Raw genomic sequence first — 218,614 nt, forward strand, 5'->3', positions numbered from 1 at the left:
GCCTCAGCCTCCCAAAGTGGTAGGATTACAGTTGTGACCCACTATGCCCAGCCAACTCAATTGTTTTGATAGAGAAGATAAGGCAGGAAAGGCTATATAAGCAAAATCTCCAAAGGTAATCAGGTATCTCAGCAAGGAAAAATCCCCTCAATAAAGTGGAAGCAGAATTTGGAACTAAAGTCTAATGGTAAATTTCATGAGCTGGTTTTAACAATAAAAAACAGGTGCCTATTGCCAAATGCACATGCTAATCCCTAAGTATCTGCTGCTGTTGTATAGCTGCAAACCAAGGAGAAAACATGTAGCTGACTTTATGTAACTGAGTAGGTGAAACACAGCCAAATCTTCCTAGAAAAACCACCTTATGACTGATCAACATCTCCGACTTGTTGTTTTACCCATCGTTACTTGACTATATCAAACATCATGTTTCCTTGGTGTTTTTTTTTTTTTAATTATTTTGAGACAAGTCTTGCTCTATCACTCAGGCTGGAGTGCAGTGGCGTGATCTTGGCTCACTGCAACTTCCACATCCTGGGTTCAAGTGATTCTCGTGCCCCAGCCTCCTGAGTAGCTAGGATTACAAGTGCACGTCACCACACCCAGCTAATTTTTGTATTTTTAGTAGAAATGGGGTTTCGCCATATTGGTCAGGCTGGTCTCAAACTCCTGACCTCAAGTGATCCGCCCTCCTTGGCCTCCCAAAGTGCTGAGATTACAGGCGTGAGCCATGGTGCCCAGCCCTAAAACATCATGTTTATTTATCCATTTAGGCTAATGGCCTCAGTCATTACTCATAATAGTAAATATTAGCGAGGATTTTGATATAAAATATGTAACATTTGTTCATCAAAGCAATGTGTTTAAAGCAAGATGATTTTTTCCCAGGCTGTTTATTAGTGAATCAATTTCTATCAAATGTTTGACAAAACAACCTGTATTTTTTTGGGAAAAAGCATTCACTTTGGAAATATTCTAAACATTTCTTCCTTTTTGCTATTTACCGTGCAGCCCAAAGTCTCCTCAGCAACACTTCCTGTGAGACTACAGGAATGAAGGGTGCCTGTGTGATTAGTCAGATCAATCAGCACATGGAAACTGAGAAAGACAGATTTAAAGTCCAAGGAGTTTTTGTTGCAAGTTGTGCATATGTTAGATGCTTCATTTACAATATAACCACAGCTGGAACTGAAAAGAAACAAAGACAATGATAAAATGTGATGCCCTAAGCCACAAATTTCATCTGTAGCAGAAAAAGAATTATCACTAAAAACTCTACGACAGTGTGTGGAAAACTTACTGAGTGTTCAGTGCTATGTGGTCTACAAGACAGTCGTAAAAAACAGTAAAACACACTTTCTACGCAGCCATTCTCAGGAGTCATCTGAAACTGCGTACACCAGTCCTCTGCCTGCCCTCCTTCCCTCCCTCGGCCAAGCCCTCGAGGTCCATCCCAGTCTCATTTCCTTGCTGGGGCCCTCCCTTCTCGTATCCCAGCCCGCAGCCTTTCTCTCTTGGAACAGCAGCAGAGTGCACGCCTCAGGACTGACTGGTGCTGTTGCATCAGCTCCTTATTCTCACCTCCCTGGCTGGGAGTTCTGAGGGCAGGAACTGTGTCTTGTGCCTGGAAAGCACGAGTTCAACAGCTGCTCACTGGATGGGCCTGCACGGGGCCTTCTCTACAAATACAGAAAGCCTTGCAAGGCTGGCCGGGTAGCACCCAGATGCTATTAACACTGCTGGTGATACACTCTCCTCTCTTTCAGTGATTTATGCTATTCCATATTTCTGAAGCAAGCCTTACTTTAGCAATTTTAAACAGGGAAACTAATTCAAATTTCTCAAATAGGGGAAATGAACTGAAGATAGCGGTTTCTTATCTAACCACAGATCACTTAGTCTAGCAAATTTTAGATGCTTTTCCTCAGATATCAATAATAAATGTACAGGGAAAAAAATTAGTTTTTCAACTTTTGAAAACTATTTTTCAAAAAATGAATACAAGGCCTTACACAGCATCCTCCACATTAGTTTTTTCAACTTTAATACCACATCATAAAATGTTTTAAAAATTCAGAGGTCAATATCTTGACTGTGGCAATAGATACACAAACTTACAAGTGTGATAAAACTAATGAGAACACACACACACGACTGCATGTGAACCTGGAGGAATCTGAATACGACCAGTGGATTGAATGGTGTTGATATCCTGGCTGTGACATGGTACTATCACTTGCAAAATGGTAACACTGGGGGAAACGGGGCAAAAGCCACAAGGGATCTCTCTTATTATTATTATTTTTTTTTTTGAGACACAGTCTCGCTCTGTCGCCCAGGATGGAGTGCAGTGCAGTGGCGCGATCTCGGCTCGCTGCAAGCTCTGCCTCCCAGGTCCACACCATTCTCCTGCCTCAGCCTCTCAAGTAGCTGGGACTACAGGCGCCCACGACCATGCCCGGCTAATTTTTTTGTATTTTTTAGTAGAGACAGGGTTTCACCGTGTTAGCCAGGATGGTCTCAATCTCCTGACCTCGTGATCTACCCGCCTTGGCCTCCCAAAGTGCTGGGATTACAGGCGTGAGCCACCACGCCCCACCCTCTTATTATTTCTTATACTTCCATGTGAATCTATGGGGAGCTGAGATCGCATCACTGTACTCCAGCCTGGGTGAAACGGCGAGACTCTACCTCAAAAATAAATAAATACATACATAACTAATAAATAAAACATCAAAGACCAGCCGACCTAACTCCATCTAAAATACACAACTTCTACGCAAAATATAAATAAAATTAGAAAACCAACTACAATCTCAGAAAAGCACTAGCAACTCAGACGACATACTAAAGGCCAAAAATACCCTCCTGACACACAGCTAATAAAGAAAAAGCCAACTATTCCAGTTAAAAAGAAGAAAAGGAAACTGGCTGTGGTGGCTTACGCCTGTAATCCCAGTGCTTTGGGAAGGCCAGGAGTTTGAGACCAGGATGGACAGCATAGCAAGACCCCATCTCTACATGGAAAAAAAGAATCAGCCAGGCATGGTGGTGTGTAGCTGTAGTTCCAGCTACTCGGGGGGCTGAGGAGGAAGGATCGCTTGAGCCAGGGAGGTCGAGGCTGCAGTGAGCTATGATTGTGCCACCGCAGTCCAGCCTGGGCGACAGAGCAAGACCCGGTCTCGAAAGAAAAGAAAGAGAAAGCAAGGAAAGAAAGATGGCCGGGCACGGTGGCTCACTCCTGTAATGCCAGAACTTTGGGAGGCCAAGGTGGGTGGATCATGAGATCAAGAGATCGAGACCAACCTGGCCAACAGGGTGAAACCCCGTCTCTACTAAAAATGCAAAAATTAGCCGGGCATGGCGGCGGGAGCCTGTAGTGCCAGCCACTCAGGAGGCTGAGGCAGGAGAATCACGTGAACCCGGGAGGCGAAGGTTGCAGTGAGCCAAGATCACGCCACTGCAATCCAGCCTGGTGACAGAGCGAGACTCCATCTGAAAAAAAAGAAAAAGAAAAAGAAAAGAAAAGAAAGAAAGGGAGGAGAGAGAGAAGAAAAGGAGAAGGGGAAAGGGCCGGGTGCAATGGCTCCTGCCTGTAATCCCAGCACTCTGGGAGGCTGAGGCGGGCGGATCACCTGAGGTCAGGAGTTCAAGACCAGACTGACCAACACGAAGACACCCTGTCTCTACTAAAACTACAGAATTAGCCAGGCGTGGTGGCAAGCACCTGTAATTCCAGCTACTCAGGAGGCTTAGGCAGGAGAATCACTTGAACCCGGGAGGCAGAGGTTGCAGTGAGCTGAGATCGCACCCCTGCACTCCAGCACCCCATCCTGCAAGAGTGAAGCTCCATCTCAAAAAAAAAAAAAAAAAAAAAAAAAGGACGGAGGGTGAGAGGGAGGGAGGAAAGAAAGAGAAAACTCCAAAAACAAAAAAAGAAAAACCAGGCAATTAAAAGCAGCACAATTGGTCACAGCCGTGGGAAAGACATCCCATGTCAGTAGTCAGTGAAGAAAAAGCAACAGAAACCACAGGGCGGCAGCATGTCTCTCTTTTCAGAGCTGCCCCAGTTACAAACCAGGTCCTGCAGCTGGTGATGCGGAGGTGAGAAGCCAGAGAGCTGGGGCAAACCGAGAACTCCACCTCCCCTCGGCCTCAAGCACCTCGGGGGTCACCCTGCCGCCCACCCTGGGCACCCCTCCTGGTCCCACGCACTCCCAGTAGTGCTCCTGGCACAGGGACTGTGGCTCCGCAGGTCTGCACACCACCCCCCTGCTCCCCAGGACCCCGAGGCCTCACCTCCTGCCACGGGCCTCTACTTCCCCAGGTGTCACCCTCCCCACGAGTGACCCAGCAGGTGCCTCCGCCTAGACTTGCTCTTCCCAGCAATGACCACCCGGCAGCCAGGTCCAAGCCGGGGCGGCCTCCATCCCTGAGCACCCGCCCAGCCCCTGCCGGCCCCCAGCCCTGAGCACCCGCCCAGCCCCTGCCGGCCTCCATCCCTGAGCACCCGCCCAGCCCCTGCCGGCCTCCATCCCTGAGCACCCGCCCAGCCCCTGCCGGCCTCCATCCCTGAGCACCCGCCCAGCCCCTGCCGGCCTCCATCCCTGAGCACCCGCCCAGCCCCTGCCGGCCTCCATCCCTGAGCACCCGCCCAGCCCCTGCCGGCCTCCAGCCCTGAGCACCCGCCCAGCCCCTGCCGGCCTCCAGCCCTGCTCCTCCCACAGGAGCTCCGCTCCCACAGGAGCCTACCCGGCGCAGGAGAGACGCACACACAGGCTGCCCAGTGGGGCCCGGGGCCAGGGCAAGCGCTTGAGAAGGGAACCAACAAAGAAGGGGACCAGAGGCCACCCCAGCTGAGGGGACAGAGCAGCCGAGGCCTTCTCCGTGCCAGGAAGCAGCACCAGCCACGGACGGTGGAGCCGGGCCCTCACCTGGGCTGGGCGCCCAGACAGATGAGACGCTGGGCACTGGCTCCCGGAGCTTCTCGTTCCATCTGCGGATGGAGGGCACGGTTGGGGGTGCAGTTCCCTTCCCCCAGGGGCTGCGGGACACTCAGAGAGCCTATGCCAGTGCCCTGGGCTCCGGGAGGGGAGAGGATCTGGGGGCCAGACACACAGGGAACGGCCCCTCCGGCAGGGCCACCGCTTCCCCCCAACTGAATCCTGCTTCTCTGCCGTCCCCTCCTCTACACCAAGGTAGGGACACGGGCTGAGGTGCTCCCCACTGCCCATAAGGATGGGTGGGCCCACAGCCGCGCTGCTAGGCATCCACACCATCCCCGCCGTGGAGTGGGACAGGGTGGCGGCTGGGAGACCAGCAAGTGGCCATTCTCGGGACAGGGTGAGGCAGCTGGACTCACACCCGCTGCCCAAGCACCATGCCCGAGGGGGAACACTGTGCCGTGAGGAACTGCAGTTAGACCTGAGGAGGGACTTTCCAGCGGCTGCGGCGGCAGCAGAACCAATGCTTTAGGGAGAATGAGGCACCGGGACCCGAGGCGCAGCAGCCCTAAGGGGCGAGAGGTGCTGCAGAGGCCACGGTGAACACAGGCAGGCCCCCTGGAAGGGACACAGCTGTGAAACTGCCCCGGGGAGGGGCACAGGCTCTCGAACCTGCCCCCAGGCATGGGGAGCAGCTCCCACCCAGGCCACGGGAGAAAGGAAAGAAGGAAAAGTCTGAAGATGTTTGGCCACACCTCATTTTCTGGAAAATCCATCGAGTGGCTGCTGCTGGGAGCTGACAAGCCAGGGCAGGGGTGGGGGCAGGTCAGCCGAGGACCCCAGAGCCCCCCCGCTCCCCGCCCATCCCACTGTGAACCAGGCCTGGGGGTGCCATGGACACTTCTTCCACGCCAGCAGGCAGCCCCGCCTGTCACCGGTTCTGGCCATGCACTCCCTGCGTGCCAGGCTCCAGGCTGGCTCCTTCTCCCGGCCCTCACCCCAGCCCAAGGCCCAGAAATGCAGCAAGGTCTTGGGGACCCCGCTCAGCCGAGCTCCCAGGGCCCAGTGTAGTGGAATGAAGCTGGGGCCCAGACAGGAGCCAGGTGCAGTCCCCCAGGCCCCAGGGTGTGGAAGCGTCTGCCCTGGGTAGGACTCAGGTGCCCCCTGGGTGTGGAAGCATCTGCCCTGGGCAGGACTCAGGTGTGGGCTTCAGGGACAGGGACCAGCACAGGGGTCCCCGTGGAGTCCTCACCCCACTTGCTCTCGTACTTTTCCACGTCTCCATCTGCTTTTGCCATCGCCGTTCTGGGGGAACGCCAAGGCCTAGCCAGGCAGCCTCGCGCCAGCCCCCCCACCCCGCCCCTCGGGCTTCCTCCGCACCCGCCAGGTGACATCATCGCCGCTGTCTGATGCCCTGCCCCCACGTTCTGGTTCCCTGCAAGGATGGGGGACACAGCAGGGCCCAGGCATCTGGCAGCAGGACCACCGAGCGGCCCTAAGCCCAGGCAAGAGCACAGAGCAGAGTGCAGGGTCCTCTGGGGTCCCAGGCCCTTGCTGCCCCACGCACTCCTCACCCCAGTTCCTGCTATGAGCTGGAAGGGTGGGAGCCAGGTGCACAGGGACAGCCTGATGGGTGCCCGAGGGCCAGGATGCGCTCCCAGGGAAGCTGAAGCCAAGCTTGTCGGGAGGAGTACACCCCCATGGGGGGCAGGACGGTGCCCCAGCCCTGGGACACAAGGGGCCCCCAGCGCCGACCGTCCGATCTGGAAGGCAGGAGGAGTTAGGACCATCCTAGCGTGGGACCCAGCGGGCTCCTTAGCGGCTGCTGGGGCACCACTGGGTGGAGAAGGAAGTCCCAGGTGTGTGGCCACAGTACGGGTCTTCACCCCTTCCCAGCACCCTTGCCAATCCTGGAGCAGGAGCAGCAACAGCAGAGGGTGTGGCCAGGCCTGGAGGCTGCCCCTCCACACCCCTGTCACAGGTGGGGCCACGTCCCAGGGCTGTGGGCAGCAGGGCCAGCCTGCCGGCCCGAGGTAGCTGACACGTGTCTCATGCTGCAGCGGGTCTGCCCGCCACCCGGGCGTGTGAACCCCAGGTCGGGCCCCCTCGCCCTGGAGCCTCGGCCCTTCAGGGGTGTTCCCAGCCAGGTGCTGGCTCTCCTGCCCTCCCCCTGGGCTCTGCCCACAGTTGGTGCGAGGGTGGGTGAAGCCTGAGGCTGGCAGGGCCGGGAAGTCTTGGGGCTGGGCCTTCTGCCCCACAGGCGCTTCTGGGCCGGGGGAGCCGGGGTCGGGGCATGCAACAGTGGGACTGAGGAGAACTTCCCTGGGTGTGGGGCAGCTCCCGGGGCCCTCCCAATCCACAGCAGAGGGAATGGCCCCAGACAAACCAGACCTGCCTCAGAGCCTCACACTCAGAGCTGAGTGCCCCAGGTGCCCACTCCCCAGACCAGATGCTGAGTGGGGTCTGGGGGCCGGACAGAGCCCCCAAAGAAACATCTGCACATTCCAGACGCGTGTGGTCAGTGGCGGGCGTGCGCCAGGCCCGGCACCCCCGCCCGCGCTGGCCGCCTCACTGGAAACTGGGCTGGGGGGACCGGCTCGGAGGGGCCGCCTGCGGAGCTTATGTAACCGCTCCTCCCTCGGCAGGGGCAGGACAGGACGCCAGACCCAGGGAGGCCCCGTGCCCCCTGCCAGGCCCCGTCCTCTCCTGGAGGAGCCGGTTCCCCTCCGCCCAGCAAGAGGACCCCCAGGCCCGTCCCTCCCGAGAGCAGGCCCAGGGTGAGGAAATGGGCTGCAGTGTGGGCGCTGGAGAGGACAGGGGACAGGCGGCAGTGCCACCCCCACTGCGGCCCCTTCCTCGCTGGGCCAGCCGAGCCATGACCTCATCTGTTTCCCTCTGTGCTGTGCTCCTTTCCATTTAAGGAGAGTGAGGCGGCTTCCAGGGCCGGAAATGATCCTGTTTAAATTAATGGGCTGCAGTTTGGGACGGTGCTCATTTGAAAAAAAACAGTGCAGCCCCGGGCTGGGCAGACGGCTGCTGGCTCCGCCTACCACTTCCATGGGGAGGGCCAGGGAGGCCGGCCACAACCCTGGCCCCACGAGGGGTGGGGGTTGCAGCCTCTGATAGAGGACGAGGCTGCCAGGCCCCAGGCAACAGAGCCCTGCACGAGGGTCTCTGGGTCCCAGACACGGGGTGTGAGACTAGCCGGGGAGCCCCAGGCTCAGCGGCATTCTGTCCTTACAGATCCCTCCCACGGCTGAACTGTCCCCAGGATGAGACGCCGGGGGTGACATGGGCAGCCTCGGGTCCTCCCGGGACCCACAGGCAGGCACAGGGATGGAGACTCCGGCCTCGGAGGCCGAACGAGGGAGACGAGAAAGGGGAGTCTGCGATGTCCTTGCCTACACTGATGGAAAAACACAGCCAGCTCAAAAAGGGCCGTTTGGAGACGAGCCCACCTGTGGGGTGTAGGAAGGAGAGCGCTTCATACGTATGCCACCTGCCGCTGGGGTCGGGGCCACCCTTCCAGTTCAAGGGGAGAATGAGGGCCGGCTCCTGGTGCCCCTGCACGCAGCTGACATGGAGCCAGGCGTTGCGACCCCCTTGCATCCCTCTCCACTCCCACCCTTCACAGCCTGTGTGGGCAGGTGCTGCACTGGCCCTATGCTCCTGATGGGCACACTGAGGCTGGGCACACTGAGGCTCAAGGGGCCCTCCTCCTCCCCCAACACCATCCCCCAAACACCTCCCCGGGCAGCCAGCAGGGTCCAGTGTGTCAATGGAGGAAGCCAAGTTAGGAAGCGGGTGGGGGGGGGGGCGGCAAGCAAACTGGCCATCTGCGCCCGGCTGTGCAGGCACAGCAGTGCCCTGGAGAGGGCAGCGGCACAGATCCAGCGGGGCAGCCGGAATCCCATCACCCACTCGGCTGTGGGCACAGCCAATGATGGCATGAGCCATCCTGAGGCCAGGGCCACGATGCACAGTGGACGGGCTCAGAACCCGGAGCCCCTGTACTCCCACAGCTGTGACGTTCCCTGGGCATGGGCTTGCCCCAGCGCTGGCCTCATTCCTGCCTCAACCAGAAGGAAGAGCTGGCTTCCGCCTCTGCCTGGGCACAAAGCCCTTTCCGAGGTGGCCTCACAGAAGCCAGCCTGTCTTCAGATCATGGCGCTCCTAAGGTCAGGAACGCCAGGCTGGGCCAGGGCTGGGCCTCGGGAGCTGCAGGGAGAAAAGGACCCAGCCCGCCTCAGCCCCAGATGGAGCCCTTCTCCTGCCACCAGTGCCTGGGCACCCCGGCCCCTAGGCGAGGACAGCTGCCAAGCCATGAAGAGCGAGGTGTTCTGGGAAAGGGCGTGAGCTGCATTTTCCAGCTGCGCTCACTCTGCAGGGAGACTGTGGCGCCCCCGCCGCTGTGCCCGCAGACGTGCCCGGCCTCAGCCAGCTGGAGCGCAGGCAGCAGAGTGCAGGCCAGGCCCAGACGGCAGCGGGATGTTTTCATTCCAGGGTGCTTGGCGGGCTGGGCTGCCGTGGCCACTGCAGAGCTCCGGAAAAGAACACGTGTGTCTCCCTCCAAAGTATATTCCTCGCTGGAAAGCAGATCCCAGGCAGGGTCTCCCCCACGAGCAGGGGGAGAGGCACCCCAAGGTGGGGGAGCGAGGGCAGTGGCAGAACCACCCCATACCCTAGGGGACCCAGGGAGGGGCTTGCAGATGCGGGACCCACATTTGGCAGCGGTGCCCGGCCACTGTCACCAGATGGTGGCCAGCGCATCACCCACACGTGGGCCAGGATGGCAGAGGAGATCCACAGAGATGGCTCCAGCAGGAGGCCCTCACAGAGATGCCCTGGCCTCAGAAGAGCCAACAGAAAGCCGGGAAGGGGGACGTCGAGGCTCAAGCTTGGCACAACCTCCCCAAAGCTCCCAAAGGCTCTCGGTGCCCACCAGCGACAGCGCACACCGCCACCACCTAACAGCAAGGATGCCCGCTCAGGGCGGGCACTGAGCGGAACTCAGGCAGTGCCACTCGCCAGCTTACGTCAAAAGAACAAAAGGAGTGAGGACGGTACTCGCGGCTCTGCCAACACTTCCCAGCCCCGCACGTCTCACACACACCAGAACGCGTCAAAAGGCACCAATGGGCAAACACCCAGATGTAGGCACAAGCAGGAGTGGGCCGGGTCTTGTGAGCCCCCACAGCCACGCGGCCCTGCGCTGAAGCCACCGAGGCTGGGTGCTGAGGGGTCCATAGGAGTCCACCCGCCCAGGCTGCACTGGCTCCCGTCGTCCAGTGTCCGGTCTAAGCACAGGCACAGTGCCTGGCTCTCACCCTCAGGCTGTTACACTCTGCTCTGTGGCAGGGCAGGTCTCACAGTGCATGGAGGACAGGGGAATGCGCCCCTGGAACCCCTGAGGGAACCGACAGAGCTACTTTAACAAGTTATGATTGTTGGGGCTGCCAGTGGCTGAGCCAGGTCACTGCTACACTGCCCTGCAGGGTGCATCTAATCATGGAGCCCACTTTACAGGTGAGGAAACTGAGGCTGAGAGACTGGACCAAGGTCACACCAGAAGTGGAGGTGCTGGGACGTGAACCCAGGTCTGACTCCAGGGCGCAAATTCCCTACATCTGGGTTCCCAGCCTCCTTCCTGAAACTGAACAGGAAACTAGAGGGAAGGGACACAGCAGGGATGAGCCAGGGAGGGAGAGGTGGGAGGGGCTGGCAGCACCCAAGCAGCTGCACCTGGGCGCAGGGCCCCTCGGCCCCTCAGCCCCTCGGGGAGTGCAAGCACATCCCAGCCCGACTCGGAAGCGCCACTGCCACCTCTGTCTATAAACCAGGGCACTAGTGTGGGCCCCAGGCACCCTGTGCGGCTCCAGGGGTCTGCCCCAGAGCATGCTGATGAAATCATCTCCACCACGGCTTCTCAGAGCCTCAATTTCCTGGTCTGTAAAATGAGACCAGGAGTGGCTGCAACCCTGCAGTGCCGTGATGAGGTATGGAGAGACAAGAACACAGAGGGCTCAGCGCGGGGCCCGGCGTGGCCACGGCGGGGAGAGGGTGTGGACTCTTCCTAGACCTTTTCTTTTTGAGACAGAGTTTCACTCTGTCTCCCAGGCTGGGGTGCAATGGTGCAATCTTGCCTCACTGCAACCTCTGCCTCCCAGGTTCAAGCGATTCTCCTGCCTCAGCCCCCAAAGTAGCTGAGACTACAGGCATGCGCCACCATGCTCAGCATTTTTTTTTTTTTTTTTTGAGACAGAGTCTCGCTCTGTTGACCAGGCTAGAGTGTAATGGTGTGATATTGGCTCACTGCAACCTCCGCCTCCCAGGTTCAAGTGATTCTCCTGCCTCAGCCTCCTAATTAGCTGGGATTACAGGCGCCCACCACCACACCTCGCTAATTTTTGTATTTTTAGTAGAACGGGGTTTCACCATGTTGGTCAGGCTGGTCAAACTCCTGACCTTGTGATCCCCCCACCTTGGCCTCCCAAAGTGCTGAGATTACAGGCGTGAACCACCGCGCCCACCCTGTTTTGTTTTGTTTTTTTTTTAAAGACCGTTTCCTAGTCGCCCAGGCTGGAGTGCAGTGGCACCATCACAGCTAACTGCAGTCTCAACCTCATAGACTCAGGGAATCCTCCCCCCTCAGCCTCCCAACTAGCTGGGACTACAGGCACCACCACTAATATCTATTTATTGGTCTCGCTATGTTGCCCAGGCTGGCCTCAAACTCCTGGCCTCAAGCCATCTGCTCTCCTAAAGTGCTGGGATTACAGGCGTGAGGCACTGCGCCCGGCTGGACAGTGGTTTTGATTTCCGTTTCCCTCATGACTAATGAGGCCGACCATCTTCTCACACGCTGTTGGCCATCTGTGCGTCTTCTTTGGAGAAATCTCTGTTCAGATCCTGTGATTTTTTTTTTTTTTTTTTTTTTTTGAGACAGGGTCTTGCTCTGTGACCCAGCCTGGAGTGCAGTGGTGTGATCACAGCTCACTGCAGCCTTGATCTCCTCGGCTCAAGTGATGTCCCACCTCAGTCTCCTGAATAGCTGGGACCACAGATGCATACCACCACGCCCGGCCAATGTTCTTTTATTTTTTAGAGACCGGGGTCTCACCCTGTTGCCCAGGCTGGTGTGAAACTCCTGGGCTCAAGCGATCCACCCACCCTGGCCTCCCAAACTGCTGGGATTCCAGGCGTGAGTGACCCCTTGTCCATGTTTAAACGGGGTCCCTGTCTGTTGTTGAATCATAGTGTTCCCTGTATGATCTGGATGCAAGCCGATACTGCATGGATGACCTGCAGGTGCTCTCTGTCTCCACAGTCGCCTCTGCAGTGTGGGAGCTCGGGTGCCCTACATTCCCAACTGCTGCAGACACAACCAAAGCCTCCCCATCCCTTCCCCCACCCCTGCCGGCAATCGCGTACAGGAGTGAGCGTGTGACTTCTTGTCCACATTTTTGTCCACAAGTTTGGCGAGTTTGCACCCATGTCTAATAAAGAAACTACCGTTTCTCACGCAGGCACATTCTGAACGCCCGAGTGCGGGAGCCACGTAAGACCCGGCTCAGGGACCCCGGGTGAGGCCAGCTGGACATGCAGGATGCAGGTCCTCATCACTGCCTCCGCTCTGCTGCCAGGGCTCTTCCTAGAAGACACGGGCCTCTCCTAGGCTCTCCTGACAGAGGCCCTACCCCTGCCCCCGAGTCACCTTGCCCCTTGGGGACTCTCTCTGGGCAGCTCCCTGTGGGAGCTTTGAAACCTGGCTTCAATGTCACCTGCACTGGGGGTCCTTCCAGGCCAGCCCCCTCCCCATCATCCATCTCTGTCCTTGGAGAATCATCTGCGTGTTGGTTGAACGCGGGCTCCAGTGATAACGGAGCCCTCGAGGGTGGCCCTCCTTCCGCTGAGGGCTCATGGAGGCCTTGGTGACAATCCCTAGTCCTCGCTCTCAGGATCCAGGGACCAGAAATGGGAGCCAGGGGCCCCTCCGTGGCCTGGCCAGCCCCCCAAGGAAGCTGTGTCTCTGGCAGTTGCGCTCTAAGGCATCAGGCCTAGGGGTCGCTCCAGAATGCCTGTCTTCCCCGACGCCAATCCCAGGCAGGGGCCCCGGGGTCTGCCCCTCCTGCCCCTACACTCTCCCACACTCTCCTGTCATTCAGGGATGCGGGTGGGAAAGGGCAAGGCCCCGGGTGCTCCTATATTTTACATCAGTGAACCAAGCACCTACCAAGTCCCTCGATGTGCCCAGTCCTGGACCCCAGCATTTGCGAGACAGCAGCAGACCCAGGTGACCCCCAGCCAGGGTGAGTGGCAACCAGCACCAGAAGTGGCCTTTAGAGCAGGGGGCCCTGAGCTGATGACATCTACACCTAGGTCAGTGCCAGCCAGGACAACCTCTGGGACAATGGGATGTCGGCTCCAATGACCAATTTACAAGAAACACGAAGGACACACTCACAGCACCACGGAGGTGACACCATGGAGGTGGCACCCCCAAGACACAGCGAGAAATCCAGGCTGCAGGAGCCAGTTTCTTCAACAAATTGCACAAGGAAAAAGAGAGGAAGGGAAGCTCCTAGGCATCATCGGACACTTAAAAGACAGGCGGTGGCTCACGCCTGTAGTCCCAGCACTTTGGGAGGCCGAGGCGGGCGGATCACGAGGTCAGGAGATCCAGACCATCCTGGCTAACACGGTGAAACCCCGTCTCTACTAAAAATACAAAAAATTAGCTGGGCATGGTGGCGGGCACCAGTCCAGACTACTCGGGAGGCTGAGGCAGGAGAATGGCGTGAACCCAGGAGGCGGAGCTTGCAGTGAGCCGAGATGGCACGGCTGCACTCCAGCCTGGGCAACAGAGTGAGACTCCATCTCAAATAATAATAATAAATAAATAAATAAATAAAATGCATCACTCACACCTGTAATCCCAGCACTTCGGGAGGCCGAGGCAAGCAGATCACCTAAGGCCAAGAGTTCAAGACCAGCCTGACCAACATGGTGAAACCCCATCTCTACTAAAAATATTTTTAAAAATTAGCCGGGCGTGGTGGCACGCGCCTCTAATCCCAGCTACTCAGGAGGCTGAGGCAGGAGAATCGCTTGAACCCGGGAGGTGGAGGCTGCAGTGAGCCGAGATCACACCATTGTCCTCCAGCCTGGGTGACAGAGCCAGACTCCGTCTCAAACAAAACAAAACAAAAGACATCAGCTAGCTGGTCCAAGCACAGTGGTGTTCACAACGAATTGATCACAGCCAGGTAGAATTCTTCATTCTTTCTCCAGTCCCAATGCTTTGCTTGACCAGCCTTAAAGACACATATATATTTTTGTCTGGGCACGCTGGCTCACACCTGTAATCCCAACACTTTGGGAGGCCAAGGCAGGCGGATCACTTGAGGTCAGGAGTTTGAGACCAGCCTCACCAACGTGGAGAAACCCCGTCTCTCCTAAAAATACAAAATTAGCCAGGCATGGTGGCACATGCCTGTAATCCGAGCTACTGGAGAGGCTGAGGCAGGAGAATCACTTGAACCCGGGAGGCGGAGGTTGCCGTGAGCTGAGATCGCGCCACTGCACTCCAGCCTGGGCAACAAGAGCGAAACTCCGTCTCAAAAAACAAAAACAAAAACAAAAACGTATATATTTTTAAAAGACATTGGCCGGGTGTGGTGGCTCACACCTGTAATCCCAGCACTTTGGGAGGCCGACGTGGGCAGATCACGAGGTCAGGAGATCGAGACCATCCTGGCCAACACGGTAAAACCCCGTCTCTACTAAAAATACAAAAATTAGCTGGGCACGGTGGTGCACGCCTGTAAACCCAGCTACCAGGTACTCGGGAGGCTGAGGCAGGAGAATCGCTTGAACCAGGGAGTCGGAGGTTGCGGTGAGCTGAGATCATGCCACTGCACTGCGGCCTGCAGACAAGAGCAAGACTCCGTCTCAAAAAAAAAAAAAAAAAAAAAAAAAAAAGACGTCAACTAATTGCAGTGTGTGGACCTTATTTGGCTCTTAATTCAAACTATTAAACCAAAAATGTGAACACACCAGGCCTTCGGTGGCATGAAGGAATTGTCTGTTGTGTTAGGTGGGTCTGCAGTATTGCGATGCCCTCCAAAATGCTTGCAGATAAAAGGGTGGCTGGAATTTGGTTCAAAACATGGGTCAGGGCTGGGCGTGGTGGCTCATGCCTGTAATCCCAGCACTGTGGGAGGCCGAGGCGGGCGGATCATCTGAGGTCAGGAGTTCAAGACCAGCCTGACCAATATGGAGAAACCCTGTCTCTACTAAAAATACAAAATTAGCCAGGCATGGTGGTGCACGCCTGTAATCCCAGCTACTCGGGAGGCTGAGGCAGGAAAAGCGCTTGAACCCAGGAGGCGGAGGTTGCCATGAGCCGAGATCGTGCCATTGCACTCCAGCCTTGGCAACAAGAGTGAACTCTGTCTCAAAAAAAAAAAAAAAAAAAAAAAAAACACATGGGTCAGGAGGGAGAAGGCTCGGGGCAGGGAGGGCAGGGAGGGCAGGGCAGGCTCTGGGGTGGGGGGTCTGTGAGTCAGCCACGGCTCTGCCCACGTCTCCCCACGAAGCTTCGAGCCACACAGAGCAGCACGTTTTGCAGTATGCCATCTTTTCCAAAAGCCACCACCTCTCGGCAGCATCATTAACCCAAGGCAGGCTGTGGCCTCAGAAGCCCTGGCTGTCCTCCACCTGGAACTGGACACAGCTGTCCCTGCTGAGCTTCAGCAGCCAGGGAGCCACAAGTGGAGAGGCACCTGCGTGAGCCCCCCAGGAAGGCTACTGGTGACACCCCGACAGCAACGCTCCTGGACCCTTAAACACCTGCCAGCAGCTGTGATCTGTGTCCTTCACCTCTCCCAGCTTGACCCCTCTTCCCTGGGGAAAACCCAGCCGTCTCCCCGAGGAGGAGTTTGCAGGGTAGACAGCAAAATGGCTGGGCTGCCCCCACAGCACAGAGGGTGGCCTGGGGGGCCAGCCAGGGCCTTAACATCCTTCCTAAGGCCCTAGTTTCCCATGGGTCCCCTCACCCCACCTTCCAGAACTCTCCCAGCGGCGGCCCCAGGTGTGTACAGAACAGCACCCACCTGCCCACATGAGGTCACCCTGTGCCCTGTTGCACACTTGAGGGGCCTGGCATTCGGAATCTTGCCAGCTCAGGCTGGGACAGGCCACCAACTCCCAGGGTCCCCCTCCTCCAAACCCCAGGACCAGAGCCTAAGAGGACAACACAAGGCAGGGGCGGGGGCTCCACTGCTGTGCCAAGGGCCTGGAGAACACGGGCCTTGCCCTCTGCTCAGCAGCCACCAGCGCCCTTCTCTCCTGGACAGCTCCTGAGGGGCTGCTCTCATGGACACCATCAGGTGCTGGGAAGCAGGAACCACCAGGACCTGGACAGAGTCCCCAGTGACCGGCCTGGCAGACAGAGGAGCCCTCAGCTACAGCATCAGAAACAACGGGTGGGGTAGGTCTGATGCAATTCTGTGGGCGCTGCTGCCAGGCAGGAGGAGGCCATCTCCACAGAGACAGCCGCGAGACACACGCGTCCGCAGTCAGGGAGCGCAGGAGCAATGTGGCCCCGAGGGGCACGGGCTCCATTGGTCCAGGAGAACCCATTCTTCTCCCACCCTCGAGACCACCCAGCAAAGCCCCAAGGACACAAGGCTCCCCTAAGGAAGGGTGGCCACAGGCGGGAGTGACCCAGAAACGTTACAAAACCAAATGCCAGAACCCACCCAATGTTTAGCAAGCCTGGGGATGTGCCACGTCCCCCAGGGATCCAGCACGCACCCAAGGAGACACTGTCCCGGCGAGGAGCCTGGAGCCTGGGAAATACAAGGCATCAGACTGGTCCCAAGACTCTCCCCAGCGCTGGGGACAACTGTCTGCTTATCTTAGTCCCCTGCGCCCTTTTCAATCCAACCCTGGGTCCTGGGCACCTCGTAGTTCCAAACCCCTGCTATGCACATCCCGGCTGTGATGCCTGGGACAGATCCTGTCCTGGCTGTGATGCCTGGGACACGTCGTGTCACCTCTCCAAACCTGTTTCCTCATCTGTGAAATGCAAATCTCCACGGTCCCTATGCCTCGGATGGTCAGAGTCAGGATTCCGCATGACGACCCCCAACAGGAGCCTGGCACAGACCTGGCTCTGGGCAGCGTCTCCATAAAGGCCACCTGTTGTTTTTACCTCCCGAAAGCGAACATGACAAGGCTTTAACCCCCCACGGCAATCCCCCCTCACCCCTGTTCTCAGGATAGCCTTGGAACCCAATAGCAGAGCGCCTGAGGCCCTTCATGACCCCAGCCCACCCGCGAGCCCACCTCCCACCCTGCCCCTACCCCTCACACCTCCCGTGGCCAGCCTCCAGCCTCACGGTCTTTGCTCACACCGTTCACCCCCCTTCTTCTGGACCCACCTCATCGCCCCGTCCTAAGCATCAGCCCAATTCTTGCACATCCATCAAATCCTTGTCCAGACACCTCCTGGAACTCTTCCCTGCCGCCCCCTACAGCCATCCCCACCTCTCCGGGTACCCCGCAGCCCCAGGCCGCATCCCAATTCCTCTCCAATTAGCGACTGTTTGTCCCCCCAGCTGAGCGCGGCCTCCGCGCCCCGCCCCCGCTGGCGTCTGCAGAGCCCCCGGGTGGGACGTCTGTCTCCAGACCCGGGGTTTTTCGGCTCCCCGGGGCAGTGCCAACCGCGGCTCCAGGCGTTCCTTATTTAGCAGGGCCGCCGTGCCGCGCCGGAGCCTCGCCCTGGGAGCGTCCTGGCCCGCGTCCTGCTTCCCGTCCCGGGCCAGGGAACGCGCCCACGCCCGCCCGTCCCGCGGCCTCTCCCGGGTGCCGCTGGGCCCGCTACTCACAGCGCTGTGGCGTCCGCGGGGATGCGCAGCGCGGGACCGAGCGTCCGCAGCCCGCGGCCCGAGCAGTTGACGCGGCAGGCGGCGCCGGGCGCTGGGCCGCAGAGGCAGGGGGGCTCGCAGGGCCCGCAGCCGCGCCCGGGGCCCCCCGCCAGCGCCCCGAGCCACAGGCCCAGGCCCAGGGCCAGCGCCAGGCGGGCGGGCGCGGCGGGCAGCATCGTTAGGGCAGCGCGCGCATGGCCCCGCCGTCCCCAGGCCCGCCCGCGCGCGGAGGCCGCGGCTCAGGCGGGGCCCGCGGACGGCATGGCGGGCGCGGGGCTGGATGGGGCTGCGGCCGCGACCTGCTGCTGAGCGACGCCGGCTCGGGGCTCGGGGCCAGGCCGCGCCGGGAGCTCGGCCGCCCGCTCGGACGCCCGCTCGGACGCTGGCGCTGCAGTGCGGGCCCCGCCGCGGCTCCTCCTCCTCCTCCTCCCCGCGCGGCGCGGGGCGGGCGGGGCGTGGGGGGGGGGGCGGGGCGGGTGCAGGCTCCGCCCCTTTCACCACAGCGCGACCCGGCCAGCGATGAGGGACTGGCATCCGGAGGCTTCACCCTTCGCTCCACAGGGTCGGCAGCAGGGCGGGGCCTCCGGAAGCTCCGCCCCACGCGTTCCCGGGGCGCATGCGACGTGGGGCGGAGCGTCTGGAAGCTCCGCCCGTCGCACTGCAGAGTCGGCCGAGGCGCACGAGGTATTTTTCACGCTCCGCCCCGCTGCAGGCTAAAGTGCGTGGGCGGGAAGCGGTGGGCAGGGTGCCATCTGGCTCTGCCCTTCTCCTGTGGTGTGGGCCAGGCGGCGGGTTCCTCCTCCTGCAGCAGCCACAGGCTCCACCCTGATCCTTCTCCCGCGGCGTGGATCCTTCTCCCGCAATCTCCGTTCGCGTCCCCAGTCAGTACCCGCAGCCTCCCGACGCACCCGCTGGCTTCAAGCCTCCCTACCCCAGGTTTCCTGGCTAAGAGAGAGACAGAGGGAGAGAGGGGGAAGAGAGAGAACAGGCAATGGGAGGTTGATGGTGAGAGCTTATTGAAAGACAAGAGGGAGGAAACCCACATCCTTCATTCCCCATCCATTCATTTATTGCCTTATTTATTCCATTGAATCTTCACAGCTCTAGAAAAAGCGTGCTACAATTATTCCCTTTATTAAATGAGGTCACTGAGGCACAGACAGTTTAAGAAATTTGCCAGCAGGGCACAGTGGCTCACTCTGGTAATCCCAGAACTTTTGAGAGGGGGAGGAAGGTGGATCCCTTGAGCCCAGGAGTTGGAGACCAGCCTGGCCAACATGGCGAGACCCCGTTTCTACAAAAATTAGCCAAAATTAGCCAAACTGGCTCACGCTTGTAGTCCCAGGTACTCGAGAGGCTGAGGCCGGAGGAGCGTGTGAGCCCAGGAGGCAGTGGCTGCGCTGAGCCATGATTGTGCCACTGCACTCCAGCCTGGGCAACAGAGTAAGACCATCTCAAAAAAAAAAAAAAAAAAAAAAAAGAAAAAAAGAACTGGCTGGGAGTGGTGGCTCATGCCTGTAATCCCAGCACTTTGGGAGGCCGAGGCGGGCAGATCACAAGATCAGAAGTTCGAGACCAGCCTAGCCAACATGGTGAAACCTCATCTCTACTAAAAATACAAAAATCAGCCAGGCATGGTGGCAGGCACCTATAATCCCAGCTACTAGGGAGCCTGAGGCAGTAGAATCGCTTGAACCTGGGAGGCAGAGGTTGCAGTGAGCCGAGGTTGCGCCACTGCACTCCAGCCTGGACAACAGAGCAAGACTCCGTCTCAAAAAAAAAAGAAAGAAAGAAAGAAAGAAATTTACCAGGTCACACAGCAGGTGGATGGCAAGGCTGTGATTGTATTCCAAACCCAGCTTTTAATTGCAGTCAAATGACAGACTTAAGATTCAAGGATTCCAGTGGAGGGAAGAAACAGCCACAAGAAACTGCTGCCAAATGAGCAAAACAGATTAACCAAGTCTCAATGATTGTTTGAAGGCGGTTGTGGAATAAAATGCAATTGTTTAGAAAGGATTTGTTAAATAGAAAAGACATATGTTTAAAGAAGCAAATTAGTTACCTGGAAATGAAATTCTAAACTATTTGAAAAACTATGTGGGCCGGGCGCGGTGGCTCATGCCTGTAATCCCAGCACTTTGGGAGGCCAAGGTGGGCAGATCACAAGGTCAGGAGTTCGAGACCAGCCTGACCAACATGGTGAAACCCCGTCTCTACTAAAAATACAAAAATTAGCTGGGGGTGGTGCCACGCGCCTGTAATCCCAGCTACTCAGGAGGCTGAGACAGGAGAATCGCTTGAACCCAGGAGGTGGAGGTTGCAGTGAGCTGAGATTGTGCCATGGCACTCCAGCCTGGGCAACAAGAGTGAGACTCCATCTCAAAAAACAAAGAAACAAAAAAACAAAAACCATGTGGTGAGACAGAGCAAATAAAATGGGCCAGAGATCTTGTTTGGTTCAGGGAAGAAGACATGGGGGAAATGTTTCTTGATAAAATACAGACCTGAGGGTTTTTATTAACAGTTAATAATTGTTAGCCTAAAAGGGGGAAACTAGAAGAGGAGAAAAGAAACAAGAAAGCCAGGCCAGGCACAGTGGCTGAGCACCTGTAATCCCAGCACTTTGGGAGGCCAAGGCAGGTGGGTCACATGAGGCCAAGAGTTCGAGACCAACCTGGCCAACGTGGCAAAACCCCGTCTCTACTAAAAATACAAAAATTAGCCAGGCATGGTGGTGGGTGCCTGTAATCCCAGCTACTCGGGAGGCTGAGGCAGGAGAATCGATGGAACCCGGGAGGCGGAGGTCGCAGTGACCCGAGGTCACCCCACTGCACTCCAGCCTGGGTGACAGAGTGAGACTCCATCTCAAAAAGAAAAAAAAAAAAAAAAAGGCCAGGCACAGTGGCTCATGCCTGTAATCCCAGCACTTTGGGAGGCCGAGGCGGGTGGATCACGAGGTCAAGAGATTGAGCCATCCTGGCCAGTATGGTGAAACCCCGTGTCTACTAAAAATACAAAAATTGGCTGGGCATGGTGGCACACAGTTGTGGTCTCAGCTATTCGGGAAGCTGAGGCAGGAGAATCGCATGAACCCAGGAGGTAGAGGTTGCAGTGAGCCGAGATCCCGCCACTTCACTCCAGCCTGGGTGACAGAGTGAGACTCTGTCTCAAAAAAAAAAAAAAAAAAAAAAAAAAAAAAAAAAAAAGACAGGAAACTGCAAACAAAGTAAGTGTGCCAGTATTGATACCAGAAAAATAAACCTAAGGCAAAAGGTGTTAAATGGGAAAAGAGTCTGTTTATCTACACATAACAGGTATAGTCTATGTAGAATATATTATGAACCGTTGTGTTCTCAAAAATAGAACATTGGCCAGGTGTGGTGACTCACGCCTGTAATCCCAGCATTTTGGGAGGCTGAGGCGGGCGGATCACCTTAGGTCGGGAGTTTGAGACCAGCCTGACCAATACGGAGAAACCCCATCTCTACTAAAAATACAAAATTAGCGGGGTGTGGTGGCGGCGCCTGTAATCCTAGCTACTCGGAAGGCTGAGGCAGGAGAATCTCTTGAACCCAAGAGGTGGAAGTTGCAGTGAGCCAAGATCACACCATTGCACTCCAGCCTGGGCAACAAGAGCAAGACTGTGTCTCAAAAAAAAAAAACAAACAAAACACACACACACACACACACACACACACACACACACACACACACACAAAATAGAACATCAACCCACAAAGCTAAACTGTGAAATACAAAGATTTTGAAAATCAAAGACATTGCGGGAGGGTTTATTACACCTTCCCTCGAAGTTTACAGATCAAGTAGACCCAGGAGGTTGACGCTGCAGTGAGCCATGATCACACCACTGCACTCCAGCCTGGGGAACAGGGTGAGATGCTGTCTCAAAAAGTTTACAGATCAATTTTTGTCTGGACACAGTGGTTCATGCCTGTAATCCCAGAACTTTGGGAGGCCAAGGAAGGAGGATCACTGAGGCCAGCCTGGACAACACAGAGAGACCCCATTTCTTTTTTTTGTTTGTTGTTTTTTCTTTTTTTGAGACGGAGTCTCGCTCTGCCACCCAGGCTGGAGTGCAGTGGCACGATTTCGGCTCACTGCAAGCTCTGCCTCCCGGGCGCACGCCGTTCTCCTGCCTCGCCTCCCGAGTAGCTGGGACTACAGGCGCCCACCACCACGCCCGGAGAATTTTTTGTATTTTTAGTAGAGACAGAGTTTCACCGTGTTAGCCAGGATGGTCTCGATCTCCTGACCTCGTGATCCACCCGCCTTGGCCTCCCAAAGCGCTGGGATTACAGGTGTGAGCCACCGCGCCCAGCCAAGAGACCCCATTTCTACAAAAAATACAAACAAAAAATTAGCCAGGCATAGCGGAGCTCGCCTGTGTTCCCAGTTATTTGGGAGGATGAGGTGGGAGGCTCACTTGAGCCCAGAAGGTCAAGGCTGCAGTAAGCCATGATGGCACCACTGCACTCCAGCCTACATGACAGAGTGAGATCCTGTCTAAAAAAAAAAAGAGAGAGACAGAGACAATTTTTTTTTCTTTTGAAACAGAATCTCGCTCTGTTGCCCAGGATGTTGGAGTGCAGTGGCACGATCTCAGCTCACCACAACATCTGCCTCCCAGGTTCAAGTGATTCTCGTGCCTCAGCCTCCTGAGTAGCTGAGATTACAGGCGTGCACCACCACACCTGGCTAATTTTTGTAATTTTAGTAGAGACAGGGTTTCACCATGCTGGCCAGGTTGGTCTCTAACTCCTGGCTTCAAGTGATCCACCTGCCTCGGCCTTCCAAAGTGCTGGGATTACAAGCGTGAGCCACCGTACCTGGCCAAAGAGACAATTTTTTTATGTCAGTAAAGATATAGAGACTTTGAGTAGCACAGTTAATAAGCTGTATTGTACACAAAATAGGGCTTGTTAACTATTTTGGCATTACAGATGTTAGGCAAGGTCAGAGGAAAAGCTTAAATAAGAACGTGGCCTTTGGCCGGACGCGGTGGCTCACGCCTGTAATCCCAGCACTTTGGGAGGCCGAGGTGAGTGGATCACCAGGTCAGGGGATGGAGGCCATCCTGGCCAACGTGGTGAATCCCCGTCTCTACTAAAAATACAAAAATTAGCTGGGTGTGGCGGTGTGTGCCTGTAATCCCAGCTACTCGGGAGGCTGAGGCAGGAGAATAGCTTGAACCCAGGAGGTGGAGGTTGCAGTGAGCTGAGATCCCGCCACTACGCTCCAGTCTGGCGACAAAGCTGGACTCCATCTCAAAAAAAAAAAGAAAAGAAAAGAAAAAAGAAAAAAAAGAACGTGGCCTTAAACACCACCGCCCCCTAGAGGCTCTCTTGGGTACTTTCACTTGCTCACTGCATCAAATCTTGAAACCAGATCAAAACTGAAGCTCCCACAAGCACACCCTAATTCAGGGACTCCCACCTGAGTAGAGAGGCCTGAAGAACCATCCGCAGAGGGTCACAGGACAGCTGGACACCCTGACAGCCCAGATCACTGAAAGGTAAAGATGGAAATCATGGACTGGGTGCAGTGGCTCACGCCTGTAATCCCAGCACTACAGGAGGCCGAGGTGGGTGGATCACTTGAGGTCAGGAGTTCAAGACCAGCCTGGCCCACATCGCAAAACCCCATCTCTACCAAAAATACAAAAATTAGCTGGGTGTGGGGATGCACGCCTGTATTCCCAGCTACTTGGGAGGCTGAGGCAGGAGAATCGCTTGAACCCGGGATGGGGAGGTTGCAGTGTGCTGAGATCGTGCCACTGCACTCCAACCTGGGCAACAGAGTGAGACCCTGTCTCAAAAAATAAATAAATAAAAATTAGAGCATATAGAAATGAATAGGCTGGGTGGGGTGGCTCATGACTGTAATCCTAGCACTTTGGGAGGCCAAGCCAGGCGGATCACCAGAGGTCAGGAGTTCAAGACCAACCTGGCCAACATGGTGAGACCCTGTCTCTACTAAAAATACAAAAATTAGCAGAGCGTGGGGGCACATGCCTGTAATCCCGGCTTCTAGGGAGGCTGAGGCAGGAGAATTACTTGAACCCTGGAAGTGGAGGTTGCAGTGAGCAGAGATCATGCCACTGCACTCCAGCCTGGGTGACAAGCGAGACTACGTCTCAAAAAAGAAGGAAAAAAAAAAAAAAGGAAATGAATAGTAATGAGCAAACATCATAGAAAATCTATGGGGATGCAGTCAAAGTTATACATGGAGAGAAACGGATAACTTCACTTGTTTTTATTAGTTAGCATGAAGAATCAAACCAATATATAAATTAAGTATTTATTTCAACATTCTAGAAAAACACCTGTAAAATAAACCCCCCAAAAAAGATGGAAGGAAATTAGAAAGTAAAGAGCAGAAATTAGTTACTTTAAAAGAAAGAATAGGCTGGGCCTCAAAAAAAAAAAAAAAAAAAAGAAAGAAAGAGTAGAATTGATGAATAAAATCGAGCTATTTAATAGATATAGTTGCTAAGATTTTTCTAGGAAAAAATTCTGGTAAGTGTGACTGAGAGAAAAGGAGAGAGAAAAAGAAAATACGGGACATTCAGATGAAGAATGAAGGTTTATTCACAGAGATGAAAAAAGTTAAAAATTATAAAAGAAAATTATGTGCAATTGTTTGCCTACATTTTTGAAATCTATATGGGATGCTTATATGTTACAAACTGTAAAAACCAATTCTAGAAAAAATTAAAACCCCAAATAGACCAATAACAAAAGAACACATTGAAAATGTATCAAAAGCCATGTCAGGAAAAGACACTTAATCCAGATCTTTTTGTGGACAAGTTCTATCAAATGTGGAAGAATCAGATAATTGTGATTTAATTTAGACTCTTAGAAAACAAGGCTGGACGCAGTGGCTGACACCTGTAATCCCAACATCTTGGGAGGCTAAGGCGGGAGGATCCCTTGAGCCCAGGAGTTCAAGACCAGCCTGGACAATAGTGAGTCCCCCATCTCTATAAAAAAACTAAAAAATTGCTGGGAGACTGAAGTGGGAAGATTGCTTGAACCCAAGAGTTCGAGGCTACAATGAGTCGGAACCACACCACTGCACTTCAGTCTGGGTAACAGAGTGAGACCCTATCTCAAAAAAAAAAATAAAAAATAAAAAAGGGCAGGGTGTGGTGGCTCACACCTGTAATCCCAGCACTTTGGGAGGCCGAGGCAGGTGAATCACGAGGTCAGAAGATCCAGACCATCCTGGCTAACACGGTGAAACCCTGTCTCAACTAAAATACAAAAACAAAAATTAGCCGGGTGTGGTGGCGGGCACCTGTAGTCCCAGCTACTCGGGAGGCTGAGGCAGGAGAATGGTGTGAACCCGGGAGGTGGAACTTGCAGTGAGCCGAGATCGCACCATTGTACTCCAGCCTGGGCGAGAGCCAGACTCCGTCTCAAAAAAAAAAAAAAAAAAAAAAATTAGCCAGGCGTGGTGGTGGGCACCTGTAATCCCAGCACTTTGGGAGGCCGAGGCGGGTGGATCACCTGAGGTTAGGAGTTCAAGACCAGCCTGGCCAACATGGTGAAACCCTGTCTCTACTAAAATACAAAAATTAGCCGGGCGTGGTGGTGGACACTTGTAATCCCAGCTACTCGGAAGGCTGAGGCAGGAGAATTGCCTGAACCTGGGAGGCAGAGGTTGTAGTGAGCCGAGATCGAGATGGCGCCATTGCACTCCAGCCTGAGTGACACAGCAAGACTCCATCTCAAAAAAAAAAAAAAGGAGAAACGTTGCAAGGAAAGCACTTGGTGCAGTCTGGGGTAGTCAGTGATTGTTACGGTTACGCAGGGGTCTGTTTTGTTCATCGACAGGGATCCCTGCACCTGCCGTGAGGCCATGTGTGTCACTCTGAGGCTGCCGGGAGAGCCTGCAGCCAGGAGCCCTGATGCTGCCTCCTCCAATGGTTAAGCGGACGCCCTCACTCAGCTCAGGCGCAGGAAGCCAGCACTGCTGAGAGCAGGCAACTGGCTCCGTAGGAGTGAGGATACTGCTCTGACAGCCACAGAGGCGCACATGACTCACCCGTTAGCTCATCTTCTGTGTGGCAGATCACCTCTGCCGCCTTCCCGTCTGGGAGCACCTGAGTCACTGTGGTCACGTCTGCAGGCAACAGACAAAGGGTCCCCATTCGGACAGGGATGGACACCTGTTTGTCCCGACCCACCCGGTAGGGCCTCAGGGCCACCATGGTGAGCAGGCTGAAGGGGGGTGACCTCTTAGGAGGACACCAGACTGCTGCACACCTGGACACCGGAGAGAGCTTACCTGTGATGTCACCCACGTGCTGGGGTGACTCAGTGCGCCTCTCTCGGGTGGAAGTTGCGTTCGGTGCTGCCGCAGTTCCTCCAACGTCTCCATGGCAATGTTCACACGGATTTCATAGAACATAAGGTGTTTGAGCTGGAAGGGACCTCAGAGATCGGCTCCTCCTGCCCCCTCATTTCATGGAGAGGGGAGCAGGCCCAGACAGGGAATGCCACATGCCCAGGGGCACATAGCAAGCCGGCGACCCCGCGGAGGGCACAGACCGCTGAGCTCCAGAGGAGGGTCTTGGGAGGTGCCCTGGGGGCACAGGCCGTGGCGGCTTTGCCACTCCCTGGCTTGCTAAGAGCCCCTTGAAGTCCAGCCCAGCTCTCTGCTGCTCAGCCACAGAGCTCTCCCTCGAGAGCCTGGCGGGAACAGGAGTAGGCAGGACAGGGCCCTGTCCTCAGGAGGCTCCCAGGCTGCTACAGCGGCCATGCAGCCGCTGGGGAAGGGCTGGAGAGCATCCAGGGAGCCAGAAGTGGGGCAGGAGGAGCCAGGGCAGGCTCCCTTGAGGGTGGGGCTCCAGGCAGAGTCTGGAAGCCTGAGGAGGCCTCACTCGTGCCTGCGCCCCCTCTCCTGGCACACAAGGGCCAGCCCGAGGGCCCCACTCTGGGGGCAGAGTGTAGGGAAGAGGCTGGAAAATGGGGGCCAGAAAGAGACTGTCCTGATCCATGGCTCCCAGGGGTCCTTTTGGCTGGGGGCTCACAGCACACATCCTTCCAGACACCCAGGACAGTCAAGGAACTGGCAGGAGTTAGAGGGCATGGTGTAAGGATGCCAGGGGGCCGGGCCGTCAGAGGGTAACAGGAGCGAAAGTCCCAGAGCAAGGCCCCAAGGAGACCCAGGGCGCTCTCTCCCCTCGAGGACAGGAACCCGTGGAGACCTTCCCCTCCCTGGCAGAGCCAGCTCTGCACCAGAAGGGTGTGGGGCTGTAGCACCCCTCCCAGGGGAACACGGACCTCACTCTCCGCCCCCAGCTCCCAGGGCCCATCTCAAACTCGGACCCTGTCTCAGGGACCTGCCCTGGCCCACAGGACTCCTCTCTTCTCCAGGTCTGAAGATGCCAAGAATCCAGACATCCCAAGGCCTCCCTGCTGAACTTTCCCACCATGCCGGCCCCTGCCTTGCCCTCGCCGGCCCCCGCCTTGCCCTCGCTGGCCCCCGCCTTGCCCTTGCTGGCTGCCTGTTCTAGTTTTATTTGTTGTTGTTGTTGTTGTTTTTTGAGATGGAGTCTTGTTCCGTCGCCCAGGCTGGAGTGCGGTGGTGCGATCTCAGCTCACTGCAAGTTCCACCTCCCAGGTTCACACGATTCTTCTGCCTCAGCCTCCCGAGTAGCTGGGACTACAGGCGCCCGCCACCACACCCGGCTAATTTTTTGTATTTTTAGTAGAGACAGGGTTTCACTGTGTTAGCCAGGATGGTCTCGATCTCCTGACCTCGTGATCTGCCTGCCTCGGCCTCCCAAAGTGCTGCTGGGATTACAGGCATGAGCCACCGCGCCCGGCCTTTTTTTTTTTTTTTTTTTTTTTGTTGAGACCAAGTTTTGCTCTTGTCGCCCAGGCTGGAGTACGATGGCGCGATCTCGGCTCACCACAATCTCCGCCTCCTGGGTTCAAGCGATTCTCCTGCCTCAGCCTCCTGAGTAGCTGGGACTACAGGCGCCAGCCACCACACCTGGCTAATTTTGTATTTTTAGTAGAGACGGGGTTTCTCCATGTTGGCCAGGCTGGTCTCGAACTCCCGACCTCAGGTGATCTACCTGCCTCGGCCTCCCAAAGTGCTGGGGTTTAATCCATCTTTAATCCACTGCAGCATCCTACTGGTCTCTGCCCATGGGCATGGACTCTGACCCTCCCTTCCCTGCCTCCAGGCCTACAGCTTCTTTCCTGAAGGTCCTCTCTGTTCCTATTACCCCTCCCCTGGGTGACTGCAACCCCCATCAATCTCATCTCCAGGCCTACAGGCTCCACCATCCATCCCCTCCTGCCAGTCCCCAATATTCCTGTAGCACAGCGTCCTCTGTTGTTCTGCTCAAAAGCCACGCACAGCTCTCTACTTCCCGCTGTACAATTTCCAAGCTCCTAGGAATAACACTCAGGTTTCCCTTCCCAGCTGACCCCATCCTACCTTACCAGCTTGATTACCTCCCGTTTCCTCCAAGGAACTGGGCCACACTTTGGCCACCTCGGCACAAAGTGCCCATCTCCTAGCACTCTCAGCCTATGCATATTGACTCCCTCCACCTGGGGACTGTCTTTCTCTCTCGTGTCAGACTCTAGCTCAATCCTCAAAGCCCAGTGCAAACCCTCCCTCCTCCAGAAGCCTTGCCCTCACTACTGATCACACTTGCCTTAAATCTTTGTTAGCAAGGACATGTCCTCCTGAAGTGAGGCCTGTGTTTCTAAGTCACATTTCTTTCTCTTTTCTTTTCTTTCTTTCTTTTTTTTCCCCAGAGTCTCGCTCTGTCACCCAGGCTGGAATGCAACAGCACAATCTCAGCTCACTGCAACCTCCTCCTCCTGCAGTCAAGCGATTCCCCTGCCTCAGCCTCCCGAGTAGCTGGGATTATAGGCGTATGCCACCAGGCCCGGCTAATTTTTGTATTTTTAGTAGAGATGGGGTTTCACCATGTTGGCCAGGCTGGTCTCAAACTCCTGGCCTCAAGTGATCTGCCTGCTCAGCCTCCCAAAGTGCTGGGATTACAGGCGTGAGCCACCACACCTGGCCTCTTTCACCAATTTAATAACTGCTTATGGAGGCCCAGAGCTGGCTGCTGGGGACAGCAGTTGACCAAGACAAGCTGCTTCCTGTGCCCAGAGAGCTTACGCTCCAGAGGGTGAAACAGATGGCAAACACAGCAACCAAGAGACATAATGATCAAAGATTCCGAGGCCTGCTGGAAGCCAAGAGAGGGGTCTGTGATGCAGGCACCCAGAGCTCCCCATTTTCAAGAGAAACCAGAGACTTGGATTTGTATGTAAACTCTCCCAATTTTAAAGGTTGCCAGCGCAAGCCCGTTTCCTCTGCTCTCTCAAGGCTCCCCTCCCCGCCTGGCCTCCCACTTTCTCCAGCGCGCCTGCCTCCTTCTCTTCCTGGGGGCCCCATCCGCACTCCTCCCCCTGCAGGATGCCCTACTTGCACCCAACTCCTCCTGCTGCCCGCACCCTGGGGGTACCTGAGCAGCAGCTGGCAGGACGGGGTCCACTGGACTGGGAGTCCACTGCCCAGGACCCTGGGGCCAGTGCACAGCAGCTGCTGAGGCCCCCAGCTCAGACCCTGGGCCAGCCATCCTGAAAGAGGCCTTGCAGCGCGGGTGGACACCTGGAGTCCCCAGGGCTGCAGCTGCAGAAGCTAAATGCCTCTACCCGGGCCCAGTGCACACACACTGGGGGTTGGTCTGGAAGAGCTGGGGGGCCAGAGGAGTGAGACAAGGAAGGGTTCTGAGAGGGCTTCTGGGTTTGCCCCCCAGCTCTGCCAGGTTCCTGGGGATTAAGTCTACAGGGATTTCTGCCATGGGACGGTTTATGTTCTCTGGAGCTGGAGTTCCCAGGAACAAATCCTAGCTCTGCCCTTCCTAGCCTGCTGACCTTGCACAGGCTCCTTGCCTTTCTGGGCCTCAGTTTCCCCATCTGGACACTGAGGGCAGTACCCACCTTGCAGGATAACTTTGAAGAGGTCGTGTGCCTGGCACACAACAGTGCTTGCTGTAGGGCAGGCTTCCACGGCCTCTGCCAGGCCCTCTCGAGGAATCACTCTGCTGGGCAGTGCCCCTCCATCTGTGTTTTCTCAGGCCTCTGACCCGAGAGGCAGCCAATTGTTTGGACTCTGGGCACTGCCAGCTGGGAGGGCTCAGGTCTCTGAAGGGCCCAAGGTCCTGGTGACAGCTGTCAGGTCTCTGGGGACAGCCGGGTCATCTCTCCAGCTCCCAAAGAAACACCAAGAAGCCCCCGCATGCCAAGGACACCACCCCTCTGGACCACTGTGCCCCAGCTCTGACCACTGCAGTCCCATCTTCTCTGTGAGAGGGGGTGACAGAGCTCCAGTGCAGCCCAGGTTGGGGAGGTGGGTCTGCCAGGGACCAGTTTAGGATTTGGAGAATCGGCCCTGGCCACCTGAAGGTCCGAACCTGGAGGGGAAGGACAAGGGGCCAGCCACACAGCCTGGGCAGGGGCCTCTGCTTTCCACCTTTCAGACCCTGAGGGCAGAGTCCCGTGGGAGGGGACCCTCAGGGGGCCGGGGGCTGGCTGCCACAGCGACTTCCTCCTTCCCGCAGATCCCCAGGCGTGCACAGCAGGCAGAAGCTGTGGGGGAGATCGCCGTGCCCGCTGTGTCCTCCCGGTGACCAGCTGTCACCTGAGCCCAGGGCGCCTGCCCCAGCAGCCTGGTGTGTTTGCCAAGCCAGGGCTGGAGCTTCCTGGACCCGCCTACCCTGGAGGGGATGGAGCAGTGAAGGGCACCGGGCCAAGCGCTAGGCATCTGGGGCTAAGGAGACAGAAGCCCGCGGTGCCCGTCCATGCGGGCCCTCTGCCCCAGCACCCACATCTCAGGACACCCCTTCCTCCCAGGTCTGGCGGTCCAGTTTGGGGGACACCGAGCTGGGGTGGTGTGCAGCCAGCAGAGGGGATTCAGGATCCCGGGGTGACTCCTGGCCCAGGCCTGCCACCCCACAGCTGGCTCCTGGCCCCAAGGCAGCCCCGGGCAGGGGTGGTGATCGGGGGCGGGACGGGGCCCGGACCTCCTGACCCCCCAGCCCCGCCGAGCGGGGGTGTATTTGCATGTCCCCGCCCCACGCACGGCATTGGCGGCGGCGGCGGGAGGCCGGGCCTGAGTGGCTGCGCGCCCGTGGAGCGGCGGGGGCGGGGCGCGAGCGGGGCGCCCGGGATGATGATGATGATGATGCCGCCGCCGCCGCCGCCGCCAGGGGAAGGGTTCGGGTCCGGGTCGGGCTCGGCTGGCGCGGGGTGCGGGACGGCCCAGGGCACGGCGGCTGCAGCGGGAGCACACTGAGCGCCCGCCCGCCATGTCCAGGAAGAAGACCCCCAAGAGCAAAGGGGCCAGCACCCCCGCTGCCTCCACGCTGCCCACCGCCAACGGGGCCCGACCGGCGCGCTCCGGGACTGCGCTTTCCGGCCCCGACGCGCCGCCCAACGGGCCCTTGCAGCCCGGCCGGCCCTCGCTTGGCGGCGGTGTCGACTTCTACGACGTCGCCTTCAAGGTGAGCCAGGCACCCGCCCCCCAGGCCAGTGCAGCAGGTGGCGCCCGGCCTGAGCCAAGGGTTGGGGGTCGGACAGGGGGTGCAGGGCCTGCGGCCCCAGGGCGCGGAGCCCACGCGGGAGGAACCCCGTGGGGCTTGCACGGTGCATCGTGCACACACAGCTGTCCATCCCAGGTCTGGGGTATCCAACAGCTGGCAGGGCCTGTCCCCCACCCCCCAGGCGGCATGGTGGCACAAGGGGTCCCGCGACCATCAGTGCCTGCGTCCCGCGCCCCAGTGCCCTGGCCCCCGCCCGGGGTCTCACCATTTCCCGTATGCTGCCCTCCCTCAACCCAGCGGCTGCGGCTGTGGGCCTTTTTTTTTTTTTTGCTGGGGGGAAGAGGTTTGCCAGATGGATGGGGAACCCTGGGACTCCAGACCAAGGCAGAGGCTGTGTGGACTTGGCAGGGGGCTGGGAGGACCATCTTTGGGTTTGGTAGCACAGGTTTCGGGGAGAAGGCCTGACTGCTGCCCACTTGCACCTCCCCCCAACCTCAGACTTGGCCCAGGTCCCTCTTCAGATCGAGATCTGATCCTAATGGGGCAAATTCCTCTTGAGCCTTGCTGGGGTCATGTCCCTACTGGGATGTGGAGAAGCCCCCGGCAGAGGCCTCCCCAAGTCTCTTAGGAGGTACCCAGCTGCCACCCCACCTGCTCCCCTCCCAGATGCTGTCCACCGTGTGGGGGTATGGACGTTAGGGAGGGTCCGGGATGCAGGTGGCTGCCCTCACTCCCCGCTGAGACGGCCACCGTGCAGAAGGACAGAGCAGCCCCAGCCTTTCAGAGGCAGACGCTGGGTGTCCAGCCCATCGGGGTCCCTGGCCCCGCTGAGCCTGCAGGCCTGGGCTGCCTCCCTCCACTCCTCACCTGCAGCCCCCTTCTGACCAGGCCAGCTCAGGGCAGACCAGACTCCCCCCAACCCTCCTGCTTGTCCTAGGTCATGCTGGTGGGGGACTCGGGCGTGGGGAAGACCTGTCTGCTGGTGCGATTCAAGGACGGTGCTTTCCTGGCGGGGACCTTCATCTCCACCGTAGGCATTGACTTCCGGGTGAGTGGAGGCCCTGGCCTGGCCCCACATCAGAGTCCTGCCGGTACCCCTGAGCAGCAAGTTCTCTGTGATCCCCGTGGTACCGACAGGCTCGAGGCCTGGACCCCAGAAGCTGCCTGCCTCGACCTTCCAACACCTGGGCTGGTGGCTGCACCCGACAAGCATAGTTAGTTGCCCTATGCCAGGGGCTGGCATTACCCAGGGACCATATCCTGTGCCTTGGGGGAGGCGGACACTGTTGCCTACAGGGTGGTGGGTCAGAGGAAGTCAAGGGCCACGTCCACTTGGGGCCAGCAGTGCTGCCTCGGTACAGAGGCCTTACTGGGCCCTAGAAGCACGTGCTCCCTGCAGAGCCTGAGCGAGGGTTTCCAGGGCTTGCCTAGGAGAGAGGACCCTGCTCTTGGGTGAGGAGCGCCCACCCCCACCCCCACCAGCTGGAATTCCTCGTGCTGAGGTGCCGGCTTGTCCTCAGCAAATCTTAAATTTGCATTTTTCTCACCCTTTAATTAGAGCCAGTTAGAGGGAGGATGGAGGAAGGGCTGTTCCAGGGACAGGAAAAGGGGCTCCCTCCAGTCTGGGGAGCTGTTCTCTACCCCGTCTCGGGGGTTCCAAGTCCCCTCAAGTCCTCTGGGATGGAGTGACGCCTGAAGTGCCCGAGGGGGGCAGGCCAGTCCTGTCTGGTCCCCACTTCCCCACCTCCCTCTTGGCTCTCGGGCAGGTGGTAAGAGGTGAGGCCATTTGGTTCGCACTCTCGTTCAGGGTGCCAGGGAAGGCGGTGTCCTCCCCAGCCCAGCAGATGGCCCTGCCTGGTTCCCGGGAGACCCAGAAGCACTCTGACAGCAGGAGCTCAGGCTGAGGGAGGTGGCACAGGTTCCAGCTGCCCAGAGCCTCAGACTGCGGCTGAAGCTCCCCGCCCCCACCCCAACAGATGGGACTGGGGCTAGACCACTCCCTGCCTTACGTCTACTCGTTAACTGGGAGGGCCCGGCTGGGGACGCTGCCAGGCAGTTCTGGGATCTGCGGTTACTGCCTTGGGTCAGACAGGCCCAGGCCCAGCCCTGACAATCCCAGCAAGGAGTGGCTTTAATTTTTTATTCTTTTGAAGCAGGGTCTCACTCTGTCGCCCTGGCTGGAGTGCAGTGGTGATCATGGTGGACTGCAACCTCCAACTTCTGGGTTCAAGCCATCCTGAGTCTTTCAAGTTAGCAAAAAGAGCTACTGGGGAGGCTGAGGCGTTGCAGCTCGTTAGTTCCTGCACCCATGTGCAGATGAGGAAACCGAGGCAGTGTCAGTAAGAGGCCTGGTGGGGTCATGAGTTCAAATAAGTCAGCGTAAGAGGCTCTAAGCAGGAATAGTGCAGAGGCTGCGGGGAGAGGCCTGCACTTGCAGGTGTGGGTGAGGTCAAATTGGCTTCAGGGAAGCCTGCAGGGGCTGGGCTGGACCTGGGAGCTGGGAGGTCTCAGGGGACAGGAAGGCAGTGAAGCTAGTGGGGCCAGAGGCTGGGCTGGGCCCATGCCAGAGCTGGCTGGTTCTGTCTGTTTCAGAACAAAGTGGATAACTCAGCATCCCAGCCTAGGCCCAATGCCACTGAAGATGGACCTGCCCCCTGGGGACCCAGGAGTCCTACCACTCAGCTGTCCCCAGGAGTGCCCAGACCCTCATTCTTATCCAAGGACCTAGGAGCCCTACCCCTGGCCTTCCCTCATCAGCCATAAATGATGATTTACTGCTGTTACCATCATCACTGCCTTCAGTGACCAAGGGCCTTCCAAGGTGCCAGCTCTGGAACGAAGGATGCCCTTGGGAGGTGATGACACTCAGGTACACGGGTGCTCAGCAGATTGCTTCCTCCTATCCTCAGACGGTCTTTGCATGCATGCAGCCATTGGCACTCCCATTGTATGGAAGGAAACCAGCCCAGGGTCACACAGCTGGTCAGCAGCAACATAGCTGGTCTCAAATCTAAGGTGCCTGGCCATGCCTCCATGAGGGACCGCCTGCAAGGGAGGTTGATCCTGGCTTTGGGGAGCCTTTCCTGGGCTGCACGAATAACCTCCATTGTTTGAGACCCCAAACTCTGCTCACATCTTCCTTTCCCTGTCTCTGCTTGGGCTATGATCACGGTGACTCTAGCAACCCTTCATGGACATTATAGTACTCTCTGCTATTCACTTTTGGTCTAATCTGACTTCAACCCCCACTTACTGGGTCTCTCCTTTTACAACCAACACAACCGAAATCTAGGGCTTTTTTTTTTTTTTTTTTTTTTTTTTTTGAGACAGAGTCTCATTCCATTCTGTCACCCAGGCTGGAGTGCAATGGTACGATCTCGGCTCACTGCAACCTCCGCCTCCCGGGTTCAAGGGATTGTCCTGCCTCAGCCTCCTGAGTAGCTGGGATTACAGGCGTGTGCCACCATGCCTGGCTAATTTTTGTATTTTTAGTAGAGACGGGGTTTCACCATGTTGGTCAGGCTGGTCTCGAACTCCTAACCTCGTGATCCGCCTGCCTCAGCCTCCCAAAGTGCTGGGATTACAGGCGTGAGCCACCATGCCCAGCCAAATCTAGGGCTGGAACATGGCTGCAGCATATAAATAGAATTGAATTCCATAGTTTTGTTAACCCTGTTTTTTGTTTGTTTGTAGTTGTTGCTGTTTTTGAGACAGAGTCTCGCTCTGTCGCCTAGGCTGGAGTGCAGTGGTGCAATCTCGGCTCACGGCAGACTCTGCCTCCCGGGTTCAAACTATTCTCCTGCCTCAGCCTCCCAAGTAGGTGGGACTACAGGCGCCCACCACCACACCCGGCTAATTTTTGTATTTTATTAGAGACAGGGTTTCACCATATTGGCCAGGCTGGTCTGGAACTCCTGACCTTGTGATCCGCCCACCTCGGCCTCCCAAAGTGCTGGGATTACAGGCGTGAGCCACCACACCCCAGCCCCTGTTTTGTTTTTGTTTTGCTTGTTTCTTAGGGTTGTTTTTCTATTTATGGTAAAGGCATTGGCTTTCCATTTGTAGCATCAATAGAATATTTCCTGTTAACAGTAACCTTATGTCATAGTAAATGGTAAAGGGATTTAAAGCAGTGGTTTTCAGCTGCCAGAGGCCTGAGTGAGTTTGGGCACACTCTGTGTGATCGGGCAGAAGGCCTGTGGGAAGTTTAGCTGAGGACAGGGCCAGGAAAGGTGATGGACAGTGGGGGTCTGTCCTGGTCACCAGGCCCCTGGGTCCTGCCCACCTGCTTGGAGCTCCCCACCCATCACACATGATGCTGCCAAGCCCTCTGGGTATTGTGGGCAAATACCTTAGGAGAGAAGCTGATGAACTTTGTTTCTTGAAATGCACAGATTCCTTGGACATCCCTGAGAGATCAATCATGAAAGTCAACTTGGTTTTCTCCCCCTCATTTGAGTTCAGAATTTAAAGTCCACACACACAGGCAGTAAGATGATATAGATAAGGACATCATCACTCGGTTTCGGATGTTAAAATGTCTAGGTGGGTTAGGGGTGATTTGAGATCACACAACCTTGTGCCACAAAGAGGAATTCCCAGGCCGGAGGGAGACATTTTATTGCCATGTTATGATCTTATCATTGAGTTGAAAGGCAATCTTGTTTCATTTTGGATTCTTTCTTATGTTTGTGTCTTATAAGGGCACTTTGAATTTCCAAGCAAATAATAATTTTGAATTAGCTTTTAATCATTGACTTCTAGCACAGTTATATGATCAGAAACATGCTGTGTGATTTGATTGCTCTCAAATATATTGAGATTTGCTGGAACAAAATAAGTCAGGTTAATTTTTGTAAATGTACCATGCATGCTTAAAATGAATGTATCTACATTTGTTCCTGAGATACAGGTTGATGGACGGATGGCTACATGGATGTGATGGAGATGGTTTACTATCGGGACCTTCCGTATCCTGCTGATGTTTTGTTGCTTAGGATATGAATGGCTGAGCGGAGGCTGTAAAACCTGGCACTCTGCTTGGGTATGAGGTTCTTCCTGCCATCCTGCCATCATTTGTTTTTTATGTTTTGTCGCCAAAAGTGACCTTGAGGAACCCTGGGAGCTCAGGAAGGAAGGAGCGCCCAGAAGCAGGGACAGGGAGCTGGTTGGGGAGGACCAGAAATCAGGTTTGTGAAGGTTCCAGAGAGGACCTGTCCTTGCGAGGAGTGTGGGGGACTGAGATGGGGGAGGGGTCATTGGAGTGATGCGGGCGCTACTTGGAATGTCCATTGTGAGGCACCACCGGGGTCATCAGGGATTGGTGGAGAGGGAGTATAAAGCCCCAGGGTTGCTAAGGGAGGGCCCAGACCGAAGAAGGTTTGGTGGATAGCAGAACCTTTTTGTCTCCCTCTAATTGCTCCTAAGCCTCACGCTCCCTTGCCCCGCGTGTCCTGTTGCTTCCCTGATCTTCTCCGTGACCTGTAGCTAAACCTTCCACCAGCGCTTGGGAACTTAATTTGAACCGGATCCTTTCCCAGACCCCTTTCTTCTTCTCCTCCTCCTCCTCCACCTCCTCCAGGTGCCCAACAGCCCCCTTCTCCTCCTTTCCCTTCCCTTACTTCCCCCCTTCCCCTCCCCTTCCCCTCCCCTCCCCTCCCCCTCCCCTCCCCCTCCCCAACTCAGATCCGGCCCGGTCCCCATCCCCTTCCCTCCCCCCTGCCCTAAGCCACCTCCACCTCCGTCCTGGCCGCCTCAGGGCGCCTGAAAGGACCAGGACATGCGGGTGCGGTGGCTGCTCTTTTGGCTCCTCTTTTGGCTCCTGCTGGCATTTATCAGCCATCAGTCCACCTGTGTGAGTGGACAGGTGCTGTGGCTGCTCTTTCGGCTCCTCTTTTGGCTCCTGCTGGGATTTATCAGCCATCAGTCCACCTGTGTGAGTAGACGCTGGACCCGCGGGGTTTATTCCTTTTTACTGGGCTGTGTCACGCGGCATGAAATGACACAGCTCAGGCCTGTAATCCCAGCACTTTAGGGGGCCGAGGTGGGCAGATCACTTGAGTCCAGGAGTTGAAGGCTAGCCAGGGCATCATAGCGAAACCCCATCTCTACAAAAAATTCCAAAAAAGATTAGTCGGGCCTGGTGGTGCGTACCTGTTATCCCAGTTACTGGAGAGGCTGAGGTGAGAGGATCGCTTGGGCCCAGGAGCTGGACGGTGCAGTGAGCCAGGATGGCCCCGCTGCACTCTTGTCTCTAACAAACAAAACGGACCAAAACAAAGTGAAATGTCATTTGATTTGTGTCATCTGGTTTGATGACTTTTTTTTTTTTTTTTAAGACAGTCTCACTCTGTCACCCAGGCTGGAGTGCAGTGGCAAGATCTCGGCTCACTGCAACCTCCACTTCTGGGGTTCAAGCAATTGTCCTGCCTCAGCCTCCTGAGTAGCTCAGATTACAACGCCTGGCTAATTTTTGTATTTTTAGTAGAGACTGGGTTTCACCATGTTCGCCAGGATAGTCTCCATCTCTTGACCTCGTGATCCGCCTGCCTCGGCCTCCCAGTGCTGGGATTACAGGCATGAACCACCGCGCCTGGCCAAAATATATAACCTTAAGTGTAAGTTTAGTAACTTTGGAAAGTACATACGCCAGCATAAACCAACCCCCTTTCAAGATCTACATTATTTTATTTATTTATTTATTTTTTTGAGACAGTTTCTTCCTTGTTGCCCAAGCTGGAGTGCAATGGGGCAATATCAGCTCACCGCAACCTCTGCTTCCCAGATTCGAGCGATTCTCCTGCCTCAGCCTCCCGAGTGGCTGGGATTACAGACATGTGCCACCACTCCCAGCTAATTTTGTATTTTTAGTAGAGATAGGGTTTCTCCATGTGGGTCAGGCTGGTTTTGAACTCCCGACCTCAGGTGATCCGCCCGCCTCGGCCTCCCAAAGCGTTGGGATTACAGGCGTGAACCACCGTGCCCAGCCAAGATCTACACTATTATGTCACCCCAGAAAGTGAACTCTCACTCTTCCCAGCCAGTCTCTTTCTTATCATAGGTTAGCTTGCTTATTCTGGAATTTCGCGTATACAGATGCATGCCATGCCATAGGTACTCTTTTGTGTCTGCTTTATTCTGCTCAACACCATGTTTCTGAAATCATTACCATTGTTGTATGGTTCTCTAACTCCATCATTTCCATTTCAGACTGAGCATATGCTGAGTTCAACCTGTTGAAGGGCTATCTCTGTTTAATTCACCATCTTGAAAGAAACATTGAAAATTGAGATGTTTTCAAGAATATATAGTTAAATCCTGAGGAATCGATGTAGAAATGTTATCAGAAGCTGTCTGAACTTACTCAGGGGAAGTCTTCATCTTCACTCACATAAGAGTCTAATGGAATTAATGTCAACAATCTTAGAGAAATCCCACACTATTCATGCCATTTTCATGATCTCCACCTTGGTAATTTTTTTTTTTTTTTTTTTTTTTTTTTTTTTTTTTTGAGACAGAGTCTCGCTCTGTCACCCAGGCTGAAGTGCAGTGGTGCGATCTTGGCTCACTGCAACCTCTGTCTCCCGGGTTCAAGTGATTCTTCTGCCTCAGCCTCCCAAGTAGCTGGAACTATAGGTGCGTGCCACCATGCCCTGCTAATTTTTTGTATTTTTAGTAGAGATGGGTTTCACCGTGTTAGCTAGGATGGTCTCAATCTCCTGATCTCGCGGTCCACCCACCTCGGCTTCCCAAAGTGCTGGGATTGCAGGCGTGAGCCACCATGCCCAGCCCACCTTGTTAATTTTTAAGCACTAAAATTGGATTCTTATTTGTGAATGAAGTAATCTCTTCATTGTATTTTTTTTTTTTTTTTTTTTTTACTTATGCTGAGCTTTAAATGACAAAGATTCATATAACCCAAGAGAGAAGTATTATTTAGAGGGATTCTTTTACCATGTGATATATAATAAATGCATCCAATGTTATACATCAATTTAAAAAACAAGTAAATAACTAAAGAAAAGATAACTACTGGCCAGGTGCAGTGGCTCACACCTGTATTCCCAGCACTTTGGGAGGCCGAGGCAGGTGGATCATGAGGTCAGGAGTTGGAGACCAGCCTGGCCAAGATGGTGAAACCCTGTTTCTACTAAAAATACAAAAATTAGCCGAGCGTGGTGGCAGGCGCCTGTAATCCCAGTTACTCAGTAGCTGAGGCAGGAGAATCGCTTGAACCCGGGAGGCGGAGGTTGCAGTGAGCTGAGATCATGCCACTGCAATCTAGCCTGGGTGACAGAGCAAGACTTTGTCTCCAAACAAAAAGAAAAGAAAAGATAAGATAATTACTTTCTACTTAGCTTGTCTTAGCCATGAGTGACGGGCTGCATGTGGCCCAGGACAGTTTTGAATGCAGTTCAACACAAATTTGTAAACTTTCTTAAAACATTAGGAGATTTTGGCCAGGTACAGTGGCTCATGCCTGTAATCCCAGCACTTTGGGAGTCTGAGGTGGGCAGATTACCTGAGGTCAGGAGTTCGAGACCACCCTGGCCAACATGGCAAAACCCCATCTCCACAAAAAATACAAAAATTTGCTGAGTGCACTGTCAGGCACCTGTACTCCCAGCTACTCAGGAGGCTGAGGCAGGAGAATCACTTGAACCTGAGAGGCAGAGGTTGCAGTGAGCCGAGAGCACACCACTGCACTCCAGCCTGGGTGACAGAGTGAGACCCCATCTCAAAAACAAACAACAAACAAAAACAAAAACAAAAACAAAAACAAAAAAAAAAATGGCCGGGCACGGTGGCTCACACCTGTAATCCCAGCACTTTGGGAGGCCGAGGCAGGCAGATCGCCTGTCGGGAGTTCAAGGCCAGACTGGCCAACATGGTGAAACCTCATCTCTACTAAAAATACAAAAATTAGTCGGGCATGGTGGCAGAGACCTGTAATATCAGCTGCTCGGGAGGCTGAGGGAGGAGAATGGCTTGAGCCCAGGAGCTGGAGGTTGCAGTGAGCCGAGATTGCACCACTGCACTCCAGCCTGGGCGACTGAGTGGAGCGGAACTCTGTCTCAAAAAAAAAAAAAAAAAAAAAAAAAGTTTTTTTTTTAGATCATCAGCTATTGTTAGTGTTAGTGTATGTTATGTGTGGCTCAAGACAACTTTGCTTCTTTTAATATAGGCAGGGAAGTCAACAGATTGGATATCCCTGCTTTATACCAAGAAAGACAACACCCCACATTTGCAATGCCTAAAAACACTACCAGCCATCTGAAAAACATGTGACTTCTAACTTCTGTTCTTTTTTGTAGCAGTGGAATCCCACGGTGATATCTGAGGGATGTGGTTACCTTTTGGAGGAGGTTGACGGTTTCTAAGGATGATTCTTTCTGAGTGAAATATTGTCAGTGTCATTGACCGTTTCATTATTTCAACTATTATTATTCCAGGTTATCAATACTCTGGCTGACCTTCGTCATCGTGGGACTGACTTTGGTGGAAGTCCTTGGTTACTTATCATTACTGTGTTTCTGAGAAGTTATAAATTTGTCATCTCCCTCTGCACAAGTTACCTTTCTGTGAGTATACTAACTTTCTGTAGAGGTATACTTGTAATCACAAATAAGAATAAATTATATGAAACAATTCACGTTTCTGGACTTCATTATGAATATGTGGTTTTACCCCAAAAATCAGGGAAATGATTTATTAGCATAAGAATTATGAAAATACCTGCCATTTACATTATGAAAATTAAATAGGTCGGTGTTTGTTTAATAGAATGTCAACAGAGCTTTTGGTCAAAAATAAGTTTTTTTAACCTTTGTGCTATTTGTCACAGATGGAGTATGAGGTTTTGTCACTTAAATAGGAAAGTCTTTCTAAACTCTTCTGCTTTGTAGTTCTATCGTATGGGTGGAAGGAAAGCTTCCAATCTCCTCTCTGAAGATTCACTGCAGAAATGAGCTGACAACAGACAGCTTAACAGGAAAAGAAAAACATAGAACAGGCATAAACATGGGAACCAGCTGAAAAATGAGACTGCTAGAAGGGCTGGATGGTTGATGCTTAAAGAGCGCCCTCTTCTGAGGGGAGAGGGAGATAGATGGAGATGTAGGCCATTTAGAGGGGCAGCAAATGATTTTTAGGGGAAATAAAAGAGCCCAAGAAACAAACAATTGGCCTGAGACAAAGTTCCTCTGAGGTCATAGGGACGAGGTGACAAACTGCCGGAAGGTGAAGGGCAGAACTGCACTGTGTCTCATGATGCAGAGAAAGCCCCAGAGAATCTCTTAGAACTGCCCTCCAAGAGAATCAATGAAAAGTGTGTCTGGGCAGGGTAATTTTGAATGACATCATTCAAAGTGCATGTTCCCACTTGTAACTGGAGAGAGATCAGTATGTCAAAAGTCTGTACTTGGTAAGAATTTGGCTGCTAAGTTGTGCCATAATTTGTCTTTTGAGCCTTTTTTCCTTTGGGTAAGTTGAGCTCTACATTTTGTCTTGCCATTCATGACAGTAAAAAATGTGGTCATCTGGGGGCTGAACCTCCTTCTGAACAATGATCCAAGATAAAAGTACTAATACCACAAGGCTTTTTTATATTCAAGGGAAGAGGAAGTATGTTTCAGTTTTACCACCTAGATAATTACACGTCATTTGGCACTGCCTTTCAAGATATGTAGAAAACAGAAAATATATGAGTTATGAAGATATCCAGGCACATTTAACATTCTCTATGCCACTTAGTCCTGAACAGAGAATTTTCGGTATAAATTGGAGGAAGCTTTTTTTTTTTTTTTTTTTTTTTTTCTTTTCTCACCCCCAAGACGAGTCTCCCTCTGTTGCCCAGGCTGGAGTATAATGGTGTGATCTCGGCTCACTGCAACCTCCACCTCCTGGCTTCAAGTGATTCCCCTGCCTCAGCCTCTCAAGTAGCTGGGATTACAGGTGCCCACCACCATGCCCAGCTAATTTTTGTATTTTTAGTAGAGTCGGGGTTTTACCATGTTGGCCAGGCTAGTCTCAAAACACGACCTCAAATGATCCACCCGCCTCAGCCTCCCAAAGTGCTGGGATTACAAGCGTGAGCCACCACGTGAGCCAGGGGAAGTTTTTAAATTTACCACTTTTTAACAATTCCATTTAGGAAAGTTCAGTTGAGCTGTTGGACTTGGACAACTTCGCACCTCTCATCTTTGTCCTTGTCATCTAGTCATCTATACCATTACCTCCTAAGCAGGGACATCATGGTTGCCATGAAGCATTCATGTGTGATGGCATTTCTTTGCTTCTCATTTCTTCATGTGTTTGACATTTCTCCTAGCTCCAAACTGGACCAGCTACCTTTCCTATGAAATCTAGCAGTAGCTGTGGGATTGACGTGGTTGCTCTTTTCATCTTTTTAGATTACCCATTGCTTCTCTCGAAATCCTAGTACATGATTTTTTTTTTTTTATCCCATGTGCAGAAATCAGGAAAAAACAAATTCTACAAAGAATTTGAAAGATATTATTTCAGGCCAGGTGTGGTGGCTCATGCCTGTAATCCCAGCACTTTGGGAGGCTGAGGCAGGTGGATCACTTGAGGTCAGGAGTTCAAGACCAGATGGGCCAACATGATGAAACCCCATCTCTACTAAAAAGACAAAAATTAGCCAGGCATGGTAGCAGGCACCTGTAATCCCAGCTACTTGGGAGGCCGAGGCACAAGAATCGCTTGAATCTGGGAGGTGGAGGTTGCCGTGAGCCAAGGTAGTGCCACTGCACTTCAGCATGGTTGAGTGACACTCCGTCTCAAGAAAAAAGTCATTTCAATGACTACCTCAGGAGATTCATAGGTATCTGACCCACATCTGAGATGGGATTTGCATTGCATTTTAGCTATGATGAGAACAATATTTAATATCTTCGAAGATTAAAAGCATACTGTGATAATATGGAAATCTTGGTGGGAATTCAGTCATTAGTGAGAATGTTTTGCGTTAAGTTCAAACCAGCCTCAACGAAGCTGATGTGAGGGAAGGGAAAGTGAACTCTGAGTAGAGCAGGGACAGAAGGAAGATGCTCCAGTGCAGATCAGGAAGGAGCAGGGGGTGAAATGTTACAAATTCTAGAACTCAGAGAGCTGAAGGTAATTACTTCCTTTTCAAGTTGTGAAACATGTTAACCTGTGGTAAAATACTTACAAGATGATAATTACCATCTAACCGTGTTGAAGTGTGCAGTTCAGTTGTGTGAAGTATATTCATGTCATTTTTTTTTGAGACGGAGTCTCACTCTGTCACTAGGCTGGAGTGCAGTGGTGGGATCTTGGCTCACTGCAACCTCTGCCTCCTGGGTTCAAGCAGTTCTCCTGCCTCAGCCTCCCGAGTAGCTGGGACTACAGGCGTGCATCACCATGCTCAGCTAATTTTTGTATTTTTAGTAGAGACGGGGTTTCACCATGTTGCCCAGGATGGTCTCCATCTCTTGACCTTGTGATTCACCCGCCTCGGCCTCCCAAAGTGCTGGGATTACAGGCATGAGCTACCGCACCTGGCCTATTTTTTTTTTTTTTTTTTTGAGACAGAGTTTCAATTTTGTTGCCCAGGTTGGAGTGCAGTGGCACAATCTCAGCTCACCACAACATTTTCCTGCTGGGTTCAAGTGATTCTCCTGCCTCAGCCTCCCGACTAGCTGGGATTACAGGCATGCACCACCATGCCTGGCTAATTTTGTATTTTTAGCAGAGACAGCGTTTCTCCATGTTGGTGAGGCTGGTCTCAAACTCCCGACCTCAGGTGATCCGCCTGCCTCGGCCTCCCAAAGTGCTGGGATTACAGGAGTGAGCCACCGTGCCAGCCTCATGTCATTCTTGTGTGTGTGTGTGTGTGTTTGTGTGTGTGTGTGTGACAGAGTCTCATTCTGTCGCTCAGGCTGGAGTGCAGTGGTGTGATCTCGGCTCACTGCAACCTCCGCCTCCCAGCTTCAAACGGTTCTCTGCCTCAGCCTCCCGAGTAGCTCGGATTACAGGCGCTCGCTGCCATGCCCGGCTAATGTTTGTATTTTTAGTAGAGATGGGGTTTCACCATCTTGGCCAGGCTGGTCTTGAACTCCTGACCCCGTGATCCACCTGCCTCGGCCTCCCAAAGTACTGGGATTATACGCATGAGCCACCGTGCCCAGCCGTCATTCTTATATTATTATTTCCTAGGTGTCTTTCCTGAAGACTATCTTCCCGTCTCAAAATGGACATGATGGATCCACGGATGTACAGCAGAGAGCCAGGAGGTCCAACGGCCGTAGACAGGAAGGTATGGCTCTGTTGGAGTCCCCATAGTGTGGAAATGAGTTTGCCCTGGAAAGGGAAAGAACAGCTTCTTGCCCTCAGGTTTCTCACCTTCTCCTCTCCTCACTCTCACCAAGGGCTGAGGTCCATTTGTATGCACACAAAGAAAAGAGTTTCTTCCTTTCCAGGAATTAAAATTGTCCTGGAAGCCATCTTTACTTTATGGAGACAGGTGGAAACCAAAGTTCGAGCTAAAATCCATAAGATGAAGGTGACAACAAAAGTCAACCGTCATGACAAAATCAATGGAAAGAGGAAGACCGCCAAAGAACAGTAAGATGTGCCTTGACACAAATACTGTTGTATGAACCATGTGCCAATCAAAGTAGACCACTGTAAAGTCCTTGAGAATATTTTCTACAATATTTGTGGCAAATTCAGTGGGTTCAAAATTGAGTTTGTCCTTTCTGCTTCATTAGTTTAAGATGTATAATTCCTTTCCCTTCCTACATTCTTGTTTGTAATTTTTTGGGGGGAAGAGGAGATGCTAGTACTGGCATTGGTTTTCCTTTCTCTCTCTCTTTTTTTTTTTTTCCTGAGATGGAGCTTTGCTCTTGTTGCCCGGGCTGTAGTGCAATGGCACAATCTCAGCTCACTGCCTTTTGGGTTCAAGCAATTCTCCTGCCTCAGCCTCCCAAGTAGCTGGGATTACAGGTGCCCATCACCACGCCCAGCTAATTTCTGTATTTTTACTAGAGATGGGGTTTCACCATGTTGTCCAGGCTGGTCTCGAACTTCTGACCTCAGGTAATCCACCCGCCCCAGCCTCCCAAAGTGCTGGGATTAGAGGCGTGAGCCACCACACCCAGCCTTTTTTTTTTTTTTTTAATTTTGAGATAGAGTCTCGCTCTGTCGCCCAGGCTGGAGTGCTGTGGTGCAATCTTGGCTCACTGCAACCTCTGCCTCCCAGTTTGAAGCAACTCTGCCTCAGCTTCCCGAGTAGCTTGGATTACAGGTGTGTGCTGCCACATTCGGCCATTTTTTTTTTTTTTTTTTTTTTTTTTTGAGACAGAGTCTCACTCTGTCACCCAGGCTAGAGTGCAGTGGCATGATCTTGGCTCACTGCAACCTCCGCCTCCCAGGTTCAAACAATTCTTATCCCTCAGCCTCTTGAGTAGCTGGGACTACAGGCATATGCCACCATGCCCGGATAATTTTTGTATTTTTAGTAGAGGCGGGGTTTCACCATATTGGCCAAGCTGGTCTAGAACTCCTGACGTCATGATCCGCACACCTCGGCCTCCCAATGTGCTGGGATTACAGGCGTGAGCCACGGTGCCCAGCCCAATTTTTGTATTTTTAGTAGAGACAGGGGTTCACCATGTTGGCCAGGCTAGTCTTGAACTCCTGACCTCAGGTGATCTGCCTACCTCAGCCTCCCAGTGTGAGCCACCGCACCCAGCCTGGATTGTTGAATTCAATGCTTGGGTCACCTCCAGATTCATTTTCACAGTCTTTCATGTTTTGGTCATATTACATTGTATTTTGCTGCCATATGACTGATCTTTTTTTGTTAAATGTGAGATACTTGTTAAAAAATATTTAGCAATGAATTGAGGCCTAGTAGCATGTTATCTTGCTGCAGAAGAGATGGGAGTCTACTTCTGGGGGATGGTCAGGGGTCCTCCATACAGGCTGCAATTGAGGTCGTCGGTGCAGGCTCAGTCCCTACAAAGGCCAGGGTATTTCCTGTCCACCTCTATTCTGATGCATGACCCTTCTGGGTCTCAACCAGAGCCAGTGGACTTCAGTATGGGTCGCTTTCATTGGCAGACCCTCAATCCACTTGTTTTCCATCTAACCCCACGCATGTGTGCAAAAGCTGCTCTGCTTCTTTGCATCTCGGTAGTTCCTTCTGGAATTCAGCAATGAAACTCAGGGAAATGGGTTCCAAATGCGAGGCTGACTTTCGTCCTGGGTTTCCTTCTTCTCCGTCTTCACCTCATGTCTGTTTACTGCCATGTTAGCAATTTGATGTATTCAATCATGGGTTTTGTATTCTGTTTGGTGTCCCCCATTGTTCTCATCGGAGATCAGAAGCTTCAGATGCACTTATGTCAACTCAAGAGTAGAATGCTTCCTTAGCTTCCCTCCAGAGTCAGGTTTTGTGTTTCTAGTTCCCAAGTGCACAGCAGGAGTAGTGATGTCCTCACTGGCTTCTCATTTGCATTAAACTGTGAGCTTCTTTAGCGTGGGGACAGGACCCTGCTCCCATTGCATTCTCAGCACCTCACCACACACTCCTTGTTGGAGGCCACTCCAGACAGCATGTGCTGAAGGATGCCCTGTGGTCAGAAACAAGTTCATTAACTTTCTCTTTGAAGTGTTTTCGTCCCTGTTTCGTAGCGTTCTGGGAGTTTTACACATCCTTCCTATAAAACCAAGTATCAGGTGAGATCCTTAGGATCAGGACCATGAATCAAGTGGTGTGAGGGCAACACAGCAAACTTACCCTTTTTAGGCCGTTTCCTTTTTCGGCCCTCAATCTCTGTGAACTGAACCTTGTTAAAGTCAGTCAACACCAGGGTGGATGGTTTGCCCTTGTCACCTATTTTCAGGACATAACACCCTGACTTAGGAGCCATTCCGATCATTTCTAATTCAATAGATGCACCCAGCATTCAGATTGCCTTTTCAGGATCTTTAAAGTCGATGACAAGAGTTCCAGTCCTGAATCATGGCAAAGTGCAGTAGTGAACTGCGGGGTTAATGACACCATATTCTGGAAGGATCTCTCTATGGCTGATGGTCTCAGTTCTGGCATCAGCCTCTGACTGAGAATCAGGTCTCACACAGGAGGAGTCAGATGAGGAGCAATCCTCTGCTTCCGATGGAGTTAGTTGTGATGAATTGGTGAGGTCTGGTTTTTCACACTGAACTAAAATGAGCTTTTGCTGTGTCAAGCACAAGACTGACCCCAGAGACACACATAGTGCACCTCATAGAAGCTTTTAATAGTCTTTATATTTACTAAAGAATAGGACTAACTATGGAACTATGAAGATGAGCTGGAAATGACAGGTGACTTGCCAGCAGGCCAGAGTGTGATTTTTTTTTTTTTTTTGTCCCTCAATGGGAGGTGTCCATTCTTCCTTCAGTTGTGAGAATCAGTTGGTTCATTTATGGGAAGGTCGCAGGGGGGGATCTTTGAATCACAGCCTTCAGATGCCAGAAGGGCAGAGGGAATCCCACACAGGCTGGTGGATCATGTGTGTGCATTTCTCTCCCTTCTAGTCTGAGGAAACTAAGCATCAAAGAACGTGAGCATGCAGAAAAGGAGAGGCAGCTATCAGAGGCAGAGGAAAATGGGAAATTGGATATGAAAGAAATACACACCTACAAGTGAGTTCAGAAACTGAACCCCACCCTCTTGGGAAACGCCCATTGGAGTGTTGTTTTTAACCTTTGTACAATGTTTAGACCCAGTAAATGCATAAATAGAAACAAATGGTCAGAAGACATATCGTGAGAGAGAGAGAGAGTTCACAAAACAGAAAACAAAGTACCTTAATATTTACCAGTGACCAAAAGATGTGAAGCAGCAAAACGTCTCCTGACCCCATTGCCAGCTAGACTGTGTGGAAACTCGGTTCATACCAGCCATTCTAGGGGTGGGGTGAGTTGTTGTCATCCTTAGGAAAGTGTGTTGTTGTAGGATCAACCACATCCTTCAAAAGGACTATGCCTGTTTATAAGCCCAGCTGTTTCTGCCCTGTGAAACACGGTAAGGATATTAATACAAAGAGAATACAGCTTTACGATAAAAGATGCTCAATGAAGGATGAATTAGGGATATACTGAGAATGGGGAAGGAAGCTATCATCTCAGAAGTCAGCAGGCAGTAAGCGAGAGGAGGAATCAATATAGCAACAGTTTGGATCAGACTGTACGGTTTTTTGGTTTTTGTTTTTGTTTTTCTGAGATGGAGTCTCGCTGTGTCACCCAGGCTGGAGTGCAATGACGTGATCTTGGCTCACTGCAACCTCCGCCTCCCAGGTTCAAGTGATTCCCCTGCCTCAGCCTCCCGAGTAGCTGGGATTACAGGTGCCTGCCACCATGCCCGGCTAATTTTTTGTATTTTTAGTAGAGACGGGGTTTCACCGTATTAGCCAGGATGGTCTCAATCTCCTGACCTCGTGATCCATCCGCCTCGCCCTCCCAGAGTGCTGGGATTACAGGCGTCAGCCACCGTGACCGGCCCAGACTGTACTCTTATAGCCATCTGAAATACGTTTTCTAGGTAGAGATAGATTGTGTAAGGGTACAGTTGTGAGGATAACAGAAACATGGCAGATTATTTAAAATCATCCTGAAAGTGGTGCTTTATCTGATGAAAGTGATTGTAATCCATAGGAAAATGTTTCAACGTGCACAAGCGTTGCGGCGGCGGGCAGAGGACTACTACAAATGCAAAGTAAGGAGCTTCCTCCCCGCAGCTGCAGGATAGTTCAGTGCTGATGCAGATGATGCCACGGCCCTTAGACTCTCTCAACACTCAATTTCTCATGTGTTGGCTTTTTCAGATCCCCCCTTCTGCAAGAAAGCCTCTTTGCAACTGGGTAAGTTTGCTTGTTTTCCTTGCTTTTGGACATAGTCTGCCAGGTCAGGACATGGATACATTTTTCTCCCTACAGCTCTGTGCTCAAGCCCTGCAGAGGGAGATGGCAGAGAGGAAGGCTGCCTACAAGCATCACAGTCCCATCCCTGTTGGTAACCGTGTTGTGCAAAAACCTAATGCATTATGGCAAATGGATGTCACGCATGTTCCTTCATTTGGAAGATTATCATATGTTCATGTAACAGTTGATACTTATTCACATTTCATATGGGCAACTTGCCAAACAGGAGAAAGTACTTCCCATGTTAAAAAACATTTATTGTCTTATTTTGCTGTAATGGGAGTTCCAGAAAAAATCAAAACTGACAATGGACCAGGATATTGTAGTAAAGCTTTCCAAAAGTTCTTAAGTCAGTGGAAAATTTCACATACAACAGGAATTCCTTATAATTCCCAAGGACAGGCCATAGTTGAAAGAACTAATAGAACACTCAAAACTCAATTAGTTAAACAAAAAGAAGGGGGAGACAGTAAGGAGTGTACCACTCCTCAGATGCAACTTTATCTAGCACTCTATACTTTAAATTTTTTAAACATTTATAGAAATCAGACTACTACTTCTGCAGAACAACATCTTACTGGTAAAAAGAACAGCCCACATGAAGGAAAACTAATTTGGTGGAAAGATAATAAAAGTAAGACATGGGAAATAGGGAAGGTGATAACGTGGGGGAGAGGTTTTGCTTGTGTTTCACCAGGAGAAAATCAGCTTCCTGTTTGGATACCCACTAGACATTTGAAGTTCTACAATGAACCCACTGGAGATGCAAAGAAAAGCACCTCCGCGGAGACACCGCAATCGAGCACCGTTGACTCACAAGATGAACAAAATGGTGATGTCAGAAGAACAATGAAGTTGCCATCCACCAAGAAGGCAGAGCCACCGACTTGGGCACAACTAAAGAAGCTGACGCAGTTAGCTACAAAATATCTAGAGAACACAAAGGTGACACAAACCCCAGAGAGTATGCTGCTTGCAGCCTTGATGATTGTATCAATGGTGGTAAGTCTCCCTATGCCTGCAGGAGCAGCTGCAGCTAACTATACCTACTGGGCCTATGTGCCTTTCCCGCCCTTAATTCAGGCAGTCACATGGATGGATAATCCTATAGAAGTATATGTTAATGATAGTGTATGGGTACCTGGCCCCATAGATGATCGCTGCCCTGCCAAACCTGAGGAAGAAGGGATGATGATAAATATTTCCATTGGGTATCGTTATCCTCCTATTTGCCTAGGGAGAGCACCAGGATGTTTAATGCCTGCAGTCCAAAATTGGTTGATAGAAGTACCTACTGTCAGTCCCATCAGTAGATTCACTTATCACATGGTAAGCGGGATGTCACTCAGGCCACAGGTAAATTATTTACAAGACTTTTCTTATCAAAGATCATTAAAATTTAGACCTAAAGGGAAACCTTGCCCCAAGGAAATTCCCAAAGAATCAAAAAATACAGAAGTTTTAGTTTGGGAAGAATGTGTGGCCAATAGTGCGGTGATATTGCAAAACAATGAATTCGGAACTATTATAGATTGGGCACCTCGAGGTCAATTCTACCACAATTGCTCAGGACAAACTCAGTCGTGTCCAAGTGCACAAGTGAGTCCAGCTGTTGATAGCGACTTAACAGAAAGTTTAGACAAACATAAGCATAAAAAATTGCAGTCTTTCTACCCTTGGGAATGGGGAGAAAAAGGAATCTCTACCCCAAGACCAAAAATAATAAGTCCTGTTTCTGGTCCTGAACATCCAGAATTATGGAGGCTTACTGTGGCCTCACACCACATTAGAATTTGGTCTGGAAATCAAACTTTAGAAACAAGAGATCGTAAGCCATTTTATACTATCGACCTAAATTCCAGTCTAACAGTTCCTTTACAAAGTTGCGTAAAGCCCCCTTATATGCTAGTTGTAGGAAATATAGTTATTAAACCAGACTCCCAGACTATAACCTGTGAAAATTGTAGATTGCTTACTTGCGTTGACTCAACTTTTAATTGGCAACACCGTATTCTGCTGGTGAGAGCAAGAGAGGGCGTGTGGATCCCTGTGTCCATGGACCGACCGTGGGAGGCCTCGCCATCCATCCATATTTTGACTGAAGTATTAAAAGGTGTTTTAAATAGATCCAAAAGATTCATTTTTACTTTAATTGCAGTGATTATGGGATTAATTGCAGTCACAGCTACGGCTGCTGTAGCAGGAGTTGCATTGCACTCTTCTGTTCAGTCAGTAAACTTTGTTAATGATTGGCAAAAAAATTCTACAAGATTGTGGAATTCACAATCTAGTATTGATCAAAAATTGGCAAATCAAATTAATGATCTTAGAGAAACTGTCATTTGGATGGGAGACAGACTCATGAGCTTAGAACATCGTTTCCAGTTACAGTGTGACTGGAATACATCAGATTTTTGTATTACACCCCAAATTTATAATGAGTCTGAGCATCACTGGGACATGGTTAGACGCCATCTACAGGGAAGAGAAGATAATCTCACTTTAGACATTTCCAAATTAAAAGAACAAATTTTCGAAGCATCGAAAGCCCATTTAAATTTGGTGCCAGGAACTGAAGCAATTGCAGGAGTTGCTGATGGCCTCGCAAATCTTAACCCTGTCACTTGGGTTAAGACCATTGGAAGTACTACGATTATAAATCTCATATTAATCCTTGTGTGCCTGTTTTGTCTGTTGTTAGTCTGCAGGTGTACCCAACAGCTCCGAAGAGACAGCGACCATCGAGAACGGGCCATGATGACGATGGCGGTTTTGTTGAAAAGAAAAGGGGGAAATGTGGGGAAAAGCAAGAGAGATCAGATTGTTACTGTGTCTATGTAGAAAGAAGTAGACATAGGAGACTCCATTTTGTTCTGTACTAAGAAAAATTCTTCTGCCTTGAGATTCTGTTAATCTATAACCTTACCCCCAACCCCGTGCTCTCTGAAATGTGTGCTGTGTCAACTCAGAGTTAAATGGATTAAGGGCGGTGCAAGATGTGCTTTGTTAAACAAATGCTTGAATGCAGCATGCTCCTTAAGAGTCAACACCAGTCCCTAATCTCAAGTACCCAGGGACACAAAAACTGCGGAAGGCCGCAGGGACCTCTGCCTAGGAAAGCCAGGTATTGTCCAAGGTTTCTCCCCATGTGATAGTCTGAAATATGGCCTCGTGGGAAGGGAAAGACCTGACCGTCCCCCAGCCTGACACCCGTAAAGGGTCTGTGCTGAGGAGGATTAGTAAAAGAGGAAGGAATGCCTCTTGCAGTTGAGACAAGAGGAAGGCATCTGTCTCCTGCCTGTCCCTGGGCAATGGAATGTCTCGGTATAAAACCCGATTGTATGCTCCATCTACTGAGATAGGTAAAAACCGCCTTAGGGCCGGAGGTGGGACCTGCGGGCAGCAATACTGCTTTGTAAAGCATTGAGATGTTTATGTGTATGCATATCTAAAAGCACAGTACTTAATCCTTTACATTGTCTATGATGCAAAGACCTTTGTTCACGTGTTTGTCTGCTGACCCTCTCCCCACAATTGTCTTGTGACCCTGACACGTCCCCCTCTTTGAGAAACACCCACGAATGATCAATAAATACTAAGGGAACTCAGAGGCTGGCGGGATCCTCCATAGGGGATCCTCCATACGGGATCCTCCATATGCTGAACGCTGGTTCCCCGGGTCCCCTTATTTCTTTCTCTATACTTTGTCTCTGTGTCTTTTTCTTTCCTAAGTCTCTCGTTCCACCTTACGAGAAACACCCACAGGTGTGTAGGGGCAACCCACCCCTACATCTGGCGCCCAACGTGGGGCTAAGGGATCTATTCTATTTATTTGCGCTGACTGAATTTTTTCTTCCACTAATTTAATTTCTTTTGTTGCCTCTGGGGTTAACATTCTTTTACTATTTAAGTCTGAGTCTCCTCTTAAGATAGAGAACAAATTTGACATGGCATAAGTAGGAATGCCTAGAGTTGGCCGAATCCAATTAATATCTCCCAGCAATTTTTGAAAATCATTTAGTGTTTTTAATGTGTCTTTTCTTATTTCTATTTTTTGTGGCTTAATTTTTCTATTTTCCATCTGCATCCCTAAATACTGAAAAGGAGTAGAGGTTTGGATCTTATCAGATGCTATTGCCAGTCCTGCGTTGGCAACCTCTGCTTGCAGAAATGTATAACAGTCAATTAATTTATCTCTCGTTTCTGCAGCACATAAAATATCATCAATATAATGAATAATATAACAGTCTGAAAACTTGTCTCTAACTGGTTGAAGAGCTCGACCTACAAAAGTCTGACAAATAGTTGGACTATTAAGCATTCCCTGAGGTAGCACTTTCCACTGAAACCTGGTGGCTGGTTCTTTATTATTTATGGCTGCTATAGTAAAGGCAAATTTTTCGCAATCCTGCTCTGCCAGAGGGATGGTAAAAAAGCAGTCCTTTAGATCAATTATAATTAAAGGCCAGTCTTTTGGGATCATGGCCGGAGAGGGCAACCCGGGTTGGAGAGGCCCCATGGGTTGAATTACTGCGTTTACGGCCCTTAAGTCAGTTAACATACGCCATTTGCCTGATTTCTTCTGAATTACAAACACAGGAGAATTCCAAGGCGAGAATGAAGGCTCAATATGACCCTTTTCTAACTGTTCATTTGCTAATAAATGTAAAGCCTCCAGTTTTTGTTTTGGTAGTGGCCACTGATTTACCCACACCGGTTTTTCTGTTTTCCAAGTTAATGGTATGGGTTTAGGAGGCTCTACAGTGGCCGCCCCTAAAAAGGATACCCTATTCCTTCTCTTTCTTGATTTATTTTAGCCTCAACTGGAACTTTAATGCCATCTTCATTTTTTCCTAGTCCCTTTCCTGGTATATATCCCATCTTGGTCATGATTTTTTGACTCGTGCGGCTATATAATGGAGCGGGCATGGTGATTTCCACACCCCATTGTTGTAATAAATCTCGACCCCACAGATTAAGAGGAATTGAAGTAATCATTGGCTGAACAGTACTTTCTTGATTATCTGGCCCTAAGCAATGTAAAATCTCAGTACTTTGATACACTTCTGAGGCTGTGCCTATGCCGACAAGTCCTGTAACAGCCTTTTGTTTAGGCCAATTTTTTGGCCACTGATTTAAAGCAATGATAGAGACATCTGCTCCAGTGTCTACCAACCCTTCAAACTGTTTTCCTTGAATAATGGCCTTACACACAGGTCTGTTCTCTGAGACCTGACTTGCCCAATAAGCAGCCTTTTTTGTCGGATCAGTGCTTCCAAACCCTCCTATTCTTTTTATTTCACTATTCCCACCCTTAATATATGGCAGGAGTAATAATTGAGCAATCCTGTCTCCTGGACTGGCACTCCAAGGAATTGAAGAGCTAATAACCAATTGAATTTCACCTTTATAGTCTGTATCAACCACACTAGTATGAATTTGAACTCCTTTTAGATTTAGACTTGATCTTCCCAAGATTAGTCCTACAGTCCCCTCAGGCAGGGGGCCATATACCCCTGTGGGGATTTTTTGTGGGGGCTCTCCTGGAAGCAGAGAGACTGCTTGTATAGTACATAAATCTACTGCTGCACTGCCACTTGTGGCGGGGGACAATTGTTGTATTGTGGTAACTGGCTTATTCCTTGAAACACTTGGGGCAGTGGGGGTTGTTGTCCCTGAAAACCCTGAGGAACAAATGGCTGAATTGGGAATGCCCCAGTTTGTTGTGGGGCCTGAGGCTGGCCTCTTTGCTCATTTCCCGACAGTGGTTGCCCATTTTTATCAAATTTAGAACGACATTGACTAGCCCAATGTTTTCCTTTTTTACATCTTGGACATAAGTCAGGTGGCTCTCTACCTGTTGTGGTAGTAGCTTGAATAGTTATATTCTGTTTATTTAAGACTGGGCAATTCTTTTTTAAGTGACCAATTTGACCACAATTATAACATTTTCCTCCAAATGTTCTAACTTGTCCTCCTAAAACAACTCCTGTTATTGCTTGAGCCATAAGCATAGCTTTATGCATAGCTCCTCCGATTCCATCACAGGCTTTTACATATTCTGAGATTACATCTGATCCTTCAGGAACCTTTCTTTTAATGGCTTAATGGCTGATTGACACTCAGGATTGGCGTTTTCATATGCCATCAACTCCACTATGACCTTACGGGCTTTTTCATCGGCAATTGACTTTTGAGCAACATCTTGGAGCCTTGCCACAAAATCAGGGTAGGGCTCTTTTGAGTCTTGTCTTATTGTATTAAATGAGGGGCAGGCGCTTCCTGGGTCTTGGATTTTTTCCCAGGCTCTAAGGCAGATAGCTCTAACTTGCTCAATGGCCTCATTTTGCATTAATGCTTGTTGACTAATAGTGCTCCAATTTTGACCTGTTCCTAATAGTTGATCTGCATCTATGTTAACTGGAGGATTGGCAGCCCTATTTCTTCGGACCTGTTCTTGTACCCCATCAATCCACCAAGTCTTAAATTGTAAAAATTGAGAGGGTGAGAGAGACGATTTTGCCAGAATCTCCCAATCATAAGGAATGAGTCTATGTCCATGAGCAATGGAATCTAATAATGTCCTCATATAAGGGGAGTTGGGTCCATACTGTTTTACTCCCTCTTTCATATCTTTTAGCATTTTTATCGAAACAGACTTGTATCTGGCCTCAACTGTGAGAGGCTCTCCCTCTTGGGCTCCTTCTCCAGGTGGCATCAGTTCTAACGTTACTGGGAATTGCCACGCCTCAGTATCTCCTTCCTTTCTTGATTTATCAATAATTTCATGTAATTCACTACCCTGTCTACTAGGTGGTGCCGTAGGATTAAGTCTCCTAGTGGGCGGCTGAGGGTATGGCGCCCTGCCCTGTGGTGCTGGGGGCATTCCTGGATATCCATACTGACTTTCTGGGGGTGGCCGATAATGAAGTTCAGCCGGCGGCCAGTATTGATAAGCTACTGGCGATTGGGTCTTATTTTCTTTAACCTGCGTTTGAGGTTGTAATGTTACAGGCACCTGACCTGCTGGAAGAGGACTTGTGCCTCGTGGTTTAGACTCTGATGGCCCCACTAATTCTGGACCTTTTCCTTCTAATTTTAACGTTTCAGGATATATCACCTCCTGTAATTGATTATAGTCAACATTTTGCATTGACTGAGCCATTACCGGCTCTGCTACATATTCGCAATGTAAACTTTCCATTTCTTTCTGGGATTTTTTCCTTGTCTTTTCATTACAATCTATTAAACAGCTTCCAGGGGCATCAGAAACTGAAACGCTATCTTCTTCTGTTTGAAATGGTTCTAAAGCTCCTTTAATAATGGCCCAATCATTCCATACTGTAAGTGGAATGATATTACCCTTCCTACCTGCTTGTTTTAGTTCCTTACCAATTCTTTTCCAATCTTTTAGATCTAAAGTTCCTTGTTCTGGAAACCATGGGCAAAATTGTTCTATTATTTGAAATAGCTTGATTAGATTTTTTGTAGATACTTTAACTCCCCCTCTTTTTAAAAGAATTTTAATGAAGCTGAGATAAGAGGCATATTTACTTTTAATTTTACTTTTAGTTTGCCCCATTATCACCCTAGCTTCTTCCGAGCGCACAAGCTTACCGTAAGGCTGACTGTAGACGTACTCGGGATCTCTCGTCGACTTGTCCTCAATGACCACGCTCAAGCATACCTTCACCCTAGAGAAAAGCCTCCACGTTGGGCACCAGATGTACACATAAACATCTCAATGCTTTACAAAGCAGTATTGCTGCCCGCAGGTCCCACCTCCGGCCCTAAGGCGGTTTTTCCCTATCTCAGTAGATGGAGCATACAATCGGGTTTTATACCGAGACATTCCATTGCCCAGGGACAGGCAGGAGACAGATGCCTTCCTCTTGTCTCAACTGCAAGAGGCATTCCTTCCTCTTTTACTAATCCTCCTCAGCACAGACCCTTTACGGGTGTCAGGCTGGGGGACGGTCAGGTCTTTCCCTTCCCACGAGGCCATATTTCAGACTATCACATGGGGAGAAACCTTGGACAATACCTGGCTTTCCTAGGCAGAGGTCCCTGCGGCCTTCCGCAGTTTTTGTGTCCCTGGGTACTTGAGATTAGGGACTGGTGATGACTCTTAAGGAGCATGCTGCATTCAAGCATTTGTTTAACAAAGCACATCTTGCACCGCCCTTAATCCATTTAACTCTGAGTTGACACAGCACACATTTCAGAGAGCACGGGGTTGGGGGTAAGGTTATAGATTAACAGAATCTCAAGGCAGAAGAATTTTTCTTAGTACAGAACAAAATGGAGTCTCCTATGTCTACTTCTTTCTACATAGACACAGTAACAATCTGATCTCTCTTGCTTTTCCCCACATTTCCCCCTTTTCTTTTCAACAAAACCGCCATCGTCATCATGGCCCGTTCTCGATGGTCGCTGTCTCTTCGGAGCTGTTGGGTACACCTGCAGACTAACAACAGACAAAACAGGCACACAAGGATTAATATGAGATTTATAATCGTAGTACTTCCAATGGTCTTAACCCAAGTGACAGGGTTAAGATTTGCGAGGCCATCAGCAACTCCTGCAATTGCTTCAGTTCCTGGCACCAAATTTAAATGGGCTTTCGATGCTTCGAAAATTTGTTCTTTTAATTTGGAAATGTCTAAAGTGAGATTATCTTCTCTTCCCTGTAGATGGCGTCTAACCATGTCCCAGTGATGCTCAGACTCATTATAAATTTGGGGTGTAATACAAAAATCTGATGTATTCCAGTCACACTGTAACTGGAAACGATGTTCTAAGCTCATGAGTCTGTCTCCCATCCAAATGACAGTTTCTCTAAGATCATTAATTTGATTTGCCAATTTTTGATCAATACTAGATTGTGAATTCCACAATCTTGTAGAATTTTTTTGCCAATCATTAACAAAGTTTACTGACTGAACAGAAGAGTGCAATGCAACTCCTGCTACAGCAGCCGTAGCTGTGACTGCAATTAATCCCATAATCACTGCAATTAAAGTAAAAATGAATCTTTTGGATCTATTTAAAACACCTTTTAATACTTCAGTCAAAATATGGATGGATGGCGAGGCCTCCCACGGTCGGTCCATGGACACAGGGATCCACACGCCCTCTCTTGCTCTCACCAGCAGAATACGGTGTTGCCAATTAAAAGTTGAGTCAACGCAAGTAAGCAATCTACAATTTTCACAGGTTATAGTCTGGGAGTCTGGTTTAATAACTATATTTCCTACAACTAGCATATAAGGGGGCTTTACGCAACTTTGTAAAGGAACTGTTAGACTGGAATTTAGGTCGATAGTATAAAATGGCTTACGATCTCTTGTTTCTAAAGTTTGATTTCCAGACCAAATTCTAATGTGGTGTGAGGCCACAGTAAGCCTCCATAATTCTGGATGTTCAGGACCAGAAACAGGACTTATTATTTTTGGTCTTGGGGTAGAGATTCCTTTTTCTCCCCATTCCCAAGGGTAGAAAGACTGCAATTTTTTATGCTTATGTTTGTCTAAACTTTCTGTTAAGTCGCTATCAACAGCTGGACTCACTTGTGCACTTGGACACGACTGAGTTTGTCCTGAGCAATTGTGGTAGAATTGACCTCGAGGTGCCCAATCTATAATAGTTCCGAATTCATTGTTTTGCAATATCACCGCACTATTGGCCACACATTCTTCCCAAACTAAAACTTCTGTATTTTTTGATTCTTTGGGAATTTCCTTGGGGCAAGGTTTCCCTTTAGGTCTAAATTTTAATGATCTTTGATAAGAAAAGTCTTGTAAATAATTTACCTGTGGCCTGAGTGACATCCCGCTTACCATGTGATAAGTGAATCTACTGATGGGACTGACAGTAGGTACTTCTATCAACCAATTTTGGACTGCAGGCATTAAACATCCTGGTGCTCTCCCTAGGCAAATAGGAGGATAACGATACCCAATGGAAATATTTATCATCATCCCTTCTTCCTCAGGTTTGGCAGGGCAGCGATCATCTATGGGGCCAGGTACCCATACACTATCATTAATATATACTTCTATAGGATTATCCATCCATGTGACTGCCTGAATTAAGGGCGGGAAAGGCACATAGGCCCAGTAGGTATAGTTAGCTGCAGCTGCTCCTGCAGGCATAGGGAGACTTACCACCATTGATACAATCATCAAGGCTGCAAGCAGCATACTCTCTGGGGTTTGTGTCACCTTTGTGTTCTCTAGATATTTTGTAGCTAACTGCGTCAGCTTCTTTAGTTGTGCCCAAGTCGGTGGCTCTGCCTTCTTGGTGGATGGCAACTTCATTGTTCTTCTGACATCACCATTTTGTTCATCTTGTGAGTCAACGGTGCTCGATTGCGGTGTCTCCGCAGAGGTGCTTTTCTTTGCATCTCCAGTGGGTTCATTGTAGAACTTCAAATGTCTAGTGGGTATCCAAACAGGAAGCTGATTTTCTCCTGGTGAAACACAAGCAAAACCTCTCCCCCACGTTATCACCTTCCCTATTTCCCATGTCTTACTTTTATTATCTTTCCACCAAATTAGTTTTCCTTCATGTGGGCTGTTCTTTTTACCAGTAAGATGTTGTTCTGCAGAAGTAGTAGTCTGATTTCTATAAATGTTTAAAAAATTTAAAGTATAGAGTGCTAGATAAAGTTGCATCTGAGGAGTGGTACACTCCTTACTGTCTCCCCCTTCTTTTTGTTTAACTAATTGAGTTTTGAGTGTTCTATTAGTTCTTTCAACTATGGCCTGTCCTTGGGAATTATAAGGAATTCCTGTTGTATGTGAAATTTTCCACTGACTTAAGAACTTTTGGAAAGCTTTACTACAATATCCTGGTCCATTGTCAGTTTTGATTTTTTCTGGAACTCCCATTACAGCAAAATAAGACAATAAATGTTTTTTAACATGGGAAGTACTTTCTCCTGTTTGGCAAGTTGCCCATATGAAATGTGAATAAGTATCAACTGTTACATGAACATATGATAATCTTCCAAATGAAGGAACATGCGTGACATCCATTTGCCATAATGCATTAGGTTTTTGCACAACACGGTTACCAACAGGGATGGGACTGTGATGCTTGTAGGCAGCCTTCCTCTCTGCCATCTCCCTCTGCAGGGCTTGAGCACAGAGCTGTAGGGAGAAAAATGTATCCATGTCCTGACCTGGCAGACTATGTCCAAAAGCAAGGAAAACAAGCAAACTTACCCAGTTGCAAAGAGGCTTTCTTGCAGAAGGGGGGATCTGAAAAAGCCAACACATGAGAAATTGAGTGTTGAGAGAGTCTAAGGGCCGTGGCATCATCTGCATCAGCACTGAACTATCCTGCAGCTGCGGGGAGGAAGCTCCTTACTTTGCATTTGTAGTAGTCCTCTGCCCGCCGCCGCAACGCTTGTGCACGTTGAAACATTTTCCTATGGATTACAATCACTTTCATCAGATAAAGCACCACTTTCAGGATGATTTTAAATAATCTGCCATGTTTCTGTTATCCTCACAACTGTACCCTTACACAATCTATCTCTACCTAGAAAACGTATTTCAGATGGCTATAAGAGTACAGTCTGGGCCGGTCACGGTGGCTGACGCCTGTAATCCCAGCACTCTGGGAGGGCGAGGCGGATGGATCACGAGGTCAGGAGATTGAGACCATCCTGGCTAATACGGTGAAACCCCGTCTCTACTAAAAATACAAAAAATTAGCCGGGCATGGTGGCAGGCACCTGTAATCCCAGCTACTCGGGAGGCTGAGGCAGGGGAATCACTTGAACCTGGGAGGCGGAGGTTGCAGTGAGCCAAGATCACGTCATTGCACTCCAGCCTGGGTGACACAGCGAGACTCCATCTCAGAAAAACAAAAACAAAAACCAAAAAACCGTACAGTCTGATCCAAACTGTTGCTATATTGATTCCTCCTCTTGCTTACTGCCTGCTGACTTCTGAGATGATAGCTTCCTTCCCCATTCTCAGTATATCCCTAATTCATCCTTCATTGAGCATCTTTTATCGTAAAGCTGTATTCTCTTTGTATTAATATCCTTACCGTGTTTCACAGGGCAGAAACAGCTGGGCTTATAAACAGGCATAGTCCTTTTGAAGGATGTGGTTGATCCTACAACAACACACTTTCCTAAGGATGACAACAACTCACCCCACCCCTAGAATGGCTGGTATGAACCGAGTTTCCACACAGTCTAGCTGGCAATGGGGTCAGGAGACGTTTTGCTGCTTCACATCTTTTGGTCACTGGTAAATATTAAGGTACTTTGTTTTCTGTTTTGTGAACTCTCTCTCTCTCTCACGATATGTCTTCTGACCATTTGTTTCTATTTATGCATTTACTGGGTCTAAACATTGTACAAAGGTTAAAAACAACACTCCAATGGGCGTTTCCCAAGAGGGTGGGGTTCAGTTTCTGAACTCACTTGTAGGTGTGTATTTCTTTCATATCCAATTTCCCATTTTCCTCTGCCTCTGATAGCTGCCTCTCCTTTTCTGCATGCTCACGTTCTTTGATGCTTAGTTTCCTCAGACTAGAAGGGAGAGAAATGCACACACATGATCCACCAGCCTGTGTGGGATTCCCTCTGCCCTTCTGGCATCTGAAGGCTGTGATTCAAAGATCCCCCCCTGCGACCTTCCCATAAATGAACCAACTGATTCTCACAACTGAAGGAAGAATGGACACCTCCCATTGAGGGACAAAAAAAAAAAAAAAAAATCACACTCTGGCCTGCTGGCAAGTCACCTGTCATTTCCAGCTCATCTTCATAGTTCCATAGTTAGTCCTATTCTTTAGTAAATATAAAGACTATTAAAAGCTTCTATGAGGTGCACTATGTGTGTCTCTGGGGTCAGTCTTGTGCTTGACACAGCAAAAGCTCATTTTAGTTCAGTGTGAAAAACCAGACCTCACCAATTCATCACAACTAACTCCATCGGAAGCAGAGGATTGCTCCTCATCTGACTCCTCCTGTGTGAGACCTGATTCTCAGTCAGAGGCTGATGCCGGAACTGAGACCATCAGCCATAGAGAGATCCTTCCAGAATATGGTGTCATTAACCCCGCAGTTCACTACTGCACTTTGCCATGATTCAGGACTGGAACTCTTGTCATCGACTTTAAAGATCCTGAAAAGGCAATCTGAATGCTGGGTGCATCTATTGAATTAGAAATGATCGGAATGGCTCCTAAGTCAGGGTGTTATGTCCTGAAAATAGGTGACAAGGGCAAACCATCCACCCTGGTGTTGACTGACTTTAACAAGGTTCAGTTCACAGAGATTGAGGGCCGAAAAAGGAAACGGCCTAAAAAGGGTAAGTTTGCTGTGTTGCCCTCACACCACTTGATTCATGGTCCTGATCCTAAGGATCTCACCTGATACTTGGTTTTATAGGAAGGATGTGTAAAACTCCCAGAACGCTACGAAACAGGGACGAAAACACTTCAAAGAGAAAGTTAATGAACTTGTTTCTGACCACAGGGCATCCTTCAGCACATGCTGTCTGGAGTGGCCTCCAACAAGGAGTGTGTGGTGAGGTGCTGAGAATGCAATGGGAGCAGGGTCCTGTCCCCACGCTAAAGAAGCTCACAGTTTAATGCAAATGAGAAGCCAGTGAGGACATCACTACTCCTGCTGTGCACTTGGGAACTAGAAACACAAAACCTGACTCTGGAGGGAAGCTAAGGAAGCATTCTACTCTTGAGTTGACATAAGTGCATCTGAAGCTTCTGATCTCCGATGAGAACAATGGGGGACACCAAACAGAATACAAAACCCATGATTGAATACATCAAATTGCTAACATGGCAGTAAACAGACATGAGGTGAAGACGGAGAAGAAGGAAACCCAGGACGAAAGTCAGCCTCGCATTTGGAACCCATTTCCCTGAGTTTCATTGCTGAATTCCAGAAGGAACTACCGAGATGCAAAGAAGCAGAGCAGCTTTTGCACACATGCGTGGGGTTAGATGGAAAACAAGTGGATTGAGGGTCTGCCAATGAAAGCGACCCATACTGAAGTCCACTGGCTCTGGTTGAGACCCAGAAGGGTCATGCATCAGAATAGAGGTGGACAGGAAATACCCTGGCCTTTGTAGGGACTGAGCCTGCACCGACGACCTCAATTGCAGCCTGTATGGAGGACCCCTGACCATCCCCCAGAAGTAGACTCCCATCTCTTCTGCAGCAAGATAACATGCTACTAGGCCTCAATTCATTGCTAAATATTTTTTAACAAGTATCTCACATTTAACAAAAAAAGATCAGTCATATGGCAGCAAAATACAATGTAATATGACCAAAACATGAAAGACTGTGAAAATGAATCTGGAGGTGACCCAAGCATTGAATTCAACAATCCAGGCTGGGTGCGGTGGCTCACACTGGGAGGCTGAGGTAGGCAGATCACCTGAGGTCAGGAGTTCAAGACTAGCCTGGCCAACATGGTGAACCCCTGTCTCTACTAAAAATACAAAAATTGGGCTGGGCACCGTGGCTCACGCCTGTAATCCCAGCACATTGGGAGGCCGAGGTGTGCGGATCATGACGTCAGGAGTTCTAGACCAGCTTGGCCAATATGGTGAAACCCCGCCTCTACTAAAAATACAAAAATTATCCGGGCATGGTGGCATATGCCTGTAGTCCCAGCTACTCAAGAGGCTGAGGGATAAGAATTGTTTGAACCTGGGAGGCGGAGGTTGCAGTGAGCCAAGATCATGCCACTGCACTCTAGCCTGGGTGACAGAGTGAGACTCTGTCTCAAAAAAAAAAAAAAAAAAAAAAAAATGGCCGAATGTGGCAGCACACACCTGTAATCCAAGCTACTCGGGAAGCTGAGGCAGAGTTGCTTCAAACTGGGAGGCAGAGGTTGCAGTGAGCCAAGATTGCACCACAGCACTCCAGCCTGGGCGACAGAGCGAGACTCTATCTCAAAATTAAAAAAAAAAAAAAAAAGGCTGGGTGTGGTGGCTCACGCCTCTAATCCCAGCACTTTGGGAGGCTGGGGCGGGTGGATTACCTGAGGTCAGAAGTTCGAGACCAGCCTGGACAACATGGTGAAACCCCATCTCTAGTAAAAATACAGAAATTAGCTGGGCGTGGTGATGGGCACCTGTAATCCCAGCTACTTGGGAGGCTGAGGCAGGAGAATTGCTTGAACCCAAAAGGCAGTGAGCTGAGATTGTGCCATTGCACTACAGCCCGGGCAACAAGAGCAAAGCTCCATCTCAGGAAAAAAAAAAAAAGAGAGAGAGAAAGGAAAACCAATGCCAGTACTAGCATCTCCTCTTCCCCCCAAAAAATTACAAACAAGAATGTAGGAAGGGAAAGGAATTATACATCTTAAACTAATGAAGCAGAAAGGACAAACTCAATTTTGAACCCACTGAATTTGCCACAAATATTGTAGAAAATATTCTCAAGGACTTTACAGTGGTCTACTTTGATTGGCACATGGTTCATACAACAGTATTTGTGTCAAGGCACATCTTACTGTTCTTTGGCGGTCTTCCTCTTTCCATTGATTTTGTCATGACGGTTGACTTTTGTTGTCACCTTCATCTTATGGATTTTAGCTCGAACTTTGGTTTCCACCTGTCTCCATAAAGTAAAGATGGCTTCCAGGACAATTTTAATTCCTGGAAAGGAAGAAACTCTTTTCTTTGTGTGCATACAAATGGACCTCAGCCCTTGGTGAGAGTGAGGAGAGGAGAAGGTGAGAAACCTGAGGGCAAGAAGCTGTTCTTTCCCTTTCCAGGGCAAACTCATTTCCACACTATGGGGACTCCAACAGAGCCATACCTTCCTGTCTACGGCCGTTGGACCTCCTGGCTCTCTGCTGTACATCCGTGGATCCATCATGTCCATTTTGAGACGGGAAGATAGTCTTCAGGAAAGACACCTAGGAAATAATAATATAAGAATGACGGCTGGGCACGGTGGCTCATGCGTATAATCCCAGTACTTTGGGAGGCCGAGGCAGGTGGATCACGGGGTCAGGAGTTCAAGACCAGCCTGGCCAAGATGGTGAAACCCCATCTCTACTAAAAATACAAACATTAGCCGGGCATGGCAGCGGGCGCCTGTAATCCGAGCTACTCGGGAGGCTGAGGCAGAGAACCGTTTGAAGCTGGGAGGCGGAGGTTGCAGTGAGCCGAGATCACACCACTGCACTCCAGCCTGAGCGACAGAATGAGACTCTGTCACACACACACACACAAACACACACACACACACACAAGAATGACATGAGGCTGGCACGGTGGCTCACTCCTGTAATCCCAGCACTTTGGGAGGCCGAGGCAGGCGGATCACCTGAGGTCGGGAGTTTGAGACCAGCCTCACCAACATGGAGAAACGCTGTCTCTGCTAAAAATACAAAATTAGCCAGGCATGGTGGTGCATGCCTGTAATCCCAGCTAGTCGGGAGGCTGAGGCAGGAGAATCACTTGAACCCAGCAGGAAAATGTTGTGGTGAGCTGAGATTGTGCCACTGCACTCCAACCTGGGCAACAAAATTGAAACTCTGTCTCAAAAAAAAAAAAAAAAAAAATAGGCCAGGTGCGGTAGCTCATGCCTGTAATCCCAGCACTTTGGGAGGCCGAGGCGGGTGAATCACAAGGTCAAGAGATGGAGACCATCCTGGGCAACATGGTGAAACCCCGTCTCTACTAAAAATACAAAAATTAGCTGAGCATGGTGATGCACGCCTGTAGTCCCAGCTACTCGGGAGGCTGAGGCAGGAGAACTGCTTGAACCCAGGAGGCAGAGGTTGCAGTGAGCCAAGATCCCACCACTGCACTCCAGCCTAGTGACAGAGTGAGACTCCGTCTCAAAAAAAAATGACATGAATATACTTCACACAACTGAACTGCACACTTCAACACGGTTAGATGGTAATTATCATCTTGTAAGTATTTTACCACAGGTTAACATGTTTCACAACTTGAAAAGGAAGTAATTACCTTCAGCTCTCTGAGTTCTAGAATTTGTAACATTTCACCCCCTGCTCCTTCCTGATCTGCACTGGAGCATCTTCCTTCTGTCCCTGCTCTACTCAGAGTTCACTTTCCCTTCCCTCACATCAGCTTCGTTGAGGCTGGTTTGAACTTAACGCAAAACATTCTCACTAATGACTGAATTCCCACCAAGATTTCCATATTATCACAGTATGCTTTTAATCTTCGAAGATATTAAATATTTGTTCTCATCATAGCTAAAATGCAATGCAAATCCCATCTCAGATGTGGGTCAGATACCTATGAATCTCCTGAGGTAGTCATTGAAATGACTTTTTTCTTGAGACGGAGTGTCACTCAACCATGCTGAAGTGCAGTGGCACTACCTTGGCTCACGGCAACCTCCACCTCCCAGATTCAAGCGATTCTTGTGCCTCGGCCTCCCAAGTAGCTGGGATTACAGGTGCCTGCTACCATGCCTGGCTAATTTTTGTCTTTTTAGTAGAGATGGGGTTTCATCATGTTGGCCCATCTGGTCTTGAACTCCTGACCTCAAGTGATCCACCTGCCTCAGCCTCCCAAAGTGCTGGGATTACAGGCATGAGCCACCACACCTGGCCTGAAATAATATCTTTCAAATTCTTTGTAGAATTTGTTTTTTCCTGATTTCTGCACATGGGATAAAAAAAAAAAAAAATCATGTACTAGGATTTCGAGAGAAGCAATGGGTAATCTAAAAAGATGAAAAGAGCAACCACGTCAATCCCACAGCTACTGCTAGATTTCATAGGAAAGGTAGCTGGTCCAGTTTGGAGCTAGGAGAAATGTCAAACACATGAAGAAATGAGAAGCAAAGAAATGCCATCACACATGAATGCTTCATGGCAACCATGATGTCCCTGCTTAGGAGGTAATGGTATAGATGACTAGATGACAAGGACAAAGATGAGAGGTGCGAAGTTGTCCAAGTCCAACAGCTCAACTGAACTTTCCTAAATGGAATTGTTAAAAAGTGGTAAATTTAAAAACTTCCCCTGGCTCACGTGGTGGCTCACGCTTGTAATCCCAGCACTTTGGGAGGCTGAGGCGGGTGGATCATTTGAGGTCGTGTTTTGAGACTAGCCTGGCCAACATGGTAAAACCCCGACTCTACTAAAAATACAAAAATTAGCTGGGCATGGTGGTGGGCACCTGTAATCCCAGCTACTTGAGAGGCTGAGGCAGGGGAATCACTTGAAGCCAGGAGGTGGAGGTTGCAGTGAGCCGAGATCACACCATTATACTCCAGCCTGGGCAACAGAGGGAGACTCGTCTTGGGGGTGAGAAAAGAAAAAAAAAAAAAAAAAAAAAAAAAAAAGCTTCCTCCAATTTATACCGAAAATTCTCTGTTCAGGACTAAGTGGCATAGAGAATGTTAAATGTGCCTGGATATCTTCATAACTCATATATTTTCTGTTTTCTACATATCTTGAAAGGCAGTGCCAAATGACGTGTAATTATCTAGGTGGTAAAACTGAAACATACTTCCTCTTCCCTTGAATATAAAAAAGCCTTGTGGTATTAGTACTTTTATCTTGGATCATTGTTCAGAAGGAGGTTCAGCCCCCAGATGACCACATTTTTTACTGTCATGAATGGCAAGACAAAATGTAGAGCTCAACTTACCCAAAGGAAAAAAGGCTCAAAAGACAAATTATGGCACAACTTAGCAGCCAAATTCTTACCAAGTACAGACTTTTGACATACTGATCTCTCTCCAGTTGCAAGTGGGAACATGCACTTTGAATGATGTCATTCAAAATTACCCTGCCCAGACACACTTTTCATTGATTCTCTTGGAGGGCAGTTCTAAGAGATTCTCTGGGGCTTTCTCTGCATCATGAGACACAGTGCAGTTCTGCCCTTCACCTTCCGGCAGTTTGTCACCTCGTCCCTATGACCTCAGAGGAACTTTGTCTCAGGCCAATTGTTTGTTTCTTGGGCTCTTTTATTTCCCCTAAAAATCATTTGCTGCCCCTCTAAATGGCCTACATCTCCATCTATCTCCCTCTCCCCTCAGAAGAGGGCGCTCTTTAAGCATCAACCATCCAGCCCTTCTAGCAGTCTCATTTTTCAGCTGGTTCCCATGTTTATGCCTGTTCTATGTTTTTCTTTTCCTGTTAAGCTGTCTGTTGTCAGCTCATTTCTGCAGTGAATCTTCAGAGAGGAGATTGGAAGCTTTCCTTCCACCCATACGATAGAACTACAAAGCAGAAGAGTTTAGAAAGACTTTCCTATTTAAGTGACAAAACCTCATACTCCATCTGTGACAAATAGCACAAAGGTTAAAAAAACTTATTTTTGACCAAAAGCTCTGTTGACATTCTATTAAACAAACACCGACCTATTTAATTTTCATAATGTAAATGGCAGGTATTTTCATAATTCTTATGCTAATAAATCATTTCCCTGATTTTTGGGGTAAAACCACATATTCATAATGAAGTCCAGAAACGTGAATTGTTTCATATAATTTATTCTTATTTGTGATTACAAGTATACCTCTACAGAAAGTTAGTATACTCACAGAAAGGTAACTTGTGCAGAGGGAGATGACAAATTTATAACTTCTCAGAAACACAGTAATGATAAGTAACCAAGGACTTCCACCAAAGTCAGTCCCACGATGACGAAGGTCAGCCAGAGTATTGATAACCTGGAATAATAATAGTTGAAATAATGAAACGGTCAATGACACTGACAATATTTCACTCAGAAAGAATCATCCTTAGAAACCGTCAACCTCCTCCAAAAGGTAACCACATCCCTCAGATATCACCGTGGGATTCCACTGCTACAAAAAAGAACAGAAGTTAGAAGTCACATGTTTTTCAGATGGCTGGTAGTGTTTTTAGGCATTGCAAATGTGGGGTGTTGTCTTTCTTGGTATAAAGCAGGGATATCCAATCTGTTGACTTCCCTGCCTATATTAAAAGAAGCAAAGTTGTCTTGAGCCACACATAACATACACTAACACTAACAATAGCTGATGATCTAAAAAAAAAACTTTTTTTTTTTTTTTTTTTTTTTTTTGAGACAGAGTTCCGCTCCACTCAGTCGCCCAGGCTGGAGTGCAGTGGTGCAATCTCGGCTCACTGCAACCTCCAGCTCCTGGGCTCAAGCCATTCTCCTCCCTCAGCCTCCCGAGCAGCTGAGATTACAGGTCTCTGCCACCATGCCCGACTAATTTTTGTATTTTTAGTAGAGATGAGGTTTCACCATGTTGGCCAGTCTGGCCTTGAACTCCCGACAGGCGATCTGCCTGCCTCGGCCTCCCAAAGTGCTGGGATTACAGGTGTGAGCCACCGTGCCCGGCCATTTTTTTTTTTGTTTTTGTTTTTGTTTTTGTTTTTGTTTGTTGTTTGTTTTTGAGATGGGGTCTCACTCTGTCACCCAGGCTGGAGTGCAGTGGTGTGCTCTCGGCTCACTGCAACCTCTGCCTCTCAGGTTCAAGTGATTCTCCTGCCTCAGCCTCCTGAGTAGCTGGGAGTACAGGTGCCTGACAGTGCACTCAGCAAATTTTTGTATTTTTTGTGGAGATGGGGTTTTGCCATGTTGGCCAGGGTGGTCTCGAACTCCTGACCTCAGGTAATCTGCCCACCTCAGACTCCCAAAGTGCTGGGATTACAGGCATGAGCCACTGTACCTGGCCAAAATCTCCTAATGTTTTAAGAAAGTTTACAAATTTGTGTTGAACTGCATTCAAAACTGTCCTGGGCCACATGCAGCCCGTCACTCATGGCTAAGACAAGCTAAGTAGAAAGTAATTATCTTATCTTTTCTTTTCTTTTTGTTTGGAGACAAAGTCTTGCTCTGTCACCCAGGCTAGATTGCAGTGGCATGATCTCAGCTCACTGCAACCTCCGCCTCCCGGGTTCAAGCGATTCTCCTGCCTCAGCTACTGAGTAACTGGGATTACAGGCGCCTGCCACCACGCTCGGCTAATTTTTGTATTTTTAGTAGAAACAGGGTTTCACCATCTTGGCCAGGCTGGTCTCCAACTCCTGACCTCATGATCCACCTGCCTCGGCCTCCCAAAGTGCTGGGAATACAGGTGTGAGCCACTGCACCTGGCCAGTAGTTATCTTTTCTTTAGTTATTTACTTGTTTTTTAAATTGATGTATAACATTGGATGCATTTATTATATATCACATGGTAAAAGAATCCCTCTAAATAATACTTCTCTCTTGGGTTATATGAATCTTTGTCATTTAAAGCTCAGCATAAGTAAAAAAAAAAAAAAAAAAAATACAATGAAGAGATTACTTCATTCACAAATAAGAATCCAATTTTAGTGCTTAAAAATTAACAAGGTGGGCTGGGCATGGTGGCTCACGCCTGCAATCCCAGCACTTTGGGAAGCCGAGGTGGGTGGACCGCGAGATCAGGAGATTGAGACCATCCTAGCTAACACGGTGAAACCCATCTCTACTAAAAATACAAAAAATTAGCAGGGCATGGTGGCACGCACCTATAGTTCCAGCTACTTGGGAGGCTGAGGCAGAAGAATCACTTGAACCCGGGAGACAGAGGTTGCAGTGAGCCAAGATCGCACCACTGCACTTCAGCCTGGGTGACAGAGCGAGACTCTGTCTCAAAAAAAAAAAAAAAAAAAAAAAAAAAAAAATTACCAAGGTGGAGATCATGAAAATGGCATGAATAGTGTGGGATTTCTCTAAGATTGTTGACATTAATTCCATTAGACTCTTATGTGAGTGAAGATGAAGACTTCCCCTGAGTAAGTTCAGACAGCTTCTGATAACATTTCTACATCGATTCCTCAGGATTTAACTATATATTCTTGAAAACATCTCAATTTTCAATGTTTCTTTCAAGATGGTGAATTAAACAGAGATAGCCCTTCAACAGGTTGAACTCAGCATATGCTCAGTCTGAAATGGAAATGATGGAGTTAGAGAACCATACAACAATGGTAATGATTTCAGAAACATGGTGTTGAGCAGAATAAAGCAGACACAAAAGAGTACCTATGGCATGGCATGCATCTGTATACGCGAAATTCCAGAATAAGCAAGCTAACCTATGATAAGAAAGAGACTGGCTGGGAAGAGTGAGAGTTCACTTTCTGGGGTGACATAATAGTGTAGATCTTGGCTGGGCACGGTGGTTCACGCCTGTAATCCCAACGCTTTGGGAGGCCGAGGCGGGCGGATCACCTGAGGTCGGGAGTTCAAAACCAGCCTGACCCACATGGAGAAACCCTATCTCTACTAAAAATACAAAATTAGCTGGGAGTGGTGGCACATGTCTGTAATCCCAGCCACTCGGGAGGCTGAGGCAGGAGAATCGCTCGAATCTGGGAAGCAGAGGTTGCGGTGAGCTGATATTGCCCCATTGCACTCCAGCTTGGGCAACAAGGAAGAAACTGTCTCAAAAAAATAAATAAATAAATAAAATAATGTAGATCTTGAAAGGGGGTTGGTTTATGCTGGCGTATGTACTTTCCAAAGTTACTAAACTTACACTTAAGGTTATATATTTTGGCCAGGCGCGGTGGTTCATGCCTGTAATCCCAGCACTGGGAGGCCGAGGCAGGCGGATCACGAGGTCAAGAGATGGAGACTATCCTGGCGAACATGGTGAAACCCAGTCTCTACTAAAAATACAAAAATTAGCCAGGCGTTGTAATCTGAGCTACTCAGGAGGCTGAGGCAGGACAATTGCTTGAACCCCAGAAGTGGAGGTTGCAGTGAGCCGAGATCTTGCCACTGCACTCCAGCCTGGGTGACAGAGTGAGACTGTCTTAAAAAAAAAAAAAAAAAAGTCATCAAACCAGATGACACAAATCAAATGACATTTCACTTTGTTTTGGTCCGTTTTGTTTGTTAGAGACAAGAGTGCAGCGGGGCCATCCTGGCTCACTGCACCGTCCAGCTCCTGGGCCCAAGCGATCCTCTCACCTCAGCCTCTCCAGTAACTGGGATAACAGGTACGCACCACCAGGCCCGACTAATCTTTTTTGGAATTTTTTGTAGAGATGGGGTTTCGCTATGATGCCCTGGCTAGCCTTCAACTCCTGGACTCAAGTGATCTGCCCACCTCGGCCCCCTAAAGTGCTGGGATTACAGGCCTGAGCTGTGTCATTTCATGCCGCGTGACACAGCCCAGTAAAAAGGAATAAACCCCGCGGGTCCAGCGTCTACTCACACAGGTGGACTGATGGCTGATAAATCCCAGCAGGAGCCAAAAGAGGAGCCGAAAGAGCAGCCACAGCACCTGTCCACTCACACAGGTGGACTGATGGCTGATAAATGCCAGCAGGAGCCAAAAGAGGAGCCAAAAGAGCAGCCACCGCACCCGCATGTCCTGGTCCTTTCAGGCGCCCTGAGGCGGCCAGGACGGAGGTGGAGGTGGCTTAGGGCAGGGGGGAGGGAAGGGGATGGGGACCGGGCCGGATCTGAGTTGGGGAGGGGGAGGGGAGGGGGAGGGGAGGGGGAGGGGAAGGGGAGGGGAAGGGGGGAAGTAAGGGAAGGGAAAGGAGGAGAAGGGGGCTGTTGGGCACCTGGAGGAGGTGGAGGAGGAGGAGGAGAAGAAGAAAGGGGTCTGGGAAAGGATCCGGTTCAAATTAAGTTCCCAAGCGCTGGTGGAAGGTTTAGCTACAGGTCACGGAGAAGATCAGGGAAGCAACAGGACACGCGGGGCAAGGGAGCGTGAGGCTTAGGAGCAATTAGAGGGAGACAAAAAGGTTCTGCTATCCACCAAACCTTCTTCGGTCTGGGCCCTCCCTTAGCAACCCTGGGGCTTTATACTCCCTCTCCACCAATCCCTGATGACCCCGGTGGTGCCTCACAATGGACATTCCAAGTAGCGCCCGCATCACTCCAATGACCCCTCCCCCATCTCAGTCCCCCACACTCCTCGCAAGGACAGGTCCTCTCTGGAACCTTCACAAACCTGATTTCTGGTCCTCCCCAACCAGCTCCCTGTCCCTGCTTCTGGGCGCTCCTTCCTTCCTGAGCTCCCAGGGTTCCTCAAGGTCACTTTTGGCGACAAAACATAAAAAACAAATGATGGCAGGATGGCAGGAAGAACCTCATACCCAAGCAGAGTGCCAGGTTTTACAGCCTCCGCTCAGCCATTCATATCCTAAGCAACAAAGCATCAGCAGGATACGGAAGGTCCCGATAGTAAACCATCTCCATCACATCCATGTAGCCATCCGTCCATCAACCTGTATCTCAGGAACAAATGTAGATACATTCATTTTAAGCATGCATGGTACATTTACAAAAATTAACCTGACTTATTTTGTTCCAGCAAATCTCAATATATTTGAGAGCAATCAAATCACACAGCATGTTTCTGATCATATAACTGTGCTAGAAGTCAATGATTAAAAGCTAATTCAAAATTATTATTTGCTTGGAAATTCAAAGTGCCCTTATAAGACACAAACATAAGAAAGAATCCAAAATGAAACAAGATTGCCTTTCAACTCAATGATAAGATCATAACATGGCAATAAAATGTCTCCCTCCGGCCTGGGAATTCCTCTTTGTGGCACAAGGTTGTGTGATCTCAAATCACCCCTAACCCACCTAGACATTTTAACATCCGAAACCGAGTGATGATGTCCTTATCTATATCATCTTACTGCCTGTGTGTGTGGACTTTAAATTCTGAACTCAAATGAGGGGGAGAAAACCAAGTTGACTTTCATGATTGATCTCTCAGGGATGTCCAAGGAATCTGTGCATTTCAAGAAACAAAGTTCATCAGCTTCTCTCCTAAGGTATTTGCCCACAATACCCAGAGGGCTTGGCAGCATCATGTGTGATGGGTGGGGAGCTCCAAGCAGGTGGGCAGGACCCAGGGGCCTGGTGACCAGGACAGACCCCCACTGTCCATCACCTTTCCTGGCCCTGTCCTCAGCTAAACTTCCCACAGGCCTTCTGCCCGATCACACAGAGTGTGCCCAAACTCACTCAGGCCTCTGGCAGCTGAAAACCACTGCTTTAAATCCCTTTACCATTTACTATGACATAAGGTTACTGTTAACAGGAAATATTCTATTGATGCTACAAATGGAAAGCCAATGCCTTTACCATAAATAGAAAAACAACCCTAAGAAACAAGCAAAACAAAAACAAAACAGGGGCTGGGGTGTGGTGGCTCACGCCTGTAATCCCAGCACTTTGGGAGGCCGAGGTGGGCGGATCACAAGGTCAGGAGTTCCAGACCAGCCTGGCCAATATGGTGAAACCCTGTCTCTAATAAAATACAAAAATTAGCCGGGTGTGGTGGTGGGCGCCTGTAGTCCCACCTACTTGGGAGGCTGAGGCAGGAGAATAGTTTGAACCCGGGAGGCAGAGTCTGCCGTGAGCCGAGATTGCACCACTGCACTCCAGCCTAGGCGACAGAGCGAGACTCTGTCTCAAAAACAGCAACAACTACAAACAAACAAAAAACAGGGTTAACAAAACTATGGAATTCAATTCTATTTATATGCTGCAGCCATGTTCCAGCCCTAGATTTGGCTGGGCATGGTGGCTCACGCCTGTAATCCCAGCACTTTGGGAGGCTGAGGCAGGCGGATCACGAGGTTAGGAGTTCGAGACCAGCCTGACCAACATGGTGAAACCCCGTCTCTACTAAAAATACAAAAATTAGCCAGGCATGGTGGCACACGCCTGTAATCCCAGCTACTCAGGAGGCTGAGGCAGGACAATCCCTTGAACCCGGGAGGCGGAGGTTGCAGTGAGCCGAGATCGTACCATTGCACTCCAGCCTGGGTGACAGAATGGAATGAGACTCTGTCTCAAAAAAAAAAAAAAAAAAAAAAAAAAAGCCCTAGATTTCGGTTGTGTTGGTTGTAAAAGGAGAGACCCAGTAAGTGGGGGTTGAAGTCAGATTAGACCAAAAGTGAATAGCAGAGAGTACTATAATGTCCATGAAGGGTTGCTAGAGTCACCGTGATCATAGCCCAAGCAGAGACAGGGAAAGGAAGATGTGAGCAGAGTTTGGGGTCTCAAACAATGGAGGTTATTCGTGCAGCCCAGGAAAGGCTCCCCAAAGCCAGGATCAACCTCCCTTGCAGGCGGTCCCTCATGGAGGCATGGCCAGGCACCTTAGATTTGAGACCAGCTATGTTGCTGCTGACCAGCTGTGTGACCCTGGGCTGGTTTCCTTCCATACAATGGGAGTGCCAATGGCTGCATGCATGCAAAGACCGTCTGAGGATAGGAGGAAGCAATCTGCTGAGCACCCGTGTACCTGAGTGTCATCACCTCCCAAGGGCATCCTTCGTTCCAGAGCTGGCACCTTGGAAGGCCCTTGGTCACTGAAGGCAGTGATGATGGTAACAGCAGTAAATCATCATTTATGGCTGATGAGGGAAGGCCAGGGGTAGGGCTCCTAGGTCCTTGGATAAGAATGAGGGTCTGGGCACTCCTGGGGACAGCTGAGTGGTAGGACTCCTGGGTCCCCAGGGGGCAGGTCCATCTTCAGTGGCATTGGGCCTAGGCTGGGATGCTGAGTTATCCACTTTGTTCTGAAACAGACAGAACCAGCCAGCTCTGGCATGGGCCCAGCCCAGCCTCTGGCCCCACTAGCTTCACTGCCTTCCTGTCCCCTGAGACCTCCCAGCTCCCAGGTCCAGCCCAGCCCCTGCAGGCTTCCCTGAAGCCAATTTGACCTCACCCACACCTGCAAGTGCAGGCCTCTCCCCGCAGCCTCTGCACTATTCCTGCTTAGAGCCTCTTACGCTGACTTATTTGAACTCATGACCCCACCAGGCCTCTTACTGACACTGCCTCGGTTTCCTCATCTGCACATGGGTGCAGGAACTAACGAGCTGCAACGCCTCAGCCTCCCCAGTAGCTCTTTTTGCTAACTTGAAAGACTCAGGATGGCTTGAACCCAGAAGTTGGAGGTTGCAGTCCACCATGATCACCACTGCACTCCAGCCAGGGCGACAGAGTGAGACCCTGCTTCAAAAGAATAAAAAATTAAAGCCACTCCTTGCTGGGATTGTCAGGGCTGGGCCTGGGCCTGTCTGACCCAAGGCAGTAACCGCAGATCCCAGAACTGCCTGGCAGCGTCCCCAGCCGGGCCCTCCCAGTTAACGAGTAGACGTAAGGCAGGGAGTGGTCTAGCCCCAGTCCCATCTGTTGGGGTGGGGGCGGGGAGCTTCAGCCGCAGTCTGAGGCTCTGGGCAGCTGGAACCTGTGCCACCTCCCTCAGCCTGAGCTCCTGCTGTCAGAGTGCTTCTGGGTCTCCCGGGAACCAGGCAGGGCCATCTGCTGGGCTGGGGAGGACACCGCCTTCCCTGGCACCCTGAACGAGAGTGCGAACCAAATGGCCTCACCTCTTACCACCTGCCCGAGAGCCAAGAGGGAGGTGGGGAAGTGGGGACCAGACAGGACTGGCCTGCCCCCCTCGGGCACTTCAGGCGTCACTCCATCCCAGAGGACTTGAGGGGACTTGGAACCCCCGAGACGGGGTAGAGAACAGCTCCCCAGACTGGAGGGAGCCCCTTTTCCTGTCCCTGGAACAGCCCTTCCTCCATCCTCCCTCTAACTGGCTCTAATTAAAGGGTGAGAAAAATGCAAATTTAAGATTTGCTGAGGACAAGCCGGCACCTCAGCACGAGGAATTCCAGCTGGTGGGGGTGGGGGTGGGCGCTCCTCACCCAAGAGCAGGGTCCTCTCTCCTAGGCAAGCCCTGGAAACCCTCGCTCAGGCTCTGCAGGGAGCACGTGCTTCTAGGGCCCAGTAAGGCCTCTGTACCGAGGCAGCACTGCTGGCCCCAAGTGGACGTGGCCCTTGACTTCCTCTGACCCACCACCCTGTAGGCAACAGTGTCCGCCTCCCCCAAGGCACAGGATATGGTCCCTGGGTAATGCCAGCCCCTGGCATAGGGCAACTAACTATGCTTGTCGGGTGCAGCCACCAGCCCAGGTGTTGGAAGGTCGAGGCAGGCAGCTTCTGGGGTCCAGGCCTCGAGCCTGTCGGTACCACGGGGATCACAGAGAACTTGCTGCTCAGGGGTACCGGCAGGACTCTGATGTGGGGCCAGGCCAGGGCCTCCACTCACCCGGAAGTCAATGCCTACGGTGGAGATGAAGGTCCCCGCCAGGAAAGCACCGTCCTTGAATCGCACCAGCAGACAGGTCTTCCCCACGCCCGAGTCCCCCACCAGCATGACCTAGGACAAGCAGGAGGGTTGGGGGGAGTCTGGTCTGCCCTGAGCTGGCCTGGTCAGAAGGGGGCTGCAGGTGAGGAGTGGAGGGAGGCAGCCCAGGCCTGCAGGCTCAGCGGGGCCAGGGACCCCGATGGGCTGGACACCCAGCGTCTGCCTCTGAAAGGCTGGGGCTGCTCTGTCCTTCTGCACGGTGGCCGTCTCAGCGGGGAGTGAGGGCAGCCACCTGCATCCCGGACCCTCCCTAACGTCCATACCCCCACACGGTGGACAGCATCTGGGAGGGGAGCAGGTGGGGTGGCAGCTGGGTACCTCCTAAGAGACTTGGGGAGGCCTCTGCCGGGGGCTTCTCCACATCCCAGTAGGGACATGACCCCAGCAAGGCTCAAGAGGAATTTGCCCCATTAGGATCAGATCTCGATCTGAAGAGGGACCTGGGCCAAGTCTGAGGTTGGGGGGAGGTGCAAGTGGGCAGCAGTCAGGCCTTCTCCCCGAAACCTGTGCTACCAAACCCAAAGATGGTCCTCCCAGCCCCCTGCCAAGTCCACACAGCCTCTGCCTTGGTCTGGAGTCCCAGGGTTCCCCATCCATCTGGCAAACCTCTTCCCCCCAGCAAAAAAAAAAAAAAGGCCCACAGCCGCAGCCGCTGGGTTGAGGGAGGGCAGCATACGGGAAATGGTGAGACCCCGGGCGGGGGCCAGGGCACTGGGGCGCGGGACGCAGGCACTGATGGTCGCGGGACCCCTTGTGCCACCATGCCGCCTGGGGGGTGGGGGACAGGCCCTGCCAGCTGTTGGATACCCCAGACCTGGGATGGACAGCTGTGTGTGCACGATGCACCGTGCAAGCCCCACGGGGTTCCTCCCGCGTGGGCTCCGCGCCCTGGGGCCGCAGGCCCTGCACCCCCTGTCCGACCCCCAACCCTTGGCTCAGGCCGGGCGCCACCTGCTGCACTGGCCTGGGGGGCGGGTGCCTGGCTCACCTTGAAGGCGACGTCGTAGAAGTCGACACCGCCGCCAAGCGAGGGCCGGCCGGGCTGCAAGGGCCCGTTGGGCGGCGCGTCGGGGCCGGAAAGCGCAGTCCCGGAGCGCGCCGGTCGGGCCCCGTTGGCGGTGGGCAGCGTGGAGGCAGCGGGGGTGCTGGCCCCTTTGCTCTTGGGGGTCTTCTTCCTGGACATGGCGGGCGGGCGCTCAGTGTGCTCCCGCTGCAGCCGCCGTGCCCTGGGCCGTCCCGCACCCCGCGCCAGCCGAGCCCGACCCGGACCCGAACCCTTCCCCTGGCGGCGGCGGCGGCGGCGGCATCATCATCATCATCATCCCGGGCGCCCCGCTCGCGCCCCGCCCCCGCCGCTCCACGGGCGCGCAGCCACTCAGGCCCGGCCTCCCGCCGCCGCCGCCAATGCCGTGCGTGGGGCGGGGACATGCAAATACACCCCCGCTCGGCGGGGCTGGGGGGTCAGGAGGTCCGGGCCCCGTCCCGCCCCCGATCACCACCCCTGCCCGGGGCTGCCTTGGGGCCAGGAGCCAGCTGTGGGGTGGCAGGCCTGGGCCAGGAGTCACCCCGGGATCCTGAATCCCCTCTGCTGGCTGCACACCACCCCAGCTCGGTGTCCCCCAAACTGGACCGCCAGACCTGGGAGGAAGGGGTGTCCTGAGATGTGGGTGCTGGGGCAGAGGGCCCGCATGGACGGGCACCGCGGGCTTCTGTCTCCTTAGCCCCAGATGCCTAGCGCTTGGCCCGGTGCCCTTCACTGCTCCATCCCCTCCAGGGTAGGCGGGTCCAGGAAGCTCCAGCCCTGGCTTGGCAAACACACCAGGCTGCTGGGGCAGGCGCCCTGGGCTCAGGTGACAGCTGGTCACCGGGAGGACACAGCGGGCACGGCGATCTCCCCCACAGCTTCTGCCTGCTGTGCACGCCTGGGGATCTGCGGGAAGGAGGAAGTCGCTGTGGCAGCCAGCCCCCGGCCCCCTGAGGGTCCCCTCCCACGGGACTCTGCCCTCAGGGTCTGAAAGGTGGAAAGCAGAGGCCCCTGCCCAGGCTGTGTGGCTGGCCCCTTGTCCTTCCCCTCCAGGTTCGGACCTTCAGGTGGCCAGGGCCGATTCTCCAAATCCTAAACTGGTCCCTGGCAGACCCACCTCCCCAACCTGGGCTGCACTGGAGCTCTGTCACCCCCTCTCACAGAGAAGATGGGACTGCAGTGGTCAGAGCTGGGGCACAGTGGTCCAGAGGGGTGGTGTCCTTGGCATGCGGGGGCTTCTTGGTGTTTCTTTGGGAGCTGGAGAGATGACCCGGCTGTCCCCAGAGACCTGACAGCTGTCACCAGGACCTTGGGCCCTTCAGAGACCTGAGCCCTCCCAGCTGGCAGTGCCCAGAGTCCAAACAATTGGCTGCCTCTCGGGTCAGAGGCCTGAGAAAACACAGATGGAGGGGCACTGCCCAGCAGAGTGATTCCTCGAGAGGGCCTGGCAGAGGCCGTGGAAGCCTGCCCTACAGCAAGCACTGTTGTGTGCCAGGCACACGACCTCTTCAAAGTTATCCTGCAAGGTGGGTACTGCCCTCAGTGTCCAGATGGGGAAACTGAGGCCCAGAAAGGCAAGGAGCCTGTGCAAGGTCAGCAGGCTAGGAAGGGCAGAGCTAGGATTTGTTCCTGGGAACTCCAGCTCCAGAGAACATAAACCGTCCCATGGCAGAAATCCCTGTAGACTTAATCCCCAGGAACCTGGCAGAGCTGGGGGGCAAACCCAGAAGCCCTCTCAGAACCCTTCCTTGTCTCACTCCTCTGGCCCCCCAGCTCTTCCAGACCAACCCCCAGTGTGTGTGCACTGGGCCCGGGTAGAGGCATTTAGCTTCTGCAGCTGCAGCCCTGGGGACTCCAGGTGTCCACCCGCGCTGCAAGGCCTCTTTCAGGATGGCTGGCCCAGGGTCTGAGCTGGGGGCCTCAGCAGCTGCTGTGCACTGGCCCCAGGGTCCTGGGCAGTGGACTCCCAGTCCAGTGGACCCCGTCCTGCCAGCTGCTGCTCAGGTACCCCCAGGGTGCGGGCAGCAGGAGGAGTTGGGTGCAAGTAGGGCATCCTGCAGGGGGAGGAGTGCGGATGGGGCCCCCAGGAAGAGAAGGAGGCAGGCGCGCTGGAGAAAGTGGGAGGCCAGGCGGGGAGGGGAGCCTTGAGAGAGCAGAGGAAACGGGCTTGCGCTGGCAACCTTTAAAATTGGGAGAGTTTACATACAAATCCAAGTCTCTGGTTTCTCTTGAAAATGGGGAGCTCTGGGTGCCTGCATCACAGACCCCTCTCTTGGCTTCCAGCAGGCCTCGGAATCTTTGATCATTATGTCTCTTGGTTGCTGTGTTTGCCATCTGTTTCACCCTCTGGAGCGTAAGCTCTCTGGGCACAGGAAGCAGCTTGTCTTGGTCAACTGCTGTCCCCAGCAGCCAGCTCTGGGCCTCCATAAGCAGTTATTAAATTGGTGAAAGAGGCCAGGTGTGGTGGCTCACGCCTGTAATCCCAGCACTTTGGGAGGCTGAGCAGGCAGATCACTTGAGGCCAGGAGTTTGAGACCAGCCTGGCCAACATGGTGAAACCCCATCTCTACTAAAAATACAAAAATTAGCCGGGCCTGGTGGCATACGCCTATAATCCCAGCTACTCGGGAGGCTGAGGCAGGGGAATCGCTTGACTGCAGGAGGAGGAGGTTGCAGTGAGCTGAGATTGTGCTGTTGCATTCCAGCCTGGGTGACAGAGCGAGACTCTGGGGAAAAAAAAGAAAGAAAGAAAAGAAAAGAGAAAGAAATGTGACTTAGAAACACAGGCCTCACTTCAGGAGGACATGTCCTTGCTAACAAAGATTTAAGGCAAGTGTGATCAGTAGTGAGGGCAAGGCTTCTGGAGGAGGGAGGGTTTGCACTGGGCTTTGAGGATTGAGCTAGAGTCTGACACGAGAGAGAAAGACAGTCCCCAGGTGGAGGGAGTCAATATGCATAGGCTGAGAGTGCTAGGAGATGGGCACTTTGTGCCGAGGTGGCCAAAGTGTGGCCCAGTTCCTTGGAGGAAACGGGAGGTAATCAAGCTGGTAAGGTAGGATGGGGTCAGCTGGGAAGGGAAACCTGAGTGTTATTCCTAGGAGCTTGGAAATTGTACAGCGGGAAGTAGAGAGCTGTGCGTGGCTTTTGAGCAGAACAACAGAGGACGCTGTGCTACAGGAATATTGGGGACTGGCAGGAGGGGATGGATGGTGGAGCCTGTAGGCCTGGAGATGAGATTGATGGGGGTTGCAGTCACCCAGGGGAGGGGTAATAGGAACAGAGAGGACCTTCAGGAAAGAAGCTGTAGGCCTGGAGGCAGGGAAGGGAGGGTCAGAGTCCATGCCCATGGGCAGAGACCAGTAGGATGCTGCAGTGGATTAAAGATGGATTAAACCCCAGCACTTTGGGAGGCCGAGGCAGGTAGATCACCTGAGGTCGGGAGTTCGAGACCAGCCTGGCCAACATGGAGAAACCCCGTCTCTACTAAAAATACAAAATTAGCCAGGTGTGGTGGCTGGCGCCTGTAGTCCCAGCTACTCAGGAGGCTGAGGCAGGAGAATCGCTTGAACCCAGGAGGCGGAGATTGTGGTGAGCCGAGATCGCGCCATCGTACTCCAGCCTGGGCGACAAGAGCAAAACTTGGTCTCAACAAAAAAAAAAAAAAAAAAAAAAAGGCCGGGCGCGGTGGCTCATGCCTGTAATCCCAGCAGCACTTTGGGAGGCCGAGGCAGGCAGATCACGAGGTCAGGAGATCGAGACCATCCTGGCTAACACAGTGAAACCCTGTCTCTACTAAAAATACAAAAAATTAGCCGGGTGTGGTGGCGGGCGCCTGTAGTCCCAGCTACTCGGGAGGCTGAGGCAGAAGAATCGTGTGAACCTGGGAGGTGGAACTTGCAGTGAGCTGAGATCGCACCACCGCACTCCAGCCTGGGCGACGGAACAAGACTCCATCTCAAAAAACAACAACAACAACAACAAATAAAACTAGAACAGGCAGCCAGCAAGGGCAAGGCGGGGGCCAGCGAGGGCAAGGCGGGGGCCGGCGAGGGCAAGGCAGGGGCCGGCATGGTGGGAAAGTTCAGCAGGGAGGCCTTGGGATGTCTGGATTCTTGGCATCTTCAGACCTGGAGAAGAGAGGAGTCCTGTGGGCCAGGGCAGGTCCCTGAGACAGGGTCCGAGTTTGAGATGGGCCCTGGGAGCTGGGGGCGGAGAGTGAGGTCCGTGTTCCCCTGGGAGGGGTGCTACAGCCCCACACCCTTCTGGTGCAGAGCTGGCTCTGCCAGGGAGGGGAAGGTCTCCACGGGTTCCTGTCCTCGAGGGGAGAGAGCGCCCTGGGTCTCCTTGGGGCCTTGCTCTGGGACTTTCGCTCCTGTTACCCTCTGACGGCCCGGCCCCCTGGCATCCTTACACCATGCCCTCTAACTCCTGCCAGTTCCTTGACTGTCCTGGGTGTCTGGAAGGATGTGTGCTGTGAGCCCCCAGCCAAAAGGACCCCTGGGAGCCATGGATCAGGACAGTCTCTTTCTGGCCCCCATTTTCCAGCCTCTTCCCTACACTCTGCCCCCAGAGTGGGGCCCTCGGGCTGGCCCTTGTGTGCCAGGAGAGGGGGCGCAGGCACGAGTGAGGCCTCCTCAGGCTTCCAGACTCTGCCTGGAGCCCCACCCTCAAGGGAGCCTGCCCTGGCTCCTCCTGCCCCACTTCTGGCTCCCTGGATGCTCTCCAGCCCTTCCCCAGCGGCTGCATGGCCGCTGTAGCAGCCTGGGAGCCTCCTGAGGACAGGGCCCTGTCCTGCCTACTCCTGTTCCCGCCAGGCTCTCGAGGGAGAGCTCTGTGGCTGAGCAGCAGAGAGCTGGGCTGGACTTCAAGGGGCTCTTAGCAAGCCAGGGAGTGGCAAAGCCGCCACGGCCTGTGCCCCCAGGGCACCTCCCAAGACCCTCCTCTGGAGCTCAGCGGTCTGTGCCCTCCGCGGGGTCGCCGGCTTGCTATGTGCCCCTGGGCATGTGGCATTCCCTGTCTGGGCCTGCTCCCCTCTCCATGAAATGAGGGGGCAGGAGGAGCCGATCTCTGAGGTCCCTTCCAGCTCAAACACCTTATGTTCTATGAAATCCGTGTGAACATTGCCATGGAGACGTTGGAGGAACTGCGGCAGCACCGAACGCAACTTCCACCCGAGAGAGGCGCACTGAGTCACCCCAGCACGTGGGTGACATCACAGGTAAGCTCTCTCCGGTGTCCAGGTGTGCAGCAGTCTGGTGTCCTCCTAAGAGGTCACCCCCCTTCAGCCTGCTCACCATGGTGGCCCTGAGGCCCTACCGGGTGGGTCGGGACAAACAGGTGTCCATCCCTGTCCGAATGGGGACCCTTTGTCTGTTGCCTGCAGACGTGACCACAGTGACTCAGGTGCTCCCAGACGGGAAGGCGGCAGAGGTGATCTGCCACACAGAAGATGAGCTAACGGGTGAGTCATGTGCGCCTCTGTGGCTGTCAGAGCAGTATCCTCACTCCTACGGAGCCAGTTGCCTGCTCTCAGCAGTGCTGGCTTCCTGCACCTGAGCTGAGTGAGGGCGTCCGCTTAGCCATTGGAGGAGGCAGCATCAGGGCTCCTGGCTGCAGGCTCTCCCGGCAGCCTCAGAGTGACACACATGGCCTCACGGCAGGTGCAGGGATCCCTGTCGATGAACAAAACAGACCCCTGCGTAACCGTAACAATCACTGACTACCCCAGACTGCACCAAGTGCTTTCCTTGCAACGTTTCTCCTTTTTTTTTTTTTTGAGATGGAGTCTTGCTGTGTCACTCAGGCTGGAGTGCAATGGCGCCATCTCGATCTCGGCTCACTACAACCTCTGCCTCCCAGGTTCAGGCAATTCTCCTGCCTCAGCCTTCCGAGTAGCTGGGATTACAAGTGTCCACCACCACGCCCGGCTAATTTTTGTATTTTAGTAGAGACAGGGTTTCACCATGTTGGCCAGGCTGGTCTTGAACTCCTAACCTCAGGTGATCCACCCGCCTCGGCCTCCCAAAGTGCTGGGATTACAGGTGCCCACCACCACGCCTGGCTAATTTTTTTTTTTTTTTTTTTTTTTGAGACGGAGTCTGGCTCTCGCCCAGGCTGGAGTACAATGGTGCGATCTCGGCTCACTGCAAGTTCCACCTCCCGGGTTCACACCATTCTCCTGCCTCAGCCTCCCGAGTAGCTGGGACTACAGGTGCCCGCCACCACACCCGGCTAATTTTTGTTTTTGTATTTTAGTTGAGACAGGGTTTCACCGTGTTAGCCAGGATGGTCTGGATCTTCTGACCTCGTGATTCACCTGCCTCGGCCTCCCAAAGTGCTGGGATTACAGGTGTGAGCCACCACACCCTGCCCTTTTTTATTTTTTATTTTTTTTTTTGAGATAGGGTCTCACTCTGTTACCCAGACTGAAGTGCAGTGGTGTGGTTCCGACTCATTGTAGCCTCGAACTCTTGGGTTCAAGCAATCTTCCCACTTCAGTCTCCCAGCAATTTTTTAGTTTTTTTATAGAGATGGGGGACTCACTATTGTCCAGGCTGGTCTTGAACTCCTGGGCTCAAGGGATCCTCCCGCCTTAGCCTCCCAAGATGTTGGGATTACAGGTGTCAGCCACTGCGTCCAGCCTTGTTTTCTAAGAGTCTAAATTAAATCACAATTATCTGATTCTTCCACATTTGATAGAACTTGTCCACAAAAAGATCTGGATTAAGTGTCTTTTCCTGACATGGCTTTTGATACATTTTCAATGTGTTCTTTTGTTATTGGTCTATTTGGGGTTTTAATTTTTTCTAGAATTGGTTTTTACAGTTTGTAACATATAAGCATCCCATATAGATTTCAAAAATGTAGGCAAACAATTGCACATAATTTTCTTTTATAATTTTTAACTTTTTTCATCTCTGTGAATAAACCTTCATTCTTCATCTGAATGTCCCGTATTTTCTTTTTCTCTCTCCTTTTCTCTCAGTCACACTTACCAGAATTTTTTCCTAGAAAAATCTTAGCAACTATATCTATTAAATAGCTCGATTTTATTCATCAATTCTACTCTTTCTTTCTTTTTTTTTTTTTTTTTTTTGAGGCCCAGCCTATTCTTTCTTTTAAAGTAACTAATTTCTGCTCTTTACTTTCTAATTTCCTTCCATCTTTTTTGGGGGGTTTATTTTACAGGTGTTTTTCTAGAATGTTGAAATAAATACTTAATTTATATATTGGTTTGATTCTTCATGCTAACTAATAAAAACAAGTGAAGTTATCCGTTTCTCTCCATGTATAACTTTGACTGCATCCCCATAGATTTTCTATGATGTTTGCTCATTACTATTCATTTCCTTTTTTTTTTTTTTCCTTCTTTTTTGAGACGTAGTCTCGCTTGTCACCCAGGCTGGAGTGCAGTGGCATGATCTCTGCTCACTGCAACCTCCACTTCCAGGGTTCAAGTAATTCTCCTGCCTCAGCCTCCCTAGAAGCCGGGATTACAGGCATGTGCCCCCACGCTCTGCTAATTTTTGTATTTTTAGTAGAGACAGGGTCTCACCATGTTGGCCAGGTTGGTCTTGAACTCCTGACCTCTGGTGATCCGCCTGGCTTGGCCTCCCAAAGTGCTAGGATTACAGTCATGAGCCACCCCACCCAGCCTATTCATTTCTATATGCTCTAATTTTTATTTATTTATTTTTTGAGACAGGGTCTCACTCTGTTGCCCAGGTTGGAGTGCAGTGGCACGATCTCAGCACACTGCAACCTCCCCATCCCGGGTTCAAGCGATTCTCCTGCCTCAGCCTCCCAAGTAGCTGGGAATACAGGCGTGCATCCCCACACCCAGCTAATTTTTGTATTTTTGGTAGAGATGGGGTTTTGCGATGTGGGCCAGGCTGGTCTTGAACTCCTGACCTCAAGTGATCCACCCACCTCGGCCTCCTGTAGTGCTGGGATTACAGGCGTGAGCCACTGCACCCAGTCCATGATTTCCATCTTTACCTTTCAGTGATCTGGGTTGTCAGGGTGTCCAGCTGTCCTGTGACCCTCTGCGGATGGTTCTTCAGGCCTCTCTACTCAGGTGGGAGTCCCTGAATTAGGGTGTGCTTGTGGGAGCTTCAGTTTTGATCTGGTTTCAAGATTTGATGCAGTGAGCAAGTGAAAGTACCCAAGAGAGCCTCTAGGGGGCGGTGGTGTTTAAGGCCACGTTCTTTTTTTTCTTTTTTCTTTTCTTTTCTTTTTTTTTTTGAGATGGAGTCCAGCTTTGTCGCCAGACTGGAGCGTAGTGGCGGGATCTCAGCTCACTGCAACCTCCACCTCCTGGGTTCAAGCTATTCTCCTGCCTCAGCCTCCCGAGTAGCTGGGATTACAGGCACACACCGCCACACCCAGCTAATTTTTGTATTTTTAGTAGAGACGGGGATTCACCACGTTGGCCAGGATGGCCTCCATCCCCTGACCTGGTGATCCACTCACCTCGGCCTCCCAAAGTGCTGGGATTACAGGCGTGAGCCACCGCGTCCGGCCAAAGGCCACGTTCTTATTTAAGCTTTTCCTCTGACCTTGCCTAACATCTGTAATGCCAAAATAGTTAACAAGCCCTATTTTGTGTACAATACAGCTTATTAACTGTGCTACTCAAAGTCTCTATATCTTTACTGACATAAAAAAATTGTCTCTTTGGCCAGGTACGGTGGCTCACGCTTGTAATCCCAGCACTTTGGAAGGCCGAGGCAGGTGGATCACTTGAAGCCAGGAGTTAGAGACCAACCTGGCCAGCATGGTGAAACCCTGTCTCTACTAAAATTACAAAAATTAGCCAGGTGTGGTGGTGCACGCCTGTAATCTCAGCTACTCAGGAGGCTGAGGCACGAGAATCACTTGAACCTGGGAGGCAGATGTTGTGGTGAGCTGAGATCGTGCCACTGCACTCCAACATCCTGGGCAACAGAGCGAGATTCTGTTTCAAAAGAAAAAAAAATTGTCTCTGTCTCTCTCTTTTTTTTTTTAGACAGGATCTCACTCTGTCATGTAGGCTGGAGTGCAGTGGTGCCATCATGGCTTACTGCAGCCTTGACCTTCTGGGCTCAAGTGAGCCTCCCACCTCATCCTCCCAAATAACTGGGAACACAGGCGAGCTCCGCTATGCCTGGCTAATTTTTTGTTTGTATTTTTTGTAGAAATGGGGTCTCTTGGCTGGGCGCGGTGGCTCACACCTGTAATCCCAGCGCTTTGGGAGGCCAAGGCGGGTGGATCACGAGGTCAGGAGATCGAGACCATCCTGGCTAACACGGTGAAACTCTGTCTCTACTAAAAATACAAAAAATTCTCCGGGCGTGGTGGTGGGCGCCTGTAGTCCCAGCTACTCGGGAGGCGAGGCAGGAGAACGGCGTGCGCCCGGGAGGCAGAGCTTGCAGTGAGCCGAAATCGTGCCACTGCACTCCAGCCTGGGTGGCAGAGCGAGACTCCGTCTCAAAAAAAGAAAAAACAACAAACAAAAAAAAGAAATGGGGTCTCTCTGTGTTGTCCAGGCTGGCCTCAGTGATCCTCCTTCCTTGGCCTCCCAAAGTTCTGGGATTACAGGCATGAACCACTGTGTCCAGACAAAAATTGATCTGTAAACTTTTTGAGACAGCATCTCACCCTGTTCCCCAGGCTGGAGTGCAGTGGTGTGATCATGGCTCACTGCAGCGTCAACCTCCTGGGTCTACTTGATCTGTAAACTTCGAGGGAAGGTGTAATAAACCCTCCCGCAATGTCTTTGATTTTCAAAATCTTTGTATTTCACAGTTTAGCTTTGTGGGTTGATGTTCTATTTTGTGTGTGTGTGTGTGTGTGTGTGTGTGTGTGTGTGTGTGTGTTTTGTTTGTTTTTTTTTTTTGAGACACAGTCTTGCTCTTGTTGCCCAGGCTGGAGTGCAATGGTGTGATCTTGGCTCACTGCAACTTCCACCTCTTGGGTTCAAGAGATTCTCCTGCCTCAGCCTTCCGAGTAGCTAGGATTACAGGCGCCGCCACCACACCCCGCTAATTTTGTATTTTTAGTAGAGATGGGGTTTCTCCGTATTGGTCAGGCTGGTCTCAAACTCCCGACCTAAGGTGATCCGCCCGCCTCAGCCTCCCAAAATGCTGGGATTACAGGCGTGAGTCACCACACCTGGCCAATGTTCTATTTTTGAGAACACAACGGTTCATAATATATTCTACATAGACTATACCTGTTATGTGTAGATAAACAGACTCTTTTCCCATTTAACACCTTTTGCCTTAGGTTTATTTTTCTGGTATCAATACTGGCACACTTACTTTGTTTGCAGTTTCCTGTCTTTTTTTTTTTTTTTTTTTTTTTTTTTTTTTTTTTTTTGAGACAGAGTCTCACTCTGTCACCCAGGCTGGAGTGAAGTGGCGGGATCTCGGCTCACTGCAACCTCTACCTCCTGGGTTCATGCGATTCTCCTGCCTCAGCTTCCCGAATAGCTGAGACCACAACTGTGTGCCACCATGCCCAGCCAATTTTTGTATTTTTAGTAGACACGGGGTTTCACCATACTGGCCAGGATGGCTCAATCTCTTGACCTCGTGATCCACCCGCCTCGGCCTCCCAAAGTGCTGGGATTACAGGCATGAGCCACTGTGCCTGGCCTTTTTTTTTTTTTTTTTCTTTTTGAGATGGAGTCTCACTCTGTCACCCAGGCTGGAGTGCAGTGGGGTGACCTCGGGTCACTGCGACCTCCGCCTCCCGGGTTCCATCGATTCTCCTGCCTCAGCCTCCCGAGTAGCTGGGATTACAGGCACCCACCACCATGCCTGGCTAATTTTTGTATTTTTAGTAGAGACGGGGTTTTGCCACGTTGGCCAGGTTGGTCTCGAACTCTTGGCCTCATGTGACCCACCTGCCTTGGCCTCCCAAAGTGCTGGGATTACAGGTGCTCAGCCACTGTGCCTGGCCTGGCTTTCTTGTTTCTTTTCTCCTCTTCTAGTTTCCCCCTTTTAGGCTAACAATTATTAACTGTTAATAAAAACCCTCAGGTCTGTATTTTATCAAGAAACATTTCCCCCATGTCTTCTTCCCTGAACCAAACAAGATCTCTGGCCCATTTTATTTGCTCTGTCTCACCACATGGTTTTTGTTTTTTTGTTTCTTTGTTTTTTGAGATGGAGTCTCACTCTTGTTGCCCAGGCTGGAGTGCCATGGCACAATCTCAGCTCACTGCAACCTCCACCTCCTGGGTTCAAGCGATTCTCCTGTCTCAGCCTCCTGAGTAGCTGGGATTACAGGCGCGTGGCACCACCCCCAGCTAATTTTTGTATTTTTAGTAGAGACGGGGTTTCACCATGTTGGTCAGGCTGGTCTCGAACTCCTGACCTTGTGATCTGCCCACCTTGGCCTCCCAAAGTGCTGGGATTACAGGCATGAGCCACCGCGCCCGGCCCACATAGTTTTTCAAATAGTTTAGAATTTCATTTCCAGGTAACTAATTTGCTTCTTTAAACATATGTCTTTTCTATTTAACAAATCCTTTCTAAACAATTGCATTTTATTCCACAACCGCCTTCAAACAATCATTGAGACTTGGTTAATCTGTTTTGCTCATTTGGCAGCAGTTTCTTGTGGCTGTTTCTTCCCTCCACTGGAATCCTTGAATCTTAAGTCTGTCATTTGACTGCAATTAAAAGCTGGGTTTGGAATACAATCACAGCCTTGCCATCCACCTGCTGTGTGACCTGGTAAATTTCTTTCTTTCTTTCTTTCTTTTTTTTTTGAGACGGAGTCTTGCTCTGTTGTCCAGGCTGGAGTGCAGTGGCGCAACCTCGGCTCACTGCAACCTCTGCCTCCCAGGTTCAAGCGATTCTACTGCCTCAGGCTCCCTAGTAGCTGGGATTATAGGTGCCTGCCACCATGCCTGGCTGATTTTTGTATTTTTAGTAGAGATGAGGTTTCACCATGTTGGCTAGGCTGGTCTCGAACTTCTGATCTTGTGATCTGCCCGCCTCGGCCTCCCAAAGTGCTGGGATTACAGGCATGAGCCACCACTCCCAGCCAGTTCTTTTTTTCTTTTTTTTTTTTTTTTTTTTTTTTGAGATGGTCTTACTCTGTTGCCCAGGCTGGAGTGCAGTGGCACAATCATGGCTCAGCGCAGCCACTGCCTCCTGGGCTCACACGCTCCTCCGGCCTCAGCCTCTCGAGTACCTGGGACTACAAGCGTGAGCCAGTTTGGCTAATTTTGGCTAATTTTTGTAGAAACGGGGTCTCGCCATGTTGGCCAGGCTGGTCTCCAACTCCTGGGCTCAAGGGATCCACCTTCCTCCCCCTCTCAAAAGTTCTGGGATTACCAGAGTGAGCCACTGTGCCCTGCTGGCAAATTTCTTAAACTGTCTGTGCCTCAGTGACCTCATTTAATAAAGGGAATAATTGTAGCACGCTTTTTCTAGAGCTGTGAAGATTCAATGGAATAAATAAGGCAATAAATGAATGGATGGGGAATGAAGGATGTGGGTTTCCTCCCTCTTGTCTTTCAATAAGCTCTCACCATCAACCTCCCATTGCCTGTTCTCTCTCTTCCCCCTCTCTCCCTCTGTCTCTCTCTTAGCCAGGAAACCTGGGGTAGGGAGGCTTGAAGCCAGCGGGTGCGTCGGGAGGCTGCGGGTACTGACTGGGGACGCGAACGGAGATTGCGGGAGAAGGATCCACGCCGCGGGAGAAGGATCAGGGTGGAGCCTGTGGCTGCTGCAGGAGGAGGAACCCGCCGCCTGGCCCACACCACAGGAGAAGGGCAGAGCCAGATGGCACCCTGCCCACCGCTTCCCGCCCACGCACTTTAGCCTGCAGCGGGGCGGAGCGTGAAAAATACCTCGTGCGCCTCGGCCGACTCTGCAGTGCGACGGGCGGAGCTTCCAGACGCTCCGCCCCACGTCGCATGCGCCCCGGGAACGCGTGGGGCGGAGCTTCCGGAGGCCCCGCCCTGCTGCCGACCCTGTGGAGCGAAGGGTGAAGCCTCCGGATGCCAGTCCCTCATCGCTGGCCGGGTCGCGCTGTGGTGAAAGGGGCGGAGCCTGCACCCGCCCCGCCCCCCCCCCCACGCCCCGCCCGCCCCGCGCCGCGCGGGGAGGAGGAGGAGGAGGAGCCGCGGCGGGGCCCGCACTGCAGCGCCAGCGTCCGAGCGGGCGTCCGAGCGGGCGGCCGAGCTCCCGGCGCGGCCTGGCCCCGAGCCCCGAGCCGGCGTCGCTCAGCAGCAGGTCGCGGCCGCAGCCCCATCCAGCCCCGCGCCCGCCATGCCGTCCGCGGGCCCCGCCTGAGCCGCGGCCTCCGCGCGCGGGCGGGCCTGGGGACGGCGGGGCCATGCGCGCGCTGCCCTAACGATGCTGCCCGCCGCGCCCGCCCGCCTGGCGCTGGCCCTGGGCCTGGGCCTGTGGCTCGGGGCGCTGGCGGGGGGCCCCGGGCGCGGCTGCGGGCCCTGCGAGCCCCCCTGCCTCTGCGGCCCAGCGCCCGGCGCCGCCTGCCGCGTCAACTGCTCGGGCCGCGGGCTGCGGACGCTCGGTCCCGCGCTGCGCATCCCCGCGGACGCCACAGCGCTGTGAGTAGCGGGCCCAGCGGCACCCGGGAGAGGCCGCGGGACGGGCGGGCGTGGGCGCGTTCCCTGGCCCGGGACGGGAAGCAGGACGCGGGCCAGGACGCTCCCAGGGCGAGGCTCCGGCGCGGCACGGCGGCCCTGCTAAATAAGGAACGCCTGGAGCCGCGGTTGGCACTGCCCCGGGGAGCCGAAAAACCCCGGGTCTGGAGACAGACGTCCCACCCGGGGGCTCTGCAGACGCCAGCGGGGGCGGGGCGCGGAGGCCGCGCTCAGCTGGGGGGACAAACAGTCGCTAATTGGAGAGGAATTGGGATGCGGCCTGGGGCTGCGGGGTACCCGGAGAGGTGGGGATGGCTGTAGGGGGCGGCAGGGAAGAGTTCCAGGAGGTGTCTGGACAAGGATTTGATGGATGTGCAAGAATTGGGCTGATGCTTAGGACGGGGCGATGAGGTGGGTCCAGAAGAAGGGGGGTGAACGGTGTGAGCAAAGACCGTGAGGCTGGAGGCTGGCCACGGGAGGTGTGAGGGGTAGGGGCAGGGTGGGAGGTGGGCTCGCGGGTGGGCTGGGGTCATGAAGGGCCTCAGGCGCTCTGCTATTGGGTTCCAAGGCTATCCTGAGAACAGGGGTGAGGGGGGATTGCCGTGGGGGGTTAAAGCCTTGTCATGTTCGCTTTCGGGAGGTAAAAACAACAGGTGGCCTTTATGGAGACGCTGCCCAGAGCCAGGTCTGTGCCAGGCTCCTGTTGGGGGTCGTCATGCGGAATCCTGACTCTGACCATCCGAGGCATAGGGACCGTGGAGATTTGCATTTCACAGATGAGGAAACAGGTTTGGAGAGGTGACACGACGTGTCCCAGGCATCACAGCCAGGACAGGATCTGTCCCAGGCATCACAGCCGGGATGTGCATAGCAGGGGTTTGGAACTACGAGGTGCCCAGGACCCAGGGTTGGATTGAAAAGGGCGCAGGGGACTAAGATAAGCAGACAGTTGTCCCCAGCGCTGGGGAGAGTCTTGGGACCAGTCTGATGCCTTGTATTTCCCAGGCTCCAGGCTCCTCGCCGGGACAGTGTCTCCTTGGGTGCGTGCTGGATCCCTGGGGGACGTGGCACATCCCCAGGCTTGCTAAACATTGGGTGGGTTCTGGCATTTGGTTTTGTAACGTTTCTGGGTCACTCCCGCCTGTGGCCACCCTTCCTTAGGGGAGCCTTGTGTCCTTGGGGCTTTGCTGGGTGGTCTCGAGGGTGGGAGAAGAATGGGTTCTCCTGGACCAATGGAGCCCGTGCCCCTCGGGGCCACATTGCTCCTGCGCTCCCTGACTGCGGACGCGTGTGTCTCGCGGCTGTCTCTGTGGAGATGGCCTCCTCCTGCCTGGCAGCAGCGCCCACAGAATTGCATCAGACCTACCCCACCCGTTGTTTCTGATGCTGTAGCTGAGGGCTCCTCTGTCTGCCAGGCCGGTCACTGGGGACTCTGTCCAGGTCCTGGTGGTTCCTGCTTCCCAGCACCTGATGGTGTCCATGAGAGCAGCCCCTCAGGAGCTGTCCAGGAGAGAAGGGCGCTGGTGGCTGCTGAGCAGAGGGCAAGGCCCGTGTTCTCCAGGCCCTTGGCACAGCAGTGGAGCCCCCGCCCCTGCCTTGTGTTGTCCTCTTAGGCTCTGGTCCTGGGGTTTGGAGGAGGGGGACCCTGGGAGTTGGTGGCCTGTCCCAGCCTGAGCTGGCAAGATTCCGAATGCCAGGCCCCTCAAGTGTGCAACAGGGCACAGGGTGACCTCATGTGGGCAGGTGGGTGCTGTTCTGTACACACCTGGGGCCGCCGCTGGGAGAGTTCTGGAAGGTGGGGTGAGGGGACCCATGGGAAACTAGGGCCTTAGGAAGGATGTTAAGGCCCTGGCTGGCCCCCCAGGCCACCCTCTGTGCTGTGGGGGCAGCCCAGCCATTTTGCTGTCTACCCTGCAAACTCCTCCTCGGGGAGACGGCTGGGTTTTCCCCAGGGAAGAGGGGTCAAGCTGGGAGAGGTGAAGGACACAGATCACAGCTGCTGGCAGGTGTTTAAGGGTCCAGGAGCGTTGCTGTCGGGGTGTCACCAGTAGCCTTCCTGGGGGGCTCACGCAGGTGCCTCTCCACTTGTGGCTCCCTGGCTGCTGAAGCTCAGCAGGGACAGCTGTGTCCAGTTCCAGGTGGAGGACAGCCAGGGCTTCTGAGGCCACAGCCTGCCTTGGGTTAATGATGCTGCCGAGAGGTGGTGGCTTTTGGAAAAGATGGCATACTGCAAAACGTGCTGCTCTGTGTGGCTCGAAGCTTCGTGGGGAGACGTGGGCAGAGCCGTGGCTGACTCACAGACCCCCCACCCCAGAGCCTGCCCTGCCCTCCCTGCCCTCCCTGCCCCGAGCCTTCTCCCTCCTGACCCATGTGTTTTTTTTTTTTTTTTTTTTTTTTTTGAGACAGAGTTCACTCTTGTTGCCAAGGCTGGAGTGCAATGGCACGATCTCGGCTCATGGCAACCTCCGCCTCCTGGGTTCAAGCGCTTTTCCTGCCTCAGCCTCCCGAGTAGCTGGGATTACAGGCGTGCACCACCATGCCTGGCTAATTTTGTATTTTTAGTAGAGACAGGGTTTCTCCATATTGGTCAGGCTGGTCTTGAACTCCTGACCTCAGATGATCCGCCCGCCTCGGCCTCCCACAGTGCTGGGATTACAGGCATGAGCCACCACGCCCAGCCCTGACCCATGTTTTGAACCAAATTCCAGCCACCCTTTTATCTGCAAGCATTTTGGAGGGCATCGCAATACTGCAGACCCACCTAACACAACAGACAATTCCTTCATGCCACCGAAGGCCTGGTGTGTTCACATTTTTGGTTTAATAGTTTGAATTAAGAGCCAAATAAGGTCCACACACTGCAATTAGTTGACGTCTTTTTTTTTTTTTTTTTTTTTTTTTTTTGAGACGGAGTCTTGCTCTTGTCTGCAGGCCGCAGTGCAGTGGCATGATCTCAGCTCACCGCAACCTCCGACTCCCTGGTTCAAGCGATTCTCCTGCCTCAGCCTCCCGAGTACCTGGTAGCTGGGTTTACAGGCGTGCACCACCGTGCCCAGCTAATTTTTGTATTTTTAGTAGAGACGGGGTTTTACCGTGTTGGCCAGGATGGTCTCGATCTCCTGACCTCGTGATCTGCCCACGTCGGCCTCCCAAAGTGCTGGGATTACAGGTGTGAGCCACCACACCCGGCCAATGTCTTTTAAAAATATATACGTTTTTGTTTTTGTTTTTGTTTTTTGAGACGGAGTTTCGCTCTTGTTGCCCAGGCTGGAGTGCAGTGGCGCGATCTCAGCTCACGGCAACCTCCGCCTCCCGGGTTCAAGTGATTCTCCTGCCTCAGCCTCTCCAGTAGCTCGGATTACAGGCATGTGCCACCATGCCTGGCTAATTTTGTATTTTTAGGAGAGACGGGGTTTCTCCACGTTGGTGAGGCTGGTCTCAAACTCCTGACCTCAAGTGATCCGCCTGCCTTGGCCTCCCAAAGTGTTGGGATTACAGGTGTGAGCCAGCGTGCCCAGACAAAAATATATATGTGTCTTTAAGGCTGGTCAAGCAAAGCATTGGGACTGGAGAAAGAATGAAGAATTCTACCTGGCTGTGATCAATTCGTTGTGAACACCACTGTGCTTGGACCAGCTAGCTGATGTCTTTTGTTTTGTTTTGTTTGAGACGGAGTCTGGCTCTGTCACCCAGGCTGGAGGACAATGGTGTGATCTCGGCTCACTGCAGCCTCCACCTCCCGGGTTCAAGCGATTCTCCTGCCTCAGCCTCCTGAGTAGCTGGGATTAGAGGCGCGTGCCACCACGCCCGGCTAATTTTTAAAAATATTTTTAGTAGAGATGGGGTTTCACCATGTTGGTCAGGCTGGTCTTGAACTCTTGGCCTTAGGTGATCTGCTTGCCTCGGCCTCCCGAAGTGCTGGGATTACAGGTGTGAGTGATGCATTTTATTTATTTATTTATTTATTATTATTATTTGAGATGGAGTCTCACTCTGTTGCCCAGGCTGGAGTGCAGCCGTGCCATCTCGGCTCACTGCAAGCTCCGCCTCCTGGGTTCACGCCATTCTCCTGCCTCAGCCTCCCGAGTAGTCTGGACTGGTGCCCGCCACCATGCCCAGCTAATTTTTTGTATTTTTAGTAGAGACGGGGTTTCACCGTGTTAGCCAGGATGGTCTGGATCTCCTGACCTCGTGATCCGCCCGCCTCGGCCTCCCAAAGTGCTGGGACTACAGGCGTGAGCCACCGCCTGTCTTTTAAGTGTCCGATGATGCCTAGGAGCTTCCCTTCCTCTCTTTTTCCTTGTGCAATTTGTTGAAGAAACTGGCTCCTGCAGCCTGGATTTCTCGCTGTGTCTTGGGGGTGCCACCTCCATGGTGTCACCTCCGTGGTGCTGTGAGTGTGTCCTTCGTGTTTCTTGTAAATTGGTCATTGGAGCCGACATCCCATTGTCCCAGAGGTTGTCCTGGCTGGCACTGACCTAGGTGTAGATGTCATCAGCTCAGGGCCCCCTGCTCTAAAGGCCACTTCTGGTGCTGGTTGCCACTCACCCTGGCTGGGGGTCACCTGGGTCTGCTGCTGTCTCGCAAATGCTGGGGTCCAGGACTGGGCACATCGAGGGACTTGGTAGGTGCTTGGTTCACTGATGTAAAATATAGGAGCACCCGGGGCCTTGCCCTTTCCCACCCGCATCCCTGAATGACAGGAGAGTGTGGGAGAGTGTAGGGGCAGGAGGGGCAGACCCCGGGGCCCCTGCCTGGGATTGGCGTCGGGGAAGACAGGCATTCTGGAGCGACCCCTAGGCCTGATGCCTTAGAGCGCAACTGCCAGAGACACAGCTTCCTTGGGGGGCTGGCCAGGCCACGGAGGGGCCCCTGGCTCCCATTTCTGGTCCCTGGATCCTGAGAGCGAGGACTAGGGATTGTCACCAAGGCCTCCATGAGCCCTCAGCGGAAGGAGGGCCACCCTCGAGGGCTCCGTTATCACTGGAGCCCGCGTTCAACCAACACGCAGATGATTCTCCAAGGACAGAGATGGATGATGGGGAGGGGGCTGGCCTGGAAGGACCCCCAGTGCAGGTGACATTGAAGCCAGGTTTCAAAGCTCCCACAGGGAGCTGCCCAGAGAGAGTCCCCAAGGGGCAAGGTGACTCGGGGGCAGGGGTAGGGCCTCTGTCAGGAGAGCCTAGGAGAGGCCCGTGTCTTCTAGGAAGAGCCCTGGCAGCAGAGCGGAGGCAGTGATGAGGACCTGCATCCTGCATGTCCAGCTGGCCTCACCCGGGGTCCCTGAGCCGGGTCTTACGTGGCTCCCGCACTCGGGCGTTCAGAATGTGCCTGCGTGAGAAACGGTAGTTTCTTTATTAGACATGGGTGCAAACTCGCCAAACTTGTGGACAAAAATGTGGACAAGAAGTCACACGCTCACTCCTGTACGCGATTGCCGGCAGGGGTGGGGGAAGGGATGGGGAGGCTTTGGTTGTGTCTGCAGCAGTTGGGAATGTAGGGCACCCGAGCTCCCACACTGCAGAGGCGACTGTGGAGACAGAGAGCACCTGCAGGTCATCCATGCAGTATCGGCTTGCATCCAGATCATACAGGGAACACTATGATTCAACAACAGACAGGGACCCCGTTTAAACATGGACAAGGGGTCACTCACGCCTGGAATCCCAGCAGTTTGGGAGGCCAGGGTGGGTGGATCGCTTGAGCCCAGGAGTTTCACACCAGCCTGGGCAACAGGGTGAGACCCCGGTCTCTAAAAAATAAAAGAACATTGGCCGGGCGTGGTGGTATGCATCTGTGGTCCCAGCTATTCAGGAGACTGAGGTGGGACATCACTTGAGCCGAGGAGATCAAGGCTGCAGTGAGCTGTGATCACACCACTGCACTCCAGGCTGGGTCACAGAGCAAGACCCTGTCTCAAAAAAAAAAAAAAAAAAAAAAAATCACAGGATCTGAACAGAGATTTCTCCAAAGAAGACGCACAGATGGCCAACAGCGTGTGAGAAGATGGTCGGCCTCATTAGTCATGAGGGAAACGGAAATCAAAACCACTGTCCAGCCGGGCGCAGTGCCTCACGCCTGTAATCCCAGCACTTTAGGAGAGCAGATGGCTTGAGGCCAGGAGTTTGAGGCCAGCCTGGGCAACATAGCGAGACCAATAAATAGATATTAGTGGTGGTGCCTGTAGTCCCAGCTAGTTGGGAGGCTGAGGGGGGAGGATTCCCTGAGTCTATGAGGTTGAGACTGCAGTTAGCTGTGATGGTGCCACTGCACTCCAGCCTGGGCGACTAGGAAACGGTCTTTAAAAAAAAAACAAAACAAAACAGGGTGGGCGCGGTGGTTCACGCCTGTAATCTCAGCACTTTGGGAGGCCAAGGTGGGGGGATCACAAGGTCAGGAGTTTGACCAGCCTGACCAACATGGTGAAACCCCGTTCTACTAAAAATACAAAAATTAGCGAGGTGTGGTGGTGGGCGCCTGTAATCCCAGCTAATTAGGAGGCTGAGGCAGGAGAATCACTTGAACCTGGGAGGCGGAGGTTGCAGTGAGCCAATATCACACCATTACACTCTAGCCTGGTCAACAGAGCGAGACTCTGTCTCAAAAAAAAAAAAAAAAAATGCTGAGCATGGTGGCGCATGCCTGTAGTCTCAGCTACTTTGGGGGCTGAGGCAGGAGAATCGCTTGAACCTGGGAGGCAGAGGTTGCAGTGAGGCAAGATTGCACCATTGCACCCCAGCCTGGGAGACAGAGTGAAACTCTGTCTCAAAAAGAAAAGGTCTAGGAAGAGTCCACACCCTCTCCCCGCCGTGGCCACGCCGGGCCCCGCGCTGAGCCCTCTGTGTTCTTGTCTCTCCATACCTCATCACGGCACTGCAGGGTTGCAGCCACTCCTGGTCTCATTTTACAGACCAGGAAATTGAGGCTCTGAGAAGCCGTGGTGGAGATGATTTCATCAGCATGCTCTGGGGCAGACCCCTGGAGCCGCACAGGGTGCCTGGGGCCCACACTAGTGCCCTGGTTTATAGACAGAGGTGGCAGTGGCGCTTCCGAGTCGGGCTGGGATGTGCTTGCACTCCCCGAGGGGCTGAGGGGCCGAGGGGCCCTGCGCCCAGGTGCAGCTGCTTGGGTGCTGCCAGCCCCTCCCACCTCTCCCTCCCTGGCTCATCCCTGCTGTGTCCCTTCCCTCTAGTTTCCTGTTCAGTTTCAGGAAGGAGGCTGGGAACCCAGATGTAGGGAATTTGCGCCCTGGAGTCAGACCTGGGTTCACGTCCCAGCACCTCCACTTCTGGTGTGACCTTGGTCCAGTCTCTCAGCCTCAGTTTCCTCACCTGTAAAGTGGGCTCCATGATTAGATGCACCCTGCAGGGCAGTGTAGCAGTGACCTGGCTCAGCCACTGGCAGCCCCAACAATCATAACTTGTTAAAGTAGCTCTGTCGGTTCCCTCAGGGGTTCCAGGGGCGCATTCCCCTGTCCTCCATGCACTGTGAGACCTGCCCTGCCACAGAGCAGAGTGTAACAGCCTGAGGGTGAGAGCCAGGCACTGTGCCTGTGCTTAGACCGGACACTGGACGACGGGAGCCAGTGCAGCCTGGGCGGGTGGACTCCTATGGACCCCTCAGCACCCAGCCTCGGTGGCTTCAGCGCAGGGCCGCGTGGCTGTGGGGGCTCACAAGACCCGGCCCACTCCTGCTTGTGCCTACATCTGGGTGTTTGCCCATTGGTGCCTTTTGACGCGTTCTGGTGTGTGTGAGACGTGCGGGGCTGGGAAGTGTTGGCAGAGCCGCGAGTACCGTCCTCACTCCTTTTGTTCTTTTGACGTAAGCTGGCGAGTGGCACTGCCTGAGTTCCGCTCAGTGCCCGCCCTGAGCGGGCATCCTTGCTGTTAGGTGGTGGCGGTGTGCGCTGTCGCTGGTGGGCACCGAGAGCCTTTGGGAGCTTTGGGGAGGTTGTGCCAAGCTTGAGCCTCGACGTCCCCCTTCCCGGCTTTCTGTTGGCTCTTCTGAGGCCAGGGCATCTCTGTGAGGGCCTCCTGCTGGAGCCATCTCTGTGGATCTCCTCTGCCATCCTGGCCCACGTGTGGGTGATGCGCTGGCCACCATCTGGTGACAGTGGCCGGGCACCGCTGCCAAATGTGGGTCCCGCATCTGCAAGCCCCTCCCTGGGTCCCCTAGGGTATGGGGTGGTTCTGCCACTGCCCTCGCTCCCCCACCTTGGGGTGCCTCTCCCCCTGCTCGTGGGGGAGACCCTGCCTGGGATCTGCTTTCCAGCGAGGAATATACTTTGGAGGGAGACACACGTGTTCTTTTCCGGAGCTCTGCAGTGGCCACGGCAGCCCAGCCCGCCAAGCACCCTGGAATGAAAACATCCCGCTGCCGTCTGGGCCTGGCCTGCACTCTGCTGCCTGCGCTCCAGCTGGCTGAGGCCGGGCACGTCTGCGGGCACAGCGGCGGGGGCGCCACAGTCTCCCTGCAGAGTGAGCGCAGCTGGAAAATGCAGCTCACGCCCTTTCCCAGAACACCTCGCTCTTCATGGCTTGGCAGCTGTCCTCGCCTAGGGGCCGGGGTGCCCAGGCACTGGTGGCAGGAGAAGGGCTCCATCTGGGGCTGAGGCGGGCTGGGTCCTTTTCTCCCTGCAGCTCCCGAGGCCCAGCCCTGGCCCAGCCTGGCGTTCCTGACCTTAGGAGCGCCATGATCTGAAGACAGGCTGGCTTCTGTGAGGCCACCTCGGAAAGGGCTTTGTGCCCAGGCAGAGGCGGAAGCCAGCTCTTCCTTCTGGTTGAGGCAGGAATGAGGCCAGCGCTGGGGCAAGCCCATGCCCAGGGAACGTCACAGCTGTGGGAGTACAGGGGCTCCGGGTTCTGAGCCCGTCCACTGTGCATCGTGGCCCTGGCCTCAGGATGGCTCATGCCATCATTGGCTGTGCCCACAGCCGAGTGGGTGATGGGATTCCGGCTGCCCCGCTGGATCTGTGCCGCTGCCCTCTCCAGGGCACTGCTGTGCCTGCACAGCCGGGCGCAGATGGCCAGTTTGCTTGCCGCCCCCCCCCCCACCCGCTTCCTAACTTGGCTTCCTCCATTGACACACTGGACCCTGCTGGCTGCCCGGGGAGGTGTTTGGGGGATGGTGTTGGGGGAGGAGGAGGGCCCCTTGAGCCTCAGTGTGCCCAGCCTCAGTGTGCCCATCAGGAGCATAGGGCCAGTGCAGCACCTGCCCACACAGGCTGTGAAGGGTGGGAGTGGAGAGGGATGCAAGGGGGTCGCAACGCCTGGCTCCATGTCAGCTGCGTGCAGGGGCACCAGGAGCCGGCCCTCATTCTCCCCTTGAACTGGAAGGGTGGCCCCGACCCCAGCGGCAGGTGGCATACGTATGAAGCGCTCTCCTTCCTACACCCCACAGGTGGGCTCGTCTCCAAACGGCCCTTTTTGAGCTGGCTGTGTTTTTCCATCAGTGTAGGCAAGGACATCGCAGACTCCCCTTTCTCGTCTCCCTCGTTCGGCCTCCGAGGCCGGAGTCTCCATCCCTGTGCCTGCCTGTGGGTCCCGGGAGGACCCGAGGCTGCCCATGTCACCCCCGGCGTCTCATCCTGGGGACAGTTCAGCCGTGGGAGGGATCTGTAAGGACAGAATGCCGCTGAGCCTGGGGCTCCCCGGCTAGTCTCACACCCCGTGTCTGGGACCCAGAGACCCTCGTGCAGGGCTCTGTTGCCTGGGGCCTGGCAGCCTCGTCCTCTATCAGAGGCTGCAACCCCCACCCCTCGTGGGGCCAGGGTTGTGGCCGGCCTCCCTGGCCCTCCCCATGGAAGTGGTAGGCGGAGCCAGCAGCCGTCTGCCCAGCCCGGGGCTGCACTGTTTTTTTTCAAATGAGCACCGTCCCAAACTGCAGCCCATTAATTTAAACAGGATCATTTCCGGCCCTGGAAGCCGCCTCACTCTCCTTAAATGGAAAGGAGCACAGCACAGAGGGAAACAGATGAGGTCATGGCTCGGCTGGCCCAGCGAGGAAGGGGCCGCAGTGGGGGTGGCACTGCCGCCTGTCCCCTGTCCTCTCCAGCGCCCACACTGCAGCCCATTTCCTCACCCTGGGCCTGCTCTCGGGAGGGACGGGCCTGGGGGTCCTCTTGCTGGGCGGAGGGGAACCGGCTCCTCCAGGAGAGGACGGGGCCTGGCAGGGGGCACGGGGCCTCCCTGGGTCTGGCGTCCTGTCCTGCCCCTGCCGAGGGAGGAGCGGTTACATAAGCTCCGCAGGCGGCCCCTCCGAGCCGGTCCCCCCAGCCCAGTTTCCAGTGAGGCGGCCAGCGCGGGCGGGGGTGCCGGGCCTGGCGCACGCCCGCCACTGACCACACGCGTCTGGAATGTGCAGATGTTTCTTTGGGGGCTCTGTCCGGCCCCCAGACCCCACTCAGCATCTGGTCTGGGGAGTGGGCACCTGGGGCACTCAGCTCTGAGTGTGAGGCTCTGAGGCAGGTCTGGTTTGTCTGGGGCCATTCCCTCTGCTGTGGATTGGGAGGGCCCCGGGAGCTGCCCCACACCCAGGGAAGTTCTCCTCAGTCCCACTGTTGCATGCCCCGACCCCGGCTCCCCCGGCCCAGAAGCGCCTGTGGGGCAGAAGGCCCAGCCCCAAGACTTCCCGGCCCTGCCAGCCTCAGGCTTCACCCACCCTCGCACCAACTGTGGGCAGAGCCCAGGGGGAGGGCAGGAGAGCCAGCACCTGGCTGGGAACACCCCTGAAGGGCCGAGGCTCCAGGGCGAGGGGGCCCGACCTGGGGTTCACACGCCCGGGTGGCGGGCAGACCCGCTGCAGCATGAGACACGTGTCAGCTACCTCGGGCCGGCAGGCTGGCCCTGCTGCCCACAGCCCTGGGACGTGGCCCCACCTGTGACAGGGGTGTGGAGGGGCAGCCTCCAGGCCTGGCCACACCCTCTGCTGTTGCTGCTCCTGCTGCAGGATTGGCAAGGGTGCTGGGAAGGGGTGAAGACCCGTACTGTGGCCACACACCTGGGACTTCCTTCTCCACCCAGTGGTGCCCCAGCAGCCGCTAAGGAGCCCGCTGGGTCCCACGCTAGGATGGTCCTAACTCCTCCTGCCTTCCAGATCGGACGGTCGGCGCTGGGGGCCCCTTGTGTCCCAGGGCTGGGGCACCGTCCTGCCCCCCATGGGGGTGTACTCCTCCCGACAAGCTTGGCTTCAGCTTCCCTGGGAGCGCATCCTGGCCCTCGGGCACCCATCAGGCTGTCCCTGTGCACCTGGCTCCCACCCTTCCAGCTCATAGCAGGAACTGGGGTGAGGAGTGCGTGGGGCAGCAAGGGCCTGGGACCCCAGAGGACCCTGCACTCTGCTCTGTGCTCTTGCCTGGGCTTAGGGCCGCTCGGTGGTCCTGCTGCCAGATGCCTGGGCCCTGCTGTGTCCCCCATCCTTGCAGGGAACCAGAACGTGGGGGCAGGGCATCAGACAGCGGCGATGATGTCACCTGGCGGGTGCGGAGGAAGCCCGAGGGGCGGGGTGGGGGGGCTGGCGCGAGGCTGCCTGGCTAGGCCTTGGCGTTCCCCCAGAACGGCGATGGCAAAAGCAGATGGAGACGTGGAAAAGTACGAGAGCAAGTGGGGTGAGGACTCCACGGGGACCCCTGTGCTGGTCCCTGTCCCTGAAGCCCACACCTGAGTCCTGCCCAGGGCAGATGCTTCCACACCCAGGGGGCACCTGAGTCCTACCCAGGGCAGACGCTTCCACACCCTGGGGCCTGGGGGACTGCACCTGGCTCCTGTCTGGGCCCCAGCTTCATTCCACTACACTGGGCCCTGGGAGCTCGGCTGAGCGGGGTCCCCAAGACCTTGCTGCATTTCTGGGCCTTGGGCTGGGGTGAGGGCCGGGAGAAGGAGCCAGCCTGGAGCCTGGCACGCAGGGAGTGCATGGCCAGAACCGGTGACAGGCGGGGCTGCCTGCTGGCGTGGAAGAAGTGTCCATGGCACCCCCAGGCCTGGTTCACAGTGGGATGGGCGGGGAGCGGGGGGGCTCTGGGGTCCTCGGCTGACCTGCCCCCACCCCTGCCCTGGCTTGTCAGCTCCCAGCAGCAGCCACTCGATGGATTTTCCAGAAAATGAGGTGTGGCCAAACATCTTCAGACTTTTCCTTCTTTCCTTTCTCCCGTGGCCTGGGTGGGAGCTGCTCCCCATGCCTGGGGGCAGGTTCGAGAGCCTGTGCCCCTCCCCGGGGCAGTTTCACAGCTGTGTCCCTTCCAGGGGGCCTGCCTGTGTTCACCGTGGCCTCTGCAGCACCTCTCGCCCCTTAGGGCTGCTGCGCCTCGGGTCCCGGTGCCTCATTCTCCCTAAAGCATTGGTTCTGCTGCCGCCGCAGCCGCTGGAAAGTCCCTCCTCAGGTCTAACTGCAGTTCCTCACGGCACAGTGTTCCCCCTCGGGCATGGTGCTTGGGCAGCGGGTGTGAGTCCAGCTGCCTCACCCTGTCCCGAGAATGGCCACTTGCTGGTCTCCCAGCCGCCACCCTGTCCCACTCCACGGCGGGGATGGTGTGGATGCCTAGCAGCGCGGCTGTGGGCCCACCCATCCTTATGGGCAGTGGGGAGCACCTCAGCCCGTGTCCCTACCTTGGTGTAGAGGAGGGGACGGCAGAGAAGCAGGATTCAGTTGGGGGGAAGCGGTGGCCCTGCCGGAGGGGCCGTTCCCTGTGTGTCTGGCCCCCAGATCCTCTCCCCTCCCGGAGCCCAGGGCACTGGCATAGGCTCTCTGAGTGTCCCGCAGCCCCTGGGGGAAGGGAACTGCACCCCCAACCGTGCCCTCCATCCGCAGATGGAACGAGAAGCTCCGGGAGCCAGTGCCCAGCGTCTCATCTGTCTGGGCGCCCAGCCCAGGTGAGGGCCCGGCTCCACCGTCCGTGGCTGGTGCTGCTTCCTGGCACGGAGAAGGCCTCGGCTGCTCTGTCCCCTCAGCTGGGGTGGCCTCTGGTCCCCTTCTTTGTTGGTTCCCTTCTCAAGCGCTTGCCCTGGCCCCGGGCCCCACTGGGCAGCCTGTGTGTGCGTCTCTCCTGCGCCGGGTAGGCTCCTGTGGGAGCGGAGCTCCTGTGGGAGGAGCAGGGCTGGAGGCCGGCAGGGGCTGGGCGGGTGCTCAGGGCTGGAGGCCGGCAGGGGCTGGGCGGGTGCTCAGGGATGGAGGCCGGCAGGGGCTGGGCGGGTGCTCAGGGATGGAGGCCGGCAGGGGCTGGGCGGGTGCTCAGGGATGGAGGCCGGCAGGGGCTGGGCGGGTGCTCAGGGATGGAGGCCGGCAGGGGCTGGGCGGGTGCTCAGGGATGGAGGCCGGCAGGGGCTGGGCGGGTGCTCAGGGCTGGGGGCCGGCAGGGGCTGGGCGGGTGCTCAGGGATGGAGGCCGCCCCGGCTTGGACCTGGCTGCCGGGTGGTCATTGCTGGGAAGAGCAAGTCTAGGCGGAGGCACCTGCTGGGTCACTCGTGGGGAGGGTGACACCTGGGGAAGTAGAGGCCCGTGGCAGGAGGTGAGGCCTCGGGGTCCTGGGGAGCAGGGGGGTGGTGTGCAGACCTGCGGAGCCACAGTCCCTGTGCCAGGAGCACTACTGGGAGTGCGTGGGACCAGGAGGGGTGCCCAGGGTGGGCGGCAGGGTGACCCCCGAGGTGCTTGAGGCCGAGGGGAGGTGGAGTTCTCGGTTTGCCCCAGCTCTCTGGCTTCTCACCTCCGCATCACCAGCTGCAGGACCTGGTTTGTAACTGGGGCAGCTCTGAAAAGAGAGACATGCTGCCGCCCTGTGGTTTCTGTTGCTTTTTCTTCACTGACTACTGACATGGGATGTCTTTCCCACGGCTGTGACCAATTGTGCTGCTTTTAATTGCCTGGTTTTTCTTTTTTTGTTTTTGGAGTTTTCTCTTTCTTTCCTCCCTCCCTCTCACCCTCCGTCCTTTTTTTTTTTTTTTTTTTTTTTTTTGAGATGGAGCTTCACTCTTGCAGGATGGGGTGCTGGAGTGCAGGGGTGCGATCTCAGCTCACTGCAACCTCTGCCTCCCGGGTTCAAGTGATTCTCCTGCCTAAGCCTCCTGAGTAGCTGGAATTACAGGTGCTTGCCACCACGCCTGGCTAATTCTGTAGTTTTAGTAGAGACAGGGTGTCTTCGTGTTGGTCAGTCTGGTCTTGAACTCCTGACCTCAGGTGATCCGCCCGCCTCAGCCTCCCAGAGTGCTGGGATTACAGGCAGGAGCCATTGCACCCGGCCCTTTCCCCTTCTCCTTTTCTTCTCTCTCTCCTCCCTTTCTTTCTTTTCTTTTCTTTTTCTTTTTCTTTTTTTTCAGATGGAGTCTCGCTCTGTCACCAGGCTGGATTGCAGTGGCGTGATCTTGGCTCACTGCAACCTTCGCCTCCCGGGTTCACGTGATTCTCCTGCCTCAGCCTCCTGAGTGGCTGGCACTACAGGCTCCCGCCGCCATGCCCGGCTAATTTTTGCATTTTTAGTAGAGACGGGGTTTCACCCTGTTGGCCAGGTTGGTCTCGATCTCTTGATCTCATGATCCACCCACCTTGGCCTCCCAAAGTTCTGGCATTACAGGAGTGAGCCACCGTGCCCGGCCATCTTTCTTTCCTTGCTTTCTCTTTCTTTTCTTTCGAGACCGGGTCTTGCTCTGTCGCCCAGGCTGGACTGCGGTGGCACAATCATAGCTCACTGCAGCCTCGACCTCCCTGGCTCAAGCGATCCTTCCTCCTCAGCCCCCCGAGTAGCTGGAACTACAGCTACACACCACCATGCCTGGCTGATTCTTTTTTTCCATGTAGAGATGGGGTCTTGCTATGCTGTCCATCCTGGTCTCAAACTCCTGGCCTTCCCAAAGCACTGGGATTACAGGCGTAAGCCACCACAGCCAGTTTCCTTTTCTTCTTTTTAACTGGAATAGTTGGCTTTTTCTTTATTAGCTGTGTGTCAGGAGGGTATTTTTGGCCTTTAGTATGTCGTCTGAGTTGCTAGTGCTTTTCTGAGATTGTAGTTGGTTTTCTAATTTTATTTATATTTTGCGTAGAAGTTGTGTATTTTAGATGGAGTTAGGTCGGCTGGTCTTTGATGTTTTATTTATTAGTTATGTATGTATTTATTTATTTTTGAGGTAGAGTCTCGCCGTTTCACCCAGGCTGGAGTACAGTGATGCGATCTCAGCTCCCTGTAGCCTTGACCTCTCTGGGCTCAAGTGATTTTTCTCTCCTCTACCTCCCGAGTACTTGGGACCCCAGGCGCATGCCGCCATGCCTGGCTAATGTGTATTTTTTGTAGATACGGGGTCTCACTGTGTTGCCCAGGGTGGTTTCAAAATCCTGGGCTCAGGCGATCCTTCCGTCTCAGCTCCCACGGTGCTGTGTTACCGGCGTGTGCCCCAGTGCCTGGCCGTCTTGGAGGTCTTGTTTCTCTGGGTTTATGCCTCGAGGTGGCGCCTGCTCCCCTGTGCTCCCTGGTAGCCTGGTCGTGAGCCTGCTTCTCACACAGTCATACCTGGTTGTGGTCCCACAGTGGGACCACCCTGTTGGGTTCAGAACAGGAGATGGGGGCCCCTCGAGTCTGTGTGGGGGCTGTGGACAGGGTTGGGAGACCTTGGCTCTATGGGGGACTGTGGACAGGGGATGGGGGGCCTTGGCTCTGCGTGGGATGGGTTGGGGGTCCGTGCCCTTCCTGGCCCTGGGTGGACAGGTCCATGTGGCACTCGGCATAGAGCTGAGATGGGTGCAGAGGGCTGAGGCCCCCAGGCCTCTCCTGGCTTGGTTTCCCCAGATGAGTGTTCATTTGGGTCTTCCATCAGAAAGGCCCCTCGTGACCTCTGGGAGTGGGGAGCTCAAGGGTGGGAGGCCATAGCTTGGGGATGCTGGCAATGTGTGGGATGGGCCCAGGGATGGCCTCTGGCCTACTAAGTGCTCTGGCCCTGACCCACGGCCACTCACTCCTCAGAGACGTCTCCCACAACCTGCTCCGGGCGCTGGATGTTGGGCTCCTGGCGAACCTCTCGGCGCTGGCAGAGCTGTGAGTGTCCCCCAGTCGTGCCAGCATGCGGGGCTCACTCCGGGTGGGCGGGCGGCACCGCCTCTTGCTGCTCAGCTGTGGGGGCTTCCGTCAGCTTTGCCGAATCCCCCCTCTCTTCCAGGGATATAAGCAACAACAAGATTTCTACATTAGAAGAAGGAATATTTGCTAATTTATTTAATTTAAGTGAAATGTAAGTTGTGGTTCTTTGGGTGGGGTCCTGGCTGGACCCCAGGCCCCCAATATCTTTTCTGCCCTCCCAGTTGGTCCGTGTCCCCTTCCAGGCTTGAGACCAGATCCTGGGGGCAGTTCACTGCCTGCTTGGAGCCCCCCAGTGCCGGCTTGGTTGGGGCAGGGGAGGCGGTGCTGTCAGGGTGGCTCCAGGGCCTGGTTGCCAGTGGGGGGCTGGCATAGACCCTTCCCACCAGACCTGGTCCCCAACACCTGCCCCTGCCCCGCAGAAACCTGAGTGGGAACCCGTTTGAGTGTGACTGTGGCCTGGCGTGGCTGCCGCGATGGGCGGAGGAGCAGCAGGTGCGGGTGGTGCAGCCCGAGGCAGCCACGTGTGCTGGGCCTGGCTCCCTGGCTGGCCAGCCTCTGCTTGGCATCCCCTTGCTGGACAGTGGCTGTGGTGAGTGCCGGTGGGTGGGGCCAGCTCTGTCCTTCCCAGCCAGGTGGGACCTGGGCCCTGCAGACACTAGGCAGGGCTCAGGAAGGCCTCTCTGGGGGGGGGCCTCCGGGCCAAGGGAACAGCATGGGAGCCTGTGAGTGCGGCGGGCGGATGGGGGGGCGTGGGGTGGAGCCAGGAGGAGCAGAACCTGGGGTCCAGTGGCTGCCTCTTCTAGGTGAGGAGTATGTCGCCTGCCTCCCTGACAACAGCTCAGGCACCGTGGCAGCAGTGTCCTTTTCAGCTGCCCACGAAGGCCTGCTTCAGCCAGAGGCCTGCAGCGCCTTCTGCTTCTCCACCGGCCAGGGCCTCGCAGCCCTCTCGGAGCAGGGCTGGTGCTTGTGTGGGGCGGCCCAGCCCTCCAGTGCCTCCTTCGCCTGCCTGTCCCTCTGCTCCGGCCCCCCGCCGCCTCCTGCCCCCACCTGTAGGGGCCCCACCCTCCTCCAGCACGTCTTCCCTGCCTCCCCAGGGGCCGCCCTGGTGGGGCCCCACGGACCCCTGGCCTCTGGCCAGCTAGCAGCCTTCCACATCGCTGCCCCGCTCCCTGTCACTGCCACACGCTGGGACTTCGGAGATGGCTCCGCCGAGGTGGATGCCGCTGGGCCGGCTGCCTCGCATCGCTATGTGCTGCCTGGGCGCTATCACGTGACGGCCGTGCTGGCCCTGGGGGCCAGCTCAGCCCTGCTGGGGACAGACGTGCAGGTGGAAGCGGCACCTGCCGCCCTGGAGCTTGTGTGCCCGTCCTCGGTGCAGAGTGACGAGAGCCTCGACCTCAGCATCCAGAACCGCGGTGGTTCAGGCCTGGAGGCCGCCTACAGCATCGTGGCCCTGGGCGAGGAGCCGGCCCGAGGTGAGTGTCTGCTGCCCACTCCCCTTCCTCCCCAGGGCCATCCAGATGGGGCAGAGCCTAGTACCCCCATCTTGGGCCCACACTGACCGTTGACACCCTCGTTCCCACCGGTCTCCAGCGGTGCACCCGCTCTGCCCCTCGGACACGGAGATCTTCCCTGGCAACGGGCACTGCTACCGCCTGGTGGTGGAGAAGGCGGCCTGGCTGCAGGCGCAGGAGCAGTGTCGGGCCTGGGCCGGGGCCGCCCTGGCAATGGTGGACAGTCCCGCCGTGCAGCGCTTCCTGGTCTCCCGGGTCACCAGGTGCCTGCCCCCACACCCCGAGGGGCCATAGGTTGGGAGATCTCTGAAGCACTGGGGCAGAGCCTGTGGCTGGGGAGTCTCAGGAGGAGGGAGGTGGGAGCTGGGCCGGCCCTGGTGAGCAGGTGGCACCGGCCGGTGGGGCCGTTCCTGTCAGCTCTGCAGATGCAGAGGTGGACGCGAGCGGGGGGCAGCCTCCGGACACTCCTGGGCACGCCATACGGGAGGTGGCCTGCACGGGGATCCCTGCCGGTGCCCACAGGCCCCGTGGGTGGGTGCTGCTGTGAGCCTGGGCTGGTGGGCCCTGCTCTCCGGGCTCTGAGCCTCAGTTTCCCCATCTGGAAAGGGGGACAGTGATGGGGCTCCCAGCGGGCTGCTGTGAGGGTGGGAGGATGGAGGAGTGCCCTGAGCCCCCTGCCATCCCACACCCGCCTCCAGGAGCCTAGACGTGTGGATCGGCTTCTCGACTGTGCAGGGGGTGGAGGTGGGCCCGGCACCGCAGGGCGAGGCCTTCAGCCTGGAGAGCTGCCAGAACTGGCTGCCTGGGGAGCCACACCCAGCCACAGCCGAGCACTGCGTCCGGCTCGGGCCCACCGGGTGGTGTAACACCGACCTGTGCTCAGCGCCGCACAGCTACGTCTGCGAGCTGCGGCCCGGAGGTGTGCGGGGGGCCAGGCAGGGGCCTGAGACGCTGGCTGTGGTTAGGGGCCTGCCGGGCGCCCGTGGTGGAACCTGGGCTGAGGAGGAGGGGCTGGTGGGGGGGTTCTCGGGCGGCTCGGTCCCCAGTCTGTTCGTCCTGGTGTCCTGGGCCCTGGCCCGGCGCCTCACTGTGCACTCGCCACCCCAGGCCCAGTGCAGGATGCCGAGAACCTCCTCGTGGGAGCGCCCAGTGGGGACCCGCAGGGACCCCTGATGCCTCTGGCACAGCAGGACAGCCTCTCAGCCCCGCACGAGCCCGTGGAGGTAGTCGGCCCCCCACGTTCTACAACCTGCCCTCCTGCCTGCCCCTGGAGGCCTTGCCTGCCCTGCCCACTGTGGGTCTCGCCAAAAAACTTGGGGGCCTTAATGTTGCTTGTGCCCAGTGAAGATGGTTGGGAAAATCCAGAGTGCAGAGAGGAAAGCGTCTCCTCACATTACCCCCAGGCCTTTTCTCTGAGTGTGTGTGAGTTATTCCCGAAAGGCAGGTCAGGGGTCCTGCCCCCCATGGACAGTTTCCATCGGAGTCTTCCTCTCGAGCGACAGGAGCCAGGCCTGTGGGGGTCTGATGGCTGGCTCTCCTTCCCTCCCCTCTTCCTGGGAAGTTCGGGTGGGGGGAGTCTGGGCTTCAGGCTGGGGTGGGGTCTGTGGAGCTGAGGCGGCCCCCTGCCCACCAGGTCATGGTATTCCCGGGCCTGCGTCTGAGCCGTGAAGCCTTCCTCACCACGGCCGAATTTGGGACCCAGGAGCTCCGGCGGCCCGCCCAGCTGCGGCTGCAGGTGTACCGGCTCCTCAGCACAGCAGGTGGGACTCTGGGGTGGTGGGTGGTGGGCGCCGCAGGACTCGGGGTGGCCTCTCTGAGCTCTCACGTCTGCTGGTCCCGTGGCCACCAGAGTGGTTCCCAGTCTTAGGTGGACAGAGCAGGGGTTCCAGAGACACCAGCTCATTCCGGGTGTCCTGGGGGTGGATTGAGTGGGGCCTGCCTGAGGGCCGGCCTGGGTCAGTCGGCTGGCCGGAGACAGGGACGCAGCACTGGGCTGGGAGTGCTGCCCGGGCGGGGAGACCTGTCCTCACAGCAAGGCCAGGCTTGCTGGTGCAGGCAGTTGGGCATCTCTGACGGTGGCCTGTGGGCGAATCAGGGCCCCAACACCCTCCCCTCCTCGCAGGGACCCCGGAGAACGGCAGCGAGCCTGAGAGCAGGTCCCCGGACAACAGGACCCAGCTGGCCCCCGCGTGCATGCCAGGGGGACGCTGGTGCCCTGGAGCCAACATCTGCTTGCCGCTGGACGCCTCCTGCCACCCCGAGGCCTGCGCCAATGGCTGCACGTCAGGGCCAGGGCTACCCGGGGCCCCCTATGCGCTATGGAGAGAGTTCCTCTTCTCCGTTCCCGCGGGGCCCCCCGCGCAGTACTCGGTGTGTGGCCCTGACCTGGGTCTGTTCCCTGCATCTCCTCAGGCCACCTTCCTGTCTGCTGCCCAAGGTCTGGGTCTGCTCACCAGACACACCCAGCCTGCAGGCCCCTCCCACTTCTTTGCCACCTCTGACCTCCGACCTCTGCAGTGCCCTTGGCCCTCTCCCAGTGGGAGAAGCTCTCGCCTGGGCCCTTGGCACAAGCTGTGCCTCCTCTTCCTCTCTCCCAGCACAGCCGCTCCTTCCTGTCTGCCAGGTCTTGGCCTGTGTCCTCTCCCCGTGTGTCCCCCTGTCTGCAACTGTCCTGCCTGTCCTTGTCATGAGCACTGTGGGGAGGCTCCCTGAGGTGTGGCTGACGAAGCGGGGAGCCCTGCGTGTCCACCCTCATCCGTCGTGCGGGGGTCCACGGGCCATGACCGTGAGGACGTGATGCAGCCCTGCCTCCCTCTCCACAGGTCACCCTCCACGGCCAGGATGTCCTCATGCTCCCTGGTGACCTCGTTGGCTTGCAGCACGACGCTGGCCCTGGCGCCCTCCTGCACTGCTCGCCGGCTCCCGGCCACCCTGGTCCCCAGTCCCCGTACCTCTCCGCCAACGCCTCGTCATGGCTGCCCCACTTGCCAGCCCAGCTGGAGGGCACTTGGGCCTGCCCTGCCTGTGCCCTGCGGCTGCTTGCAGCCACAGAACAGCTCACCGTGCTGCTGGGCCTGAGGCCCAACCCTGGGCTGCGGCTGCCTGGGCGCTATGAGGTCCGGGCAGAGGTGGGCAATGGCGTGTCCAGGCACAACCTGTCCTGCAGCTTTGACGTGGTCTCCCCAGTGGCTGGGCTGCGGGTCATCTACCCTGCCCCCCGCGACGGCCGCCTCTACGTGCCCACCAACGGCTCAGCCTTGGTGCTCCAGGTGGACTCTGGTGCCAACGCCACGGCCACAGCTCGCTGGCCTGGGGGCAATGTCAGCGCCCGCTTTGAGAATGCCTGCCCTGCCTTGGTGGCCACCTTCGTGCCCGGCTGCCCCTGGGAGACCAATGATACCCTGTTCTCAGTGGTAGCACTGCCGTGGCTCAGTGAGGGGGAGCACGTGGTGGATGTTGTGGTGGAAAACAGCGCCAGCCGGGCCAACCTCAGCCTGCAGGTGACGGCGGAGGAGCCCATCTGTGGCCTCCGCGCCACGCCCAGCCCCGAGGCCCGTGTACTGCAGGGAGTCCTAGTGGTGAGTATGGCCGAGGCTCCGCCACCAGCCCCCAGGCAGGTGCCTGCAGACAGGATGCTCACACAGGGCGTGAGGCCTGGCTTCCCAGTGAGGGCAGCAGCCCAGTTACTGGGGACGTCGGCCCCGGGCAGGTCCTGCTGGCTGGCTCCTCAGGCTACCTGGTGGGCTTTAAATTCCTGGAAAGTCACGGCTCTGACAGCGGCTCCGCTAACTCATTCCACTGTCTCGTTTCACGAAATGAATTTAAAACTCCACTCCCTGACCTCACACGAGCCCCCGTGAGTCTCTCACGCCCTCTGCTGTGTTCTCGCCTGGCTAAAGCGAGTGGCTTTTGAGCTGGAGTCTGAACCCCTGATGGGAAACTGCGGGCTGCCCGCGGTGCCACCATGCTGGGTACATGGGGGACAGGGCTGTCTCCGTCTTGCGGGTACCTGCCCCTTCACCAGGGGCCTTGGGAGGGGCCATCAGAAATGGCGTGACCTGTGCAGCCCGTCCTGGGTTCTGTAAGCCAGTGTAGGTGCTGTCCCTGTGAGGCCCGTGTGCCTCCCCTCACTGCTCCGAGCCCTCTGGCTGAGGAGCTGGGGCAGGAGCCCCGGGAGGGTCTGAGAAGACTCAGAGAGAGGTGGACTCTTTGTAGCTGGTACTAGGTTTGCTTTACAGATGGGGAAACTGAGGCACAGAGAGGTTGAGGCATTAGTAGTACTACATGGCTGGCTGGAGAGCCGGACAGTCAGTGTCCCAGCCCGGGCCTGGCTCCCATGGCATGCAGAGCCCCGGGCACCTCCTCTCCTCTGTGCCCCGCGTGGGACTCTCCAGCCCGACGGGAGGTGTGTCCAGGAGGCGACAGGCTAAGGGCAGAGTCCTCCACAGAGCCCAGGCTGACACCAGTCCCCCCGCAGAGGTACAGCCCCGTGGTGGAGGCCGGCTCGGACATGGTCTTCCGGTGGACCATCAACGACAAGCAGTCCCTGACCTTCCAGAACGTGGTCTTCAATGTCATTTATCAGAGCGCGGCGGTCTTCAAGCTCTCAGTAGGTGGGCGGGGGTGGGGAGGGGAGGGGATGGGGCGGGGCGGGGCGGGGCGGGGGCAGGCTCCACCTTCACCTCTGCCTTTTGCTCTGCTTCATGCTGCCCGAGGACGCTGCCATGGCTGTGGGTGAGTGGAGGGAGGGACGCCAAGCAGGGCCAGGCCTCTCACCTGCCACCTGGGCCCACTGACGCCTGTCCCTGCAGCTGACGGCCTCCAACCACGTGAGCAACGTCACCGTGAACTACAACGTCACCGTGGAGCGGATGAACAGGATGCAGGGCCTGCGGGTCTCCACAGTGCCGGCCGTGCTGTCCCCCAATGCCACGCTGGCACTGACGGCGGGCGTGCTGGTGGACTCGGCCGTGGAGGTGGCCTTCCTGTGAGTGACTCGGGGGCCGGTTTGGGGTGGGCACCAGGCTCTTGTCCCAGCCTCAGCCGAGGGACCCCACATCAGGGGGTTGCTTTTCTGAGCCTCGGTTTCCCTGTCTGTTGGGAGGTACTGGGTGCACAGGAGCCCTGAGGCTGCACGGGAGCCGGGAGAGGCCTCAGCACAGCCGGGTGGGCCCTGAATGGAGGCCCGGGGCGTGACTGCAGAGTGGAGCCTCGGCTGGGTCCCAAGCACCCCCTGCCCCGCCACCGTGCACCCCTGTCCTGGTTCACTCACTGCTACCCACCGCCCCGGCAGGTGGACCTTTGGGGATGGGGAGCAGGCTCTCCACCAGTTCCAGCCTCCGTACAACGAGTCCTTCCCGGTTCCAGACCCCTCGGTGGCCCAGGTGCTGGTGGAGCACAATGTCACGCACACCTACGCTGCCCCAGGTGAGGGATGAGGGGATGAGGGGACCACTGCCTTTCAGGCTCTGAGCACGGGGCCCCCCCAGTCCCCCAGTCAAGCTGCCCCCCTTCCTCCCCAACAGCCCTCACTGTGACCTCACCTGGGCTGATGGCTTAGGCCCCTACTGGGGTGAGGGAGGGGCCAGGCGTGGGGGGAGTGGACAGGGAAGCTGGGCCCCCTGAACTGCCCCCCCCACCCTCCCCGGCCTGGCTTTTGCTGCTCTGCTGCCCCGAGTGCAGCTGCACTTGGAGGCGGTGCCGTTCTCACCAGGCAGCCCTCAGTGCTGCTGCACCTGTGCTCCGTCCCGCACGTGGCTTGGGAGCCTGGGACCCTTAAGGCCAGGCCTCAGGTGCAGCCGTTCACCCCAGGCTCCTCAGGCGAGGGGCTTCTGCCGAGCGGGTGGGGAGCAGGTGGGGGTGCCGCGGCTGCCCCACTTGGGCCTGTCCCCACAGGTGAGTACGTCCTGACCGTGCTGGCATCTAATGCCTTCGAGAACCTGACGCAGCAGGTGTCTGTGAGCGTGCGCGCCTCCCTGCCCTCCGTGGCTGTGGGTGTGAGTGACAGCGTCCTGGTGGCCGGCCGGCCCGTCACCTTCTACCCGCACCCGCTGCCCTCGCCTGGGGGTGTTCTTTACACGTGGGACTTCGGGGACGGCTCCCCTGTCCTGACCCAGAGCCAGCCGGCTGCCAACCACACCTATGCCTCGAGGGGCACCTACCACGTGCGCCTGGAGGTCAACAACACGGTGAGCGGTGCGGCGGCCCAGGCAGATGTGCGCGTCTTTGAGGAGCTCCGTGGGCTCAGCGTGGACATGAGCCTGGCCGTGGAGCAGGGCGCCCCCGTGGTGGTCAGCGCCGCGGTGCAGACGGGCGACAACATCACGTGGACCTTCGACATGGGGGACGGCACCGTGCTGTCGGGCCCGGAGGCCACAGTGGAGCATGTGTACCTGCGGGCACAGAACTGCACAGTGACCGTGGGTGCGGCCAGCCCCGCCGGCCACCTGGCCCAGAGCCTGCACGTGCTGGTCTTCGTCCTGGAGGTGCTGCGCGTCGAGCCTGCCGCCTGCATCCCCACGCAGCCTGACACGCGGCTCACGGCCTATGTCACCGGGAACCCGGCCCACTACCTCTTCGACTGGACCTTTGGGGATGGCTCCTCCAACACGACCGTGCGGGGGTGCCCGACGGTGACACACAACTTCACGCGGAGCGGCACGTTCCCCCTGGCGCTGGTGCTGTCCAGCCGCGTGAACAGGGCGCATTACTTCACCAGCATCTGCGTGGAGCCAGAGGTGGGCAACGTCACCCTGCAGCCAGAGAGGCAGTTTGTGCAGCTCGGGGACGAGGCCCGGCTGGTGGCATGTTCCTGGCCCCCGTTCCCCTACCGCTACACCTGGGACTTTGGCACCGAGGAAGCCGCCCCCGCCCGTGCCGGGGGCCCTGAGGTGACGTTCATCTACCGAGACCCAGGCTCCTATCTTGTGACAGTCACCGCGTCCAACAACATCTCCGCTGCCAATGACTCAGCCCTGGTGGAGGTGCAGGAGCCCGTGCTGGTCACCAGCATCAAGGTCAATGGCTCCCTTGGGCTGGAGCTGCAGCAGCCGTACCTGTTCTCTGCTGTGGGCCGTGGGCGCCCCGCCAGCTACGTGTGGGATCTGGGGGACGGTGGGCGGCTCGAGGGTCCGGAGGTCACCCACGCTTACAACAGCACAGGTGACTTCACCGTTAGGGTGGCCGGCTGGAATGAGGTGAGCCGCAGCGAGGCCTGGCTCAATGTGACGGTGAAGCGGCGCGTGCGGGGGCTCGTCGTCAATGCCAGCCGCACGGTGGTGCCCCTGAATGGGAGCGTGAGCTTCAGCACCTCGCTGGAGGCCGGCAGTGATGTGCGCTATTCCTGGGTGCTCTGTGACCGCTGCACGCCCATCCCTGGGGGTCCTACCATCTCTTACACCTTCCGCTCCGTGGGCACCTTCAATATCATCGTCACGGCTGAGAACGAGGTGGGCTCCGCCCAGGACAGCATCTTCGTCTATGTCCTGCAGCTCATAGAGGGGCTGCAGGTGGTGGGCGGTGGCCGCTACTTCCCCACCAACCACACGGTACAGCTGCAGGCCGTGGTCAGGGATGGCACCAATGTCTCCTACAGCTGGACTGCCTGGAGGGACAGGGGCCCGGCCCTGGCCGGCAGCGGCAAAGGCTTCTCGCTCACCGCGCTCGAGGCCGGCACCTACCATGTGCAGCTGCGGGCCACCAACATGCTGGGCAGCGCCTGGGCCGACTGCACCGTGGACTTCGTGGAGCCTGTGGGGTGGCTGATGGTGGCCGCCTCCCCGAACCCAGCTGCCGTCAACACAAGCGTCACCCTCAGTGCCGAGCTGGCTGGTGGCAGTGGTGTCGTATATACTTGGTCCTTGGAGGAGGGGCTGAGCTGGGAGACCCCCGAGCCATTTACCACCCACAGCTTCCCCACACCCGGCCTGCACTTGGTCACCATGACGGCAGGGAACCCGCTGGGCTCAGCCAACACCACCGTGGAAGTGGATGTGCAGGTGCCTGTGAGTGGCCTCAGCATCAGGGCCAGCGAGCCGGGAGGCAACTTCGTGGCGGCCGGGTCCTCTGTGCCCTTTTGGGGGCAGCTGGCCACGGGCACCAATGTGAGCTGGTGCTGGGCTGTGCCCGGCGGCAGCAGCAAGCGTGGCCCTCATGTCACCATGGTCTTCCCGGATGCTGGCACCTTCTCCATCCGGCTCAATGCCTCCAACGCAGTCAGCTGGGTCTCAGCCACTTACAACCTCACGGTGGAGGAGCCCATCGTGGGCCTGGTGCTGTGGGCCAGCAGCAAGGTGGTGGCACCCGGGCAGCTGGTCCATTTTCAGATCCTGCTGGCTGCCGGCTCAGCTGTCACCTTCCGCCTGCAGGTCGGCGGGGCCAGCCCCGAGGTGCTCCCCGGGCCCCGTTTCTCCCACAGCTTCCCCCGCGTCGGAGACCACGTGGTGAGCGTGCAGGGCAAAAACCACGTGAGCTGGGCCCAGGCGCAGGTGCGCATCGTGGTGCTGGAGGCCGTGAGCGGGCTGCAGGTGCCCAACTGCTGCGAGCCTGGCATCGCCACGGGCACTGAGAGGAACTTCACAGCCCGCGTGCAGCGCGGCTCTCGGGTCGCCTATGCCTGGTACTTCTCGCTGCAGAAGGTCCAGGGTGACTCGCTGGTCATCCTGTCGGGCCGCGACGTCACCTACACGCCCGTGGCCGCGGGGCTGTTGGAGATCCAGGTGCGCGCCTTCAATGCCCTGGGCAGTGAGAACCGCACGCTGGTGCTGGAGGTTCAGGACGCTGTCCAGTATGTGGCCCTGCAGAGCGGCCCCTGCTTCACCAACCGCTCGGCACAGTTTGAGGCCGCCACCAGCCCCAGCCCCCGGCGCGTGGCCTACCACTGGGACTTTGGGGATGGGTCGCCAGGGCAGGACACAGATGAGCCCAGGGCCGAGCACTCCTACCTGAGGCCTGGGGACTACCGCGTGCAGGTGAATGCCTCCAACCTGGTGAGCTTCTTCGTGGCGCAGGCCACGGTGACTGTCCAGGTGCTGGCCTGCCGGGAGCCGGAGGTGGACGTGGTCCTGCCCCTGCAGGTGCTGATGCGGCGATCACAGCGCAACTACCTGGAGGCCCACGTTGACCTGCGCGACTGCGTCACCTACCAGACTGAGTACCGCTGGGAGGTGTACCGCACTGCCAGCTGCCAGCGGCCGGGGCGCCCGGCGCGTGTGGCCCTGCCCGGCGTGGACGTGAGCCGGCCTCAGCTGGTGCTGCCGCGGCTGGCGCTGCCTGTGGGGCACTACTGCTTTGTATTTGTCGTGTCATTTGGGGACACGCCACTGGCACGGAGCATCCAGGCCAATGTGACGGTGGCCCCCGAGCGCCTGGTGCCCATCATTGAGGGTGGCTCATACCGCGTGTGGTCAGACACACAGGACCTGGTGCTGGATGGGAGCGAGTCCTACGACCCCAACCTGGAGGACGGCGACCAGACGCCGCTCAGTTTCCACTGGGCCTGTGTGGCTTCGACACAGGTCAGTGCGTGGCAGGGCCGTCCTCCCTGCCCCTCACCCGTCCACACCCATGAGCCCAGAGAACACCCAGCTTGCCACCAGGCCTGGCGCGTCCTCAGTGCCTGGTGGGCCCCATCCCAGCACGGGGAGGGGGTCTCCCGCGCTGTCTCCTGGGCCGGGCTCTGCTTTAAAACTGGATGGGGCTCTCAGGCCACGTCGCCCCTTGTTCTCGGCCTGCAGAGGGAGGCTGGCGGGTGTGCGCTGAACTTTGGGCCCCGCGGGAGCAGCACGGTCACCATTCCACGGGAGCGGCTGGCGGCTGGCGTGGAGTACACCTTCAGCCTGACCGTGTGGAAGGCCGGCCGCAAGGAGGAGGCCACCAACCAGACGGTGGGTGCCGCCCGCCCCTCGGCCACTTGCCTTGGACAGCCCAGCCTCCCTGCTCATCTACTGTTTTCCATGTTTTAGTGCTGGTGGAGGCCGCACGCTCTCCTCTCTCTGTTTCTGATGCAAATTCTATGTAACACGACAGCCTGCTTCAGCTTTGCTTCCTTCCAAACCTGCCACAGTTCCACGTACAGTCTTCAAGCCACATACACCCTAGTGGCAAAAGCTACACAGTCCCCCAGCAATACCAACAGTGAGGAAGAGCCCCTTCCCACCCCAGAGGCAGCCACTGTCCCCAGCCCATGTCCCTGTTGCTGGATGTGGTGGGCCGGTTCTCACCCTCACGCTCCCCTCTCTGGACCGGCCAGGAGGCTTGGTGACCCTGAGCCCGTGGTGGCTGCTCCTGCTGCTGTCAGGCGGGGCCTGCTGGTGCCCCAGAGTGGGCGTCTGTTCCCCAGTCCCTGCTTTCCTCAGCTGGCCTGATTGGGGGTCTGCCCAGAGGGGTCGTCTGAGGGGAGGGTGTGGGAGCAGGTTCCATCCCGGCTCAGCCTCCTGACCCAGGCCCTGGCTAAGGGCTGCAGGAGTCTGTGAGTCAGGCCTACGTGGCAACTGCGGTCCTCACACCCACACATACGTCTGTTCCCACACGCATCCCCCCAGGGGCCCTCAGTGAGCATTGCCTGCCTCCTGCCAGGCTCCAGCTGGGTCCAGTACACCAGAACACACCCCCCAGTGTCCTCTGCCCTGTGTATGCCCTTCCGCCACCCAGGTTGGAAGGTGGCAAACCGGATGAGTATCCTGGGAGGGTTGAGCTCACCGGCAGTGGCCAGGCCCCTGGGAAAGCTGGAGTTTGGGAGCAGCATCCTCCATGGGTCCTCCAGACCTTCCAGCAGGCCAAGTAGACCTGTGTTGGAGGTAACCCCACTCCCACGCCAGGTGCTGATCCGGAGTGGCCGGGTGCCCATTGTGTCCTTGGAGTGTGTGTCCTGCAAGGCACAGGCCGTGTACGAAGTGAGCCGCAGCTCCTACGTGTACCTGGAGGGCCGCTGCCTCAATTGCAGCAGTGGCTCCAAGCGAGGGGTGAGTGTTGAGCGGGGTGTGGGCGGGCTGGGGATGGGTCCCATGGCCGAGGGGACGGGGCCTGCAGGCAGAAGTGGGGCTGACAGGGCAGAGGGTTGCGCCCCCTCACCACCCCTTCTGCCTGCAGCGGTGGGCTGCACGTACGTTCAGCAACAAGACGCTGGTGCTGGATGAGACCACCACGTCCACGGGCAGCGCAGGCATGCGACTGGTGCTGCGGCGGGGCGTGCTGCGGGACGGCGAGGGATACACCTTCACGCTCACGGTGCTGGGCCGCTCTGGCGAGGAGGAGGGCTGCGCCTCCATCCGCCTGTCCCCCAACCGCCCGCCGCTGGGGGGCTCTTGCCGCCTCTTCCCACTGGGCGCTGTGCACGCCCTCACTACCAAGGTGCACTTCGAATGCACGGGTGAGTGCAGGCCTGCGTGGGGGGTAGCAGCGGGATCCCCCGACTCTGTGACGTCGCGGAGCCCTCCCGTGATGCCGTGGGGACCGTCCCTCAGGTTGGCATGACGCGGAGGATGCTGGCGCCCCGCTGGTGTACGCCCTGCTGCTGCGGCGCTGTCGCCAGGGCCACTGCGAGGAGTTCTGTGTCTACAAGGGCAGCCTCTCCGGCTACGGAGCTGTGCTGCCCCCGGGTTTCAGGCCACACTTCGAGGTGGGCCTGGCCGTGGTGGTGCAGGACCAGCTGGGAGCCGCTGTGGTCGCCCTCAACAGGTGAGCCAGGCTGTGGGAGGGCGCCCCCGAGACTGCCACCTGCTCACCACCCCCCTCTGCTCCTAGGTCTCTGGCCATCACCCTCCCAGAGCCTAACGGCAGTGCAACGGGGCTCACAGTCTGGCTGCACGGGCTCACCGCTAGTGTGCTCCCGGGGCTGCTGCGGCAGGCCGATCCCCAGCACGTCATCGAGTACTCGCTGGCCCTGGTCACCGTGCTGAACGAGGTGAGTGCAGCCTGGGAGGGGACCTCACATCTGCTGCATGCGTGCTGGGGACCAAGACTTGTACCCCTGCCTGGAGCTTTGCAGAGGGCTCATTCCAGGCCCCAGAGATAAATCCCAGTGACCCTGAAGCAGCACCCCGACCTTCAGCTCCCAGCAGCCACACCCACCGGGCCCTCTCCGGCGTCTGCTTTCCACAATGCAGCCCCCGCCCAGGAGGGCCCATGTGCTTACCCTGTTTTGCCCATGAAGAGACAGCTCAGTGTTGCGGGTCAGTGCCCACATCACACAGCATCTAGCACGTAACTGCACCCCGGGAGTCGTGGGCATCCGCTGGCCTCCTGCCGGCCTCCTGCCCTGCTGACAGCTTGCTGTGCCCCCTGCCTGCCCCAGTACGAGCAGGCCCTGGACGTGGCGGCAGAGCCCAAGCACGAGCGGCAGCGCCGAGCCCAGATACGCAAGAACATCACGGAGACTCTGGTGTCCCTGCGGGTCCACACTGTGGATGACATCCAGCAGATCGCTGCTGCGCTGGCCCAGTGCATGGTAGGATGGCCCCACATGCTCACCCCGCCCCGCATGCCTGCCAGGGCACTGGGTTCAGCCCCCCAGGGCAGACGGGCAGCTTGGCCGAGGAGCTGAGCCTCCAGCCTGGGCTCCTTCCTGCCATGGCGTTCCTTGGTCTCTGACCTGCTTCAGTAGCCTCAGCCGTTCTGCTGTCCTGTGTGAACGCAGGGTGCCTCTCGGGGGACCCAGGGTGTAAAGAGGGGCCCAGATGTGGGGAGGGACTAAGAAGATGCTGCTCTGTGCCCTCCACTCTCCCCTCCCCCTTCCCTCCCCCCTCGCCTCCCCTTCCCTCGCCCCTCCCCTCCCCCTTCCTCCCCTCCTCCCCCCTCTCCTCCCCTCCTCTTTCCCTCCCCTCCTCTTCCCTCCCCTCTTCCCCTCTCCTCCTCTTCCCTCCCCTCTTCCCCTCCCCTCCTCTTCCCTCCCCTTTCTCCGCCTTCTCTCCCCTCCCCTCTCCCCTCCCCTCTCCCCTCCCCTCTCCCCTCTCCCCTCTCCCCTCTCCCCCCTTCTCTCCCCTCCCCTCTCCCCCTTCTCTCTGCCTTCTCTCCCCTCCCCCCCTTCTCTCCCCTCCCCTCCCCCCTTCTCTCCCCTCCCCTCCCCCCTTCTCTCCCCTCCCCTCCCCCCTTCTCTCCCCTCCCCTCTCCTTCTCTCCCCTCCCCTCTCCCCCTTCTCTCCCCCTCCCCTCCCCTCTCCCCCTTCTCTCCCCCCTCCCCTCCCCTCTCCCCCTTCTCTCCCCCTTCTCTCCCCCCTTCTCTCCCCTCCCCTCTCCCCCTTCTCTCCCCTCCCCTCTCCCCTGTCCTCTCCCCCTTCTCTCCCTTCCCCCCTTCTCTCCCCTCCTCTCCCCCTTCTCTCCCCTCCCCTCTCCTCTCCCCCCTTCTCTCCCCTCCCTGCTTCTCTCCCCTCCCCCCTTCTCTCTCCTCCCCTCTCCTCTCCCCCTTCTCTCCCCTCCCCTCTCCCCCCTTCTCTCCCCTCCTCTCTCCCCCCTTCTCTCCCCTCTCCCCCTTCCCTCTCCTCTCCCCCTTCTCTCCCCTCCCCTCTCCTCTCCCCCCTTTTCTCCACTCCCCTTTCCTCTCTCCCCTCTTCCTCTTCTCTCATGTGAAGAGGTGCCTTGTGTGGTCGGTGGGCTGCATCACGTGGTCCCCAGGTGGAGGCCCTGGGTCATGCAGAGCCACAGAAAATGCTTAGTGAGGAGGCTGTGGGGGTCCAGTCAAGTGGGCTCTCCAGCTGCAGGGCTGGGGGTGGGAGCCAGGTGAGGACCCGTGTAGAGACGAGGGCGTGTGCAAGGAGTGGGGCCAGGAGCGGGGCTGGACACTGCTGGCTCCACACAGGGGCCCAGCAGGGAGCTCGTATGCCGCTCATGCCTGAAGCAGACGCTGCACAAGCTGGAGGCCATGATGCGCATCCTGCAGGCAGAGACCACCGCGGGCACCGTGACGCCCACCGCCATCGGAGACAGCATCCTCAACATCACAGGTGCCGCGGCCTGTGCCCCACGCCACCCGTCCGCCCCACACGGCCCGTCCGTCCCATGCCGCCCTTTCCTCTGCCTCCCTCCTCCCCACAACCGCCTCGCCTTTGCCCCATCCCATCTTCGTCCCCCTTCCCTCCCCTCAATTCCCATCCTCATCCCCCTCCCCCAATTCCATCCTCGTCCCCCTCCCCCTTCCCTGTTACCATCCCTTTTCTCCATCTCTCTCCCCTTTTCTCCATCTCCCCCCATCCTCCCCGTCCTTTTGTCCATTCCCCTCATCTTTCTTATCCCCCTTATCCCTCTTATCCCCCTCCCTTATCCCCCTTATTCTCCTTCCCCTCCCTTATCCCTCTTATCCCCCTCCCTTATCCCCTTTACCCCCTCCCTTATCCCCCTCCCTTATCCCCCTTCCCCTCCCTTTCCCCTTATCCCCCTCCCTTATCCCCCTTCCCCTCCCTTTCCCCTTATCCCCCTCATCCCCCTTCCCCTCCCTTTCCCCCTGCTCCTCTTCTTCTCCCCTTTCTCTTTTCTCTACCCTTTTCCTTCCTTTTTCCTCCCTCTCCCCATCATCCCCCTCGTCTTCATCCTCATCCCCATCCCCTTCCCCCTCCCCCTCCACCACTCTCTCTCCAGCTTCCCCCTTCCTTCTGCCTGCACCTCCCTCTCTGCCCCCTCAGGTTCCCCCTTTCTCCCAGCCCCCACCCTCCGGCTCCCCCTTTTTGCCTGCCCCCACCCTCCCTCTGCCTCCCTGTCTGCACTGACCTCACCCCTGTCTGCAGGAGACCTCATCCACCTGGCCAGCTCGGACGTGCGGGCACCACAGCCCTCAGAGCTGGGAGCCGAGTCACCATCGCGGATGGTGGCGTCCCAGGCCTACAACCTGACCTCTGCCCTCATGCGCATCCTCATGCGCTCCCGCGTGCTCAACGAGGAGCCCCTGATGCTGGCGGGCGAGGAGATCGTGGCCCAGGGCAAGCGCTCGGACCCGCGGAGCCTGCTGTGCTATGGCGGCGCCCCAGGGCCTGGCTGCCACTTCTCCATCCCCGAGGCTTTCAGCGGGGCCCTGGCCAACCTCAGTGACGTGGTGCAGCTCATCTTTCTGGTGGACTCCAATCCCTTTCCCTTTGGCTATATCAGCAACTACACCGTCTCCACCAAGGTGGCCTCGATGGCATTCCAGACACAGGCCGGCGCCCAGATCCCCATCGAGCGGCTGGCCTCAGAGCGCGCCATCACCGTGAAGGTGCCCAACAACTCGGACTTGGCTGCCCGGGGCCACCGCAGCTCCGCCAACTCCGTTGTGGTCCAGCCCCAGGCCTCCGTCGGTGCTGTGGTCACCCTGGACAGCAGCAACCCTGCGGCCGGGCTGCATCTGCAGCTCAACTATACGCTGCTGGACGGTGCGTGCAGCGGGTGGGGCACACGCGGCCCCCTGGCCTTGTTCTTGGGGGGAAGGCGTTTCTCGTAGGGCTTTCATGGGTGTCTCTGGTGAAATTTGCTTTCTGTTTCATGGGCTGCTGGGGGCCTGGCCGGAGAGGAGCTGGGGGCCACGGAGAAGCAGGTGCCAGCTCTGGTGCAGAGGCTCCTATGGCCTTTCAGGCCCGTGGCAGAGGGTGGGCTCAGGAGGGCCATCGTGGGTGTCCCCCGGGTGGTTGAGCTTCCCGGCAGGCGTGTGACCTGCGCGTTCTGCCCCAGGCCGCTACCTGTCTGAGGAACCCGAGCCCTACCTGGCAGTCTACCTGCACTCGGAGCCCCGGCCCAATGAGCACAACTGCTCGGCTAGCAGGAGGATCCGCCCAGAGTCACTCCAGGGTGCCGACCACCGGCCCTACACCTTCTTCATTTCCCCGGGGTGAGCTCTGCGGGCCGGCCTGGCAGGGCAGGGCAGGGCATCATGGGTCAGCATTGCCCGGGTTACTGGCCCTATGGGGACGGCAGGCAGCGAGGGGACTGGACCGGGTATGGGCTCTGGGACCCTGACATCCAACCTGGCGGAGCCTGGGCTCACGTCCACTGCCCCTTCCCTGCCCAGGAGCAGAGACCCAGCGGGGAGTTACCATCTGAACCTCTCCAGCCACTTCCGCTGGTCAGTGCTGGAGGTGTCCGTGGGCCTGTACACGTCCCTGTGTCAGTACTTCAGCGAGGAGGACATGGTGTGGAGGACAGAGGGGCTGCTGCCCCTGGAGGAGACCTCGCCCCGCCAGGCCGTCTGCCTCACCCGCCACCTCACCGCCTTCGGCGCCAGCCTCTTCGTGCCCCCAAGCCATGTCCGCTTTGTCTTTCCGGTGAGTGACCCTGTGCTCCTGGGAGCCTCTGCAGAGTCGAGGAGGGCCTGGGTGGGCTCGGCTCTATCCTGAGAAGGCACAGCTTGCACGTGACCTTCTGGGCCTGGCGGCTGTGTCCTCACAGGAGCCGACAGCGGATGTAAACTACATCGTCATGCTGACATGTGCTGTGTGCCTGGTGACCTACATGGTCATGGCCGCCATCCTGCACAAGCTGGACCAGTTGGATGCCAGCCGAGGCCGCGCCATCCCCTTCTGTGGGCAGCGGGGCCGCTTCAAGTACGAGATCCTCGTCAAGACAGGCTGGGGCCGGGGCTCAGGTGAGGGGCGCAGCGGGGTGGCAGGGCCTCCCCTGCTCTCACTGGCTGTGCTGGTTGCACCCTCTGGGAGTGAGTCTCGTCGCAGGCGTCAGAACAAGGCAGTTTTTGCAGTGCTGTGTGAAGGGCTGGTGTGTTCATCCTGGGAATGACCTCGTGAGCACTCACTGTCCCTGAGGACTAGGACAGCTCCTAGCTGGAAGTAGGTGCCAGTCAGTCAGGGTGGGCAGCCCACGTTCTGCACGGTAGCGTGGCCCCACAAGTGACGTGAGCATCGCTACCACTGTGGGAGACTGTGCATCCACCCGGGATCCTGACTGCATAGCTCGTCTCTCAGACGGAGGCGCCAGCACCCTCCCCGTGGCTGTTTCTTCAATACCTCCATTTTCCTTTCATTGGAATTGCCCTTCTGGCATTCCCTTTTTTTCGTTTTTCTTTTTTTGGAGACGGAGTCTCGCTCTGTTGCCCAGGCTGGAGTGCAATGGCGTGATCTTGGCTCACAGCAACTTCCAGCTCCCGGGTTTAAGCCATTCCCCTTAAGCGATTCTCCTGAGTAGCTGGGAGTACAGGTGCACGCCACCACACCCAGTTAATTTTTCACCATGTCAGCCAGGCAAACTCCTGACCTCAGGAGATCCTCCTGCCTCGGCCTGCCAGAGTGCTGGGATGACAGGTGTGAGCCACCACACCTGGCCGTGTTCCCATTTTTTATCTCCGTGCTGCTTTCATCTTCATTGCCCAGTTCTTTCTTTTGATTACTGACTTTTAAAAACTGTCGGCCGGGCGCGGTGGCTCACACCTGTAATCCGAGCACTTTGGGAGGCCGAGGCAGGCAAATCACGGGGTCAGGAGATCGAGACCATCCTGGCTAACGGTGAAACCCTGTCTCTACTAAAAAATACAAAAAAATTAGCCCGGCGTGGTGGCAGGTGCCTGTAGTCCCAGCTCCTCGGGAGACTGAGGCAGGAGAATGGCGTGAACCCGGGAGGCGGAGCTTGCAGTGAGCTGAGATTGCGCCACTGCACTCCAGCCTGGGTGACACAGCAAGACTCCATCTCAAAAAAAAAAAGAAAAAAAATACTGTCACCTGGGTCTGTCACTGGGAGAGGAGGTGACACAGCTTCACGCTTTGCAGTCTGTGCATGAACTGAGGGACGGGTGTGTGGTGCGGGTCACCGGTTGTGGCGTGACTGAGGCGTGGACAGGTGTGCAGTGCGGGTCACTGGTTGTGGTGTGGACTGAGGCGTGTGCAGCCATGTTTGCATGTCACAAGTTACAGTTCTTTCCATGTAACTTAATCATGTCCTTGAGGTCCTGCTGTTTATTGGACAAATTGCAGTAACCGCAGCTCCTCGTGTATGGCAGAGCCGTGCAAAGCCGGGACTGCCTGTGTGGCTCCTTGAGTGCGTGGAGGCCAAAGCTGAGATGACTTGCCTGGGATGCCACACGTGTTGGGCAGCAGACCGAGCCTCCCACCCCTCCCTCTTGCCCCCAAGGTACCACGGCCCACGTGGGCATCATGCTGTATGGGGTGGACAGCCGGAGTGGCCACCGGCACCTGGACGGCGACAGAGCCTTCCACCGCAACAGCCTGGACATCTTCCGGATCGCCACCCCGCATAGCCTGGGTAGCGTGTGGAAGATCCGAGTGTGGCACGACAACAAAGGTCTGTGCGGACCCTGCCAAGCTCTGCCCCTCTGCCCCCGCATTGGGGCGCCCTGCGAGCCTGACCTCCCTCCCGCGCCTCTGCAGGGCTCAGCCCTGCCTGGTTCCTGCAGCACATCATCGTCAGGGACCTGCAGACGGCACGCAGCGCCTTCTTCCTGGTCAATGACTGGCTTTCGGTGGAGACGGAGGCCAACGGGGGCCTGGTGGAGAAGGAGGTGCTGGCCGCGAGTAAGGCCTCGTTCCATGTTCCCACTCCGTGGGAGGTTGGGCAGGGTGGTCCTGCCCCGTGGCCTCCTGCAGTGCGGCCCTCCCTGCCTTCTAGGCGACGCAGCCCTGTTGCGCTTCCGGCGCCTGCTGGTGGCTGAGCTGCAGCGCGGCTTCTTTGACAAGCACATCTGGCTCTCCATATGGGACCGGCCGCCTCGTAGCCGTTTCACTCGCATCCAGAGGGCCACCTGCTGCGTTCTCCTCATCTGCCTCTTCCTGGGCGCCAACGCCGTGTGGTACGGGGCTGTTGGCGACTCTGCCTACAGGTGGGTGCCGTAGGGGTCGGGACAGCCTCTTCCTGCCCAGCCCTTCCTGCCCCTCAGCCTCACCTGTGTGGCCTCCTCTCCTCCACACAGCACGGGGCGTGTGTCCAGGCTGAGCCCGCTGAGCGTCGACACAGTCGCTGTTGGCCTGGTGTCCAGCGTGGTTGTCTATCCCGTCTACCTGGCCATCCTCTTTCTCTTCCGGATGTCCCGGAGCAAGGTGGGCTGGGGCTGGGGACCCGGGAGTACTGGGAATGGAGCCTGGGCCTTGGCACCATGCCCAGGGCCGCCACTTTCCAGTGCTGCAGCCAGAGGGAAAGGCGTCCACCAAAGGCTGCTCGGGAAGGGTCAACACACTTGAGCAGCCTTAGCTAGACTGACCAGGGAGAAAGAGAGAAGACTCAGAAGCCAGAATCGTGAAAGAACGAGGGCACTTTGCTAAGCAGACGCCACGGACAACTGCACAGCAGCACGCCAGATAACTCAGAAGAAGCAAGCACACGGCTGTGCACGCTTCCGAAATGCACTCCAGAAGAAAATCTCAGTACATCTGTAGCAAGTGAAGAGGCCGAGTTAGTCCCTTAGAAACCTCCCAGTGGCCGGGCCGGGTGTGGTGGCTCATGCCTGTAATCCCAACACTTCAGGAGGCCGAGGTGGGCGGATCTGAGTCCAGGAGTTTGAGACCAGCCTGGGCAACATAGCAAGACCCCATCTATATAAAACATTAAAGAGGGCCAGGCGCGGTGGCTCACACCTGTAATCCCAGCACTTTGGGAGGCCGAGGCGGGCAGATCACTTGAGGTCAGGAGTTCCAAGACCAGCCTGGCCAACACAGTGAAACCCCGTCTCTACTAAAAATACAAAAAATTAGCTGGGCATGGTGGCAGGCACCTGTAATCCCAGCTACTCAGGAGGCTGAGCCAGGACAATCGCCTGAACGCGGGAGGTGGAGGTTGCAGTGAGCTGAGATTGAGCCAGTGCACTCCAGCCTGGGTGACAGCGAGACTCCATCTAAAAAAAAAAAAAAAAAAAGAAATTGAAAAGTCTGTTCCTTAGCTGCACCAGTCTGCTGTCAAGTGTTCAGTGGCACACGTCGCGAGGGGCTGCCATCACGGACGGTGCAGATGTCCCATATATCTAGCATTCTAGAACATTCTGTCAGATGGCACCGGGCTCTGTCCTGTCTGCTGAGGTGGCGGCTTCTCATCCCTGTCCTGAGCAGGTCTGAGCTGCCGCCCGCTGACCACCGCCCTCGTCCTGCAGGTGGCTGGGAGCCCGAGCCCCACACCTGCCGGGCAGCAGGTGCTGGACATCGACAGCTGCCTGGACTCGTCCGTGCTGGACAGCTCCTTCCTCACGTTCTCAGGCCTCCACGCTGAGGTGAGGGCTCTACTGGGGGTCCTGGGCTGGGCTGGGGGTCCTGCCGCCTTGGCGCAGCTTGGACTCAAGACACTGTGCACCTCTTAGCAGGCCTTTGCTGGACAGATGAAGAGTGACTTGTTTCTGGATGATTCTAAGAGGTGGGTTCCCTAGAGAAACCTCGAGCCCTGGTGCAGGTCACTGTGTCTGGGGTGCCGGGGGTGTGCGGGCTGCGTGTCCTTGCTGGGTGTCTGTGGCTGCATGTGGTCACACCACCTGGGAGCAGGTTTGCTCGGAAGCCCAGGGTGTCCGTGCGTGACTGGACGGGGGTGGGGTGTGTGTGTGACACATCCCCTGGCACCTTGCTGACCCGCGCCACCTGCAGTCTGGTGTGCTGGCCCTCCAGCGAGGGAACGCTCAGTTGGCCGGACCTGCTCAGTGACCCGTCCATTGTGGGTAGCAATCTGCGGCAGCTGGCACGGGGCCAGGCGGGCCATGGGCTGGGCCCAGAGGAGGACGGCTTCTCCCTGGCCAGCCCCTACTCGCCTGCCAAATCCTTCTCAGCATCAGGTGAGCTGGGGTGAGAGGAGGGGGCTCTGAAGCTCACCCTTGCAGCTGGGCCCACCCTATGCCTCCTGTACCTCTAGATGAAGACCTGATCCAGCAGGTCCTTGCTGAGGGGGTCAGCAGCCCAGCCCCTACCCAAGACACCCACATGGAAACGGACCTGCTCAGCAGCCTGTGAGTGTCCGGCTCTCGGGGGAGGGGGGATTGCCAGAGGAGGGGCCGGGACTCAGGCCAGGCAGCCGTGGTTCCCGCCTGGGGTGGGGTGGGGGAATGCCAGGGCAGGGCTGTGGCTGCACCACTTCACTTCTCTGAACCTCTGTTGTCTGTGGAAAGAGCCTCATGGGATCCCCAGGGCCCCAGAACCTTCCCTCTAGGGAGGGAGCAGGCGCATGGGGCTTTGTAGGAGCAGAAAGGCTCCTGTGTGAGGCTGGCCGGGGCCACGTTTTTATCTTGGTCTCAGAGCAGTGAGAAATTATGGGCGGGTTTTTAAATACCCCATTTTTGGCCTGGCGCGGTGGCTCACACCTGTAATCCCAGCACTTTGGGAGGCTGAGGTGGGCGAATCACGAGGTCAGGAGATGGAGACCATCCTGGCTAACACGGTGAAACCCCGTCTCTACTGAAAATACAAAAAAATTAGCCGGGCATGGTGGCGGGTGCCTGTAGTCCCATCTACTCGGGAGGCTGAGGCAGGGGAATTGCTTGAACCTGGGAAGCAGAGGTTACAGTGAGCTAAGATTGCACCACCGCACTCTAGCCTGGGCGACAGAGCAAGACTCCGTCTCAAAAAAAAGAAAAATACTCCATGTTTTTCTTTTTGAGACCATTTTTGATTATTTGTATTTTAAAGAATTTCTTGGCTGGGTACAGTGGCTCACGCCTGTAATCCCAGCACTTTGGGAGGCCGAGGTGGGCAGATGACCTGAGGTCAGCAGTTGGAGACCAGCCTGGCCAACATGGCGAAACCCCGTCTCTACTAAAAATACAAAAAATTAGCCAGGCATGGTGGCAGGCGCCTGTAGTCCCAGTTACTCGGGAGACTGAGGCAGGAGAATCGATTGAACCTGGTAGGTGAAGGTTGTAGTGAGCCGAGATCGTGCCACTGCACTCCAGCCTGGGCAACAAGAGCGAAACTCCGTCTCAAAAAAAAAAAAAATTCCTCAATTTCTTGGTTGTTTTGTAACTTATCAACAAATGGTCATATAGAGGTTACCTTGTATGTAGTCACGCACATAGTCACGCACATGGCAGCTGGCGGCGGAGCGCACCCACGGCGTGTTCCCACGCGTGTGACCCCGGGCTCTGCCATGCCCTCCTATGCTCAGGTGCGCTGAGGTCCACACGGCCCTGCCGTTGCACTGCAGCTGCCTGCAGGATTCAGTGCAGTGGCATGCGGTGCAGGTGCGGTGCCCCGGAGCCACAGGCCACACCACAGGGCCTGTGTGCACAGGGGCTGCGGTGTCTGGGTTTGGGTAACTACGCCCTGTGACATTTGCACAGCAACAGAATTACCTAATGACGCATTTCTCAGAACACATCCCTGGCACTAAGTGGTGCGTGACTGCTGCTTTTCCATCCACGTCTAGTTTGATTTGCGTGTTATTCCTTTGAGTGCTTCTCATTGTTAAGCAACCAAGAACTAAAGAGGTATGAACTGCCCCTGGACTCAAACAAAAAGGAAAACTTCCTGATTTACAAAAGGCAGATAACCATCACATGAGGCCATCTTTATGAATAAATTGCCGGTCGGTTTTAAAAATACAGAGTATGGGGAAATCCAGGGGTAGTCACTACACGCTGACCAGCCCCAGGTATCTCCGGCCCAAAGCTCTGTGAAATCCAGATTCAGTGCTTCTGCGGGGATTTCTGACGGCAGCTCAGACTCCGCAGCCACACAGAGCGCGTGGCCCTCGCCCTCCTGGCTTCCTCAACCCTTGGCCGTCCCTTGCTCGGACAGTGCTTCGGGCTGACCAGGTCGGAGGCTTGGGTTTGTCCTGGACCCCTCTGCGTCCTTCCTCACTCCAGCCTCCAGCGCGTCCCGTGGCTCCTTTCCCAACGCAGAGCACGGCCTTCCCTGCGCCTGAGCCTGCACCCTCCGTCCTGGCGGCGCCTCTGCCCTGGCATTCCCTGCCACTCCATGCCTCCCTATTGACCATTCTCCGTCTCTGCCAGCGAGAGCCTGCTCCCTGAGTTAGACCCTGAGTCATTTGTGTTGCTATAAAGGGATAGTTGAGGCTGGGTTATTTTTTATTTTTATTTATTTTTTTTGAGATGGAGTCTCTGTTGCCCAGACTGGAGTGCAGTCGCATGATCTCGGCTCACTGCAAAGTCTGCCTCCCACGTTCAAGCAGTTATCTGCCTCAGCCTCCCAAGTAGCTAAGATTACAGGTGCCCGCCACCACAGCCGGCTAATTTTTTGTGTGTGTTTTTAGTAGAGAGGAGGTTTCACCATCTTAGCCAGGCTGGTCTTGAACTCCTGACCTTGTGATCCACCCGCCTCGGCCTCCCAAAATGCTGGGATTACAGGCGTGAGCAACCACGCCTGACCAAGTTGAGGCTAGGTCATTTTTTAATTTTTTGTAAAGACAGGGTCTCACTGTCTCCAACTCCTGAGCTCAAGTGATCTTCTTGCCTCAGCCTCCTGAAGTGCTGGGATTACAGGCTTGAGCCACTGCGCCCAGCCAAGAGTGTCTTTTATCCTCCGAGAGATAGCAAAACAGGAAGCATTCAGTGCAGTGTGACCCTGGGTCAGGCCGTTCTTTCGGTGATGGGCTGACGAGGGCGCAGGTACGGGAGAGCGTCCCGAGAGCCCGGGACTCGGGTCTCGTCCTCCCCCTCAACGTGTCTTCGCTGCCTCTGTACCTCTTCTCTAGGAGCTCTGGGACCGGGCATATCAGCATGGTGGCCCGATGCAGTGGCACAGCCTCGGTGGTCACTGGCTCCTGGAGACACAAGCAGATCTCTGGCCTCAGGGAGCCCTACACACTGTTGGGATTTGAAAGGCATTCAAATATGTTTCCTTGTCCAGAAGTTAATTTTAGGCCATAAACCTGCATGGGACAGACACACTGGCGTCTCTAGATTGTAGAGATGCTTGTTGGATGGTTGAGACCCAATCATAGTTTGCAGGGTTGAGGGGGGCTCATTGCACCCTGAGAGACTGTGCACTGCTGTAGGGGCAGCTGGTCAGGCTGTGGGCGATGGGTTTATCAGCAGAAAGCGGGCGGGAGAGGGACGCAGGCGGACGCCTGACTTCGGCGCCTGGAGTGGCTCTTGGTTCCCTGGCTCCCAGCACCACTCCCACTCTCGTTTGGGGTAGGGTCTTCCAGCTTTTTGTCAGGGGGACCCTGTGACCCAAGAGGCTCAAGAAACTGCCCGCCCAGGTTAACATGGGCTTGGCTGCGACTGCCTCCTGGAGGCCGGGATGAATTCACAGCCTACCATGTCCCTCAGGTCCAGCACTCCTGGGGAGAAGACAGAGACGCTGGCGCTGCAGAGGCTGAGGGAGCTGGGGCCACCCAGCCCAGGCCTGAACTGGGAACAGCCCCAGGCAGCGAGGCTGTCCAGGACAGGTGCGCTTGCGTAGCCCCGGGATGCCCCTAGCCCCTCCCTGTGAGCTGCCTCTCACAGGTCTGTCTCTGCTTCCCCAGGATTGGTGGAGGGTCTGCGGAAGCGCCTGCTGCCGGCCTGGTGTGCCTCCCTGGCCCACGGGCTCAGCCTGCTCCTGGTGGCTGTGGCTGTGGCTGTCTCAGGGTGGGTGGGTGCGAGCTTCCCCCCGGGCATGAGTGTTGCGTGGCTCCTGTCCAGCAGCGCCAGCTTCCTGGCCTCATTCCTCGGCTGGGAGCCACTGAAGGTGAGGGGGCTGCCAGGGGTAGGCTACAGGCCTCCATCACGGGGGACCCCTCTGAAGCCACCCCCTCCCCAGGTCTTGCTGGAAGCCCTGTACTTCTCACTGGTGGCCAAGCGGCTGTACCCGGATGAAGATGACACCCTGGTGGAGAGCCCGGCTGTGACACCTGTGAGCGCACGTGTGCCCCGCGTACGGCCCCCCCACGGCTTTGCACTCTTCCTGGCCAAGGAAGAAGCCCGCAAGGTCAAGAGGCTACATGGCATGCTGCGGGTGAGCCTGGGTGCGGCCCGTGCCCCTGCCATCTCCGTCTCCTGTCTCCCACCTCCCACCCATGCACGCAGGACACTTCTGTCCCCCTTTCCTCACCTGAGAAGGCCCTTAGGGGTTCAATGCTCTGCAGCCTTTGCCCGGTCTCCCTCCTACCCCACGCCCCCCACCTGCTGCCCCAGTCCCTGCCAGGGCCCAGCTCCAATGCCCACTCCTGCCTGGCCCTGAAGGCCCCTAAGCACCACTGCAGTGGCCTGTGTGTCTGCCCCCAGGTGGGGTTCCGGGCAGGGTGTGTGCTGCCATTACCCTGGCCAGGTAGAGTCTTGGGGCGTCCCCTGCCAGCTCACCTTCCTGCAGCCACACCTGCCATAGCCATGGCCCCAGCCGTTGCCAAAGCCCTGCTGTCACTGTGGGCTGGGGCCAGGCTGACCACAGGGCCCCCCCGTCCACCAGAGCCTCCTGGTGTACATGCTTTTTCTGCTGGTGACCCTGCTGGCCAGCTATGGGGATGCCTCATGCCATGGGCACGCCTACCGTCTGCAAAGCGCCATCAAGCAGGAGCTGCACAGCCGGGCCTTCCTGGCCATCACGCGGTACGGGCATCCGGTGCACTGGTCTGTCTTCTGGGCTTTAGTTTTGCCTTTAGTCCAGCCAGACCCTAGGGGACATGTGGAAATGTGTAGATACCTTTGTGGCTGCTAGAACTGGAGGTAGGTGCTGCTGGCATCAGTGGGCAGAGGGGAGGGACACAGCTCCGCGTCTTGCAGTGCACAGGACGGGCCCATGACAGACAACTGTCTGCCCCAGAACATCCCCAGGATAAGGCTGAGAAGCCCAGGTCTAGCCGTGGCCAGCAGGGCAGTGGGAGCCATGTTCCCTGGGTCTCTGGTGGCCGCTCACTCAAGGCGGGCATGGGGCAGTAGGGGCTGGAGCGTGTGACTGTCTGATGCTGTGGCAGGTCTGAGGAGCTCTGGCCATGGATGGCCCACGTGCTGCTGCCCTACGTCCACGGGAACCAGTCCAGCCCAGAGCTGGGGCCCCCACGGCTGCGGCAGGTGCGGCTGCAGGAAGGTGAGCTGGCAGGGCGTGCCCCAAGACTTAAATCGTTCCTCTTGTTTAGAGAGCAGCCTTTAGCGGAGCTCTGGCATCAGCCCTGCCTCCTAGCTGTGTGACCTTTGCCCTCTTAACACCGCAGTTTCCTTCTCTGTATATGAGAGATGGTAACGTTGTCTAATTGATGGCTGCTGGGAGGGTTCTCTGGGGTGGCGCTGAACCAGAGCTCAGGCGAGCTGGCCAGCAGGAAACACTCCTGTTGGGTTTTGATGGCGCCCTGGCCCCGGCCTGGGGCTCTGTGTGTTTCAGCACTCTACCCAGACCCTCCCGGCCCCAGGGTCCACACGTGCTCGGCCGCAGGAGGCTTCAGCACCAGCGATTACGATGTTGGCTGGGAGAGTCCTCACAATGGCTCGGGGACATGGGCCTATTCTGCGCCGGATCTGCTGGGGTGAGCAGAGCGAGGGCCCCGGGCGTCTATGCCAAGGACGAGGGAGTAGTTCTCCAGGAGTGCCGCGGCCTCCTGACCAGCCTGGCTCCGGGGTGCCGGAAGGGCTGGGGTGCGGCACCAACGCCACCCCTCTCCGGCAGGGCATGGTCCTGGGGCTCCTGTGCCGTGTATGACAGCGGCGGCTACGTGCAGGAGCTGGGCCTGAGCCTGGAGGAGAGCCGCGACCGGCTGCGCTTCCTGCAGCTGCACAACTGGCTGGACAACAGGTGGGAGCTCCCTCCCCTGCCCTCTCGGGGTGGCCGCAGTCACCAGCCAGGAGCCCACCCTCACTCCTCCGGGCCCGCTGGCCTAGGCGGCTTCCACAGCCCCTCAGCCACGCCTGCACTGCGCGGTCCCCGCAGCTCCCGCCCTGCCACCCGCTCCTACTGACCCGCACCCTCTGCGCAGGAGCCGCGCTGTGTTCGTGGAGCTCACGCGCTACAGCCCGGCCGTGGGGCTGCACGCCGCCGTCACGCTGCGCCTCGAGTTCCCGGCGGCCGGCCGCGCCCTGGCCGCCCTCAGCGTCCGCCCCTTTGCGCTGCGCCGCCTCAGCGCGGGCCTCTCGCTGCCTCTGCTCACCTCGGTACGCCCGTCCCCGGCCAGACCCCGCCCCTCCCACCGGCCGCGTCCCACTCCTCGCAGGGCCCCGCCCTCGCAGCGTCCCGCCCCCTCGCAGGGCCCCGCCCTCGCAGCGTCCCGCGCCCTCGCAGCGTCCCGCCCCCTCGCAGCGTCCCGCCCCCTCGCAGGGCCCCGCCCTCGCAGCGTCCCGCCCCCTCGCAGGGCCCCGCCCTCGCAGAGTTCTGTCCCCTCGCAGGGCCCCGCCCCGGCAGCGTCCCGCCCCCTCGCAGGGCCCCGCCCTCGCAGTCCCGCCCCTCGCAGGGCCCCGCCCCGGCAGCGTCCCACCCCTCGCAGGGCCCCGCCTTCGCAGCGCCCCGCCCGCCCTCCTGACCGCGCCCCCCACAGGTGTGCCTGCTGCTGTTCGCCCTGCACTTCGCCGTGGCCGAGGCCCGTACTTGGCACAGGGAAGGGCGCTGGCGCGTGCTGCGGCTCGGAGCCTGGGCGCGGTGGCTGCTGGTGGCGCTGACGGCGGCCACGGCACTGGTACGCCTCGCCCAGCTGGGTGCCGCCGACCGCCAGTGGACCCGTTTCGTACGCGGCCGCCCGCGCCGCTTCACTAGCTTCGACCAGGTGGCGCAGCTGAGCTCCGCAGCCCGTGGCCTGGCGGCCTCGCTGCTCTTCCTGCTTTTGGTCAAGGTGAGGGCTGGGCCGGTGGGCGCGGGGCTGGGCACAGACCCCAGGGCTGCAAGCAGACAGATTTCTCGTCCGCAGGCTGCCCAGCAGCTACGCTTTGTGCGCCAGTGGTCCGTCTTTGGCAAGACATTATGCCGAGCTCTGCCAGAGCTCCTGGGGGTCACCTTGGGCCTGGTGGTGCTCGGGGTAGCCTACGCCCAGCTGGCCGTCCTGGTAGGTGACTGCGCGGCCGGGGAGGGCGTCTTAGCTCAGCTCAGCTCAGCTCAGCTGTACGCCCTCACTGGTGTCGCCTTCCCCGCAGCTCGTGTCTTCCTGTGTGGACTCCCTCTGGAGCGTGGCCCAGGCCCTGTTGGTGCTGTGCCCTGGGACCGGGCTCTCTACCCTGTGTCCTGCCGAGTCCTGGCACCTGTCACCCCTGCTGTGTGTGGGGCTCTGGGCGCTGCGGCTGTGGGGCGCCCTACGGCTGGGGGCCGTTATTCTCCGCTGGCGCTACCACGCCTTGCGTGGAGAGCTGTACCGGCCGGCCTGGGAGCCCCAGGACTATGAGATGGTGGAGTTGTTCCTGCGCAGGCTGCGCCTCTGGATGGGCCTCAGCAAGGTCAAGGAGGTGGGTACGGCCCAGTGGGGGGGAGAGGGACACGCCCTGGGCTCTGCCCAGGGTGCAGCCGGACTGACTGAGCCCCTGTGCCGCCCCCAGTTCCGCCACAAAGTCCGCTTTGAAGGGATGGAGCCGCTGCCCTCTCGCTCCTCCAGGGGCTCCAAGGTATCCCCGGATGTGCCCCCACCCAGCGCTGGCTCCGATGCCTCGCACCCCTCCACCTCCTCCAGCCAGCTGGATGGGCTGAGCGTGAGCCTGGGCCGGCTGGGGACAAGGTGTGAGCCCGAGCCCTCCCGCCTCCAAGCCGTGTTCGAGGCCCTGCTCACCCAGTTTGACCGACTCAACCAGGCCACAGAGGACGTCTACCAGCTGGAGCAGCAGCTGCACAGCCTGCAAGGCCGCAGGAGCAGCCGGGCCCCCGCTGGATCTTCCCGTGGCCCATCCCCGGGCCTGCGGCCAGCACTGCCCAGCCGCCTTGCCCGGGCCAGTCGGGGTGTGGACCTGGCCACTGGCCCCAGCAGGACACCCCTGCGGGCCAAGAACAAGGTCCACCCCAGCAGCACTTAGTCCCCCTTCCTGGCGGGGGTGGGCCGTGGAGTCGGAGTGGACACCGCTCAGTATTACTTTCTGCCGCTGTCAAGGCCGAGGGCCAGGCAGAATGGCTGCACGTAGGTTCCCCAGAGAGCAGGCAGGGGCGTCTGTCTGTCTGTGGGCTTCAGCACTTTAAAGAAGCTGTGTGGCCAGCCAGGACCCAGGGTCCCCTCCCCAGCTCCCTTGGGAAGGACACAGCAGTATTGGACCGTTTCTAGCCTCTGAGATGCTAATTTATTTCCCCGAGTCCTCAGGTACAGCGGGCTGTGCCCGGCCCCACCCCCTGGGCAGATGTCCCCCACTGCTAAGGCTGCTGGCTTCAGGGAGGGTTAGCCTGCACCGCCGCCACCCTGCCCCTAAGTTATTACCTCTCCCGTTCCTACCGTACTCCCCGCACCGTCTGTGTGTCTCGTGTCAGTAATTTATATGGTGTTAAAATGTGTATATTTTTGTATGTCACTATTTTCACTAGGGCTGAGGGGCCTGCGCCCAGAGCTGGCCTCCCCCAACACCTGCTGCGCTTGGTAGGTGTGGCGGGGTTACGGCAGCCCGGCTGCTGCTTGGATGTGAGCGTGGCCTTGGGCCGGTGCTGGGGGCACAGCTGTCTGCCAGGCACTCTCATCACCCCAGAGGCCTTGTCATCCTCCCTTGCCCCAGGCCAGGTAGCAAGAGAGCAGCGCCCAGGCCTGCTGGCATCAGGTCTGGGCGAGTAGCAGGACTAGGCATGTCAGAGGACCCCCGGGTGGTTAGAGGAAAAGACTCCTCCTGGGGGCTGGCTCCCAGGGTGGAGGAAGGTGACTGTGTGTGTGTGTGTGCGCACGCGCGCGTGTGCTGTATGGCCCAGGCAGCCTCAAGGCCCTCGGAGCTGGCTGCGCCTGCTTCCGTGTACCACTTCTGTGGGCATGGCCGCTTCTAGAGCCTCGACACCCCCCCAACCCCCGCACCAAGCAGACAAAGTCAATAAAAGAGCTGTCTGACTGCAATCTGTGCCTCTGTGTCTGTGCACTGGGGCCAGGACTTTATTTATTTATTTCACTGACAGGCAATACCGTCCAAGGCCAGCGCAGCAGGGAGGGCCCCGGCCTCACACAAACTCGGTGAAGTCCTCCACCGAGGAGATGAGGCGCTTCCGCTGGCCCACCTCATAGCCAGGTGTGGGCTCGGCTGGAGTCTGTGCAGGGGCTTTGGTATGGGACGGAGGGTGCACCAGAGGCAGGCTGGGGTTGGAGTAGGCGGCTTCCTCGCAGATCTGAAGGCAGAGGCGGCTTGGGCAGCAAGTCTGGGAGGCGTGGCAACCGCTCTGCCCACACACCCGCCCCACAGCTTGGGCAGCCAGCACACCCCGCTGAGGGAGCCCCATATTCCCTACCCGCTGGCGGAGCCTCTTGATGTGGCGGAGCCGGGCAATCCACTTGGAGGGGTAGATGTCGGTGGGGTTGGAGCGGCTATGATGCACCTGTGAGGCCATCTGGAGACGTAGGCAGGGGGTGAGCTCACTATCAGGTGGCACCTGGGCCTGTCCCACCAGCTCACGCCTGGACCCACCCCCACTCACATTTGCGTGCAGGGCCATCTGGCGGGCCACGAAGGGCAGGTTGCGGTCAGACACGATCTTGGCCACGCTGGTGTCCACAAGGCCCTCCATGTCTGGGGAGACTTGGTGGTCACGCCAGGCCCAGGGCTCTTGGCGCCACACTGCCGGGCCCCACCTGGCCCTACCTTTCCTGCACTGCAGGGCCCCACCCGGCCCTACCTTTCCTGCACTGCAGGGACACCAGGTTGCACTCGTAGTCCAGCGGGGTGACGATCACGTGGACAAAGTTGAACTGGCCCTGCCCAGACAAGAGAAGGGGTCATCCCCGCACACAGCGTGTGCTGAAGGCTGATCTCGGCTACTGCCTGGTTGCACTGCTAGACACCTGTCAGCTCCATGGGCAGCATCTGCCCCTGAACTTTCCCCTCTGGCAGCGGGGCTGTGTTTGTCTGGCCTCCCCCAGGCCAAGCCCCCTCCACATCTGGGCCCAGCACCCACATATGCTGCAGCCACAGGCAAGACACCTCTAATTGCTGGGGCACCTCCACTCACTGGGGCCCTCAGGGTGTCTGCAGCCACACGTCCGAATCCGTCTGCCCAGCCATGAAGTGAGCCGTGCACCCCATCTCGGCACCACCACACCCTCCTCAGCCTCCCAGGTGCCCCCCCCCCCACCACTGGTTGTCTTGGCATCTAGCAGAGCCCACCTCCCTATGCTCCTGCCCCTCCTGGACTCTGACTACCAGCCCCGGGGTTTTGGTTCAGTGGCTGCCTCAGCGTCCTGGGGCCCTTGGAGTGAGGCCTCCAGCCTATCTGCCCTGCCTGGGCCATGCCAGCTCTCCCCGCCATGCTGGGGCTCACCCGGACCGTGCTCTGTGACACTGGCCGACCCAGCCCACCTCCAGGAAGAGGGTGACGCTGGTTGCTGCCTAGTGGTGCGCGGCGATAACCAATTGAGCAGCCTGACAGCTGCCACTGGGGAGATGGTGGGGGCCCAAGGGCCGCGCCGGACAGACAGGAAGCACCAACTACACTGTGCCCACCCAGCACACCCAGTCTGCACTTGCCAGTTACTCCTGACACACACTCAGCAGCAGGCGCCACAGGCTTCAGGGCACAGAGGACGCAACGCAGGCTCGGGGTGAAGCTCGTGCCCATGGGGCCGTGAGCACTGCGGCCTCTCCTCCTGCTGCTCGTGACCGAAGCTCAGGGAGGAGGACCCGCCACCAACCCAGGACACAGCAGTGGGCACCTGCCTGGGGCCCAGCCTCACTGACGGCCCCTCACTCACCTTGATGGTGCCGAGCTTGAAGTCCTCACCAGAGTCATTGTAGACAATGGACACAAAGTCGTTGCCCAGGTGGCGCTTCTTGTCGCAGCGGTGCTTGTCCACGTCCTTGGTGGGCATCAGGGTGGCGATGTGGAAGACGGCTGAGGGTGAGCAGGGCCGGATGGGTTTGTGGGGCCAGTGCTGAGGCACCTTGCACTGGGGCACCTCCTGATTACTCCAGGGGCTCTGGGGGCCTGCGGGGGCCACGTCCTCTGGTGCCTGGCCAGTGGCCCTCGGCTCTCCCCAGGGGCAGGGCTTTGGGACGCAAAGCCACCAGCCCCATCACTGCCTCCATGCCCACGCTGTTAGGCTCGGAACCTGAGGCGTGGGGAGCTGGAGCAGGTGGGGGTGCCAGGGCCATGCCCCAGGGCGTGGGGTAGCAGGACTGGATGGGAGCCGTGCCCTGAGGCCTGGGGCAGCAGGAGCGGGTGGGGGGGCCAGGCCGTACCTTGCATGATGTCATCGTGCCAGCAGTAGGTGAACTGGCCGTCCTCACCACACACGTCCAGGCCTCCCAGGTACACCTTGTCCGGCTGGCAGTCCTTCAGCTCGATGAGCCGGCCCAGGCCCGTCAGGAACTCCGTGTACCTGTAGGAGCCATGCTCGTTGGACAGGATGGCGAGCTCGCTGTTGCTCTGTGGGGAGAGGCAGGGTGGCATCACTCCCGGGCCGGGCCCCGCCCCGCAGAGGGTGGGGGTGCCCAGCAGGCTCTGCCGGGAGCCCCACTCTGATCCCTGAGGCAGACAAGACCATCCATTCCAGCAGCCACCCAGGCCAGACATCGGGTGTCATCCTTGACTCCCTCTCTTCCCTCAGCCCCGTGTGTGCCTGGCCGGCAAAATCGGGGAGCTCCACACTCAAAGCACACCCGGGGCCCTGGCCCCTCAGCAGCCTGCCCCCAGGGGCCTACCCCACTCCCACGGGAACCATCACCACCCACCTCCGCGAGCCACACAGCAGGAGGGACTCACTGAGACTGGGCTGAGTCAGGCCACGTGCCCTCTGCTCAGAAGCAGCCCAGGCCCTGCCCTTTCCCTTGGGATGAAGGTGCAGCCTGTAGGGCGCTGAGGCTGCCCATCCTGTTGGCTCCCGTGCTCGCCCAGCACCAGTGCTCAAGCTGGGCAGGGTGCCCCCGGCCCCCACTGCTGGTGTGTGGGATGCCCCCACCCCTTATGCAGGCTCCCCCTGCCCGCTCCCTCACCACTCAGCTGTCAGCTCACTGACCAACAGCGCCCTCCCCAGCCCTGCGACCGGTGCCACCCGCCCAGTCCTTCCCACTCCTTGGTGTGCCGGGTGCTCCCACGCTAACCTGTCACTCGCACCGGGGTCCCCAGCACTCAGAGCAGCACCTGGCACGGAGCTCAATGAGCACTTCATGCTCTAGGGGACCCGGCAGTGTTGAGCTCTGTGGGGCGTTGGGGGCCCAGACTCCCACCCACTGCAGGCTGAGGCCCAGCTGGCCCTATCCAGGCACCTAGGCCGGCCCCGCAGCCTCACCTGGCCTTCTCCAACATAGAGGACGGCGATCTTGTGGGTGTCGTATGATGGGATCTGGTCGAGGAGCTGCACCGACCGCTCAAAGGACTGTGACTGTGGCACACAGAGCCCTGCCTGAGCCCCAGACGCCCGTCCACAGGAGGCCGCCCCACCCAGGCCGGTCACGGCAGGCTGCCACAGGGAGCTTAGGCCAGAGCCCTCTGCAAGCCTGAGCTCCCAGCAGCAGAGCTGGGCCCCCCACCATTCACCCGAGCCACACAGCTCCAGCGGATGCAGGAGAGGGAGGCCACGCCTACCTCATTGGGCAGCAGGATTGGCTTGTTTGACTCGTCGCCAAAGAAGGGGGAATGGTAGAGCTGCAGGAACACGAAACTGCACAGGGAGGGGATGGTGGGCACCCAGGTGAGGGCCTGGCCAGGGCAGCCACAGCCCACAGGGAGGAACACAGAGCCTGGCCATCTCCCACTCCACCGCCCTGCCAGGGGTTCCAGCCAGCCCTAGGGCACAGGCCACAAGGACCCCACCCCAGCCCGCTCAGCCTGGGGCAAGTGAGGCACCAGGTTCCCGCAGGAGAGGTGTCAGGAGCCCCGCCCGGAAGCAAGAGGCCCACCTGGGGTTGATGCCCGGCACTTTCTCTGCATTGGAGGCTGTGGCTCTGCTCTTTAAGGCATCCCTCTCTACTCTCTTGCCCCTGCGTGATGGGGCCGAGTCGGAGATGGTGTAACCTCGGGGCCGGAGGCCACTGGGCGAGCGGGGGGAGCTGGAAGGCAAGGGACCCTCGGGCTGGCCCCGACTGTCTTCGCCCGAGGCCGACCAGGCAGCACTTTCCCCGTCCAGGGTCCCTGACTGTGACCGGGCCTTAACCTCAGGGCTCAGCCGGCCCACGTCGGCCTTGTCCCCAGGGTCCCCAAGGATGTCCTGCAGAGTCTGCAGCTCGGGAGAGGAGCTGGACTTGCTCAGGGGCTGCGAGGGCTGGAAGGAGAGGTCCACAGAGGGCCGGCCACCCTCTGAGGAGACGGCTCGCTCGATGGGGATGCCCCTGCCAACCAGCTCCTCCGCGTGGAGCGACTTCTCCTCCTGGCTGGAGACTGAGGACGACTAGAAAGGACCATCCCAAAGAGAACCCCCGTCAGCAGGCACCCTCGAGCCCACCTGGGGTTGACCTGGAGGTGGTGAGGCCCTATCTGTCCTCCGTCCCAGGGCCACAGACCAGCCCGAGCACCAGGCTACGGCCCCCGCCCGTTGACGCAGCAGCACTGCCACCAGCTGTGCCCCACACTGCATGAGCAGAGGTATCAGCATCCCCTGAGACCACAGGCTGCCCAGCAGCCGGGGCCGGCCCAGGTGGACGGCTGCGAAGTGCAGACCGTCTGTGCACGAGGGATGTGGAAGAACATCTCCCCCAAGTTCAGAGCCAGTTCCCAGGGTGCAGGCACACCCACGCAGAGCCCTGCCTCCCCTAAGGAGCCCCCCGAGGTCAGCAGGGTCCAGGCTCTGAGCCACACTCACCCTGCTGTAGGCGTCTGTGCGCCTGTCCATGCCTAGCGCTGCCTCGACGTCCTCCAACCCTGGGGGCGCCACCGGCACAGGAACCTCGCCCGGAATTCCCTCCTCCATGACCACGGCGGAGTCTGGGAGGACACAGACGGGGCTGCTGGATGTGGGGCTGGGCCAGGCCCTGGCCCTGACGTGGCCTCCGAGAACCAGCCTTCTCCTGACCAGAGGGACAGCAGCCCTGCGAGCCTCCCCAGGGCTCTGCTTACTGCTGCCATCCACCGAGCGGGCAGGGAGGACGCTGGGAAGGCCTGCACGTGACCCCGACACAGGCCTCTCTTGCATGAGTGCCCGGGGGTTGGGCAGGCAATCGGCTCTGCCCACCCTAGTGTCCACCAGCAGCCACCCCTGTGCCTCCAGGTAGGCAGGGGCAAGACGCTCTCCGCCCGACGGGCCTCAGCTCTAAAAGGGCGGGAGCCTGAAACCAGCCCTCGTAACCGAGGAGAGCTGCGGAGACTCCGTGACGTGGGGGAACTCCCTGTTTGCAAACAGACTTGGGAGCCTGCTCCCAAGAGCAGAGGCTCACCCTCCAACTCCAAGCCAGACCCACAGCTGGGGACGCTAAGGAGAGAGGGTGGGAGGTCCCAAAGCAGCATTTCCTGTGCCGGCGTCAGGACGGAGGGAGAGGAAGTAGAAGCAGCAACAGAGGGGACCATCACAGCCCCCGGGCGCCCACACAGCCCTGCACACGCGCAGTCAGCCGCCCCAGGGCCCGTCCCACGCAGCCCTTCCAAACCAGCTCGTCTGCACGTGGAGACCTGGCAGGGGAGCACCATGCAGGTCACAGCACTCCCCACCAGGGCTTGGGGGCAACAGGCAGAGGTCGGTCTGCAGGGCCCTTGATCAACCTGGGACTTGAGGCAGCCCCATCTGTGGGTTCCAGAGGCCAGGGGAGCCACCAAAGGCCAGGGCAAGGCCCGCTCAGTGAAGGCCCAGGGGTGGGCTTCCCCCTAAACAGCTGCCACACATCAGAGTCTGCAGCTCAGCTGATGTCACCATGGAGACTTAGGCCACCCCCACCCCTCAGGCCTGAAGCTGGGCCGGGAGTGCTTGCACAGCGTGGCAACAGGGCTCATCCACAAAGGGACCAAGTCAAGGGGATCCCACTGGCCAAGCCAAAGACATTCTGCACAGACGTCCTCATGCGAGTCGGGACCTGCTCCCCAGGGCAATGGAGGCAGACGGACCATGGGGGTGGGCGGATGAGGCGACGAGCACAGCACCTATGAGGCAGAGTGGCGCTCTGCAGCCAACCGCTTCCCTCTGAGAGGCAATACCTGCCCAGGAAACGCTCCTGTGCAGCTGTCCTTGGCAGCTGGACTGGTACAGGGAGGAGAAAGAGGCCACTGCAAGGGAAGGCCGTGTGCGGCCACGTCAGCAGGAGGAGGGGCTACACACAGGTCGAGCAGAGAGCACAGGCCCCGTGCCTGCAGAGGAGAGAGGGCAGGGCCAGCGGCCGGCAGGGGCGCGCACGGGGCCCAGCGCTAGCTACAAGCTGCTTGGGCAGACCTGAGGAGGGCAGTGCCTCCTTCCTCCCGTGAATAGACGTCCTAGGCCACTAAGTGCCATCTGCAGCCACAGGGAAGAGCCAGAGGGCCTGGCGAGAAGCACGGTGCCGAGTGGGGTGGGGGCCGAGAGTGCGCGGGCGGGCTCAGGTGTCCAAACCTGGGCCCAGGCAGGGAGGGAGGCTGCCGCAGAGCCTCCTGGAGCCCGCAGTGCTGGACTCCCCACGGAGCGTGCTGGGCAGAGGCTCCACAGGGCCCCTACTGCTTCTGAAGCTGCCAGCCCCAGCTTCCTGAGCAGGGCAGACACCTCCCACGGGTCAGCCTCCTCCCAAACACCGGAGAACAATGGTGCTGAGGCAGGCCAGGGACCACTCCCAGCCGTGTGGGCGCCCTCAGCAGAGAGGAGCCACATTGCCGTCACCAGGAGCACCAGGCCAGTGGGAGCAGAGCCCGTGCCAAGGCCCGCCATGCCACTCACCTGTGTTGGAGCGAGGCAGAGGAGGGGGTTTGGCCGTGCTGGCTGCCGGCACCGACAGTGACTTGTACAGGGCTGTGTCCCGGTGCTCCTTGAAGCGCTCAGCCGCCATGAGGGCGTTGGACAGCTCCTGCAGGGGCATGTTGTTGATGTCCGAGGAGAAAGGGCTGAGCGGGTTCTCCAGGCTCATCAGCCAGCTGGTGTTCCCTGCGGAGGCGGCAGCACCTTTGGCCTGAGGCCAGCGCCTCCCCTTACCCATCTCTGGCCCCCCAGGGGCCTCCTGGCCTGGGCCCTGGCTTTGCCCTCATGCTCCCTCCCACAATCCTCAGGACCACGATGTCGGAGCCAGCGCTGCTCTGACGGCCACCCACCCTGCTGCCCCCCTCAGCCCCTGCCTCGAGGCCAGGCTCGGCCAGGCACCTCAGAGCAGCAGCCTCCAGCCCACAGCCTCACAGTCCGGACCCAAGGCCTCCACGAGGGCTGGAACCCCTACTCCTTGCACCCCTCAGCCACAGCACACCCAGGCGCCCCTGGGCTCTGGGCCTCTGCGGAGGCTCCCTCTGCCCCTGGGAACAGGCTGAGCTGTGCCCCCATGTTGGTATGCTTTAGTCCCAACCCCAGGAACTCAGAACGGGACTGTCTCTGGAGACTGGGTTTCAGAAAGCTAATTACGGCTAGCAAGGGACCAGAGCGGACCCTAAGCCTGGTTTAGGGTCCTCCCAAGAGGAGATTCACACGCAGACATCCAGGAAAGAGCCTGTGAGGACGCAGGGAAAAAACCATCTGCATGCCAAGGACTGAGGCCTCTGAGGAGCACCTCCTGCCGAGGAGCACCTTGGTCTCGGACTTGCAGCCTCCAGGCGGGGAGGGGAACTCTCTGCCATGGAAGCCACTTGGTTCGCCACAGGCCCCTGCCCCACCTCAGCCACCTGGATCGCCCCTCACAGCTCACCTCTGGAGACTTACAAGTTACCCCCAAATGGCTGGGCGCAGTGGCTCACACCTGTAATCCCAGCACTTTGGGAGGCCAAGGCAGGCGGATCACGAGGTCAGGAGATTGAGACCATCCTGGCTAACACAGTGAAACCCCATCTCTACTAGAAATACAAAAAAATTGGCCAGGCGTGGTGGGGGGCGCCTGTGGTCCCAGCTACTCAGGAGGCTGAGGCAGGAGAATGGCGTGAACCCGGGAGGCGGAGCTTGCAGTGAGCCGAGATTGGGCCACTGCGTTCTAGCGTGGGCCACAGAGCAAGACTCTGTCTCAAAAAAAAAAACAAAAGTTACCCCCAAATACCCCAAGAGGGCCAAGTCTGCAATCGCCCCTGAGTGTCCACAGCTCTGTGGGTGACTGGCAGAAAGATGGCGCTCAAGCCAGCCCCGCCCAGTACCTGTGGGCCTCCGGACCAGGATCTCCGCCCAGCCCTGGGTCAGCAGGGGCACATAGGCCGCCAGGTTCGTCTTCTCCTGCATAGGAACCCGGGTGCCAGCTGAGGCCTTCTCAGGTTTCACGGCTGGTGCAGTCCGTGGTCCTGGAGAAGTGGCACTGCCCAGGAACTGGGAAGCCGGCACGTCCAGGGCGCCAACTCGAAGACCATGGCCCCCTGAAGAAGAGGGCAGAGGACTGGTGACCACCACTTACCTGATGCAAAACCACCAGCCTCAAGCTGAATGCTCCCCCCGAGCCTGGCAAGCTAGTGCCACAGGCAGCCAGAGACGGTGGCAGCTCTGCCCTTGGGGCAGGGCCCACCACAGTGCTGGCCTCAGTGGACCCAGGGCCACAGGGAGGGACCCAGAACCTGTCCTGCAGTCAGACCACGGCTCGCTGGAGCAGAGAAGGGCTCCAGGACTGAGCCGAGCTGAAAACCCGCAGGAAACACCAGCACCCAGAGCAGGCCCCTCTGCAGCAAGTGGGCCACACTCCACCACGCCACGGCTCTGGGGTGAGCTGTGGAAGCCTCACCCCAGAGTCAGGACGTGGGCCGGGCCTGAAGCCAGCCACCCCGGCCCCTGGGCTCGGGGCCTTCCTGAACACTGGGACCAGCAGCAGCAACTGAGGGAGCCCCGGTGCCTGTGTGGAAGTGGCTGGGGCCAAGGCTCACCCGACATGGAACGGACGCGGTCCCGGGCCCCACGGGACACCTGCTGCCCAGCCTGGGACTCCAGCTTGGCCGGCGCCTCCTTGGTCTGTCTCACATGCACACCGGGGCTGGAGCTGAGAAGAGAATCCCACGCACAGGGTGGACTCAGTCCCCAGGCTGGTACGAGGGTGCCACGTGGGCCTGGGCTCAGGACAGCCGGTGTCGAGGCTGGCAGGCGCGGAGGAAAGGAAGGTGCAGTCACCTCGACTCCGGGCCGGACTGCAGCTCCCCCGAGTCCAGGCCTAGTAACGACCGGGTCCCGGTTCCCACGCTTGTCGTCACAGTGACAAGCTTGTTCCCAACCAGCCAGGTTTTGGTCCTGCCACCCGCTAGGAGGAACTCGCCCACAGGAGACCTAGAAGACAGGGAGCGTGAAACCCAGCTCGCCCGTGGAGCTCCCGCAGGCCCGCCCAGCCCTGTAGTGCCGCCTGGACCTCTTCGGCACAGCCGTGAAGTTGGAGAAGACGTATCGAGCCATCATGTCCAGACAGGTTTCCGTCAGCTCCAGGTGGAGGTTTTTCAGGCTATCGTCAGCCTGGGCCACCGAGTTCTCATCTGCAGACCCCAAGCTGGCACTGGTGAGGGACGTCTGTATCCTGCTGGAGGGAGAGGCCGTGACCAGGGTCAGGGTGCCAGGTAGGGCAGGCCGAGCCGCCTATCACCAAGGGCCAAAGCTCAATGCATGCACGGCTGAGGACCTCGCTCGGAAAGACCCCAACAGGGCGTGGGCGGCCCAGCGAGCCTCAGCTTGAGAATCACGTGGACCACATTGTCCCAGAGAACGGGGAGACGCTGGGTGGGGAAGACCAGGCCTACTGGTCGGAGCAGACTCAGGAGGCTAGAGACCGACATCCCCCTCACCGAAGCCCACGGGAGCACTAGGTTACGGCCTCGTGGCGAAACGGTGTAGTCATGCAGAGAGGCGGAGGCCACACAGACAGGCCCAGATTGCATTCTGCCCGCAGGCTGCCTCCGGCAAGCACACAGAGGTCTGGGATCCCCATGTGGCCTTCCACCCTCACCCTCAGGCAGGCGAGCAGCTGCCTGAGCTCCACACCCAGTGACAGGGAAGAGGCTTATGGGGGTTCATTCTGATACAAATTTCATAGCCCCTAGGCAATATTTTGCTCATGATACAGAATGTGCTAGAAAATGGCTTTAAGCCTCACCGAGCACCCCTACCACCCCAACCCCTGGCCAAGTCCCACCCAGCAGAGGCCGGCCTGAGGTGAGGAGGTGGATGGACTGAGGGCCATGGGACCCCTAGGCCTACAAGGGGCTTCCAGGAGGAGACAGGTATCCCCTCTGCCAGTGCCAGCAGCGATGACCCACAGGCAGGTGACAGCCGAGAGCCCGAGAGCCCACACTTGCACCCAGACACTGCAGGGAGAACTAAGACCATGGCCTGGGGCCCAGGCCCATGCCCATGCCCTGGAGGATCCTAGCCCCCACCCAGGCCCTCCCAGGCTGCCCCACCCCAGCACCCTCCACAAATGCCCCTTGTTCCCTTTCAGCCACAACAAAAAATAAACCTTGTTGAGAAGAAAGCCCGAAGAAAAACGTCCATTCTAGAGAATACGAAAAGGCCAAAACCAGGAGCGGTGTCTCCCCCAACCCACACTGCGGCCCTTGGGGACAGCCTGGGGAGGCTGCTGCCCGGCACGCCTGGCTCTCTCGGAGCGGCACCCCGAGGGGGCCTGGGGATGCGTGCAGCCAGCCCGTGCTCATACGGGGCCTGGGGACAGAATGCAACCTTTCCACCCCTCGTCACCGGCTCCCCCTGGGCTGGCCAGGGCGGACACGGGCAGACGATGAGGTCATGCAAGCAGCCCCATGCACTGCCACCCAGGTGCTCACGGGGCCAAGCTCCAGGGTCCGTGCCCCCCACCCGACAGTCCCGCTACCTGCGGACCACATGTTCAGACACACTGATGCTGCGGCACCGGAAGGCCTCGGCTGCAGAGCTCTCCTTGAATTCTTTCACGGGTGGAGAGTTATTCAAGCCTTGTTTGGGGGGTCTGGCTATCCTCAGACTATCGGGTGAGGAAGGAGCCCCAACGCCCCAGAGAGCCCAGCTCCCGGGAAGGGGAGAACAAGCCAGTGGAGGGGTGAGGAGGAAAGGTCCCAGGCCACAGGGTCAGGATGGAGAGATCCCGCGGGTGAGATGAGCAAAAAGAGCCATGCCAAAGGGCAGTTAGCGGGGAAGAGACAGAAAACAAAAATGCATGATAATACGTCTGGTAAACATGACTGAGAACAAGTAAGGCTTCACGCATGACACCAAAACAAACGTCAGTGCAAATTAAACGTGTGTGGGTCACCCCCACGGCAGATTCCAGGCTGTGCTGGCCAGGCAATCCCACCCACCCGCGGAAGGCAGGCACCGCCCAGCTCTGACCGAGGAGGCACTGAGGCCTCAGTGGCCAGGCCCTGAAGGTCACTAGGAAAAGAGACCAAGACCCCAGAAAGTAGTCTCTGGCCATAATGGCCGAGCTTGGCCCCCGGACCCCAGGGGCTGGAGAGAACAGCTTCCGAGTTGAGGTCACGCTGGAAAATGCCGTATTCCCATCTAGGGAAAGCCAAAATAGCTCGGGCAGGAAGGTGGGGGGCAGGAGGAGAAAGCCGTTCAAATGAAATGCAAACAAGAACACAGAGGCCGGCTCAGCTCTTTGCGATCCGGCAAGGCGGCAGTGATGAAGCAGAGTCCCCGGCTAGCAGCAGGCTGGGGGCTGCAGAGGAGGGGGCAGCTCCAGACAAGGCCGGCTCCTTCGAGGGGCTCAGGCGCCTACAGCTTGCACCCCAACCCCCAATTCCACAAGTAGGTGCCTGTGGCACACGCGGCCAGGACCCAGGCCACCACAGCCAACCTGCTGAGGGGCTGAGGGGTGTTAGCGGCCCTTGCAGGTCCTGCCCTGCCTCACATACTCCAGGGCACACAGGACCCATTTCCACTCACTGACTTGGAGGCACCGTCAGCCAGGCCACAGCCCCATGTCCTTCCCCACCCCACACCGACTCCAGGCACACCCCCGCAGGCCGTACCTCTTGGGTCTCTCGTTGAGACTAGTACTCCGGGCCCTGAAGCTGTCCTTCTCGGGGGTGTCATCAAAAGACAAGAGGACATTGGACCGCAGGCCCTGGCAGAGTGAGCACACCCAGACAGTGAGGGGTGGCAATGGGGGGTGGAGGCCCTCACCAGGCCTGCGGGGTGCCCCCTGGCCAGGGACAAGCTGCAGGCTAGGGGCAAGGCGGCAGCACCCAGCTCCCACCCCTCAATGCCTGCCGCACATCAAACCCCTGCAGGCTGCCCAGCAGAGCCCCCAGCGCCACAGGCACAGCCCCAAACACCCTCCCACTGCCCTCTACCTGCCTGTCACTCTGCCCTACCATGGACAGCCAAGGGCAAAGCAAGCCCTGGCCTACCAAGAGACACAGCCTTCACGGGCCCTGAGCCCACCTTAGTGATGAAAGGGACGAAATCCTTCCGGAAGGGCAGGCGGCACCTGATGAACCACATGGCTATGACGTGATGGGCCAGACACACGATGTACTGATTAAACCTGAGATGAGAAGGGGGCTGGCACTCCATCCTGGCAGCAGGGAAACATCCCCAGGGCATGAAGTGCAAAAAACCGAGGCGCTCAGGCCTTGGGGACAAAGGCTGCCAGGGCTTTCTGCCGCAAGGCCTGGCCGGGGCCACGGCTGGGAGGCACAGGGCCTGGGACGACCACTCACTTGGAGGGGTTGGTGTACGGCAGGGAGATGGCGAACACACTGGCATACTGCTCCGCGGCAAAGTTCCTGTAGAGGTGCGGCAGCCTGGCCAGAGCTGCGGTAATGAAGAGGGTGGTCAGGGGAGCCGGGGTCCCGTGCAGCGCCTCTGAAGGCCAACACGGCTGCTCTGCCCACGGCAGCGATGGGGTGCTGCAGAGGAGAGAAGGCCACGACCACACGGACGTGGCTTTCCCGACCCTGGCCTCAACTCTCCGTCCCATGGCTAGCCAACCACAGCTCCTGGGCCAATTCGAGCTGTGGCCTACCATTTGTGTGATCCGTGAGGAAAGACTTCCGCACCTCTTTTTTTTTTTTTTTTTTTTTTGAGATGAGTCTGGCTCTGTCGCCCAGGCTGGAGTGCAGTGGCGCGATCCCGGCTCACTGCAAGCTCCACCCCCTGGGTTCACGCCATTCTCCTGCCTCAGCCTCCCAAGTAGCTGGGACTACAGGCGCCCGCCACCACGCCTGGCTAATTTTTTTGTACTTTTACTAGAGACGGGGTTTCACCGTGTTCGCCAGATGGTCTCGATCTCCTGACCTCATGATCTGCCTGCCTCGGCCTCCCAAAGTGCTGGGATTACAGGTGTGAGCCACCGCACCCGGCCTCACTTCTCTCTTTTTTCTTTTTTGAGACGGTGTCTTGCTCTGTTGCCCAGGCTGGAGTGCGGTGGCGTGATCTCAGCTCACTACAAGCTCCGCCTCCTGGGTTCATGAGATTCTCCTGCCTCCTGCCTTAGCCTCCTGAGTAGCTGGGACTACAGGCACCCGCCACCACACCCGGCTAATTTTTGTATTTTTAGTAGAGACAGGGTTTCGCCAGGTTGGCCAGGCTGGTCTCGAACTCCTGACCTCAGGTGATCCACCCGCCTCGGCCTCCCACAGTGCTGGGATGACAGGCCTGAGCCACCGCGCCCGGCCAGGCTTCTACGCTTCTAAAGGGTTATAAACAAAACAGAAAGACCGACAGGACCTGCATGTGGCCCACAAAGCACACACGATCTTCTCTCCAGCCTCTACACCAAGTGCTGGCCCAGCGGTGCCCTTCTGCCATCTCAACATTGAGGGCCTGCCCAGATGCGCACAGGCAGTGAGGGGAAGGGACAGGCACCTGAGCTCCTGAAGTCACAGTCTGGGGGAAGCGAACAAAGCCCCCCTGAAGCGGCGTGTGCTCTGTTGGACAGAGAGGAGGCCCAAAACCAGGGGAGGGCCACTGCTCGGGGGGGAAGAGGTTTCTTCAAGGAGGGGCGTTCACATGGACACTAGAGGGGTGAGAGGAGCCGCCCCTCAAGGCCAGGAAGGAGAGCACTCATGGCAGCCGGGCAGAGACGCCCAGGCCCTGAGGCAGCAGAAGGCGAGACACCCAGGTTCCCCAAGGAGTCCTGAGAGAGGGCACCAGAGAAGCCCGCACAGGTTACACAGCCCGAACCACTCGGGTGCGTGCGCAGGCAGGGCGGGGACTCACTGGACAGGAACTCCAGCAGTGGGACGGCCATGCTGGCTGTGGCCGAGATGTGCGTGAGCTTCACCACCAGAACAGGCAGCGCCTTGATGATGATGTCAGGCATCTCCACGCTGCAGATGGACAAGGCCACGACGCACTGGCTGGCACAGCGGTGGATGAGGCCCTGCTCCAGGCAGTAGACCATCTCGCGCTGCAGGAGACAGGACACCTCAGGCCCCACCCGCTTGCAGCAGAGGCAGCCTCGCCTCCCCCTCGCCAACCTCGAGTGCTCCACCGGGAGAACAGCCGAGGCTTAGGAAGTCCCTGAATGCCTGTGGGGCAGAGCCAGCAGTGCTGAGCTACCCGAGCAGACTCTGCACAGCAGACTGCTCCGGTCAGTTGCATTCCGACACGATCCCACAGGCCAACAGAACCCAGACACACTGGGCTCTCATCCCCTGGTTCTGGGCCCTTCACAGGCTGGCTGTGTTGCAAGGGGCAGTGCTGCCTGAAGTGGCAAAGCCACCAGATCCCACACCAACCCTGGGCAGTGTCTTCCATGAGGACAGCAGAAGATGAGCGGAGTCAGGCAGAGCCCGGGGCCAGATGACCTGCCAGGCAGTGTCCCGGGAACAGCTTCCATTTCCCAAAGCCGGCCTCACCCCTCGGATACACTGAGGGCCAGTAAGGCCTCAGAACCTGCAGCCCAGCAAGGCTGGCTATGCTTTGAGGCAAGACCCATGAGGACCCAGTGAGCCTCTCAGAGGGGCTGAAGGGGCCCAACAGGGTGGGGCTGAGCCTGAGGGATGGGAACCCAACAACAGCTCCCTACAGGGCCACCATCAGAAGCTGAGGCCAGGGGCACAGATGGGCCAAGCCTCAGAGTCAGCATCTCCTGGCGGGCATGGCCCTGAGCGGAGGCCAGAATCTCTAGGACACCAGCTCCTCGTCCCGGAGGGCCATGTCAAAGAGAGGTGTGGAAGAATGCGACTGGGACGGGGGCGTGAGGCAGATCGCAGGTGAAGGGACAGTTTCCGGCACCTGATGGGGCGTGGAGGGAGGCAGAAGCCAGACTCTCTGGCCTGCCCACCCTGCGCCTCAGAACCAGCCCAGCTCCACCAACCGGCATGGCCACCTGCCCCATGGGACAGCAGGGACAAGCCAGGCAACGCTCTACAGAGAGCAGAGATGCTGTCTGGGGTGGACAGGGAACACTGGACGGCTCCCAGGCCCCAAAGAGAGCTAGAAGCACCAGGGAATCGGATGTCCCCACTCTGGGCATCTGGCAGCCACCCAGGGAAGCAGAGCCAACTCACTCATCCCTGGCCTGGCAGAAACTCGTTTATGAGAAAAATGTGGGGCCTACCTGGGCCAGGCCCTCGAATCCCAGGCCCCATCAAGCTCGCCTGTCCTGCTCTGACCTCCTACCTGTTTGGTTTTGTCCAGGTAGTTATGGTAAGAGATTAATGCTGTCAGCACTGGAACCACGGCCAGGTGCAAGTCAGTTCTGGAGAAGCCTTCTGGGGCGCCTCGGAGCCGCTCCAGTGTCTTTGGGCCTGAAAGCTGATGGCCAAATCCAGGCATGAAACCCCTCCCCAGCGGCCAGGTCACGGGGTAGCCAGAGGGGCTGGGGAGGCCCTGGGAACGCAGGCCCAGGAAAGGGGGCAAAGGGGCTGGGGAGCCTTCTTGCCTCCCTCCCAGGAAGGGCCTCCCTTTCAGAGTGGTGGGAGTGCCTGCCAAGTAACACACCAGGAATGTGAGGTGAACGGCACGGGAGCCCCACTTAGGAAAAGCACAGATGGGAGACATCCACATTCAGTGACATGCCCTTGGCTGGGGACCTCTGACGTCAGTCCCAAAAGCTGCGAGCTGGGGCAGGGGTCCCTCCACCCTGCCCAAGGCACAGTCTGCGCTCCAGAGTGCAGCTGAGTCTGAGGGAAACGGAGCCCGAGCCCGAAGGGTCTCACTCGCTCTGCCCAGAGGCTCGCAGTCTTTTGGGGAAAAACCCTACTGGGTCCCCCACCCCAACCCCAGGCCGGCCATGGTACCATGGAGCAGAGAGCAGAGCACAGCTGGTCCACACTGCAAGGGGAAGTAAAGATGAGCACTTTATAGCGCAGGGACTCAGGCAGCCTGCCCAGAACCAGCTTCAGCACCTTCCAGTCAGACTCCTGCGAGGAGAGGAGGCATCAGGACAGGGCCTTCTGGACCCTGGAGACAGAGGCGGAAGCTAGCATCTGAGGCTCTGCTTTGTGGCTGGACAGCGGCAAGGGCTATGGAGCCCCGTTCTCAGCCGGGGGAGCCTGCCCAGCGCAGGCCTCTGTCCCTGCAGCTGCTCGGGGAAGGGGGAAGGCTCAGCTCTGAGGGAGGGCTGCCCTCCACAGGCCAGACAGGGAGGGAGGCCCAGCAGGCAGGTGGCAGCTCCCTGTCCTCCTGGCCCGGCCCCACTCACCTGCTTCAAGCACTGCAGCAGGACGCGGAAGAGCAGGGAGTAGGGCACGGACCCCAGCCGCACGGCGGGGCCTGCAGGCGCCGGGCCAGGAGGCCCTGTGGGAGGAGAAAGGGGGCCGCTGGTCTTCTTCTCAGAGCCTCTCTCTGGCTCCCTGCAGAAGCAAGACAAGCAGCTGAGGCCAAGTCCCCGCAGCAGGCACAGAACAGACGGGGCTCTTCCCAACCCTGGGACATCCCTCAGACATGCAAACAGCGCCACCACGGCCCCAGCGCCTCTGACACCCTGAGCCTCATGGGCCGTGGGGGAGGTCCCGCGTACATGTAGTCGCAGACGCAGTAGGGGCTGAACCGCACGACTCCATCCTTGTTGGGCAGGCCCAGGCGGTGCAGTGAGTCGGCCCGCAGCAGCAACAGGAAGTCAAAGGCCTGTCAGGAAGAGGATGGTGAAACCCAGAGCCAAGCTCGTGCAGGCCCAGGACAGGCGGCGTCCCACCTGCTCAGACCCACGTCCAGCACCACAGGCACTCAGAAAAGGCCACCTGCTGATGTGCACACACCCACGTCCCAACACAGACACAGGCTCTGTCCTGGTGACACCGGAGGCCCAGCACCCACAGCCTCCTCCCTCCCTTGCCTCGGAGCTCACAGAGCCTGGTGTCCCCACCACCACAGCTGGGCCCGCCTGGGATGGAAGGGATGGGCGCCTCGCCCCTCTGGCAGCACCACACGCCCCCAACTGCCAGAAAGCGGACCTCAGCTCCCAGTCCTGCCACTTCTTCCATCGACAGGCTGAACAGAACTCTGAGGCCACAGGGGTGGCCCCAGAGAGTACCTGCTCTAGGAGGGAGGGCTCCCATCCCAGTCACCTGTGCTCAGCCTGGTGCCAACATCCATAGCGCAAACTCAGCGAAACTCCTCCAGCCCTGTTCTGCCCAGCCCTGTTCTGCCCATCCCTGCCCTGCCCTCTCAGCTCTGCCCTCTCCAGCCCTGCCCTGCCCTCTCAGCTCTGCCCTCTCAGCTCTTCCCTGTGCCGCCCACCTGCCCAGCCCTCTGCTGCAGGTCCTTCACAGATTCTGCAGCACCAGGAGCGTCAGGGCCATGCACTGCCCCGGAAGTCGCCGTGCGTCCTTTTCTCTGCCCCAACCTATGTCACCGTGCGGCTTAGAGCGACAAGCCACAGATGTGTGGACTGCAGGCAGAGGGAAGGACACCAGGACTGGGGAGGCTGCGGCCACAGTGGGTGCAGAGGAAGGACGGTCAGCTGAGGCCCCATCCTGGGGCCGTCTCTGCAGCTTCCAGGAACCGCACCTGCCGAGACGGGGATACCTGGCTGGGCCCCCAGGAACTGGCTGCGCAACCCCACCCACCATACCTGCAGCCGGATGCTGCTCGCGATTGGCAGGGTGTAGCTGTGCTTGTAGTGGAGCTGAATGTGGCTGACCAGCATCTCATACACACGCGTGGCGTGGCTTGCAGGCAGGGTGTACAGCTTGGTCTGCAGAGAGAGAGGACGCAGCTCACCACGGCGCAGGAGGTGAAAACGCAGTCCTAAGACAGCACCCTTGTCCCGGAGCAGGGGCCGGGGCGGCTTCTCTAGGGCGCGTGCTTCAAAACACACGACCTTCAAACCCAGGACCACCAGGGCTCTCTCTCCACAGCAGCAAAAAGTAAAACCCAACCTCGTGCCCATCTCATCATCAGGGCAGTCATCAACAGGTGAGGAAGAGTCCATTCAATGGAGAAGCTCCAGCTGCGTGGCAGACAGGGCAGAATGGGGCGGGGAGTGTGCGCTGCAGGGCGATCCCAGGTGTAGGCAGGCCATCCCAAAAGGTCAAGGGCACCTCCCAGACACATGCGGCAAGGTGTGAAGAGCATCTGTTGCCTCCAGCAACCCTGGGGCCGAGGCCAGCAGGAGCCAGGGGAAATCTGGCCTGAGGGACCCTTTGCAGCACTCTGGAGGTAAGTGGTTACAATGTTATTCTTTTAAAGAAATGATTAACACCTTTAAATGATTAAAAAATCATTGAAAGAAATGACTGAGGCCAGGTGTGGTGGCTCACGCCTGTAATCCCAGCACTTTGGGAGGCTGAAGTGGGTGGATCACGAAGTTAGGAGTTCAAGACCAGCCTGACCTACATGGAGAAAGCCCATCTCTACTAAAACTACAAAATTAGGCCGGGCACAGTGGCTCACGCCTGTAATCCCAGCACTTTGGGAAGCCGAGGCGGGTGGATCATGAGGTCAGGAGATCAAGACCATCCTGGCTAACATGGTGAAACCCTGTCTCTACTAAAAACACAAAAAAATTAGCCGGGTGTGGTGGCGGGCGCCTGTAGTCCCAGCTACTTGGGAGGCTGAGGCAGGAGAATGGCGTGAACCCAGGAGGCAGAGCTTGCAGTGAGCCGAGATCGCGCCACTGCACTCCAGCCTGGGCGACAGAGCAAGACTGTCTCAAAAAAAAAAAAAAATTAGCCAGGTGTGGTGGTGCGCACCCGTCATCTCAGCTACTCAGGAGGCTGAGGCAGGAGAATTGCTTGAACCTGGGAGGCAGAGGTTGCAGTGAGGTGAGATCGTGCCGCTGCACTCCAGCCTGGGTGACATAGTGGTGAGACTCTGTCTCAAAAAAATAAAGAAATGAAAACAGCCAGAACCAGGACTCTGCCTCAACTAGGAAATATCTCAGTTCTGCAGCCCAGACCCTCAGGCCTCCAGGGCTGGAGTTCCAAGTAAGGGCAACAGAACCTCTTTCCTTCCCTCTGCAGAAGCAGGAAGGTTCTCAGTTCTTCCAGGCCATAGGCCCCCACAGCCCAGCACACCCCTTCCCAACCAGTCAGTAAAGAGCATGGTGCTCATGTGGATGAGACACCAAGGAGGTGATGCCTGTTTTTCCTTTTCGTTTTGTTTTTGAGACGTTGTTTCATTCTTGTTGCCTAGGCTGGAGTGCAATGGCGTGATCTGGGCTTACTGCACCCTCTGCCTCATGGGTTCAAGTGATTCTCCTGCCTCAGCCTCCCGAGTAGCTGGGACTACAGGCATGCGCCACCACGCCCAGCTAATTTTGTATTTTTAGTAGAGACGGGGTTTCTCCACATTGGTCAGGCTGGTCTTGAACTCCCAACCTCAGGTGATCCACCCACCTCAGCCTCCCAAAGTGCTGGGATTACGGGCATGAGCCACTACACCCGACTGATGCCTGGTTTTTAATCAAACACCACGGCCAGGTGTGGTGGCTCATGCCTGTAATCCCAGCACTTTGGGAGGCTATGGTGGGAGAACTGCTTGAGGCCAGGAGGTTGATGCCAGCCTGGGCAACATAGCAAGACCCCATCTCTACAAAAAATGAAAAAATTAGCCAGGTGTGGTGACGTGTGCCTATGGTCCCAGCTACTTGGGAGGCCGAGGCAGGACGATCACTTGGTCACAGGAGTTCAAGGCTGCACTGAGCTATGGTCACAGCACTGCACCCCAGCCTGGGCGACAGAGTGAGATCTTGTCTCAAAAAATTAATTAAAAAAAAAAATCATCACCACTTTCAACTTCCATGGCAAGAAATAAAAACCCATGACATATAAACATGACAGGAAATTGTTCTACCATCCAACATCTTAAGGATGAGCTTTTGAGCAAACTGATTCACACATTATATTTTACACAATACTGACACTGACAGTCACACGTAAGTGATGCTGTGAGGCTTTGAAAACTAGAGGCAGGCCGGGCGTGGTGGCTCACACCTGTAATCCCAGCACTTTGGGAGGCCAAGGCGGGAGGATCACCTGAGGTCAGGAGTTTAAGACCAGCCTGGCCAACATGGTGAAACCCAGTTTCTACTAATAATACAAAAAATTAGCCGAGCGTGTTGGCAGGTGCCTGTAATCCGAGATACTCAGGAGGCTGAGGTAGGAGAATCGCCTGAACCCAAGAGGCGAAGGTTGCAGTGAGCCAAGATCGCGCCACTGCACTCCACTCCAGCCTGGGCGACAGAGTGAGACTGTATCAAAAAAAAAAAAAAAAGATAAATCAGGACCCTTACATGCTGCTCGAGTGGATGGAAAATGGCACAGCACCAGTGGAAAACAGCCTGGTATCGCCCTGAAACACCAAATGCAGACTAAACCTAGGGCCCAACAATTCACTCCTAGGTGCAGACCCAAAAGTGAAAATGCAGGCCCGGCGGAGCCCTCGTAGGAGAAGGTTCACAGCAGCACCACTCACCGCAGCTGCAAGGCGGATACAGGCCAAATGTCCACCAATGGAGGAACAGACAGACAAAATGTGCTCCTTCCAGATGATGGAATACTACTCAGCCATGAAAAGGAGGGCAGCACCAACAGCTGCCACAACCTGGACGGGCCTGGACACATGGCGCTGGGTGGAACAATCCAGTCAGCAGACAGGAAACTGTTCTACCATCCAACATCTTATGGATGAATTTTGTGTGATTCCACTTCCATGAAATGTTGAGAGTAGGTAAATCCACAGAGACAGGAAGCAGCTTGATGGTACCCGGGGGTACGGGAGCAACGGGGGATGGGAGCGTGTGCTACTGGTATGCTCAGGAGGTTCTCAAGCTGACTGTGGGGATGGCTGCAGAGCTCTGTGAATTTACTGAAAACCATTGAACTGTTCACTGTGAATGGGTAAATTGCATGATATGTAAATTAAATCTCAACAAAACAGCTGCAAATATTAAACGGACTGCAGGGCAGGAATGGAGGGCCACCCTTACTTCCCAGGTGCTGTGCTGGGTGACGAGGGCAAGCGCCACGCTGAGGATGGTACATGGTTCCGGCCCTGACTCACGAGCACAGAGACAGGCTCTGGTCAGGGCGTACAACAGGGCCTCTCGCATCCATCCCTCCACAAGAGCAGGAGGAAGGTCCTGCTGCCTGCTGGGACCACCGCACCCTCAGCAAATCCAGGGAGGGTGTGGGTCCCGCTGGGGAACAGACTCCAACACAGCGCAGATGCAGCTGGTGGACGCTAGCCATGCGCGCCCCGGGAGCAGAGGCCTCGTGCAGAACACCCACCTGAAGGATGACCAGAAGCCCCAGGACGGCTGTCTTCACATCCTCCAAGGAGGCCGAGTATGCGGCCACATCCCTTTCTTCCAGCTCCGGGGGTGGGGAGAGGGAGCGGGCCATCACCTTTGAAGAGAAGGCCAGGACTTACACACAGGCTCATGGCTCTGAGTCAGTAGCTGTGAGAACACCTTCTACCATAAACACCTTTTTTTTTTTTTGAGATCGAGTCTTGCTCTGTCGCCCAGGCTGGAGTGCGGTGGCACAATCTCAGCTCACTACAAGCTCCGCCTCCCAGGTTCACGCCATTCTCCTGCCTCAGCCTCCCCAGTAGCTAGGACTACAGGCGCCCGCCACCACGCCCAGCTAATTTTTTGTATTTTTAGTAGAGACGGGGTTTCACCGTGTTAGCCAGGATGGTCTTGATCTCCTGACCTCGTGATCCGCCTGCCTTGGCCTCCCAAAGTGCTGGGATTACAGGCATGAGCCACTGTGCCCGGCCCTTTTTTTTTTTCTTTTTGAGACAGAGTCTTGCTCTGTCGTCCAGGCTGGAGTGCAGTGGCAGAATCTTGGCTCACTGCAACCTTCACCTCCTAGGTTCAAGCGATTCTCCTGCCTCAACCTCCCGAGCAGCTGGGATTGCAGGTGCCCGCCACCACGTGCAGCTAATTTTTATATTTTTAGTAGAGACAGGATTTCACCATGTTGGCCAGGCTGGTCTTGAACTCCTGAACTCAAGCAATCCACCTGCCTCAGCCTCCCAAAATGCTGGGATTACAGGCGTGAGCCACTGTGCCCGGCCTTCATCTTTATTGCTCAAAAGCAAAGATGCCCTTTATACCCGAGTGACTGTGCAGAAACCAAAATGCATCTGAAAATCAAAGAGCAAAGCTGTTGGCTGGGCAGGGAGGACGGCAGGCCAAAGCCCCAGCCCCAGGTCTGGGCTCCAGCGTCGGTCCAGGAGGCCCAGCCCAGCTGTCCCAGAGTGTGACAGGACACCCATGTCCAGGACTTTCAGTCAGGACACAAATCCAGCAGTGGCAGGCCCTGCACAGGCCTCGGGACACCCACCCTGCAGGGAGGGGAGCCTCACCTACGGACACAGCCATCCGGTCACTCGAAGAAGAGGACAGAGGGCCCAGAGGCCATTTCTGCCCATGGAGCTCTGGCACCCTAGCACCCGGCCCTGGGTGCAACGGCTCTCACCTTCTCGATGATGTCCAGCAGGCTGTTGAAGTGGTGTGTGTGGCAGCCCTCTGCCAGGTCCACCAGCAACTGGGTGGCCAGCTTTCGGACCTGGTGGTCTTTATCCTCGGGGATGTGGGAGAGCTGCGAGATGACCACTGAGTTAATCAGCTCCTCCTGCACAGGCACAAGGGAGGCCAATGAGCGCCAGCCCAACGAGGGCCACATCTCGTGACACTTCCAATTCCTCAGGAACCGACCCGCAAGCAGCGGACATGTCCCTCGGGACTTCAGCACAGCTGGGCAGGGAGCACAAGCACCCGCTGAGCGCGACTCAGAGACCCCAGGGCCCCTTCCAGGGATCCTGTCCAGCTCCTCGTTCAGAAGGCTGGTGAGCACCGCAGGGTGGCCAGGCACAGACACGGGGCCCACGACACAAGGAGCAGCCGAGGTGAGGCCCTGCCCTTCACTGTCACAGCCGAGAACCCCTCCCACATGGTGCTGCGCGTGTGTGCGTGAGGGTGTGTGTGGCTGTGTGCACGCATGGGCATGTGCACGTGTGTGCCTGTGCATGCGTGAATACGCGTGTGTGTGCGTGCTGTGCTGAGGACAGCGTGAGTTTTCACAGAAGCAGGTAAAAAGTTCCACAGGAACAGAGACCAGGACAAGACCAGCCCTGATGGGAGAAGCCAGAGGACCCAGAGGAACTTCCGGGAGGCCCTTAGCTCCCTCAGACAGAATGCGGGATCGCAATGCCCAGCAAAGGGCAATTCAAGGACAGTGGACGCTGGGGAGAGGAGCAGAGTGGGCAGCTCTCAGGAGGGCAGGACTGCGAGGCTGCAGGGAGGAGTGCGGTGGGAAGGGACAGCCTCAGAGCCTAAGCTGCGCCTCCTGGGAAAGGGGTATGACTGGCAGGCACACAAATGTCTCTCAAGGAAGGTGGGCCTGGGGCCACAGAGCTCCCAGAGGAGGGAGTGGAGAGGGAGAGCCCGCAGAGGAGAGACCAGGCAGGGCTGGCGATCACGCAGGTGCACAGGGTGAACGTCATGACAGAAACGGAAGACAATGTCCCCATGCAAGACTGGTTGAAACGAACTCACACAGAATTTTTAAGAGGCTCCTGTGTTGGGTGAAAACCGGCCGGAGCTCCCTGAGGGCAGGCACTGTGCCTTCCTTGCTACTTGGCCACGTGTCAAGGCCTGGCAGAGGCACCCAGGACGAGCAAGCCAGTGAATGAACAGGGGTAAACAGACCACGCTGGGGGCTGCAGAGGGTCCGGCAGGACCGAAGTCCCAGGCAGAGCCCGGCTCTGCAGGAGCACGTGCACAACGGAGACAGCCCGCCCCACGGAGAAACAGCCCTGAGCCCCCAGCTGCGGCCGCCTGGACACGCACCTCATAGAACTGCCTGTTGATGAGCAGCACAAAGGACAGCACGTCCAGCACCTTGATGCGCACGGCGCCTCGGGACTCGCTCCTGCGGGACGGCAGCCTGCTGGGGCGGGTGGAGAGTGCCCGGCCACAGCCCCACACCAGCCTGTCTGCCTGGCGCAGGCCAGCCCGACTCTGGGTCCTCCCGCAGCCAGGCACACAGGGCACAGAGCTCTGCTTCCCAGGGAGCATCTCTCCAGACTACCCCCCAAAAGAGGGAGCCCGGTGGCGTCATGAGAGGACCTGTCCTGCTGGACTGGAAAGCAAGCTAGCACCTGCTCACCCAGAGCCAGGGCTCTCCAGAGGCAGAGAGGAGGGCCCTGATCATCGGGCATCCTGAGACCCAGCCCGGGTGGGCCCCAGACAGAGACAGGGCCAGGCTCCAGGTGCCAGGCAAGGCTACAGAGGACCCCCTACCTGAAGAATCTCTCCATCAGCGCCTGCAGGTTCTGAATCCAGCCGTCCTTGGCCGGGTGGATGGACTGCGCTCTATAGGAGATCAGGTTCAGAAGGGAGGACTCCTGTCAAAAGAAGAGCCGGTGTTGCCCCTCTGCCCCTCGGGCGCTCTCCTTCTCCACACTGGGCTGCTGGTCGAGAGGCTGGTTTGCTGTCAGAGCCCAGCCGCCTCACAGCCTGCAGCCCACAGCCCAGACACAAAGGCACTCCTGGCAGCGGGGAAGACTTGTGTCCAAACCCATGGAAAAGCCCGGGCCCTAAGCTGAGTGTTCCTGGCAAAATGACTGCGGCCGCCTGGGAGCCACAGGACTCTACAGAGCCGGATGGAAGCTTGCTCCACACAGGTGGGAGGAAACTGATGGGTGGGCTAGCCCCGAGCTTGTTAGCAAACACGTGCTGTGCCCGCCAGCCTTCCCTGACGAGTGCAGAAACCTGGAAAGCAGGCGCCCACCTGGCCCTTGGCTTCTGAGGCTCAGAAAGCTGCACTTCACCCAGCACCCGGCCCCTCCCCACCAGCCAAAGCCCAAAGGCCCCACCCAGGAGGGAGTCTCACAGGCCTCTGGTCCGCACATCTCTCCACCAGTTCAAAGTATCTCTCCTGAGACCCGTGGAACTCGTTCTGGTCACACAGCTCCTCCACCGTGGTCAACAGGTCATGGACGATGGTCCTGAGCTCCGGGCTGTCCAAGGTCTGCAGTACCAGGCACGATGACACAGGCTGACTTCCACTCCCCACCTGGACTTGGCACCAGAGGCCTCGCTACACACCCACCACATGGAGACGCCCTCAGCCCTCTCAGGCCGCTCTGGGCCGCATGGGGACAGACGCCCCCAGCCCTCTGAGGCCGCTCCGGGCCTCATGGGTTGAGACACCCCCCAGATCCTCTCCAGGGGCCACCCTGACCCACGTGGCCCAGGACACCCCCCAGATCCTCTCAAGGGGCCACAGTGGCTGTGATGGCAGCTGCTGTTCCTGCCCGTACCCCACCCCCCAAGGAATCTTGGCTGTGCCCATGCAGCTGGGCCAAGAAGGAAGCTCGGGCAGGAGGGCCAAGAGTAGCCACAACTACAAGCCTTTCTTGCCTCTCCCAGGTCCAGCCTCTTTTAGAAGCCCCAGGCTATGGCCTCTGCCATTGCCACCAGCGGTCGGGGGCAATGCTCTGGCCCAGCGACAGGCTCTGAGAGGACTTCAGTCCCTGCTAAGTCCGGGCGAAGTCCCGGCCTCCCTTCTGCTGCCTGGCCTCCTGTACATCACCCGCCCCAGGCTCCAGGAAAAGGCACAGCCCTGAGGCTGCTGGATACTAGCCTCGCCTCCCCAGGGCCCCTGTGCTGATGAGCCCGTGTGGCTGTGGAGTCCTCCTTAAAGCTGTGGTTAACAGACTCGACTAATGCGGTCCTCCAAAGTCATGCGGAAGCCACACTAGCATCCCTCTGGGAACTGTGCCGGGGCCCACTCGGGCCACGAAGGCGGCCTGCAGGTCACTCTGCGGACTGTGGGCAGCACTGGCCCAGCCCCGGCTCACCTACTGCATATTCCTGTCTGGGGCCTAAACGATGCACCACGTCTGGAAAAATCAGACCTGTCTCCGGTGGAAGGTGGATGAGCACCACTGCGAATCACCAGAGAACACGGTTCTGGCAGTCTCTGCGGGACCCCCAGAGATGGGGCCCAAGGTACCATCTTCCGAGTGGGCTGAGCCTGCCTGTCTGGGGTCCCGGTGCTCCCCGGAGCTCCTGCCCCCACCCCACCTGGAGCTGCTGAAGGAGCCGTTCGATGATGTTCAGCAGAATGTCCCACGCCACCACCTGGAGCTCCTTCCTATACTTCTTGATGAGCCTGGTGATGGACAGGACGATCTCATAGGACACCACCTCGTTCGGACATGCCATGGCCTGGAACAAGAGCCCAGCCAGCACACAGGGTCAGAGCTGCTTGCTTGCTTGCTGTGGGACGCCCTCCCAGTCACCCTTGGGACCGGGAGTAGCACGCCTGAGCCCGCAGTGCCCACCACACGTGTATCAGGGGCCGCAGAAACAGCAGGTGGGGCGCCCAGGAGGGGTTTCTACATGCTCCAGCACGGTCAGGACCCAGACGGGCCCCACCCCCATGCCTGCCTGCAAAGTCCCTGACTCGGACAGACCAGCAACTGAATCCTGGGCACCCGGTGGGCCAGCCCAGCAGCAACTGAAAGCTGCCCTGAGTTCGGCTGCAAGCTGTGCACAAAGACAACATCCCCCCACCGCCCCTACGGGGAGGGGGGTAGCAGGAAGAGCAGAGGATCAGGAAAGCCCTGTGACCCACACCGCAGCTCATCACTATAAAACCAGGACGACGTGATCGCCCCACCCTCCAGGGAGCTGTGAGCACAGAACGAGGACGGACACAAAAAGCGCTGTCATCACGGGGCACTGCGGAAACTGAAGCTGTACCACCAGCGTCTGTGCCACGGCGTCATTGCAGAGACAGGACAAGATCAGCACTTGACAAAACAGAGCCGCCAACAGCAAGAGAACGGCTACCCCCGAGGCGGCGTTCACCCCTCCACTGCCAACTCCAGAAGGTGAAACTCGCAAGATGTAAGGTTTGCTTGAGAATAAAGCCTTTGGGCTGGGCGCAGTGGCTCATGCCTATAATCTCAGCACTTTGGGAGACCAAGGCAGGTGGATCACCTGAGGTCAGGAGTTCAAGACCAGCCTGACCAACATGGTGAAACCCCACCTCTAATAAAAATACAAAACATTAGCCTTGGCCGGGCACAGTGACTCATACCTATAATTCCAGCACTTTGGGAGGCTGAGGCTGGCGGATCACCTGAGGTCGGGAGTTTGAGACCAGCCTGACCAATGTGGAGAAACCCCGTCTCTACTAAAAATACAAAATTAGCTGTGTGTAGTGGCCCATGCCTATAATCCCAGCTACTCAGGAGGCTGAGGCAGGAGAATGGCTTGAACCTGGGAGGCGGAGGTTGCACTGAGCCAAGATCGCGCCATTGCACTCCAGCCTGGGCAATAAGAGCGAAACTCTGTCTCATTAAAAAAAAAAAAAAAAACCATTAGCCAGGCACTGTGGCAGGCACCTGTAATCCCAGCTACTCAGGAGGCTGAGGCAGAATGGCTTGAACTGGGGAGGCAGAGGTTGCAGTGAGCCGAGATCGCACCATTGCACTCCAGCCTGGGCAACAAGAGTAAAACTCCGTCTCAAAAAAAAAAAAAAAAAGAGAGAGAAAAAAGCCTTTGGCCAAGCATGGTGGCTCACACCTGTAATCCTAGCACTTTGGGAGTCTGAGGTGGGTGGATCACTTGAGGTCAGGAATTCGAGACCAGCCTGGCCAACATGGCGAAACCCCGTCTCCACTAAAAACACAAAATTAGCCAGGCATGGTACCAGGCACCTGTAATCCCAGCTACTCAGGAGGCTGAGGCAATAGAATCACTTGAATCCGGGAGGCGGAGATTGCAGTCAGCCAAGCAGAAAGAGCAGAACTCCTTCTCAAAAAAAAAAAAAAGACTAAAGCCTACACAGGGCCCCAAACCTCACCCCCAGCTGCAAAGCAACTGCCTGGAAAGGCCTAGAAATGCCACTGCAGCCCCCGCAGCAGGACCCCCAGTGGGATGGGTGGGCAGGCGTGAGGGGAGCTCTCCCGTTCCTGCCAGCTCACTGCGCACAGAAACCGCCTTACCTGGTAAAATGATGGCAACACAGATGTCGGCGAGTTCCTGAGAGAATAGAGCCGGTGGGCTCCCCAGAGAGCCATGCCCACAAAAAACACAGCTCCTCTCAGCAGGGGCGCGTCCTCCATGTAGGCTCTAAAAGTGTTCCCCAGAGAGACGGAATGTGAGCAGGGCCCTGGCCCAGGGTCCGCCATGGATGTGTGAGGTTGCCGAGGCTCCTGCAGCAGCCCCAGAGGTCCCTGTGCTTGGGGGGGTGCAGGAGCACCGCTGGGGAAGGGCAGGGAACAGAGGCCAGCAGTAACACTCTTGTTCACTCCTGCGCACAGGCGGCAGCCCATCACTGCTGACCACGCTGTGAGCTACAGGTCATGCCAGGGACAGGAAGCAGGCAAGAGGGATGGCCCACAGCCTCGCAGTCTGGGGGAGACAGGCGCCAGCCACATAATCTCCCAGGTAAACGCAAAATCTCTTCCTCCAATCACAGCCAAGAAGGAAAGCCACAGCAAAAACTACTCAGGGAGGTGGGGGAGTCAGTGACCACGCTAAGACCTCAGTAAACAGAGTAACTCGGCAAAGGTGGAAGAACCTGCTGGCAAGAGGAATCAGGGCATGCACAAGCCCTTGGTGGAGGGGAGAAGGCAAGATGGAGGAAAGGAGAGATGCAGGGGCCGAGGCAGGGCTGGGAGAGATGCAGGGGCCGAGGCAGGGCTGGGAGAGATGCAGGGGCCGAGGCAGGGCTGGGAGAGATGCAGGGGCCGAGGCAGGGCTGGGAGAGATGCAGGGGCCGAGGCAGGGCTGGGAGAGATGCAGGGGCCGAGGCAGGGCTGGGAGAGATGCAGGGGCCGAGGCAGGGCTGGGAGAGATGCAGGGGCCGAGGCAGGGCTGGGAGAGATGCAGGGGCCGAGGCAGGGCTGGGAGAGATGCAGGGGCCGAGGCAGGGCTGGGAGAGATGCAGGGGCCGAGGCAGGGCTCGAGAGATGCAGGGGCCGAGGCAGGGCTGGGAGAGATGCAGGGGCCGAGCCAGGGCTGGGAGAGATGCAGGGCTGAGGCAGGGCTGGCCCCAGGGCCTGGTTCCATAGGAGAAGCCTACATCCCAAGGGCGCTGGGAACCACCTGGCTTCCGGCAAAGGGTGACACCGACATATCTGTGTCAGAAAAAGGCCACCCGGGTGCTGCATGGAGTGGGCTTCAGGAGGCGCGGATGGATACAGGAGAGCAGGAGGGGGAGCTGGCAGCATGGGTGGGAGGCCAGGGTGTGGGCAGAGCTGAGCCATCTCTAATGGCTAAAGCAACAAAAGTGGCCACAGCCTGGCTGTGGGGGTGAGGGCAAGGGCAACGTCAAGCCAAGACCTCAAGCCTCGCCTTGTAACAGGCTAAGTAGTTGGGGAGCACCGCTGGAGGACGTCCGAGCATGGGGCAGGCACTGAGCTGGGTGTTGATATTCTGTTGAACTGACAGAGGAAGGAGAGGACAGGGGCTGCATCCTAGAAGTCATGGGCCTCGCTATAGTGAGAGCCTCTGGAACAGCTGCCCGAAAGGACAAGGACTCTCTAAGCCAGTGTGTGCTTGGCAAGGGACACTGGGGCTGCCTCGAGGGCTGTGCTGGCCTCCACTGCCCTGCGCCCCACCCACCACACTCACCTGTCCTCCATGAGGTGGCACATGTTGTAGATGGCGCTGTGGCCCAGGTGGGTGCCAAGGAGGTTCCGCATCAGCTGCGAGACACAATGCGTGTCAGGGGCGGGCAGGCACAAGCCCTGCCCCCAGCCCCAGTCCCGCTGCTGGCCCCGCCTGGCTGCTGCCCTATAGCCACCCAAGGTCCGGCCAGCTCGCCACCATCTCCTCCCAAAGACAGAGGCAGCAGGGTTCTCAAAATGCCACCAAAACCCTGACCTCAGCTCAACTGCCTGGGAAAATGACACTGGCCGTCCCTCAACAGGCCATTGTCTGGCCACCCCAAGAATCAGACAACCATTCATGGGAGACAAGATGGCCCTTGTCCCATCCATGTGCTCTCAGGAACCTTCCAGAGCAGTTTCAGAAACCCCACCTTCCAGCAAGGCTCGCAGAGCTCCTTGACGTTGATGGTGCGACAGAGGGTAACGATGAACAGCGGGAGGCTCTCAGCCGGCAGGCAGTTGTAGCAGACCACGGCGTCCAGCACCTGCAGGGAGACCTGGTGGAGAGGGAGACGGCTCACGCCCGTCCTACCCCAGCTCCTCCCCACAGGAGAGGACACCCAGGCTTCCTTCCCACCTCCTTCAGCCTGCGCTGCCACCTCTCCCCGCTGCCATGGCACCCTCTCTCCAAGCCACAGGGCAAGCGGGCATGTGGGAAGCACCTGACGTCCCTGTCACTGTGGGTCATTGATGCTGTCATCCACCCTGAGCTACATCTCCACATGGAGGCGCCCAGCTATCCTGACTTACATGGGGGACTCCTGAGGCTCAGAGAGACCGAGCAGCTTGCCCAGGGCTACACAGCCAGCAGGTGGCACACAGGGCTCAACCCCCAAGCCCCAGCCTCAGAGAAACCAGGGTGAAATGGGCCGGCCCTGGGGAGGGGAGGCACTGACCTCTATGTCCACAGAGGACGCAGTCCGGACGCACAGCAGACAGATCATCCTGCAGGGAGCACCGAGCTCAGTCCCGGCAGCACTGCCTGGATGGCCGAGCCACCACGGGCTGTGGTCTAGTCACTCTATGACGTCAATAACACGCATGGCTCGTCCTCCCTGGGGGTCCCACCCACCCAACAAGCACTCAGGTGCCTGCTGTGCGCCAGCCACTGCTCTCGGTGCTGGGTGTTCAGCATGAGTGAGACAGAGCTCATGCAACATTCTAAACAAACAACAACAAAAAGATAACCAAGACATCAGATGAGAGCTAAACAGAAGATAGCTACGTACTTCTCTTTTTTTTTTTTTTTTTGAGATGGAGTTTTGCTCTTTCACCCAGGCTGGAGTGCAGTGGCACGATCTCCGCTCACTGCAACCTCTGCCTTCCGGTTTCAAGCAATTCTCCTGCCTCAGCCTCCTGAGTGGCTGGGATTACAGGCTCCCACCACCATGCCCGGCTAATTTTTGTATTTTTAGTAGAGACAGGGTTTCACCATGTTGGCCAGGCTGGTCTCGAACTCCTGACCTCGTGATCCGCCTGCCTCGGCCTCCCAAAGTGCTGAGATTACAGGCGTGAGCCATTGTGCCCAGCCCAACCTCTATTTTTTTGGTGGTTTCAATTTATTCACTGCGGAGCTGAACTTAGGACCATTATCAGAACAGGATCTCAATTCTTTTCTTACTGAACCATCCTTGCGATGTACTCGTCCAGGTAACAGCTATTGAATTTGACCAAGTTCACCAGCACCAGAAGGAATTCCGAGGACAAGCCAACATCCATCCACTGCAGGACAAAGTCAGCTGTGGGAGAAGCGGCGGCGGTTTGCGAGGACGCCAAATCTACATCTCCCACTCACCTCCCCCTCCCCACGCAGGACAGTGTGTCCAAACCCGTCACTGCCAGAAACCCCATCATCAGTCCCCCGGCAGCAACAGACAGACCACGCACTGGGCCCGAAGAGGCTCAGGGGAGCCCAGGCAGGCCGGCTACGCACGGACACTAGGATCTACCACCCCTGGGGCTGCACAGAGGGTCTGTGCCGAGGCGGCAGCAGAAGTGTGTATGCCGTACACTCAGGGCCCAACCCGAGGCTGGGAGACGCCGACATCACCAGACTCCTGGGCGTTCCCCACCCCCAGCAGAGAGCGGCTTGGAGGAGACGTGTGCACACTTGGCTGCCGGCCACGTCACCTCAGACAGGAAACCTGATGTTAGGCACCTGGCCGGCACCTGTCCTGCAGGCAGCCCAGCCACTGAGGCCCTTTTCTGGGCGACAGAACAGCAGAGCCAGAGTCAGACCGATCTCTTCCTCCTCTTTCTCTACTTCCCAGAATCATGACACAGAGACCCAAAACTAATGGAAACCTCCCACCGCAGGATGGCAGGAGGAAGGTCCACAAAGTGGAGAAAGGAGGAGGAAGACGGGACCAGTACGCTCCGGCTGAGACCAAGTCAGCAGCACCACCTCCCAGTGACAGAACTCGCCCAGCTCCTGCCGTTGCAGAGGTGTTCGGAGGCCCCAAGCCCCAGAGACTCACAGTCAGCAGGTCTGGGGTGAAGGCCAGGACTCTGCATTTTTAACACGTGCCTCGGGGGCACTCCGGCCACGCATGTGAGCCCAGGTGCATGAAGCAGGGTGGGCATACCCGCTGCAGGCCATCCCTGAGAACGGCAGCCCCTCCCCAGCCCCAGGTCCTTCCCATCCCAGGTTACACTTGATCGTCAAGACCAGAGAAACCTCCAACCCAAGGTGGCACCCACCCAGCTCTTCCTCCAAGTAGGTGATGTGTCTCCCATTGTCTGTGAGGGCCTTGAAAACCTCCAGCCTTTCGTGAAGGTCTTCGTTGGAAGGGTAATCCTTGATGACCTTAAAGAAGAGGGCTCTGAGGACCCCCAAACGCTCGCCCTAAAGACAAAAGCCACAGGATCAGCAGAGCCTGCCAGTGTCGCCCACACGGCTGCCAAGAAGTCCCTGAAGTGCAGGGGCACCCGGACTCTAGCCCTGGACCCCTCTCCTTCCCACAGAGGCGCCCTGCAAGAGACAGGTCTGCAGCATCAGCGTTGTACAGGGCAGGGGGCCGGATGCACCGGCCGACCGCAGAGCGGCATATGGGGAGCAACTGCTGTGTGTCGGGACCTGGCACAGCGGGTGGCGCAGAGCAGGGGATGACACAGCTCCTGCCCGACCCCTGCACTCGGTGCAGGGCAGACAGCCTTGTGCTCAGAGACTGAGGACAAGGCCTGAGTGGGGGAAACCCAGGAGAGCCTGTGAGAGTGGACGGCCCTTCTGAGCAGCTGGGACATGAAGGAGTAGAAGTGGCCGACCAGGGGAGGCAGGAACACCAAGAGGCCTGGGTGTTCAGGGTCAGCCAAGACCAGCACAGCTGGAATGCAGTGAGCAGGGGAGTGGCCCCGAAAGGGTGCAAGGGCAAAACAACACCGTAGCCCCACACCAGCTGCCAGGTACGATCTCAGCACTCTGCGAGAACTGCCTCATATGATCCCCAGAACATCCCATAAGAGGAAGGTGCAGTGACCATCTGTTTACAGGCGAGGAGGCAGTGCCTACGGTCACACAGACCTCATGATACCAGGAGACCCCACAGGCCGTCCAGCTCCAGAGCCCATCAGCCCCTAGACCCTGTGCCCAGCAACTCACCGAGGCAGGAGTCCAAACACGGCCCAGCAGGGACAGGACAAGTCAGTGGGCGGCCTGACATCACCCATCCCAGCGTCGCCCTGGGCCTTACCTGCCCCTGCACGATGGCCTTCAGCAGAGCCAGCACCGCGTGCCGGGCCTCCAGCGGCCGCTCCGGCTGCAACAGATCCGCGACCGCCTTCCAGAGTGCTTCCACTGCGTGCTGTCACCAGCAGAGGGGACAGCGGTGAGGATGTGCTCTCCAAGAACCCTGGCCCCGGCAACTGGAGCAGTGCCGTGAGCGGAGGACAGGGAGGAACAACGGGGGCTTGTGACTGAGAGCCCCACCTCCAAAGCTCGTATCTCCTGTGTCTCCTGCAGCCTGAGATGACCACAGGCTTCGTACAGGGAACGGCTCAGAGCTGCCTCAAACCCCAGCAGGTCCCTTTAACTCCCACCAGGTGACAGACTGGGGGCTGAGAGGACAGCAGCAAGCCAGGGCAGCAATGGTGGCCTCACCTGGACCAGGAGGGAGTCCCACTAGAGCTGCCGGAATGCTGGCAGGAAGTCATGGGACAGTCTCAGAATCACAAGTGCACACTAAGCCCTAGGCCTGCACCTGACCCAGAATCCCTGCTTGTGGCTCTCCTCTGGTGAACACACCAGCATCGGGCCCTCGACCCCATGCCCCTGCCCGACCTCTGCTGCCTGCCTGACCTGCTGAGAAAGAGCGCTGCGTGGCCTTCTGAAATCTGCCTCCTCTAACTACCACCCAGCCTGTGAGGGGCTCATCCCTGCTCCCTAAAGCTGCCAGAATCAGTCTCACTCGGCAGGGGTTGGGGCTGGCTCTCACCACCTTCCCTTCTCCACATTAACCAACAGCCACGGCTTTCAGACCACAGGCTCATTCCTGGCCTTACTCCTCTAAGGAGGGGAACTAAAATGGCCGTGTTCTGGCCAAGTGCAGTGGCTCACACCTGTAATCTCAGCACTTTGGGTGGCAGAGGGGAGAGGGTCACGTCAGCCCAGGACTTTCAGACTAGCCTGGGCAACACAGTGAGACTCTGTCACGACAAAAAATACAAAACTTAGCCAGGCATGGTGCTGCATGCCTGTAGTCCCAGCTACTTGAGAGGCTAAAGTAGGAGGATCACGTGAGCCCGGCAGGTTGAGGCTGTAGTGAGCCATGATTGTGACACTGCACCCCGGCCTGGGTGACAGAGTGAGACCTTGTCTCTAACCAAATAATAACAAAATGGCCGTGTTCTTTTAGATGTCATCTGACCAACATCCCAACCAATTCAGACAACTGGCACTCTCACCTCCTTTGTCTCATTGACAATACTCTTACCGTTGCAACCTGAGCTGCAAAGATCCGTGGACACAGGGCCCGGGACCATCCCAGCCTCGGAGGCCTATTTATCCACTCACAGGCTGCCCCGTACCCACACAAACAACTTTCAGAACAGGATGCAGGACGCTTGTTCTTTTTTTTGTTTTCTGAGACAGTCTTGCTCTGTTGCCCAGGCTGCAGTGCAATGGCACAATCTCAGCTCACCACAACCTCTGCCTCCTGAGTTTAAGCGATTCTCCTCCCTCAGCCTCCCAAGTAGCTGGGATTACAGGTGCCCGACACCATGCCCAGCTAATTTTTGTATCTTTAGTAGAAACAGGGTTTTGCCACATTGGCCAGGCTGGTCTCGAACTCCTCACCTCAGGTGATCCATCCACCTTGGCCTCCCAAAGTGCTGGGATTACAGGCATGAACCACTGCGCCCGGCTAAGAACACCTGTTCTTTACACTTATCTTTGGTAGCATGCGGCCAGCATGTTTCAGATGAGCTGCTGCAGAGGTAGCAACCACTCTCCTCTTAGCAGATCTGAGCATGAGAGGTCCAGGTCTCACTGCTCTCCCACACACAAATGCTGGGCAAGGCAAGGGCAGAGCCCTCAGGTGCTCTACCAGCAACCTGCACTCCCAAAATGACCACTTCCTGTCCTGTCCACAAGTCATCAGGAAAGTCTGGCAATGTTTGCCCAAAATAAATATTTCTATGTCCGTGAGGTCGCCCAATACCACCGACCAGTCACCCTCCCAAAATGGCACCAAGACCAGCGTGCCTAGGATTGTTCTCTGTGGAACAAACCCTTTCTTGATTTTTCTTGGCCTGAACTTGTAACAGGAGAGAGCCAGTGAGCATGCGTTTCTATCAGCCACTACAAACTGTTCCTTTTTTTTTTTTTTTGAGACAGAGTCTTGCTCCGTCACCCAGACTGGAGTGCAGTGGGGCAATCTCGGCTCACTGCAACCTGTGCCTCCCGGGTTCAAGCGATTCTCCTGCCTCAGCCTCCCAAGTAGCTGGGATTACAGGCATGCGCCACCACACCCGGCTAATTTTTGTATTTTTAGTAGAGACGGGGTTTCGCCATGTTGGCCAGGCTGGTCTCGAACTCCTGACCTCGTGAACCATCCGCCTCGGCCTCCCAAAGTGCTGGGATTACAGGTGTGAGCCACCGCGCCCAGCCTTTTTTTTTTTTTTTTTTTTTTTTTGAGACAGAGTCTTGCTCCGTCACCCAGACTGGAGTGCAGTGGGGCGATCTCGGCTCACTGCAACCTGTGCCTCCCAGGTTCAAGCGATTCTCCTGCCTCAGCCTCCCAAGTAGCTGGGATTACAGGCATGTGCCACCATGCCCGGCTCATCATCTTTTAGTACAGACGGGGTTTCGCCATGTTGGCCAGAGTGGTCTTGAACTCCTGACCTCGTGATCCACCCACCTCGGCCTCCCAAAGTCCTAGGATTACAGGCATAAGCCCCCGCACCCCCGCTCGGCATAGAAATCCTTTCTGGTGTTGCTAGAAAAGCCTAATCCCTTTGCTCCCCATTTCCACGCTTGATTGGTCCCTCAAGGTTGTATTCGGGGCATTTCCAGTAGCTTCCCCATCACTACGATGAAAGCTAAATTCCCCTAAAACAGTGCAAACTGGCTGGGCGCAGTGGCTCACGCCTGTAATCCCAGCACTTTGGGAGGCTGAGGCAGATGGTTCACGAGGTCAGGAGTTCAAGACCAGCCTGGCCAACATGGCGAAACCCCGTCTCTACTAAAAATACAAAAATTAGCCGGGTGTGGTGGCGCGTGCCTGTAATCCCAGCTACTCGGGAGGCTGAGGCGGGAGAATTGCTTGAACCCAGGAGGCAGAGGCTGCAGTGAGCCAAGATTGTGCCAGCCTGGGTGACAGAGCAAGACTCCATCTCAAAAAAAAAAGAAAAAAGTGCAAACCAGATCATCAGCAGTCAGCTGTCAACCATGCTCCTAAAAAAAGCAAACTGAGGCTCTGAATAGTCTACGTGCCTCTCTCTAGTAGCTCAACTGGATAAACCTACCTCTTCAAATTTCTTGGTTTTTGCGACTTCACAAATCTGCCCTATCATCCGGATGCGATTGTTGAGGCCACATTCCATGCTCAGTTCCTGGAGAGAGATGAAAAAAGAAAAAGGGGCCAGTGCTCAGGCCACGGTCTCCTTAACTGCAAGTCACAAACCACCTAAAGACTCCCACTGCATTTTCCAGACTAGAGACTTAAAACAGATCTTTCTGGAATCAAGATTCACTTGACCAGCCGCGGTGGCTCAGGCCTGTAATCCCTGCACTTTGGGAGGCCAAGGCAGGTGGATCACCAGAGGTCAGGAGTTTGAGACCAGCCTGCCCAACATGATGAAACCCTGTCTCTACTAAAAATACAAAAAATTTGCTGGGCGTGGTGGTGGGCGTCTATAATCCCAGCTACTCGGGAGAGTGAGGCAGGAGAATCCCTTGAACCCAGGAGGCGGAGGTTGCAGTGAGCCGAGATCGCGCCCCTGAGCTCCAGCCTGGGTGACAAGAGCGAAACTCGGTCTCAAAAAAAAAAAAAAAAAAGATTTACTGAGGGGCTTTACCGCTCCATCCCGAGGAGTTGAGAATGTGCAATTTTTTTTCACAACTGCAAATGTTGTATTGAGATAAAACATAACATGAAATACAATTTCAAACTGCACAATTTTTTTTTAGACGGAGTTTTGCTCTTCTTCCCCAGGATGGAGTGCAGTGGCGCGATCACGGCTCACTGAAACCTCCGCCTCCCGGGTTCAAGCAATTCTCGTCTCAGCCCCCCGAGTAGCTGGAATTACAGGCGCCCACCACTATGCCCTGCTAATTTTTGGTATTTTTAGTAGAGACGGGGTTTCGCCATGTTGGCTAGGCTGGTCTCAAACTCCTGACCTCAGGTGATCCACCCGCCTTGGCCTCCCAAAGTGCTGGGATGACAGGCGTGAGCCACCGCACCCAGCCAGAATGGACTATATTTTATTCATCAGTTGATGAACGTTTTAGTTGTTTCTAAGTAGAAAACTTTACAAGTGCAAAAATTCAGCATTTACTCATGGGCAAAACACAATGCCAGGCATGTGTGACAAAGACACAAACACACATAAAAGATAAGGACCTAGCCCACGTGCGATGGCTCATGCCTGTAATCCCAGCACTTTGGGAGGCCAAAGCGGGCAGATCACCTGAGGTCAGCAGTTCAAGACCAGCCTGGCCAAGATAGTGAAACTCCGTCTCTACTAAAAATACAAAAATTAAATGGGTGTGGTGGCACGTGTATGTAGTCCCAGCTACTCAGGAGGCTGAGGCAGGAGAACCACTTGAAACTGGGAGGCAGAGGTAGCAGCGAGCAGAGATTGTGCCACTGCACTCCAGCCTAGGCAACAGAGCAAGACTCAGTCTCAAAAAATATATAAAATAAAGAACCTACTTCTCCCAGGAACTCACATGTTATCATATAACACCTGGTCATATCCTTACCTGTGAAGATGATGATACTCAAGCCTCATCTATAAAATGGGCTTTCTTTCATCAACATCTGAATAGTAACTCAAGTGTGCCTGAACCAGGTCACCAAGATCCTGACTTTCGAAGTCTCCTGAGGAAGGACATGTCGGCCTCCAAGTACTGGACAGCATTCCTGTGCAGACAGTTGCCAGCAACCCATCTCCCACAGAACCTGGTGCAAGACAAAACCCAGCCTTCTCCACACTTCCCTCTAGCCTAGCAAAGACACAGGTAGCTCACTCACTCTCAGTATTTCCGCGGTGATGATAAACTCCGTCTGTTTACCCTCTGCAGACCTGGGATTTGGCCTCGGTGTTCCCAGTCCCAACAGAATCTTAAACTTCTCCTTCAAGCCTGAATCTTTGCTTGTTGGTTTGGCCATGGTGGACCAGGACGCACCAAAAAACCCCTCTGTGCAAACGAAACAGGAATGGGGACATCTGAGCAACACCTCTGCCCACCTTCCCCACTGCGGACCTCCAGCCGTCAGGACCCTGGGTCTCTGGTGGGCATAACCTTTCCTCCCACATTCCCTGGGAGAACTCAACTACAGCCCAGCTGACCAGCTCGCAAACAGGCACCTAGGAAAGCCCAGGAGACACCAGGCCTGGTCTAGAGAGCTCTCTACTCAGACGCTGCCGCCCGCCCCGCCCGACTCAGTGCACGGGTTAGGACTGCCGCCGCGAAGTCCTGGGAGCCCCGACGTTTGCCGTCTCTCCTCTCCCCATGTGAAGCAGGAGCTGTCACGGAGCCGCCTGCAGCAGAGACCCGTTCGCACCCGCCATGACTTAAAACTAAGGGATGCTCGGAGCTCCGGAGTCGGGTTGCAGTGGGCGCGGGTGAGGGCCCGGGACCCGGACACTGCGGGGTCCGCCTCTCTAGGCCGCTGCCCCACTGCCCCATGGGGACCGCCACTTACCCCGCGCCGCGCCACCGCGCGCCGGGCCGCCCCGACGCGGAGAAAGGCGCACCCCCCTGGCCCCGGGACGCCGCCGGAAGCGCGACCCGCACTTCCGGCAGCGGCATAGCGCGGAGGGCCGCCTTGGGAGCTTGCTGGGAGTTGTAGTTCTGGCCGCCCTCTGGCGGAAAGGCCGGCGATCCTTGCATCACGTGACGGGGCCGCATGGGCCGCCGGGATGTGTAGTCCGCAGGAGTCCGGCATGACCGCCTTGAGCGCGAGGATGCTGACCCGGAGCCGGAGCCTGGGACCCGGGGCTGGGCCGCGGGGGTGTAGGGAGGAGCCCGGGCCTCTCCGGAGGAGAGAGGCTGCAGCAGGTAGCGCCGCGCCGTGGCTGGAGCGTGGGAGGAGGCGGGATAGGGGCTGCAGGCTGGAGTCCCGGGCCGCCTCCTGCGGCTCCCAGCTGCGCGGGCAGGGGCTGCAGACCCGGCAGCCGCGAACGGTTCCCACGTGCGGCCCTGCGTTCCCACCTTGCGCCTTTTTCCCAAAGATTGCGGTCCGCAGGGGCTGGGTTTCGGGCGCTCCGCTCCGCTGCCCCCTTTCGCCCCAAGCAAGAAAACGCTTCCTTTCCCACCACTCTGTCCGGGACTCTCCACTCCAGGCTCTGTGGGTCCCATCCCCGCCCTCCTGCAGTGAACTTGCTTTCCTCGGAGAGGCTGGGTGCCAAGGACACACGCAGCCAGAAGCCTGCTCCCCCAGCTCGGGGGAGGGTGCCTCTGAGGGAAAACAGGAAAGGGCATGGCACTTATTATATTTATCCTGCAGCCGTTGAGGACCTGCTGGGGGCCAAGCACTGCAGTGAGCAGTGAGGGACACGGACAGGGCCTCTGCGCTAGTCCCGCTGGGACTTCTGCAGAATTGGCCAGAGGGGATTCCCATAGGCACCCAGGGACCCCAGGGGTAGTCCAGACTATGGCAGGAGGAACTGGTGCAGCTGGGAGCAGGCAGGTGGTGATGCCAGCCAGGGTGGCAGGAGCTTTGATGCCAGGATAGAGTTTGGAGTTTATTATGACAGCAAACGGAAGTCAATTAGGAGGTTTTGTTTGTTTGTTTTGAGATCGGGTCTTGCTCTGTCACCCAGGCTGTAGTGGAGTGTTGTGATCTCAGCTCACTGCAACCTCCGCCTCCCAGGTTCAAGCAGTTCTCCTGCCTCAGCCTCCCAAGTAGCTGAGACTATAGGCCCCTGCCACCACACCGGGCTAACTTTTGTATTTTTAGTAGAGATGGGGTTTTGCCATATTGGCCAGGCTGGTCTTGAACTCCTGACCTCAAGTGATCCACCCACCTCGGCCTCCCAAAGTGCTGGGATTACAGGCTTGATCTACCGCGCCCGGCCGGCCAGGATTTTTTAAACGGGAGTGACACAACCTGATGTGGGTGTTAGCAGACTGTCTCTGGTGCAGTATAGAAGATGTATTGGGGGCACCTTGGTACAGGCTGTTGCTAGAGTCCTCATGAGCTAACGTGGACCTTGTCAGGGTCGCTGGCATAAGGAGGGCCCACATACCCCAGACTGCAGAGGGCAGAGCACCCCAAGTGTATTAGATGATGGACAGTTATGGCATGAACGAGTGAGGGGTAAGCTAGCAGGCGGGATGGCACCCCTACCCTACCTTCACCTGTGGCCCCACCAGAGGGACTGCGTGGTGCTTTTTGCAGAAGCGAGGAAAAGCCACAGCCCCGTGAAGCGTCCGCGGAAAGCACAGAGACTGCGTGTGGCCTATGAGGGCTCGGACAGTGAGAAAGGTGAGGGGGCTGAGCCCCTCAAGGTGCCAGTCTGGGAGCCCCAGGACTGGCAGCAACAGCTGGTCAACATCCGTGCCATGAGGAACAAAAAGGATGCACCTGTGGACCATCTGGGGACTGAGCACTGCTATGACTCCAGTGCCCCCCCAAAGGTAGGCAGGGGCCCCATCTGCCCAGATGACCCCCCGTCTTAGCAAGGTACTTGTTTTCTTTCTACCCGGTGGCTTTTGGCTGGCACCCTCCCCTGCAGACAGCACCTTGGGAGGATGGACACCCGGTGCCTCAGAGCATCGCCTGCATCACTGTAGCCACTCAGCAGGTCAGGACACCAGTGGTTTAGGGCCTCGTGCTGGAACTTCTGCCCAGTGCAGGCGTGACCTGGGCTTTGTGTGATATCAGGAAGGAAGAGTTCCTTTTGCTTCACGGTCCCAGGGCCTGAAACCCTTAGACCAAGCTGAGTTCTAATCCCTATTCTGCTACCAGGTGGCTTGGATACAGGCCTCTCTGAGCCTCAGTTTGCTTGTCTGTAAAATGGGTAGTATGGGCCAGGCATGGTGGTTCAGGCCTGTAATCCCAGCACTTCGGGAGGCCAAGGCGGGTGGATCACCTGAGGTCAGGAGTTCGAGACCAGCCTGGCCAATGTGGCGAAACCATGTCTCTACTAAAAATACAAAAATTAGCCAGGTGTGGTGGCAGGCACCTGTAACCCCAGCTACTTAGGAGGGCGAGGCAGGAAAATCGCTTGAACCCCGGAGGCGGAGGTTGCAGTGAGCCAAGATGGCACCACCACACTTCAGCCTGGGTCAAAGAGTGATACTGCATCTCAAAAAAAAACATTTGTTTTAAAGGGTAGTGTGATGATTCACGAAGCAATCATAATAGTAGTGGCCAATGGCTGTTCAGTAGTGATGGGCCAGATACGATTGTTTGGGGTTTTTTTTTTGAGACCAAGTTTTGCTCTTGTTGCCCAGGCTGGAGTGCAGTGGTGAAATCTTGGCTCACTGCAACCTTCGCCTCCGAGGTTCAAATTATTCTCCTGCCTCGGCCTCCCGAGTAGCTGGGATTACAGGCATGCACCACCGCACCCAGCTAATTTTTGTATTTTTAGTAGAGACAGGGTTTCACCACGTTGATCAGGCTGGTCTCAAACTCCTGACTTCAGGTGATCCGCCTGCCTTGGCCTCCCGAAGTGCTGGGATGACGGGTGCGAGCCACCGCGCCCGGCCACATACGATTCTAAGCACTGAGATAATTCATTTAAGCTTCACATTACTCCAGTGAGTCAGGTACTATTATTGTCCTGGTGTTGTAGATGACCAAACATACCCAAACCAGACCTCCCCACCCCACAGGGGGAGGCTGATGCCTCAAGTGTGGCCCAGGGCAACAAACCAGGGTGTGTCGAGGACGGGGGGCGGAGCCTGGCCAGGGAATCACCCAGGACCCGCCGCCACCCCGGTCCCTGTCACTGCACAAGCAGGTACGCAGGTACCAGGTGCTGCTGTCACTGATGCTCTCCAGCCAAACCAAAGACCAGGTGACGGCGGGCGCCATGCAGCGACTGCGGGCGCGGGGCCTGACGGTGGACAGCATCCTGCAGACAGATGACGCCACACTGGGCAAGCTCATCTACCCCGTCGGTTTCTGGAGGGTGAGCCCTGCCTGTGGCAACGGGGGCCGGGTGGCAGTGGCCTGAGAGAGACCTCAGAAGGCTGAGGGGTGGCAGTGGCCTGAGAGAGACCTCGGAAGGCTGAGGGGGGTGGCGACGGTGCAGGAAGTGAGGGTCAAGCATCTCAGGCTCGGGGGTCCCCCTGAAGCCCCCCTCCCAGGCCGTGGGGCCCTGGGGCCTGACGCCCAGTCCCAGCAGCTCCTTGGCCTTCCTGTTCGCATCCTCCCTTCCTTCCTCTGCTTCCCCGCCTCGCCGCCTGCCCACCCTTCCTCACCGCCAAGGCTGCCTGCCCACCCGCCTTTCCCTTTGTTTACTGCTAGCCTCTCCCGGTGTGTCACCCCCTCCTGTCCAGAGCCCCTCACCCTCCGGGAGCCCTGGGGAGGCTGCTCCCCAACCCCGCCGAGCACTGGATGGTGGTGGGCGGATCTGTTGAAAGCAGCTTGGTGGGTGGGGCCGCTTCCCCTTGGCACCCGCGTGGGCCGCAGTTTCTCAGATGGGTTTTAAATAGTCCTCTCCACTCAGGCACAGGATGGGAACCACCCGGCAGGCCTGGCAGCTGGTGGGGAAGCCCCAGCTCCAGCCCTCCTTCCTGAAGGCGCAGGTGCAGCCAAGCCCCACTCCTGGGAGCGGCTGGCCTGCTTGGCCTGGCCTGGGTGCTGGCAGGGAATGACGGGCAGGGGAACCCAAGCCAGAGCCTACACACGCATCATTGGCCCACACGGGTGGGAGGAGGGGGTCAGGCCTACCTTGGGCCTCCCTGCTGCCCTCCGCTTGTTCCCGCCTCCTGGGGGGCGGGGGCTGAGCTTGCACACGTCCTCAGCAGGTGCAGGTAGCTCTGGCCCACCTGTGGGTCTCCTGGGGGCTGCATCCTCCCAGGTTGGGCTGTGCCCTTGCCTCCAAGGCTGAACCCACCCCTGTCTTTCAGAGCAAGGTGAAATACATCAAGCAGACCAGCGCCATCCTGCAGCAGCACTACGGTGGGGACATCCCAGCCTCTGTGGCCGAGCTGGTGGCGCTGCCAGGCGTTGGGCCCAAGATGGCACACCTGGCTATGGCTGTGGCCTGGGGCACTGTGTCAGGCATTGGTGAGTGGCACACACCCCCAGGAGGGCGGGGCTGGCTCCAGCCCACTGGCTGCTCTTGGGATTCCCCACATCCTTGTGACCTGTGACTCTACTTCCAGCCCATAGAGTCAGAAAGGTGCTCCCAGGGTGGAGCCAGGCCAGCCCCACTCAGAGACAGGTGCTGGGGCAGGAGGTCACATGGGCTGAGCACCTGCTCTGTGCAGGGCTCTGAGAGAGGCCCCGGAGCTGGACTCCATCTGCGTTGTATTCGGGAGAAATGTGGAGCGAGGAATTCCCCACTCGTGGAGTGGAAACCCTGATGGTTGTGCAGGGTGCTCTTGGGGCCTGGCTTGGGCCCAGGGCCTCTGGGAAGGCCCCCAAGGTCATCCTTCACCTGAGAGCTGCAGAGCAAGGTGGGGTGAGCCAGGCCAAGAGGAGGAAGTGTGTTCCCAGCAGAAGGAACAGCATCTGTAAAACCATGATGCAAGAGAGAGGGCCAGGAGCAGGAAGTTCTGGAATGAGATGAGGGCAGAGTGGGGAGGTAAGGACTGAGGAGGGAGGAGGAAGAGTATCCCCTCAGCAGGTGGGGTGGGGAGGGAGGTGCTGGGGGGAGAAAGGGGGAGGGTGGGGAGGGAGGCTCTGCGGGGACAGGAGGGGAATGGTAGGGAGGGAGGCGCTGGGGGAATGGGGGAGGAGGGTGCGGAGGGAGGCGCTGAGAGGATGGGGGGAGGGTGGAGAGGGAGGTGCTGCGGGGAGAAGAGGGGATGGTTGAGAGGGAGAAGAGGGGAGGGTGGGGAGGGAGGCACTGGGGGGAGGGCCCTCCTTGAATCCTTTTCCCAGGTCCTGGTGTCTCTTCCTAGCACCGGAGGCTTCTTGGCAGTTGGGTGCAGACAGACCCCTGGGTTTGGGGTGGGGCTGCCTCCTCCTCGGCTTTGTCCAGAGGATTTGGGGCTCCTAAGGCCACACGCAGCCGGGCCCAGCCAGTCCAGAAACCAGGGCTTGGCCCTGCCCTCTGTGTGCCCCCATCCCAGGCCCCTTTGGGACTCCTGCAGGGGGCCTGTGCCGGAGGGGGGGGCTTGCAGCACTTTCTGGTGGGCAAGAGGGCCACCAAGGGCTGAGGGCCTCTATTCTGAGCAGGGGGCCACCTGGTGAGGCTGAACAGCCACAGCAGCCCCAAAGAGCCAGAGCCAGGCCAGGTGCGCCGGGGCAGGGCCTCCTCCCCACTGAGACTCCCAGCGTCACCACCTGCCAGCCTCTCAGTGGACACTTGAGCTTATCTGGGCGGCTGTCCTCAGCTGCCCGTGTCCCTGGGGTGCTGCATTGTGGTTGGGCAGGGCTGTGGGGGAAGGTCCCTGCCCGCAGCCAGGCAGGGAACGGGCTTTGGGAGCAGCGGGCACAAGAGACAGGCATGTGGAAATACCTCCCTCTCCAGGTGTCTGTGGGCCTGACCACCTGCAAGGAGACCCCAGGGCTGCCTCCTAGGGGTTCCCCGAAAGAGAAACACTCTCAGTTAAAATGTCAGAGCTGGCTGGGTACAAGGGCTCAAGCCTGTAATCCCAGCACTTTGGAAGGCTGAGGTATGTGGATCACCTGAGGTCAGGAGTTCAAGATCAGCCTGGCCAACATGGTGAAACCCGCTCTCTACTAAAAATACAAAAATTAGCCGGGTGTGGCCAGGCGTGGTGGCTCACGCCTGTAATCCCAGCACTTTGGGAGGCCGAGGCAGGCAGATCACGAGGTCAGGAGATCAAGACCATCCAGGCTAAGATGGTGAAACCCCGTCTCTACTAAAAAACACAAAAAATTAGCCAGGCATTGTGTCAGGCGCCTGTTGTCCCAGCTACTCGGGAGACTGAGGCAGGAGAATAGTGTGAACCTGGGAGGTGGGGCTTGCAGTGAGCCGAGATCGCGCCAGTGTACTCCAGCCTGGGCGACGAAGCGTGACTCCGTCTCACCAAAAAAAAAAAAATTAGCCAGGCGTGGTGGCAGGAGCCTGTAATTCCAGCTCCTCGGGAGGCTGAGGCAGGAGAATCGCTTGAAACCCAGAGGCGAAAGTTGCAATGAGTGGAGATCGCACCATTGTCTGTATCCAGCCTGGGTGACAGAGCAAGACTCCGTTTAAAAAAAAAAAAAAAGCCACAGCCATAGATTGCTGGCTCCGGTCCCAGCTCTGCACCTCCTGGCTGGGTGACTCTGGGCCAGGCCCTTGGCTTCTCTAAGCTCTGGCCACAAAGTGGGTGAGGCAGTCCTCGTCATTCACTGTCCAGGTGGGCAGGAGGCTCACACAACGTGACGTGGCCTGACTCAGCCTTGAAGCATGGCCACTTCCGTGTTACAGAGGAGGAAACTGAGGGTCAGAGCCCCAGGGGTGTGACCCCTCAGGCCTCGTGGTCTCCCCACACCCTCGGACACCTTTTTCCAGGCAGCAGCGAAGGAGCTGGTGCAGGCCTCGGCTTTCTCTTTGGGAAACACTGGAGGAGGAGGCAGGGCTGGGGCTGCAGCTGGCCGGGGCCACCGGGTGGGAGAAGGGAGCCCCAGTGAGCAGACGCCTGGGGTGGCCAGCTGAGGGGAGCAGGAGCCAGAACCCAGGTGGACAGCAGCTGCGGCCGGCCAGGCCATGCTCCCGCTGTGTCCCTGACCGCTGCAGTGGCAGGTGCTAGGTCTGCAGGCAGTGACCTCATGCCGGCCTGCCAGGCAGAGCTGTTGCCACCCAGCCTGGTGCCCAGAGCCAGTGCTTATGCCGAGAGGAGCCTCAGGCCACAGGAGACAGACAGAGGGAAGCCTGGATGGACCCTTCCGGGGACAGGGCCACGTTCCTGGGGAGGCTGAGGGCTGAGAGGTGCTTCGGAGTCGGGATCCTGCCGGGCCTCGGTTTCAGCATCCGTAGGACCTCATGAGGACTCACTGAGCTGGCCAATCTCTCTGGCAGGGTCTGGCCCCCAGCAAGCGTTTGTCCAAGCGAGCTGTCGCTGTTATTGTGGGGAATAGAGCTCCGAACAGAGCCGAGTCATCACCCCCAGGCCCTGCCCAAAGCAGAGACCCCACCACCCACACATCCATCTAGCACCAGTATTGGGAGTGGGCAGCCCAGAACAGAGCCCCCCAGGCTGGCTCAGGTGATGGGAGAGAGGCCTGCACCCCAACAGAGGGCTCAGCCCCTGCCCCAGCACCTCAGGGGCAGCCGAGATGGTCACATGTAGGCTTGCAGCCAGGGCTTTGCGGTTCCAATGTCTAACTGGAGGGCCACGGGGGTGGTGGCAGACTCGCCTCTGGGCGGGGAGGGGCACGGACTAGGCTGGTGGAGTGTGCCCCTGTTCACCCCGCTTGGCCTCCCAGCAGCAGTGGACACGCATGTGCACAGAATCGCCAACAGGCTGAGGTGGACCAAGAAGGCAACCAAGTCCCCAGAGGAGACCCGCGCCGCCCTGGAGGAGTGGCTGCCTAGGTATGAGTATGTGGGGGGCTTCCTAGGGAGAAGAGCTCACCCCGCCCTCCCTCTGTCAGCACTGACCCAGCCCCCACCCCCACAGGGAGCTGTGGCACGAGATCAATGGACTCTTGGTGGGCTTCGGCCAGCAGACCTGTCTGCCCGTGCGCCCTCGCTGCCACACCTGCCTCAACCAAGCCCTCTGCCCGGCCGCCCAGGGTCTCTGATGGCCGCGTGGCTCTGGCCGAGGTGCCGCTGTGGCCACCGTCTGTGAAGCGGCTTTACGCTTCAGGAAGCCACGCCTGTTGAATAAAGCTTTGGTGTGTTTGCAGATGGGATCTGGCTGATGTCTGTCCCTGAGGGGGCAGAGAGCCTGGGAATCGCATACAAGGGTGTGTTCGTACACACCCGTGCTCGCGTGTCTGGAGCAGGGCTGCCTGGGAGGCCGGCTGGGGATGTGACAATCTTTGCTATGTACTCAGGGAGGGGGAGGGGGTGTGCATGAACCTGGGAGGGAGGAAGTGGGGAGAGCCAGCTGCAGCCAGCTGTTGGAAGTCCGCTGGGGAAGCAAGCAGCCCCCGGGCAGCTGGCTGAGGACCCTGGCCCCTCATGCTATCCATCGCCGGCCCCCCAGCTTCCCAGCCCGGACACCGCCAGCTCCTGAACTTTCATGCCCTCAAAGCCCAGCCTCTGCCAGGGTCCCACCCCTGTTTACAGAGCTACCCGGCCTTGAAAGGGACACTGGGGACCCAGGCAGGGCGCCACAGGGTACAAAGCTTGACCTGTGACTGCTAGAGGTCGCAGGGTGAATTGGGCAAAGGGTAGCCCGTGTGGGTGTTGTGTGGGGCCAGATGGCTTCACAGGGAAGGTCAAGGTGGGAGGCTGAGTCTGCCAAATAAGAGAGATGGGCATGGGCCCAGGATGTGCCACACAGCAGGGGGTCCCATGGGGGTCAGTGGGGGAGATGGAGCAGGGCTGGGAGCAGATGGATGCAGGGCACGGGCTCAGGAACGAGACCGTTTCCAGCTGCTGAGACTCGGGGAGGGGGCTCCCTGAAACAGCCTCATCCCTCCGCTCCTCTCACCCCACGGGGAGGAGGCTCAGAAAAGACAGAGGCGTGTGGGTCCCAGGCAGGGCCTGTTTATTCTGAGAGCGCGCATGCGCTATGGCTTACGAGGCAACAGCGGTGCTGGTCGATCGGTGGTCGGTTCAGGGGTGCGGGGCCCGGGAGGGAAGTGCAAAGTCAACAGGGTGTCCACGGGGGAGCCCGCCAAGCAGGGCTGAGCCAGAGGCCAGGCATCCTTCCCGGGTGCCGCTCTCACACACCTACGTTCCCCAGGCCTGGGAGCTGCCGCGCGGAATGAGGGGCCTGTCCAGAGGCTGCCCTCCTCGGGGACGTGGGGCCTCCATCCTCAGGCCCCTCGGAGAGCCCAGGCCCCCAGCAGGGCACAGGCGCACAGGGTAGCTGGGTGGGGAGCAGGGCGTGGCCTAGGGACCCCCACACCAGGGCAGGTGGGGAGGGGCAGCTCCTACGGCCACATCAGGCCTCCCTGGCCTTACCCGAGGTCCCCACGAACAGGCTGGGCGCCCCAGCTTGGCCACTGGGAAGTCCCAGGGACTCCCACTCAGGACGGCCGCTGCTGAGGGGAGGGGGCGGGGAGGAAATGGTTTGCAGAGAAAGGTTTGTTTTATTGCAATTATTTAGAGCTGTCCCAAGGGGAGGGGAAGGGGGAGGGGAAGGGGGGGGGCCTCTGGTATTAAGTGGAAACATGTGTGGAGCTGGAGATCTTTTTGGAAAAAAAGCAAAAACACAAATTCCTTTCAGTCAGCAGGCCCCGGCAGAGCAGCAAAGGCCCTCACCCCGCGGCTGCCGCGCGCTCGCTCTCTCTGTCTCTCTCTCTGTGTCTCTCTCTCTCTCTCTGTCTCTGTCTCTCTCTCACATCTCTGGGTCTCTCTCCCCCTATCTTGCTGCCACAGGCCCCCAGTACCTGGTGGGCAGGGGCAGGATGGGGGCTCACCGGGGCTGGGGCTGATTTCTGGGCAATGGCAGGACCACCCTCCAGTCCACTGAGGCTGGGGGAGCTCGGGGCAGGCTGAGGCCCAAGGTCCGTGCGGGAGGAGTCCCAGGGCCCCGAGACAGGCAGGAAGGGGCTCAGAAGTTGCTGAAGATTTCACGCTTCCTGTTCCAGTCCATCTGTGGCGCGCGCTTGTTGACTCGCGTGGCTCGAGCCTTCTCCTTGGCCTCGGCCGCCGTGGGGCTCAGGTGGAGGCCGCTCTCCTGGAAGGGATCTCGCTTCCAGGCACTGCCATCCTGGGGTGAGCACGGTGGGTGGGGTGTCTGGAGTGAGCCCTAGTCCCACACCCCAGACGGTGGCCCCTCCTAGGGAGCAACCAACAGAGGCTGCCTGCTGGGGCTGGGGCTGGGGCTCACGAGGGCTTCCTGAACAGAGACCCCACTGCCCGGGCTGACATCTCCACAGACGCCCACCCCAAGGCCTCTAGCAGCCCCACGTGTGAGCTCAGGAGTGGAGGAGAACATCCATACCTCAGTGTCCTTGTCGGAACCAGGCAGGTCACTTCGGGACGAGCACGCAGAGCCACCATTGAGCTGGGAAACCAAGGGCAGATTGTGGTTTCACAGACACACACAACACCTGCACACGCACACATGTGCACAGAGGCACACGCCCCCCCAGTGTGTGCTCCTCCACTCGGCAGGGGGCCTCGGGCCTCTGGTGGACTCCAGATGCGGCGGGGCAGGCACCGGGTGCCTGGCAGTGACAGGCAGGTGGCCTGGCCGGCTCATGGTGCAGAGGGGGTTCAGGTGCAGGAATGGCCGGCGTGAGCAATGCCTGGGGTGAGGCCACCGCCAGCTCCCTGAGGAGGCAGAGACTGGAGGGCAACTCCTTACCAGGCGGTGCCCAGGAGAGGACAGAAGGCAGTGGCCCCGACCCCAGGCGCCCCACGTGGCTTGTGTGTGGCACTGACCCAGGATGAGACCCACAGGGGCATTAAAGGGAGGTGACAGGGCTAGAATCGGGTGTCACTAGCACACGAGGACAGATCTCCAGGGAGAAGGGGGCCTCTGTCGGGCCTGGGTACCCCCAGAGGCACCCTGTGTCTCATGGGCACCCCACCCTCTTACCTGGGCAGGGCTGGTTCCATTGGTGAAGGGTGACGGCAGAGGACCTGTGGGGACAGCGTGTCAGTGGCTGCTCAGCCACCACACCGCACCCACCCTGTGCCCTGGGCCGTGGCCCACCTTCCACGTGCTCCTCGGTGGGTGTGACCCGAAGCCGCTTGAAGTGTTCATCTGTCTCGGGGTCCACAACCAGCAGCCGGGCCTCGTCCTCCCGTGCCTTGATGCTGGCCACCACCTCAGCATGGCGCAGTCCCTCCACGTTCTGCCCGTTCACCTGCCGCCACCAGCACGTATCAGCCCCGCCATGGGCCCAGACAGCCCCCAACGCCGCGTGGCCAGGTGTGGCATCAAATATTCATCACAGCCACCGCCCACCGAGGCAGCAGGAGGCACACCAGCTCAGGTTCCCAGCGTCTCCCTCCTCCCTGCAAGGACCCAGGGCCCCAGTGTGGACAGGTGCGGGGCACCCGGCACCCCGCAGCCCTGGTGGGCCGGTACCTCAATGAGCCGGTCCTGGGCGCGGAGGCCAGAGCGGGCGGCAGGTGAGCCCGGGTCCACGGAGCGGATGTACTGGCCGGGCCGGGACTTGTCACTATGCAGGTTGAACCCATAGCCCTGAGGTCCCTTTCGCAGGTGGCAGAGCCGAGGGCGCAGCTCCCTCAGGGGCCCACTGACATCCTGCAGGCCCAATGGACAGGGTCAGTCTCTTGCTCCAGCCTCCCGCCTCCAGAGGCCACTCCCCGGTGGTGCCCGCTGCCCAAACTCGGTACCGTGCCCCCCATGGGCAGGCCCAGGTCTCAGTGGCAAACACTCCGGGCACCCAGGCTGCCTGTGACAGAGTTTTAGCTGTGGGAACTTGGGCAAAGCCTGTTTTCAAACCCAGAAGCCTCCCCGACGGGCCCAGCCGCCTTCCCGGGTTGCTGGGAGAATTCCTTTGGCTCGAGGCCAGCGTGGCGCACAGGCAGGGGGGGAGGAAGCACCAGGTGGGATGAACTGTCGCCGTCGGCCTCCTGGGGCGGTTGTCCCTGAGGGCTCTGCCTGTGCGTCCCCCTGCCCCGGGCTCTCCTCCAGAGCGTGGGGCAGGCGCTCCTAGGCCAGCAGTTTTGTTTTCTCTCCAGAGGCCTCCGTGAGGCTGGCTGCGGTGGCGGCTCTGTTTGCTTTCACATTCCGGGAAAATGAGCCGCCCCACCCCCGTGGGCCCAGCAAGCAGGGGCTGGGGCAGGAGCTTAGCGTGGACAGGGCACAGAGGGCCTCCTGGTGCCCGGAAGGACCCCCCGCTACCATCCCAGGCCCTGCCCCATGTTACCTCTGGCATCCTGCAGTAGGGCTCTGGGCCAGGGGACCATGCAGGCAAGGCCAGGCCCAATGACCACCTCCCAGCCAGGGGGTGGGCCAGGGTGCGGCGGCGGTGGCCAGCGGCTGCCCGTGCTCAGTTAAACATGGCGGTGGCCGGAGCAGGCAGGAGGCAGCTCAGGTTTCCAGGGAGCGCCAAGCTTGAGGGCGTGCGCAGGGGAGACTGTGCAGGCGGGCTGGGGGCTGCCAGGGCCCTTCCCTCACCTCCTACCTCCCTGTGTGTCCCTGAGGGACCACAGGCCAGGCCAGGCCAGGGCTGGGGCGGCATGGCAAGAGGGGCGCTCAGACCTCAGGAGGGCAGGTCTCCAGGCCTCAGACACCCCCAACCCCCTCCAGCCACCCACCTTCAAGCTCACTCCAAACCCCAATGGACCGGAAACGGCCATGTCAGCGGGGGGGCCGCCCCGCCAAGGGAGCAAGGGGGTCCTTCTCCACACAGCTAGTGCTCTGTCCCCTGGGCTCAGGACCTGCCCTTGGTCTGGAACACCCTTCTCCTGTCCAGCCTGCCAGATGCCTCATCTGAAGCCTCCTGCCCACCCTCTGAACCCTCTCTGCATGGCCACCACCCAGCCCGTCACACCAGAAACTCCAGGGACAAGGCTGTGGCTCCCTGGCCCCGCAGGGGCTCAGCTGGGCCACATGGGCTGAATTGGAGGGTGCAAGACCCCCAAAATCTCCAGGGCCCCACCACATAGACCCGCTCCTCCCCCAGACACACCTGGTGGCACAGGCGTGGGGCTTCAAGGCTGACCCTGACACCTGCCCACCAAAGTGCCCCTCAGGGATGCAGTCACAGCACAGCCCCCAGGCTGGCCTGGGACGGAGGGAAGGCGTGGGGACAGGAGCCCAGTTCGGGAGGGGAGGTGGAGCACAGCCCCCAGGCTGGCCTGGGACGGAGGGAAGGCGTGGGGACAGGAGCCCAGTTCGGGAGGGGAGGTGGAGCACGGCCCCCAGGCTGGCCTGGGACAGAGGGAAGGCGTGGGGACAGGAGCCCAGTTCGGGAGGGGAGGTGGAGCACGGCCCCCAGGCTGGCCTGGGACGCAGGGAAGGCGTGGGGACAGGAGCCCAGTTCGGGAGGGGAGGTGGAGCACGGCCCCCAGGCTGGCCTGGGACGGAGGGAAGGCGTGGGGACAGGAGCCCAGTTCGGGAGGGGAGGTGGAGCACGGCCCCCAGGCTGGCCTGGGACGCAGGGAAGGCGTGGGGACAGGAGCCCAGTTCGGAAGGGGAGGTGGAGCACAGCGCCGAGCCTGGCCTGGGACGCAGGGAAGGCGTTGGGACAGGAGCCCAGTTTGGAAGGGGAGATGGAGCAGGGCCCCCAGGCTGGCCTTGGATGCAGGGAAGGCGTGGGGACAGGAGTCCAGTTCGGGAGGGGAGGTGGAGCACAGCCCCCAGGCTGGCCTGGGACGGAGGGAAGGTGTGGGGACAGGAGCCCAATTCAGTGGAGGAGGTGGGAGCGTGACATGGTCCCAGGCCGCAAAGACACATCACACAGCCACAGACACAAGACGTCCACACACACCTGCAAACACGCACAGCAGCCCACACATGCGGCCAGCCCCACAGTGCTGGCCCGGCAGCCCTTCCCACGCCTGCACAGCGGCCTGCGGGGCAGGGTTTCTCAGGGCACCAGACAGGAAGCAGGATCTGGTGGGTGTCTGGGGCCCTGAGGCCAGGCCAAGGACCCCTCAGTGTTCTCAGGGTCATTCTGGCCACCCCTCTGCCTCTGTCCAGAAGCAGCCGTCTTTCACTCTACAAGGCAAGAAGTTCTGCCTATCAAACCGAAACCCCTTCATTGTCAGCAGGGTCCCGGTGGCGCCAGGCACAGCACTAAACCCTCAGGTGGAGGGGCTGCAATGGAGGGGCCAGGGTGGGCTGCTGGCAGCACATGGGCTCATGGGGAAGGGGGGCCCAGAGAGCCGAGGAGCTCGGGCGGCGTTCATAGCTCACATTCCTCCTCCCTGCCCTGGCTCAGCACACACTTCCTGCCGCCTCCCGCCAGGCCCTCGGGCTCCCACGGGCTCCAGGCTCCCTCCCTGCCGGCGGCCAGCAGAGAGCTGGACCATCCCTGGTCCCCCAGCCATGCCTGTGTCCGGACAAAGAGGCTGGCATGGGGGTACCCTGGGCACCCCCCCAGATGGTGACGCACCAGCCCTGGCAGAGAAAGGCCTTCATTGTTGCTCAGCGACCAGCCTGCTTACATCAAGGTCCCGGAGTCCCCTCCTTCCACCCCGGGAGGCTGAGCGGCTGCCGGTTCCTCCTAGCCCTCCCTTCCTCCCACCCCACCTGACCTGTACCAGCCTCTGGGGTGGGCTCCATGGAGGGGCTCCTGGAGCCTGGGCAGGTGGCGTGGCACTCCCGGAGCGCGCCATGACAGTGGCACAGTGACAGCAAGTGGCAGGCGTCCGGCCGGGGTGGCCTGAACTCTCTGGCCGACCCAGGCTGCCACCCCACTTATCTACCTCCCTCTGTGGCCCTGGCTCCCCGGGGATGGGTGGGGACGTGGGGGCTGAGTCACTCTGGGGAGCAGGGTGATGACTGAGCCCACTCCCCTGCGAAGGCTCCAGCCCGGCGCCCCCCACCCAGCTAGGCTTCCGTCCCAAGAAAGGAAGGAAGCTGCTGGAAGGCCCTGCCCTGCCCCAGGACCCAGGGCTGAGGGGACAGGGAGGAGTCCCGGCCCCAGAACACAGGACGGTCCTGCTGAGGCTCCAGAGGAGCAAGAGCCAGGGAAGCCCGGAAGCCCCCGCAGGCACCGCGCCCCAACCACACAGCCGCCTCCCGCAGAACTGTCACCCCTCACACCTGCTCTTAGCCCCCAAGGCCCTCCAGACGGGGGTGGAGACATGGGCTAGGGGCAGGGGGCAGAGGGCTCAGGGTCCGCCACCACCTCCAGGGCCTGGCACCGCTGGCCACCCCGTCTCTGTTTGGGGGCTGTCCCCTGTCGTCACTACTAGGATCAGCTGCACTGCAGCTGCGGCCACCCCCAGCCTGGTGTGGCCCAGGGCTGAGTCATCACTAACTAGGCCTTCACGGCCCCCAAAAGGAGGGGCCAACCACATCAGTGTCCTCCCCTGCCCACCTCCCCTATCCCCAGCCAGGACAGAGGACACTGAGAGCCACCCTTAGCTCCCAGGGGGCACCCAAAGTTGGGCCCTCTCCATCCTTCACCAAAGACAAACTACACACATCCCTTCCAGAGCTCTGCCTCTCTGCCACCAGTGCCCCCACTGGAGCCATCCCCGCAAGGTAAGCTTTGCCCTCCTGGGCTCCCTGACCATCTGAGGCATGCCCTGAACCCAGGCTGAGAAGGGCAGGATCTGAGCCTGCTCTGTGGAGGTCAGGTGAGGCCCACCTCTTCCTGCCCATGCTGGGAGCTCAGGTGAAGAAACCTCAGGTCCTGAGCCAGGCGCAGGGGCTCACACCTGTAATCCCAGCACTTTGGGAGGCTGAGGCAGGCAGATCACTTGAGCCCAAGAGTTTGAGACCAGCCTGGCCAACACGGTGAAACCCTGTCTCTACCAAAAACACAAAAATTAGCCAGGTGTGGTGGTACACGCCTGTAATCCCAGCTACTCAGCAGGCTGAGACATAAGAATTGCTTGAACCCAGGAGGAGGAGATTTCAGTGAGCCGAGATCGCACCACAGCACTCCAGCCTGGGCGACAGAGTGAAACTCCATCTCAAAAAAAGAAAGAAAGAAAGAAATGAAACCTCAGACCTCGGGGGCCGGGTACAGTGGCTCACACCTGTAATCCCAGAACTTTGGGAGGTCAAGGAGGGCAGATCACTTGAGATCAGGAGTTCGAGACCAGCTTGAGCAACATGGTGAAACCCCGTCTCTACTAAAAACACAAAAATTAGTCAGGTGTGGTGGTGCGCGCCTGTAATCCCAGCTACTGGGGAGGGTGAGGCAAGAGAATCGCTTGAACCCAGACGGCGGAGGTTGTAGTGAGCCAAGAAAGAAAAAGAAAAAGAAACCTCAGGTCTTGATGCCAGAAGAGAGAAGGGGAGACCCTGTTCCTTGGGTGCCCCCTGACCTCCTGGAGCCCCTGTCCCCAGCCAGACTCATGCACAAAGGGACCTGCCACTCAGGCCACCCTTTGTTCCTCTAAAAATACACCCAGAGGAAGCCCCTCCTAGGGCTTCCTGCAGCCCCCAGAGCCTGAAATAGCAGAGGGGGAAGGTCCCACCCAAGGCAAGGTGCCTGGGCCACCGCACCCTCCAGATAAAGTCCGAGGGCCGGATTTTTCCACAGGAAGGTGAACCATGCGTTTGTGTCCAAATCAATGGACAAACGCCTGAGGCAGAGGGGGAGCTTCCTCCTGGGGGAGGGAAGGTGCCTGGGAAAGAGGGAGGCCCCAACCCTCAGCCTGGAGACAGGGGCTTGGGACCAGCCAGCCCCCCTGCAAGGCCAGCCCCCCCACCAGCCCTGGGCTGGGCACCTTGGCCCTGAGCACCACTGTGGCCTGCCCTCAAGCCCCAGGAACAAAACGGGTCCCACAGGTCCCATGGGCAGGCCTGCGCCCAGGCTGGGCTCCCCACAGGGAATGCTGTCTCCCTGCCAAGCCGCTCCCCCCGGGCTCAGCTCCTAGGGGCAGCCAGCTTCAGCAGTGACGTCTGGGAAAGGGAGAAAGTGAATGTGTATATCCCCTGCACCCTCAGAACTCCAGATCCCACACCCCTGCCCCAAGCGCGGTTCTCACAGTGGGGTCTGGCCAACCCCTGGACTCATATCCCCTGAAGGGATTTCTTTCTTTTCCTTTTTTTTTTTTTTTTTGAGACAGTCTCACTCTGTCGCCTAGGCTGGAGTGCTATGGCGGGATCTCGGCTCACTGAAACCTCCGCCTGCCGGGTTCAAGCGACTCTCCTGCCTCAGCCTCCCAAGTAGCTGGGACTATAGGCGTGCCCCACCATGCCCAACTGATTTTTGTATTTTTAGTAGAGACGGGGGTTTCACCACATTAGTCAAGCTGGTCTCAAAATTCCTGACCTCAGGTGATCCGCCCACCTCAGCCTCCCGAAGTGTTGGGATTACAGGCGTGAGCCACCCGCAGCCGGCCAGGGATCTCTTTGAAAATGAAAAAAAAAAAAAAAAGGTAGGAGAGAACATGGAGATAATGCCATCAGGGCCTCCAGGAAGATAGGACAGACAGCTTCAGGCTGTTCCTCCTGGCCCCCAAGGCCTGCCAGGCCGCCCCTCCCAGTCGGCCACCTAGCAGGAGGTGGAGCAGGCCGCGCCTGTACTTTTCTGGGTCTCCTGGCTGGGAGCAAGGGCAGGGGAAGGAGGAAGTACTACCCAGCAGGAGTCCAGGAGGAACAGCAGACAGGGTCCCAGGGCCCTCCCTTGTATCTAGGGGGAGGGGTGGGCTCACCCTGGAGCCTCCTGGACCCCCAACTCCACTCCCATGCTCCCAGCCCCACCCACGCCAGGCCTGGCAGAGTGGCCTCCTAGGCTTCCCCAACCACGGCGCTGCCTGCGGAGAAGGCCGGCCCTCTCCCAGGCCTTCCCGGCACGCAGGCGCCTTCAACAGAGACAAAGACAGAGCCACGGATGACACCCAGCACAGGCACAGAGCTGGGCACACGCAGACCTGGAATGCCTCTTCCCAGGGTTCCTCAGCCACGAGGCTGGGGGCTGGGGAGGCGGCAGCTTGTCAGAGTGACCCCTCCATAGGGCAAGTGGCTCTGGAGCGTCCTGGAGAAGAGGAACAGGCCAGGCTGCCCTGACCCTACCCAGTTTAAAACACAGGCTGAGGGTAGAAACAGTGGCCCCCAGTGGCCAACAGGATGGTCCCTGGGGCAGAAAAGGAGCCCCAAAAGGCAGAAGAGACCAAGACTTCTGGAGGTGACCAGAGGCAAAGATCGTCGTCAAAAGCTGAGAGAGCCTCTGGGAGAGGCTAGGGTGGTCCCTGTGGGCCAAGCCTGCCATACCTTCTTGCCAGCTTCGGAGCTGCGGCTGCCGGTGTGTGCCCAGTCTGGCTTCGGCTCCCAGGGGTCGTGGGCGGGTGGGAGCCCTTGCTGGGCCATCTCCTCGGTACAGGTCAGCTGCCGCCGGCGGAGCTCCTCATCTGTCTCCTGGTCCACCACCAGCAGCCGAGTCTGCCCCTCCACAGCCTTGATCCTTTGCACCACCTGGGGCGAATGGGCGACAGGAGCGGGTCAGTGGCCCACATTCCGGGCAGCACATGGGCAGTGGCACCACTCTGGGCTGGCCCAGGCGTGCGGACAGGCGGCTGGTCTGCATGGGCGGGTGGCTGCACCAAGAGGCCTGCCGGCCCCGCCCCCCACCCCCGGACTCCAGCGGCTCCCTCCCTCTGCACTCAGGCTCGGGACACTGAGGCCCAGGCTGTGAGGGCTTCAGGGTCCTCCCAGAGCCTTGCCCTTAGCCCAGGGTCTTCTCCAGGTGGGGCTGGGAAGGGGCTGCAGGATAGGGCCGCTGGGTAAGTCCTGTCTGGAAGTGACAAAAATGGTGCATAGTGGACCTTCAGGTTTTCAGTCTGCCTGTCCCTGTGCGCGCATGCATCCATCTGTTTCAAAGTCTGTGTCTCCGTCCAGGTTTGAAGGAGAGGTGTGTCTCCCTGGGCCCCAGTTTGAGTGTGTCTGTGCCCATTCCTGTCATTCTCTGCCGTGCAGCGCGGGAGTCTAAACTCCTGACCCTAGGCCTTGTATCTACCTCCAGGCCATGGCCGTGGGCCCATTCCCTCTGGATCTGCAGAGAGAGGAAGGGCTGGGCTCCTGGCTCGGGCACCCACACACAGCCAGGGAAGCAGGATTCAGGTGCAGCCGGCGAGGGGGAGAGGCAGGTGCACCTGTGGACAGCTGTGGCATGGTGGCCGTCGGTGTGTGCGTGCAGGTGCCTGTGAAGTGTCTGGACCACGCGGGGGGCCAGCGCACACCCCTGGAGAGAAAGCAGTGCCCACTGGGAAGCGGGCAGGAAGAGGGGCAGCCCTACTCCCACCTGCGGCCTGGGGGAGGGTGGACAGGGCTCCCCACCAGCTGCCGGGCTCAGCAGGGGTGGTGAACAGATAGGAGGGACTGAGCCAGGCCCATCTTCCCCCAGCCCTCCTCTCTCCCCATGACCCAGAGTGAGACAAGAGGAACCCAGTGCCCAGCTGCTTCTTGACTATGTGTCCCAGACAAGTTACCCTCAATCTCTGGCATCAGTTTCCTCAACTGTCAAATGGGGCAGTAACTGCCCCTCTTGCCCTCCTGGGGCAGTGGGGAGAGTCCACCATGGTCCGTGTGTCCAGTCCTCAGAGACCAGCCCCACAGGGCCTTGGAAAAGCAGGTGTTCCCAGGGCGAGGGTGGCAGTGACTATCCAACAGCAGCCTGGCCCCAGCCCTGGCAGCCCTACCCTCAATCCCTCAGGTCCAGGCCCCTGGCCTGATCCCCACATTCTTCAGCAAACAACCTTACACAGCAGACACTCTGGGTGGAAAGCATGGGGCCGGCCGACAGAGTGACAGACAAGGCACCAGCTAAACAGGAGACCAGCTCCAGGTCCAGCTGAACCAACCTGCTAATCTCTAGGTTCCAGGACCAGCCATGTAGACAGGTTATGGATTCATCGGTGCTGTGAGGGACAGGGGACCTGGAGGACAAGGGGTGTGTGGACGCTGGACCCCAACCAGGGTCTGGAGGGAGTCCCTGGCCTGTGGGAGACAGACACACCTCAGGGGTCAGAACCCACAGAGAAAAGGCTCTGTTCTCCTTAGCCAGGAGGCAGGAGGCTTCGGCCAGTAACCCCAGCCAGGCTAGGCAGCCTCTGAGGAGGAGTAGTGCCTTTGTAGCTAAGGAATGTGGTTGCCACCAATGGCCACCTCAGCCCGGTCCCAGACACACCAGCTGGGACACACTAGAGTACAGACACAAAGACTCACCGGCCTGCAGACAGTGATGAGTACACTAGGCAGGCGTGCACACACACAGAGCCCAGCTCCCATACGCCCAGGAGTCCAGACCTGTACACACACAGGCACACGTGCAGACCTGTATACTCACACACACACTACAGCACACACAGGTGCAGACACACTGATGCCTTTACTGCGACCCCTCCTGGGTACGCACAGGCAGGCGCATGCACACATGGCTGACCCCAAAGGGACCTGCATACACACGCCCAGCTGTGTTCACACGCACACGTGTACACACACACCCGGGCAAAAGCACCCAGGTCTTCACCTTTCCGGAGGGGCTCCAGGCTGCCCAACACCCTCCTTCATGGCACACTGAGGCCAAAACGCGACCAAAGGGCGAGGCCAGCGGCCAGGAGCCGCAGTGCGGGCCCCTCCCTGCCAGGATGCCCCCCCCCGCCCCCACCCCCGTGCAGGACTGAGCTTCCTGCGCCGGGACTCCGAAGGCGCCGGGCCGCTGCCTCCCGACAACGTCCGCGTCCTCCCCGCGGGAGCCCCCTCGGGCCCCCGTGCGACCCCTGCTCGCCCCAGGGGGACGCGCTCGGGGAGGGGGCGGCGGGCCGGGGGCGAGCGCTGGCCCCCACCTGGTGGTGCGTCTCGCCCTCCACGTTGACGCCGTTGACCTCGACCAGGCGGTCCCCAGCGCGCAGCGCGGCGGCCTCGGCGGGGGAACCGGGTTCCACGCGCCGGATGAACTGCCCGCGGCGGCCCTTCTCGCCGTGCAGGTGGAAGCCGTAGCCCTGCTCTCCGCGCACCAAGCGGCACAGGCGCGGCCGCAGCGGCTCCGGCGCGGCCATGGCGCCCGCTGCCCACCGGCCGCCCGCGGGCAGGGGCGCGGGGGAGCTCGGGGGCGGCGGCGGCGCTAGGCACCCGGCGGTGGCTTCGGCGGCGGCTCCTGTTCGGCTCCCGTCGCCTCGGGATCCGGCTCGGGCTCCAGCTCGGGCTGCGGCACCGCCTCCGCGCCCGCCCCTTCCCCGCCCCCGCCGCCCGGCCGCCCCCGCCTCCAGTCCCAGCCGTCCCGGCCAGGCCCCTACCTCCGCGCCCGGCCAGCCCGAGGCGGGGCAGGGGGAGGCGGCAGGGCTAGGGGACCCCCTAACCACCGGGACCCCTCTGTCTCGCCCCTACTCTGGGCAGCCGCCTTGGTGCCAGCGCCTTTGCCTTCTATCCCAGGAACATTTATTGGATACCTACTGTATGCGCAGCATCGAGGCAGGTCTTGAGGTGGGCGACGGGTTGGACAAAGGGTCTCCAGGCCAAGGGACCCCGACAAAGGGGCCAAAGGGTAAGAACAAGGGCCACAGCCCTCCCCACCCTCCCCGGGAAGCCCTCCCGGACCCCCTTGCTTGTCTCCTCTCTGCTGTGTCTCATCTGGATCCCTCCCAGCCAGTGGCTGGGAGACTCCCTGGCCCAGGGCAGAGTCTCAGGAGGGCCCAGGAGGCAAAAAGGGCTTTAAAAGTGACACGCAGCAGCCCCTCCCTGCATCCTGGGGGCCAGTGGCTGGGAGACTCCCTGGCCTACCCGCCGTGTTCGGCCTATCTGCACCGCGTCGGTTCCCACGCCCTCCCGCCATTCTTTCCCTTGGCCGGGCCGGCCCCCTCACTTGTGTCCCAGCCCACCCCAGGCCTGGACTGTGACTTTGCAGGGTGACAAAAGGATATGAGTCTCGAGGGTCCCTGCTACCCCCTCCTGACATGGGCTACACTCCACTGAATTATTTGGGCTCTAAGCTCTGGGTGTGCACAGGCGCTGCTCCACAGTGTCCACAGGCAGGCAGCAGGCCTCCCCTCCCCTGCCCACAGCCGTCCACGTCCCTCAGCCTCTACCTGAAGCACGAGTGTCCCTCCTTCCCCAACAGGACAGTCACCACCACAGTGAAATCATTTATGCCTAAGTGCATTTTACCTGGAACAACCCTAGGGGACCGGCCACTTCACAGACCTGCAAACAGGCCTGGAGAGGGAAAAGACCCACGAAGCCTCCTCAGCTCCATTTGGGCCCAGGGATGTGAGATTCGGAGTCCATGCTATCTTCACCACCCAGCTCTTCCTCAGTCTGCCCTCCTCCCCAGCCCAGCCAGGCCCCCTGCACATACCTGGTTCCCAGGAGTCAGGCACAGCCAGCCCAGGCAATTCCCCATGTGAGCCGTAGAAGCAGGCTTGGTGCAGTCCTCCTCTCCCTCTCCTCTCTCCGGGGCCCTGGGCTGGGCTCCCCTGCCCCCACCCAAGCACAGGGCTCGCCTCTGGGCAGCCTTCTGGGCCATGGCCCCCTGGGTGCCCATATCCCGGCAGCTGCCCCTAAAAGCCACTTAGGCTGAGGCGCTGCGACTGCTCGCCACCCCAACCCCTGCAATTCCTGGGTAAGGCTGCTTCAGGCCCCCGCCCGGCCGGCCGCTTCCATCTCTCTGTCTGCATGTCCAGAGGCTGCCTGTCTGGCCTGTGGCTGGCTTCCCTGGACACAGCCTGGTGCTGCCACCCTTGGAGTCTGTGAAGATGGCTGTGGGCAGTGTGACCCACCACCAAGCACCCCACATACCACACCTGTTTCGGCTTAGGGGGTCATCCCACACCAACCAGGTCCACCCAAAACCTGGCAGGCTGTAGCTTCATGGCCACACTAGAGTCGAGGGAGGTGGCTGAACGGGAGACTCCAGCAGCCCCAGGTCCCCTGGGTAAGGGGGCTTGCAGACCTTACCCGCCCTGGGTGGGGCAGACTCCTGATCAGCCTTGGGGATACACCATCCTTCCCTGGCCCAGGACTCAGCTGATTCCTACTCCCAGTGACTTAAGATGGGCTGGGGGGCCGGGAGCAGTGGCTCACGCCTGTAATCCCAACACTCTGGGAGGCCGAGGTGGGTGGATCACCTGAGGTCAGGAGTTCGAGACCAGCCTGGCCAATGTGGCGAAACCCCGTCTCTACTGAAAATACAAAAAAAATTAGCCAGGCGTGGTGGTGGGCACCTGTAATCCCAGCTACTGGGGAGGTTGAGGCAGGAGAATCGCTTGAACCCAGGAGGCGGAGGTTGCAGTGAGCTGAGATTGCGTCACTGCACTCCAGCCTGGGCAACAGAGGTAGACACCATCTCAAAAACAATAAATAAATAATTTAAAAAGAAATAAAAAAATAAAAGATGGGATGGAGAACAGCATGGCAGAGGGAAGGGCCACAAGGGACATGAGGTCACAACCAGGGCCAGGAACCAAGGAAATATCACCGGACACACTGCTGCTACAGAGTTAACAAAAGAGTCCCCAAAGCCATGAAGGAGCTGAGGAGGGTAACAGAGTAGCAAAGGGCCGGGCAACAAAGGAAGTGGGCCTAGCAAAGCAGGGAGCAGGAGGAATGAGGCAGCCAGAGAGGAACCAGAGGTCACGATTTGAGAGGAGGTGCAGAGTCAGTGAGAGGGGACAGTGAGTCCAGGGGCCTGGAGGAACAGGCAAGGAAGGGTGACCTAGAAGCTCTCGGGGGCAAACCCTCCCAGGCCTCTTCTCCAGCCAGCCTCCGGAAGCTCTCAGCCCTGGTCCGAGGCTGACCTTGGCCCGTATGGGTGCTGCGCTGGAGGCAGAGAAAGGCGAAGGGAAGCACCTGGGCAAAGGTGTTCAGGGGCCGCAAAGTGCTCGGTGTCTCGAAGAAAGGGCTAGGGAGGTGGGCGGGAGGGAGTAGGGTCAGCATCGAGAGGAGGGTGGACTTTATTTTCCTGGTTCTGTGGGGTGCAGATGGGGTGGGGGTGACGTGGGCTCCCAGGGCCCCAGCAGGAGGGAAGAAAGTCAAGGCAGGGGCAATCAGAGGCTTGGGAGATCCCCCAACTCTCCACCCAACCCCCTTAACCCACGCCTGCCAGCATGCTACCCAGGCGTGGGTCCTATCCAGCAGAGGGAGAGCAGGTCTCAGCCGTTCCCCTGGGCTGTCGGTGGGGGATCCACCGGGGTGGGGGCCGCCCGTGCACTCCTGTTTTGGCAGGAGCTTTCCTTCCGGCCTTGAACCCGCATCCCTCCAGCAAGGTCCCAGCGATATCAGGGAGCCCGAGCCTGGACCTGGACCGGGGCTCCGGGGTGTGGCCGTGGCCTGGGGCCCTGTCTGGGGGTGGGGCCACTATTCCGACTCCCGGTAATGGTCCAGAGCTGCTCAGGCAGGCGGGGCTTCCTAATGGACATTAATGGCCCTTCAAGCATAACCAGACCGCGCCTAGGGCCTCTTCCCTCAGGCTGCACCATGCCTCTCTTTACATTCCGAAAGTGGAGCAGGCGGAGCCAGCGCGACAGAAGGAGGCGACCAACAGAGACCCACAGACCAGACAGAGAGAGAAGGCGGGGGGACTGCGACGACCCAAGAGTGGGGAGAGGCAGGAAACCGCTGCCGCCGACGGGGCGGCCCCGCCCACCCGTCGTGGCCCCGCCCACTGCGGCTCTAGCCCCGCCCGTTGCTAGAGGCGCGGGTCGGACGCTACCGCCCGGAACAGTAGCCGCGCAGCGCCACCTGGCCGGAACTGGTGGCATTGCATCGTGCGAGGAGTTGCCCCAGGATCCTGCCCATCTGGCTTCCTTCCACTCGATCCAGTCCTGTGGGGTGGGGACTGGGGTGAGGCTGGTGCCCTAGGCCTGGTTGCGCTGCAGGGGAATAAGGGTGTGGAGTGGGGGAGGCAGAGAAGCCTCTCATGGGCTCTGTCTCCCCATCTTGGACCAGGCAAGCACCAGGGAACATCACTGAACTCCCCCCCGCCAGCCCCGCGAGAACAGAGCTTTGAGCACCTTGGCCTGCGCAAGGGGAGGCCAGAGCTGAAGCAGCCCCAGGAAGAACATTTAACCCAGCCTGGGGCCCTGGAGTCCTCCTTCGGCGGGGGAGGTCCCGGGCTGTCCTGCAATCTGCAGTCTGGAGCAGGCGGTGGGGAAGGGGGAGGAGGCAGGGCCAGCCCTGCCAGAGCACGGGTCCCATAGGCAGTGGGGAGCCCTTGAGGCGTGGTGTGGGGGTGACGAGGTCAGGACATCCATGTTCTTAGAGGTCAGGTTCAGTGAGGAACAGGGGCAGGAGTGGGAAGGAATGAGCTCGCAGGAGGAGAATGAGTTGCCCTGTGAGGTGTGTGACCACCTCTTCACCCAGCACAGAGCCGGAGGGAGGGCTAGATGGAACCAAGGGCTCCATAAGAATTGGCTGTTGGCCGGGCACGGTGGCTCACGCCTGTAATCCCAGTACTTTGGGAGGCCAAGGCGGGCGGATCACGAGGTCAGGAGATGGAGACCATCTTGGCCAACATGGTGAAACCCCGTCTCTACTAAAAATACAAAAATTAGCTGGGCGTGGTGGTGGGCGCCTGTAGTCCCAGCTACTCGGGAGGCTGAGGCAGGAGAATGGCGTGAACCCGGGAGGCGGAGCTTGCAGTGAGCGGAGATCATGCCACTGCACTCCAGCCTGGGCAACAGTGCAAGACTCTGTCTCAAAAAAAAAAAAAAAAAATACAAAAATTAGCTGGGCGTGGTAGCGGGCACCTGTAATCCCAGCTACTGGGGAGGCTGAGGCGGGAGAATCATCTGAGCCGGGGAGGCAGAGAGGCGGAGGTTGCAGTGAGCCGAGATAGTGCCTCTTCAGCATGGGCTGGAGACTCTGTCTCAAAAAAAAAGAAAAGAAAAGAAAAGAAAAAGAATTGAAGGGGTGGAGATAAAAAGCACCCACATTTGGGAGACAGACACACCTTGGAGATGGAAAGGACCTACCAGTGAGGGGAGGGGGGCTTCCAGAATTGGGGGTGGGGAGCTGGTTCCACAGAGGCATCCTGGAGCCAGGCCCAGGACCACCTCTCCCCCAATCCTTGCTGGGTGGCCCCAAGGGGGGACCCTGCCACATGGCCACAGGAGGGCTCCAAGGGTGGGCTGCATCAGGGCATGTGACCTTGGTGGTTTGGGGTCCAGGACAGTCATTGGAGTCCCAGGGAAGATTAGAGAGGGTTGAAGACGCAGCGGGAGGGAGGAGGGGCCCAGACCCTTGGGAGGGGAACTGGAGGGGGCCTGGTGGATGGAGGTCCTCGGTGTTCAACATGGCAGGGCACATTTATGTGGGGGGGCTGGAGCCAGTGACCAGAAGTGCATGCAGAGGGGGATAAAAGGCAGAGAAGCAGGCCGGGTGCGGTGGCTCACACCTGTAATCCCAGCACTTTGGGAGGCCGAGGCGGGCAGATCACGAGGTCAGGAGATCGAGACCATCGTGGCTAACATGGTGAAACCCCGTCTCAACTAAAAATACAAAAAATTAGCTGGGCGAGGTGATGGGCGCCTGTAGTCCCAGCTACTCGGGAGGCTGAGGCAGGAGAATGGCGTGAACCCGGGAGGCGGAGCTTTCAGTGAGCTGAGATTGCGCCACTGCACTCCAGCCTGGGCGACATAGCCAGACTCCGTCTCAAAAAAAAAAAAAAGGCAGAGGAGCGGCCGGGAGCAGTGGCTCATGCCTGTAATCCCAGCACTTTGGGAGGGAGGCTGAGGTGGGCGGATCACCTGAGGTCAGGAGTTCAAGACCAGCCCGTCCAACATGGTGAAACCCTGTCTCTATAAAAATACAAAAATTAGCTGGGCATCATGGTGGGTGCCTGTAATCCCAGCTACTCAGGAGGCTGAGGCGGGAGAATCGCTTGAACCTGGGAAGTGGAGGTTGCAGTAACCCGAGATCGCGCCATTGCACTCCAGCCTGGACAACAAAGAGAGACTCCATCTCAAAAAAAAAAAAAAAAAAAGCAAGAAGCAAGGTGGGGCTCAGGTGGAGGGGCCCCTGCTCCCGGGGCATGACCCAGAAGAAGGGGACCAGGGGTTCTTAATCCTCTGCGGAAGCCTTTGGCTAAGGGAGGGAGGGGGTGCCGGCAGATCCAGGTTTGAAATGAATGCTGAGTGCCCGGCGCTTCCCCTGGTCGGCGAGGGAGGGGCCCCTGACATTTGCCAGGGCGTGGGCGCGCCTGTCTGCGCCCTGAGCTAGACGGCAAAGTACACAAGCAGACGAAGGGGTCGCATGCGGGGGCGCAGGAGTCAGGCGGATTTTATTGACCGGACGGCAGGCGGGGTCTATGAGCGGCTCCTGGAAGCGCGCGGCCACTCCTCCTGGGTCAGGCACGGAGGCGCCACGGGCGGGCGGGGGACGCTGTCAGAACGGTCCGGGGGCCAGGCAGGGCAGGCCAAGGCGGTTTGCTGCGGGGGCCACGGCTGGGCGGGAGACGTCTCTCCGAAGTCTCTAACGAGAACACAGCAAGGCCGTGGGGAGGAGGCTGTGGCCCTCCAACCACCGCCCCCGGGTGCCAGGGTCGAGCCTGCCCAGGGAAAGCTCTTCTGGGCGCGGAGCAGGGAATGGAAGGGCCCGAGGGTGCCCCCTGAACGCGCGGCTCCGTGCTCCGGCTCAGACCTCCCGAGACCCCCTTGCCCGCGGCGGTCCAGGCCTCTTCCCCTCTCACGTACCTGGCCGGCTCCGCTGAAGTCCAGGGACTCCGGTTCCAGCGCAGGCTCTGGGGCGCGCGGGCTCCGGGGCGCACGGACGGGGATCCCTGCCTGGGAGCTCCTGCGTCGCGTCTCCCACAGCTCCTGAACCCACGAGGGCAGCAGGAGTGGAGCCTCGCGGGCTGCGGGTTCGGGGGAGAGGGTGTCCCTGGCCAGGGGCCCGGCGGCCGCGCGCAGCGCGCGGCGCCACAGATAGGGTGAGCGACGCAGCCCCATGAGCAGGCCAGCGGCGCGGCCCACCGTGTGGTAGCGGGGACTCGCCACGTGCTTGTACCACGCGCCGGAGGGCAGCGGCAGCAGGAGCAGAAGCAGCAGCAGTGCCAGCCGCGGCCGGCTCGCGGGAGCCCCCCGCTCCCCTGGGCGCCGCGCCAGGGCGCTCGCGTCGACGGCCGCCCGGCGGGGCGGGCCACGAACCGGCTCGGCTGGGTTTGGGCGCGCAGTGGAGTTGGGACGCCCAGGTACCGGAGCGCAGGAGGCTGGAAGCGAGCCGTGGGTCCCCTGCAGGCCCAGCTATAACCGCTCGGTGGCCCCGCCTCGTTCCGCCCCCTCAGTACCGCTGGGCTCCCCAGATGGGGGGAGGGACGGAGGGAGGAGAGGGAACCCTGGCAGCTGGCGGGGGACGTGGGTACTTGAGCACCTCACTGAGTGGGCCGCTGACTGGAACTGGGCTCGAGGCTCCTCTGAGGGGACACGTCCCATTCTCTGCCTGCTCAGCCTCCTCCCTCTAGGAGTGGAAGTGCCAGGGAGTGGGTACTGGGAACACTGATGAGGGAGTAGGGCTGAGGGATGCCCCTTTAGCCAGACTCCTGCCGGTGAGACGACAGCAGAGCGAAGGCCCAGGTGCAGGCAGAGCTACAGTGGCTATAGCAGGAGGGCTGTCGGGGGCCTTCAGCACCATTCAAGATCCCTCTGGGTGACTCCCCCCAAGAGTTGCCCCTTGTCCTTGCCTAGCATAGCTCCCAAAGCTGTCCCCACACCCTGTCCTGTCCACTCCCACCCCCAGCTTCTCCCCACCAACCCATCTCCCCGCAGAAGCCTTAGAAGCCTCATGTTGGCAACACCAAGCCGTCCGTGGGGTCTGCGGTTCTGTGAGGCTTCCAGGAGAAAGAGTCAGCTCCTCCTGGAACCTCTACCCCTGGAGGGGCAGGACAAGGCCTTGCAGACCTCCAGCGCCTCCTCTCTGGTAATGGTCCCCCAAGACCACTTTATCCAGCCAGTCTCAATTTTTGCCTAAACCAACAGCCTGTGGCTTTGCCTGCCTCTGTGCGTCTGTGCCTAACGCCTACTCATCCTTCAAGACTCCACTTAAATGGCCCAGATCCTTGGCCGGGCGCGGTGGCTCACACCTGTAATCCCAGCACTTTGGGAGGCCGAGGCGGGCGGATCACCTAAGGTCATGAATTCAAGACCAGCCTGGCCAACGTGGTGAAACCCCATCTCTATGAAAAACACAAAAAATTAGCTGGGTATGGTGTTAGGCACCTGTAATCCCAGCTACTTGAGAGGCTAAGGCAGGAGAATCGCTTGAACCCGGGAGGCGGAGGTTGCAGCGAGCCAAGATTGCATCATTGCACTCCAGCCTGGGCAACAAGAGTGAAACTGCATCTTTTTTTTTTTTTTGAGACGGAGTCTGGCTCTGTTGCCCAGGCTGGAGTGCAGTGGCACAATCTCGTCTCACTGCAAGCTCCGCCTCCCAGGTTCACGCCATTCTCCTGCCTCAGCCTCCCGAGTAGCTGGGACTACAGGTGCCCGCCACTACGCCCGGCTAATTTTTTGTATTTTTAGTAGAGACGGGGTTTCACCATGTTAGCCAGGATGGTCTTGATCTCCTGACCTTGTGACTTGTGATCCGCCCGCCTCGGCCTCCCAAAGTGCTGGGATTATAGGCGTGAGCCACCGTGCCCGGCCGAAACTGCATCTTAAAAAAAAAAAAAAAAAAAAAAAAAAAGGCGCAGGGCCAGACAGTCCCTCAGAATTTCCCTCTGTGGCCATCTGGGCTTAACAACCCCCTCCCAGAGGGCAGAGCCTGACACAGTCTTTCCTGACCTCCCAGCAAGGGTGAATCCAGCCCTCCCTCAGCAACCATGTCAGTCATGGGGCAGCCCCTGGGTCCCAGACACCAGGGATCTCGTTTTGGGTCATCATGAACTATCTCATCTTGACCTCCAGACAATGTCATGAGTGGAACTATTATTGACTCCACTCACCAACGAGTAAACTGAGGCCCAGGGAGAACTGACCTGCCCCAGATCATGTTGGGTAAATGGTGGAGGTGAGATACATCCTAGCACCTGAGCCCAAGAGCCTCAGCTTGGGGGAACAGGGTACCCCTGTCCAGAAGGGCACAGAAAGGCTGGGGGCAGGCTGGGCACGGTGGCTCATGCCTGTAATCCCAGCACTTCAGGAGGCTGAGGCAGGTGGATTACTTGAGGCCAGGAGTTCAAGACCAGCCTGGCCAACATGGCAAAACCCCATCTCTATTAAAAATACAAAACTTGCCAGGCACAGTGGCTCATGCCTGTAATCTCAGCACTTTGGGAGGTCGAGGCAGGCATGTCACGAGGTCAAGAATTTCAGACCAGCCTGACCAACATAGTGAAATCCCATCTCTACTAAAAATACAAAAATTAGTCGGGTGTGGTGGCATGCGCCTGTAGTCCCAGCTACTCGGGAGGCTGAGGCGGGAGAATTGCTTGGTCCTGGGAGGCGGAGGTTGCAGTGAGCCAAGACTGTGCCATTGCACTCCAGCCTGGGTGACAGAGTGAGACTCCATCTCAAAAAAAAAAAAACTTAGCCGGGCATGGTGGCACACACCTGTAGTCCCAGCTGCTCGGGAGGCTGAGGGAGGAGAATCACTTGAACTCGGGAGGCAGAGGTTGCAGTGAGCCACGATGGGACCACTGTACTCCAGCCTGGGTGACAGAGCAAGACTCCATCTCAAAAAACAAACAAACAAACAAAACAGAAGGTCTGGGGGCAGAGCCAGACTCCCACTCCTGAGGCATGAGGGTCCCCAGTGAGTCTGGTGAGCCTGAGGAGGTTTGGAAGCAGCAGCCCTCCCCAGGAAGGCCACACTGAAGTGGCGAGACGCCAGCCCTGCTTGACAGTCGCAGCTGAGGGGAAGAGGATAAGGACCTCGGCCTCTCCTGCCTCAGTTTCCTCATCTGTAAACTGGGGGTAAAAACAGTGGCCACTTCATCATCTTGTTGGCATTGATAATCCAGTGGTGGGTCTGGGAGCTGAACCGTGCCTGGTACCCAGTAAGCACTCAATGAACGCTGTGGCTAGGACCTATCCTTGCTGCACCAGAGGCTGACCACCCCCAGCCTGTCAGGAAAACACTGTGACAGGGGCAGAATGGGGGATGCAGATGGAGCTGTCTGCACCGCCTGGAGGACCATGGGGACCAGAGGCCCTGCAAGAAGCTGTCCCCGCCACGCTCCCCCAGGGCCCCTTGTCCTTGACAGCTGCCTGGAGTGTGTGGTGGGCGGGTAGTGCAGCACGACATGGGCCAGAGCCAGGCCCCATCAGGGTCCCTTGGCGCTGCCACCCACTCCTGGCTAAGAGGACGTGGGTGTCTCTGGACCCCTGGGGGGGACTCCAGCCAGTCAGGGGAGGGTCCAGGATGCCCCCTGGAGGTGGCCCGGGGAGCTTCTGCAGGGGGAACTGTGGAAACTGATCAATGAAAGTCTATGCTGGGATGGAAGTCCCTGTGACAGCAAATAGAAGCAGTGGAGATTGCGCCACTGCACTCCAGCCTGGGCAACAGAGGAAGACTCCTTCTCTCTCAAGAAAAAAAAACAAAAAAACAAAACAAAACAACAACAAAAAAAAACAGCTGGACGTGGTGGCTCATGCCTGTAATCCCAGCACTTTGGGAGGCCAAGGCAGGTAGATCATGAGGTCAGGAGTTTGAGACCAGCCTGGCCAACACAGTGAAACCTCGTCTCTACTAAAAATACAAAAATTAGCCAGGCGTGGTGGCGGGTGCCTGTAGTCCCAGCTACTTGGGAGGCTGAGGCAGGAGAATCACTTGAACCCGCGAGGCAGAGGTTGCAGTGAGCCAAAATCACACCACTGCACTCCAGCCTGGGTGACAGAGCGAGACTCTATCTCAAAAAAACAAAACAAAACAAAACAGAACCACAACAACAAGAAAACCAGCAGTGGCTCCTCTACCTTGTTTATTGCTGTGGCCCAAGGGAGTGAGAGTCGCAGGACGCAGGGAAAGGTCACTGGGAACAGAGGCACGGGGAGGCGTCTGTTGGGTGGGGTGTCCGGAACACATGGCAGGGGTAGCCCAGGGCTGGGTTAGAGGAGCAAAACACAGAAACTTAAGGGTGTCTGTGGGCTTCCTTTTCAGGCGGCAGGAGGAAGGCCTCTGTGTCCTGCCCAGCCTGGTGCCCAGGGACGGGACCTGGTGACAAAGGCTTCCTTCTCCCCACCTCCAGGGGTCTGGAGCCACAACTCTCCTTGGGGAGGAGGTGACGAGAGCCAGCCCTGCTTCTTGAGGCTCACATCTCAGTTCCTTGACACCAGTGTCCCGCCTAGAAACCCGTGAGACACTTGCTTAAGGCCAGGACCATGCCTGCCGCAGGCACAAAGCCTGGCCCCGAACAGGAACGCCCTGGTAAGGAGGAGATTAATGAGCAAATCTGTTTTGTCATCTTTAAAATTATTGGCCAGGGCGTGGCACAGTGGCTCACGCCTGCAATCCCAACACTTTGGGAGGCTGAGGCGGAGTTAGAGACCAGCCTGGGCCATATGGCGAAACCCCATCTCTACCAAAACAAACAATGACAAAATATATATATATATATTAGCTGGGTGTGGTGGTGTGTGCCTGAAGTCCGAGGTAGAAAGTTCCCTTGAGGCCTGGAGTTCGCAAGGCTGCAGTGAGTCGCGATCATGCCACTGCACTCCAGCCTGGGCGACAGAGCCTGTCTCAAAAAGTAAATACATAGCTCGGGCTCAGTGGCTCATGCCTATAATCCCAACAGTTTGGGAGGCCGAGGTGGGCGGATCACTTAAGCTCAGGAGTTCAAGACCAGCCTGGCCAACACGGTGAAACTCCATCTTTACTAAAAATACAAAAAAATTAGCTGGGTGTTGTGGTGCACGCCTGTAATCCCAGCTACTCGGGAGGCTGAGGTATAAGAATTGCTTGAACCTAGAAGGCGGAGGTTTCAGTGAGCCGAGATTATGCCACTGCATTCCAGCATGGGCGTCAGAGCAAGACTCCATCTCACAAAAAATGAAAAAAAAAAAACAGTAAATATATTAAATAATTGGCCAGGCTCAGTGGCTCACACCTGTAATCCCAGCACTTTGGGAGGCCGAGGTGGGCAGATCACAAGGTCAGGCGATCGAGACCATCCTGGCTAACACGGTGAAACCCCGTCTCTACTAAAAATACAAAAAATTGCCCGGGTGTGGTGGCTCACGCTTGTAATCCCAGCACTTTGGGAGGCCGAGGCGGGCGGATCATGAGGTCAGGAGTTTGAGACCAGCCTGGCCAACACAGTGAAACTTTGTCTCTACTAAAAATACAAAAATTAGCTGGGCGTGGTGGCAGGCACCTGTAATCCCAGCTACTTGGGAGGCTGAGGCAGGAGAATCGCTTGAACCCGGGAGGCGGAGGTTGCAGTGAGCCAAGATCATGTCACTGCACTTCAGCCAGGTCGACAGAGCAAGACACCACCTCAAAAAAAAAAAAAAAAAAATTAGAAAAAAAAAAGAAAGAAAGAAAAGAAAAAGAAAAAAAAGGAAAATAATAATAATAATAATTAGGGCTGCACCTGGTGGCTCACGCCTATAATCCCAGCACTTTGGGAGGCTGAGACAGGCGGATCACAAGGTTAAGAATTCGAGACCAGCCTGAGCAACATGGTGAAACCCCATCTCTACTAAGAATACAAAAATTAGCCAGCCATGGTGTTGCATGCCTGTAATCCCAACTATTCGGGAGGCTGAGGCAGAATTGCTTGAACCCGGGAGGCAGAGGTTGCAGTGGGCCGAGATGGTGCCACTACACTCCAGCCTGGGCAACAGAGCAAGACTCCATCTCAAAAAAATAAAAAATAAATAAATAAATAAATAAAATAAAATAATTAATGTTGTCAAGGCAGTATACATTATAAATCAAAGGCTGCTTGCTATAAGGAAGAGAACAAAGCTATCCCTGCCCACCCTTCACACCCTGCTCCTACTCTCCAGAGACAGCTACTTCCAAGTCTTTTAGCTGTTAGCTGTTTCTTCTAGTATTTATCTCCAAATGTTTGAATCATAAGCATAACTACTATTTTGTTTTGTTTTGTTTGTTTTGTTTTTGAGACAGAGTCTCACTCTGTCACCCAGGCTAGAGTGCAATGGTGCGATCTCTGCTCGCTGCAACCTCCGCCTCCTGGGCTCAAGAGATTCTCCTGACTCAGCCTCCCGAGTAACTGGGATTATAGGTGCCTGCCAAAACGCTCAGCTAATTTCTGTATTTTTAGTAGAGACAGGGTTTCGCCATGTTGGCCAGGCCGGTCCCGAACTCCTGACCTCAGGGGATCCGCCCGCCTCGGCCTCCCATAGTGCTGGGATTACAGGCGTGCGCCCCCGCGCCCGGCCAGAAACAGAAAAACTGGTAGCTGCAGCACTACTGACCTTTGCCATCCTGTGCACTGAGAATGTTTAGCAGCATCCCTGGTCTTCACCCATGTGTGTACGCAGAATAGTAGCCCCCCAAAGATGTTCGCCCCCAATCCCTGCAACCTGTGAATATTTATGCCACATAGTAGGAGGGAATTAGGCTGTAGATAAAATGGTTTATTAGAGGCAGGGTCTCACTATGTTGCCCAGGCTGATGTCTAGTGGCTATTCACAGGCGTGATCCCACTACTGATTGGCACAGGAGTTTTGACCTGCTCTCTTTCCAAACTGGCCCAGTTCACCCCTCCTGAGGCAACCTGGTGGTCCCCTGCTCCCAGGAGGTCACCAAGTCGATGCCAAACTTAGTGCAGACACCTGACTGACACAGCCCACTATATCCTCAGAACTCCTGGACTCACACAATCCTCCTGCCTCGGCCTCCCGAGTAGCTGAGACTACACGTGCGCACCACCGCACCCGGGAATATAAAATTAAGGTTGCTAATTAGCTGGCTTTATTTTATTTTATTTGAAACAGAGTCTTGCTCTGTCACCCAGGCTGGAGTACAGTGGCATGATCTCCGCTCACTACAACCTCTGCCTCCCGGGTTCAAGCGATTCTCCTGCCTTAGGTTCCCAAGTAGCTGGAATTATAGGCGCCCACCACCATGCCCGGCTAATTTTTGTATTTTTAGTAGAGATGGGGTTTCACCATGTTGGCCAGGCTGGCCTCGAACTCTTGACCTCCAGTGATCTGCCTGCCTCAGCCTCCCAAAGTGCTGAGATTACAGGCCTGAGCCACCACGTCAGGCCAGCTGGCTTTAATAGGAGATTAGCGGCTGGGCGTGGTGGCTCACGCCTGTAATCCCAGCACTTTGGGAGGCCAAGGCAGGCGGATCACCTGAGGTCAGAAGTTCAAGACCAGCCTGACCAACATGGAGAAACCCCGTCTCCACTAAAAATACAAAATTAGCTGGGTGTGGTCGCGCATGCCTGTAATCCCAGCTACTGAGGAGGCTGAGGCAGGAGAATTGCTCGAACCGGGAGGCGGAGTTTGCAGTGAGCCGAGATTGTGCCATTGCACTCCAGCCTGGACAACAAGAGCGAAACTCCACCTAAAAAAAAAAAAGCTGGGCGGGGTGGCTCACGCCTGTAATCCCAGCACTTTGGGAGGCCGAGGCGGATGGATCATGAGGGCAGGAAATGGAGACCATCCTGGCTAACACAGTGAAACCCTGTCTCTACTAAAAATACAAAAAGAAATTAGCCGGGTGTGGTGGCGGGTGCCTGTAGTCCCAGCTACTCGGGAGGCTGAGGCAGGAGAATCGCTTGAACCTGGGAAGTGGAGGTTGCAGTGAGCCAAGATTGTGCCACTGCACTTCAGCCTGGGTGACAGAGACTCCATCTCAAAGAAAAAAAAAAAAAGATTGGACCACTGGCCTCCCCCAGAGTCAACTCTGGAAGACAGAAAGCAGCCATGAGCCAAGGAGTTCGGGCAGCCTCTAACAGCTGGAAAAGGCAAGGAAGCAGATTCTCCCCTGGAGCCTCCAAATAGGAATGCAGTGATCCTGACACCCTGATTTTAGCTCAGTGTGACCCATGTTAGAGTCTGGACTCCAGAACTAAAGATAATACATTTGTGTGTCTTAAGCCAAGTTTGTGGCCTTTTTTTTTTTTTTTTTTTTGAGATGGAGTCTCGCTCTGTTGCCCAGGCTGGAGTGCAGTGGCGCAATCTCGGCTCACTGCAAGCTCCACCTCCTGGGTTCACACCATTCTCCTGCCTCAGCCTCCAGAGTAGGTGGGACTACAGGCGCCCGCCACCACACCAGGCTAATTTCTTTTTGTATTTTTAGTAGACATGGGGTTTCACTGCGTTAGTCATGATGGTCTTGATCTCCTGACCTCGTGATCCACCTGCCTCGGCCTCCCAAAGTGCTGGAATTACAGGCATGAGCCACCGTGCCCGGCCCTTGGCCTTTTTTTTTTTTTTTTTTTTTTTTTTTGAGACAGAGTTTCACTCTTTGTTGCCCAGGCTGGAGCGCAATGGGGCGATCTCGGCTCACCGCAACCTCCGCCTCCCGGGTTCAAGTGATTGAACTCACTTGCCTCAGCCTCCCGAGTAGCTAGGATTACAGGCATGCACCACCACGCCCGACTAATTTTGTATTTTTAGTGGAGACGGGGTTTTTCCATGTTGGTCAGGCTGGTTAAGCTGGTCTCGAACTCCTGACCTCAGGTGATCCGCCAGCCTCGGCCTCCCAAAGTTCTGGGATTACAGGCGTGAGCCATGACGCCCGGCCTCCCATGGCCATTTTTTACGGCAGCCTTAGGAAACCAATACACCATTAAGATGCCAGGCGTGCCCCACTGTGACAACCAAACTTGGCTCCAGACACTTCCAAACACCTCCTGGGGACAAAAAATGCCCTCTCCTCCATTGAAAATTGCTGACTTACATTATAAATTGCTGTTTCTTGATTTAACCATCTCAGGCAACATCAAATAGCTTCCCACTAAGTGAAATGAAGCTTTGGCTCTCTTGAAACCCAATCACCTTATTTCTCCTCCCTGAGTCCTCCTAATATGACTTCATCACAATGTTTGGTGAAATCATTAATCGGCCAGGCGTGGTGGTTCATAACTGTAATCTCGGCACTTTGGGAGGCTGAGGTGGGAGGATTGCCTGAGGCCAGGAGTTCGAGGCCAGCCTGGGCAACATGGCAAAACCCAGCTCTACAAAAAAATGTTAAAAAGTAGACAGGCAGAGTGGCACGCTCCTGTAATTCTACCTACATGGGACGCTAAGGTAGGAGGATCCCCTGAGTCCAGGAGTTCAAGGCTGCAGTGAGCTATGATCATAGCACTGGACTCCAGCTTGGATGACAGAGCGAGACCCTGTCTCAAAAAAAAAAAAACCCCAAAAGATTAATATTTATATAGAATTAGCAAAAACTATGTAAATATTTTCTACTGAACCAAGTAGTGTGCTATTTACATTTCCTTTCTCATTGATAGCTGTCTTACTTTCTTTGCTTGTCTTTCTATATACATTTGTTATTTTTCCTAAATGCTTCAAGAGATGTTGAACTTTTTTTTTTTTTTGAGACGGAGTCTCGCTCTGTCACCCAACTGGAGTTCAGTGGCACGATCTCAGTTCACTGCAACCTCCATCTCCTAGGTTCAAGCGATTCTCCTGCCTCGGCCTCCTGAGTAGCTGGGATTACAGGTGCGTGCCACCACGCCTGGCTAATTTTTGTATTTTTAGTAGAGACGGGGTTTCACCATGTTGGTCAGGCTGGTCTCGAACTCCTGACCTTGTGAACCATCTGCCTCAGCCTCCCAAAGTGCTGGGCTTTTTTTTTTTTCTTTCTTTCTTTTTTTTGAGATGGAGTCTCACTCTGTTGCCCATGCTGGAATACAGTGGCGCAATCTCGGCTCACTGCAAGCTCCACCTCCCGGGTTCACACCATTCTCCTACCTCAGCCTCCGGAGTAGGTGGGACTACAGGCGCCCGCCACCACACCAGGCTAATTTCTTTTTGTATTTTTAGTAGACATGGGGTTTCACCGGGTTAGTCATGATGGTCTTGATCTCCTGACCTCGTGATCCACCTGCCTCAGCCTCACAAAGTGCCAATTTCAAGCTGGGATTACAGGTGTGAGCCACCGCGCCCAGCCAAGATGTTGAACTTCTTACATCCTTACAATAACTTTTCCCACTTTTCTTTTTTTTTTTTTTTTTTTTTTGAGATGGAGTCTCACTCTGTGGCCCAGGTTGGAGTGCAGGGGCGCAATCTCTGCTCATTGAAACCTCTGCCTCCTGGGATCAAGCGTTTCTCGTGCCTCAGCCTCCCGAGAAGCTGTGACTACAGGCGCATGTCACCACGCCCCGTTAATTTTTGTGTGTTTTGGCCAGGCACAGTGGCTCATGCCTGTAATCCCAGCACTTTGGGAGGCCAAGGCAGGTGGATCAAGAGGTCAGGAGATCGAGACCATCCTGGCGAACATGGTGAAATCCTGTCTCTACTAAAAAAAAAAAAAAAAATTAGCAGGGCGTGGTGGCGGGCGCCTGTAGTCCCAGCTACTCAGGAGGCTGAGGCAGGAGAATGGCGTGAACCCGGGAGGCGGAGCTTGCAGTGAGCCGAGATCACGCCACTGCACTCTAGTCGTGTGTGTGTTTTTTTTTTTTTTTTTTTGAGATGGAGTCTCGCTCTGTTGCCAAGGCTGGAGTGCAGTGGCGTGATTGTCGTGATCTCGGCTCACTGCAACCTCTGCCTCACGGTTTCAAGCGATTCTACTGCCTCAGACTGCCGAGTAGCTGGGACTACAGGCACATGTCACCACGCCCAGCTAATTTTTGTATTTTTAGTAGAGATGGAGTTTCACCATTTTGGTCAGGCTTGTCTCCAATTCCTGACCTCAGGTGATCCCAACCTCCCAAAGTGCTGGGATTACAGGCGTGAGCTACCACGCCCGGCCTAAAAATTTTTTTTGTGGAGATGGAGCCTGACTGTGTAGGCCAGGCTGGTCTCAAATTCCCAGGCTCCAGCAATCCGGGCCACCCAGCCTCCCAAACTGCTGGGATTACAGGCTTGAGCCACTGTGCCTGACAGCTTTTTTCAAGTTGCAAAATTGGGGTTTCAAGCCCATTTGTGTCTGTTTCTAAAGTCCAAGTTCACTGGGCATGGATCACTTGAGCCCAGGAGGTTGAGGCCTCAGTGTGCTGTGATCGTACCACTGTGTTACAGCAAGAGCAAGACCCGGTCTCAAATAAAGTAAGTAAAGTTCAGGCTCATTGATACAATTTACTGCCTCTTTCCCAGTAGGGTTTAGATCTGGACCTGCCTTCTGGATGGCAGAGGGAGGGAGGTCCTGAGTGTGCCTGGCCCTCAAGGGTAGGGAGGAGGCCCTCTTACTGCAGCATCCATCCAAACACGTCCTGTGCTGGGCCCAGCGTAAAGAGGACAGGTTCCGTTCCTGTCTTCCAGAGGCCCCTTCTGGGCAGGCCTGGCGAGACTGCCCTGGGCTGCGAGATGGACGTCACCACGTGCTGCCTTTCACGTTGTCTTTCATGTAGGGATTTAAACAGGG

General features: G+C 57.2%; 6 protein-coding genes, 2 long non-coding RNA genes and 1 other non-coding gene across 59 annotated transcripts; 3 read left to right on the forward strand and 6 right to left on the reverse strand.

Moving 5' to 3' along the window:
* Positions 1-11,462: 11,462 nt before the first annotated feature.
* LOC134808723 (uncharacterized) lies at positions 11,463-17,383 on the reverse strand. Its single transcript, XR_010152209.1, has 2 exons — positions 17,013-17,383; positions 11,463-16,795 (listed from the first exon to the last, which is right to left on the reverse strand). It is a non-coding gene; the product is annotated as an uncharacterized LOC134808723 (long non-coding RNA).
* Positions 17,384-45,335: 27,952 nt separating this feature from the next.
* On the reverse strand, positions 45,336-48,432 carry LOC129137375 (uncharacterized). Its single transcript, XR_010152213.1, has 2 exons — positions 48,323-48,432; positions 45,336-47,188 (listed from the first exon to the last, which is right to left on the reverse strand). It is a non-coding gene; the product is annotated as an uncharacterized LOC129137375 (long non-coding RNA).
* Positions 48,433-53,225: 4,793 nt separating this feature from the next.
* On the reverse strand, positions 53,226-79,679 carry LOC112205920 (endogenous retrovirus group K member 7 Env polyprotein). 24 transcript variants are annotated; one of them, XM_054668666.2, is made up of 10 exons: positions 79,248-79,679; positions 78,598-78,784; positions 77,511-77,621; positions 68,982-69,110; positions 65,259-65,358; positions 64,951-65,095; positions 61,881-61,988; positions 60,809-60,869; positions 60,664-60,699; positions 53,226-60,588 (listed from the first exon to the last, which is right to left on the reverse strand). In XM_054668666.2, exons 3-10 carry the CDS (start codon positions 77,616-77,618, stop codon positions 57,763-57,765), a joined length of 3,513 nt encoding a protein of 1,170 aa, XP_054524641.1. In that variant the 5' UTR covers positions 77,619-77,621; positions 78,598-78,784; positions 79,248-79,679; the 3' UTR covers positions 53,226-57,762. The 24 variants fall into 24 exon arrangements, 22 of the variants coding, with proteins under 22 accessions (XP_054524641.1, XP_054524648.1, XP_054524649.1 ...); XM_054668673.2 differs by lacking the exon at positions 79,248-79,679 and having other exon boundaries at positions 53,226-57,902; positions 58,491-60,588; positions 78,598-79,219; XM_054668674.2 differs by lacking the exon at positions 79,248-79,679 and having other exon boundaries at positions 53,226-57,902; positions 59,275-60,588; positions 78,598-79,216.
* Positions 79,680-91,727: 12,048 nt separating this feature from the next.
* Positions 91,728-139,551, forward strand: PKD1 (polycystin 1, transient receptor potential channel interacting). 8 transcript variants are annotated; one of them, XM_054668686.2, is made up of 46 exons: positions 91,729-92,203; positions 108,180-108,251; positions 108,373-108,444; positions 108,713-108,882; positions 109,097-109,768; positions 109,887-110,070; positions 110,506-110,726; positions 110,915-111,030; positions 111,441-111,567; positions 111,930-112,177; positions 112,630-113,385; positions 114,285-114,416; positions 114,619-114,794; positions 115,101-115,234; positions 115,703-119,322; positions 119,542-119,691; positions 120,625-120,768; positions 120,896-121,175; positions 121,270-121,483; positions 121,550-121,709; positions 122,100-122,252; positions 123,599-123,743; positions 124,521-125,141; positions 125,437-125,593; positions 125,774-126,026; positions 126,151-126,346; positions 127,840-128,010; positions 128,097-128,240; positions 128,335-128,545; positions 128,636-128,762; positions 129,806-129,922; positions 130,010-130,062; positions 130,287-130,471; positions 130,549-130,642; positions 133,922-134,040; positions 134,119-134,321; positions 134,394-134,588; positions 135,039-135,178; positions 135,544-135,656; positions 135,948-136,089; positions 136,230-136,355; positions 136,537-136,711; positions 137,092-137,382; positions 137,458-137,592; positions 137,681-137,986; positions 138,077-139,551. In XM_054668686.2, exons 1-46 carry the CDS (start codon positions 91,989-91,991, stop codon positions 138,542-138,544), a joined length of 12,903 nt encoding a protein of 4,300 aa, XP_054524661.1. In that variant the 5' UTR covers positions 91,729-91,988; the 3' UTR covers positions 138,545-139,551. The 8 variants fall into 8 exon arrangements, with proteins under 8 accessions (XP_063652527.1, XP_063652528.1, XP_054524661.1 ...); XM_054668687.2 differs by having other exon boundaries at positions 130,013-130,062; XM_054668689.2 differs by lacking the exon at positions 91,729-92,203 and adding an exon at positions 94,596-105,105.
* MIR1225 (microRNA mir-1225) lies at positions 137,987-138,075 on the forward strand. Its single transcript, NR_035582.1, has one exon. It is a non-coding gene; the product is annotated as a microRNA mir-1225 (primary transcript).
* Positions 139,543-179,244, reverse strand: TSC2 (TSC complex subunit 2). 15 transcript variants are annotated; one of them, XM_063796470.1, is made up of 43 exons: positions 179,076-179,165; positions 178,401-178,567; positions 178,130-178,289; positions 176,671-176,757; positions 173,400-173,510; positions 172,411-172,555; positions 171,332-171,449; positions 170,607-170,655; positions 170,082-170,207; positions 169,673-169,746; positions 168,040-168,166; positions 166,109-166,252; positions 164,913-165,050; positions 164,321-164,424; positions 163,868-163,949; positions 162,495-162,650; positions 161,298-161,414; positions 157,640-157,762; positions 156,587-156,693; positions 156,269-156,419; positions 155,865-155,987; positions 155,245-155,379; positions 153,838-154,027; positions 152,337-152,430; positions 152,059-152,161; positions 151,644-151,738; positions 150,506-150,634; positions 149,036-149,200; positions 148,804-148,956; positions 148,563-148,675; positions 147,852-148,064; positions 146,467-146,670; positions 145,761-145,829; positions 144,439-144,560; positions 143,540-144,027; positions 143,226-143,301; positions 142,930-143,022; positions 141,881-142,067; positions 141,394-141,533; positions 140,322-140,400; positions 140,124-140,215; positions 139,938-140,036; positions 139,543-139,817 (listed from the first exon to the last, which is right to left on the reverse strand). In XM_063796470.1, exons 4-43 carry the CDS (start codon positions 176,746-176,748, stop codon positions 139,653-139,655), a joined length of 5,277 nt encoding a protein of 1,758 aa, XP_063652540.1. In that variant the 5' UTR covers positions 176,749-176,757; positions 178,130-178,289; positions 178,401-178,567; positions 179,076-179,165; the 3' UTR covers positions 139,543-139,652. The 15 variants fall into 15 exon arrangements, with proteins under 15 accessions (XP_063652540.1, XP_024205802.1, XP_024205801.1 ...); XM_024350034.3 differs by lacking the exon at positions 178,130-178,289 and having other exon boundaries at positions 149,036-149,197; positions 179,076-179,244; XM_024350033.3 differs by lacking the exon at positions 178,130-178,289 and having other exon boundaries at positions 179,076-179,244.
* NTHL1 (nth like DNA glycosylase 1) lies at positions 179,134-187,351 on the forward strand. 3 transcript variants are annotated; one of them, XM_016928650.3, is made up of 6 exons: positions 179,134-179,431; positions 180,774-181,012; positions 182,341-182,511; positions 183,455-183,614; positions 186,933-187,038; positions 187,124-187,351. In XM_016928650.3, the coding sequence occupies exons 1-6, from the start codon at positions 179,293-179,295 to the stop codon at positions 187,245-187,247; spliced, it is 939 nt and encodes a 312-aa protein (XP_016784139.2). In that variant the 5' UTR covers positions 179,134-179,292; the 3' UTR covers positions 187,248-187,351. The 3 variants fall into 3 exon arrangements, with proteins under 3 accessions (XP_016784139.2, XP_016784141.2, XP_016784142.1); XM_016928653.4 differs by having other exon boundaries at positions 179,299-179,431; positions 180,749-181,012; XM_016928652.3 differs by lacking the exon at positions 182,341-182,511 and having other exon boundaries at positions 179,271-179,431.
* A 793-nt stretch (positions 187,352-188,144) lies between these two features.
* Positions 188,145-200,912, reverse strand: NHERF2 (NHERF family PDZ scaffold protein 2). Of its 5 annotated transcripts, none has more exons than XM_016928644.3 (7): positions 200,621-200,912; positions 197,444-197,644; positions 190,661-190,840; positions 190,283-190,436; positions 190,166-190,209; positions 189,566-189,628; positions 188,145-189,331 (listed from the first exon to the last, which is right to left on the reverse strand). In XM_016928644.3, the coding sequence occupies exons 1-7, from the start codon at positions 200,795-200,797 to the stop codon at positions 189,173-189,175; spliced, it is 978 nt and encodes a 325-aa protein (XP_016784133.1). In that variant the 5' UTR covers positions 200,798-200,912; the 3' UTR covers positions 188,145-189,172. The 5 variants fall into 5 exon arrangements, with proteins under 5 accessions (XP_016784133.1, XP_016784131.1, XP_054524714.1 ...); XM_016928642.3 differs by lacking the exon at positions 200,621-200,912 and adding an exon at positions 200,014-200,331; XM_054668739.2 differs by lacking the exon at positions 200,621-200,912 and adding an exon at positions 200,014-200,324 and having other exon boundaries at positions 188,145-189,400.
* Positions 200,913-206,409: 5,497 nt separating this feature from the next.
* Positions 206,410-208,501, reverse strand: NPW (neuropeptide W). The gene is made up of 2 exons (XM_024350081.2): positions 206,854-208,501; positions 206,410-206,632 (listed from the first exon to the last, which is right to left on the reverse strand). Exons 1-2 carry the CDS (start codon positions 207,106-207,108, stop codon positions 206,546-206,548), a joined length of 342 nt encoding a protein of 113 aa, XP_024205849.1. The 5' UTR covers positions 207,109-208,501; the 3' UTR covers positions 206,410-206,545.
* Positions 208,502-218,614: the final 10,113 nt, after the last annotated feature.

The sequence above is a fragment of the Pan troglodytes genome, chromosome 18 (genome assembly GCF_028858775.2).
Source record: "Pan troglodytes isolate AG18354 chromosome 18, NHGRI_mPanTro3-v2.0_pri, whole genome shotgun sequence".
NCBI lineage: Eukaryota > Metazoa > Chordata > Mammalia > Primates > Hominidae > Pan > Pan troglodytes.

Excerpts from the sequence above, each read along its gene's own strand:
- TSC2 (XM_024350033.3), bottom strand. The coding sequence starts at position 178,538 with ATGGCCAAACCAACAAGCAAAGATTCAGGCTTGAAGGAGAAGTTTAAG. Across the intron at positions 171,450-172,410 it reads CTACTTGGAGGAAGAGCTGG|CTGACTTTGTCCTGCAGTGG; the intron begins GTGGGTGCCACC and ends CTTCTCCCACAG. Across the intron at positions 157,763-161,297 it reads GGCTTCTGGTCATCCTTCAG|ACCAAGCTGTACACCCTGCC; the intron begins GTGGGTGTTCTG and ends CTCTCTCTGCAG.
- NTHL1 (XM_016928650.3), top strand. The coding sequence starts at position 179,293 with ATGTGTAGTCCGCAGGAGTCCGGCATGACCGCCTTGAGCGCGAGGATG. Across the intron at positions 181,013-182,340 it reads ACTCCAGTGCCCCCCCAAAG|GTACGCAGGTACCAGGTGCT; the intron begins GTAGGCAGGGGC and ends CTGCACAAGCAG. Across the intron at positions 187,039-187,123 it reads CTGGAGGAGTGGCTGCCTAG|GGAGCTGTGGCACGAGATCA; the intron begins GTATGAGTATGT and ends CCACCCCCACAG.
- LOC112205920 (XM_054668663.2), bottom strand. The coding sequence starts at position 78,792 with ATGTCCAGGAAGAAGACCCCCAAGAGCAAAGGGGCCAGCACCCCCGCT. Across the intron at positions 69,111-78,597 it reads TCTACGACGTCGCCTTCAAG|GTTATCAATACTCTGGCTGA; the intron begins GTGAGCCAGGCA and ends TTATTATTCCAG. Across the intron at positions 60,589-60,663 it reads GAAAGCCTCTTTGCAACTGG|CTCTGTGCTCAAGCCCTGCA; the intron begins GTAAGTTTGCTT and ends TTCTCCCTACAG.
- NPW (XM_024350081.2), bottom strand. The coding sequence starts at position 207,108 with ATGGGGCTGCGTCGCTCACCCTATCTGTGGCGCCGCGCGCTGCGCGCG. Across the intron at positions 206,633-206,853 it reads ACTTCAGCGGAGCCGGCCAG|AGACTTCGGAGAGACGTCTC; the intron begins GTACGTGAGAGG and ends TGTTCTCGTTAG.
- PKD1 (XM_054668686.2), top strand. The coding sequence starts at position 91,989 with ATGCTGCCCGCCGCGCCCGCCCGCCTGGCGCTGGCCCTGGGCCTGGGC. Across the intron at positions 128,763-129,805 it reads TCCGGATGTCCCGGAGCAAG|GTGGCTGGGAGCCCGAGCCC; the intron begins GTGGGCTGGGGC and ends CTCGTCCTGCAG. Across the intron at positions 130,063-130,286 it reads TTTCTGGATGATTCTAAGAG|TCTGGTGTGCTGGCCCTCCA; the intron begins GTGGGTTCCCTA and ends CGCCACCTGCAG.
- NHERF2 (XM_016928642.3), bottom strand. The coding sequence starts at position 200,226 with ATGGCCGCGCCGGAGCCGCTGCGGCCGCGCCTGTGCCGCTTGGTGCGC. Across the intron at positions 197,645-200,013 it reads AGGGCGAGACGCACCACCAG|GTGGTGCAAAGGATCAAGGC; the intron begins GTGGGGGCCAGC and ends CATTCGCCCCAG. Across the intron at positions 189,629-190,165 it reads ATGGAACCAGCCCTGCCCAG|CTCAATGGTGGCTCTGCGTG; the intron begins GTAAGAGGGTGG and ends TTGGTTTCCCAG.